General features: G+C 36.9%; 16 protein-coding genes across 22 annotated transcripts; 8 read left to right on the top strand and 8 right to left on the bottom strand.

Annotated features, from left to right (window-relative positions):
- The first annotated feature begins 68,373 nt into the window (after window positions 1-68,373).
- On the top strand, window positions 68,374-74,357 carry LOC306863705 (nectin-4-like). Of its 2 annotated transcripts, XM_079407212.1 has the most exons (9): window positions 68,374-68,556; window positions 69,589-69,954; window positions 70,034-70,152; window positions 70,231-70,384; window positions 70,526-70,641; window positions 70,768-70,921; window positions 72,106-72,465; window positions 73,483-73,576; window positions 73,677-74,357. In XM_079407212.1, the coding sequence occupies exons 1-9, from the start codon at window positions 68,496-68,498 to the stop codon at window positions 73,771-73,773; spliced, it is 1,521 nt and encodes a 506-aa protein (XP_079263338.1). In that variant the 5' UTR covers window positions 68,374-68,495; the 3' UTR covers window positions 73,774-74,357. The 2 variants fall into 2 exon arrangements, with proteins under 2 accessions (XP_079263338.1, XP_079263337.1); XM_079407211.1 differs by having other exon boundaries at window positions 68,422-68,556; window positions 70,034-70,384; window positions 73,677-74,225.
- A 5,492-nt stretch (window positions 74,358-79,849) lies between these two features.
- Window positions 79,850-84,743, top strand: LOC306863706 (uncharacterized protein). Of its 2 annotated transcripts, XM_079407214.1 has the most exons (6): window positions 79,850-80,048; window positions 80,857-80,967; window positions 81,070-81,133; window positions 81,273-81,340; window positions 81,452-81,525; window positions 83,723-84,743. In XM_079407214.1, exons 1-6 carry the CDS (start codon window positions 80,042-80,044, stop codon window positions 84,140-84,142), a joined length of 744 nt encoding a protein of 247 aa, XP_079263340.1. In that variant the 5' UTR covers window positions 79,850-80,041; the 3' UTR covers window positions 84,143-84,743. The 2 variants fall into 2 exon arrangements, with proteins under 2 accessions (XP_079263340.1, XP_079263339.1); XM_079407213.1 differs by lacking the exon at window positions 79,850-80,048 and having other exon boundaries at window positions 80,158-80,967.
- Window positions 84,289-89,242, top strand: LOC306863708 (mitochondrial import inner membrane translocase subunit Tim10 B-like). 2 transcript variants are annotated; one of them, XM_079407216.1, is made up of 3 exons: window positions 84,289-84,418; window positions 85,345-85,440; window positions 88,386-89,241. In XM_079407216.1, exons 1-3 carry the CDS (start codon window positions 84,335-84,337, stop codon window positions 88,902-88,904), a joined length of 699 nt encoding a protein of 232 aa, XP_079263342.1. In that variant the 5' UTR covers window positions 84,289-84,334; the 3' UTR covers window positions 88,905-89,241. The 2 variants fall into 2 exon arrangements, with proteins under 2 accessions (XP_079263342.1, XP_079263343.1); XM_079407217.1 differs by lacking the exon at window positions 84,289-84,418 and adding an exon at window positions 85,059-85,233 and having other exon boundaries at window positions 88,386-89,242.
- A 542-nt stretch (window positions 89,243-89,784) lies between these two features.
- On the top strand, window positions 89,785-109,591 carry LOC306864451 (scaffold protein ILK-like). Its single transcript, XM_079408470.1, has 13 exons — window positions 89,785-89,946; window positions 92,348-92,628; window positions 98,937-99,102; window positions 99,411-99,506; window positions 100,664-100,760; window positions 100,907-100,990; window positions 101,160-101,245; window positions 101,331-101,440; window positions 103,290-103,417; window positions 105,745-105,866; window positions 106,487-106,586; window positions 106,913-107,043; window positions 107,940-109,591. The coding sequence occupies exons 2-13, from the start codon at window positions 92,540-92,542 to the stop codon at window positions 108,087-108,089; spliced, it is 1,359 nt and encodes a 452-aa protein (XP_079264596.1). The 5' UTR covers window positions 89,785-89,946; window positions 92,348-92,539; the 3' UTR covers window positions 108,090-109,591.
- Window positions 109,592-110,794: 1,203 nt separating this feature from the next.
- Window positions 110,795-116,408, top strand: LOC306864452 (sphingomyelin phosphodiesterase-like). Of its 2 annotated transcripts, none has more exons than XM_079408472.1 (6): window positions 110,795-111,132; window positions 111,930-112,705; window positions 113,396-113,567; window positions 114,023-114,099; window positions 114,415-114,560; window positions 115,198-116,408. In XM_079408472.1, the coding sequence occupies exons 2-6, from the start codon at window positions 111,942-111,944 to the stop codon at window positions 115,593-115,595; spliced, it is 1,557 nt and encodes a 518-aa protein (XP_079264598.1). In that variant the 5' UTR covers window positions 110,795-111,132; window positions 111,930-111,941; the 3' UTR covers window positions 115,596-116,408. The 2 variants fall into 2 exon arrangements, with proteins under 2 accessions (XP_079264598.1, XP_079264597.1); XM_079408471.1 differs by having other exon boundaries at window positions 110,799-111,235.
- A 1,113-nt stretch (window positions 116,409-117,521) lies between these two features.
- LOC306864453 (E3 SUMO-protein ligase ZBED1-like) lies at window positions 117,522-118,344 on the bottom strand. Its single transcript, XM_079408473.1, has 2 exons — window positions 118,169-118,344; window positions 117,522-118,024 (listed from the first exon to the last, which is right to left on the bottom strand). Exons 1-2 carry the CDS (start codon window positions 118,224-118,226, stop codon window positions 117,645-117,647), a joined length of 438 nt encoding a protein of 145 aa, XP_079264599.1. The 5' UTR covers window positions 118,227-118,344; the 3' UTR covers window positions 117,522-117,644.
- Window positions 118,345-119,108: 764 nt separating this feature from the next.
- On the bottom strand, window positions 119,109-126,094 carry LOC306864106 (phosphatidylinositol 3,4,5-trisphosphate 3-phosphatase TPTE2-like). Its single transcript, XM_079407822.1, has 20 exons — window positions 125,708-126,094; window positions 125,474-125,612; window positions 124,703-124,780; window positions 124,425-124,502; window positions 124,292-124,339; window positions 123,983-124,144; window positions 123,501-123,620; window positions 123,315-123,414; window positions 122,275-122,338; window positions 122,046-122,110; window positions 121,896-121,956; window positions 121,699-121,780; window positions 121,515-121,603; window positions 121,376-121,437; window positions 121,213-121,293; window positions 121,014-121,119; window positions 120,040-120,137; window positions 119,774-119,869; window positions 119,589-119,659; window positions 119,109-119,509 (listed from the first exon to the last, which is right to left on the bottom strand). The coding sequence occupies exons 3-20, from the start codon at window positions 124,750-124,752 to the stop codon at window positions 119,407-119,409; spliced, it is 1,536 nt and encodes a 511-aa protein (XP_079263948.1). The 5' UTR covers window positions 124,753-124,780; window positions 125,474-125,612; window positions 125,708-126,094; the 3' UTR covers window positions 119,109-119,406.
- A 1,203-nt stretch (window positions 126,095-127,297) lies between these two features.
- On the top strand, window positions 127,298-129,092 carry LOC306864085 (fibrinogen-like protein 1; the record flags this gene model as incomplete). The annotated part of the gene is made up of 7 exons (XM_079407798.1): window positions 127,298-127,354; window positions 127,461-127,695; window positions 128,030-128,189; window positions 128,298-128,395; window positions 128,466-128,554; window positions 128,629-128,819; window positions 128,909-129,092. 7 exons carry the CDS (start codon window positions 127,298-127,300, stop codon window positions 129,090-129,092), a joined length of 1,014 nt encoding a protein of 337 aa, XP_079263924.1.
- Window positions 127,439-135,427, bottom strand: LOC306864084 (thrombospondin type-1 domain-containing protein 1-like). 2 transcript variants are annotated; one of them, XM_079407796.1, is made up of 5 exons: window positions 135,261-135,427; window positions 134,371-134,495; window positions 132,093-133,052; window positions 131,297-131,455; window positions 127,439-131,202 (listed from the first exon to the last, which is right to left on the bottom strand). In XM_079407796.1, the coding sequence occupies exons 2-5, from the start codon at window positions 134,426-134,428 to the stop codon at window positions 129,764-129,766; spliced, it is 2,616 nt and encodes an 871-aa protein (XP_079263922.1). In that variant the 5' UTR covers window positions 134,429-134,495; window positions 135,261-135,427; the 3' UTR covers window positions 127,439-129,763. The 2 variants fall into 2 exon arrangements, with proteins under 2 accessions (XP_079263922.1, XP_079263923.1); XM_079407797.1 differs by having other exon boundaries at window positions 134,371-134,490; window positions 135,261-135,392.
- A 431-nt stretch (window positions 135,428-135,858) lies between these two features.
- LOC306864047 (vacuolar protein-sorting-associated protein 36) lies at window positions 135,859-145,792 on the bottom strand. Its single transcript, XM_079407742.1, has 14 exons — window positions 145,602-145,792; window positions 144,343-144,411; window positions 144,129-144,199; window positions 143,876-143,990; window positions 143,577-143,666; window positions 142,172-142,258; window positions 141,797-141,829; window positions 141,615-141,692; window positions 140,412-140,546; window positions 139,573-139,638; window positions 138,581-138,645; window positions 138,200-138,284; window positions 136,684-136,760; window positions 135,859-136,595 (listed from the first exon to the last, which is right to left on the bottom strand). Exons 1-14 carry the CDS (start codon window positions 145,695-145,697, stop codon window positions 136,514-136,516), a joined length of 1,149 nt encoding a protein of 382 aa, XP_079263868.1. The 5' UTR covers window positions 145,698-145,792; the 3' UTR covers window positions 135,859-136,513.
- LOC306864045 (proline and serine-rich protein 1-like) lies at window positions 145,775-153,119 on the top strand. Of its 2 annotated transcripts, XM_079407739.1 has the most exons (12): window positions 145,775-146,620; window positions 146,742-146,807; window positions 146,882-146,950; window positions 147,047-147,141; window positions 147,228-147,321; window positions 147,431-147,541; window positions 147,618-147,701; window positions 147,849-147,927; window positions 148,098-148,190; window positions 149,122-150,529; window positions 151,834-151,975; window positions 152,117-153,119. In XM_079407739.1, exons 1-12 carry the CDS (start codon window positions 146,576-146,578, stop codon window positions 152,240-152,242), a joined length of 2,412 nt encoding a protein of 803 aa, XP_079263865.1. In that variant the 5' UTR covers window positions 145,775-146,575; the 3' UTR covers window positions 152,243-153,119. The 2 variants fall into 2 exon arrangements, with proteins under 2 accessions (XP_079263865.1, XP_079263866.1); XM_079407740.1 differs by lacking the exon at window positions 148,098-148,190 and having other exon boundaries at window positions 146,087-146,620.
- Window positions 153,120-154,354: 1,235 nt separating this feature from the next.
- On the top strand, window positions 154,355-160,044 carry LOC306864461 (stomatin-like). Its single transcript, XM_079408481.1, has 7 exons — window positions 154,355-154,490; window positions 155,939-156,042; window positions 156,492-156,564; window positions 156,811-156,893; window positions 157,671-157,874; window positions 157,984-158,118; window positions 158,237-160,044. The coding sequence occupies exons 1-7, from the start codon at window positions 154,436-154,438 to the stop codon at window positions 158,423-158,425; spliced, it is 843 nt and encodes a 280-aa protein (XP_079264607.1). The 5' UTR covers window positions 154,355-154,435; the 3' UTR covers window positions 158,426-160,044.
- Window positions 160,045-160,277: 233 nt separating this feature from the next.
- On the bottom strand, window positions 160,278-162,931 carry LOC306864427 (lysosomal proton-coupled steroid conjugate and bile acid symporter SLC46A3-like; the record flags this gene model as incomplete). Its single annotated transcript, XM_079408437.1, is given in 5 exon segments — window positions 160,278-160,385; window positions 160,389-160,438; window positions 160,587-160,670; window positions 160,765-161,008; window positions 162,902-162,931. Coding segments are annotated over 5 exon segments (516 nt in total).
- A 5,133-nt stretch (window positions 162,932-168,064) lies between these two features.
- On the bottom strand, window positions 168,065-207,162 carry LOC306864428 (microtubule-associated tumor suppressor candidate 2-like; the record flags this gene model as incomplete). The annotated part of the gene is made up of 13 exons (XM_079408438.1): window positions 168,065-168,413; window positions 169,378-169,478; window positions 170,387-170,506; window positions 170,598-170,696; window positions 170,778-170,851; window positions 170,939-171,044; window positions 171,127-171,341; window positions 171,439-171,505; window positions 174,414-174,688; window positions 178,345-178,443; window positions 185,183-185,344; window positions 204,815-205,082; window positions 205,378-207,162. The coding sequence occupies 13 exons, from the start codon at window positions 207,160-207,162 to the stop codon at window positions 168,065-168,067; spliced, it is 3,720 nt and encodes a 1,239-aa protein (XP_079264564.1).
- A 36,933-nt stretch (window positions 207,163-244,095) lies between these two features.
- Window positions 244,096-264,579, bottom strand: LOC306864555 (high affinity cationic amino acid transporter 1-like). Its single transcript, XM_079408650.1, has 12 exons — window positions 264,505-264,579; window positions 255,771-256,273; window positions 255,376-255,534; window positions 254,985-255,153; window positions 254,187-254,320; window positions 252,035-252,257; window positions 249,377-249,513; window positions 246,328-246,430; window positions 246,039-246,244; window positions 245,784-245,935; window positions 244,900-245,008; window positions 244,096-244,686 (listed from the first exon to the last, which is right to left on the bottom strand). Exons 2-12 carry the CDS (start codon window positions 256,141-256,143, stop codon window positions 244,502-244,504), a joined length of 1,950 nt encoding a protein of 649 aa, XP_079264776.1. The 5' UTR covers window positions 256,144-256,273; window positions 264,505-264,579; the 3' UTR covers window positions 244,096-244,501.
- A 3,195-nt stretch (window positions 264,580-267,774) lies between these two features.
- Window positions 267,775-285,229, bottom strand: LOC306864308 (PAX3- and PAX7-binding protein 1-like). The gene is made up of 18 exons (XM_079408252.1): window positions 284,811-285,229; window positions 284,206-284,334; window positions 283,786-283,968; window positions 283,285-283,503; window positions 282,938-283,038; window positions 282,318-282,541; window positions 281,696-281,885; window positions 279,872-279,995; window positions 278,297-278,399; window positions 274,561-274,676; window positions 274,272-274,471; window positions 274,029-274,179; window positions 273,797-273,918; window positions 272,929-273,005; window positions 272,715-272,781; window positions 272,445-272,591; window positions 272,158-272,312; window positions 267,775-269,644 (listed from the first exon to the last, which is right to left on the bottom strand). The coding sequence occupies exons 1-18, from the start codon at window positions 285,085-285,087 to the stop codon at window positions 269,527-269,529; spliced, it is 2,703 nt and encodes a 900-aa protein (XP_079264378.1). The 5' UTR covers window positions 285,088-285,229; the 3' UTR covers window positions 267,775-269,526.
- Between the last annotated feature and the right edge of the window lie 3,129 nt (window positions 285,230-288,358).

Consider the following 288,358-nt stretch of genomic DNA (forward strand, 5'->3'; position numbering starts at 1 on the left):
AATAGTAATAGCATACTTGATATACAGTACCATAAAATGATATTGCATGATACTCCATGCACAAAGGAAACATAGTAGGCTGCTGAAATGGAACATTCCAAAATACATTTTCGTAAGTTAGTATCCTTACTGTTCCTGACTCTATGCGTTTCTCACAAGCTATTTATTAAAACCGCACAATAAAAACGTCTTTGTGACACTCGCGTGCAGCAATCGCCCTGTCATGCCTTTGTGACATACTGCAACGGACACACATATCTCACAGTTGTTTTCTCTATCGTCTCTCTCGTTCTCCCTCTCTAAGCAAAGAGAAAGTGCAAAGCCATTAGGAGACGCAAAGACCTTGGAATATGAACGAGAGACTTCTTTAAACTGCGTTTATCTGAGACAGGCCATGATTGGAGGTCAGACGGAGGCTACGATGGAATCAAAACGGGGAAGATGATGGTCCTTTTCTCCTTCATCATACTCAAATGCCCCTGGAAGTCTCTGGCAGCTCAGAGTAATCTCCTGTTAGGTTAATGACTGAGCGAGCGCTTGCTGAACTGAAGGACACTGGGTGCTGTACCTGTGTTTTTTGAACACCTGTTCTATCATCTAAATCCTCTCTGTCATGCACAAGTTTGACAGTGTGAAACAAAAGTGAGAATTACTCTCAGTTTGGAAGAGAACCCAAATAAACATTTAATCCACAGGCTTTGTGTTTCTCAGCCACTTTGACTCATTTTAGGCTAATTTAGCATGAATTAGCTGCATTAGCACATGCCAGTCCTACCAAAGTATTTTTCCATACTTTCGTAAGTGTAAAAATGTGGCAATCATACAAAAAAGTGTATTTGTATGCATATCTCTATTCATAAATTAGAAATCTTACAAATCTTAGCAATGTGCGGCTTGGGAGCAAATGATTCTTCTGAGTCAAATCTTATTAATGAATAAGTTCACATCTGGTTCACTAAACCCATCTGAATAATTTGTTTATGAATGAAACCGCATCTGTCCCACCACAGTAAAACTATTAAAAAGTGGTTTAAAAGAAAATACTAACATTAAAAGCCTTGGCGACTAACTAAAAATCAAATAAATTAGTTTAAGTTGAATTAATAAAACTAAAAATGAAATTAAAAGAAATTAAAAGTTAAAAAGAAATAATAAAAAAAAGAAAAAGTAAACTAAAAAATAGAGGATAGAATTAATTTATTAGTTAAATAGCATAAATTATATCTAATGCAGTGAACTGAAAAATATATTTTAGAGACATTTAAGAAAGGATTGGTTTTAAGAAATATTTTATTATTATTATTAATGCATGCAAAGACATTTTCAGCTAAGAGATGTAAATGAATTGTATTACTGATTAATGTAAATGCAAATTACATTTAATAAATGTCTAGAAGCTATTATGAGCTAAATCGTGGCTGCTGTAAAAAATGCAAAATTGATTAGAAAAGAAATACTCTCTTAATATGCTTAATACCCAATTAAGTATTTCGGAATTTGGGCTGCAGGGTTTAAGCACCTATGTAAGACGTAATCAATATTTATCAAAATCATAATAAATATGCAGGCAAAGCACTGAATGTAATAGGATATTATGTGACAAGAACACTAATCTTCTTTAGAGTGGGCCTACAACTGAATTGGGACACATGAAATTACAATAAAAATTAAAATTACAATCACTACAATAAAAAAACACAATAAACCACAATCTGTGCATTAAAATGGCTTCATGAGAATATATTTGAGCATTTTAAAATGCCACAACAGGAGTCAGGGAACATGTAACAGTGATACAAAAGGACCACTGAATCGATTTTTTTAACTGGTTCATCAAAACTAATTGTCTATAAGAACTAATTTGCAGAAATGAGTCAGATTTCCTATGACTAATGAATCTCTAAATCTTCAGGGAGCATGATGATGCTATTTGTAAAATTGTGTAAGTAGAATTGGCAAAGTATCTTAGGTTAGAGCTCTGTTTTTTTTTTAAGAAAAAAATAAATAAATTGTTGGTTGCCAAGGTTCCTGAATCATTTTAGCGCTGCCTTCAGTTTCAGGTTGTACATTTGAAAAAGAGCAAAATTGAGGTTTGTCTCAACGGTGCAGCAAAGGGGGCAGGAAAAACAAGTAACAATAAAAACATCCTGATCACACATCAAAAAGTATGTGAATGGACCTTATTCCAGTGGCCAAGAGTCTTTCTTGTAATGAAAGTCAGTTCTGACACAGCCAAGTGTTACACATCAATATTGTATTTTACACTTTAAATCAATAACCAAGTTAATAGTTTTATTATAGCAGTATTATCCGTTTTTCAAGTGTCTTTTTAGTGATTTTAAATTAAAAAATACAATGACATCAATATTGTGAAATTATTGAAGGTAATTTATTCCTGCAGCTTTATCTACACAACATCCTTATGGAGAAAAAGAATAAGAAAAAGGCTTCCAGAACCAAAGCCACTGAAAAAGTGTAGTCACTTTATTGCAATCAATAGAGTCTGATTTGTGCACCTCTAATGTAGCTGTTCCGCCGACTTTAACTTGCACAAGTCAATTAAACTATACAAATGTTCTGCCAAATGCTTCTCAACCTAATCGTTATCCATGCACTTCTTTATTTTGTCCTCCAGCATAATTGTGAGAATAAATATTATATTTGAGAATCACTCTGTCACGGTGCACACAGCCGGGAGGAACAAGGAACACGCATACGAGGACGTAACTCAAATAATAACCTTTACTCAACACAGGACAGGACAGGACAGGACAGGACAGGACAGGACAGGACAGGACAGGACAAGGCAAGGCTTACGCACAGGAAACACGGGGAGTAACAAGTAGACCAGACTACATCTCACAACACAGACTTAAATACTCAGGGATAATTAGAAATAACGAGACAAACACAGCTAGACAAGGATTAACTAATGATCACACTAGACAAGGACAGGAAACAAACCAAATATGGGCATGGAAACACAGGGAGCACGTGGAAACACAAGACACACACAACAGAGGTCTGACACACTCATTGCCTATACTTGAGGCTTGAAACAGTACAAAATGAAATGCCACGAGGAAGACAAAAAGGAAAAAGAGACTTCCTAAGGTCACTCAGGCTTTTTTTGGTCCCTGTCCAGATGGTGATTTGAGTCAGTTGTCCTTCTTACAGAATCGTCCCAGCTGGGAAGTCATGAGGTCCATTTACACACCAATGAAGCCCATTCTCTGATCCCATCTAGGGGGCTGATGTCTTGCTAACAAAGGATCACTTACCCTCATTGAGGTGCATTTAAAGGCAATGTGTTTGCTCAGACGTGTGCTCGCACGGGTGCACACAAACACGCTCCGACAGACTCGTTTTATAAATACTAAATGATGCCTCCACTTTAGCCGGTCGGTTCTGTCAGGAGTTGTGTTTGTCTGGATGTGTGCTTGTGTCCTCTGTGTCTGAGAGGATGAAAGGAAGCACAGCATCGAGGGAAAGAGGGGACTTGCGTATTTGAAGCGCACTTGTGTCCTTGTTAGAGGAGGAGAAAAGGACAGAAGAGAAAGTTTAAACAAAAGTCACGCTAAAAAGAAAACTCAAGTGAGTGTAACGTATTAATTCATATTATCAGATTAAATTGCAAGTTTGTTCAAGTCAGTAATCCAAGTTTAAAAGTGTGTTTAAGATGTGTGAGCTAAAACTCTATGCATGACTAAATTTTAATTTTGAGGCAGGACTTTAGTGCTCAGATCGCAGGATAAACACCACGATGACACTGAATACCTGATGGCTCCACAAAAACACACTCAGTCCCAAGTAATTTTGCTCGTATAACATAATATGTAATGTTATATAATAGGGAACAGCTAATATTATAATATAAAATGAATCCTCACTAAATAAATAAAGGCCACAACTGTCAGAGGTTTTTAAAAATATATTAAAAAAATTATATATATAAAAAATATTATATATTATATATACATATATAAAAATATATTTTTTAAATGGCATTTTAGGCCATTTTAAAGGGGATCTATTATGCAAAAATTACCTTTATAAGGTGTTTGAACACAGTTGTGTGGCTGCAGTGTGTGAAAACAACCAGCTAATGTTAAAAACCACCAACTCATTGTTTTTATAAAACCCATAAATCATGAATAGTCTCTCCAAAAGAGCTGTTTCAGATTCTCCCTCCGTTCACTGAGGGGAAAAAGTCCCGCCAATTTGTCACGCTCTCTGCACTATTAGCATAAACACAGTTCTTTTTCTGTCGGTCACTACGAGTTATGTCGTGACGACATTAGGGGATTTACCTGGGAGCCCCGATCACCTCTGATAAGAGAAAATGCCAATGACATTGGCTAGTGGATTTTGCATACCTGAGCCACTCCCCGTGCATACGGGTATAAAAGGGCGACAGGTGCATCCACTCATCAGATTTTTGCTTCGGAGCCCAGTGGATGAGAAGAGTGCTGATCTCCACAAAGCCTTTCCACCTCTTTATTTTGTTCCTGGTTGGTGTTACGGTGCGAACAGTGGAGTCCCTTGCAGCAGCGATTCCCCTGGGCACTTCAACTGAAAGAGCTAATTCTAAAAGAGCAAATCACGAACTGCTCGCGTCTTTTTCAAGATGCCGTTCAATCTGTGTCCTCTTGGTTGCGGTCGTTACCTGTCCACGGATGACGGACACGATCGTTGTCTTCAGTGTCAAGACATCTAACACACTGAAGACGTGTTCGTGGATGAGTCATGCACCTGTTGTGGGCACTACCCTCGATGGCGGGGCGGCTAGGGGGTACGTGGACATTCCCCAGGTGGAGAGAACAGTTGCGTTGCTCTTGTGCCCGCAAAACGCCGCCACTTGGAGGAATCGTCCACGTCTCCCATCTAAAGCCTGTAAGTTGACGAAAGGTTTACAGTGCTTACAGGCCGCCTCTGCCTTGTATGCCATGGCTATCCTGCAGGTACACCAAGCCAAAGCTCTAAAACAAATGCACGAGGGTAGTACCGACCCGGGGTTTATGCAGGAGCTGCGCACGGCGACTGACTTCGCCCTCCGGGCGACGAAAGTCACGGGGGAAGGTGATGCCACAGAGTCCAGTCATATGTAATACTGCCCCAGGCCTGGGTCAGTCCATATCAGTGTCTCCACATGTCACCTCCCTACGGGCAGGATGTGGCCTCCATAGCGCCCTCCTCCGGAAGGCCCGCTTCCCCGTCGTTACTGCCAAGCTGTAACAACAAATAGGAAAGACTTCAAGCTATCTTTCATTGAAGGTCGAAATCCCTTCCGATTTCTGTGGGGAAAGGAACAGCGGCTTGGCCATCTCCAGCAGGGTTAGGGTTAGGGTTACCTGTGGGTACCAAGGTCAGCGAATTTGCGCTGGGGCGATGCGAAGGTTGCGACCTTTTGCATGGCATTTGTCTGGCACGTGCTAGCTTGTCAACATTTGCATTCCACAAGGTTGTGACGGGGCTCAGGTTGTGGCGCTTTCCATAGACCCCTAATGTCGTCACGACATAACTCGTAGTGACAGACAGATAGGGAACGTCTCAGTTACGTATGTAACCCTCGTTCCCTGATGTAGGGAACGGAGATGTTATGTCCCCATGCCACAATCTTGAATCATCGCTGGTTGCCAGGGACACGTTCTCGGGTCCTCAGCGGAAAACCTGATGAGTGGATGCACCTGTCGCCCTTTTATACCCGTATGCACGGGGAGTGGCTCAGGTATGCAAAATCCACAGAATGATAAGAGCAAACATTATTTTAACACATTTTTATTATTTAACAAACGGTATTTTAACTTCAGCACTGCAAGCCATGTATACAGCGCCAGTCATAACAGATTTTCTAGTACGCAAAACAAGTGCTTTAAAGGAATTCCTTAGCTTATTGCCGTTACTGTGGCAGCCTACAACAGCACAGCTTAACCCTCAGCACATTTTTATCTTTTGTTATATTGAAAAAGTTTCAATTCAGTCTATCATTTTTTACCCCGTCTTAACGGATTTCTATGGAGACCGGAACACGAGAGCACACAAATGGAAGTTAGAGTCCGTCATGGCACCGCTCATCGGTTACTCAGGAAAAAGGTCTATTAAAACTAAGTAAATTTTTTTGGGGGTCTAAATCACTTTTGATTAATATGCAAATTTGCGAATCTTTAAAACGTTGAAGACTGTTTTGCATATTGCAAAGGCTCAATGGGTAAAGTAAAAAAGCACTTAATACTTAAATGACGTGGTGTACTGAGTAGTAATGCTACAGCCTACGCATATGTGGACTGAGTGGCCGTCGATGATAAGATGAAATGTGCTGATTACCATATCAGAGCCGTTTAACCTATAAGCTTTAGATCTGCAGATCAACCTGGTTTCAAATGAGTTAACAACTGTAATTTCAAATCCTTCAGATTTATCTTGAAACTATCATTTAACCTGTCAATCCAGAGGGCGCTTCAATCTGTTTGCTCTCATACACACAATAATCTTTGATTAAAAAATAGTTTACCACAAAACACCTCTTACATAATCTTGATATTAAAAAATGTAAGCCTTTGCAACAATATAAAGTGCAAGATCAAATGTTGCATTATGCAAACGCTGATATTAATGTTTGTCTTTCAATATTTTGTGCTCTTTGAACATTTTCAGAAACAAGAACAAGGCATTCCAAGGGTTAACTGTTTAACTGTGACATAGACTCTGGAGAATACAGAAAGAGAGAGTTTTTTGACTCAACTTACACACGAACTTACACACTGAAGAAAGATTCAGAGTTATTTGCCAACCTTTTATTAGAAATTATTTAAATTTCTTTTACTTTTCGAAAAGTCCCAACAGTCAAGGACTAAATTTCTGATTCTTTTCTTTATACTCTCTTTTTATTGGCATATTTGATTGATTGAAGAACCTTTAACATTCTTCTATTGTACAACATCTGTATAGTGCAAAAAGTGAACCTTTATACGAAAACATAAAGAACCTTGAGAAACTTTAATTTATGAGAGCAGTACTAGGAAAATACTAAAATATCTTTTATCAGAAATGCAACCGACATAGTTGTATAGCGATGTCAACAAGCATCTTAAAATCAATAGTTTACATTAAATGTCACTTTTGTGCTAATTTACTTTGTCCTGCCATTGCATTTCCATCCTTAATTATCTGTCTACTAGGGGTGTAATGGTACACAAATTTGAAGGTTCGGTACATACCTCAGTTTTGACGTCATGGTATGATTCGGTACAGCAGGGGGAAAAAACTAAACATTTATATAAATAGTGGTTTACTGAATAACTTGCTCTTTATTTAAATAAATTAAATTATAATTAAAAATCTACCTCAGCGTATGTTCTAAAATATAAACAAATTATATAAATTATAAATTATATAAATATAAATTAAATATAATAATCAACACTTAAAATTGTATGCAAACATGCCAGTTGCACATAATGCAGTTTAAATTAACTTCAAAATAATAAAATTCCTAAATTTTGTTGTTGAAATATATTCATTTACACATTGGCTGTCATAACTTGTTTTATAACATGCAGGTAACACTAACAGGTGTAGTAAAATATAATGAGTATATAGTCGTCTAATATTTCATGAAATGCTCTTCTCTAGACTTAATTTATCTGGTGAACTAATGAGCTGTAGACACTGATGACTTGCCTGAGGTAAATGAAATGCTACGTGACATTATTTACAAGCTTCACAAGTTTATTGATGTTTTTGTGGTTACCAAATATTTGTACCAAAAAATATTTTGGTACAACATGTACCATTACACCCTTACTTTGTAAACTTTCTTGATAGATTTGTATACTCATCCTGTTGATTTTGCATCATGGGCCTTATAAAATATTTACTTTGCCAAACATTTTATGTCTGAACAGTGTAGTACATAAATCTGGATATCTGGGATTTGTAATGGTTGTGTAAAATACACCCAGGCGAGCATATTCAAATCATTTTATCCATTGCCTGCACATTCAAAAGTGCCCATAATGGTTGAGAAGAATATATGATGGATTGATCGTACCTTTACTACATTTCGCTTGGAATGAGCTCATTAGTTGCAGCATGTGCCACTCAGGCCTATCTGACCTAGCAGAGCCATGAGGGCTGACTGTGTTAACATGGATCTAAGAATAGATTACTTTCTTACTTTATAAAGTCTCTCGTATTGAAAGCCATGACAGTTGCAAGATAATTGGAATGAGAAGTGTATGTTTGTGAGTTAATGCAATGCATGTGTACATTCACATCAGCCACTCATTATACTTCTGCTTGGAACCGGTCATCTTTCACATGCTTATTGACTAAAGACGAAGCATTACTCACGCAGGTGGTCATCCTCAGTATCATTTATCTGCTGGAAATAAATAAATAATCGAAAGGCTTGCTCAGCAGAGAGGTACAAAGATAAAGGCGGGAACAGCACGGGCACATCTTCCATGCTGTTGCATAAATTAGTTTAAACATTAAAGGCCAATTTGAGATTAAGATTCTGCAGCTGACATGGCTCAGGCCCAATCACAGCATATGAATGCACAGTCTCTGGAGAGATTAAACTCATTACTCATATGCACTGACAAATGGACACTGGCAGGCTTGGCATCGGTGTGGTCGCGAACGCGCACCGCGCTCATTTACGGGTCACGCAGCTATTGGAATGTATGGGTGATCTGTGTGTGTGTGTTTTCATTCCAAGTCTTATTTTGAAGTAACGAAGTGGTTATATCTAAGTGTGTGAGTTGTTTACTTTCTTTTTAAAATTAGTTTTCTCATTAACACATTTTTATTGTTCATTCAGAATGATTCGCAAACACGGAACTCGCAAGAACACAAGAGGCAGGATTTATCGTATGAACCAATCACAACCGAGCATAACCAGTCATATCCAGTCATATGACAATGACATTCCCCCATTCATTCTCAATTACCCCCCAGTAAACCCACTGCATGCTTTAGGGGGTCTTTAAAACTATGTGCTCAGGGGAGGCAAGAGAGACGTGAACTCCCACTGTAATTTTACCTGCTGTTGTCCCTGTTGGACAGTGTTTCTTAAGTTTTGCTATTGCAGGGGATTTTAATATTCACATAGATAATGCAGAAATCAAAACTACAAAAGAAATTATAACTGTTTTAAACACTTTTGACCTGAGTCAGCATGTGCACGGACCCACACACAATCGTGGACACACTCTAGATTTACTCATTAGTAGAGGTCTAAACATCTCATCCATTGTAATTAAGGATGTAGCACTATCTGATCACTTCTGTATTTTCTTTGATATATTGATCTCAGTCACCACTGAATCTAGATCTGTCTCTATCAGAAAGAAATGCATTAACGAGAACACTAGTGCGCTATTTATGAAGGCAATATCATTAACACCATGACCCTGTTGATCTTCTCCTGGAGTCATTTAACTCAAAAGTTAAGAATGTTATTGATGATATTGCTCCGATAAAGGTCAGCAAGAAGACTGGCAGACAAAATCAGTTTGGAGAAAATCAACAGCAGTTCAGAGCATGAAAAGACGATGCAGAAAAGCTGAGCGGATGTGGCGGAAGACGAAATTCGAAATTCACTATAGCATCTATAAAGCCAGCCTTCATGCTTTCAATGTGGAACTAGCCACAGCTAGACAGACTTTCTTTTCAAACCTTTTAAACAGTAACTTAAACAACACTCGCACTCTTTTTGCGACTGTTGAGAGACTGACAAACCCCCCAAGTCACATTCCCAGTGAAATGCTCTCCGACAGCAAATGCAATGAGTTTGCTTCCTTCTTTTCTGAGAAGATGAATAATATCAGAAAGGAGATTGGCACATCCTCAAGTTATGCAGAGGTCACACAGATTTGACCGCAATTTCAAAAAGAAGTGACTATGTGTGTTTTTAAAAAAATTGATAACAAAATTTTGGAAGAAATAGTACAGCACCTTAAATCTTCAACCTGCTATCTTGACACACTTCCCACATCCTTTTTCAAAAATGTGCTTAACTGTTTAGAAGCTGATCTCTTAGAAGTAGTGAACGCCTCACTTCTTTCTGGGACTTTTCCAAACTCCCTTAAAACTGCAGTTGTTAAGCCCTTTCTGAAAAAGCGCAATCTTGATAACACCATGTTGAGCAACTATAGACCCATATCAAATCTTCCTTTCATAGGTAAGATCATTGAAAAGGTAGTTTTTAATCAGCTGAACAACTACTTAAACTCAAATGGATACCTGGACAATTTTCAATCTGGTTTCCGAGCACATCACAGCACAGAGACAGCACTCATTAAGATAATAAATTATATTCGCTTCAATTCTGATTCTGGCAAAATATCAGTGCTGGTACTACTAGATCTTAGTGCTGCGTTTGACACTGTCGATCATAACATACTTCTAGAGAGACTGGAAAACTGGGTTGGGCTTTCTGGGATGGCACTCAAATAGTTCAGGTCATACTTAGAAGGGAGAGGTTATTATGTGAGTATAGGAGAGCATAAGTCTAAGTGGACGGCCATGACATGTGGAGTCCCACAAGGCTCAATTCTTGCACCGCTCTTGTTTAGCCTGTATATGCTCCAGATAATGTCAGATAATGAGAAAGAACCAAATTGCCTATCACAGCTATGCTGATGATACCCAGATTTACCTAGCCTTATCTCCAAATGACTACAGCCCCATTGACTCCCTCTGCCAATGCATTGATGAAATTAACAGTTGGATGTGCCAGAACTTTCTTCGGTTAAACAAGGAGAAAACTGAAGTCATTGCATTTGGAAACAAAGATGAAGTTCTCAAGGTGAATGTATACCTTGACTCTAGGGGTCAAACAACTAAAAATCAAGTCCGAAATCTTGGGGTGATTCTGGAGACAGACCTTAGTTTCAGTAGTCATGTCAAAGCAGTAACTAAATCAGCATACTATCATCTCAAAAAGATTTAATGTCAAGAATTAGATGTTTTGTTTCCAGTCAAGACTTGGAGAAACTTGTTCATGCCTTTATCACCAGCAGGGTGGATTACTGTAATGGCCTCCTCACCGGCCTTCCAAGAAGACCATTAGACAACTGCAGCTCATCCAGAATGCTGCTGCCAGGATTCTGACTAGAACCAGAAAATCTGAGCATATCACACCAGTCCTCAGGTCCTTACACTGGCTTCCAGTTACATTTAGGATTGATTTTAAAGTACTTTTACTTGTTTATAAGTCACTCAATGGCCCAGGACGTAAATATATTGCTGATATGCTCACTGAATATAAACCGAACAGACCACTCAGATCATTAGGATCGAGTCAGTTAGAAATACCAAGGGTTCACACAAAACAAGGGGAGTCTGCTTTTAGCTATTATGCGGCCCGCAGTTGGAACCAGCTTCCAGAAGAGATCAGAGGTGCTACAACATTAGCCACATTTAAATCAAGACTCAAAACTCATCTGTTTAACTGTGCATTTGTTGAATGAGCACTGTGCTATATGTCCGAACTGACTGCAATGAATTTTAAATATAATCATTTTCTTTAAATTTATTTTAAATCAATTTCTATATCATTTTAAAATTCCTTGTTTTTATTATTTTTATTTCAATGTTTTTATTGATTTTTAATGTCTATTTCACTTTCTTTTATGTAAAGCACTTTGAATTACCACTGTGTATGAAATGTGCTATATAAATAAACTTGCCTTGCCTTGCCTTAAGAAAAATTAGTGATTATACACTTTTAATGCTATGATTTGTAATATTGGTGTTGTTTTATTCAAATTTTTTTTCAATTCAATATTTTGCGGAAACACTGCCTATCTTGCCTCCTCACAGGAAACGCCCCTGTTATGACTTATTAGTATGTCATAATACTTTTGTAGTATCTTAATAGATGCTAATGCTTAGAAATGCAAGAACCTAAATGCAAATGTCAAACTTAGGTGGTCTCCCTCCTGAAAAAACAGCTGAAAGCAGCCTGGTTGGTTTTCCAGTTTGGTCATAGCTGGATGAGTTTTGACCACTTCTAAGATCAGGCTAGTCTTTTCTGGTTAGAGACCACGACTTTATTACATAGTATCATGTCGTAAACTGACATACTTAATAGATTCTAATACTTAGCTATGCTAAGTTGTACGCTTCCATGTAATCACAAATGTCAAAATTAAGGCCATCTGTGATATCAAGACACAAGTTTATGACTTATTAGCATACTGGTGTATGGTCCTAAAAAGATCCAATTGCTCAGCTATGCTAACGCTTCCACCCCAATGCAAACGCTGAAAGGTGGTCACACTCAAATTCAGCTATGTACTTTCTCATAATCAGTGAAGTACATACTTTTAGTGCATAGTACCATAGTAGTTTGCAAACTGATAAGCAGCCAATGTATAGGGATGGAGAGAGAGAGACTCCTGTAACTCAAAGTAATAAGAACGTTTTAAGTTGAGGCTTTAATATCAAAGCCAACTTCAAAAGCTTTAATGATGTATGAATTGTTGTCATGAGCTGTTAGCGTTATGATTCAGTGCTTAGAAAGTTCAAATTATTTCACCAGTTCTCATGGAGTTGGACTTTTCTCGAGTGCTAAAATTCCCACATATATTACTAGAGTAATCATATCTGTCCTTGAATTGCTGACTTCGCACGTCTGTATGAATGTGTGTAGGTGTTTTTTATGAAGTGAGTCTTATCGGAATTTTACTGTCATTTTAATTTCCTTGAGCATTAACATACAGCTGCAGATACTTCAGATGGAATTTTTTAGAGAGGCTGGAGGCACATCAAATCTAAAAAATGAAGTTGTGATATCAACTCATCGGCCATTTGCAATGATAACATGCAGAATGCAGTTTCCGTATTTTGGAACATCTGAAGTGCATTATATTGATTCAATTACTGATTAATGGTGAATAATATCGAATCTTGAAGATAAAAGTTGAACAACAAATGGAGAAACCTGCAGCATTATAGTTGCATAATATAGAGTGGGAGACTCTATAGAAATCAGCAAGACGTCAGCAAAGAAACTTACACCCCCTCTTCTCCTATTCTCATATATTTCAGTATGTGACAATAGGAGAATAGCTATCTACTCTCTTCCATGCACAAACGCCTCCTCTCGGTCCATCCAAGCAGAGGTGGTTTTGCGTACAGAAACGTCGCACCCTAATCTCATTCTGAATGTGTGCCGTGGATTTGAGCGATTTCGCTGGAATGCTTCAATAACACCGTTAATTGTCATGATTCAAAGTCATGAGTCATGATTTATTTGTCAAACACTGCTTTCCTTCTCCCTTTCCAGTCAAATTGCCATGTGCATTAAATAATACACAAACTGATACAGATTTTGGAGGACACTCTGTTATTGCAAAGTGATTTATGCCAGAGTAAGAAAATTTATTTATTAACACCACTAAATATATATTGATGTTGGCCCTCCGAACACATTTACTGTAAAGTGTTTCATTAATGTAGATTATAAATGACATCATCAAGAGTAGAGACAAAAAAAAATCACATAAATGACCAACTACCACGATAATAGAAAATGTTTTTCTTCAATAGAAGCCAAACAGGTACAAAAAGGAAACAGAATGTAAAGCATTCATTCCGTAAAATTAAACTGCTATATTTGGCTTTCCTGGAACATAAAATAAAGTCTTTATATAAGAGTCGCAACAGTTAATGAGTTTGATACATTCACTAATGTCTCGCTCATAGAGAGGCATGACCTCGTCTTCAAACCATCTGGCAGTGATACGTGAGGGACTCCACTCAAACCATCTACATCAGTGATAGACAGCTTTGCTGCCTGATAAAATGTCCCTTTACTGTGTCTATAATTGGCTTTGTGTGTGAGCCAAACTTTGTGTTTTCTTTTCCTGCAAGGAAACAAAAGATTACAACATCTGAAAAGAACTTTTCAATCTACTAGCTGACACTACTTATTCTGACTGTCAACCACAATGACGTGCCTACAGAGAAATGGAGAAATTAAAATAAGGTTGTGATGAATGAGGGTGGGGACAAAGCAGATGAGAGAATACCTCTACTGTGTTGTGTAAGATGAGATTTTTTGACATGGTGCTCTCTTAATGTCATCGATGATTGTCCCTGTAAACCACTTGTGGCTTTGCCATTTTCAAACCTGTGTCAGTTGTCTGCAAGCACATCAGGGCGGCACTGAAATAGTGGGCGTCACGTCCCTCAAATAACCCATCTGCAGTGTATAAATGAGGCTGTAGAGCTCAAAGTAAAAAAAAAAGGTAAGTTAACCTTAAACTGAACTTTAACTTTAAACTAAAAATTTCAAGCTGCTATGACCTAAAATTTTATGATTTTTAGGAAATTTTAAGGAAAATGTTAAGGAAACTAATATTTCTTAAGTTGTTTTAACTCAAAAAGTTTATGCAGATCATTCCATTTGTAAATTTCTCTAAAGTCATGTTTAATTCTGTGTATTACATGCTGTTTCTTTGTAATTATTTATGAAATTTACTAGCAATACTAGTAGTTTTAAGTTGTTCAATATAGTGCTGTTAGTGTAAAGATTAATCAATTTAAAAAATAGATTAATACATTTAAAATAAATGCATTTTATTTAATTAAAAAATGCATGCATGATTTATTATTAAAGCATATCACCAAAAAAAGACTTACATAATTTTGTTAACTTTGGCAGCCCTTAAATACTAAAACTGTAATGTAAACAAAAATTAATTGAAAATGTAAAATACTGAGGAAAATAACAATAATTGAGTAAAAACTAACAAAAGCTAAGTTCCAAACATATTCAAAGGACAACTAAATACATAAAAAATAAACAAATTATTCAAAACCACTGACATCACATGAACACACAATACACAAATAGTATTTTAATAGCTGCACAATGATGCATTGCTTGTAACTTGTAATTTGACCCAAAACCAACATAGTACATTTAAGTTATTTTCCTCCATTATTTACTTGATATTAGAATCTTTTATTTTTTTTATACAATGTGCCGAAGCACAAAGACTCAACCAGCCCCCTAGAAAATAAAACACCCTAGTGCCTACAGGCTCCTTTTGTAAAAGTTTCAAGAATGAGTCTGTGTTATCAAAGAAACAACAGATAAAGAAGCTTGTTTAACAAACCATCATATCTGCCAGATCACAAAGACCAAAGAAAAAAGCTGAAACACACAATGGGGGAAATAGGCCCCAAAAAGGATAAAAACTTGGACTGAGGCAAACCCACTTATGAGAGTTCAGTAATGTTTCTTGTTTTGTAGTTTTATGAAAAAAAAAAAAAAATCAATAGTAATGCAAAAGACTAAATCCAGTAATGCAGTAGAGAAGAACACAGCGTGATGAATATGACTGTAAAATCTGGCTTTAGTCTGTGTGATACACAAAACTGAGCTCATGCCTCTCACTTTTAATGATATGAGAATTTCAGTTTTATTTTTCAAGGGAAATGTCCTTGGGACTTAGCAGCGTAATACGAATGATTGTCCTGAATTAAGAAAAAGAGATGCATATTCAGCTGTTCTCACATGCACACAAACGCACACACTCTTTTGTAAAGAAATGTTTTTTCTCTGTCACCTCTTTGATTCTGCTCCCCAAAATCCATTAAACAGCACATCTTAAGAAGAAGCTGTTTCCCCCCTTCTTTACGTCCTTCCTTCAGGGGCCCTTAAGAGAATACAGTGTCTGAGACATTCCTTCTTTCTATTTTTCATTCGCGGTACCTTACCTGCCCTGTTTGAAGTGATAGAAATAGTTAATCCAGAAAAGGAAATTCTGAAATCATTTACTCAACCTCATGTCTTTTGAAACTCACATTATTTTCTTTCTTTGAAACACATAAGGAGATGTTAAGCAGAATGTTCAAGTTACTCTTTCCAATAGAAAGTGAATAGTAAGATTAAAAATGAATTTTAGTTTGTTACACAAAGCTAGAATGACTTGGAATATAAGTTGTATGATATATTGTTATGATACTTTTAGGGTGCATTTTTGGAGCTTGACAGTCCCTGATCCCCATTCACTTTCATTGTATGGAAAAGAGCAACTTGACTTTTACATACTACAGTTCACAATAGCAACATAGATACTTATGCAGAATTTCCTGGATTCTGAGCACATGAATCATAGGTTTAAAAAATGAAGCCATTAAAGGAATAGTTCACCCAAAAATGAAAATTCCTCTGCAGTGAATGGGTGCCGTCAGAATGAGAGTCCAAACAGCTGATAAAAGCATCACAATAATCCACAAGTAATCCATGACTCTAGAGATCATCAATTAATGTCTTGTGAATTGAAAAGCTGTGTGTTTTTATGAGAAACAAATGCATCATTAAGCCGTTTTAACTTTAAGCCGTCACTTCTGGCCAAAATATGAGTCCATAATCCATAATCACATCTCCTCTCACAGTATAATCCACCAACATATGTGTTAAGAACTGTTTTGGGCTGTTTTTGAATGTAAATTTGTCCTGTGCATAGTAGGATTATTATTATGTTTTTTTCAGCTGTTTGGACTCTCATTGTGACGGCACCCATTGTTGGTGTTTGTTAGCATTTGTCAGTGCGGTATGAATTGACATTTATACCTCAATAGAAGTTCTAGACTTTGGGTTATTTCTATCACAGAAACTACAAATGATAAGCATCCCCTTTAATGGCATAATTTAGGAATATACAGTATAAGGTTGTAAAACTAAAGCACTGTTTAGACAGTGACAGTGTTTGGTGTCTCCTACGGTCCTCTGAGACTGTAATCAGATTAATTGTGCTCTTGTATTCTGTATATAATCAGTAGTACTGTAGTAACCAGTATCGTGCAATCAGCCTGTTAATCAGCAGCATTGTGATAATTTCACAGCAATGATCCTTCACAATGTAGGGCACTTCTGCCACTAAAATCCACAGAGAAAGTGACGTTTAATAGGTAAAAGCCCTGATTTAATGTACTGAAATTAAATAACACTAATATACACATCAACCAAACATTTGGATAAACAATTTAAAGCTATTAGCAGATGCTTCAACATATGAATACTTTGCTTGTATGAGAATTGAACCAACAACTTTGATGTTGTTAGCACCAGTTGAGATACAACAACATTTCAAACTATATTTTACATTCACTGAACATATCTAAAATAATGGCGCCACATATTCTATATTCATCAGATGTCATGTCGGTATGTAAGCGCAGGTGTGTGTGTGTGTGTGTGTGTGTTCGTGTGTTGGGCAGATGGTAGGGATGGACCAGAGGGAGCTGTTGTGACCCACAGGTGGCTGTTGGACCTGTCAAAAGGCAGACCAACACCTGGAGAAGTCTTAGAGTTGAAAGAGAGTGAGTGGCAAACACACTCTCAAACACAGAGATACAGTGAGTAAAAGATAGAGGGCACAAAGGGTGAAATGGGATGACAAGACACTTATTTTTTCTTCTTTTTTCACTCTCATTACATACTGGTGGGCAATATGCCCAAAGTCTTACATTGCAATATAAATAATTTTATTTAAAGTGCCCCTATTATGGATTTTTTTTTAAATGACCTTTCATGCAGTGTGTAACACAGCTCTAAGTGAATGAAAACATCCTGCAAAGTTTTAAATCTGAAAGTGCACCGTGTATAAAGTTATTGTCTCTCAAAAGAAAGAGTCGACTCTAAATCATTGAAACGAGTCATTTTTATAACAAATCCTAAGCCGTTTCATGTTGACGTCAACATGAAACATTAGCATATTACCCGCCCACTTGTTGCGTGCGCAGACCTGGGAAAACTTGTATTTCGCGTTGGTCTGAAAGAAAATGCTAATTCATTCTTTGCCACTAGGTGCCGCTTTTGGAGCGTTAAAAGCTCACACACACTGCTTTAAATTAAATGAGTGTCAAGCAAAGGAGGCTTTGGAAAAAGTATCGTTGAGCGAATCGTTTGGGAGTCGTTGAGCAAATAAGGTAAAAATAAATACATATTATAATGTGACCGAGTTAATAAGGATGGTGTGTTGGGTGGGGTGCATGTATTTATTTTGCCCTATAAATAGCGCAAAGAATAGTGGCTTGTGTAACAACTTGACGTTTTGACTTTCGCTATCCCCTGTCGTGATTTGTATAAAGATGTTTGTTTTTTTATATTGTTTATTTTGGTGTTAAGCGCATAGAGATAACTCTCAAAATGGGAGTGTGAGCACGTGGGCTGTTAATGCGGTTGTATTGGAGCTGTGGACTCTGGGCTTAACCTGCAGCAGCGAGCTGTGTTGTGCAGCGTCTCTATCCCACTTTATCGTATAGTCACGCTCCACTCTTGGATTACGGTGGAGGTATGTGTGCAGTGGATTATGATTGTCACATTGATGTGGATTCTGTATTTTTAATGTTCATAACGCGGTTGCATTTGCTTTGGGGCAAGTGTTTTATTTTTTAATATATTTGTATTAGCATTTTATATTAAACTAGTTCTTAGAGGCATTTGTATTTTGTATTTACTTTTTGTTTTTTATTTGACAGATCTTTCTTTGTGGAGCTCTATGCACATGGAACTCTGATGTCTAGGCCCTGCTGTTTGATATATTTTTGTCATTTAAATTGTTTATTTATGGTTATGGCTTCTGTATTGCTATAAATTTTGTGGTTGCTTAATTGTTTTTGTTAGCTGAGTCTAGTTTCTGCCAACCGTTCAGGTTTGTTTAATCCAATTCCCTGTGTTGTAGGAACCAGGCTGCATGGAGTGCTTTCTTCTGGGGTTGTCTGGGTTCCTCTTTCTTCACTGCATGGTGGTGTGAGATTTACTGCACTGCATGAATATCGAGATGAGTGTAACGATTCACTACATGCTTTCTAAAGCTGTTGATTTAATTATTTGTTTATCAGTGCAAGTGTGGTGTGTGTGTGTGTGTGTGTGGTTCTATGTTTGGGGATCGGTGGCCTTTTGATTCTGCCCTTTTCTCCAGCAGGCTTGGTAACTATATTTTAAGATAGTGGGTTATGATTTTAATATTTGGCCTAAAGTCCAGAACTTTTAAAGTTGTGATTCCCTCTTTTTTACACTTTAATAAAGTTGACTATCCATCTAAGCAATACCTACTGCTTGTTAATAACGTCTCTGTTCTTCCTTCTTCCTTATGGGCTATTGAACTTGTGTTGCTTTGTTCAGTTATTTCTGTGGGTATAAACCCCGGTGGCGTAGTCGGAATTTAGGGTGAGCCAGAATATCGCTCGGTTACATCTGGCGTAGTCGGCAGGATTGCTTGTGTAAAGCGAGACGTGACTTCCAAGAGAAACTGTTATACCTAGTGGTTGGCTTTGTTTTTGCTTTCTGTTTTTGTAGGTTTTTTGTTTTTTTTGTTACAAAACAGCAGTGGTCTACAACCATTCAACGGGAAGATGCTTTGTCAGGAGATTACTTCTAACAGCGACGACGACAGGAGGAAATGTGTCCAGCGATTATGGAACTGCAAGAGTTGTGGGACTTGGTTCAACAGCTAAGAACTGATAATCAACGTCTTTTAGAGGCTCAAACTGCTCCTTTAAGAACTGAATCTTCTAATGTTGTCCCTGATATTCCCAGGTCTTCAATTCAGTCCAATGGGTCCCATGACCGTTTTGTGTATGTGCCCAGGGAAAGGAAGTGTACTTAAATTTGTACTTAAATGCACTGTCATATTTTTAACAGATTGACATGAGATCATCCTTGGAAAGGCACAAAGCCTGCAAAAGAAGCAACTTCTGCATCATTTCTTGCCACAGTACCTCTTGCGGTCTGGGCATGCATCACACTGAATGCCAAACCCACGACAGGTAGCATGCAGGGTCCGTGGTGTAACACATTGAGCTAGTCGCTCATGCTTGCTCACAAGATTACCGAAGAGAGGTCTCAGTGTGAGAATGAGCTCACAAAAGCGTGATTTAGTGTTTTAGACAGATTCGCATGCTAAGCTAACTAGCATAAATCAAGCACAGGCACGTTCTAGTTTGCGGAAGTAGTTCTCAGGAACGATAGTGAATATCAAAAATCTGTTGAGTCATTTATGTGCGGCTCGGTCCAAAGATCGTATGATCAGATTTTGGACAAAATTGAACAAAATTTGTAGGAAGAGTAGCAATAAAACAGTTTTTCATTTACTTCAATATGGCTGACAGGTACATTCATGGAAAATGACAAATAAGACATTGTCAGAATCAGCATAACCCAGGGAATAAAATGACATAAAAATAAGCATTTTTGCAAGAGTCTTTATACCTCTGGAACAGTAGGTGGCACTGTATTCCTTCTTCTGGGGTACCTCCAGGACATTGTGCTCATGATCCCTACCGATTTTGGTGCAGATATGTCAAATGATTCAAAAGATATGCAATTTATGACAAATTTCAAAATGCAGACACATGGTTCAGCCAATCCTGGCAAAATCCTCTGATTCGGCATGACCCAAGGAATCCATAGACACAAAGATTAAAATTTTCTGACTGACTGTTCAAAAGTTATAAGCGAAAATTTTAATTTTTGGTATCTAACCACCCATAGGTGGCGCTGTTCCCAACTTTGGCATGGACCCTCAGATCATGGTGTTGACGAAGTGTGATGAAGTTTCGTTTTGATTGATCGAAGTTTGGCAGAGATACAGACTCTGAACCAATTTTGGGTCAACCTCTTTACATTCACAACATCATAACTTTTTTTTTTCACTAGAAGTTAAAAAATTCTGTTTAATAATTTCTGTTCAGCTCAGTCCAAAGATCATCTGAGCCAATTTTGGGAAGAATTGGACAGATTTTGAAGGAGGAGTAGCAAAAACACTGTTTTTCATTTACTTCAATATGGCGGACAGACACCATGTTGGAAAATAACAAATCAGACATCGTCAGAGTTGTCATAACCCAGGGAACGAAACGACATAAAAATAAATTTTGGACAACATTTTGGACAACATTTTCAAAAGTTATAATTGTTTTTGCAAGAATCGTTATATCTCTGGAACACTAGGTGGCACTGTCTTCATTCTTCCGGGGTAGCTCCAGGACATTGTGCTCATGATCCCTACCAATTCTTGTGCAGATATGTAAAATGGTTCAAAAGATATTGCAATTTATGACAAATTTCAAAATTTTCGGCATGACAAATTTCAAAATATTCGGCTTGATTGTGAAAATGTGAATTTTTGGTATCTCACGACCCATAGGTGGCGCTGTTCCCAACTTTGGCATGGACCCTCAGATCATGGTGTTGATGAAGCGTACCAAGTTTCATTTTGATTGATCAAAGTTTGGCCGAGATACAGCCTCTGAACCAATTTTGGGTCGACCTCATTAAGTTCTCAACATAACTTTTGAACAAAGATAAAAAAAAAAAAAATCTGTTTAGTCATTTCTGTTCAGCTCAGTCCAAAGATCATCTGAGCCAATTTTGAGAAGAATTGGATTAATTTTGAAGGATTAGTAGCAATAAGATATTTTCAAAATGGCTGCTACTGTAATGGGTGGAGTCTTAATGTAAGCTATTGTATGTGATCATCATGAAGAGAGTAATCACGTGTACTAAGTTTAATTTTTCTAGAAAAAAGAGTTCAGGAGTTATTACCATTTCAACGTTAAATTTTTGAACTGGTGGTGGCACTATAGAGTTGGTCCTAGAGACCCCAAAGTTGGTCATGGCCAACTCTACAAGTGTGCCAATTTTCATAATTTTCCTATGTTCCCTTCATAGGGCTGCCATAGACTCCCATGGGCCAAAAATATTAATAATAAAACATACAGATACAATAGGACAATCAGTGGGACAAATAAATACAAATAAGCCGATATATAGGCTGCTGTTGTAAAGGCTTATTCATACCAACAACGATAACTATAACAATTATATTAGTGTCCATACCAATGGATGATAAAGTTCTGTTTATTATAAGCATGTATTGCAGTTCTGTCATGTGCCGCTTTAAATTATCAATCTCTTTAAAAGAGGATGGATTCTTATTGGCTGTCAATGTTTTTATTGTTCATCAGATGGACAAAATTTGCTCTGAAAGTGAGTCCAAAGATATTGTTCTTGGGTCATATCCATTATAGTTGAGGTGTGGCTTCTCTATTCTCATACAATTATTAAAACTTATTGTCCTTGGTGTGAACAGTCATTTTAATAAAACTTGGTTGTTTATGCTGTAGAAAGGTTTTTTTTTTTTTAAATCAGTGATATATGACTAAAAATTGATGGAAAGGGATATGATATTCCCCTTCGCAAATAGATAGGAAAACTTCAACAACCATAATGCACTGGGTCAAAGTGACTGTCTGTCAGCAGGAATACAAAAATGCAGAAGTGTGATCTGTGGTTTTCATAAAAGCCTTAGGTCAATGTAGCCAATCCACCAACTTGGACAAGTTATGAAAACTGTGTGGGGAAATCTTTTGCCCTCACACTTACCACTCTGTTATATTGCTCACTACCACTGACACACAGTTGGCCAAAATAGAAGTTCTTTCTTAGAGACACAGATTTATTCTGTTTGTTTTAAGTACTGCATAATAATTTATACTATTAACTCACATCTCAGTTTGAAGTAGGCAGTCTAAAGTGTTTGTGTGCGTCTAGTGGAAATTAAATTCTCTAACGCAGTGTAAATAGGTCATTTCTTAAGATATTCAAAACATTAGAATTCCTCAAGGCTCCGAAACACTTTCAAGACCTTGTTAGGGCTGTGGACTGCATCTTAAATGACACTTATTATCAGAGGCAATACAAACTCAATCTTTCCCATTTCAAAACAAAACATTTCATTTTAGTCACAGCACACAAGGGTAATTAATCTGTACAGTCATCGTTTTGTTGCTGCATGTAAAACATCCAATCGTAAACATAACTTTTAATTAAGGCTAGTGCTTGCATATTTTATTCATCACTGTTTGAGGACTTCTCAACACTGGGTTGACTTTACTTATAAACAATTCAATATTAGAATTGTTTTCATTAATGAGACTATATTTTCCTCTATGCATGGCATAGGGCCTGTTGACTTATAGATGAACTGACACAGAACAAAAAAGCTGGCAAGAATGACATTTCCTGAAGACTTGAGATCTCGGGAAGTTTTGACACTTGCCTAAAATAATTTACCCTTTGCACTTTCACAGATATATTAGTTAAGATTTTGTAGACTTCAAAGTCACTTTGAAATTAGTGGTCAAATAAAGATCAAATCCTGTCACAGTAAAACATCCATGTAAATAAACAGTTTGTGGAAGTCCAAAATTTTCTTAATTATCAGATCTATGCTAAACTACAGCACCTTGTAGTGATTTTCAGGATTGAGTCCTGTGTCTTCTGATCAGAAATCACCAAATTGAACCGATTATAATTGAATAAATGATTCTCAGTCAGTATCATATCACACAGAAAGCAATGAACAATGAACATGTAATGTCGGTCGGCTGCTACAAATCTTTTACAAATCGCTTTAAGCATACTTAACAGTTTAATGCCACATGATCTTAGACTTCACACATTTACCGCATACCAGTTCCATTGCATTTAGTTATTTTAATTAGTCTGTGAGCTAAATGACACAGAAAGAACACTCAAAATCATAACAGAATATTAGTGTTGGACTTTAAAAGAGCAGAGATGTCTGATACTATTCATGACAATGTCATTGGGACTGAGATTGAGGGAATCAACAGAGAGAGAGTGGAGATGATGGTGGCTGTCTATGAGAGTGCAGATTGTGTGAGAGATCATGACTTCAGGACAGAGACAAACACACACCTACCGCTTCAGCAACCACTTCAGCACACCGGTAATCACAGTTTGCACATCTAGTCATTTATCATCATGCCTGTGTTGTCTATTAAGTGATTCATTGAAGAACAGAAGCTCCAGAGCAGCTGCAGTGTGTTTGGTGCTGCTGTGCGTTCTTCTGCTGACTGCAGTCGTAGTACCGTGTGTCCACATCCATACAAACAACACAAACTGCACAGAAGAGACACCAGTTGCTCACCAACATTACCGACCTCACAAAAGAGAGAGACCAGCAACTGATCACGATCAAAGATTTCAAAACAGTGAATGATGTGTTTGCTTTGGATGGATATACAAATTGTCTGTGTGAAGTCAACTGAATTTTGGCATTATACGATTACAATGTAATTGTTTCATCGTTTTAGGATCTTGTTGATAAAATGTCTGCTGATGCTGATGTCTGGATTGGTTTGACTGACAGTGATGTGGAGGGCAGATGGAAATGGGTTGATGGCAGCACACTGACCTCTGGGTGAGAAATCACTGAATTGAACTCTCTTCTTCTTCTTTGTCCTAGTGATTTTCCAGCATGGGTGCAGGGTCGGTTGTTCTGCACGCCCGTCCCCATTTGGCTCGGTCCAGAGCATCTTCCAGGGCGATGTTGTCATGCCGCATATCGTCCTTCAAACGGTCGAGCCATCGCTCCTTGGGCCTTCCGTGTGGTCGCTGGGCGTGCGGCTTTAGTCGGAGGGCCGTTCTTGTCACCAATCCTTCGTCGCTTCTTACAACGTGGCCATACCACCAGAGTCGTCCTTCTCGCATCTTCTCCACGATCGGGGAGATGCCCATCCGCTTTCTGACATCTTCGTTTGTCATGTGGTCCAATCGGGTCAGACCGAGACACAATCGCAGCATTCGCATTTCCATTGCATGAGGGGCCTGCTCGCTTTTATTCGAATGGGCATTCGTCGATCGCACAGGACGCCGGTGACCTGGCGCCATTTCATTCAGGCAGCGTTGACTCAGGTTCGGGCGTCCGGGAGGGTGTCACCGTCGCTGCTGATGGTTCTATTCATCTGAGGCCCGCATTCCATATACTCAGTCTTCTTGATGTTTAGCCGCATTCCGTACTTGTTCAGTCGGTTCTTCCATTGCTGCGTTTGGTCTTGCAGCTATTGACGGTCTTACCAAGAATACGTCGTCAGCGAAGAGGAGCGACCATGGGTGGCCATTTTGAATGTCGGCCGTCACCGTGTCCATGCAGAGGATGAATAGGAGCGGCGATAGGGCTGATCCTTGATAGACTCTGACGGTGATGGAGAAGGGCGGTGATGTCCCGACTGGGGTTCGAACCACGCTGGTGACGTTGCGGTAAAGCGCTTGGATCCACTGGACGTAGGCCTTGGGCACATTGTGGGACCGGAGGGCGTGCCAGATTAGGTCATGCAGAATTTTGTTGAGCGCTTTTTTGAGATCCAGGAAAGTCACGTGGATTCGCCTGTTCTTCTCCCGGTATCGCTCTATGAGGAGCCGGGCGGCGTCCATCATTCTGCTGCCTTTGACGAAGCCGCATTGATTCGGCGTGATGGTGACGATCTGATGTAGTCTGGCGTCCAAGATTCGCTCTAAAATCTTCATGGCGTGGCATAAAAGGCGAATCAGCTTTACCCTTCCAAATGGGTACTGTTGTGCTGGTCGTCCAGGTCATCGGGGCCACACCTTCGTCAACCATTCGGTTGAAAATAATGGCGAGGAGTTTCCAGGCTTCGACGGGGATATCGTCGGGGCCGGTTGTTTTCCCATTTTTCATCTTCTTGATGGCTGCCTCCACTTCAGCTCTCATGATCGGCATGACGGGACCAGAGACAGGGTGGGTGCTTTGGATTGGCGGATGAGGAAATTCGTCGTTGCTGATCTTCGCAAAGTAATCGCTCCGTCTTTGTCCTTGACATGTTTAACTTGGCCGATATCCTGCGTATCCGGCATTGGCCAATCGCTAAATTTTGTTTGCTCCTTCGGCGTGTCCAGCTCTTTGTTAAGCCGGTCATGGAATGCGGCTTTCGCCACCACGACTGCTCACTTCGCTGCCGATTTGAGCGATTTGTATTGTTCGTAGTCCAGTTGGCTGTGGGATTGGTGCCAAGTTTTCAACGCTGCTTTCTTCTCCTTGACAGCCTTTTGCATTTTGTTGTTCCACCACCAAATTTGTTTCTGAGGGCGCCACTCACCACGTCGTGGATTTGGCCAACCACTTCGTTCCAGATGGCGTCCACCGGCTGGTCAATGTCCACGTCATCGAGTCTGAGGGTGCCCCTTAGTTGATCCTTGTTCTCGGGGAGCTTCCACCACTTAATCTGCTCCTTCCCGGTCATCTGCACTCGCTGATGCTGTCCGAGGTCCAACTGGATGTCCATAACAAGGAGCCGGTGTTGTGGGTCAATGCTGTCTGATGGGATCACCTTAACGTTGGTCGCTAGTTTCAAGTTGCGCCGTCTGAGCATCCAATAATCGATCTGGGTCGTTCTTCCACCACTGTTGTAGGTGACAAGATGCACCGCTCTCTTCGTGAAGAAGGTGTTGGCCACAGCAAGATCGTGGGCCTCGGCGCAGTCGAGTTGCGGGTGCCGTACCCTTGCCCGCTGTCTCGTTCCGACCCGACGTGTCCATTCAGGTCTCCACCGAGCACCAGGCGTTCTTCCGGATCGATTGATCGAAGATGGGCTTCCAGGCTATCCCAGAACGCGTCCTTGACGTCTGTCGGTCACCCAGTTTTCAGGGCATAGCACAAGACGTCTCGCATCGACGTCGATCCGTAGGCAATCTTGATGGACATAAGCCGGTCAGACACCCGGCTGACTTCGACGACGCTATCCCGCAGCTTTTCGCTGACCGCGATTCCGATGCCATTCTGGATGGATCGTTCGCCGTTGTAGTAGAGCTTGTAGCCGTCGCCAATGTCCCTGGCTTTTGCTCCCTTCCACTTCGTCTCTTGAATGCATGCAATGTCGATGTGGCGGGTCTTGAGGACGTTGGCCAATTCGCGGCTTCAATCGTAGTCATTGTCAGACTAGTGCCTTTAGCTTACCTCGTCCACAGTTGGGTAGCCCTCACCAATTTCTTGCGTCGTTCGGGCAATGACGACGCACGTCGCCTAATACGGGGAACGCCCTAGCTTGATCATGTCAAGCTTGAATCATATCATTTAAAGCTGACATTGCATTTGATGTGGCCGATGGTATCCTCGACCAATACGCCGCTCCATCTGCTGTCGGGTGCCAGGGTCGCCGTTAGTCGAGCTTGACTCGTTGCCCAGCCAGTGCCACGGGGAGGAGGCGATTGGACTTGACCGGCCCGAATCACTGAATTTAACTGATTATTATATAATAAATAATTCTCACAGTCAGTATCATATCATGCAGAAAGCAGCACTGAACATCTAATGCTGATCTGTTTCTAGAGGTCTGGAGAACCCAATGGATATAAAAGAGTGAACTGTGTTTTGTCTTCTTCATCAGGATGGGTTGATTATCCATGTTATTATTATATACATCAATGGATCTGTGAGAGGAGCACTTTAAAATGATTAAATCACATACAAATCACATTTTTTATGCTGTAAATTATGAACAGACAAAAAGAGTTTGGGTTTGTTCACGGTAATTCTAGATCTAGATCATGTCTAGATCTGCTCTATTAATACTTTTTGTTTATATTTAATTATTATTATTTTGTTCTGTGTTTGAGTTTCAGTATCTGATGTTGTCCACCATTGTAACTAATGCTGCGTTCCAGGCAGGTTTTGAGGCCGTAAGTCACGACTTCAAACCACGACTCACGACTTTGTAGCATTCCAGGAAAGTCACGCCAAACTGCCTGAGCGCAAAGAATTGTGGTAGCTAGATGTAAACAAACCAGCATGGCGGACCGTACGGGGCTTATGCTCATTTACAATCATTTCTATCGCCAAAGGTGCTTCCTTGCTTATTTGAGGGAAGCTGAGGAGGAAAATGGCGCATAAGGCAAGAGAAGCTGTTTTATTTTACATTATTTGTATATTTGGAAATGCATCCGTAGGGGCTGCCATTGTTGTTCTGCAGGCTATGTGACGTCAGAGAGGGAAGTCGCAGGTTTGACTGCCGTTCCAGGGTACTTTCACGGGTAGAAGGTTGGAAAAACACGGGTTACAGGTTGCCTGGAACGCAGCATAAGTAGGAAGAGGAAGTAGGATGCTGTGATCACTTTAAATTTAACCCTTTAGCAGATGCTTTTGTCAACTGAGGGAAAGCACAAGTCCAATCATTAGGCCTGGGCGACACACTTGTATATTTTTGTCCCAGACCCTACCAATAAATGTAAAAGAGCAAGTGTTGGAATAGTTCACGGGTGTTTGGCTGTGTCTGTGTTACTGATGAGAATATAGAGACACTTTCTGAACTTCATGTCTGTAGTCATCGGGAAGTGACAGGAAGACGGTGCTGCCCTTTATACGTCTTTCTTATTTCAGCCACTTCCTCTTGTAGCTGCTTAAGAATCTCCATCCATTCACCTCTCTTTGAGTAGAAACCAATGTTTAACACTTACTTCGGCCAGTGCTGAGTGAGCCATCACATCTGAGGTGCTTCAGTGTGCACTTCATTCACTTTAAGCCCTTTACCACATTGCATTCTGCAGCTTTTGCTCCAAGTCTTGTAACATTTCACCAAGACGACCCTAGAGTTTCAGCAGCATCTGCAGCCTCACACTAGAAATGAGGGTAAAAAAGTGTATATCTAGAATAGCAAATAAATATTCACTTCCTAGACATTTCCTATGGCTCTCTTGAGGGCACAGTAGAACTTTAGTGAATGTTCAATCCTATAGACATGACCTGATACCTGTTGACATCTGCTGATGCTAACATTGCACTGCTATTAACTGAGGGCATCTTGACATATGCATGCACAAATATGCTGTGCTAGATGTCTTATTTGAGGAAATCTTATTTCTTAGTGACAGATATCACGTATTAGTTTCATTGCCTCGAAATGTTTCAAGTGTTTTCCTTGAAGGCGCACTCTTAAAGGCACAGTAATATCATTACCTTAATCAAATAATTTGTAGCTTCCTTAGACAGAAAAATCTTAACAACATGTAAATGCTCATTGTATCAGCCTGGGACAGGAAAAAACAACTTTGCAAGATAATGACAGAAGTAAGGCTGTGCAATTAATAGCATGCGATTCACATGCACATCTCGTCAGTAAGCCGGCTCCGTGATTGGCGGTAAATCTCCATCACCTGTTTTCAGATGGCGCGCCAGTTAATACACAGAGCCATAGTTCACTGACAAGCTAGGCAATATCGCGTTGAATAACGCAGATGAATTGCATTCGATTATGAACGCAATATCGAAATCGTATGCAATTAATTGCACAGCCCTTGACAGAAGTTATTGTTTGTTTTTACTTTGTTCTAACTGTTATTAATCTTTAACTGGGTACAAAAAGATGAATAGCCAACTAGCCAAGCCATACTTATCACTATCACAACCTAATGTTCATTAAAGTCATCAGTATCCCTACAAAATCACAGGTGAGTTTGATCAGGGTTTGAGCTAAACTCAGTGGCCCTTCAGGACCGGATAGAGCTGGAGTCAAGTCCAGCTTTGTCGAGTCCAAGAAAAGTCCAAGACCAGGACTAGTCGAGACCGAGTCAAGACCGAGTCCAAAGAGGCTCAAGTCCAAGCCGAAAAATTTTGAGTCCAAGTCAAGACCGAGTCCAAATGAGAGAAAAAATGGTTCCTCTTCAAGACCACATAATCAATTATTGATAATGTATGTGATGCGAGAGACAGCATATCTTCTATTCTAAGAAAATAATTTTGCATTATTATTTGTAATGATCAAAAAGCATGTGCAAAGTAACAATGCCTGCAAACTTAGCTCCAACTGGCTTAACACACCTATCTGGAAGTTTCTAGTGTGTTTAGTAAGATCTTGATTAGCTGGTTCAAGTGTGTTTAATTAGGGTTGGAGCTAAACTCTGCAGGACACCGGCCCTCTAGGACCAAGTTTGGAGCTGTAGGATCAAATTATTTTTATTTACATTTTATTTACTTTAGGTACACAGCAAAAAATCCAGGGTGAAATTAACTCGCCTGGGAGTACATGTGAGACCACACTCAAGAGTGTGAAAGTGTTAAAATAAGTGTTAAATTAACACTGAAGCAGAGTTAATGTTAATGAGGTAATTAAGAGATTCATTGAGTGGTGATTGACCATTATTTAAGACACCTTATGTTAACGAGCAGAATCACCAAAGACGAAAATCACAATTTCTGTGTCACCATTATAGTGGTCAGCGTTAACTTTAGTTGGGCTCTTGACCCTTATATTTTTAAAGTTAGATTTTGCTTTGCTGTTATTAAACAAGAAAGAGAAAAAGTATATATATATTATAGTAGTCTTGTGATTCTTTAGCATATGATTACCAGCATTTTCAATACAAGCGGAGGGATTTCTTAAAGTTGTTTGTTTGAAAATCTTTGAAAAGGGTCTGTTATTTAGACACACAAACATCAAGAATCAACCTGTGAATCTCAAGCAACGGCAGACGCCACAGGAGCGTGAGCATAGAGCGCAGGCTACAAAGTGCTTTGGAAAGAAGGAGAAAGCCGCGCGCCTAGCTTTTTCCACGCGTTTTTAGGCGCGACATGAGAATGTGGTTTTGTTTTGAAGGAGAAAAAAAGCATAATGCTGGACTCGGTCGAGACCAACGAGAACATTTGGCGAGTCCAATAACCAAGTCTGAGTGCAAACACCAACAAGTCCGAGTCGATAGAAAAATGTCTCGAGTCCGGACTCGAGTACTACAGCCCTAGGACCGGATTTGAGGAGCTCTACTATAGAGCGATAATGTAACAAATGAGGCTGGTATGCATTCAGCCGATCACCAGCGGGAGCCCTCTTCCAAATAATAACAATGAACTGTTTCTTCTATAGTTACTTATTGTTTTTGACCTGTATAAACAGTCATGTCCTTCACTTGATATGTGCAATGTATTGCCAGTAATTTTTACTTTCTTACTGAGCAGTCTTCTTTTTTGTTTTTCTCTGTTGCCTGTTTCATTGCATTCCTGTTTTGACCATTGTGCCTGCCTTGCTGACTATGTTTTTACTGTGTACCTTGAAAATGTTAAATACTTGTTTAAAATGCATAAGTGATTTGCTTTGCTTTAGTAACATGTTTGTTACTACGACATATACAATTATATATTTTATTTATTACCATTTTCTTTAAGTCTCTTTTTTTTTAGCTTGAAATGTTTATGTATGTGTGTTTATATGATTTATCAGAACACAAATTTGTATGACAATTACAAAAATTAAATAAAAATAATTAATGTCTATGGAGCGTCCCCACAAACCAAATGCGTAGTAATACTTCAAATGTTTGACCTGAGCATAACAGCTTTTTAAATGATAAATTATACTAGATTATGTTAATATATATATATATATATATATATATATATATATATATATATATATATATATATATATATATATATAAAATGATTATGAAAATATAAAAATGCAGAAAGTTTACCTTGATGGGTAGGTTTAGGGGATGATACAGTATAAAATAAAAAGATAATATAAATATGAATATAACAGATTATAAATATAATGTAGAAACTTAAATTTTCAATGAAACTGCTTTTGCAACAATTTATTTTGTGAAGTTGTTAAAAAAGTTATGTGAATTGAACTGAAATATGGAAATCCTCCATTAAACATGACAATGACATGTCCGGACATGTCGAGGTCCACAATATCTCTTACCGTTTGGCATGTTAAAACACACACACACACACACACACACACACACATATATATATATATATATATATATATATATATATATATATATATATAAATATATATATATATCTATTTAAATATTTTGCTTTGTCTTATATCGTGTGTAATCGCATAATTTATTTATTTTCATTTAAAAGAAGAGAATAAGACTTGGGGCGATTGAATGATTGTGCGAGAGAGAGAGAGAGAGAGAGAGCTCCAAGCAGACTCAAAGTAACCGCATCTCATCCTTGCACGAGGAAAACTTTATTTTTCTCAAAGAAAAATTTAAGGGGATATTATTTATTTTATTTTCAATTCATTATTAGTCATGTTATTTAAATCCTTTTTGTACAACCATCAGATTATATGTGCGGGCACATGCATATTGTAATATGTTCTCTTGATCTGTTAAAATTGTCTAGTTATTTTTGATATCAACTATTCCTTCTTGGGAGTTTTAGGTGAGTATATGACGTCCATGTCTATGTATTTCAAAGCTCTTTTATGATTTTCCACAGAAATGTCCAAGATCTATTTATCTAGCCTCGGCACGCAACAGGATTCCTCCCCCGGACCACCACCAGACACCACCGGATGTTCAAAACGGACCATAAAAACACAAAAACATTCCTCAGGACTTCATTTATGGTTTTATCACTGCAGGGAATTCCACATATGATGGTTTCCACCGATGGAACTCCTTAACAGGTCACAGGGTCAACACGTGGGTGGTCGTGACCTGGGTGGGCCAAGTGTGTGGGGGGGGTCACAAAGGTCGTAAATCAAATTTGACACATGGTGCATCTTATTGACTACTGTTGTATTATATTTTGCTGGCTGTTTTTCCTGAATTGGCTTTTTGAATGAGACGCTCTCTTTATCACTTGAGCTGACATGTTTTTTGTTGCCATTTACCCCTTAAAAGCTGAAGCAACTGTTTATACAGCAAGCAGTGTTTCTGTAATCCAAAGAAAGTGGCATAAGCATCTAGCCAAAGCATTTATCCTTTTCTCATGCGTTTAGCACCATAATGCAGGGTTAACACCAATAAAGCACTGCTTCTCTTGAGCAGGGTTTCATAATCCCGGAAAAACAGCAGTGCTAACTACTACTAATAAGAATACTACTTTTATAATTGTATTTTAATAAAACTTTACAGTTATTTTTCTAAAATTATGCTTCGATTTTGTAAAAAATATTGCAATGTGGTGGATAAACACGCCAGAGTCCCATTAGCTGAATGGACTTCAGTGTCACATCAACAGACGAAAACCTCAGGCAGGATGTAGCAAGCTGGAATGCTATAAGGTTCCCATGGTAACTGTGGAGCATGTAATATTTCTCGGGAAGTCTTCATACCGTGGTTCTCTCTCCTGGTGAGAAGACCTTTGATCATCTATAATGGTCTGATGCAGAGTGTGCTCCAGAATATAAGCAAGAACTTATCAAATCTAGTTGTGTCTAAGCAGCGAAGTAAGCCATTTATACACACTGCAACCCAGCAAGCATGTTTTTAACACAAAGGTTCCCAAAAGGGGGTCTCTGAAAAATGTGTGCATCACTTCACACAGATAGTGAAAAGCATTTAGGGATACAGTGAATCGTTTATGCTAGCAAAATGTCAAATATTAACTCCTGGGTGGGATACAAGAGGAACCTAAAGCAATACCTAGTGCAAACTGATCCTGATTGAGACAGAATGACATGTAGATGTTGAAACATGCATCTGTGCTGACCAATAAACAATTCTAGTGCCAGCTGTTGTTAAGGACAGAATATGTACATTGAGGACGTATACAGCCTCGAGACCAGGATGTTGGATTGCTAAGGTCAGAGAGTGCCATTCCACATTGCATTGCACTGGAGTCGAGAAGCAAATTATCAAGTTTAGTAGTTGACAAGCCTAAAAGTTCGACCTTGAAATGTCAACAAACACAATAGCAGTAGATTTAGAGCAAAAAGACACAATTAAATATGCCTTCTTAGCTCTTTATATCTATACTAGGTTTTAAATAATCTGTGTGCCTCAGCATAGCTGAAGAAAGAGATCTAAAGGAAACAGATCATCCGAATAAAAGAATCAATGAGCAAATGAGTGATGAAAACATTTCTACAGTTTTGCCATCTTGCTTTTAAATTTAATTTAATCCCAGGCGAGATTATTAGATTCAATGTGCACTTGTTCATCACCAAAGCCTATTCCAGCAAGGATTTAATTTGTCAAAAAGTGTTTGTCAAAGATCCAAAAAAGGTATTTTTCCTCCATCAGGAGGGAGATTTGATTCATTTTTTCCATGCAGCCGTGAGCCAGCCCATCATCCTCATATCCTGCGGTTAAAGAGCGGATTGTGAAGGGTTTATGCAATCCAGTCTGCTTTGGAGCACTAACACTGAGATGAGCTGCTACATATTACAGCAGGAACAGATAGTGATGACAAGCACACGCACAACTCAGACAAATAAGTATATAATGATGCACACGCGCGTCACGCGAACTCACAGTCTGTCACGTTTATAGACATATTTTAAAGAAAAAGACTTATTGCTACAGCATGCAATGACATTGTAGAGCAGAGCTGTTTAAATTGGGGTTCCTTGATCTCTGAGGGCCAAAAGGGGGTGCTAGTGGGTCTGCAATATTGTTTTCAATAAATTTTGAGGTATCAATATAAGCATATTAACTAAATTATCATTTTTTACATATTAATTTAATTATAATTCAATTTAAATGTTGAAAACACAAACATCAACACGTTTACAAAATTGTGTAATGTTTCAGCATCATAATAAATATATAGTTATTTATAATTGCTACAGTATTATCAGATTCAAATTATGTATAATTTATTATTCTTGTGATATATTTTTATACATAATTTAAATGTTAAAAACATTAACATATTTATATAATTTTTAAATATTAATAATAAAAAACAATAAATATATAAATTCAAAAATTATAGATCTACAAGATTTTTTTTTTTTTAAAGAAGTCTCTTCTGCTCATCAGGCTATTTGATGTTAAATACAGTGAAACATTAATATTAGTGCTGGGCAACAATTAATCGCGATGAATCGCATCCAAAATAAAAGTTTTTGTGTTACATGTGTGTGCTGTGTATATTTATTATGTATATATAAAGACACACACATACAGCATATATTTTGAAAATATTTACATGTATATATTTATATTCATATAATTTATATTACATATAAATATATTTAATATATAAACCTAACATATTTTTCTTCAATAAATACATGCATGTGTGTATTTATATATACATAATAAATATACACAGTACACACACACGTGTATGCAAAAACTTTTATTTTGGATGCGATTCATCGCGATTCATCGTCGCGATTAATCGTCGCATTAATTTTGTGAAATACTGTTTTCTATTTGAATATATTTTAGTATGCAGAAATCATTATAATACACTGATTGATAGATAGATAGATAGATAGATAGATAGATAGATATTCTTCTAATTATTATCATGAAGTTGCAATAATATTGTGAAATTCTAATTATTTATATATATTAAAACAATTATCATAATAATACATTACTTTAAATGTGTTTTATACATGAAAATGTATAATTTTCTTTATTTTATGTCCCTGTTTTAGAAAACTATGTGCTTCCAACTTTTTGGGACAAACCCTTGAAGCATTTTTGTGTTCCATCATTACAACATGGCTGTTTTTGTTTGAATATCTAGGTACTTTTGGCCACATAAGTACGTTCCTCAAGTTTTTCCTTTTCTCTCTCCCTCGCTCTCTCTCCCCTCACGCACATCCACACACAAATACAGACCCAGTCATGCATAACAGCAGACTCTGCAATATCTATGCTGTATTTCAAAACAGTAGGGAATTGTCCAAGAATGGAGCAGGGCCAGAGACTTCAGTGTGGACCCAGAGAAAGTGCTGGAGGTTCATCAGATGGGATCAGCCTAAACTAGGAGGGCAGTGTTCTCGACGTCATTGGAATCACAAAACCAGCTTCCCCCCAAAATAGCCTGATGCGTCCGAGTGCTTGTCTCTGAGGCCTATAAAAACAGACAGCCGAAAACAGGAAAGAGAGAGAATGGGACAGTGCACGGGACGGTCCGAGGAGTCACATGCCCAGAAACATAATCTTCTCCCACTCACTCTGTCTTTAGCCTTTTTCATTTTCTCCCTCAGATGTCTCCTACCATCCACCTCCCTCTTTTCGATAATTCCACACAGTAACAACCACAATTTCCAAACTGTTTTGACAGACACGGCCCAGTTCGCCATAATAGTTCTCTCCTTTTATGTATTTTGCTGGATTATTCGCAAATCCTCTTTTGACTGCACAAAATCAGCAGATTTATGACTTTACCTCATATGACACTTACAATTTTCTTCCCCCAACCCGTCTTTCAGTACAGACCTCAATTGAGTTGGCATTTATGAAAAGCATATATGTTCCCAGATAGCATATAATCCAGTGCTATTACAGCTGAACTGTATCGCAACAAACGCCAGAGGTGGCGGGACTAATTTGCTTTCTAAATAAGAAAGTATGCTACTTTTTCAGATGATTGTCGGAAGGAAGCTTTTCTGTTGTCTATGATCTCTGGAAACAATTTTTTCTGCTCTCTACAACCATTTGGACTAAAATAATGTGTTTCGACAGAAAAACTGACAGAAAATCTATCAAAATTGGTAATTAGTGGAATTTTTAGTGTCGCACCACTCCACCATCAGATCTGCCTTTGCCCACCTTGCACTTTGTCAGATAAAAGCCAAAATAACATCTGACATGCCCAGTGACGCCGAAAAAGTCTTGTCATTTCCATTACCCGATCCCTATTCCATACGCACCTCCTTAATCTTCTTTCTAAATCTCTTGTGTGGCTCCTAGAAGGGTTTTTATCAGATCAGATCATATACTGTCGCAGTTATTTGCAATGATGTTGCTCTGAAAATCTTTTTTCTCTGTTTTTCCAGTCATTTGATCAATCTGACTCAATCTGGGAAGTGTAATGTTCTAAAACAGGGATTACAGGAACTGTCATGCAAACAAGAAGATTAAGGGTACAAAAAAAGGAGTGATATCTGAACAAATTCTGTGTGGAAAAGTTGAGACATTGTTTCAAAACTGTCACGGGCATCGTCAAAAACAGTGAGATAAGTCGAATTAATTTACCACACAGACATTCATCCAGTGGGATCATTCTACTAATGTTTTCTGCGTCATCTCAGAGTAGGCATATGGCAAGTTATAGGATTTATGCCAAAATTTAGCCTAAATTTACCTCCTTTCAGCCAACTGAAAAGCACATGACAGCAACTCAATCATTTCCTCCTCATGAAGCAAATGATGTATAGCTAATTGTTGAATCATGCACTTCTACAGTTGTATTGGTATCTGAAAACATTTACGCAATGCGGCATCCACACCACTAGGTGTCAGTATAAGTTAAAGACAACAGCCATTACAGCCAGCTCAAACAGGGGGTCAGCTTGCCCTGTCCAATGGTTGAAATTTGGCAGAAATTGGAAAAGTAGTTTGTTTTTGTTTTTTTGTGCAGTTTCAAATTTTATATTCGAGAAATGACTGTTTGTGTCATTTATGTTGTAGTATGCAAGTGTCTTCTAATGTTAACCAACTTATAGAACTACAAAATCAACAGCCAGCATTTTGCAGAACCAATGGGAAAAGCCTAAGGAAACTGTAGCACAAATGCTAATTCTCTTCCAGGTTTTAGGATTATGAATTGAACAGCTCTACTCAAATTTTACATTTGTTTGGTTCCCGTGTCTCTCCATTACACCACATTAGTGTAGAACAAAAGAAAAATCTATTTTTTTAATTCATCTTTTTTGCAGAGTATAGACAAATCCACTCTGCTATGTGGATGGATCTGAAAAAAAAAAAACATTTGCCAATATTGGGTAAACAGCTTGTGATCTGACCCGATTTAGCCCTCAAAACGTAATTGAAAAGACACCACCAACCTTGATACTGTTCCAGAGTTCAGCTGATGCAAGAAAACAATCATCTATAATCAGACCAGATATCACTTCCAAAACATTTATTCTTAATATTTAACATGCATGAATGACACTACAAAGACATTCCCAGCTTTGTTTTCTTTTTTTGCATATGCATTAAGGCCACTTCAATGTCATGTGACAGCACAAGATGTCACTTAAATCAAATCAGTGCTTTTATAATTCAATATCACTGCATGCATCTGCTCTTTAATAGCGTTCATATTTAATATGCAGCAATGACTGCTTTGCAGTATCCTTAAAACTAGCACTGCAAAGATTTTATGTATGTAACAGTTAGACAACAGATTAACTGTTGCTTATCATTAAAGTTAAACTAACCATTATATTAAGAACTAATACAATATTTATGAATTACATCTTATTCATCATATTCTTGTATATTAATACAATATAAATTAGTGCTTTAGAAGTTGAATTTGCATCCAAAACGGAATACCTATACATTAAAGGGATAACAAATTATTTGTAATAGCACTAATTAAAACCTGATCTAGATTTACTGAGAATTTAGCAACTAAATCTATTTTAGGGATGGCTTATCCAAACATGCTGCTACAACCAACAAAATTGGCCACCTTCAAAAACAACCGGTCTTGTTGCAGTTACTGATAACAACAGAACATAGGGCTCAATGTATGAGACAAACTGAGGTGATGAAAGTCTGTAGCATTCTCACTGACACTCCGACAGTAATAATCCAAAAATGCCTCTATTTTTGCCTGCCATAGAGAGCAAAGTATTATAATGGCCTGGATAGAGGATTGGCTGTACTGACATAACAATGACATATTCACATAAAAGCCTACCTCTCATTGAACCAGAATATTACAATAAATTGAGCCAAGCTTAACCGCTTCAGGCTTAGTCAAAGATATTTCAGTCACAAAATCATCCATCTCTGCATGCAGGAGTTACTAACTCTACACAAACCGTTTATTCAGCTCCAGCATCAACACACAGTGTTTCTGCAACTTACAATTAAACACTCTGTTTCAAGTTCATATCGATAAACTCAAAACACTCTGGATGCAGAGTTTGCTTTAAAAGTAGCCATATTTTCAGCAGGGGGTGGATGGAGATAGTGGAAACAAAATTCTGCTTAGCTGTGCTAACCCAAAATCAACTAGACAACTCCAAAGTTGCAAATAGTAGGGGGAAAAATTGTATGGCAAGATTATGCTGGCTAATGATAGTTTAGCAGTGTAGTCCTGTAATGCAAAGGCCTTGGGAATTTGTCTTCATGTCTCTCTTTAGACTGCAGGGACATCATGGAGTTTTGCCTTGTAAACAGTGCCAATCGAGCTGGCCAGAAACCCTGCTGATGTATTAGAAACTCTGGAAGTCAAAGTCTAAGCTTGAAAATGACAGAGCCACTCAAATTACTCCCATCCCATACTGAGGAAACATTAGCAATGACATGCTGTGACTTAAAACGGTAAATGAAGAAAAAGGGAAACAAGAAGACATCTGAATTTCCTGCATGTTTTAAAACTTGGTGATACTTGTACTGCTTCAGACAGGTAAGAACCTGGTCCCATCATAACAACGCTGACCCCAATTTGAGACCTTCCCAAATGAGATTATCTTCACAGCACTAAACAGCTCCTTGGCACCCATCCCTTTCCCTCTCCTCAATGAGATATTTTCTGATCTTCTGCCTTACTGCTCTTTTGCACTCAGACTCCCTTATCTATTAGAGCTGCCTTTTCAAACTTTTAAGAAGACAAATTGGAGCTCTCGAATGTTAGAAACTACTTGGAAGTCTCACTTAGTCCCTTTCAAAGCTAAAGCATTGCAACAAGCTGCAATCAAAGAAATGAAACCTAGTTGGCCTGTATCAAAATCAAGTTACAAACATTTCACAAATCAAATAAAACCACTCTCCTTGCCGTAACATTGCGGTGGGGTTTAGTCCTGCTTCTGGAGGGCCAATGTCCTGCAGAGTTTAGATCTAACCTGTCCCAACACACCTGCCTAGTTTCTAGCATTCCTGAAGACCTTGATTAAATGGTTCAGGTTTGTTTAATAAGGAGTGGAGCTAAAATCTGCAAGATACTGGTGCTTAAGAAGCAGGGTTGGACACTGTTTCCAAAACCAGATGACTCTTTACTATTACTTCTGGATTTATTTACTTTCTGGTGTATATGTCACCTGATTAACAACTCTTACCAAGTCCTTTGTATAGACTCCAATTCCTCACCACTGGAATTCGCTGGGTTCAGTGTTTGGTCCTTTTTTCTTTTCTCAGTTTTCACCAGGTCAATTTGAATGTTCATCCAGTACGGCTTCCCCCACATTCCACTCTTCTGTCCCCACATCTGCAATCTCAGAAAGGTTCTCTGCATGCCTCTTTGGTAGATCAAACTAGATGTCAACCAATTACGTAAAGGATGACCTTAATGACTGAGCTCCACTTCCCCATGAAATCGCTCTCTATCTTCATTGATTCAGCTCTACTTAATGGATCTCAAAATGACAACTGAACTACTGCAACTCTCTACTAGACAATTGAGTGCATCTGAAAAGGTGATCCGGGACTTGCTTTTAACATCTGGAAATTCTCTGACCTTACTCTTACTACTTCCTTGATGTGCAATAACTTAATTCAAGACACTGTTCCTAGCTTTACAAAATCCTATACCATGACTGGCTGCCTAACTTCTGAAACTTTCCTGAGCAAATTGGCAAGTGTCATCTGAATATCAGCAGTTCCAGTCAATTGGCTTTATTCAACGTCCAGAAGTAAGGGCACAAAGGTGTTTTTGAGTCTACCTAGAAGCAAAGTCAAGCTGATACAATGGTTGTATTTGAGGAAGAATCAAAGATTGCCAGGTTATTAACATAAAAGATTCAGAGTTTTGTTTGAGGCACTTCACTAGCAAGTTAACTAGATTCACAAGTAGAAGACGATAAGAAGTTTAATGCATTTTATATAATGATGTGCTCCTACTTGACTTTAGAGGCCTAGTTTAGTATTCATCCTGCATTCTCAGCCTTGGTAATTGTCACTCACATGATGTGCATTCTAAAGCAATTCGCTTTAGTAGACCGCATCTGTTCAGAGCATAAATAGACAAGTAGAAAGTTTAGATGAGATGCCTATAGGTTTGCTAAATGGCTGAATTTGCCATCATAACACTGTCATTCAATGACATGTTAGTGCCAATCTCAAGGCCCTTTAGCCAACAACAATCCAGTCATGCCCGCAGTGCTCTGAACCCAAAGGACATGTTTCTTCCCTACCCAGGGGCGTTTCCGTATGGCAGAGTATGGCAGTCGCCATACCCTTGCCCAGTCAGGTGTGCCGTGGAAAATTATCCGAACTCTCTATTATATTTCGTTATTATTATTTTAAATCACTGCCATTGGTTTTCCCTATGTCTGTTTAAGGGTTTTTACAAATATTTAACCAATGAAAAGCATTCAAAAGAGCTTGTCACTAAACTTTGTAACGCTATTGTATCCTCAAACTGTCAGCAAAAACTTGTAACTTCACCCCGCCTCGGAGCCTCCACTCAGAATGAAGCGCAGCGCACACAGCCTATGCAAGGGTAAAAAAAAAAAAACTGATGTTTGAATAAGAACAGCATTTTCTTTATTAAAACATTATGTCTGTAAAGGAAAAATTATGTTTTATTAACAAGGTTCGGGAGGAGCACGATCAGATAATCAACTAATTTGGCGCAGGTGCAACTCGTTTAGCTAACTATCCTAACGAGCACAATGCGTATAAATATGCATATAAGCCTGCCTACCTCTGTCCAATGACAGTTTTCCGGCATTCGGTTTTGCTCCTTTGGCCATCACAGACGCAACTTTTTCTGTACAACGACGAGGCTTATACAGGGGATTTTTCAGATCCTCCGTCGCAATCTGCCAGTCACCGCCACTGAGCACCTGCTCGAAAGTGGCCAGTATTTAAGCCTGAGGTAAACGTGGTTTGATTCTGACGAACCATTCCCACGGAGGATAAACGAAGTGGATCTGTATGATCTATTCGTCAACCAGCACATTATCCAGTTCTCACAGAAGCAAAACCTCATCGCTTCCCGCTTCTGCTCAACCGTGTCTCTTCCGGCCGCAGAGCGATTATGTAGCTGGGCCTCCAGCCCTTGTAGGCAGGTCGCTTGTTGCTAAAAGCTGTTAAACGATGGGATGACATAATGGACGTTGATGTCATTTTGTAACCATGACGCAAAACTACGTAGAAGTCATTGAAACTCTGTAAACTTTATTTTTGTCCATCTGTGTTTTCGATGCATTCATTTGTTGGATCTTTTGCACAGCGCCACTGGTGCACACTACTACTGTATGTCCTGTCTCTCCCTCGAACGTACAAATAAGAAGAAACAATAGAAAATGCTTTGAAACCTCATATTACTCAAAAATAAATGTGATATGGTGATTTAAATGATGTTTGCACTTGACGAGCCGCTCCAGCGCGCACGCGCTTCAGATGACCAACGCAATCAATCCAAGTTCTAAAGCCCCTTTTACACAACACGGCAAGCAGTGAAAACACAGCCCGGCTATCGCTTTCTCTCATTTTGGATGCCTTTTATACAGTCAATGCGGTGCTTGTGTCATGGACTCGAGGCGGACATTACCATAGTAATCGCAAAGCATGACAAAATTACTATTCACTAAAGTCAGCTCATCCAAAAAATTTAACTCTGTCTGTTAACTCACTCTCTTGTTGTTCTCGCACGTCAAACACGCTTTTAAACGTTCATGCGCTGTAAGCAGGGGCGGACTGGCCATCTGGATGTTCTGGAGAAGTCCAGAACGTCAATCCTAACTCCACCCACCAACGTGTGACTGGGCAAGTCAACACTACAAAGGACGCTAATGATCATCAGCTCCAGTGGCGCAGATGGTAAAATGTGTGTCTCATTTCTTTTGAAGCGATTGACCTGGGTTCGAATGTTTACGAAAATAACCTTGCCTCTCTCCAAGTCTCTACCAGTTGATATGCTGCTTGGCTGGCTAGCTGTTTCAATACTTTTTTCTTTTTGTGTGGTTAAGAGGAAAAGCATGTCTTTTCTTCATATCACTTTTTAAAAAGCTGCTAAAAGTCTTAAATCTTCTTTTTTTCTTTTCTTTTTTTTTTAGGAAAATTGCTAAATTATTTTGAATGAAGTATTGCTAAAAAAAAAAAAACTGCTAGGGTGGTCTGAAAAGTTGTTAAATTTAGCAACAAAATTGCTAGGTTTAAAATTGCCATGCGACCATCTCTGATTTGTCCATAATCGATAGCGAAACTATTTATTAAGCAAAGTAAGACAGACCAAGAAAGGAAAGGCCTCTTCCAATTCAAACTTATCAGGCTCTCTTTTCTTATTTCCAGCTCTGGAACGTTCAAGCTAAATCCAAACTGGACCCTCTCTTCGTCAACGAATCTAACCACCCTGTTACACGTTTTTGGTTCCAAAAACACTTAAAACGAATCATTACTCAAGCAGGCTTACCCGCAGGAAATTTTTCCAGCCATTCATTTAGCATCGGAGCAGCAACTACAGCAGCTCAAAAAGGCCACTCTCAGAATCAAATTCAGACCCTCTGTCGATGGTCATTAGACGCTTTCAGAAGTTACATTAGGTATAATCAACTCCACATAAAGGAAGCCCATTTAGCCCTGATCTGTAAAAAAAAAAAAAAAAACCTGTTTACTCGGGTAATTGGAGGCTCTCCTTTTCAATAAGTCAGCTCTGTGGTCGCAGTAAGAGCCCTCCAGCTGTCATTTCGAATTTCATGGCTTTTTCAGCATCAGACAGGGCTCTCCCTTCGGGTGCAGCAGGGCCACGGCTCCCTTCGGTAGCAGCAGGGCCACGGCTCCCTTCGGTCCTTCACCTTCACGTGGGCCAGCATGCACCACTTTAACTGAAGTTTCAGTGCGCTCCATAACTTTAGCTTCAGCTACTGCAGACTCAATTTGTCCCACGATTGTGATCACCTTTTGCAGAGTGAGGTCCATTTCCAACAGTTCCCGTATACGTGGAGTGCATGTCTTCTCTACGATCTGATCCCTAATCATATCGTCTGTGAGCACGCCGAAGTCGCAGTTCACAAGCAGTTCACTCAGAGCAACCGCATACTGCACAATAGGTTCACAGAGTCTCTGAGCGTGCTGGCAAAACCACGTTCACTTTCTGTAAAAAAAAAAAAAAATGCTCGTAAAGCAGTCAGCGCAGTCTCATATCCATCATCAGGCACTGTGAGTATATAAAAAAAAATCCTCTGTCCCTCCGTACCAATGCAATGAATAAGCAAAGCACGCTTTCTCTTTTCCACAATGTCCTCTTCCGACAATACTGTCACGTAGTTATCAAACATACAAATCCATGAATTAAACGGTATAGTCGGCCAGGAGGAGGCGAGAGAGCAAGAAGGGCCATCCTCGTCACGTCGTATATTTCACAGTAATGAACTTCAGGACCTCAAATAGTGGGCTTACAACTCTCTTTATTAACATTTTGCATTCACTTCTTCGTGTCACATTTTGTGCCCCCTCTACCTCTGGCATATTAGTGACAACTACTGTTCATGCATCTCAATACACCACAAGAGTTTAGCCCCAAACCTAATTAAACCTGAAACAGCTAATCAATGTCTTCAGGATCTCTGTTAGCAACTTTCAGTCAGGTGTGTTGAAGAAATTTGAAGCTAAGCTCTCCAGGACGTTGGCCCTCCAGGAGCTGGTTTGGACAACCCTGCACTTAAATTTGTCTGAGGAACAATTCCACTCATTATCATCTATTGGAAATGAAGAATTGTATAAACTTGTTAAATCATCTAAACCTACAACCTGTATGTTAGACCCTGTTCCATCTAAGCTCCTAAAAGAGGTGCTTCCAGAAGTAATAGATCCTCTTCTGAATATTACTCATCATTGTCATTAGGATATGTCCCAAAAACCTTCAAACTGGCTGTTATTAAGCCTCTCATTAAAAAACCACAACTTGACCCCAAATTAATTCATTGCAGACCGATCTCGAATCTCCCTTTTCTGTCAAAGATATTAGAAAAGGTAGCATCATAACTATGTTCATATGACATATGTGAGGATTTCCAGTCAGGTTTTAAACCATATCATAGTACTGAGACTGCTCTCATTAGAATTACAAATGACCTGCTCATATCATCTGATCATCATCTGATCGTGGTTGTGTCTCTCTATTAGTGCTACTGGATCTTAGCGCCACGTTTGACACTATCGACCACAACATTCTTTTGAATAGACTAGAAAATTATGCCATTTGATAATACCTAGAATTGCAAAATCAACTGCGGGCGGGAGATCGTTTTCCTATTTAGCACCCAAACTCTGGAAGAATCTATCTGGAAGCAGACACACTGTCAGTTTAAATCTAGGTTAAAGACCCATCTCTTTAACCTGGCTTACACATAATACACTATCGAATTTCTATAATTCAAATCCGTTAAAGTATTGTTAGTTGTTAGGCTGCATTAATTAGGTCAACCGGGAACACTTCCCAAAACACCCAATGTATTTGTTACATCGTTAGAAGAATGGCATCTGCGCTAATATTAGTCTGTTTCTTTCTTATTCTGAGGTCACCTTAGCCACCCAGATCCAGACTGTATCCAGATCAGATGGTCACTGCAGCCACCCGGATCCAGTCCGTATCCGGTTCAGATGGTAGATCAGCACCTAGAGATGACCTCTACAGCCCTGAACGTCAGCGGAGACCAGGACAACTAGATGAGCCCCAGAGACTGAACCCCAGTGAAGACCCTGCCTCCTAGACAAGACCACAGGAACCAGATGAGTCCTTTGCACAATCTGACTCTGCTTTAGCCTAGATTTAAACTGCTGATTTTGTCTGGCCAGAGGAGAATGACACTATTTCGACACACTATTTCCTCATCTAAATACTGTAAAGCTGATATGAAGCCACCCAGCTTTATATCAAGCTGATGTAAAGCTGCTTTGACACAATTTGTATTGTTAAAAGCGCTATATAAATAATAGTGACTTGACTTGACTCTGTCTGTCTTCACTCACCTTGTCACATTCAAAACAAGCTGAAAACTGTGAAATTTAACATGCATCTCATTAGGACCAGTTGCTACTGATTCATTTAAACAGCTATTTCCTATATAGTCACAGAACTGTGAGTTGGAATGATGTAATGTGACATTTTTCAAGCGTAATCATAACATCGGTTATATTTTAGATTGATTCTGCATATCTACGTCTGATTTTAGAAGAGATGTTAATCTCAGAAATGGTTGTTCATCAGCGAGACATGGAGAGAGGATGAACTGTGCAGACAGAGAGATAAAGAGAGAAATGATGGGCAAGAAAGGTGGAAGAAGAGAGCGTGAATGTTTTTTACTTGTCTTGCTCTGGGGGAGTTTATATGTGGAGATGCGTGTAAGTTGCCTTTCTCTGTAGTGCAGGAGAACGCTACAAAAGCACATCTTACCATAATCACAAAAAGTGAATGAACTGGTTTATGGCCGGAACAGCTCTCTGTCTGAACAAGTCACATGAAGCATCTCCCTCGGAAAGTTTTGAAAATGAGGCGTGGAAGTTTCATTTTTGAATGTCTCAAATAATGTTTTTGTTGTTTTTACCACTGTTACAAATTCGGCTGATCTCAGCAAAGGAAGATCATTACTTTGATACTGAATTATTTCACTCATCGCTCTAGAGGATGTGATAATGCTCAGAACATTACGCTTATAACTAGAAGAAGAGGGGAAAAACAGCACCACGTGCCAGCAAAGCCAAAACCACACTGGCTTATGCAAAAAAAAAAAATCCTGAGAAAAGTCCAATCACGTACTACTTATTGTGGTTTTACAACCAAATGCTGGTGGTAGATATCTGGAGCAGATATGGTATTGAGGTCTTAGTTTAATTTCAGTGACTTTAAGGATGTTGTGATAAATCTCTATTGGTAGTTGCAGCTACCAGAACTCACACGAACTCCCTGGTTTACATTTCTGATTCACCCAAGCAACGGTGTGTCAGTTGTCTCACAACGTCCGTCACCCATAATAGTCTGTATTTTGAATGTAATTAAATGATAAAGCCCATCACAGATAAAACATAGCCTCACAGGGATTTGTTGGAAACGAAAAAAGGTTGTTATTGTACAACTGTGAATCTAATGTTTTCTGAAATTGGGAGGCATGGTATTAAAACATGAACCTGATCTGAATTTAGCAAGCAATTCCAACCTGGATCCTAGTTTTTTTTTTTTTTTTTTGCTTAATTAGATCCGGTTATTTACGTATCAAATGCTGAATGAATCTCTTACCAAAAATTTCATCACATTCTCATCTATCATTGTTCCGATCATGCACAGTCCAGATTTCCCTTTTGATGTGCATCTTCATCAAAGAGTCTGACTCATGCAACCCCTGCTGACTCGAATGTCATTATTACATGTTGATTACATCTAGAACAAAGCATTTCAATTTAAAGACCTTAGCCTGGCAGGAATTCTTGATCATGTAGCATGCAACTTGGATGTTTTTTGAAAAAACATCTTTACCTAGAGAAAAATCTAATTTCCCCAAAATTCAAAAGAAGCTAGTGGGCATTACAGTCATTAATGCTTATTTCTTCCTCTGCTGTTCTGGTCTCTAGTTGTTGCAATCACTTGTCAGCGTAATTTTTCATTCATTTTTACACCTTCTTACACCACCATTATTCACCTTCTTTTCATCAATACAAAATCTTTGAAGGAGAGAATGGCTTCTGAAGAGCTTCAAAGTAGGACTGGCTCGCTTTTAGAGCAAAAGGCACTTCAATTTCAAAATGCGGACTCATCATCCATTGTGTGCTTGAGTGTGTATTAGTGGGCATATGTCTCTTTATTTTCTGTGTTTTGGGGCTACTTGGCTTCAAAAAGCTTAAGGACCACAAATGAAGTCCTTCCCCATTTCCTAAAATTCAAGTTAGAAATATTTTAAATTAGTGCTGGGCAACGATTAAAAATAAAATGTTTTTGTTTACACTAATATGTGTGTGTGTACTGTGTATATTTATTATGTACTGTATATATGAAGACACACATACAGTATATATTTTGAAAATATTTACATATATATATTACATGTATATATTTATATTCATATAATTTATATATATATATATATAAATACCTTTATATATAATATATAAATATAAAAATTTTATTAAATATATACATGTATATTTATAAATACATGTGTGTGTGTATATATAGGCATATGTGTGACCCTGGACCACAAAACCAGTCATATGTAGCACAGGTATATTTGTAGAAATAGCATCGTATGGGTCAAAGTTATTGATTTTTCTTTTATGCCAAAAGTCATTGGGATATTAAGTAAAGATCATGTTCCATGAAGATATTTAGTAAATTTCATACTGTTAATATTTCAAAACTTAAGTTTTGATTAGTAATATACATGGCTAAGAACTTAATTTGGACAACTTTAAAGGCGATTTTCTCAATATGTAGATTTTTTTTTTTTTTCAGATTCCAGATATTTAAATAGTTGTATCTTGGCCAAATATTGTCATATCCTAACAAACCATACATCAATGGAAAGCTTATGTATAATTAATGTATGACTCATCTGAAAAAAAAAAATTGACCTTTATGACTGGTTTTGTGGTCCAGGGTCACTTAAACATATGTGTGTATTTATATATAAACATACACAGTACACACACACATATATTATGCGCACAAAACTTTTATTTTGGATGCGATTAATCACAATTAGTCATTGTCCAGCACTATTTTAAATATAAAAACGGTAATATTTTGATTACCACATTGAAAATAAAGCTTCACATTATAAATTGCAATGTTTCTTAGCAACCATAAACAACCAATAGTTGTGAAATGTTGCAACATGTCAAAACTAAATCGCCCCTTGATCAGCGAACCTTCCTACACTTGAAGTGCTTCATCTGTGACAGTTTATAGAATAGAGTATAGTTATACATAAAGCAGTATAAACGGTATAGCAGAATCTCATTTGGGTTACAAAAAAAAAAATAGCTTGAGAGGGCTGCTTTCAGTAAAATAAAAAAATTAAAAATGTCAGCTCGTTCCCTGAGGATGAAATTGCTTCTTTTGATTTTTGTAAGAAAAAAAAGATGGATTCAGTGGATGTTTGCACTCTCTTCCACCTCTCCTCAACCTCCTACATCCTTTGCAGATCCTGCACTCCACTTCTAAAGAGTGTTATGAAGATAACACTCATGCCTAACATGGAGGAAGATCAACATGGGAAAGATGAAGATGGTTAGTCCAACTCCTGCTGGCTCAAATGTCAAGATTTACGCCCTCTTCAAGGTCTATATTGAAGGATCACAATTCAAAGAGAATCCACTGGCTATTAGTAACCAGAGTGAAGAGAACTGCCTGCTTCTGATACACAGAAATAGAAAACAAGTAAATACTGAAAAAAATAATGAAGTATACTGCATATAGACTGGTGAGTTAAGCTAGAAACATTTACATTTAACAATAAATGATACAATATGTAAAATCAAGCTAATCCCAATTATTAGGACGAACAGTCTACATTGTTTTAGACAAACAAAAACAATACAGGACAGCAAAACACTAAGGTCCGATCCCAAGGTTTGATTTTCAGGGAATGCATGAACTCATAAAATGTAATGTACATGTATAATGCAATGTACATTTCTTTGGATAAAAACATCTGACAACTGCATAAATGTAAATGTTCCATATACTGTATTATCTGTGTCACAGTTTTAAAGACCTGAAGGCATAGATCTCCTCTGAAATTGTTAAAGTCCTGTTATGTCAGGCCCGATATATCCACCTTTTCCTCTCTCTTGTTGTTTTATTTTAGAAGTGTAAGGTATACGCAGCTGTGAGGAGAGGAAGAGATGAGTAATTGACGACAGGGTCAAATGAAATTAACTTGAAGCAAATTTAAAGCACCCTGATTCATCCCCAATCTGATACACAATACGACCTCAGTCCAACAGAGCGCAGAACCTCACCGTCACAGACACAGAACTGTTACATCATCAGAAACACAAATGCACAAATTTTAGCACTCAGACATTTGCATAAGTCATGTCCGGCTTTGTGGCCTTTGGCCTGAAACAGCCAGAAAGCACTTAGCAACTCACCTCCATGGCTCACTCGCAAGTAATTAGCAACTGTGATTCAGTTAGTGAAGTAAGAACTAGTTTCCATGCGGAAAACAAGATGGCGAGTGTACTGGCGCTCCAGGCTCGTTTCACGGCCAAGACATTAGAAATCATTTGCACATGAAATATCAAGCCTCTTGAATTTCTGTGTTTTTCAACTAAAACTTTTGCTGTCATATTTGACTTGACATTTTTAATTTAAAACAAGTGCTCTGGGTTTAATAAAAACTGTTGAACTGAGACATGTGCTTTGGAGTGAAGCAGTAGTGTGTCATTTATGAGCCACTATTGCGTAAACAAACAAGAAATATTTCAAATCAGGTTTCCCAAACAGACCTCCCAAACCTGCCACTGGTTGAACAAAAGGTTAGCCCTGCCTCCGAACTCCTGCCATTGGTTGAACCACTGTTGCCGTGGGCTGGTAGGGATGATGAAAAAAGAAGAAAACAAAGCAATGTTTTGGAAGGGTTTGCATTTAACATTAGTATTAGCATCCAGACAACTGTAACATTGTGATTATTGTAAGTGGCCGTTACAGTTTTGTCGTCTTCTGCTTAAATTATTAATATTTTATTTTTAATTAATTTAAAAATTATTACATTATTAAATTATTATATTAACATCACCACGGGGTAATTTTACCCATGGCTGTTTTTCAAAAATAGGCTAATATATTTTCAATAAAAAATTCATTCATTCATTCATTCATTCATTCATTCATTCATTCATTCATTCATTAAGCAGCAAACACGCAGAGTTGTAAATGTGAACTGGTGGATCAACAAGAACATAATGTGTTGTAAAATGTAAACAATTAAGGCAGTAAAATATATTTATATATGTTATTTAATTAATATAATACTTGATTGTTTTTGTGAAAACCTGCATCTGAACTGATGACTACAGTCATTTTATTTTATTTATTTTATTTTTGTGCAGGTCTTAAAAAAGGTCTTTAAAAGTCTTGAAATTAAGCTTAAATATCTTGCATATGCCCTGGCCTGGCAAAAACCATCAATTGTTTTTTAGAATTGTCCGGACCTCGGCTGGTGGGGAGTGTTCATTACTGGATCTCAAGCCATTTTAGTTGAAGACCCCTGGTGTAGACCTTTATCACACTTCTGCGTTCGAAAAGCGGAAGATTCAAATAACAGAGTAAAAGAATTTCCGCTCTATCAGTGGCTGTGCCCATAGCACGGCATTGTTGTGGATTATTTATGTAGAATTCAGCAAATATACGTCTTCTAAAGACACCAATCTCAGTTTACAACAATTATTTGAGCATTATGAAGTGGAGTATGTTGTCACGATATCCCGATGCGTATTTCGTGACTTAAAAAGGAACGCACGAGGCATACTGTATGTGTATAGGCAATTCTTCACTGTCTGATCACTTTATTTCATCACAGAACAGTGAGAAAACTATACAAACAACATATCACATTAATAAGCATTAGAATTAGCCAAATCTTAAAACATTAATTATGACTAAAGGCTGTATAGGAGGATTAAATTAAAGGTTTAGGGCAAACTTGTTGTATTAAACATAATGCTCTCATTTTTTAATCGGACGCTATTAATCGGAGCCGGATGTGACGACACGCGGACTGTGATAAAGGCCTATTGCACGCGATGTAGACAGCATTCGAATTAAGTTTATTATGAATAAATGTTACATAAAGTACAAACAATAAAATAGACCAGAAAACATTTTTATCCATCCCACAAGTCTTGTAAATCTATGTATTTTATTATTATTATTATTGGTAATATTTTTATATTCGTTGTTTTGTAGTTAATAATAACAACTGTAAAATAACAATAAAAAAACAATAATAACAATAAAAATATTATTATTATTGTTATTATTATACAGTTATTAATATATAATAACTGTATAATAATAACAATAATAATAATAGCCTAATATAGCAACACATATATTACATAAAAAGACAAGATCAAAGGACTGTGGGATGGATAAATACATTTGATCAATCTCTGATAATCCCAGGTTGCTATGGTCACGCGGGTTTGTTTATGCATGATTAAACTCGTGTCCACGAGAAATTAATGTTGTTTGCTCAATAGGATCTCATGGCCATGACATGCAGTATTATCACCTTCCAACAACTTAATATCTCATGGCCACGACAAAACTACACCAAAAAGACTCGTTTTAATCTTCCAGTGACAGTCATTTCTTAATTTATGCCAGGAGATATGTAAACGAAAAATGAAGTCGAGATCGATATGAAGCTTGAGTCTTAGACCTTTTTAATGATGTATAGTTTATGAAGTTAATTGCATTCTTTTACATTAAAACTAGCAGTAACTCTGAGCTAATGACAAAGAACGCTGTGCGCTGGAGTCCTCCCACAGGTTAAGAGATTTCAAACAAGCACTGTTAATACACATTTAGTTAACCAAATGAAACAATATACATTTTAATGCTATAAAAGTGTGCACACTGAGACAAATAAACAGCAGATGTTCATATTAACAACTTCTTTAACTTGAGAAAACGCTGCTAATACACATATACATTGGTTAATAAAGTTAATAAAATAAAAAAAATGCATGTTTTAAAGCTAGTGAATAAAAGGAAACAATCCACCCCCATGCCTCTGCTCAATGACTGGATCAGTTGTGATCTGCGTCTCGGGCCGATGACGTCACTTCCAGAGAGGCATGCCCAGGCCTGTTGTACACGCCCCCCCATCCCTTGACTCCGCCCCCATGTCAAAATAGTGATGGGCAGAAACGTGAAGCGCAAAGGGAAAAACGGTATCGCAAGCTCAAGCTTGACTGATACGCAAAATAAAAGCAGCGTTGCAAATAAACTGGTAGATATGGTCATAGAAAATATGTATTGCAAAATCATTGCTTTTGCTCCGTTTCATTTATATTTTGCAATTCTTTATTTTTGGTTGCAAAAAGCATATTTATTTTTCTCAATACTTTCATTTTCGTTTGCAAAGCTTTATTTTCTTTCACAATGCTTCAATTATTTTGCAAATATATATGGCATTAAATTGACTCCATAGATGTACGAACTCAACTGCACTTGATTCTAATAGCAAACAGTACAGAGCAAATAATCATGTGCAAATTAGCTTGCACTAATAGTGATTAATTACAGCACATTGCCATTTGCCATTGCATTACAGACACCTGATAAACCCGTCTCAAGCCCTCTTTGTTTAATCCATCTCTCTAGGTGTGGGAGTATCTGTACCAGCGTTTCAGTGAGTCATTACCACTCATACTTGGGTTAATACTGATCTGATATCAGCTGAGTGTGCCAAGATGAATGGCCCATCAAAGGAGACTCTCAGTGGAGGTCCCACTTCCTCTCTCTCTGTTATGACAGCGGGGACGCATCGTATTCTCCAGCGACAGATCTGTTGGAAAGGCTTGACATTGGTTCACACCCCCACAGTCCTGCGCTCAGGTATGGCCTATCAAGACGAGTTGAGTCATGGATCAGTTTGGTTGGGTATTAGCCATGTTGCTGTCTCAAAGGGGGGTGGTGAAGTCACCAGGCTTACACACTCATCTCCAGAGAGGGATTTGTATGACGGCAGATTTACGTGCGGTACATTTGTTAAATTTATGGGTTTGAAGCCCATAGACAAACACTTTTATTGTTTTGGGCTTCTCTAGAGAACTCCAGCTGTCTCTCAGTAAGGAAATTAGTCATTACTCATTAGTCACAGATTGGCCCACAACACACGCTACTGAAAGAGGCTGTTTGCTGTTGAATATGGAGCTTGTTTGCATTGCTCTTTGGGATGTTGGATGTTTACAGAGACAGCCATGCCAAACACTTATCCAGAAGAAGAGTATTATTCCCACTCGGGACTGAGATATAGAACTTTATTATCATATGCTGGCATATTTGCACATATTGTAAACACACCAGGGGCTTGTGATGGGTTTGGGTAATTTTAGACCCATATAAATTCATATTTAGGTTAATTTGATGTTAGCGGTTTTCAGGTTAAAAGCAAGAAAACTTTTTTGTAAAATTTGTAAAATATTTTTTAGTGCTGTCAAACGATTAATCGCATCCAAAATAAGAGTTTTTGTTTACATAATATGTGTGTGTGTACTGTGTATATTTATTATTCATAAATAAATACATACGCATACAGTATATTTTGAAAATATTTCCATGTATTTATTTATATTCATATAATTTATATTATATATAAATATATTTAGTATATGAACATAAAATATTTTTCTTAAATATATGCATGCGTGTGTGTTTATATATACTGTAATGGGGTGAGGAATCACACGACAAGGCAGGTTAAAGGCCCCGAAGGGCCGCAGCTGTAACCGATCAGCCTGTGATAAGGATGGGCAGGTGTTCCTCGCTTGTTTCCAGGGCGACGCTGATGACACTTCGGGACGCTCGTCACAATACATAATAAACATATCCAACACACACATATATTATGTAAACAAAAACTTTGAAACTTTTATTTTGGATGCAATTAATAGCGATTAATCGTTTAACAGCCCTAATATTTTTACAATTTAAAATAATTGTTTTCTTTTTTAATCTATTTTAAAATGCAATTAATTCCTGTGGCGGCTATAAGCAGATTTTCAGCATCATTACTCCAGTCTTCAGTGTCACGTGATCCTTCAGAAATCATTTTAATATGTTGATTTGATAGTCAAGAAATATTTTTTTTATCTTTACTCAACAGAACAGCATTTATTTGATATAGAAATCTTCTTTAAACCTCCCATCTGTCTATTTATCTATATCAAAAATACTTCTTAGGCTGCATAATCCTTTACAGAGAACAATCCCATAATGCATTGCAAATAAATCCAGATGACAGATGAGTGAAATGTTTATTCAATACTAAATTGTATTATTTAAAATAATATTTAGAAAACAGCCCACTTTTACCCAAAAGTTTGTTCTGTTTTTCAGCTTATTAGAATATTGTATTGCTCTGCATTGCTATATTAAAATTGACATTTCTAATTAGTCTTTTTAAGGCGTTTTTTGATCAAAAGCATGAGGAACATGACAAGCAATTTATCATACATGAGGCAACAATAAAAGAAGCACTGCAATGTCAAGTTTTATGAATAACAACAGCAGTACAGAAGCTGTAGCTTAAGTTAAAATGTAGAAATCAATTGTGAGTCAAGTCTCCCCTGTGTTTTGCGTGCAGAGCTCTGTTTGTACGACACACTATATATAGAGCGTTTCAAAACTGTCACTTGTTGTTGCCTCAGTAGGCAGCTGTCTTTGTAGGCAGCATGCAGCTTATAGGTTTAAAACAGAAGTAAAAGCACTCATCTTTGCAGATTTCTAGCTGTTTTTCTCTATTGTCCCTCACTCACTCAGAGCTACACACAGCGTACAAATAAATGCTGCTCTGGCTACAGGCACCTGTCGTTCTTGATGCTAATTGACATCTTTGTGATGGCAGGAGCCCCTGTCTGCGTGCGTCTCTGTCAGAATACGACTAATTACTTCTGGCACTCTGCTACAGTAAGTGGTCGTGAGATTTGATCAGGATGAAGCAGCCTCAGAGCCTTGCTTTACCTCCTGGGTGTCCCTGTAGCACGGCTGCTCTCAGGGAATAAATAAATCCCTGGAAAAGAAGGATTCTGAGGGGACGGCATTCTGTGGAGGATCGGTAAACAATTACTTGAAGCTTGCAGTGGGTGTTGGCATATTAGTCAGTGAAGAGTGCTGTGAAATACCCAGGATAACATGTCATAATATTACAAAATCATAGCTAACCCCACTTTCTCCAGCTTTAAAATTAAAATTTTGTCTTGTTTTATTTACCCGCATGTCGTTCCAATCCTGTATGACCAGTTTTGACTGGGTGTGAGACCAAAAATACATTTATTTAAAAATGAAAACTTCTGCAAAACAATATTTGTGTCTTTGACTATTTTTGCAATATTTACTTCATTGCATGATTATTGTAAGTAAAAAGTCCTTCTGTTTCATAATTGGTTTCCCAAACCATACATTCAGCATCTAAATTCATCCACCCACCCCAATGTTGCTGTCAAATTCAAATGAAATTATTCTTCGTTTATTAAAACAATATACAATTATATTCTTAAACAAAACCAAAATAATAACAATAATAATAATAGTAACCATTTTTATTATTTTATTAGTGATAATACTATAAATATATTTTTTTTAATAATGGCTATTATTATTGCTTGTGTAATATCATCTTAATAATTATTAGTGTATTATCATAATAATTTATATATATATATATATATATATATATATATATATATATATATATATTAGAATTTTATTATTATTATTACTATTATTATATAAAAGTGTATAATAATATTTTTAAATATATATAATTGTATAGTTTACAAATGAATAAACAAATAATGATGATGATGATAATATGCAATAAAATAACACTTGTTTGTATTATTATTAGTAGTAGTAGTAGTAGTAGTAGTAGTAAAAATAATAACTTCATCGTCTTATTATTATTATTATTATTATTAAACCAAGAATGGTAATAAAAAGTTTTTTTGGGGGGTGGTTTAAACATTTTTAGCAATACAATAAGGTAGAATGGACCCAGTAACACAAATTCCTCCAACTTTGCAACAACAAAAACAAACTATCTCAAGGTCTCGCAATATGTAAGAACACTGTGTCACTGCTGCTTTAAAGCACTCACAGATTAGGCATGTCCTACAGCAGCTGGGAACCAATTTAAAGCCTGATTAATTACATGATATACTAAATCTCTGAAGCAAAATTCTGGAACCTGTACGTGCCCCTCGACTTTTAACCCACGTCCCTTTACAGAGCTAAGTCATGGATGACACAATCCTTAGAAGGGAATCTTTCTCCAAGCCTCAGAGCCTTTTTATGTAAGCCAGCATAGCCTGGAACATCTACAGGCCCATATCAGTCATTAGATTAATGAGCGCAGATCCTTCATGCAAAACAAACATGTCACAACAGGCTGTTCTTCATGAAGAGATCTGTTCGTCCCCGAGCAGTGACATGGTGTAAGAGCTACTTATGAGCATTTTCTCCTCCATAATGGGCAAATCATCTCTTTTCGGCTACGTTATGCCCTGGATTGTGCAATGTGCACTACTGACGCAAGAAAGTTGGCGATATTTTTTCTCAAAAGTAAACCGCTTGAAAGTCAATTATTAAAGCAACCAGCACGATCCGAGTCACCTTGACCACACAGTGTGAGATGGAGGGTTAAAACACCAGCAGAAATTACAGTTTTGGAAGAAAATCAATGATATAGTCTGAGATTAAAACAATCTCCTGTGGCCAAGACACCAACCCTCTATTCAATGTAAACAAAAGTCAAGAACGTTTTACTTGCACACCGCAGATGTGTTCAGACTAGTGGACGTCAGAGTCTGACGTTAACTTTCAATTACAGATAGTACGAAGGAAACAATGCTCAAACCTTCAAAGGTAGCATTACACATCTGGAGGGAGGTTCAATTTAATCTCCAAAGCAAGCTGGAAGCAGCATCAGGGGTTTAATTAAGAATTAAATTTAATTTCCAAACTTATCTTGAATGAACGAAGACCAACTCATTATTAAAGGCTGCATATAAATAAGCCAATTACACAGAGAGTGAGGTGTGAAAAACATAATAGCCTATGAAATCGTGTTTCAATGCAATTTCAATTTCATACACTTAAAATGGAATGAACATTTGACTGTCGGACAGAAGTTGAAACAATGGTTAGAGGTGTCGATGACGTTAAACATGCATGGGTTTGGGAATAGCATGAGACTGAGAGAAGTCCGGGCATTTAATGAAGCACTCATTAAAGCATATTCACGCCACGGCACCAGAGCGCCTGGAGGAAGGAAGAATGAGAGAATAAAATGCAGAAAAAGGCATGTTAGCAGAAAGAGAGGGAAAAACACAAGATTGATTTTAGTATCAGAATTTTGCAGGTGGTCTATGGATGAGATGTGTGCAAAATGGAGAGCATGCGGAAAGGTTGGCGCTAATTGTCACACTTTTTGTTCCAATGAATATTTATCAGGTTGCATTAATTATTAAACTACATTTCATGTGTAATCTTGAGAAAAGAAAAACTTTTTTAGTCTACATGGAACATGATTGCAATTGATAGCAAGTGAAAGAATGCACTTTATTTATAATCTTTACATGCATTAAACTCTTAGCTAAAAACAAATCTATAGAATATTTTTATAATTACAGTTAAAGAGGAAAACGCATACAGTTTATTGAACGTGTTGACCAAGATAGTGGGGCGTGTTGTAATACAGTGGGGTCCTGCCATTAAATAGCCTATATAATATAATGTAATGTAATGTAATACAATAAAACATTATTACTTACTAATTCAATTATAAATTGTATGGAAAAACTGCAGTTAAAAAAATTGCAGGACCTAACATTTATAAAATATATAATGTATCAAAAATATGATACTGGAAATTAAGTGAACAAAACATTCTCAAAAAAACAAAACAAAACAAAAACATTAAAGGCAGGGTAAGCAATTTCTGGAAGCCAATGAAACAAACATGCCCCTACCCCAAAAGGGTCTCGCCCCTATTTTGATAGCTCCGCCCCACATACATGTAGCCTACGCAACCCAGGCAATGATTAGTTCTGTGAAACATAAGCCGCTTTTCCTCCGAAATTACCTGGAACAATATGTCCCAGGAACTTTTTTCCCCCAGACCTGTTGCTGTCAGCGTTTCTATCGCGGTCTAAAGTACCGAGACGATTAGGCAAATAGCCTGGTGACGTAACATTAGGTCTGTGTGCATTTCTTAATACCAAGTACGCAAATTTCACACTTGCATCCTCGGTAGTTCGGACTTCACGAGTTGCGGACAGACCATCCGATTTTTGTAACCGCGTGTACTTAGGACGCTCAGGTCGCACATGCGCACTAAAGTTATTTTTGCAGTAATCAGCTTTCCCCACATGGTGGCAACACTGTTCCGGGCCGTTGTTTCACAGTAGAAAACAAAACAAAAGAGACGGACAATGACAACAAAATAACGGAGACTGCAACAACAGACGCTCACATTGACGAGCGCTTGAGAGCGAGAGGGTATGAGACAGCTCAGCTTTGGTTTAAAAGAGTTCAAAAATATTTGTTATCAGTCATGACTTAACTGGGAAAAATAGAGCAGACACTGAACATGAATGAAGCTTTCTAGTGTTCATGTGTCGTCCGCCTGCGTTCGCGTACAACTTCCAATGGAGTATACTTTGAAAGGCTTTATTATGTCTGTATAGGTCTAGGTTATTTTCATACTTCAACAAACTAAATGGAAATTAAATAATATATATATATATATATATATATATATATATATATATATATATATATATATTGAATTTATAAATGTGTTTGTGTGTGTGTATATATATATATATATATATATATATATATATATATATATATATATATATATATATATATATATATATATATATATATAGTGTGTGTGTGTGGTTACACACATGTAGTTGTTTTTTGGTGTTTGGCTTAATGTTATGTTATAATCATACTCTTATAACTTTTGTTTTTTATTTTGAATTGTTTATAGCTTTATCTTTTTGTTTTTCATTTTAATGTTATGTTTTGAAATTTTTGTTGAATGCATTTGTCATTTTTATTTTTATTTCTTTATTTTTAAAATGTGTATAGGTAGTATTTATAAAGTTTTAGCTTTTAGTTTTGGATCTGTTTTTTGTTGTTTTAATACAACAATTGATTGCTTCTGTTGTCCTCATTTGTAAGTTGCTTTGGATAAAAGCGTCTGCTAAATGACTAAATAATAAATAATAATAATAATAATTAAACTGGCTGAGGGTGGAAATATGCTAATATGGGACAGTCTGTCAGCGGTTGTGGGCGGGGCCTGTGCATTAATGATGTCATACTGCTTTGAAAATCAAAACAGCTTGATTATTGAGATTGTTTAGGTTTTTGGGGATTTAAAAAAAAGGAGCAAATGGATTTTTATAATTGTAGGTTGGTTGTGTCCACGCGCTGCTACTGAATTTTGTCTCCGTTTTGAATCCAAATTTTTTGTATCCCTTTAAAACCCTCTGGTTGTGTTCGGGTCAAATTCACCAGAAATTTTTTTTCTTTTTCCTGAAAATACTAGTTAACGTTATCGCATTGGACTCAAACTTACTGACTTTGCGCACATAGGGTACAAGTATTTCTCATAAATTTTTTTAGAATTTTCGTAATTTTTTGTGGGTTTTATTTCACCTAGTCACACTCGTTGTGTTCCCGGTCAAAAATGACCGGACTCCGAACAACTGCTTATAAATCTGTCATTATGCTATATTATCACTAAATATAGGATTCATTCTTTTTGTCAACTTGTTTTCTTTCATTTAGGACTGGTTTTGTGTTTCTATTTGCTTCTGATTAATCGTAAGCCTCATTTATCTGAGAGTAGGCACCTAATTTTTTGAGTGAAAAAAATATTTTTTATGAATAATTTTCACAATATTAAACAAAAAATTATAAAAATTTGCACTGTTTCTCACACTAGTGTACTTTAATGTTTAATCAGGAAGTTTGCTTTTAAATGCTTTTATTTTGTACAAAATTGCAAAAAGTCACACTCGTGGTGTTCCCGGTCAAAAATGACCGGACTCCAAACAACTGCTTATAAATCTGTCAATATACTATATTATCACAAAATATTGGATTCAATCTTTTTGTCAACTTGTTTTCTTTCATTTAGGACTGGTTTTGTGTTTCTATTTGCATCCGATTAATCGTAGGCCTCATTTATCTGAAAGTAGGCACCTCATTTTTTGAGTGAAAAAAGCATTTTTTATGAATAATTTTCACAATATGAGAGAAAAAATTATGAAAATTTGCACTGTTTCTCACACTAGTGTACTTTAATGTTTAATCAAGAAGTTTGCTTTTAAATGCTTTTATTTTGTACAAAATTGCACAAAGTAACACTTGTCAAAAATTGCCGGCCATTGAAAGTGAATGGGGAAGAATGAAAGAAACAACTAGTGTTCAGGAGCATGTTGTGCTTGCAAACAAAGACCTTGGACCTTTGCATGTGTGGATGCATTTATACTCAAGCTATCACACACACACATGCGCACACACGCACGCGCACACACACACACACACCCATCCATCCATGCATACAAACTATTTTATTACACCTATTTCATCCTACCCTGAACTGCATGCAATATCCTTTTATGAATAAAAAAGGATCTCTCTCTCTCTCTCACACACACACACACACACACACACATGCTCAGACTGCCTTGTCTTTAGCCTGCATTGACCTCAAAAATAATCTTTTCTTTCACCACATATTCTAGACTACGGAGCCCCTTAGAGCTCATGGTGGTGGAAAGATTTCGTGGTGGGTGAAAAAAATTTGGGGTGGGAGGAAAAAATATTTTTCAAATCTTTTGCGTTCTCTCGCAAAGATGTTTGCGTTCTCTCGCAAAACTTTGCGTTCTCTCGCAAAGATGTTTGCGTTCTCTCGCAAAGATGTTTGCGTTCTCTCGCAAAACTTTGTGTCCTCTCGCAAAAATGTTTGCGTTCTCTCGCAAAGATGTTTGCGTTCTCTCGCAAAACTTTGTGTTCTCTCGCAAAGATGCTTGCGTTCTCTCGCAAAGATGTTTGCGTTCTCTCGCAAAACTTTGTGTTCTCTCGCAAAGATGTTTGCGTTCTCTCGCAAAGATGTTTGCGTTCTCTCGCAAAACTTTGTGTTCTCTCGCAAAAATGTTTGCGTTCTCTCGCAAAGATGTTTGCGTTCTCTCGCAAAGATGTTTGCGTTCTCTCGCAAAGATGTTTGCTTTCTCTCGCAAAACTTTGCGTTCTCTCGCAAAGATGTTTGCTTTCTCTCGCAAAACTTTGCGTTCTCTCGCAAAACTTTGTGTTCTCTCGCAAAGATGTTTGCGTTCTCTCGCAAAACTTTGTGTTCTCTCGCAAAGATGTTTGCGTTCTCTCGCAAAAATGTTTGCGTTCTCTCGCAAAGATGTTTGCGTTCTCTCGCAAAACTTTGTGTTCTCTCGCAAAGATGCTTGCGTTCTCTCGCAAAGATGTTTGCGTTCTCTCGCAAAGATGTTTGCGTTCTCTCGCAAAACTTTGTGTTCTCTCGCAAAGATGTTTGCGTTCTCTCGCAAAAATATTTGCGTTCTCTCGCAAAGATGTTTGCGTTCTCTCGCAAAGATGTTTGCTTTCTCTCGCAAAACTTTGCGTTCTCTTGCAAATATGTACGCAAAGTTTTGCGAGGGAACGCAAACATCTTTGCGAGAGAATGCAAAGTTTTGCGAGGGAACGCAAAAGATTTGAAAAATATTTTTTCCTCCCACCCCGATTTTTTTTCACCCACCCCGAAATCTTTCCACCACCATGAGCTCTAAGCGGCTCCGTACTAGACAAAACATTATGACAATATGTTTAGAGGCTTTCGTGTTCTCTCAGAGTAAACAAAAGTTTACAATTAAATGCTAGAGCATACAAATGCCTCACAGTGCCTTGCTTGTCATTTACACGAGGAAGAGACAACTGAAGAAGAATTTTACAGTGACGATGCATTGCAAGATATATTGGAAGATAAAAATATCACTGGACAAGCTGAAAACCTTGCAACAACTGAAAAGAAGCAATCTTCTGATTTTGAGGACCCAGCTGAAGTTGATGTAACGTTCTGGTCGAGGGATGGAAAAAAAAAGATTATTTTGAAGTCAATGCAGGCCAAAGACAAGGCAGTTTGAGCATTTGTGTGCATTGTGTGTGTGTGTGTGTGTGAGAGAGAGAGAGTTGTAATATGAGATTCATAAAAGCATATTGCATACAGTTCAGGGTAGGATGAAATAGGTGTAATACAATAGTTTGTATGCATAGATGTGTGTGTGTGTGTGTGTGTGTGTGTGATAGCGTGAGTATACATGCACGCACTGGTCCAAGGCATTTATGTTTGCAAGCACAACATGCTCCTGAACACTAGTTGTTTCTTTCATTCTTCCCCATTCACTTTCAATGGCCGGCCATTTTTGACAAGTGTTACTTTGTGCAATTTTGTACAAAATAAAAGCATTTAAAAGCAAACTTCCTGATTAAACATTAAAGCACACTAGTGTGAGAAACAGTGCAAATTTTCATAATTTTTTCTCTCATATTGTGAAAATTATTCATAAAAAATAATATATATAGTGTTAGCCTTCAGTTAGCAAGCTTGGCCTAGCTAAGGAAAACCCAAACAGGTCAATAAAAACTCTTTTGATCACCTTGAACAAGATACGCACATGTAATGCACATGTTTATGATCACGCACTGGAAAAGGGGGATATTCTGATAGGATAGGATCTTGCGGGAGTTTTTGAGATGAGAACCACTAGGGTGCAAGCACATGTCGTAGCATAGCTAAAGATAAGAAACAGTCTGGTGAACTCACTGAAACCCATTTTGATGTCTCATTATAGTGAAGCTAAACATGATTTTGTGTATTTGGAGTGATTGTTCCTTTTTGAACATCTGATGAAACTTACATCAGAACATCATTTGTTTCACTGCTCTTGTCTGGGTGCAATTTCTGTCTGTTTACAAGCTCAAAGACATTCATGTCATTGCTGATAACGACAAGCAGGAATATTTTGTGCATGACTGCATGATTACATGATTTGCACAATTTTATTCATCAAATTATTCATTAAAATGATGCAGGCTGCATTTATGATATTCAGCCTCACTGAATTTCTCCCAGAGTCTTTACCGCAGAGGCAGACACACACACACACACAAGCAGTTTTTAGAGGTTATGTATATGGATTAAATCAGACACTTTCTCAATTTCTGAATCAAATGCTTTCCTCACTGAGTCATACTGAATAATGAAAGAGGATATTTTAGTCCTTTGGCAGAATACAAAGTCTCAAATGTGTGTTCTTTTGACAGGCAAATATTACAGATGACAACGGATCTTGACCTTCTGAAGTAATTTGACTTGAGGACATCAGATCTTTTATACAGATCTATTCATATTTGTTACTTGCTATCATCCAGCCTGTCTCTCTAAATACTCTATGCCTATATTAAAGTACACATGTCCCAGTATTCTTTGTCACATTTCCTCATAATTACCAAGATGCTGCTTGGATTTTATATTAAGCAGCTTATATCTCCCCACGCTGCTATCAGCTGCCACATTCATGGATCTATTAACTTCCCTTATATCCCCTCCAAAAGAATCTTAATAGAGACATCAATTCCCTCCCCATTTACAGTACTCATTGATTCATTATTATTTGATAGTATGTGATTTTTATCTTTTTCTACAAGACCATGACTATGAGCTTCAGACCCCAGAGGCCGTGAGGAATGGAAATGGCACATGCGAATGCATGTGAATATCTGGGTAACAGGTAGTTAGTTTAAATCAAACAAAGCTAAGGTTCCTCTGCTCTTCTGATGGCAATTCTAGTAATTTCTTACTTATAAATAGGGATGCATGATAATCTGCCAATATTTTTATTTTTTTTTAATTACTGATCCATATTGGATTTTTAATTGTGCTCTTTTCCCCTTCTTTTACATTTAGTTTACCCTCGTCATCATCTAACACTCTCATCATTCTTTAAAAACACTTTTAATAAATGTAATCTTTACCAAATCTCAAAATTAATTGTTCATTCATTCACTGTGCTTTATAATGCTGCAATACTTACTGAACCGCAGAAAAGTAAACTCAATGAACGCTTTCTGCGTACTAAGCCACTACCTCCGCGCCGGAGCCTGCCTTTTTTTCCCGATCTCCACAACGAGACATCGAGATCGTGGAAGAAACCATTCTCGGCCCGCTTATTCATCCCCGCCTCTGATTATTATGGAAATGTGGCGGGGCATGCTAAATCTGTCCGACATGCTAAAAGAGCTAGATGAAGGCGAGCAGTTTAATTCAGATGATATAACTGAACTTAGAAGAACCGCTGATTTAGCTCTCCGTGCCACCAAGAAGACCGCCCGTGCCATTGGGCGGTCCATGGCATCTCTGGTGGCGGCGGAGAGGCACCAATGGTTGACCCTGTCTGATATGAAAGAGAAGGACAGGGTCTTCCTTATGGACGCCCCGCTTGCTCTTTCTGGTCTGTTCGGCGACGCCATCAATTCCGTTGTCGACATATACCAGGAGGCTCGTAAACAGGCGGCAGCGTTTCAGCGGTTTCTCCCTCGCCGTTCTATAGCTCTGGGGTCTGCTGGGCGGGAGCAGCCCCAGCCGTGTACATACAGGGAGACTCAAAAACAGAGCGTTGCCTCTCGTGCTCCCCCGCAGCTGGACCGAGGTTAGTGACGCTCTAAGTCGGGGGCTTCTAAGACAAGGCCCGATCTGAGGTTTGTGCTTCAGTCCAGGAAGCCCTCGACGAAGTGGTCCTGACATCATAAGTTTGGGACTGTTGAGGGCGGCCCCTACTGGGGAAGAGCGGGGTGCACCGCATTACATGGTGTCTGTCTCTCCTCAGCGCCCTCAGGAGATCGTTCTGCCAACCCTGCCAGTGTTCCAGGGTGCAGCGGTCTCCAGCGAGTGTCTCTCTCAGTTTGTCCGCCCGGGATCGTAGCGGAGCTGAGAGCCTCGCCACCCCTTCGGGGGTCTCTCGAGCAGCTAGTTCGGCCGTCTCCTGCTCTCCAGCTCCAAGCACACCAGAGGCCAGTCTCGAGAGACTGGTTTCCTTAGTAGATCATTTAGCAGCATGGAAACTACTGCCAAATGTATCTCGTTGAGTCCTGCAGATTGTAGAGAAAGGCTTTCAAAGGAGTTTTTCTCACATTAGTGGGCCCCGAGCAAGCTCTGGTATTAGAACAAGAAGTGAACACTCTCTTGAGGAAGGAGGCCATCGAGGTGGTCCCTCCTCTCAGCAGAGAGTCAGGGTTCTACAGCCGGTACTTCAAGAAGGATGAGGGGTTGTGTCCAATTTTAGATCTGCGGCTATTGAACCGCTCAGTCATGCGTCTGAAGTTCAAAATGCTCACTGTGAAACAGGTCAAGTCTCAGATCAGGTCCGAAGACTGGTTTGTCACGACAGATCTAAAAGACACTTACTTCCATATATCCATCCTTCCCAGTCACAGGAAGTTCCTGAGGTTCGCTTTCAGGGGCAAAGCTTACCAATATCGGGTTCTTCCCTTCGGCCTAGCACTCTCGCCCCATACTTTCACGAAGTGTGCGGATGCTGCTCTGGCTCCTCTGCGACTCCAGGGCATCCGCATACTAAATTACATTGACGATTGGTTGATTTTAGCTTAATCAGAGCAGATGGCGGTTCGACATTGTCGTTCTCGCTCATATGAAGAAAAATTGGGGTTAAGACTAAACGCCAAGGAAAGTGTGCTTTCTCCGTTACAAAAGATGAAGCCCGTGCATTACTTTCAGTTACTTTCTTAATCCTGTGAAACTTTTTTGGCTGTTGACGTTAATAACGTGTTTTAATGTCGGCAATAATTTAACCCCCAACAACACATCTAATATTCTTTCATGAGTTTCCATGTTCCCTTACAAAAATTAGCCATGGTTTTACTACGAATAAAACCAAAAATCCTGTTTTTTGTTGCCATGGTAACCACAAATTAACCATGGTTTTATTATTTCAAATAATAGTTTACAAATAGGATAATGTTGTTTTATAAAAACAGACCTAAGCCAACAACAGCCTTTAAAATTACTTAAAATATGCATTATATAAAAACAATGAGGCAATAATGTTGGTTAATTCATAATTATATATGGTTTCATTGAATAAAATACATAATGTAATACAAAATAAACAATTTATGTACATTACATATTATTACAAATGCCTGTAAAGGGCGCCAAAGGCCTGGTAACTTCTGCTGTTACACACAGTACGATCAAATCCTTGTGTAATATTGACCAAACATTGACTAATTCAAATATCCACTTAATCTTTCATTTTTGGCCACCTTTTTGCGATAGAAATGCCTCTATAATTTCTTCAACAAAAACATGTTGACATCACAACCCTTACAAAAATGAACCATGGTTTCATCGTAGTAAAACTGCTTAACTCTCTTTTGCATGATTTCTGAATGCTTGAGAATATAAAATCAATCAAACAACTGTTAATAAAATCGTAGCCAGCCACAGTTAACGGTCTAGAGCTACAATTGTATTTGTAATTTGTAAATAATATAATTTAATTACAATGTATTTATTTATTTCTATTTTATTAAAGTTCTATTTTAACCGCTATATGTGTTTTTTTATTATTATTTTTACTTCCATAATATTTGACGGAGTGGGCACAACAATACAATTCTGCTTAGGGCCCCCATCTGGCAAGCAGCGGCCCTGAATATACTTGTAAGTGCATTCCGTATCTTTGATCCTGATTACCTAATAATATTATTACTAGTTTTCCTTGACTCAATTTTAAGTTTTAATGTTTGATTTTTAATTTATTAAGACAAAATAGTATAGAATTTTATGATCAGCTATAACATGAAAATAATTATCGGCTTATCTTCCCAAATTTTAATATAAATGCATTCCGTACTTTCAAGTACCCTGAAATATCATTACAGACCCATTTTCAGGTTTGTTTTTATTTTTTATTTATTCAGACAAAATAGTATATAATTTTATTATTGGCCATAACAGGACAGTAATTATTGTTCAGAATTTTGTGCTACTGTTTATTCCTATTGCTAATAAAACAGCTTAGCATTTTAATGTCAGCCATAATGTGAATATTATCAGTCAGAATTGTACTATCGGTGCATTGGTGCAAGTATTTTGATTACGTAGTGTCATTACTAGTTTTATTTTAAATGATTTAGACAAAGTAGCCTAGAATTTTAATATTGGCCATAACCTGAAAATAATTATTGACCCAAATTTTAATATTAGAGTGTCCCTAATTATGTATCCTGATTACGTAACGTCATTATAGCTTTCTGTGACTCCCAAGCCTGCACCTGAAGTAGGTCGAGATGTCTTTATTTGTTAAACTGAGGATTCACTCTCTCCCCACTGTGGTTTCCTGTCACGTCTCATTTAAGATGTAAAATAACAGTAAATTATATAATACCATAAGAAATACAAATACCAAAGATAGAAGTTAAATTGGTCAAGGGACTTTGGCCAATAATGTGCACAAACAATAACACACCTACTGCCTGTAGGGGCTTTAAAAGTTCACTAGATCTTGATATGCATGTGTGTGTGTGTGTGTGTGTGTGTGTGTGTGTGTGTGTGTGTGTGTAAACATGGCTGCAGCTTGTTACATAGATGCATTCTGACAGGAAATTGAGGAAAGACATGCTGACTGTCAACACTTACTGTCAACAGTACAAAATAAGGTCATAATTATCTGTTGAAGCGGTTTATTATGCTTTTAAAGAGTTTCAGGACCAACTCCATCACTCCATTATCAATCTACTCTAAACATAAGAGCATCTCTTCATTAGGTATCTTCTGCTGTTTACTTGTGGGGGAAAAAAACTACACCGCACAGCTTAAGCAAAACCAAGCTGTTGATTCAGTCAGACTAGACTAGAGATGTAAGGTGACGAAGATAAACCAGTTCCTGTCTCTCTGGTGGTGTAGCTCACTTCCTGTACTGCTGCTGCTCATGTTTGACTCTCTCTGTTAAGACTGTTGCTCTCACAGATATGGATTTTTTGATGACAGAGTCAACTTATAAACTTCTTATCTTTTTATGCATGATACGAGGTAAGAGGGGCTTGAATTTTTATTTAAACCTGCAAAGAAAATGTTTACTAGCTTTATACTGATTAGCCCTGCGGTTAGGGAGTCTATAATGAAACACTCATCTTTTTATTCTATTAATTTACTCATAAAATGCAGTCAGAATACATTTTATACATACAGTGATCTGACAGATAATCCTATGATGAGCATGTTTTTAATTTCTATTAAAATGAATGGAAGTCAAAAGCAACAGTGCAATGCTACTGTTCTGATTTCATATTAAGACAAAATCATCTTAAAAATGAATTGTTAAAATAAATCGTATCAAGTATGATCTTTTATTATTATTATTTATTAGAATAAAACAAATCTGTTTCATATATATATAATTCCTATATAATATATAACCTTTGTTTGCCAAATCAAAGTCTTGTGGTCCAATCAAGCAGAAACATCTTCAAAACATCTTGAAATTACCCTCATAACTGTCAATAAATCTCTAAAAATATCAGATAATGTGATCTTTTTCTCAAAGGGCAGGTTATTCAGGCTGTAAGATGTCAAGTGGAGCGACACTCTTAAATGTGATGATATTTATGGGTCAATGATAAATGACATTTGCAACAAAAATAAATAAATAAATAATAATAAATCAATAAGTACTTTTTTATCTAAAATATTTTGTTAACTATTTTAGCATTTTAAGTTTAAGATATGAACACTCATGCATTTAAGGTCTAATGAAAATACATAGCATTTACTTGATGGCAAATAAATAAATACATCCTTATAATAAATACTTTTGATTTTGAAAAAGATTTTTAAATTGTTTTCTAATTTTTATATAATTATTAAGATATGCAAACTCATATATGTTCAAGGTGTAAGGAATATATATTACTTTTTACTTGATGGTTATCTTTTCTTGACCTATCCAAAAAGGTACATAAAATGGCATATAATTATACTACAGATGGCACTGAGATTTCCTAATGTCAAACCTTGCACATCAGTAACATAATCTGACTATCACTTATGAAATTGGTTTATCAGGAACCCATGGAGTGGTTATATATTATAACGCATCCGCGACTGCTGTGGAGGGACAGAACATCAGCTTGCAGTGCATTGTGGGAAAGGAGCATAACATCAAAATTGTCCAGCTGGAATGGATTAAACAGCAAAAAGGAAATGAGAAGAACGATCAGAAGATTGTTGTGTTCCATCCTGGGTTTCTAATAAAATATTTTCAATCTGGTCCTCTTCTGGAGACAGTGGCCAGTTCAAAAACTGGGGAGCTGCAGGGCTCAATCCTGACTCTGCATAAAGTTACAGTGAATGACGGTGGAAACTACATTTGCGAAATTACTTCTTATCCTAATGGCTCGATTAAAAGAACCACTAAGCTGCAAGTGACAGGTAAACTGCTTACTGTTAACCTACATTCTCACATTCAACATTTAAAAGTGAATAAGCATCATCTGTCTGCTCATTTCAGAGCCTCCAGCATCAGTGAAGATGTCACATCCATATGAATTCATAAAAGAGGGAGATGAAGTGAAAATAACTTGTTCAGCGAGCCCTCCACCACTCCGTTATAAACTTGGAAGGTCAAAGGTGAGTCAGACGGAAACATACACATTTCTATGTGCCACAGTTTATACAACTATTCTGTTGATCTCATCATCTCATCAGGACAACATATTTCTGATGGAAAGCTCAAACGGAGAGTTCATTTTACCAAACGTCACCAGAAACGACAGCGATCTGTACATCTGTTTACCAGAATGGGACTCGTTAGTCCAAAATCAGCAAGGTCTCAACGCTACCGTGGAACTGACTGTGAATTGTGAGTGTTTGTACTGAGAATATAAATCAGTTGCACCTAAAAAGGTTTTTGAATGAATTTTTTTTTTTATCATTGTCTGTCGCATAAAAGCTCTTACAAATAAACAAATCCATATTAAATAATTCCTGCTTTTCCAAACAGTTCTTGATGGCATTAAGTGTAACAGAAGCAGCCCTTTAAACGTCAGCGCTGGAGAAGATGTGACGCTTTCTTGTATCGCAAAAGCATCACAGTACTTGCAGTATAAGTGGATGAGGGTAAGATTGTGAAATATTAAGGGATTGAAATGAAATATTAAAGCAGTATTGCTTAAAATAGTGCATTTGTAGTGTATTAACTGTCTCAGCTTGTCTAAAATTACAAACCCATGTGATGATTTTTAGGGTGACACAACACTGTCTCTCTCAGACACTTTGTCTCTGACCTCCGTAACATCTGACCAGTCAGGAACATACAAACTGACAGCTGTCTTTCCAGACAATCAACTGCAGACAGACATGGAGTTTACTATTCATGTGCTCTCAAAGCAAAGCGAAGGTAAGAAAAGGCTTTTTGTAATTGTGATCGCATGGCAATTTAAAATTCCTTTGAAAAAAATAAAATAAAAATAACAGCTTCTTATTAACTGTAAATAATAAACGATAAAGTCCCAGTTTGCCCAAAGCAATGCACACACAGCACAAACAATGGAAAAACTTAAGAATACCACTGAAGCCTTTGGGAATTAATTATATTTTTTGGAACAGAGGTTAATTAATAAATTTCCCTCTTTTGAAGCCTTCTGGGACTTATTGTGAAGGCTGTTGGGGTGTCTCTGTGAGTGCAGGTTAGGTTTTGCCTGGATTGGTGGAACTAAATGTCCCCATAAGGATAGTAAAACTTGAAATCATCTACCCTGTTACAAGCCAACGGTCCCCATGAGAAAAATGGCTAAATAAACAGGTTAAATAATCTTAATGAAAATAGAAAATCTGTAGAAAAACATGAATGTACTTGTAAATGATCTGCCAGGACATTATCTGTTAAAGACACGTCCACCCCAAAAAATTAATTCTGTCATTATTCACTCATCATCATATGACTCCTAGTCTGTATGACTTTCTTTCTTCTGTGGAACATGAAAGATGATATTGTAAAAAAGTCGCTTACCAACAGTATCTGTTCCCAGTGATTTCCTTTGTATGTTCAATGGAAGTCAATAGGAACCGAAACTACAGGGTGGATTGACATGAGGTTGAGTAAATGCATGGAGTTTAGATTTTTTGGTAGACTAACCCTTCAAGTTTACAGACATTTACCCCTAATAATTTAGTAATTTAAACACCTGTGAAAAACCAATACAGAAAGTTGGGCCCTATTTTACTAAATTTTCTTAGAGTGTGTGTGCATCATATACGGTACTTTTGATACACATTTGGATAAACCCACAGGTTGGTGAGCACTTTCTGTGCCATTTCAGACAGTGAATAGTATCGTTGTGCAAACTCATAACACAAACACTGTATCACTTCCATACAGTTTTTAAAGTCTAGTTTTACTGTAGTCTAATGCAATAATATACAGTAATATAATATAATATAATACAATAATCCTTTTTCCAAACCACTTGACCTGTGTAGGTTTGTATTATTATTGTAATATGTATAGCAGTATGTAAATGTAATATTTCTTAATATGCATTCTCTATTTCATTTTCCCTTCCGTGATGATTTCTGCTGAAGGAATGACAACTCCTTCCCCTGTAAGAACCACCAAACATCTGAGCAGCTTTACATCCAATGGGACCAGCTCATGGAGCACTGATACCACTGTGTCTACAACAGACTCTGGTCACTTCCTAGTCAGCACAGTGAAACCAAATGCCACTCTGACAACCTTACATCCCAATCACACCAGCCATCCGACTCCTCTCACTGGCAGCTCTTCTGCTCCACCTGTTGGCAATGCATCTACGTTACATGCAAGCACTGTAAAATCTACAGACAGTTTGAGCACAACTCCAGAACCTGCTACAAGAAGAGAAGGAGCCACCACTGATATAACACAGAAAAACATAATCAACACTGTTACAACACCAAAGGGTAAACCACACACAAATTACTCTTCTGAAAGACAACATTAAATCAAATCTTATCATACTCACTTTTTAATACACACTCTCGTGGAATATAATTTCAAAGAAAAAGTAGTATTTGCTCTGCTCCTGAAACAACTTTCAACTGATTTCAATCTGAAACAACTGATTGGCCCTTTCAAAAGACTGCTTTATAATGGTTTTAACAGTTCCTGGGTTTTATAATGTAGGTTCATTTTTAATTAACGTATTGAATTTTAATACTTGTGTGTGTATAATACAAAAAGAAGAATATTTAATTGATTCTAATTGACCTAGTTTGCCAAGTTCTGCATATTCACAACAAGCTATCAATAAAATAAAGTGAATTTTACAGAACCTTCTTATTATTAAATTATCTGCACTGTAAAACAAACGTTGTTTCAACTTAAAATAATTTGTTACCCCGTTGCCTAAATTGTTTTTAGTTTAGTCAACTAAAATATTCCAGTTGTCCCTTAAATGAGTAACTTAAAATTTCAAGTTGACTAAAGATTTTAAGTCAGCGGGGTAAGAAATAATTTTAAGTTGAAACAACTTTTTGAGACATTTTTTTTACAGTGTGTAGATTACATTTAATAATTACACTTTCATTAAAAAAAATTGATTTGTAAAAGATGAGTTTTTTTTTTTTCGTTAACAAGGATTTGACCAACAGGTGTTGGCAGTCGTTAGTTTTTTGAGGGCTTCAAAACTGTGAATCATTTTGCGAAGCAATGATTCAAAAGATTCAGAGTTTCAATTCAATTCAAATCAACTTATCTGTCATATATTAAGCTGTTACTGGAATATTACCTTTAAATAACATCACATTGTTTGATTTAAACTGTGATCTATGATTGATATCAGTGTTTGGTTCTCAAACAGACGTGCACATGACAGTATAAACAGGATATGAATTTGGGCCAAGATCTGGGCTAATTATAAAACAAGGCCTCTTATTATTGGTTCACTTGTCCATGCATATCTCTTGTTTTTCTTTCAGCATCAAAAAGCTCAGCATATATCGCTATCCCGATTGCGTTGCTGTTGCTCGTGTTGATTGTGCTTCTATACAGAAGATACCAGAACCAAAAAATGTGAGACACACCAAAATCAGCAGCACATCCTCGTCCTTTTACATAATCAAATCCTACACATTTCCAGTCCATTTATCTACATTTTACTTTTTCTTTTCAGAATGGATATGCCACCTCCATTCAAACCTCCCCCACCACCAGTGAAATACACATCAGTGAGGAACCATGATGTCCCTATGACTGATATTCTAGTGTGAATGTATCAAGCACTTGAGAACCCACAAACCATGGGCCACAAAAATGCTGACAGGAAGATTTCGCCCTAAAGGCCTCATCCAAAAATGAAAATTGTTTAATCAATTATATTTCATCAATACTTTGATGCTTTAAAAAGTTTATAAAGACTTTGTAAATCGATTAGAATCTAGTTGTTTAATTTAAAACGTCTTCTAAAGAGACATATTTAATTTTAAAGGTTGTATTAACATATAAAAACGTTGATTAACACCCATAGACCACATCAAATATATTTAAAAAATGTGATTTTAAGATGAAAGGAATTCTTGTGGGTTTAGAATTTTCACATTTGGGTGAATTACCTCTTTAAAGTTTTATTTTGTCATGTTTTTGGTTAACATGAGATACTTGTTTTTATGTGATTTTCTCTGTAGTTCCGAATAGGTTGTACATAAAATCCCTTACTCTTGTAAATCATTTTGTTTTGTTTTTTTGGTAAGTTTTAAAAATAATTTTCAAAAATGTGATTGAATTTTGGTTTACAAACATTGCTAGGCTTTACAAACGTTAAATAAATTACAAATATATCACTTAGAAATAACTGAAATAACAGAACTACTTACTCCGTGTGTTTCCCTGAAGATAATTGCAAACATTTGAACGTTCCTCAACCAATCAGGTTCAAGCATTCAACAGCTTTGTAGTATAAGTTATATTATTTCCATGGTTTTGCCACGAAAGTACTTGTTATCATGTATGGAAAGCACATACTTTTCCTTATCCCGCTCTCGCTCCCTCTCCCGTACAAACGCACACACATACAAACCAGGCACACACTCACACACACAGAAACATACATGCGCACAGAAAAGTTTTGTCTGTGCTGCACTGACAATTTTATTGGTAAATGATTTAGATTAAAAACTTAAAAGCTACATGACATTTATGACTAGCGAGATAATGACACTGTTCTTGAAGCAGATTCATTTACAGTTTTGCTAGTAGAGACTGCTGCCAACTACTTTGCGTTGTGAATTATTTTCTAATAATTAAACGGCGCATTGTCAATTATTCGTAACTTATTTCTGCGATGCATATGTGGAGATTCTGTACGAGGGCTGCCAGTATCAAATGGAAATGACAGAAATTACATGTTTCATTTCAGGAATGTTCACTCCATTCTATTCTGGGTAAAAATAGGAGAAATAACACTTATCTCTGCAGAAATTCTAGGTAAACATATAATAATCCATATAATAATCCAACAAATAAACATATAATAATAAATGTAATAAACAATTTGCTCCAGTGTACAGAGGTGAACTTTTTCTTTTCTTCACAGTGGATACATAAAAGGCTCATATTTCATATTAAAGGCATGGATCCCGTTTTTGATCTTGCCTAGCTCCTGGCAAAAATTAAGAAATTACCGTCAAAGATTGTTTTTATCATAATAGTGTAATATTTTATGATAAACGTCAGACCTTTCTAATGATTTAAAGTTATAGGGTGCCTGCATGCAATTTTTCACCTAAGTGGTGGAGGGCTCGCTGAACAAGTTATTTTCACTTCATCTCCCTCTTTTATGAATTCATATGGATGTGGCATCTTCACTGATGATTTGAATTTTTTTTTTTTATCATTGTCTGTCGCATAAAAGCTCTTACAAATAAACAAATCCATATTAAATAATTCCTGCTTTTCCAAACAGTTCTTGATGGCATTAAGTGTAACAGAAGCAGCCCTTTAAACGTCAGCGCTGGTGAAGATGCGGCACTTTCTTGTATCGCAAAATCATCACAGTACTTGCAGTATAAGTGGATGAGGGTAAGATTGTGAAATATTAAAGAGACTTGCTTTAAATAAATCACTTGTAGTGTAATAACTCTCAGCTTGTCTAAAATTACAAACCCATGTGATGATTTTTAGGGTGACACAACACTGTCTCTCTCAGACACTTTGTCTCTGACCTCCGTAACATCTGATCAGTCAGGAACATACAAACTGACAGCTGTCTTTCCAGACAATCAACTGCAGACAGACATGGAGTTTACTATTCATGTGCTCTCAAAGCAAAGCGAAGGTAAGGAACAGCTTTTTTGTAATTGTGATCGCATGGCAATTTAAAATTCCTTTGAAAAAATACAAAAATAACAGCTGTGAATAATGAACAATAAAGTCACAGTTTGCCCAAACCAAAACACACACAGCACAAACAATAGAAAAACATAAAAATGTCAAAAAATTCTAACCAAATGCCATTTTGACCACCCTACAACCATGCCTCTTTCCTCAATGACAGCTCTTCTTCTCTACTTCTTATACAGTTAAACTGTGCACAATTCCAAATCCAGCTACCGGAGGAAAAAGAGATACCTCTGTTATAACAAAGAAAAACATCACCACCACTGTTACAACATCAAAAGGTACAACACACACACACTTGTCTGGCTTGTTATCCTTGTGGGGACTTTCCATAGGCGTAATGGTATTCGGTTACACTTTATTTTGATAGTCCACTTTGTAACTTTGTAACACTCAGAGTAGAGGGTAGGTTTAGATTTAGTAGAATAGGTTGACATATACTTGCAAAGTTTCTCATAGTCAGTATGTTGTATGCTGTGGACCCATAAAAATAAAGTGTTAGACATTATTAATTAAGCAGACAGTCTACTAATACTCTAATGACTGCTAGTTGACATGTAGTTACAAAGTTAATACTGTTAGTAGAATGTCTAAAGTGGACTTTGGAAATAAAGTGTTACCTGGTACAAACTATATTCTATTTGCCCTACACCTACCTCTCACATGAAACTTTCTGTATTTTTACATTCTCAAAAAAAATCTAAATGTTGTTTTTTTTCTCCATGGGAACCTCAATTTAGGTCCCAACAGTGACATGAGTCTGTCTTTTAACTGTCTTTTGCAGTTGAAACAGATTACTTTTTGCTTGATGTACACCAATGTGACCAGCAGGTGTCGCCAGTTCGTAGTGTTTCAAATTATTCAATGATTCAGTATATAAAAAAAGCTTTGTTCCCCCATTACGATGACTGCTTTTGCTGATGTTTATTGTTACAGGTAATTGCTGCTTTCTTAAATGCATTAAAACTGGTAAAAACTGAAATGGTATGGCAGTAATAGAAAAAAAACGAGATTGTTTTTGGATATCTTTAGGATGCATCAAGCATCTCGGTGCTGGAGATCAGGTTCACCCTAAATGCTCTATAGGCGTCCTCAACTTTGGCCCACGAGATCCACTTTCCTGTAGAGATTAGCTAAAACCTGGATTAAACACAGCTACCTGCAATTTTAAATCTGAAGACCTTCATTAGCTTGTTCAGGTGTGTTTGATTAGGGTTGGAGCTGGAAAGTGGATCTCTTATGGTCATATTTTATGCTGATTTAAACAAATTTAACACACATGATAAAGTGATGTGATGTCATGCTGTTTGGTTTAAAGTGTGTGATCAATGATTGATATCAGTTTGTTGTTCTCAAACAGACATGCACATGACAGTATAAAAAGGGTATGAATTTGGGCCAAGATCTGAGCTCATTATAAAACCAGACCTATTATTGGTAGACTTTTCCATGCTTATCTCTTGTTTTTCTTTTTTAACCTCTAAAATCTCAGTATATATTGCTGTCCCGATTGTGTTGCTGTTGCTCGTGCTGATTGTGCTTTTATACAGAAGACACCAGAACCAAAAAAAGTGGTTCATAATCTTTTACATAATCACATCATACACATTTCCAGTCCATTTATTTACATTTTACTTTTTCTTTTGAGAATAGATATGTCACCTCCCCCAGTGAAATACACTTGAGGAACCATGATGTCCATGATGACTGATATTCTAGTGTGAATGCATCATGCTCTTGCACAAACCGTGGGCCACAAACATGCTGACAGGAGGATTTCTCCCTAAAGGCCTCATCCAAAAATGAAAATTGCTTCATGAATTACTCATCCTCTTCAAAACACAAATGATTATATTTTTAATGAAACCTTCCATTGAACGTCCACGCAACCAATACTTTGATGCTTCAAAAAGTTCATGAAAGCATTGTAAATGTAATCCATATGAATCACCCAGTTGTATTTAATTTAATTTAATGTTAGTTTAAGCTTTTTTCCACATATAAACATTGATTAGTACATAAATGACATCAAATATTTTTTATTTAAACTTTTTACTATTTTATTTTGTTATAGTTTTTGATTAATATAAAATCGCCCATATATTTTGTGTTTTTATGTGATTTTGAAAGTACATTTTACTTATTGTCTTTGCATGAATGAATAGCTTGTACATTACATTTTTTGGTAATTTTGCTTAACTATGCTTTACAGACATTAAATATAATATCAAATATCTTTGAGAGTTTTACTTAGCACACAAACTACTCCTACATCATAACTATGTAACAAAAATTTCCCTGAAATATGTGAATTTACAAAAAGCAAAAGTGTGTGAGGGTGGGAGGAGGTGGGGTCAATAACCGGGTAAATTCCAGAAATATGAAATATGACTAGGCCTATAATATAACTTTAGAGTTTCATAATAATATTTATTATTGTTATCATTAATAATAATAATAATAATTGTTCAATAGATGAGACACTTATTGCAATATTGGATTTTAATTCCATTATAATACAACTACAGATAGCTTTGCGATAAAACCTGCAACACTGACCTCCTGTTGTGGCTGCATAACAAAGCAAAGGCTAGCAGCTGATTGTTTCAGGCCCCATAAAACCTCAGTTGACACCTCATATACTCGAGACAAACCAACTGCCAAAACCACATCAGACAGTGACCAACAGAGACAGTATGTATCCATAACCTTACAGGTCAAATCTGCAAATACAAACGCAGGCTCTGGTCACCATTTATTATAACTTGCAATAACAGCACAGCTGTTGTTTGTGTATATGGTGCTTAAAGCAACTTATGCAGAATTTCTGGTTTTGTTCAGGCTGCTTATACAACATTTGGTTTGGTTTTCATACAACAGTTTACTCCAGAGAACAAGCCTTCATTAAGTAGGGGAGAAGATGGAGATGGAAAGCCATTTCTGATTGATGAACAGCGACATACACCTGATAGAGTGTGTGTGTGTGTTAAGACAGTGAGAAAACAAGAGAAAAAGAGAGAGATGCTTTTTGTACAGAGTTTTGTGCATTGTGGTTCTCTGCTACAACAGCGACACGTTTATGCAGAGGGACGTTTCCTGCTCTTGCTATTGTGGTCGGAAATGGAAAATTCAGAAAAAAGGATTGATTGTTTCAGTTTTTAAATCACCTGTATCCTGCACTGCATAATCATGTCTCCAATGTATTAGCGTACTTCATGATGTATACATGTAATTTACCAATAATCTATGAGAAAAAGAATCAATTGTGCAAAATTCTATTCTTTATCTTTGCATCACAGAATAAAGTTCAGTTGTACAAAATACAGAAAGTAGAAAACAGAATCGTGTAGTTGTTCTGTTGAAAAAAAGTATCACCTTTATACTGTATATTATGAATATCATAATAAATTGTAATTATAAGAACATTTGTGTTGATAATAAGCTTGTCTTTGACATTTTCGCATTATTTTAGTTGTATATTACATGTATAAATTCAAATGATGATTTGTTTCACAATATAATTGCTGTTTATTTGATGTCATGGATGTAACCAAATATTCAAGATTGGAGCAAAAAAGGCTAAATTTGAAGAATTGGTCATTGAAAAACACATATTGGTCCAATGCTAATCTAAATATTGCAGCACTCTCAGTGTCTATGGTAGTTACGGCCCTGTTTGATTTCTTACTTTTCACCTAATTTTCAAAATATTATCGTTTGCTCGCAAGAAATCACTGCAAGATAAAAACGTAAAGGCAATATACCTTTTAATAAAGAAAATCAAGATAACAAACAACAGATTTGACATATTAAACAAAACACAAGGAAACTTTTAAATGCTAACATTTCACACTTACATTTGAATAAATACAATGACACAGTAAAAATGAAATGCTTTCGATGTACATCTCAACAACAGTGTGGTTCATGACACTACACAATGCAGACTCCATGTGTTTCTTGTGATGTGAACGTTTGCAACGAATAAGGTAGTCGTCACATTTCCTGTTTGTAACCGAAAACGTCTAACGATGATAAAAATAGCAGCAACACTAGTACACTTTTTGCTGAACATGCTCACGTACAGGTGAAAGGTTTTTATCAGAGAAGGCTTTAGTGGACATTTGACCCTATAAAATCATAATGTCAGGTAAGAAGAAAAATGAATTATCCCTTTTGGAGGGGATTGTTCTCTGCTGACGGTATTTCTAACATGTTGTGTTTAAATGAAAGCTGTTTTGATGTCTCAATCAGTAATCATGTTATTGGGAGACTTTATACATTTTAAAATTTCAGAATTGTTTTTTTTTTTTTTTTTTTTTTTGCAGTGGTTCTCAGTCATTTTTTGTTCTTAAGGCTTAGAATAGTCATATATAGAAATCAAACCCTGACATACTAAATCGTCTTTGAATAATACAGTAAATTATACAGTAAATAATCTACACAAAACAATTAGTAAAGTTTATTATTGATATGAATTATAACGATTATATTGGTAGAAATGATTTAAATGATTTCAGTGTGATGATGTCTACGGAAACTCAAACAACTTTTCTTAATGATTTCTGTTTATACACTTTGAAATTATATCTGACTGCAACAATTTTTATATCAATAACTAAAATGTTAAATTGAAATATTAAAATATTTATTGAAAGTTTTAAGAATTTAAATAAAGGAGGAAACAATCTGTAACACTTTTTATCAAAATAAAACATTCAACTGAAATTTTTGTTTTGAAAGTTTTTTTTTTTTTTAAGAATAATTTAAAAAGAATTATAAAATAACGATTGCACCAATTTGACTGTTTTTGTTGTTTCAGTTTGGTCAGGCAAAAATAATGGCTACTGTGGAAATGATAATAAAATTGAGTAAATATGTCTATAAATATTAGATAAGATGTAATGGGAAGGTAATGCAATATTCATTCAATCATGACCTGTTAATTCTCTCTTTAGACTGCACACATCAATATGTTGCTATTGGTCTGACATTGATTGCACTGCTGATATCTGTGTGCTTAAATGTTGTATTCTGTTTATTAAGAAGAAAGGAAAAAAGAAATGCAGGTACGCTTCATACATTTGACTTTTATAGAACATATAAAAAGATGAATTATGACAAATCTACAACAACTTGAGGTCACAGTTATAAATTTTTTTTTTAATCAGCAAATGAAAACATGTTTGAATATGGAGATGAACCATTACGTCAAGATTCACTTCAGTCTTACAGGTAATTATCGGCATATAGTTTGAATTACATTTTTTTAATGTGTATTCTCGCAATAAGGGGAAAATATTTTGATTTAAAATGTAAAAATCCTTTTCCATAGTAGCAATCATTTCAATACATTTGGTTTTGTTTTGTGCAGGTTTGAGGATGATGAGATGGAAAGACAGGAAAATCCGATTTATGGAAATATATGTTTAGATGGAGGAGGTAGGTCTTGCTCATAAATACAGTAATCCAGTGCATGTCTGCTACCTAGAGCTATTAATTATGCTGTTATGATGGCATCGCTATTTATTTAAAACTGTTAATTCTGTACAGGACCTTTTGAAAAGTCTCAGGAGGTGTGCTATGAACAAATGTCACATGCAAGCAGAGCAAAGCAGGGATTAAAGGTATGGTTTCAACTCATTTAATGGAAATTGCTCAAATCTGGAGCCAGTCAGTGCACATTATCAAAGTAAAATCATTTTTACATTAACATTTATACTACTTATCTACATTAGTAGACCAATTAAACTGTAAAACAATGAGTTTATCCATTAACCGTATAAAACATGGAACTTTTTTGAAGCTTAAGCAATGTTTTTATGAAAAATATCCATCCAAACTGATATTCCTGCCCTTATTTATTTATTTATATATTTATTCATCTATTTATCCATTTATTTGTTTGTTTGGTTCACTGGCTAGCGTTGGTAATTTGATGGCCAACCGTTAACAAATTGCAAAATGAATTATTTAACACATTTTTCATAATCACTTCAATGGCTTAATGGTTTAAATTTAAGACAGTCACAGAGAAGGGCTGCGTGAGAATGCAGACTTGATAACTATTTTAGGCACACACGCCTACGCATTTTTCAGAAAATAGGCACGTGTGTAGAAGCAGGTCTTTTAATGAACGCAGCTGTGGTCAGGTTTCTCAGACCACTCTACAGCAGCATGTATGTCAAAAGATACATTGTTATGCCACATTAATAGCTCGCTATAGCTGAACATTCAAGTGCATTGATCCTTCTGCAAGATATTGCGCCTTTTTTGTTACGCTAATGTCACCACATATCAAAATTGAGATTTTTTAAAAATTGAATACTGCAGCGTTCATCCGTGCACATCATTTTTTTTTTTTTTTTTATTCATGCCACTCTCATCATGGACCCTTTTCACAGACTATGACAAAGCATTTCCAAAGTTATTAACATCACAAATCTAGCAAAGTTTTCATTTTTTAACTTTAATATACATTTTAACCATACACTTTGTGTTTTCTTACCTTGGCATATATAAAACTAGCTAACGCTGCAGTGTCAGGGTTTCTAAGGATTCAAAGGATGACAGAGTGATGGCAAATTTGACATCTTTCTCTCTTTTGACCAACAATATTTTTTTTCCTCTTTTGGAAAGTCAGAAATGCTGTCATGGATTTTTGTATTTTGCTATTGGGGCAAATGAGAATACAACAATTATTTTTGTTTTAGTTTTGGTATAGTAAAGTTTATGACCCCAGAAATGTGAAAAGGGTCAATCTTTAATCAAAATCTCTCATGATGTGTTTATCTACGTGAAGGCAGGACAATAGCATCTTCTCTTCAGTAACCTGTCACTCACATTGTAATGACAAAAAATTCAATCCATTTCCAATCAAAATCATTTATTCATTTCAGACTTTAAAATTTGGTGTTGAGTTTTATGCTGTTTTCCCATCTGGCTCATTTGGAGCATTTGTTTTTGAAACTGCCTCATTTTCTTCCCTTCGGTTCAGTTTGTTTAGGCATATATGAACAAAACAATCGGTCCAAGATCGCCTGAACGTGGTAGTCTCGGTCTCAATTGAAAACAAACTGGTTTGGTTTTGGTGACAAAGAAATCCAATACAACAAACCAAGCTGTAAAATAATTAATAATGGGAAATGTATTGCATAAAATCAGCAAAGTCTGATTTCCTGGGTAAGCACATTAGTTATCGCAGTTGAAAACCAAAGAGCACCTATTCATCTTAAAACGGTGTCTAATTGTTCTTCTTCTTTCAATTGATTCCTGCTCTAACTGAGAAATAGTGTATATTCAGGAATAAAAGTGTGTGTAACGACAGTTTCAGACATAGCCTTGATGGATGACGCTATAAGGAACATAAACATTTACACCAGTGAGAGAACAATTTTACTTACATGCGACTCGCATAAACACATTTTTGTATGCTTTGAAATGTTGCCATATGAAAGTGAACTGAACCAAAAAGAAAATGCAACATTGTCATAATTTAGGTCCCTGTTGCGGAACACAGTAAATAATCTACAGGTCTAAAAACGCCTTTAGTCTATTTCAACACAAAGATCAGAGGTGTAAGATATCATAACGCAGATTTGCAGTATGAGACTTGCACTATACCAGTATTGCACAACTTATTGCGAAATTGTTTTGATGGCCTTTGTTGTGTTGCAATTTAACCTGAAAGCTAAACTGAGACAAGGTACACTAAGTTAATGTAACATCGTGGTTTTTGGTTTTGTTTTGTTTTGTTTTTCATTGCATTGCCATTGGGCGTGTGACATCATGAAAATACACTTTAGGTTTGTCATTATCTCACAGGTCCAGCAGGGGGACGTGTCCTACGCCTCTTTGGATCTGACTGCCAATAAAAAGCGTAGGAAGAAGAGAAAATACCAAAAACAGGCTCAGACTCACCAGACCCAGACGCATCCTCAACCTGCATCCCAGCAGAACTGTGTGGACCAGGATGACGAGGCTGACATCACCCTTCCGTCCCGGAGCAGCAGCCTCATGGTTTCACGTCATAGCATCTACCTCAACAGTCATCAAGTAGCCCTGGAGGCAGAAGAGAGGGAGAGGGAGAGGGAGAGGGAGAGAGAAAGAGAGATGGAAATGGAAAGAGATGATAATGCAGAGGGAGAGCTTGAGATGCACAGAAATGTGCATGAAGGCTTTGATCACTCCCTCGGTAGATCAAGACAAAGTCTAGAACAAGACAGTTTACAGTTTGAGAGATAAAAAACAAAAAAACCTTTAGCATCTTAAAAGAAGAAACACAGGATACTGTGGGGTGGTACGTCAACAGCTGTGATATTTAAAGCTCACCGCTTAAGTACATATGTCACACCCCAAATCATATCAAAGTGGTACACTCCTTTAGATGTGTCTCGATTGGACACAACCTCAGAACAGATAACTGGTCTCCTCTGCATGCTTTTGAAGTTGTGTCCAATCGAGACACATCTAAAGGAGTGTACCACTTTAAATGTGCTTTCTTGTTTCTTGCATTTGAAGGTTGGTCTGTTTATTGTTGTACTTATAGTAAGAAGAATATTTTAACAAATATTTATCTCCTTGTTTTTATGCTATTTTTTTTAGATTTTCAGGATAACATAAATGTAAAGGCTATTTGTGAAAATAAGGTTGACTGATGACTCAAGTCGTTTTATGTAGGCTACCTATGCACAGAAAAATAAGGACACTTCAATAGCTATATTCAGAGTTTACATTTAGTCATTTAGCAGACACTTTTATCCAAAGCGACTTACAAATGAGGACACGAGTTGTTGTAATAGGATTTCTGTGGCTTTGTCTTGATATTAAAGGTCTTGGTGACTCTATTTTTGTATCTGCAATTCTTTATTTGAAAGCTTTGAAGAATGTCCGAAGATGCAAAAAAATACCATAAAATTGACCAAAGATTTACCATAAAAAATCTCACTTAGCTTTGCTAGACACTGTCAAATGAAAAAATTGTGGGAGAGATTTCAAAATCTTTTCCTACACTCCTTATCCACTTTTGTTAATAAAAAGAAAAGAAAGTAAAAAGTCTTCATGTCGTGTACAGAGACGACAGGCAGGAGAATCACTACAGTAGCGAGTGAGGAGGACTTTTTGCAAATTTCCGCCCTAACTAATCGTGACGTTTTCTACTGTAGTCACGTGATAGTAAACATGGCCGCGCGCTATTGAAAGTCATGCGATAGCTCTTGGGTATCATTTCTTATTTTCATCTCTTTCAATTGTAATTTATTTGCTGTTCTATAAACTTTGTCTTGATATATACTGCCAACAATATTGTCATGGACCCAGTTGGACAGCTACGAAATGTACGTATTACAGCTAAGTTAGCGCGTGCAGTCCTTTTCATGCATATATGAATGCGACAAATATTTTATAAAATCATGATTTTATTGTAACTTACTGTTTTTGTGATTTAGTTGCGGGACTTCCTCCTTGTTTACAATCGCATGACGGACATCTGCTTCCAGCGATGCACAAGCAATTTCAACTACAGAAATCTGACAATGGATGAGGTGAGTCAAATATGATTTACTTATTATTTTAATTCATAAAACCTTTAAAAAATGTCCTTAATTTATTATGTTATTTATAGATTTTCGTTGTGTGTGTGCATGTTTATGTTGTTTATGAGGACACAAATTTGTATAATGACATGGGTATGACAGAGGTATTACAATATGAAGGTGGTTTATGAGGACACTGCCTATGTCCCCGTAATTGAAAAGGCTTAAAAAACATACTAAATTGTGTTTTTTTGAAAATCTAAAAATGCACAAAGTCTCCTGTGAGGGCTAAGTTTAGGTGTAGGGTTGGTGTAGGGCAATAGCACACAACCATTATGCCTATGGAGAGTCCCCATAAACCACAAAAACCAACGTGTGTGTGTGTGTGTGTGTGTGTGTGTGTGTGCGTGTGTGTGTGTGCGAACATATCAAATAGAAGCAAGATTCTAAATAAAATATAGGCTCATAAACCAAAAATACACTAAGATTGTAATAGTACTATAAATATTTTTGACAGCAGAGAATAATTTCTCAAAATCATTAAGAAATAATGTAAAGGAGGATTTACATAAAAGATATACTAAGATAATAAATATTTTTGACAAAGAAGAGCATAATTATTTGAAATAATTTAACAAAATCATTAGGAAATAAACTAAAGGAGGGTTTACTTTTATCCATCTGCATGTGTAAATGTATTTATTTATTCATTTTTGGATGTGGAGGTAGACTTCTGTCATTCTGCAGGTCTTAAAAAGTCTTAATTCTCTCTTCAACTAGGTAATTAAGGCCTTGACAAGTTTGAATTCAGAGCAGAAAATCTTGAATTCATGAAGTCATGACATTAAATTTCGCATGCATTGCAAAAAATGTCTTCCTCTGCATGTTTGTTTTCCAATACAAATATCCAAACATCCATAAATTTAAGATGCATTTACTTGAGATGCAAATGTAAAATGAAGTTGTGAAAATAAAGTTAGTTTTCATTTTGACCATGACAATGTATGACCATGTATCTTGATTTAAGAATCTTTAAACATTTGCATGGTGAAACAAGATAAAAACACTGAGGAAGAACATCACTTTTTTGCAGTGTGAAGCACAATGAAAGAGTTGTTTTCCATATTCCAGTGTTTAAAAGCAGAGCTATTAGCCTTATATATATATATATATTTTTTTTTTTTTATTAATTTATTTATTGTAAAATTAATTAAAACGTGGTGGCAATCAGTTGGAAGTTGTATATTCAAACTCTGGAGTGTTGCGCATTCAACTCGTTGTAATACAACTCACATTCACATTAAGAGAACATATTAACATGGTGTGTTACCATCAAATCTGCAGAAACCCTGGTCATTATACATAGTTTACTATGACAGTTACATTCATGGCCAAAAATATCGGCGCCCTTGTTAAATATGACCAAAGAAGGCTGTGAAAATGAATCTTTTGATCTTTTATTAAAAAAAATTTCACAAAAATCTAACCTTTCTTTGGATAATAACAATTTAAAATGGGGGGAAATATCATTATGAAATAAATGTTTTTCTCAAATACACGTTGGACACAATTATTGGCACCCCTAGAAATTCTTATGAGTAAAATATCTCTGAAGTATATTCCCATTCATATTCACAATTTTGAGCACTCCAGGGTGATTATGAACATGAAATTATCCAGCCATGGCTTCCTGTTTCACAGAAATATAAATAGGAGGGAAAACAAAACCCAAATTCCCTTAATCATCCATCACAATGAGAAAAACCAAAGAATATATTTCTGATGTGCAACAAAAGATAATTGAGCTTCACAAATTAGTGAAGTGGCTTTAAGAAAAGAGCTAGAGCAGTGAAAATTCCCATTTCCACCATCAGGGCAATAATTAAGAATTTCCAATCAACATAAAATGTTACGAAACTGCCTGGAAGAGGACGTGTGTCTATATCATCCTAATGCACGGTGAGGAGGAGAGTTTGAGTGGCTAAAGACTCTCCGAGGACCACAGCTGGAGAATTGCAGAAAATAGTTGAGTCTCGGGGTCAGAAAACCTTTAAAAAAATTGTCAAACAGCCCTTACATCACCACATGTTGTTTGGGAGGGTTTAAAGAAAAATTCTCCTAGCTCATCCAAAAACAATCTCCAGCATATTCAGTTATCAGACACGACTGGAACTTCAAATGGGACTGGCTTCTATGGTCAGATGAAACTAAAAAATGAGCTTTTTAGCAGCAAACACTCAAGATGGGTTTGGTGCACACAGGGATAAAGTATCCCATGTGTACAATGAAATATACTGCTGTATTTTTGATGTTGTGGGTCTATATTTCTTCTGAAGGTCCTGGACATCTTGTTTAGACACATGGCATCATGGATTCCATCAAATACCAACAGATAAAAAATCAACAAGTGACTGACTCCGTTAGAAATCTTATAATGGGCCATGTTTGGATCTTCCAACCGTATAATAATCCAAACACAAACCTCAAAAATGGGTCACTGAGCACAAAACCAAGCATTCTGCTATGGCCATTCCAGTCCTCTGACCTGAACCCTGTAGAAAATGAGTGAGGTGAACTGAAGAGAAGAAGCACCGTATGGAGCTGTGAATCTAAAGGGTCTGGAGTGATTCTGGATGAAGGAATGGTCTCTGATCTCTTGTCAGGTGTTCTCTAACCTCATCAGGCATTATAGGAGAAGATTTAGAGCTGTTAAACTGACAAATGGAGGTTTCAAAAAGTATTGAATAATGATATTTCCCCCCCATTTTAAATTCTTATTATCCAATAAAAGGTTAGATTTTTGTGGATTTTTCTAATAAAAGATCAAAAGGATTAACAATGCAGATTAATTTTCACAGCCGCCTTTGATCATATTTACCAAGGGTGCCGATATTTTTGGCCATGACTGTATATAATGTTCCCTTTTCTGTGTTTTGTTTGTGTTGTTTTACCAGGAGCGATGTGCTGACAGTTGTGCTGGCAAGTTAATAAGGACCAATCACCGTTTAATGGGCACGTATGTGCAGCTGATGCCTGCGATGGTGCAGAAGCGAATGCAGGAGATGGAGAGCAAAGCTGCAGAATTAGAAAAAGCTGAAGCTGCAGCACAAGGAGGTGCTTCATCATTAGAAAATCCATCTACTGCCATCACAACAACAACACAGATACCTTCTGTTTCTAATAATCCATCAGATGTCAAGACAAATGTCTCCGCTTTTGGACAAACACAGTCATTGACCGATGTGCCCACAGTACCAAACAACGCACAAACCTTTACAAATGAGTCTTTAGAAGGACTAGTAGCACCATCGCCAGTGATTTCAACATCATCTAGTGTACCTATAGTAGATGGAGGTCCCGTCTTGAGTGCAGTAGAAAAACTCAATCTGAAGCCCAGCAGTGTAACAACCACATCAGTTCCTGAAACACGGTCTGAAGGGGGAGCAGGACAGAGCCCCCAAAATCCATCCTGATCTTGAGACATGGCAGAGAAGACATGTCTAGGTGATTTTGTTTATGCTGCATATTAAGTCTTAACAGCCAAAAGTCACAAAAGCCTTTTAAGACAGCTGATCATGGATTGGGTTTCATAAATATTTAAATACCTCTACTAAAACATTGAATAACTATGTACTGATGGCTAACATGTGTCTTTTAATAAAAGTACATCAGGGAAAGATAATTTATTTGACTTCTGTATTTATTAAATGTTTATGTGGTATTTTTAGGATAAGTGTTTTTTGGAATTAAAGAGGTATATGAGTAAAAATGTTATTCGATAACATTTTTTATTAAATAATTATCCACACTGAAGTTTTTTTTGTGTGTATATGTTCTTTTTAAATATTTTCTTAAAGCTATTTCTGTTCAAGCAGTTATTTTATCACGTTACATAAGTGTCATATTATATATTTATTTTCACATATAGATAACTTTGTAATTAACATTTTATTACTTTTTACAGTAATCATGCTTATGGTGATATTAATTCAATTAATGAATTTGAATACTAGTTGTTTTTTATTTAAAATATTTTTCAGTTAAAAAATAAATATATGAAATAGTATTTTTGTTTTAGAATCTGTAGGAAATATTTATTTTATGAAATTATTGCTGACAAGTGACTAATATTTTAATTGTAGTAACATGCATTTTATATGTGTAGTAGTCCAGACCTTTATTTGGCTCTAATACTGATGGGAAAAGGAAAGGACCATGCATATTTACTATGTTTGGGATGAATTTTGGTAAATTCGTGTATTTTATGGAATATTCATACCTCCAGACACAATTTTTGAAATAGAGAAAATCGTGTCCTGAGGCGCGTGTTTCCCTCGCTCTCCAGCCAGGGGCGCTGCAGAGGCGTGATCAGCGGGGAGCGGGTGTGTGTCTGTCGGCGGGGAGGAGGTCTCAGACCCGGGCGATAGTAGGGTGTGGACGCTGGAAGAGTGTCGTTCCGGACTGTCCCAGTCATCGCCGTTGGTCCACTCCAGCTAAAAGCAGCCATATAAGCAGGTAATGATGGTTGTTGTGATCGGTTGAGTGTGAGGGAAGCATGAATCAAGTGTTGATCGTGTAACTTCAGTGACTGTGGGCGTATATGACTGCTAGCAGTATTAGCACAATAGCTCACAACACTATAAAACTACTGTTGTATAGCCATAAATAAAGCGTGGAGTCAAAAAGTAATTTTATTGAGCATGTTTAGGTAAATTATAATTCAGACTGTATGCCTTTTTCTTTTGGTTCACCCATAGTTAAGAGTCTTTAGTCACTCTTTGATTGAAGTGTCTGTTAGCTGCGCGGCTAATGTCACTCTTACTGAGAGAACCTGTCTGTCTGTATATCTGTCTGTCTGCTGCAAATACCTTTCTGTGTTTCTGTATCTTGACCTGCCTGTCTTGCTTTCTGTCAGTCTTCTTGAACAAATACTCATCTGCTTCTGTTTGGACATACTTGTCTATTTGAACACATATCTGTCTGTCTATCTATTAGTGCAGTCAAACGATTAATCGTGATTAATCGCATCCAAAATAACAGTTTTTGTTTACATAATATATGTGTACACTGTGTATACTTATTTTGTATATATAAATACACACATGCATTTATATATTTAGGAAAAATGTTACGTTTATATATTAAATATATTTATATATGATATAATTTATATGAATATAAGTATATACGCGTAAATATTTTCTAAAGATATGCCATGTGTGTGTGTCTTTATACATAATAAATATACACAGTACACACACATATTATATAAACAAACACTTATTTTGGATGCGATTAATTGTTTGAAAGCACTACTATCAGTCTATCTATTTGTCTTGCTTTCTATCGGTCTTCTTGAAAAAGTATTAATCTCTTTCTCTTTGAACATACATGTCTATCTGTATTTTTTGAATATCTATCTATCTATCTATCTATCTATCTATCTATCTATCTATCTATCTATCTATCTATCTATCCCGTTCTATTTGAACTTACTTGTCTCTCTTTCAAAACATACCTTTCTAACTGTTTGCCTGTTTAAATCTGTCCACATGCGTACCTGTCTATCTCTCATTTTGTGTTTTTCTTTCTGTACATTTTGCTATCTGGTTGTCTGTCGGTTTAAACAAAATATGTCTGACATGTACATGTTATCTGTTAAAAAATAACTGTCTGTTATCTGTTCTTTTCCTCTTTCTCTGAGTATTAACTATCATGTTTACATCTGAGTGCCTTTGTGATTGAAGACATATTTAACTGAATCAATATCACCCTGCTTTTGTCTCTCTTATCTAATTTATCTGTCGTTTTCTCTAAGCGAACACATTTGTTTCACACTCAGCAAAGTATATACAATGCATAACAGTTAACGTAAGAAATAGCTTCTTAAGTGTATTTTAGATACATTTTCTATTTTGTTTTTAATAACACAGCCTCTCTTTAATTCTCTATACAGACAAGTAGTTTTTCATGAGTACAACAGGTCTTTGCGAAGACCTCTTAACTAAAGTATGAGTTGGAATGATGTCAGAGTATTAAAGAAACACATTCTGTTGGACTTCAGGAAGGGAGTGATAAGTGTGTTATAACAGGCAGAGGCTTGTATGATTACACAGGTATTCATCACCTATCAGCATGTAATGAACAAATATTTTAACCCATTGCTTAAACCTGTGAGGTGAATTAAAGGAATAGCTCATCTAAAACTTACAACTCTATCATTAATTCTCTCTCATGTCATTCTAAACCTGTGCGGCTTGTATATTATGTTTGTTCTTTTGTGGAGCAAACAAATGACAAATAAGAGTGTCCTTTATAAAGAAATTAAAAAAAAAATGTTGTTGTTGTTTTTAGGAATGCCCTTTTAGTATTTAATTTGGTTTCATGTGGTTTTGAAAAATTTAATTTAATTTAATGACTCTAAGGAATGCCGTAGTATTTCAACAGAATACATGTTGTGAATATACACATATTCACACACACATATTAATCAGTACTTTCAAAAAAGAAAGGCAAAAACTTATTATAATTATATAATGAATTAGTAATTCATAAATATAATTTATAATGTCATTTTTTGGAAATAGTTTTGTAGAAATATATTTTTTTCTTTTCAATAATATAATTTTTAATAAAGATTTTTTTCTATTATAATATCAGGGTAGAAGCGGTGTATTGAAGTCGTTGTATGCACGAATTGCAATTATATTTATTTGAATAAATTAATAGATGAGACAGAAATAAATGAGCATCATGTCACTGAACTTTTCATTTCTGGTCAAGTGTTCCCTGAAAATGCTTGTTATTTTTGAGTTTTAGTCATTGTTCCCTAGTGACTTGAACTGTGACAGAATGTTTTGTGCAAGCAGTGTCCAAAACAGCTCATCTGTGCTTCCTTCTTCTCGTCTCTCTGCAGTGCAGCACACACACCAGACACTTACCCTGTGGCTGTGAAGACACTGTCCCATCCCACCCTTCCCGTGGCTGGATGTTCTGTCAGACCCTCGCCTGTCGTCTTTAGGGTACAGCAGCATTAGACCCCTCTCCCAGGACACTCCTGGTAGGGGACAAACGATTTGGGTTGCGTGAGAGGAGAGAGGGTGCAGAGATGGATGACATCTTCACTCAGTGCCGTGAAGGCAACGCGGTAGCCGTCCGCCTCTGGTTGGACAACACAGAGAACGACCTAAACCAGGGGTGAGTGTGTTTAAATGAGTCATAATTTGAATTTAGACAGAGCTGTTATTAGATAGATTGCCGTGTGGTTGTAGAGACCACTTATTTGTGGTTTTGTACAGTCTTGGTTTAGCAGTTAGCTTATTTTCTCATTCAAAGATGGTTTTGGATGCTGTCAGTAGGGGCCACGCCCCCGAAAAACTTTGGGAAATTCAAAATGTATTGTGCAGAAACTGTCCTGTTTGTGAGGATCTTATGTCAGGTCTTGTCCCTTAGTTCACCCCTCACTTTTATCAGTCTTCTAATCCCTGGGCGCAGTGGAGCAGTGGCTCTGAAAGAAGATGAGGATAGATTTGATCACTTTTCGTCTGTTGTGGATATCATTCAGTTATTTGGCTTGTCGTGGCAAACATAGCTTTTCAGATGGTTTTGAGGTAATAAAGAGATACAGTATTACATTATTATTCTTGTATAATTCTACTAGTACTAGTTTGTTTTTATACCAGAAAAAACTAAATCTTTTACCCATACAAAACATGCCGCCATATTGCTAAGATGTAAGTGTAATGCTAAGTGTATTTCTTAATTAAACTTATTTTTTTTATTTAACTTTCACAGACGAAAGTTTTAGGAAATGTACATATTGAGTATCCACAACTTAAAATAGGATGCTAATGTGTTCAGTTCAATGATTGCATTATTGTAGCTTCAAATATGTTAAATATTTAGATATTTGGCCACCATCACCATATCAGCTGTCAACTGATACTAGAGTTTTTTTTTTTTTTTTTATCAGAATTGTCGATATTGGATATCTATTTCTGAATGCCAATTTCCCCTATTTTTGCACATCTTACTCTCATTTAAAGTTCATTTTTTAAAATCACTATTAATTTATTAAACTAATACTCTTTTAAATTTCATATGAATTTGAGAAAATCTCATATGAATATACATTTTTCATACTGTACATTATAATAATGAAATGCCTAAATTCACTTGTAGCATTTAAAATTTAATCTTAAATTCTCATTTTTTTGTTTTAATATATTTATTATGTTGTTTATTTATTTATTTATTTTAGTAAAATCCAATGGTTTAGATTTTTTTTTATGTTTTATGTGTAATATTTAGACAAAATAACATAGACTTTTTTTTTTGATAATTATTATTGACTTTTCCTTTTGGCTTCCTTTTTAGTATTGTGCAGCCCTTCTATGAAATTGAATGTTGTTAGCCTAGGTTTAAAGAAGCAAGAACTGAAATATCCCATCTGTTTCTTACAAACTAAACAGAAAACATTCCGCATGTTGAAGACCAGAATTCCAGTTCTTAGCCCTATATGGTGTAAAGCATACACAGAGTAGATCCATGCACCCTCTTCAAATACCTCTGCCAAGCTCCCTCTCACAAACAGCCTTGGCCTGCCTTCCCTCACTAATACATCCCAGAACAGCTGGGAAGCACAAAAGAGAGGAAAACGTCCAGGTAGATCTCCAAGAACTTGTAAGGAATCTGATCTGGACCCGTTCTCTTGCTGTCAGCCATGAGAATTATAACCTAAAAGGAACGGGTCAGAGGCGAATAGTTCGCTGGTGCCGATTCAGCACAGCATCAGCAGATTACAGGCAGCAGCTAGTTTAGATGAAGCGTTGAAGCGTCTGATGTAGATTGCTATCTAGACATTTCCTGTGCTCTTCACAATCACATGGCTGAAGTTGTGACTTTGAAATTATGTGACAAAGGAAATGTTTGACTTACTAGTAGAGAAACTTCCAGTAAGAGGGGGGAAACGCTAACTCAACTCGAACAAAACCCAAAAATAAGACAATACACTTCATTTTTATTTATGTTAGCATTCCCTACTCTAAACAGCAGTTGATCCTCTACAGATCTGCCTTTCAGGCCAGTGTGAATTGGAGTCCATGTCTAATTTGTGACTCAGAAGAGGGGGAGGAGGGAACGGTCTGGGCTTAAACGAAATGGTTGGGATGAATAGTTTCCATACGATGAGCTCACCAACCAAAGCATGCTGACTTGAGCCATACCAGTCCTCTCTGTCTCTTCTCTCTCTCTCTTTCCCTCCCCACTTACCCGTCTCAAAGTGTTTTCCTTTTCCAGAAATAGAAAAACTCAAGCTAAGGGATTCGCCTTTCGCTGTTGCCTATTGCGGTTTGTCTAATAAAATGATTTTTATGCTTTGTAATGGTTGATGAGAAGAGTGGCTGTTTGATTCACTTCTTCTGAAGGGCCATTAGGAGTTTCAGTATGGCTTGAGATGTCACGACCTTATGTGTTTGTGGGAGGAGACAGGAAATAGCAGACATACATGGGCATTGTTTATGCTTCACATTACAGCATGTCAGTCAGCAAACTGGACTTTGTCCTATCTTATATTTTGTCTTCTTAACTCTGAATGTATAATACGTTAAACATCTGAAAATTATTGAGAATAATTTGCAATAATAACAGATAACTCCGTTTTTAACAATTTTAAAAAATCATGTTTTTTCATTGTGCAATTAATCTCAATCAAACGGCAGTTGGGTTATTTTGATTAAGTAACACAATTAAACACTATAGAAACATGATAACATAATAAAAAACATGATTTTTGAAAATAAAAAAAGAGTTATCTGTTTTTGCAAATAAACTATTATATATATATATATATATATATATATATATATATCTTTGTGTTATATACATAAGAAAGAAATTCATACAGATTTAAAACAACATGAGGCTAAGGAAATTATGACAAAATTATCATTTTTGGGTGAACTATCTTTTTAATGCACGAGTGTTTTTTTTTTATTTAATTTTTTTATTATGCAATGTTTCATTAAAATTAAAAAAACAAAAACAACAAAAAAAAGCTTTTACCACCAATGAGCTTCCTGTTCCACTGAAGGAAAAGTAATGTTAAGCAATATCCAAAACGACATTAGGTAAGTTAAGACATTTGTTTTTGCAAACTGACATTTCGTCACCACTAACAAAGACAGCACTATTATGATAATAAAACCACAAGAAACGTCTTTAGAAGAAAACTGTTGAAAAAGTTGATCAAAATCTCTCCACCATGACAGTTTCACACAGTGCAGTTTTCTTCTTTATGTTGGTAAATCTTAAATATGCTATATAATATGAAATATTGATTCTAAAATCAATAAAATGTTCTGTTGGTCTGACATATTTTTATACAATAATAAATTGTACTTAGTAAATATTTCACCATATTCTTTTCTACTCTAAGTTAAGGAACTTTATTGTTAACAGTAAAAGTGTTTCCAAAGATTTCCATGTGCCATTCTGTACTCCTGCAAGTTATCATTTTTATTGTATGTAGCTTGTGTGCAGTTTATAATACTATGCCTTACATCATCAAGTTGTTTTGCAGATCGGATATCCGTATCAGCACCCAAATTTGGCAGTTGTGCTTCTCTAGTAGCAAATGCCATTTAAGTTGACTGTAAGTCTGCTCTCAAATTGTGACTCAAAGAGGAACTGACACATTTTGTGGCTTATGTCTGGACAGAACTCTCAGCAGCTAATGATAGTAGAAGAAAAGAAGACTGAAGTAAACTAAATGTTAGGTTACAGCTGTGTTTGTCTCTGTGGCTTTAAAACAGACACTGAAGCTTCTGAAGCTCAGGCCAATCAGGAGCATTTACAGTGTTTAGAGTAAATTATTTACTAATAAAATACTTCCTGTATTTTAACTTCTTGTTTTTCTAAAAATATAACACTCGTACATCCTTTTTGATGTCTGTTATGAATCAGAAGGTACCAACAATATTATTTTACCTTTTCCAGCTACATTTCCTGTCACGTATACGTCATTCTGGCCCACTTCACTACCTTGTTAGCTCCGATACATTTTTAGACCGTGGCGCCTCACTGATGTGCGGTTTATGATCTAATTCAGTATGAGCTTTCACTCAACCAGATTGTTGCTGAAAGGTAGAAACCTGAACTCAGATGTGGAGTTGTACTTTTAAATCAACGCCGAATGCAACCCCAGAACGCTTTTTGGCCAGAGGAAGCTCTTAATAGCTGCGCTTTTCAACTCTTTGATCGTATAACCGCAGGCTCAAGACGTAATCTTTCAGCTGTGACTCCAGTATCAACGTTTACTTAGTCTGTCTTTGAATGTTTGTAAGTCTGTTAGTGTAAACGTTTCTTTCTCTCTCTGTGTGTGCTGTGTGTGTGTGCTGTGTGTGTGTGTGTGTGAGTGCTGTGTGTGTGCTGTGTGTGCTGGTTAACAGTGTGTGCTTCACATCCTTACAAGGACAAGAGAAAGAAACTAACTGGATATGAATTGTCCCGAGCGCTCACACTCACACAGGCAAAGGGAGGGAGCCGCTAGCGGTGGAAGAGAGAGCGTGGAATATTATTTCCTGTGTTTCCCGCTCTGGTTTCCGCAGTCCGCCCCTCTGCTGCTTCATTTGTGTGTCGGAGCACAGCTGAGTAATGTGATAAGAGACACCACAGATAGCTCTCCATTCTTCATTGTCCTGCTTTCTTTTTTTCCCCACTTCCTTACTTGCTTTCTTTCTTGTTAATTTCCTTTTGTCTTGCACTGTTTTAGCTTCCTTTCCAACTTTTCTCCAGTTTTTCTGGGTTTCTTCCTTATGCTGTTCCTTCTTTCTTTCTTCGTTTCCTATGTACTTCCTTTTTTTGTTTTTCTTTTCTTTTCTTTTTCTTTGGGAACTTTCTTCCCCATCTTTCTTTCTTGCTTGCTTGCTTTCACACTTATTTTTTTCCCTCATTTTTATTTTCCTTTTTTAGCTTACTTTCCTTCTAACTTTCATCCTGTCTTTCCCAGTTTCTTCCCTATACTATTCCTTCATTCATTCCTTCTTTACTGACTGTTTTTGTCATTTCCTGCATTCTTTCTTTCTTTCTTTCTTTCTTTCTTTAATCCATCTTCCTTTTCTGCACTTTCTTTTCCTCCCTTTGCTTCCTTTTCACTTTCTTCCTTTTTCTCCATTTTATCCCTCTACTTTTTCAGATTATTTTCCAACTTTATTTAGTCTTTCCCAGTTACTCTTCCTTTCTTTGCTTTTTATGTATTTGTCCTTTTCTTTCTTTTTCTCTTTCCTTGCCTCCTTTTCTTTCCTCCTTTCTTTCCCACTTCCATTTTTTCCTGCTAGCTGTCTTTCCTTCAAGGTTTTTCCTTTTCTGCATACTTTTCTTCCTTTTTTCTAATGTTTCTTTTCTTTACCGCTTTCTTTGCTAATTTGTTTGTCGCTTTCCTTGCCTTGCTTGCATTCTTTTGTTTTTCCCCTCCTTCCTTCCTTGAAATGTGCCAGAAATAAAGAACATTCCAGAATTCCCATTAAAGCTCAGGACTCATTGTCTAATTTGATTAAATTATTTGAGGAGGGGGGACTTCCTGATTGTCTCAATATTTTGTTCATTGTTTTTGTCTTTAACCCCTTCAGTTGTGACCAACCCACCATTTGACTCTGTGTGTGTGTGTGTGTGTGTGTGTGTGTGTGTGTGTGTGATAGAGTATGAATGTGTGTGGTCTGGTCTGATCCAGCAGGACCTTGTGAGTACTTTCAGCAGCTACCCTAAGTTTAGACACACTACTGGCCTGATTATTTACCCAGAGAATTCCTACTGTACTGCACACTCCCAGCCCTTCAACAATCACTTCATTATTGAAAACAAAAGCTTACAAGTAATTACTTTGGGGATGAGCACGAGCACCAGATGCAGACATTACCTTCATGTATTTATAACATACTCTCAGCGGTTGCGTTCAGTAGTTTAATAGTAAAACCCCCATGTGGTTCATTCACATGTGCTCTCAGTAGCAGCCCTAATGCACAGGCTCTGATTTGATCACAGTGTTGTTATTGTAACTTTAGGGTCACTGTCGACCTGAAGTACTGTAAGTGTGAGTTCTACTGCAGTTTTGAAAAGGAAATAGGAAGGCCTGAGAACGGATCTCAGACTCAAACAGACGGGGGTAGGGGGATATACATAATCTGGAGGAAAGGGCCAGTTAACGGCTGTTTATATTTAACTGGCTGGAGACAGACAGCTGAGAGCAGGATCACTAGCCTGACTGGAGACAGTTTACCGCCAACCACTGCGTCAAAAAAAGTCCACCCAAAAACCGAACTTGTCATTGTTTCCAAACAAATTAAATTGCATTTTCAATTAAATAAAAAAATAAATGAATTTAGGCCTTTTAATTTGTATTTTCTTTATAATTTTTTTTAATATGAATACTTTATACTTAAAAAAAAAAAAAAGAAAAGTGATAATTATGACTGACTCTAAATATACTGGCACGTGTTTGTTTCTTGCAGGGATGATCACGGGTTCAGTCCGTTGCACTGGGCGTGCCGTGAGGGTCGTTCAGGTGTCGTGGACATGCTCATCATGAGAGGGGCTCGCATCAATGTCATGAACCGTGGCGACGACACACCCCTGCACCTGGCTGCGAGCCACGGCCACCGTGACATTCTGGCCAAGGTGTGAACAGATCATTGCGGATAAACGCTCACAAACACACACACAACTGCACCTGAACAACCACAGTGACCACAACGGTCACGGAAAGATGTAAACAAACACAGCTGCAAACAGCATTTATAAATAATCAAGCACACAAACTTTAAACACTCAAGAAAGAATAAGGAACTGACAAAGTCTATTTTAATTCACTTTTTAAATAATTCACTATTTTAAGTCACTTTTAATTCTGTTTAACAGATTTGGAATGGATATTTTTGTGTTTGCTGTTTTGGATACTAAATTGTGTTGTGGTTTGTGTTGTCTAGCTGATCCAGTGTAAAGCAGATACCAATGCAGCAAACGAGCACGGCAACACCCCTCTCCATTACGCCTGCTTCTGGGCCCACGACCTGGTGGCAGAGGTTAGTTTGAAGCGCCCCCTGCTGTGAAAAATGTGAAACTCTGGGTTGTGTGAACGCTGTTTTCCTTGCAGTTATAATGAATGGGGACAAGAGCTTTCAAACACCAAATATTATTGTAGAAGTGGTTCTCATGCAGTATATTTTTCTGAAGTCTTCTGAATCCATAAGATGGTGCTGTGTGGGGAAAATACATAAATTGATTTTCTTTCTTTTGTGCAGCAAAGATATTTTGCCAAATGTCTTTACCAAAAACAAAAGATTGAATTTTGGTCTGTTCCTCACATAAAACTTTAGTACGTTTTCAGAAGATTTGGAATATAGCACAAATGTGGGAAGTCGTGGCCTAATGGTTAGAGAGTCGGACTCGTAATCCAAAGGTTGCGGGTTCGAGTCTCGGGCCGGCAGGGATTGTAGGTGGGGGGAGTGAATGTCCAGCACTCTCTCCACCCTCAATACCACGACTGAGGTGTCCTTGAGCAAGGCACCGAACCCCCAACTGCTCCCCGCGCGCCGCAGCATAAATGGCTACCCACTGCTCCGGGTGTGTGTTCACGGTGTGTGTGTGTGTTCACGGGGTGTGTGTTCACTGCTGTGTGTGTGCACGTTGGATGGGTTAAATGCAGAGCACAAATTCCGAGTATGGGTCACCATACTTGGCCGTATGTCAATTCACTTCAAAAATATAGCAGAAGTTTTATTAATCACTTCTGTGTCATTTTTGAAACTCAGTAGTTCCAGTTTAGTTTTATTGTATCAATAACTGTATTGTTATCGTTAACTAAGCATACAACTATTAAAATTGCTTTTGTTAATTCAAATAAAGCTGAAATATCAAAATAAAATCCAAATGTTAGATTAAAAAAATTAATAAAAATTAAGTACTAATGTTACTATAACTGAAAGTGAAATAAGTGGAAATATTAAATAGAAATATAAAAAATGTATAAAAATTACAAACACAAACTAAATTATGAAAACTTAAATTACTCAAATTAAAATGGAAACTTGAAAATATATTGAAAAATAAGTATATAAATAATAATAAAAAATAACACTGAAAAGCACAACCACTGTGTTTTAGATAGAATTACCTTGAAAATGTTTAAACAATGTCATTTTAATCACACCAAATATGTTATCATTCATATTCTTTCTAGGATCTGATCAATAATGGGGCTCAGGTTAGCATCTGCAACAAGTATGGAGAAACTCCACTGGACAAGGCCAAACCACAGCTTGCGGCAAATCTGAAAGGTAAACTCTCTTCTTTAATAATGTAGCAAATGTGACGTCAGTAGAAGATTTGTTGAAAAGGCTGTTTGCCAACATTGTGAAGCCTTAAGGATCTGTTTCTTTTATATATTCCCCTGCCTAATAATTCTGTTGTGTTTATGAATCAGAGCTGGCGGGGAAACAGGGACAAAGCTTAACCAAAGTTCCTTTCAAGGACACATTCTGGAAGGGAACCACTCGAACACGACCACGTAAGCACCCTCAGAACATCTGATTCTCATTTACATTCATAACGTAGATGCTTTGGCAAACAAGCATTTTATTGTAATTCAGCTTAACTGTAGATTGCCTTATAAAATTATATGAATTATCCATAACCGAGGTTTGATTGTTGTATATTGTTCCCATGATGCCTTCAAGGTAACGGCACACTAAACAAACATGCTGGCGTAGATTATAAGCAGCTCTCCATGCTGGCCAAGATCAACGAGAACCACTCTGGGGAGGTGAGCTCATTTACCAAACCACAATAACTACCCATGTCTCAGAGCATTTATGGAAGCACTGATGTCTCTGCTCTCTCTCTGGCAGCTGTGGCAAGGCCGCTGGCAGGGCACAGAGATTGTGGTCAAGATGCTTCATGTGCGGGATTGGACTACAAGAAAGAGCCGTGACTTTAATGAGGAGTACCCTAAACTAAGGTGAGGAACCTCCAGTCCAGTTTGCCCAGAATACACAGATTAAAGGGACAGTTTGCCCAAAAATGTTGTTCCAAATCAGGGTTATTTTAGTTAAATAGTTGAGTTTATTTTATTTATTTACCAGGGACCATGCATTTTTAATATTTAATAATATAATAATAATATTTAATAATAATGCAATGATGATAACTCCTTGGCTTCTTAGCTAAAATTTTCACAGCTTTTTTTATAAATGCTATATAATGGTTTTAACGTGGTTATACTTGTTTGGGACCAACTTGTAGCACTATAGGATAAATGTGGGAGAATTATTGTATGCATAAAGCGCACAGGTATAGGTGACTGGTGCCTAATATTCCTGAAGATTATCAAGCTTTCTCTAGCACTTCCATAATCATACCCGAATATTTAAAATGCTCAACAATATTTACTATCTCTCTTTTGACTAAAATATCTGGACAACGCTAATCAACTCTCTTAAAGGTGACATATCATGAAAATCTGACTTTTCCAGGTTTTAAGTGCTATAATCAGGTCCCCAGTGCATCCACCGACCAAGGAAACGTGAAAAAGGTTAACCCAGTAACTTTTAGTAAGCCTTTTTCTGCAAGCTTCTGAAAAAACGAGCGCGTCTGATTTCGCTCCGGATGTGTGCACTCAGAAAACCGTATATCAGAAGTTTAAACTAATATGGTTTAAAATGCATGATTTCAGCGCGATAAACATGATAATCTGAACCAAAACAGATGTTTTTAGCAAGTACGAGCTGAAATGGCGCAGCTCTATTTTGGAAAGGGGGCGGGAGCAGCAGCTCATTTGGATTTAAAGAAACAGGCACGAAAATCAGTGTTTCTGCTTCCACTCAAAATAGGCATTTTCAAAGTGACATAATAAATGATCTGTGGGGTATTTTGAGCTGAAACTTCACAGACACATTCTGGGGACACCAGAGACTTATATTATATATTGTAAAAAGGGGCATAATATGTCTCCTTTAATCGAAAAATACATTCCCACAGTTTTACTTACATTAAGAGTAAAGAAAGAGTGACAATCTGACTCAATCTGGGACTTTGTTTAATGCAGCAGTAAGTTTGATAGCAGCTTGTTCTTTCATCTTATATAAGTATAAACAACTGTATCATCTGCATACATCTAAACCTGGACCTCTGGACAAACTGTAGGCAGATCATTAATATATAGACTAAACAAAATTGGTCCAAGAATCGACCCTTGGGGGACTCCAATATTACAGTCAAGAAATGGTGAGCATGCATCAATGATTCTTCTACATTTTTTCCTTAAATTTAAGTATGATTCTATCCGAGTTAACGTATTAGTAGAAAAATTTTACTTTGACAATTTAGATAAATCAAGACAGCATTAACAACACCTCCCCTATCAAGACTGGATTTAATTTGTTCAACAAAATAACAATTTGCTGTCTCCGTAGAGTGATGTGCCCTAAATCCAAATCGAACTGAAACTAAAATATAAAAGAAAATTTTATTTATTATTAACTTGTTGTATTTCAGCTAGCTGCATAAGAAACATTTCTCATTTTCATTTTAACTTGATGTACAGAAATAACTAAAACTGAAGTGAAAATACATTAAAATCTATAGACTAATAAAAGTGACTAAAGTTAACTAAAATGTAAATAAAAATGGAAAATATAAAGATGAAAATCAATTCAAAATAGTAATAAAAACTATAATAGTAGTTTTAATTACACTGAGACTAAAATAACACTGTTCAAAATCTGTAAAAACATCTCCATTGTGTTAGTGGTCTGTTGTTTCTGTCTGTTCATGTGTCCCTCTCCACCTCGATGTTTACCCTGTTGTAGAATCTTCTCACACCCAAACGTGTTGCCCGTGTTGGGGGCGTGTCAGTCTCCACCCGCCCCTCATCCAATCATAATTACACACTGGATGCCCTATGGCTCCCTCTACAATGTGCTTCACGAGGGAACCAGTAAGTAAAACACACACATTACTGTCTCACACAGACCATTTGGTGTTTGTCAACTTCAATTGAATGTTAATGAATGTTTAATAAAGTTATAAATATGATTAATTGTTTTTTAATAAAGATGGCGCCACGCATGGCAGCCATTGTGCTTGGCTCTCCAGTTGTTTTAGTTTTTTTGTTAGTTTTTCCTGTTTTTTATTTGTCAAACACGATCAGTTTCACCAGGGAAGAACTGCTGAACATTCGGCAGAACACACCACAAAATCTCCAACCAGTTTTCGATTATTCGGATGTTTTGCTGAACATAGTAGTCGGCGGAGCTGCAGCGCTTTTTAGACACTTCAGGACGCGCAGACGGGGGAAGCGAGCCGGCGCGCTCGTGAAGCTCAAACAGCGCGGATTTCAAATGCGATTGCCTAGCATCCATCTGGCTAATCTCCGCTCTCTTCATTTTAACTTGATGTACTTTAATAAAGCAAATCTCTCCCATGAACTGCCAAAATACAGACAGCATGTTACATGTCCCACCAGAGACAGTAATATACTGGATAACTGTTACACAGCGATAAAGGACACATATCACTCTGTCCCACGGGCAGCTTAAGGACTCTCTGATCACTGATTGGTTCATCTTATTCCGACCTACAGGCAGAAACTGAAATATGCAAAACCTGTATTAAGGACTGTAAAGAGATGGACTAATGAGACAGAGCGGGTTTTACAAGCCTGTATCTCTCTCACTGATTGGAGTGTTTTTGAAGCTGCTGCAAACGATCTGGACAAGCTCACAGAGACTGTAACATCTTATATCAGTTTCTGTGAGGATATGTGCATTCCTACCAGGACTCATCTAACTTATAACAATGACAAACCATGGTTCACTGCAAAACTCAGACAGCTCCATCTGTCTGTCAAGGTCTGAAAGACATCACCAATTACAAGACACCATCCCCCAGGGACTTATGTGAGGATCCTGTTTGTGGACTTCAGCTCAGCCTTTAACACTATCATTCCAAACCTCCTCCTGCCCAAACTAACTCAGCTCTCCGTCCCCACCTCCATCTGTCAGGTGATCACCAGCTTCCTGACAGACAGGCAGCAGCTAGTGAGGCTGGGAAAATTCACATCCAACACCCGCACCATCAGCACTGGAACTCCTCAGGGATGTGTTCTCTCCCCACTGCTCTTCTCTCTCTACACCAACGACTGCACATCTAAAGACCCCTCTGTCAAGTTCCTGAAGTTTGCAGATGACACCACACTGATCGGCCTCATTCAGGATGGTGACGAGTCTGCTTACAGGCAGGAGGTTAAGGAGCTGGCTGTCTGGTGCAGTCTTAACAACCTGGAGCTTAACATGCTCAAAACTGTGGAGATGATCTTGGACTTCAGGAGAAACCCCCCTGCACTCCTCCCACTCACCATAATGAACAGCACTGTAACAACAGTGGAGTCATTCAGATTCCTGGGCAGCAACATCTCTCAGGACCTGAAGTGGGAAATTCACATTGACACTATTGTCAAAAAGTCCCAGCAGAGGTTGTACTTCCTTCGCCTTTTGAGGAATTTCAACCTGCCACAGGAGCTGCTGAAACAGTTCTACTCTGCCATCAATGAATCCGTCCTCTGCACTTCATTAACTGTGTGGTTCAGCTCAGCTACCAAATCTGACCTCAGAAGACTACAGAAGGTAGTCTAGACTGCTGAGCAAATCATTGGTACAACCCTCCCCACTCTCCAAGAACTGTACTCATCCAGAGTGAACAAAAGGGCTGGTAAAATCATTCTGGACCCCTCACATCCAGCAAACTCCCTCTTTGAACTGTTACCGTCTGGTTGACGCTACAGAGCTCTGAGCACCAGAACGGCCAGACACAGAAACAGTTTCTTCCCTCAGGCAATCCATCTCATGAACATTTGAACTCTTAACAATAAACATGAAACACACAACACTATCATACTTTTTATTTTTTATTTAACACACATACTTATTACATTTCAAATTTGCACCTAACATACCTGTACATACTGAATTGTCTATTTTTTATATTGTGTTTGTGCTATTTTGCATATTGTCCATTATTTATTTATTTTTCTGTTATTATCTGTGTCCTGTCCTGTCGCTGTCATTCTGTCACACTGTGGAAATACTGTCACTAAAACAAATTCCTCGTATGTGCAAACATACCTGGCAATAAAGCAAATTCTGATTCTGATTAAATTCTGGACATGACATAAAAAAGGAGGTCTTTGATTCTTAAATTATTTAAATTTAAGTTAAACCCACTTAATCCTTCTCCTGTATCATTATCATTCTCTTGTCCATCTAGACTTTGTTGTGGATCAGACGCAAGCGGTGAAGTTTGCTTTGGATATAGCATGTGGAATGGCTTTCCTGCACACGCTGGAGCCCATGATCCCTCGGCATTATCTCAACAGCAAGAGTGTCATGGTGAGGAACTTAAAGCAGACGTTTCCTGTTAATCTTGGTTTCTACAACTTCTGATTTTTCCAGAGTGTCTATTCCTGTTCTTAAAGAGAACATGAAGATGTGTGGTTGAACTTGAACATGAAGACTAGATGTAGATTAATGTCCACAGAATTTAGATACTCAGGGTTAACCGGTGATTGCAAAATACACATTCACTGTTTGTTTATTTGGTGTCATGGTATGTGGAAATGATTCAGTAAAACTTGCACTCCATAAATGTAGTCTCAGCACATAGACCACTGTGAACAGGAACTGTTATAAATGGTCTCAGTTCTCTGTGAAGTTTCAGTGCATCCCACCACAAGTTCAGAGTGTCACATTGTGGAGTAATCCAGTGAAAGTACATTCTTTGGTAGAGAATTTCTCCCTGCCTCTTAAGGAAAGTCCATATGGGAAGTCAGTAGGTATCAGTTTAAAGCACAAAGCCTCAACCAAACAACTTCTCAAACTACTAATAGCTGTACTGGTCACATTACACACAATCAACTGACAGAGGCAGCAAAAACCTGAGCTTACCCTAACGGACTGTTTCATGCTCACGCATCCTAATGAATCTGTTCTCATTGATTCATTGACATCAGATTGATGAAGACATGACGGCCAGGATAAGCATGGCAGATGTGAAGTTCTCCTTCCAGTGTCCTGGCAGGATGTACTCTCCCGCATGGGTGGCACCTGAAGGTACTGTTCCTTTCCTTCACTTACTGAATTCCTAATTTCAAACTTCTCAAGAAGATTTTATTTTATCTACTTTATTTGTCTAAGATACAGTCACATTAAATTTCATTAGCGAACACATTAAATTTTCACACGGTCACATTAAATTTCTACAAATCTTCTCAGGCAAAGTTTCAGTGTCTATTATCAGTTGTGTAGCAATATATGAAGCACGTCGCGTGAATTCCTTTTGAAATGACTGTATTTTACCTGCAGAAATTTGCAGAACAGTGCTAGATATGACCATTAAACAGAACATTTTGATTCACTGATATCTTATCTCTTCTCAGCCCTGCAGAAGAAGCCAGAGGAGATTAACCGGCGCTCTTCGGACATGTGGAGTTTTGCAGTGTTGCTCTGGGAGCTTGTCACCAGAGAGGTGCCCTACGCTGACCTCTCAAACATGGAAATTGGCATGAAGGTGAGATGATTCTATGAGTTTGGAAAGCAAGAGCCAAACCAAAATGAAACACAAATTTAGGGGTGCTTGGGGTGAAAATGCAGCCCAAATAAACAAAAATGCCAAAATAAACTAAAATATATTAACCCTCGACCCAAGATGTAGATGAGTTTGTTTCTTCATTGGAACAGACTTGGAGAAATTTAGCATTCTATCACTTGCTCACCAGTGGATCCTCTGCAGTGAATGGGTGCCGTCGTCAGAATGAGAGTCCAAACAGCTGATAAAAACATCACAATCAATAATCCTCAAGTAATCCACATGAATCCAGTCCATCAGTAAATGTCTTGTGAAGTGAAAGCTGCATGTTTGTAAGAAACAAAACCATCATTGAGATGTTTTTCACTTCAAATGAGTTCATAATATTGTTTTCTCCAGTGAAATGTGGTCTTGTCTGAATCAGGAGAGAAATATGATCAAACGCTATCTACAAGCAAAAACTGAAAAACATTTCTAAACAAAGGTCAACAAATATGTGCATTTTGATGTGAGATGACAACAGGGGATGGACCGTTTTTACTGGAGGAAGCGTTTTTATTGATTATGGACTATTTTGGCAAGATATTACAAAGAAATGCTTTAATTATGAATTTGCTTGTTTTAAACATGCAGCTTTTCAGTTCGTAAGACATTAATTGATGGACTGGAGTCATGTGGATTACTTGTAGATTATCATGATGTTTTTATCAGCTGTTTGGACTCTCATTCTGACGGCACCCATTCACTGCAGAGGATCCACTGGCGAGCAAGTGATGTAATGCTAAATTTCTCCAAATCTGTTCAGATAAAGAAACAAACTCATTCCTTTCTTGGAAAAATCCATTTCTGACCCTGGCTATTCCTTCTCTCTTCATTAGGTGGCACTAGAGGGACTGCGGCCCACCATCCCGCCGGGCATTTCCCCCCATATTTGCAAGCTAATGAAAATCTGCATGAACGAGGATCCTGCCAAGAGGCCCAAATTCGACATGATCGTACCCATCCTAGAGAAGATGCAAGACAAATGAAACAGCCCTGCTGGACGACCCCGCAAACACTGGGTTCACAGTATTGCCTTAAAATTCACCACTCACCAAAGTGCTCTATGCCACTGTAGCCCTCTGCTAAAGAAAAAAAAACGCTTTCTGGAAGTCCTGTCGAACATTTTTAAATGCCACGTTCTCACTATCGCCTATATTCTTATATGCAATCATTGAATAATCCTTTCCGTGTTCTCAGGAGTGTTTACAGTACAACGCTTCTCTTAAAACCTCTTTTCTACAGCCATTAAACAGGAAGTGGTGGCGGCAACGGTCGTTGGACGCAGTGAATGTACAGTAAAATCAGTTTTCAACTAACCACATTTCATGCATCCTTTTGCTCACTCGCTTTTAAAACAACGTCACAGATAATTTCATCAAAACAATTTGAAAATGTGTATGCAACAACCGCTGTTAGTATTTAAAGCATCGTGCCATTGTTTTTCACTGTGTTTTCTTTGGATTGTCCCTGATATCAAAAGTCAGATAGGTCCATTTTGCCTGAGATTTGTTTAAAAAACAAAACAAAACAAAAAACAGTGCAATAATACAATAGCTAATGCCAATTTTATGCCTTAATCGTGTAACAAGTAACCAAAATATGAAGTGCCCATAATATCATGATTATACTGTCCCTCTCATAGCAGGGAGATGCATATTATAAAAAACATGTTATGTTAAATTAAGGTACCATATGTTCAAAAGAAGAGCCATTTACATGTCACATCAAATGTGAGAACTCTTTTGCCATATGCATCATGGGTTATGTCTTTTATCCTTGCATCAGAAATCGACGTATTTTTACTTGATCCATACAAATGCATGATTGCATCCTCTGTTATGTAACTAACACTCCTGATGCTATGCTAATTTGCATTGTACATGTTAAGCATGTTATGTCTAAGAGATATCTGAGAGATTGTTATACTGTATACATGTATAAGTGTTTTTTCATGGGCAATACATTAGGCAGCCCATGAGTGCCTTTATTTTTTTGCTTTTCTAAACACTACATCTATTTACTTCCTTTTTATCCTTTCACTTTGTTCCTCTTTTCAGCTAGCCAGTACGTAAAAGGAAACCAAGAGTCAAAAACAAGCATACTTGACATGCATAATTTTTTTTTTATTTCTCAGTGTTTCTTTGTTTGGAAAAGCAAACAGCGATGATAATGGAAAAACAGACTGATTATCTAACTTATGCCCACTGTGTTCTTACTCTGTGAGGTTTTTAATGAAATTTTGTGGCTTTTCTTTATTCTGGAGATTTGGGCTGTTTATATTTTATTCATGACAACTAAATTTTACTAAAGAAAAATAAGAGCAAATAAAATGTTTAGGTCATGCTAAATGCTTTAATCTGTGTTCATTTATCAGTCAGAAAATAAATTATTGGGTTGTTGACATGAATTAATATCAAGCAGTGACAACAATGTGTTGCGATGTGATATGCTATAAGCTACTTCTAAATAAAAGATTTTTTAAAACATTTGTCTATTTTTTGTATCATTACATTTGAGTCATTAATAGCATTTTTTTTTACCTTAACAAAAAATATATATATAGTTTTTGAATAGTAAGATTTTAATGTTTTTTTTTAAAGAATTAACTTCTGCCTGCATTTATTTGATCCAAAATCCAGCAAAAGTAGTAATATTGTGAAATATTTTTACCATTTAAAATAACTGCTTTCTATTTGAAAATATTTTTACACGAATGTATATATTTGATGTAATTTATTCCTGACTTCAAAGCTGAATTTTTAGCATTACTCCAGTCAGAAATCATTCCAATATTCTGATTTGCTGCTCCAAAAACATTTATTATTAGTAGTAAGTTGAAAACTGGTTTCTTTGATGAATAGAAAGTTAAGAAGAATAGCATTTATCTGAAATAGAAATCTTTTGTAGCATTATAAATGTATTTGTCATCACTTTTGGTCAATTTAAAGCATCCTTGCTAAATAAAAGTACTGATTTCTAAAAATGCTGCCTCAGCTTTAGAATGGTATAGTGTATAATGTTACAAAAGCTTTTTGTTTCAGATAAATGCTGATCTTTGGATCGTTCTATTCATAAAATAATCTTAAATACTTATAATAATAATAAATGTTTCTTGAAAAGCAAATCCGCATATTAGAATGATTTCTGAAGGATCATGTGACACTGAAGAGTAATGAAGCTGAAAATTTAACTTTGATCACAGAAATAAATTACATTTTAAATATGTATTCCAATAGAAAGCAGTTACTTTTTTAATTGTACAAATATTTCACAAAATTACTGCTTTTTCTGTATTTTGTATCAAATAAATTCAGGCCTAATACTATTTTTAAACAAAACTTCTTCGGTTGTATTCTTAAATATTTTTTCAAACGTATGCCACCATTTTCAGTTTCAGCTCATAAGAATTGAAGTCTTACAAGAGTTTTTATTTTATATTTAATGCAAAGTTGCAGTCTCTGGACAGTACCACAAAAAACTGAAACTAAAACATGCTATAAAATAGAAATTTAATTTACTAATTTCAATTTTTCTGTTTATCTATTTTTGAATAATTTAACGGAATAAGCGTCGAATTATTGTACTATATTCTAATAATATATAAAAGATTATAAGTTACTTTACTTTCATGTTTACAAAGCGGGGAGGCACGTGATGTGGCAGCGTGTCACGTGATCAGTCAGCTGACGCTATATAAACCGGTCAGGTCGCCTGGGACGTTGTGTTGCTGTCAGAACAACAGACGGACTCTTCAAAACACAACCTCCTGAGGAGGCGCAGATTCATGCATACAGCCCAAGCGTAATACTATTTAAATTCGAGGATAAACACGGTTTCCAGAGCCGTCGGCCGAGGCTTTATATGTTATGACAGGGCACTGAGAGAGTTTACCGCAGAGTAATCCAGCATGAAGCGTCCAGTGTTCTGCTCATCCACCGTCTGCGCTGTTTTCATAGTCTGGACGTTGTTTTCGGTGCCGTGGGGTTCCTCATACCCTCTCGAGGGAGGGACAGATTCGCCCCAGCTGAGGTTCGTGGAGGAGTTTGATCGGCTTAAGCTCGGGTTCAGCTGGCACAACATGTCCTGCGTGGTGTGTAAAGCGATCTTCGCCACGCTTGACATCGCGCTGCTGGTGAGACAAGCGTTTACTTCATCTTCTTATCGTCTGTTTTAAACTCCCCTGTCTTTCCTGTTGGTATAAATGTCTCCTTATTTCGTAGAGTTAAAAGTAAACTTGGTTTCTTTTGCTCAGCATGACGGAGCCTGTGACTAAACTTGTTGAGCTGCCTAAGAGCTGCCTAACTAGACCGCATTTTTTGGCATCATATGCGCGTGCGAGCTGACTGCCCAAAAATACTGTCATAGTAGACTGAGGCATTAAGCTTTTACACAAACTATTATTTTAAAATATCAAAATTATGCTTTTTATTTGTGTTTTTATTGCAATATATAGACATTTTATATTAGTTTATTGTTATTCGTAGTACTATTCATTTTATGTCTATTATTAATTTTTTTTAGACACGCAAACTGTTATTTTAAATAAACACATTAATGTATATAATGTAAGTAGCTATGCTTTTAATTTAATATGCATTTGAAATATTATAATGTATTAGTTTATTATTATTATTATTATTATTATTATTATATACATTTTATGTCAATATACTAGTTTTCTAGATATACAAATTGATTTTTTTTGTATATTTGAATATAATTTTCTATGTATAATTCTGTATATATTCTATAATTTTGATATGTTTATTTAATCAAATTCTTATATTAGCTTTTTTTTATGCTTTATCCTAAATATGTATTAACAGAGTGACTCAAACATGGAGCGTTTAGCGCATGCTTTAGGAGAAGCCTGTATTCGACTGCATCTGGCCGAGGCGCAAGTATGCCGAGAAATCACTGAGCTCTTCCGAAACGATTTCATCCGTGCGCTCCAGGAGTCCATCCTCTGGCCCTCAGAGGCTTGCGCTCTACTGGTTGGACCTACATGTGGCCATTATGATATTTATGCCTCCTGGAATGTGTCGCTGCCGCGGGTCCCCAAACCCCCAGTTAAACCGCCCATCCCTCCCAAACCAGGCTCTCCACAGAGCCGAATCCTCTTCCTCACGGATATCCACTGGGATGCGCAGTATGCCGAAGGCAGTCGTGTAGACTGTAAGATGCCACTGTGCTGTCGAAATGACTCTGGAAGGGCCAGTTGGAAGCACACTGGAGCCGGATACTGGGGCACATATGGCGATTGTGACCTGCCTCTGCGCACAGTGGAGAACCTTCTACAAAATGTAGCCAAATCTGGCCCGTGGGATTGGGTTTACTGGACAGGAGACATTCCAGCACACAACATCTGGTCTCAGACCCGGGCACAACAGCTGAATGAGCTCGTCACCATCACTAGACTCATACACAAACACCTGGGGCCTAATGTAACTGTTTACCCAGCGGTTGGGAATCACGAGAGCACTCCGGTGAATAGTTTCCCTCCTCCGTTTGTACATGGGAATCGGTCATCCCACTGGCTTTATGACACCATGGCTGAGGAGTGGGAACCCTGGCTGCCAAAGGAAGCCCTGGAGACGATACGGTAAAGTGCTGATGGAAAAGACTAAGTTATTTTGGCTAAATCGGTCACATTAATTAACATCACATTTTGGAGTATTGTCACTGATAAATACACAATCAAATTATTCTTATTCTTGTTGTTGTTAGTTATATTTTATTTTTTTATTTGTAATATAATATCATGATATTATTGTTAGTTTTTATTTAATTTAATTATTTTTTTATTATATTTGATATGCATCTTATTTGTTGTTAATAATAATAATAATAATAAAATCGTCATTTATTTATTTACTTAGTCATTTGCTTACTACATATTTGGAAATTTTGACATTATTGCCAAGTTTGATATTTTTGACCCCCTGGAATGTCTGTTTAATAATAATAATAATAAATCATTTATTTACTTGCTACATGTGGCAATTTTAATATTTTTGCCCCCTGGAATGTTTCTAATTTTTTAATAATAATTATTGTTGTTGCTGTAATTTTTCAATGTAACCATTTAATAATTGTTTGTTTATTTATATTATTTTTTTGTAATATCATGTGACTATTTAGATATTTATGTCCTCTTTAACATTTTGTTGTGGTGGTGGTTTTACTACTATATAATTGATTTATTATTTTATTATTCTTATTATTATTATTATTATTATTGTCAACATACACTATGTATTTTATTTTTATATGTGTGTTTTGTCTTCTCTAGGCGAGGAGGGTTTTACACGGTTGAAGTTGAGCGTGGTTTGAGGGTGGTGTCCTTGAATATGAACTTCTGTGCGCGAGAGAACTACTGGCTACTGGTGAACTCCACAGACCCCGCGGGTCAGCTCCAGTGGCTCATTAATATACTACAAGAGTCAGAGAACAAGGGAGAGAAGGTACTAGTTTACAAATATCAGAGAAAACTATTTTGTATTAAGAACATAAGAAAACAAACAATGATCTTGAAGCCGTTTGCTTGCTGCAGCAGTTTAACAAGTTGCAATGTCAGTGTTTGTGGGTTAGAGGTGTTTAAACATGCAGGCAACTGATCACGAGTCAGACCAGTTAGAAGCGGATGTGACCATTCCGGTTTTTGACTTGCAGTTTTGCTGTTGCACGTTTGTTTGTATTTGGACATTATATATTAGATGCCAGTAAACCTTCTACTACTAAATATTATTCAAATTATTTTGTAAGAGGGTCCACAATTCTTTTTATTTTTCTCAAAGCAAAACCAAAAATCTTTGTTTATCTTGAATTTGTTGTTTGCGGTTTTGTATTTGTGTTTTTTTGTTCTGTTTATTTAATAACCAGATCTAACCAAAGGTCTGTTTCCGCTGGTCTCTCTCAGGTCCACATCATCGGTCACATCCCGCCGGGACTCTGCTTGAGCAGTTGGAGTTGGAATTACTATCATATAGTGAACAGGTCAGTCACTTTTCTGTGAACTCCCTATATGGGCCGTCCTGCTGTACACAAGTTCACTTTCATCTGTTGCAACCCGTGGCTGAATCAACACAACTGCGTGACTGCAGCCTAAAGGTTTATAACCGCTCCACAGTGTCTTTTATGATCACAAGTGTTATACTGTTGCAAAAATGGGTCATGTTGACTAACTGCGGGGTTTTGAGAATTTTATTTGCCATTTGCCATATGTACTGGGAGGTGTATGTAATGCAGTGGTTAATGGTTCACCTTAGCAAGCAGTCTGCTTACTTCCTCTAATTCTCTTTAATTTTCCAGATATGAAAGCACCATAACTGGTCAGTTTTTTGGACACACGCATGTCGATGAGTTTCAGATGTTCTATGATGAAGATACATTGACCCGTCCACTAAGTGTGGCTTTCATCGCCCCAAGTGTGACCACTTATGTTAACCTGAACCCAGGTACTCACTTATTAGTTGATGGATATTTTATTTTTAAACTTAATTCAAAATTACCCAATTTTATTTTAGTCCTCCCCAATCTTAAAATCCGATTTTTTTTTTTTTTTTTTAAGTTTTGCTTTTGCATTTATTATAGCTTTGTTTTGGGATCAGTATTTATTTATTTTAAAGAAAGTAATACTATGCATTGAATTACACACTGAGCCCGAAATTTTCATATGCGTGTTTTTTTTTTTTTCCTTTTTTTTTTTTTTTTGTATTCGTCACCCTTTCCTATCAAAATGCTTGCTACGGATGCGAAAACACAGAAAATCAAACCTGATCCGAATTTTTTAAATGACGACGAAAGTTTCGGAGGCAGTGTGTAAACATGATTGAAACAATGTGAGGTTGTATTTATTTAAGTGTGAAAATTTCGGATTTTCTTTATTCATAAAATAATCATTAATTGTATAGTGCTTTCTACAATGTTTTTAATCTTTATTTTTTTTTAATTACCATCTAGTTTTAGTTTTTAACTTGAGCATTGTTTTATGTAGTTATATTTTTATTTTAGTGTATTTATTTTGTTTTAGCATTTAGTTATTCACACAATCGTGGCTTATTGCTATAACATGCTTTTTTTTTTAATGGTCAGGATATCGTGTATATTACATGGATGGAAACTACCCAGGCAGCAGTCGCATGGTTTTGGATCACGAGACTTTTATTCTCAACTTAACTCTGGCCAACAAACAGCCCTCAAAACCTGACCCCAACCCATCCTGGACTTTATTGTACCGCGCGTCTGAGGCCTACGGTTTGTCCACACTCTTCCCATCAGACATGGACGCTTTGATCAAAGTCATGAAGAATGATGATCGTGTCTTTCAGCGCTTCTGGTACCTCTTTCATAAAGGCCACGTCTCAAAGCCCTGCACAGACACTTGCAAGACGTCACTAATCTGCCTTCTGCACAGCGGACGATACGACCTTCTAACACAGTGTGATGTCATACACGGAGATAAACACTCTGTTAGGATGACCATGTGTTGAGAAAATATGAAACTAGAGTTCTAATGGGTTTAATACCACGCCAACGTCACAAATGCTACAAAAAGAAGTTCAAATGAAATTGTTACATTTGTACTTGAGATCATCAAAAGCTGACTTTGTTGGTATTAAAAGCTGTTAAGGTATCTAGCTAAGATGGGGTTAAAAATCAGCAGTTCTTGTAAAGATGTGGCCTTTAGAGCAGAGCACCAAAGTAAAGTATTACTGGTTGGAAGTGGAACAGGTAGAGACTTCACTGAATCATGTGGTGTCTTACTGCCTCATAAAAACCACAACTGCTCAAACGTCTCAGTCCTCATTCTCACTCATGTGGTTCAGTGTGATTTGCGTCACTCTTGATCGAATCGTGGTCTGTCACTTTAGAAGTGTTTGTGTTATCACTTCCTGCATTGACCTATAGTTTGTTTGCACACTGGATTCTGTTGAAGGCCTTTTGTTAAAAGAAAATGGTTTGATTCAACCACAAGTTGTTAAACTTGTCTTAATTGCTAACGCAATAATGAAGAGACTGATCATGTGATTGTTTCTCTGTGTGAACTAAGGATTTTATGAATGTTGAAATTGAATGTCTGAAGGTCTTGATCAATAAATTATTTTGCAAGGTGATTTGTTTATAGATTTAAGCCTTTTGCAGTACAGTTCAAAAGGTTGGAGTCACTATGTTGTTGGGAAAAAAGTCAATTTTATTGAGAATCTATGCACTAAATGAATCAAGTGACGTTAATTATTTCTGTTCCAAATCAATGCTATTCTTTGAACTTTAATAAAATAATTCTGGGGGAAAAATGCATGGCAGATTCCACAAAATTTAGTACAACTGTTTTCAACTGACAAAAATGAGAAGTTTTTAGGTACTAAATCATATCAGAATGATTTCTGAAAGATCACGTGGCACTGAAGACTGGAGTAATGATGCTGAAAATTCTGCTTTGCATCACAGTAATTAAATGACATTTTATATATTCAGCAAGAAAAGTCATTTTGTAATTATTTAATATTGCTTTTTTTTTTACTGCATCTGATCAAATAATTACAGCGTTGGTGAGCATGAGATGTCTTTAGAACAAAATCCAAATCTTGTTATATTTAGTGTTGCGTATATTTAAGTCTCCTCCTTTTGAATGACTTGAACCCAACTACAAGATATGGCATTCAATTTACAAATACAGAGTAGACCTCTGTTACTCAGTTTTATCGAATAGAAATATTTGAAATATTCTAAAGTCTAAACTTAACCAGAAAGGACTATTTTCTATTTTAATATTGAGGATAAGAGCAACATTCTAGGAACAAGTTAGCTGAAAATTAGGGCTGTAGCGATACACTAATCTCACGATACGATACACGATATTCAGCTCACGATACGATATATATCACAATATTTAGCCAACGATACGATTCGATATAATTCGATACGCTTACATCATTTTCTGATAGATTTAAAAGAGACAGTGATTTGTGACATCTTGTGAGTGTTTCATTTACTTGGATTGAATTAATTGAAATAAACTCAAAAAACATCAGACAGCTTGCAAAATAAATGCTGGACAAAATTAATCAAAGATGTGTTGAGAAAATTAGTTCCATTTATTGAAACAGTGCAAACTGTAGCTTACAAGCCTTTGAAAAATAAATAAAGTGCAACATTGCAATTTGCAATTAACAATGGAGAGTTAAAGTGCAAGTGGCCTGTTCTGAACAGTTTCTTTGACATCTTTTTAGCTTGACAATGAACATGAGGTAGCCAGTCTAGCTGCCATGTAAGTAAACATAGTAGTACCATGGCTTCTCCAAAACATCAAATAATTCAAGTCACTAAGAACATTTAACTTAAAACTTAGCGGAGTATTTTAAGGCCTATAAGCCTACACGTATGTGAGGTAGCCAGTCTAGCCAGCAGAAAAAATAAACCATGGCAGCCAGACAATAATTCAAGTTGAAAAAAATTGTACCCATCTTAGCAAAGTAGCTTAAGGCCTTAAGTGAACACTAAACAAACTCTCCTCTCCACATAACTGCAGACCAAGTGATCTACATTGTCTTCAGATTTTTGTTCAGGAAAATAATTTGATCCACATGCTCTGGGAGAAGTGCACTTCTCTGAGCAGTGATGATATCTCCGGCGGTGGAAAAGACCCTCTCAGAGGAAACACTAGTGCCAGGGATACAGAGGTACCTTTTAGTTAGTTGTGACGACAAGAGTGGATACTGACACTGGTGCTCCTTCCACCAGACCAGTGGATCTTCTTTCACTTCCAGGAGATCTGCCTCCTTGTAGCGGGTCATCTGCTCCTTGGCCTCGTCCTCTTGGGTATTTTTCTTGGTTCGTGCTGCACCACCACCGTATCGTTCACCAAGAAGGGCAGCCAGTGGACAAGACGGCCTTGGAATCCTGGGTGGAGGACGCTGACCTTCAAATAAATAAACAATAAAAACATTACTTATATTTATATATTACTTTATAGTTAAGCACATTCCATAATTCCTACACAGAAGTTCAGACAACACAGTGCGCTTCACTGGATAACAATGGGTAATACTACTGACCTACTGACCTTCCATGAATTGCTCTCCTTCATCCACAGCGTCTTCATCATCTTCTTTAGATGCCATCCCCTCATCATCAGCATGAGCATTTGCTGTGCCCTCTTCATCCACACTCCAAAGTGACTAAGTCAACATCATCGCGTTCACCATGCGCCTAAAGCCGGGGTTTTCCACCACTGAATACGGTCTCAAATCATGGCAAATAAAGTAGGCAATGGACTCTGTAATTTTCTGCGACCTTGGTGAAGCAGATGGAAACTTGTGGGAACAACCGCCATCGATGTCCAGCATAGTTTGTTTTGGGTCACGCGACCGCTGCTGCTGCTTTGGGTCCTCCGTAAGCATAAACTTGTCCAGGTGGTGACGTTTTAGGTGCGCTCGTAAATTTGTGGTATTGCCGGAATATTTAACGTTAGTGCCACATAGCTTACAAACCGCGATGCTTTTATCCAAGTCGTTGCTTTCCTTCTTTTTTTTTAAACCAAAGTGCTCCCACACATCTGCTTTTAAGCAGGCGGGTGCTGGATTTATATTCGCCGCCATTCTCTGAATATCCTCGCTCTGACTTGGTAAACAGGAAGAGGACCGTAGACATCTGCGTCTGTGTAAAGTTAGTACGGGTAGCTTGCTCTACAGCAACACTAGCGGCTGGCTGACCAAATCGCTCTTCCTGCAACGCGAACGGGGGTAAACAACACGGGGGATTTGAATGGGACGTATGTATCGATACTCGCGGCTAAAAAAATCGATACTTTCTTTGGGAAAAAATATCGATTTATATCGCAGAATCGATAAAATCGTCCAGCCCTATGAAAAATGTATTCTGTGAAACGTCACATGTCAAATGTGACGCAGTGCAGGACAGAACCACTAGGAGGCAGAGGATCATGCCTGATGACAGTATGTACTCGAAATATTTGAACATATTTTCCATGGAAGCAGGTGTTTGATATGCTTTTTTTTTTTTATCATTTCTTTCAAATAATTTTAACTGCTGCCAAAGATAAACAGAACCACAGTACAAGTACAAGAACAAAATTTCTAATACATTTTTTACACAAAACCATGGAAATACAATGAAATGAAAACATTTTTACACATTCAAATCTTATATGTCTGTAGGTTTATGTGGAGTATTTACATTGGCTTCTGTTTGCAGCTTATAGTAAGCATACCTCAAAAGATATATCTACTTGTACAAAAGGACTAAAATAGTAAACTATATCACTGTCAGAGAGTTTTCTTCTCAAGGGTCTGTGAAATACAACGTCACTCCAAAGTCCTCCTTATAGATGTCCCAGGTCTTTGATTTGTGTGGATTGTCCAGCTCCTCCCTCGAGAGATACAAGCTACAAAACAAACACCACCACAAAGATTTCAGCTCTCAGAAGAGAAAAAAACTTCCAAAACTACTGACAAAAAACCCACCTGTTGTTCTCAACAAAAGAGGTGTTAAACCAGAAATAGAAAGGGCAGTCCTCGTAACCCTTTGGCAAACCCTGGAGAGAGAGAGAGAGAAAAAGTTCAAAGCAACAGAAAACCTCATTGAAATGTTCTGCCGACACTTCATCAAATACATGGGTCAATTAAATACTAAAATAGTGGAGACTTACAGCACTGGACTCAAACATGACCTTCACATCTCCAGTCACAAAAGGCCCTTCCTGTAAACTGATGACCACCGCATTGTTACCGGTGTCAGGAAACACCTGAAAAAAAAAAATATATGACAGGTTGATCAGAATGACGTGGAATGTAGCTACAGAGTAAAGTGCTAATGGTACGCCAGTAGTAAAGTTGCTAGCTTTGCCCTTATTATACACAACATAGAGAAACGTGTTAAACGTGTTGACAATCATGTCTAGCTTTAGACACGTACCGCACAGTTCTGCTGTTCTGCACAGACACACTGGAAGACGAGCTCTCGCTTCACTATGATCTTCACCTTCAGGTCGCTCCCGTTACCCTTCCCTACACCTGAACAACAACCACAGCCACGGGAACATTACACTGCTCCTGTACAATCTACCATAGGTTTTCCTTGGATTACTTAAAGTGAAAATGTGTTACTAAATATTCATTTGCATGAAAACTCATTTTAATATTAAATATATAATTCAATATGAATATATGCAACATTATTTCACATTCAATGTGTTTAAATTTAAAATAATTTCATATTCAATATATTGTAAATAAATCAATGATATATATAAACTATATTATTATTTTAATCATATTTTTTTTATATTATTCAGTATGAATATATAAATATAAATAAAATAAATATGCATGGATATATTACATGTATTTCAAACGTACTGTATATTAACTATATATTGCTGTTCTATGTGTGACCCTGGACCACAAAACCAGTCACATAGGTAATTTATCATTTTTAATAAGCTTTCCATCGATGTGTGGTTTGTTAGGATAGGTCAATATTTGGCCGAGATACAACATATTTGAAAATCCCAAAAAATCTAAATATTGAGAAAACCTCCTTTAAGTGTTGTTAGCAATGCATTTACTAATCAAAAACTAAGTTGTTGATATATTTGCGGTATTTATACAAAATATATTCATGGAACATGATCTTTACTTAATATTTGGCATTAACAAAAAAATTAAAATGGATAATTTCGACCCATACAATGTATTGTTGTTGGCTATTGCTACAAATATACCCCAGCGACTTATGACTGGTTTTGTGGGCCAGGGTCACATATTACTTTTTTCATATTCAATATCTAAATATTTCATTTCATATATTCTCATGTATATATTAAGTTTTATAAGTAATATATTTATAATAATCGTATTTATTATAATTGACTACAGGCTGGGTCTTACCTGCAATGGAGTGGATTCGAATGCTCTTTATTTTCAGGCTCTTCTGAGGTGGTAGCTGACAGTTGTACTGGTTCTTCATGATCTCATAATAACCGACGTACCTACCCTGCAAGCGCACAACAAACAGAAAATTAATAAAAAAGACTATATGCATTCACTGGTTACTGATGACTTCCAATACGATATCACACACACACACCTGCGAGGGAGTTTCAACACCCTGGAACTTCGAACTCATACTTTTATCAGTCCGTCTCTCCCCAAAGTAGTCCAAACTCTCCTGTAAGATGGTTTAAAGAAAAATGTAACTCATTCTTAGATGAGAAAGGCTCTAAATGTAAACATGGATGAGCAGACTATACCTGTGCACTCTCAAACTGGTCGCTGTCGATGAGCCACGTGCACACCATCGTCCCAGTCCGCCCTATTGAAACCCCCCCAAACACACTTTAGACACTTCCTGTATTCACATACAACACTGAATACCACCAAACGACAGACCTTTTCCTCCTTTGCAATGGATGGCGATCACATTCCTGGAGTCTGCTGCCATCCACTCCCTAACACAGGCCGTGTACCGCAGCATATCTCTGACAGCATTAATAACAAACAGAGCTCCAATCAAGCCTCAAACCTTGTTAAAAATTCATATTTTGATGTTCAGTTGAGGTGAAAGCACACTTACTCAAGCGACGGCACGTTATGGTCATCTATCATAACACGCTCCACTCTATAGTGAAAGAACTTTGAATCGTAACCCTTCTCACCTGAAACAAGATGTCAGATTAGCCACCTTCTTTATCATTCCTTTTAGAAATTATCTGTACGGGCAATTAAGACAAAATAATCTGATAGAAATCATTAAGAGAAGCGTCTACTTACTACAGAGGTTAAACACCTTGTAGTGATCCAGATGTTTGGTGTCCAGGAATCTAGCGACCTCCTGAAACGTGTCATTTATGTATTCATCATACATTTGTTGCAATGTTTTCTGAACGATTCAAATATGTAAACTACTCCTATGTATCTTACTCTGATTGGGTTCCTATAGAGCGCCTGCTTCCCAGAAGATGGAAAAGACATGGCAATGACTCTTTCTGAGGAGACAGAAGACCAATGATGAATAATTAATTCATTTTGATGTTGTTTAATGGTTTAAATGAATTTGAAATGATACATCTGATACAAAATTAAAGAGAAAAACATGAAGACGAAATGAAATGGCTGTATTTCTACCAACTACAACAAATAGCAATCAAACCTGTGACATAAGTGAGGTCCAGATCAAATCCATCTTTTTGATACCGTCTTTTGTTCTCGGACACCTATGAAAATTATTAGATCAAGTGAATTTATACAGCAATTTAATGCAACATAAAAAGCTTTACATGAGAGTGAGCAATGTGAAAGAACATATGTTTAAGAACATTTAAACAAAGACAAGAAAAATACTCAAATATTAAATAAGGAACAGAAAAAAATAAATAAAAAAAAGTTTAAAAATGGATTAAAGGTTAAAAGAAGAATTCAAAGTAAATACACTGCAGTCAAGATTTTTATCTATAGATGTTTAAATATTTTTTTTTTTTAAATATATATTTTTGAATAATATTTCATAATATTGCTCTTTTTACTGTAGTTTTTTGTTCACACACACATGCAGCCTGTGTGAGCACATGCGTCTTTGAAACACAAACAGATTGAAAAAGGGTATCTGCAGGATTTTGAAGCTCAAATTTAAGAGAGACTTTTTAAGACCTGCACAAATAAAATTAATACTGTATGAGAAGGGTTAAGCAATGTCTATGGTAACATTTTAAACTGTAAAATGATGGTTAAAAAGCATGATTTACAGTTCAGATACAGGTTTTCTACAAAAACAAGACGTTTTATGAAATGATAAACTTCACATTTCAGCCGTTAAACCATTTTTAAGATAAAAGAAATGTCAGAACTATCAATTACTACATTAAACAATTATCATCAATCTATTATTATATTAATTAACATCTAAATAGATTTTATTGTTTTAATTTTTATAATGCTTTATCTTGTCAATCCACAAGTTCACATTCACAACTCTGCATGTTTTCTGCATAAAAATACGGCTCGATTTACATTTTGTCTGAACAAAAACAGCAGACGTGGTTATTAAAAAAAGGAAATTCATTCTCTGCCAGCAGAGATGCCAGAAATCCCACTCATTACCTGATTAGCTAAAGAGACACCATCACATTTATTATAATAACCACACCAGAAACTGTGATGAACAACATTTTCTTGGTGTTTTAAGTCACTCACCATTCTCCTGGTGACCTTCTCAAGCTCTTTCTTCTGAGAGGCCAGTCTGAAGACACGTACCAGAATCAATATCCTCAGAGATCTCAGGAAAGTGACCACCCTGCAAACACACCAGATCATTATACTTCTATAATATTGGGTGGAATGCGAGCATGCTGAGAATGTGTTCTGTTAAATCTGCTGTACCTGGGAATCAGGCTAGCTCCGGAGAGATCGGTGAATGCGTAGATCATGGTGACGACTAGGGTAACGACCACAATACAAGCATCTATTATATTCAGGTTTGAGCTGAAATACACTTTGAATCTGAGAAAGAAGATGATTTAAGAATGGTTTATCAGAAATGGCTAAGGAATAGAGCCTAAATATGTAAAATAATATCTTTGCACCAGCTTTTGATAATGCTCATACTGTATATAACCAATATTATTGCAGAGCTTGTGGACCATTTAACTTATGTTTGTGCTTGAGCTCTAGGAACTGGTCCAGAGTGAAAAAACTCATTTGGGAAAAACATGTGTTTCCTGCAGATCATTTCCTATCATGAGCAACTCGTCATGTCAAACATGAACACTACAGCACTACAGTAAAGTGTTTGGTAAAATTGTTCAAATGTGATGCAAGACAAAAAACTAAATTCGTAAAAATTACTTTGAAAAACTACTAACCCTTCCACATATACACGGAGCAGCACATCAATGAGGAAAAAGAAGGAGATGACAAGAGAAACGGCCTCCATTGCACTTCTAACATCGTCACTACTGCTGGAAAGTGACAAGTCCACAATGACCAGAATAATATCCACAATGATCAGTACCAGGCCAAAAACACTGCAAATAAGAAGAGAAGCAGCCTATTATATCACACAAACAGTCTAAAATCTACTTTTATTGGACATTATAGGTCCTACCACTTTTATTGGATTTTATAGGTCCTAGGAGCTTCTTTTTATGACATTCTGAAATGATCCAACTCACCGAAAACCAAAAGACATCACAAAAGGAGCTATAGTTTTCCGGAGACGACTACAAAACAAATCAAATGCAGGATGAGACATAAGAATATAAATCTCAAAACATCACAATGTCAACTAATTATAAGCTAACTTACTGGTACATGGTGTCTGGGTCCTCAGTTTCTTCCTTTCCATCATCGATCTGCACCTCTGCCTCCTCTTTCACCCCATTACTGCTCCAACATACATGGAGAAAAGACAACATTACATTGCATCATTTTAGAAACGTAAAGCTTACAAAACATCAGACAGAGTCATTTGTTAAACATGTAATTCTTCTGGGAGTAGTGCTGAATTACTGATTTAAAGTTGGGGGAGTAAAGGTCATTATACTGTAAGTGTTAGTAACTTCAATTGAATGTTATTCACTTACCCATTAACTTCCTTTGAATCTAACCCAGGGTTGAAATGCACAGACGTCATTTTTTACAGGAAAGTTTTGAGTTTCTCTCTGGGAAAAAATAAAATAAAATAAAAACTAAATAAAATGAATAAAACTAAACTGCGGTTTATGTGAAGATAGCATATAAACTCTTATATTAAATAATTTTATCATGAGTTTATCAAATACAAACAGATGCTACACTCTTACGAACACAAATTAATCTATTAATGAGTTATCAAATTCAAATTTTATTTGTCACATACATATACATACGTAGTACGACATGTAGTGAAATGTATTGTACGACTGTCCAACAAATTGTCCAACAAAATTAAGAAAAACCTAAAGTTTACAAAAATACAAATAGAAAAAGTACAGTAAACATATATACAGAATAAACTAGCAATAAAATAAAATAAATAGATATGAGAATAAAAAATAGAATATGATTCTATATAGATTCTATAAAAAGTAAAGTGTATGTCAGTGATAAAGTGTCCGTGTGCTGTGCTGTGCAGTGCAGTAAAGTGTATAAGTGAGTAAAAGGATACTAAAGACAAAGACAAATGGTATGTAAGTCCCACTCATTTATCCTTTCGTAACCTTCTACAAATTAGTGCAGATTGTACTTGAAAAATGTGCAAAGTGGAAGTGTGGGGTGATGTGATTAGAGTGGAGAGTGGTTATCAATCAAACAACATTGAAAAACAAAGCAGAATTAGGTCTAACAAACCGAGACATGACAAAAGATGTACTTACTTTAGACCAATAAATCCTCAGAGGGTCCACATTCAAGGTTTCTGAGGTGGATTCATAGATTATCTGATTAATTACTAATCCCGAAAGTTGTCTGCACCATAAAGTTTCGAAATCAAGTATGAAGCCCTAAATTAAATATCTGCATAAAGAAATATAACAATAAATAATTAGTTAGTTTCAGTCTGAACGAGATCATAGCAAAAGAATGCCAGCTTTGGGAAAACTGATACAAACCAGTCAGAAAGAAAGAGCATCCGGGAAACACTTTGCTCGACTCGAAGCTTTTCTGCTCTCTGAACAATCACATGTTCCTCAAACCGTCTTTCTGTGTCAGGTCTCCATGATTGTCTTTACGAGCGGTGACTGTCCCGTGATTTTTTGTGATAGCAAAGGAAGGAGGGTCAAAGGTTCGCAGTAGTTTTCTTATGTCTTCCATCCACAAACACATTCACACCGCCCTCTTCACTCCTGATGCAGACTTAGCGCTTTTTAACTTCCTTAAATTAACATGCACACAAAATAAGTATGGCTAGTGGAAACGGTGATAACAAAACAAATGCGGTATTATACTTAGTGTTAATAAAATATGGTTGTAATTAAAGTGCGTTTGCGCGCGCACGCGCGATACAAGTTTATGTTTTCTTAGGGGGCTAAAAACGCTACTCCATCTCCTCAGTAATTATAAATTCTTGTGGAGACCTTTTTTGTGAAAACTGCTTAATAAAGAACGAAGTAATATATGAACAAAATCTAAAAGTCGTCTGTATTAAAGGAACAGTTCACGCAAAATAAAATTATTTGCTTCATCCTACGGCTTTCCAAACACGTTCACCTAAATGACAAATGTGACCCTGGACCACAAAACCAGTCATAAGGGTCCATTTTTTGAAACTGGGATTTATACATCATCTGAAAGATGAATAAATAAGCTTCCCATTGATGTATGGTTTGTTAGGATAGGATAATATTTGGATGCGATGCTATTGGAAAATCTGGAATAAAGCCAAATATAGCCTATATATATATATATATTGAGACAATCGCCTTTAAAGATGTTCAGATTAAGTTCTTAGCAATGCATATCAGAAATTACGTTTTGATATATTTACGGTAGGACATTTACAAAATATCTTCATGGAGCATTAACTTAATATCCTAGTGATTTTTGGCATAAAAAAATTCGAACATTTTCACCCAATACAATGTATTGCTGGCTATTGCTACAAATATACCTGCGAGTTAAGACTGGTTTTGTGGTCTAGGTTCACAATTAGCCTATAGGATTTTTAAATATAAAGACGAAAACGTAAAATGAGCTGCCTATATCCTAAGTATTCAGTAGGGATGGTGTAGCCTATACAATAATATTAAAGGTTTTGTGTGTTTTATGTGGAACAGAAATTCCACATAAATTATAAAGAAAGCAATTGTACGTTGTTGCTTCTGGTATGTGTGGAATGGGGGAAGATCTGACTCTGTGGACAGATTAATGTGAACCATGCGGAACCAGCAGTGCCTATAAATATTAGAAATGAAAGTCTGGAGGGCATTTCATTGACACTTAATCTGGAGAAGGGTAAGAACACCATGTTCTGTAAGTATAGATTTATATTTAATAAACCTTTATTTATATATTTTACAAATATTTGACTATATTGCTCATTTTTCTACTTGCATTTAAACATTTTAAATGTTTGTATTTCTAAACATTACGTGTTGAATGCAGATTAAATGGAAGTTTATGTTTGCTGCATTTGATGTGTTTTTATTCTTGGACAAGATTAACACATTTCTCCACTTTCATGTAAAGAATATCAGATAGTCATGTCACAGCTGGTGTTTATCTTGGTGTTTCATGCTCTCACATTTCTTCAAATCTCAGTAAGTTTGACCAGAATTTCTACAATATCTAAACATTAGAAAAACAGCCTATAGAAAAAGAACCACAAACAGAAGAATAATGTTGTCTTAATGTTGGTTTATTGAGGCAGAGGAAGAATGCCAAATATCTGAAGTGTTGAAGCTGAAGGAAGAGATTCAGATGCTGAATAATAAATTGCTGATTGGGGAATGGAAAGTTATGCATCTGCGTAATCACCGACGCTTCAAGCTGGTTCCCAACCTGGAACTATCACTGGAACACAAGAAGACCCCTGAAAACAACACTGAACCTTTACCCACCCTACCAAGTACTGGAGGCTCATTATTAGTTCATGACAAAGGTAATGTTTCTACTTTTATAAGAAACCTGTTCACGTTGTTAATTTGCAATTAAACCTTTTCATAATTTTATGAGAATTATGAACAAATTTTGAAATGTTTTAAAAGTATATGAAGTTTTTTTTTTAATCTCTCTGGGGTTTGAAATCTGAATTATGTTTTAAGTTTTATATTTTAAGTTTTATATTTGATTGCATTTCTTGAATTGTAACTGGTATTGCTGGGGTTAAACTGACATACAAAAGGGAAAGAAAAGTACATTTGTGATAAAACAGAGTACTTTAAAAAGAAAGTATAGTTCAATCATTATTTTTTTCTATAATTTATGTCTGTTAGATTGTTCTGAGTTGTATGACAGACTAAAACCAGGGAGCGGATTCTACAGGATTAAACCCAAACTGTCAGTTGAACCAGTCCTTGTGTACTGTGACATGGAAGATGGTGGGGGCTGGACTGTGATTCAGAAACGAATCAATGGAAAACTTGATTTTGACAGGTAAGTCCAATGTCTTTGTACTAATGAATATTTTTGCGTAAAGTTTATATTCTTACATTCAGACCCACATAAAGATCAGTATGATCAAATCGCCATTTCTATTCACAGAAAGTGGGAAGATTATAAAAATGGATTTGGTCATTTTCAGTCAAGCAAAGATGAATTCTGGCTTGGAAATGATCATATTCATACCCTGCTTAATGATGGTAAGATTTGTATACAAGCTGATCACTCTGCTTTTCTGTTCTACAATAGTAAAATTAAAATCCTCTTTAGGTGAAAATGTGATGAAAATTGAACTGATGGACTGGAAAGGAGAGAGATCCTATGCCATATATGACCACTTCAGAGTGTCAGATGAAAAGGTATGGTTAACACTTTAATGTCTCCTATTCCATCAAATTCCTCTCTGCTCACATCATTCCTCATCTATCCTTAGGATAAGTACAGGCTGCACTATGGGATGTACAGTGGTCAGGCAGGAGATGCCCTGTCCGGAGGGGCCAATATGGTGGAGCAGTGGTCAGCCTCTCATAACGGCATGCAATTCAGCACCCGGGACCAGGATCACGATCGCTATCAGCAGGGAAACTGTGCTGTTGAGAACAGGGGGGGCTGGTGGTATAACAGGTGATGCTGAGGCCTTTCTGGACTTTATGATCATATCTTTTTTTGTACACTAAACACCAAATTTTGTGTTACCTGTTGCCTACTTACAGGTGTCATGCTGCCAATCTTAATGGGAGATTTTACAGAGGTGGAGAGTACAAAGCCAAGCATGATAATGGTGTAGTCTGGGGCACCTGGAGAGGACTGTGGTACTCTCTCAGACGCACAGCCATGAAGGTCCGGCCCAGCTCCTACATGGACAACATAGGGAGTGGAGTAGGACCTATTGAGTAGCACGACAGCTAAACAGTCTCATCATGCACATTTGTGTATTTTACAGTGTATTAACTATAAGATTTACAAGTTATGTGCCAAAAGTAAGAAAGGATCTTAGGGACAAAAGAAAAGACTTGTCTTGGTAATACGAATAAACACACTGGCTTACATATTACAATTACGATCTGATATGAAGTAAAATACTATGCTTATTATTATTTGTGTAAAAGGGTAAATATAATACTGCATTGCATGCAATAGCATACGGTGTGCATACCATAATAAAGCAGCATCCAAACATACTGAAAGTCTTGATTAAGATTTTGTATCAAACTATTTTACTACTTTTATCTTCTACTGAGATTTTCCAGTGTATAAACTAATCCAAATGTGTACAAAATATTCTTGTGATATGGATACTGTTTAAAGTCCGTGGTTTGCATGATCAAAATGGCTTTTCAAATTAATAGTCAAAACCACATAAATAAAAAATAAAATTGATCATAGGTTTCATTTCAAGTCTTGAAAACATTAATATAATAAAAGGAGCTAACAAATCTGATATGCATGGAGCAATAATAACCTCCTACTATTAAAAACAAGTGCTTCATTCTATTAAGACTTTTATTTTTGAGAAGTTTGAGTTTGCTTCAGCAGAGTGTAGGAACCTCCCAGAAACGCAGGTTTGATCAGGTGAGTTTATGAATAGTCAAAACCTCTACTCCATCATCCTCACCCAAGTATCCAGAAATGTCCATCATGTGCTGCTCTGACTCTGTGAGAGTATACGGGGAGTTGCTGTAGTCCGCAGAGAGAGGAAGGCTACGACAGCGTCCCCTGCGCTGCTCTGAGGTAGAAGATGTGGAACTGCGTTGCCTTTGGCAGGTTGATGAATTAGCCTCTCGTAGTTTCCTGGCTAGTATGTTCCTCTGGATGGGTGAAGGACCTCTTCTGCTCCAGTTCTGTTCTGCCAGATCAGCTCGGTCCAGTGCAGAAGATGGGCTTCGAGCCACGCGATGACGGTCCACCAGGGGCTCTTTTGTTGGTGTCACTGGAACTGAATCTTTCGAGTTTGGCTGAGATGGGGGAGTGTCAACCCATGGTCTTCTCCTGTGGTCCACAGAGTTATCAGTTATTCTGGGACTGGAACAAGACCAGACCTCAAGTTCAGGAAGTGTATGCTCCCAAGGTCTGCTTCTACAGCTCCCCTCTGGTAGCTGGCGAGGAGTCACCTGGGTCATGCTTCTTTCTCGGTAGGGTCGGGACGGGGGCAGCTGATTCTGGTTGTTCTCATGGAAGCTTGAAGTTCTCCTGAAGTTGGGATTCTTGGAGTATGGCAGTCTACTGCGTTCTACCATCTCCACCCAATCTGCCGTACGCTCAAGGCGATGGGAGCTGGCACCGAATGAAGACTTCGGGGGACTAAGCAACAAGTCCACCTTTTGTCTGTCTGTTAAAGCATTGTTTTTGGGAAGCCACGTGGGTTCTGGAAAGGGAGACCTTATGCGGAAGTGACTGCTGCTTGACTCTTCTGGGCTGTCAAGTTCTTTGGGCACTGGAGTTAGACCAGTTGGGGTTGAAGCCATTGCTTCAAGCATGGTGTCGTCGACTGGACTCTGGGACACATGGTAGACTTGAACGGCCTCTTTTAAGCCCTTCTTCTTCATCTCCTTGAGCTGCTGTTGAGCCAAGCGGTAGCCAAAAATAGGTGGAAGCATCTTTTGGCCAGAGGGAGACATCCTCTCTGGGTCTTGAGAAAGGGGAAGAGGAAGGGACATGCTCTGTTGACGAGCCAACACACCTCGGTCAAAAGGTCCCTGCTTTGCAGGCAAGGTAAGTCCCTTCTGGAGGGGAGCTGCCAGGAGACTTTCTGAGAAACTGGGTCTCTGCACGCTGTGACCACAGATAGAAGCCTCATCAGAGTTCTTCCGACCACTGGGAGAGTGCAGAGATCCACGGCGCATGGAGCTGCATTTTGGAGCACGGCAGAGTTTTCTCCACACTGTGATAAAGATGGTGGCCAGGATCACAGCCAGGCACAGGGAGATCCCCGCCACTACCACTAGATTCCCAGTTAGGGGTGAGTTCACAGCTGGCGGAGGGGTGAGGGGTGGAGGTGGAAGCTCCTCTACATAAAGAAAAAAACAGGATGGAGTTTTTTTTCTGAAATAATTTATTCTGAAAACAAAAAATTAAATGGATAAAAACAGTCAAATGCTTACCAGTGCAATCCTCTAGTGAACAGTGTGACTGCTCTCTAACCATGCCAGTGCATTGCATCCCACCACTAGAGGGCAGCAGACACTCACGAACACGCTCTCGCACCCCTTCTCCGCATGTCACACTACAACCACTCCATGGCTGCCATGGTCCCCACATTCCTTTAGAGCAATGATACGTATCAGAGAGAAGAAATACATTAAAAATATTTATTGTATTATACATTAATGTACATTTTGTCTCAAGAAATCTCTGTATGATGCTTGCTTATCAAAATCCTCGATAAGATGCCAAGGCATAGAGTGTTCTGGGTAACTGTTAGCTGGTTGCAATACTAAGTTTAATACTTTGGGTTAGAGGTTAGGGCAGGGGTGTCCTGTGCTGCTCCAGGAGGGCCACTTTCCTGCAGAGTTTAGCTCAAACACCTGCCAAGAAGTTTCTAGTGATCCTGAAGACCTTGATTAGCTTGTTCAGTTAAATTTAATTAGGGCTGAGGCAAACTTGGCTGGAAAGTGGCTGGTCAGGAGTAGGATTGGCCACCCCTGGGTTAGGGGTTCAAATCACTAATCCTAAATACAAACAACGGCAATAGTGATAAATGCCTACCAATTAGTGAAATTAGCAAATTAATTAACTAATAAAAATAATTAGGCATGTTTGCATTTAGGTTGCTTTATTCAACCTAGTGTGATTCTGTCAGGCCTAAAACATAAAATTAAGAACAAATCAGTGGTGCTGCTAATTCCAGATTACAAATGAGCTAGTTTTTGTATGTTCAACAGATAAAAGCAGACTCACTTGTATGTCTTTGCACAATCACACAGGTGTGGACTAAACTGGGAGCCTTACTGTAGATGAGTGTGAAATGGAAGCAGTACTTATTCCTGCCGGGGTCAAAGATGGAGCAGTTAAACTCAGTCTCATTCTCCCCTTGTGTGAGGAAATTGAAGGCCAGTTGAGAGGGAGCAGCCATGTCATTACTCTGTTCCTTATAAAGCAGAACTTTTCCATTTGTAACTGTACAAGGAGGAGCGATCCGACGAACAGAAACGGCTCCCTCACAGCCACTTTTGTAAATGTTATCCACAACAAGCTTGTAGGAGAAGATGCTGGACAGGTAAAGAGGACCAGAGGACTTGATGTCTTGCTGGATGTGAGGGGATTTTAGAGAAATCTGGATGAAGCCACGCTCTGTCAAAGGGGATGCACATGGCATTTCCAGATGTTGTGACCTAACTACTTTAATATTGTGTCTTATTCGGTTCTGCACCTTCTCAAAGGTGTTCCTCCCTACCTGGACTTGTTCCAGGTAGCTAACGTCAAGGAAGAGAGTTGAAGCTTTGCTGCTAGAACAAGGATGGAAGTTGTCGTTAGTGTACACTCCAATCCTAAAGTCATTAGAGCTCCGGTTGTTGCTGCCATGATCCACAGCCAGGTGAAAGGTGGGCCAGTGCACATGCAGAACTGGACTCCACCACCAGATAGCGCTCCTGTTAGACACGCCAAGGTTGTGCTTCTGCTCCAGTCGGAATCTGAAATTACCTGCATACAGGAAGCAAGAGCAATTGAACTCCAGTGACCCTTCTGATTGGTTAAAGGGAAGCACCCTGGAGAGTACTGTAAGATCCCTGTCCATGTCAATCAATGACACTGTCAGCCTGTGGTCAGTGATGTTGCTTTCAGTGCTGTAATCCACAAACACACTGGCATTGCTCAAGGCGATGTGCATTGATGGCCAGAGATGGATACCAGCCATTGCTATACAAGAAAGAAAATATAAATGAAAAACAAATGAACAGACCTAAAACTTTTTTGATTTGATGAACAGTTTGGATCTTTATTATTACTATGCTCCCTCAAGTAGCATAAAGTGGCCAGGAGTGATGAGTCTGCTCCCTGTAGCTAAAGAAAATGTGAGTGATTGATATTAAACCATGCTGAACTCATTGTCATGATTTTGGGCGAGTGGTTTCCTTAGCTATGGATTCTGAAGGATTCTGAGTGGTTGTTAGCATGTAGGCCTTTATGCAATTACACGGATGTTCTGTGTGGTATTTACAGGTCAAACACTTAGTCTCTATGGTAGTGGTCCTTCTCTGGCTTAGGAGTTTTTTGCCCCTCTTATTTTTTGCCAGGATAAAACTAAGTCTGATTGCTAAAAACATTAGAAGACTAGCAACTACAAGCCTGGAAGAAATTTCACATTATTTCTTCTCTTCTTTTTGGCTTTTCTGCTATTTTTATTGACAGCGACTGTCTGTAGGACAGAAAATAATATGGAGAAAAGGGAGGAATGTGCTCTTTAGAATGCGAAAACTCACCATCGCCAGTATATGCACCACAGCCCATTGTGACGCAGCACACCAACAACAAGGTCATGACTTCAGCTAAACTGGTCATTTTAAATTGTCTTTTTTTTCAGACCCAGATTAGACCTTATGGTTTATCTCCAATATTACTGTAGATTTAAGGTTATGCATTTGGAGCCATATGTAAATACTATACTACTATGTTATATTTAATAATAATGCAACACTGAAACACGTAAGTTCTCACTGAATTTTTAAAGTTTAAGTTGCACAGTACTGTTGTCTATTCCTGCAGTATTAGAACTTGAGGTGGCATTTAACAAACGCTGTGTGTGTGGGTCACTTCCTGCAGAAAAAACAAATACATCCAGGGGAAGAGAGTGCAGGAAAAGTCAGTGACCCTCCCTTCCCCCTCCCTCCATTTTCCTCTCCAACTGAACTCGATTCACCACGGTGCACTTGAAACTGCCAATCGCTAACCTTCATTTAAACTCTATTTTGCATGAGAAGCAGAAAAGTTGGATTATATAACTGAACATCTGTGCTGTTGTCACGATTCCTACAGATGTAATGAAAACTAAATAGTTTTATTACACCTGTTGCATTGCAGGTTTGGAGTTCCTGTCCTTGCTACAGTCACCTACGGTTTGTATGCTTGCAGCATTAAGGCATGATTTTCCATAAACCTGCTTTGGCATACAAATAAAGATGACTTGACTAAGTTCCAGGATAAAACTGTTCTTTAAAATGTAAGGACATCTTCTCACCAAATCCCATCAGGAAGAGCAGCACAAATAGGGTCGCTGTAGGGAAGCCCTGTGTCATTCCGACTTCTGCGGCCTCTTATCTTTCTTTGTCTACATCACCCCAATCCGATTTTATTCACTCTGTCCTGACACAGATAAAATTCAGTAAGACACAAGATATAATATGTTCATTCTCCATACCACACTTTTTGTTTTGGCAATCACCTGACTCTTTCACTGGACTCTCAATTGGTAAAGTGGAAAGATGAATTTGAATATCTTCTTGATAATCTCACCTTTTAACACATAGTACATAGACTATTCAGTACATACATATATAGGCTACATTTACACTTAATAAAATATAGGCTACACACAATGGCTTTTTTTGATTTGTATTATCTATCCAAACATCGAGCAAGGCTTAGTTATGGAAGAAGAAAAAAAAGATTTCTGGCTTAAACATGACATACATGTTCAGTTAAGTTTTTCGAGGAAGTTATGTATAAATAATAGCCTGTCTATAAAGAATAATCTCTATAGAGAATATATAGCCTACATTTTATATTAATATATTTTATTATAACTATAGAATTATTACAAAATACTATATAGCCTACTATCATTCTATAATAAAAGAAAATTCTGTATAATAAATGGATGACTAATGCTATAATGTTGCTGGGGCACAATACATTTACAACACATTTAAAACGTTCAAATTCCTATTACTTCATGTTGTAAACTTACTACTCATATTGTCCAGATATCTGTACTCTTGAACTTATACAAAATAAAATAAAAAACCCTTAATGCATTACAATTCTTACTATAAACAAAACCTGTCGATAGCCTTCACTTAAATGCTAAATTAAAGGTATAGAGGTAGATGATAAAAGTATTTTACTTACATATGACATTGAGTCGGGTGAATACTGTTATGTTCTTGTATCCTGGTCGGGCTGAAAGGCATCACGTTACCGTGACTTTTGTTTTTAAGCGTTAAATGAATGAACGTCACGCTCTGAGGTACGCTCCAGACTGAGAGACAGTGCTCGCGCGCTCCCTCGCTTCCTCTGCCGGCGGTATTAGGGAAATTAAGTTAGGATGCGGTCTGGTCTCCACAAAAATCTATTTAGTATTTGTGTCTAGCCAACAAATTGTGAAGAACTGCATATTATAAATTTTCAATGTGAATCCAAGGCGCTCTATTAATACAGCCAATTAGCATGTTACCAAACATAAATGTCAGAGGTTGACGGTGAATCATCTGCTTAATAAAAAACCTCTCCTCAATAAATTTCCTCACAATGGGGAGGTCTGTTTCAAGATGAGCTTGGCATTTCAGGCAAAATGTTAAGTTCATTAATATATTAAACTATATTTAGGAACAGTCTACTCATTGTAATCACAGTTGTCATTACTGGCTCACATGCTTCCATGGAAAGACCTTAGAAAAACAGAACATAATTCCTCAGTACTAGCAATTAGTGCCATAAAACAACGCTGGTGAAGCATCTGATATAATAAAGCCAACGAAACGTGATAACACACTAGAAATAATCAATAAAGATAAATGAACATGAAATAAAACCCAAAGACAGAAAATGTTTTCTTAAAAATATTATTTTTACACAACAGTCCAAAATAAGTATGGAAGACTTCCATAAGCGGAAAAGCAGATTGCTTTCAATAAAAGTGTCACTGAATTAATTTGATGTTTTGATGAATTTGCTGGATATTCTGGCTTTTTTTATTTTATTTTAAATACCAATTTTCCTATCCTTCTTTCTCACATGTTTACACTACACATGTAATGCACACAAATTTTTATGGACAATCTGACAGCATTGAATATGTGCTGGAGTCACACACAATATCAACATAACTCATTTCAACAACAAACTGTGTCCTCTGCATCCTCTGTCATCCCCTTTTCATTAGAGGCTGTGGAAGTCACTAAACATGTTAGAAAAAAAAGATGCTGTAACTTACGCAAGTATCTTAACCAACATTCATGAAAGACCCCATTGACAAACACAGTGGAAAGTAGGTGCCCACTTGTGTCCAGAGCGAGAGCTAATCAGTTATCAGTTCTGAGAGGGATCCGGGGCCAGCGGGAGCTAAGAGCCTGCTGGGTTCGATAACATATCGGCTTCATGCGTCAGAACAGGTTGGGATAAAAACGCAGACCTTCTACCGAATCGTCTCGGCACAAGTGACCCATTTTTTCAGCTAGTAACAACCTGAAGAGAAGAGCAATACATCAAAACAGTGAGAAGACACTTGAGGGATGAATTATTGATGAAATAAGGAAAAGGATTTCTCCTGTACCTTTCTTTAGCAAGGAGAACTGACAGTCCCAACAGCTTGGCAAACTCTTCAGCTGTGAGGGAGCCTTTATCAGACACCTGGGAGAGGAAAAAGAGAAGGAAACCTCAATTAAACCAGATGGATGCCTACCAAAACCACCGCTCTGTGTTTGGGGGTATTGCCAAAGCTAAAATAAACAACACTATGTTTTGATTAGATAAATGTGTCACAGTGAGTTTATAAAGCAAATTTCACACACTAGAATTAAAAGGAAAAAAGGAAAAATTTTCATGAATTTCATTTTCTTTTCTTAAATGAAAATTAAGCAAATTGCTTGCCCCAAATACTACTACTAATAATGCACTTAAGCATCTTAATTTATTTAATTTTTCTTAAAGAAAATAAATTACATGCAAATGAAATTTATTTGATTTGTATTTGTATCAATTAGTGCTTTGACTGCTGTCAAACGATTAATCAGATCCAAAATGAAAGCTATTGTTTACATAATACATTTGTGGGTACTCTCTGTATTTATTATGTATTTACAGCGACACACACATACAATATATATTTTGAAAATATTTACATGAATATATTTATATTATAAATATATTGCATACATAACATTTTTCTGAAATATATACATGCATGTGTGTGTATTTATATATACATAATAAAAATATACAGTACACACACATATATTATGTAAACAACAACTGCTATTTTGGATTTGATTGATCGTGATTAATCGTCTGACAGCACTAATATCAATATATATAAAATTCTATATAATCATAATGTTTCCAAATCATACGCAATTAAAAATATATTTTTTTCAATTAACATTTTTTACATTTCGTAGTGAGATTTCGTTTTTTTTTTTGCATCACAATAATAACAATTTTGGTGTAAAACTTTCTTAATTTTTATTCAAATGATTCTACATTGCAAAATATTTTAATTGTTCTAAAATAGGCTTTATTTATTTCTTATTTTATTGTAAAATATGACCCAGGTGTGATCTTGACTGGTTTTGTGAGATTCACCTGGCTACTGTGTATACTAAATTTAATGGCTGATTCAATATGAAAAGAGCACTAATTGCCAACTTATGTCAAATGATCTTCAAATATGCTTGCTTTGTTTTTTTGAACATTCCTCTCCTTTACCACATCTGTCTTGGACTCTACAGGGATGGAAATTTCTAATCTGATACGCCTCTCATTCCAGCTCTTTGACCTAAAACACCACCCCCAATCACATCTGCTAGCTGTGTCTTGTCCAAAAGCACTTTGAAGGTGGTTAATTTCATGCAATTTCTAGGAGTATGAAACGGGAAACTTCTCTCACTCTCCTAACCACAACCATTTAATAGAAGAGGAAGAAATTGGCTGTATAAGTTTGTGGTTATAAATCTGATCCAATTTCCACTCTATGAACCTGTAATTAAACATGACAGGAAGTTGCTGCATGATGTTTGAATGGCCACATAAGTGATTTCACAGATGGGGGAAAATGATGGCACGGCACTCACGTTATCTAGAGCGGAGGCAATCATTTCCTCTTCACTGTGGGACTGGAGCTGAACCACCATCACCCCGCTGTCAAATACTCGCAACCTGACAGGGATAGAAAAATTATGTTTATGTTGCTGACTACTTAAGAACCCAACAAGACATCATTGCTTCGTAATCTAATCGTATGCAACCTATTGTGGTTTGTGAGTCAAATGGTTGTTTTCTTTAGAAAGGTGGAAAATGCAGCCAACAGACAGAGGGCGGACATGGGTCCTGAAAACAGGAAGTCTGCCAGGAAGTGGCTGATCGATCCCACGCTGACCTCCTTTGGCCTACAAAGACTGGCTTACACAGAGACATCCACACAAACACACAAATAAAAATGCTCACACCCTTACCGTAGAGGAAGCTTCAGTGATTCAAACATCTTGCAGGCATTGACTAAGTCCTCTGGAGAGAGAAGCTGTGAAGAAATTTGCGAGAGACAGATTATACGCCTCAAAAAGATCCATCAAGAATGTTTAAAATAAATAAATCACCATATAACTACATAAATATTAAGTATATTTTTAAAAAAATGACCCGAAATATATTTTTCTTACACTTTTTTAAATCTCATTAAAAAGGTTTTTAAATGCTATTATGATCCTTTTTTTAAACAAATACTTTAAAATAATAATTTTATTTAGGGTGCATTCAGTTGAAAAGTGACAGTAAAGACATTTAGAATGTCTTATGAACTTATTTTAATCATGGTTTCCACAAAAATTATTTAGCAGCACAACTGTTTTCAACATTGATAATAAGAAATGTTTCTTGAGCAGCAAATCAGCATATTAGAATGATTTCTGAAGGATCATGTGACACTGGAGCCTGGATTAATGATGCTGAAAATCCAGCTTTGCATCACAGAAAAAAAAATACATTATTTATTACATGATAATAAACATTAAAAATTCATTAAAAAATACTGTAATAAAAACTATTTTAAAATTTCATTGTATTTTTGATTAAAAAAAAATAACTGCAGCTTTGGTGAACAAAAGAGACCGCTTTCAAAAACATTTAAAAATCTGATCTTCCCTTAACTTTGAAGATCAGACACCCCCCCCCCCCCCCCCCCCCCCCAAAATATTTTAGATTATTAATTTATAAATATCATTAGGTTTTTGGGGATTATACCACATGACATTTTTGAAACTGAAATAACCTTGCTGTCAATATTCTGACAGATGCAGACCAAACACTCGCATTTAAAGTGAGAGCTTGCTCTCTACTCTCCAGATGGATGTGCCATCATCAGCTTCACTCTTAATGCTGGGAAGGAGATCAGGATCAGGTGTAATTAACTCAATGACAAGACACACCGATGAGTCCAGCTTCATCTTACCTCCATACCACGGGCTCGGTTCACCAAACAGTACACTTCAGTGAGGGCCATCATTCCTCCACGCTCCTATAGAGAGACAGAATAACAAAGAAGATAATATCGCCGAGTAAGACGGAATGTATAGTCATCTGGTTATTATTGCAAAGTAAACCTTAACAAGGTGATGATTTTCAGATAATGATGAGCCAACTTTACAATATCATAAGTAATACACAGCTACTCAACCCCCCCCCCCCCCCCCCCCCCAAAAAAAAAATCAACAAATAGATTTGAAATATTTATTTGAGTTGCATAATGAGAAGAAACAGATGTTTCAACAAGACAAACAAAACATGAAATTACCACACTGTTCATAAGTTTGGTGTTGGTCAGAATTTAAAAAAATATAAAGTCTTTTTTAACAAAAATATAACATTGTGAAATATTATTACAATTTAAAATAACTTTTTTATTTGAATATATTTAATGACACTTCAGAATAAAATAATATAATTTAATATATGATGGCAAAGCTGAATTTCAGTGAAGTCTTCAGTGTCTTATTTCATTTCTTATTATTATCAGGATTGATTGAAAACAGTTGTGCTGCTTTATATTTATGTGGAAACCGTGACACGTTTTTTTCAGGATTCTTTGATGAACAAACTGTTCAAAAGAACAGCATTTACCAGAAATAGAAACCTTTTGTAACATAACATTATAAATGTATTGACTCCTAATTTCTTTCAATCTAAAATCTTACTGACCCCAAACTTTTGAACAGTGGTGTATATATGCAGGTGGCCATGCAAAGCTGCTTGATAAGCATTAGAAATATATAAAAACACACAATTTATTACCTCTAGTGGGGCCTGCAGCATGTCTCCCAGCTGTTTGGCGAGTTGGATGTGGTATTGTGTTCCTGAGCCGTGTGTCTCTCTGGTCACTGGGTTGGCTATACCCATACTCAGCAAATAAGACTTGAAGCGGATAGTCTGTCAGATGGCACACAAAACAAACAAGACAAATTTAATTGAAGCGCTACACTAACTAAATATAAGAAAAATGAGCATGCCTGGCTGTTGTAGGCTACCATCAATGTGGAGAAATTCCAGTTTTAGCATGTGAACTTCAAAATTTCTACAGATGGAACAAAACACATCAACTCATTTTTAGATGTGGCAAAGTTTTTCCTCATCCAATTGTAGACTTCTGTAATAACTGGTCATTTTCTGTGCAATAAATATTTGTGTCTATTTGGATGCAATGATGCACTTAAGAAACATGGTGGATCTCAATCCTGGCTGCTTTTCAACTCAATTCTATTTATATGACTGTCTCATTTCCTTGCCCTCGATGCCCCTGTACAAAGTGCATGTTGCGAGCGACCGGGATTTCTGAGCTCTGTGTGGATTACACTGCCATTGTTTGCCAAGCTTTGGATTTATAGACACTCCACTGAGCCAGAGAACACAACACAAAGGTACATAAATTATTTTTTTGAAGAGAGAAGGACTGATATCTAACCTTTTAGAAGCATATCTGTGCATATGGAGGCCAAATAAAACAAAACATTTAGCTATAACAATAAATATAACAGCTGTTATCTACATGTAATCTAAGAAAGCCTATTAACTTAAGCAGGATCAAAGCAGTAATAGACTTTGAGGAGGAAACAGCCTTATAAAAAGGCTCTTGTTACAAGTTCATATGTGTATACACTACCATTTAAAAAATGTGGGGCAGTAACTTTAAAAAATAAGTACGTCAGCAAGGATGCATTAAATTCGGCTGTTTTTTGTCTTTTGGAAGCTGCATTCAAAATCCACTTGGCTCAGAAACCTAAGGGGGCACGTGCCCCCTCACTTTGAATGGGCATGTCGCTTCTGCTTGTAACAATATTTCACAATATTACGGTTTTATCACATTGAAGGATTGAGACACCTCTTTCAGATGCATAAAAAAAATCTTACTGCCCCAATCACATGATGAATATCTCAGCCAATCACATGATGAAACACTGGTGCTTCAGAAACCAAGCCCCTCAGGGTCTTTAAGCTCACCTCATCTTCTGTGATGTCACCCTGTTTGTCTTTGATTTTGTTGGCAATGGATTTGGAGAGCTCCACCATCTCTTTGGCCTGCAGGGAAAGATAGTGATTCGCTGAATCAAGAGCGATAAACTTGACCATGGCTGTATTGTGAAGGATAACAGGCCGACCCACCGACCTACTGAGTGACTGACCTTTTCCATCAGTTTACTGAGATCCTCAAAGGCCTGAAAGAATAGACAGATGTTAGAATAAAGACATGAAAGAAATTATATCCAAAACACCTCTTTATCAAGGGCTGAAATCACCTGTAAATCACTGGGTGTGCCCATACCTAACAGGATATCCCACTGCTGTGCACTCTTTTTATCTTCCATTATAGCTGTGCCAGGAAGCTAATCAGAGCTATGAGGTCATCTAGCATTAAAAACAGGGTCCAGCTTTCTTTCAACATTAGTGGCCCCTTTAAAAGGGGGCATGGTGCCCACAGCTTTCCTGATTATCTTAGGCAGGTATCCCAGTGCTGTATGTTAGATATGACTACCTGTCAGTCTGTTTCTCTTTCTTACCTCAGAAATGTTTTTATCTCTCTCTATTCTTTTCTCTTCCAACTTCCGTTCAATCCCCACAATCCCCACTGCGCGTGTTCTTCCTGCCTACAGAACCACAGAGAACAGGAGAGAAAAAAATGAGCCTCGCTCTTTGTTAAACATGCACACACACAAACAATAACTAAAAAAGAAAAAAAAAAACATTCAAACAAATATAACAAAGGAACAGGAAGGAAAGGGTTTGCCCAGGGATTACTGCTTCAGGGCCACGGCCTGTTCTTGTTCATACAAACTAAAAAAAAAAAAAAAAACAGCTATATAAATGTTGCAAGATATCTATAATATATAATAATAATAAAAAAAACATATCAAAAGGTAAAACAATATTTTGTAAATATTTGAAGAGCACGATATCACAGATTACAAATGGCAAGCAACATTATTACAGTGCCACCTTGAGGTTGTAATAGGGACTGCATCTTTTTTGTTCAAAACAGAATTAACAGGCAATTCATAAAGATTTATTTTATTCTGAAGTGTCATCAGATCCCTAGAGTAGATAACTGACTAACCGCCACCAGTCTGAATATTTATTTAAAATAATGAATGATATTTTCCAAATAAGAACAGCTGACACAGTTATATCTGGTGCTGATGCAACTTAGTTATTTATATGGTAAGAAATCATAAAAGCTTAAAAGCTTTAGCAATTTATTAAACTCAAATTAATCAAATCAATTAAATAAATCATGTCATTAATTGTAAACAATATACATTTCTAATGCTTACATTATTCAGCCATTCACAAAATAATATTTTTAAATAAAATATATATATAGCTACAATGTTATTGTTAGTTAAAACTAAAATTATTACACATTTTTTAGCAACTTAAAGCTGAAATAAAAAAATATATATAAATATTTGATGAAAAAAATTTAATTAGTAATGTTACTTTGGCAACTAACTGAAATAAATAAATTGATGTTGAAGTACTAAAATAATTCTGACTTTAAATTATTTTAGTAAAATTACTAAAAGTAAAAATGACATAATAAAGCAGATTTAATAAAAAAAAATAAAAAAGCTCATTTAATATTAATATCTAATATTAAAATGAAACAAATAAAAATAGTAAAAGTACATAATTGCTAAAACAAACAAAAATGAAAATGGAACTTAAAAAGTACAATAATAAAAGATTCTAAATATTAATAAATATTATACAAATCACATAAATAACTAAAATATACTAATAAATATACATATAAATACTAAAATAACACTGGACAATTATAATAACTGTTCACTGCATAAATATATACAAAATAATAAAATTTATTATTATAAAAAAAAAATCAAATTAATAGAAATAATAAAACAAAACTTTAATGTATCATTCAAAGATTCAGTTTATGCTAACCTTAGGTCCTATTCCTGTGGGGATGGGTTGTGAGACAGGTGTATTCTCCCATCGTTTCTGAGTCATCTCTTCAGTTAGACGTCTGTAAAACTACACACCAAACACAGCACAAGTTATTTACACCTTTCTAACACTTCTGCTCCGTTCCTCTCGAAATGTCATGACTGCTTATATTGCATGCTTCAAACTGTATTAAGCCAGATTTAGTGGAGTAATAAGCTCCATGTACGTGGAAGCAGAATTAATCTAAGCATCATCTCAGTTGAAATATTTCTGACATCACTCCTTCAGTAACTGACCTCAATCTGCCCATGTTCCTTGAAGGACAGCTTTATATAAGAGTACTTGCTGTGCTGGTAGGGGCCTGGCTCCTTGTTTTCCGGGGCTGAATGCAGGTGAATGACAATCTTGGCACTGCAGGGTTGGAAAGGTAACAGTTTATTTTTATAAAATAGATTAATAAAGGGGGTGTAATTCCCAATTTTATTATTATTATAGCATGCTGCACATGTCAGATGCATTAATTGCATGCTGATGTTGAAGTGCAGTCACCTTTTTCCAATGCCGGCTGCTTGCTCCTCAAAGAATATGATCTGTGACAAAGGTATGCATATACAGCATTCCTACAGAGATATGAGATATTTATGATATTGTTATTGATTTAAAGCAAAACGACATTTAAGAGTGAGAGAAAAGTTTGACATAAGTTAAAAACAATTGGACATGACAATATAAAGGCGGTAAAAAGATACTGAAGATGACATACATGACTCTTCTGGACTCTCCAGAGAAGGCGATGGGTGCTAAGAAGAACGACTCCCACATCAAGTTTAGCCTGTCAATATGGAAACAGATTAATATGGAGCATTATTATATACACTGTCTATTCAAGTAACGCATAACTCATTATTGTATTTTGTATTAGGGATGTAACGATTACCGGTTTGACGATAAATCATGATAAAATTCCCCACGGTTAGTATTACCGTTTCATATTTTAATTATCATTAAAACCGTATTCGATTACCACGATTTGAACAACTCACGATAAATAAATACTGTCCGGCATAAAGCAGAGTGTAACAGTGTCACGAGCGCACAGCAGCAGAGTTTCATTCTGAGAGAAAACGGCGGAAAAGATGGGAGGTTTTAAAAGAGTGCTGAGGGAATTATACAAATGAATATATCAGTGAATTAATTATATGAATGTACCTCTGAAGGATCTGACTGTCTTCAGAAACGATTCGATGGCATTTTGATTCATCTTAGCTCCATATAAGACCTAAAGGAAGTGTTCTTAAACACAATACTGCTTTGTTCGCGGACTTCAAGGGAATCAGCTGTAATTCAGCTTTTCCGTATAAAGCGCCACCTGCTGTCAGAGACTGGATTTACAGACACTTATTTACATTCAGCCTGTGTGCAGATTCTGTCTGGCCAAAAAACTGACCAAATTTGCATGCCCTGCTGTAAATTTTAACCGGTTGATGAAAAACAAGCTTATGTGGATTCTACACATTTAAACAATTCAGTTTACCTTTATATGAAACTTTTTCAAAGCTTTATTTGAACATTTACATTATTTATTTGAACATGCTATTAAACTGGTGTCAGTCAAGTTGTCATTTAAAATCCAGACCTCATTGGTAATGTTATTGTTTTAGTGATTATGCAAACAAAAAGTCATTTTATTTGCTGTTTGTTGATTTTTAAGTATAAAATTTGGTGAAGTGATTTATGTATCGGTACTTTTTGAACATCTCCAGCACATTTTAACAATACCGTGATAATACTGATAACCGTGATAATTTTGGTCACTATAATCGTGATGAGAAATTTTCATACCGTTACATCCCTATTTTGTATTAACACTTTTCTCATTTCTATCATAATTAATAAACAACATTTAAACGACATAATCTAAAATATACATGTTTAGCTGTAATGTTTACATCAGTATTTTCCACATGGTTGTCATTTCATAACTTTCAGTGGAATCCACACAAACTATCTACGAAAAAATACCTTGTCTTCCCCATCGTAAAGTCTCACTCCTCTTTGCTGAATTACTAACGTTTCGTTCATCTCAAGTAACCCATTTGTCCAAACAAACCTGTCCATTTTTAATAAAATAATAAAACAAAAGTGATTAACAGAACTAGAGCATATTTTACATGAAGCTGTTTACTTCCGCCTAGGTGTCCGGGAATGCGCCTGTTTGAAAACACCACAATCCATTCAGAATTTCACTCTCCGTATTGCTTTTAATGTGTGTTATAGAAAGCCATACAAATAAACTTAATAATGTCCATTTCATTTAAATGTTCCCATTATGAGAATGTGATACCTACCTAAATTGATACCAAAGAATTTTCTAACTTTATGACTAATCGATAAACTACCATTAATATAAGGTTGTTGTTTTTTTTATAATAGATTATAAATAGTTTCGATTTTTTTTTTATTTCGAGATATAGTCAACTCCTCTTGAGGCGTATTTAGAAACAGACTCTTTCATGTCGGGGTCCTGACAAAGGAAGTCGCACACGAACTACAGCCCTTAGCATCTCTGCTAAACCCCAACAAACAGCGACGATCTATCAAAATAAACAAAACTAGCGCGTGAACTATGATCTTAAATCACGTCAGCAAAATTTGTAATTGTGCAAACATGATAAAAGACATGCATATATGTGAAAAATGGTGCATTTGAGGAGTGTGTGAATTTAGCACTAGACTATTGTTGTTCCTCATGTCATGATGCCAGCTTGAATTTAAAGAGACCGCGAGCCTTCTGCTGTACCTCTCCGAAATGATTCTGGCTTCACTAAAAGGATAGATAATTTGCAAAAAGTTGATGAATTCAAATATTGATGCTGGATAAGTGTAACAAGACTACTGCGAGAAGTATCCCATCAGCAGGTGAATGAAGGGTCGTCGTTGAGATGCTGTAGGAGGAATTGGTAATCAATACAGTGAGCAGAGCATCGACAGAGAAGATGGACAAGAAATCCTTTGATATCGTTTTGGACGAAATTAGAAAGGTATGACTTATATTTGCAGTATAATATAAGTCGTTTCGTTTGTTGTGATCAGTTTGGCTGATTATGGTTAAATAAGCAACAGAGGATAATATTAATACTGTAATTTTTGTTTGTTCTGAAGTGTGTTTTGACAGATCAGCGAATCAAAGCTATAGAGCAGGTTCATGGGTATTTCTCCAGTGAACAGGTATGTTGATGTAGTAACAGTAGAGAACTAATTGTGCGGTAACTTGTATCTACTTACCTGTCAAACTTCCTCAGGTGATTGACATTTTGAAGTACTTCTCCTGGGCGGAGCCACAAGTAAAGGCAGTCAAAGCCTTGCAACATGTAAGAATTCTGTTTCTTATTGATTTTATTCATCTACAGTCTTGTTAGTTGAGCTAAATGACTTCATTTCATTGCATAACATGTTTTTTCCTCCAGAAAATGGTTGCAATTCCAACAACGAAGGCTGCAATCATCCTTAATTGTTTCACTTTCTCAAAGGACAGAATTATTGTACTAGAACTCATTGCTCTGTAAGTTACACTCTACAGAAATTATGCACATCAGGAAATATCCAAACAACTTAAATATAATGCAATATGTAATGTATACTTTACAGAAATATTTCTGATGCCCAAAATTTCCGTCCCGTGGAGGATGTCTTCCGTACTCACCTCGCTGAGAAGAAGCGTGCAAGAAGAATCCTAGAGCAGGTAAAACTTACTCGTTCATGTGAATTAACAAACTGTACATTATGGCCTAGTGTAGGCTATATTGAATGAATGGGGATTGAACTGCAGTACATGTCTGTAATTTGTTTAGGTGTGTAAGGTGGGATGTAAAGCGCCAGTGGCGATGATTTCATCCTGTGGGATGATCCCAGGCAACCCTTACCCCAAAGGCAAACCCAGCCAGCTCACTGGAACATTCCCTGTAAGTTCCTTCACTTAATAAATATATTTTCTTTAGTTCTTTAAAATTCATTGTGGCTTTTATTGGAACTTTTAAGGGATTGCCTGCCAAAAAGGATGGAGACGATGCAACCCTGGATGGAAAGGGCATTGCTGCACGCATCCTTGGACCAAGCAAACCGGTATGTTTTATTGGACCGGTATTACTGCCTAAAGATATTTGTTCTTTGAATGTTTCTGATAGTTCATTAATGGCTAAGAATCTCATCATGTCATCTTGAATAGTGAACACATATCTTATTACATCCTTTTCTCTCTTTTCCCACAAGTCACCATCAACGTACAATCCACACAGGCCTGTGCCATACCCTATCCCGCCATGTAGGCCACATGCAACCATCGCTCCAAGTAAGACCCTTTCCTTTAGATTAGAATAAATTATATGGGTAATAATCTCTCTAATGTACAAGAAACAGTAGACCATGCATATACCAGCAATGTGTCTGTGTGCAATATGAAAGTTAATGTGGGGGACTGGATTCAGAATGTTCTTACCCTCTTCTCCGGATGCTGCCCAGGTGCGTACAACAACGCAGGTCTGGTGTCAGTGGGTGGGGTCATCACCGCCAGTGTGCCACCCCCACCCTATCGAGCCACTCCCAATTCGGCAGGTACAACGTGCAGTTGCCAGCGCTGTGTGCTGCCTTTAACAACTGTGACTGCAATGCTGTCTGTAGACGCTACCTCACCATGGCATGCTTTAAATCTGCCTGCAGCACCTATAGCATGCAAATTGATCATGCTTAAAACTCTGGGGTTTCTTTACTGATCTAACTGAGCTAATATGGTCATTTCCATCTGCTACGAATGATAATAGAGAGCACAAATTCTAAAATGCGTATTATATTGGATTTTCCAGAGTCTGTGTGTGAATGTAATGTTCTAAAAAAGTTTTTACTTTAAGGCACTTGCAATAGAAGTAAACTACACTATTCACTTTCAAGTTTGAGAGCACAAATGTGCAAAAATTTTATTTTTCTTAAATCTTTGTGGTGAGACTGTTTTAGACTTGACTTAGTAAAATGCCTAAAATAGACATTATAATTTTTTTTTTATTGTGAAAGGTTCTTATGCATCTTGTCACAAATGTTTGAAAGTCTCATATTAACACACATAATATTTAAGCCTTGTTGGCATTACCTTAAATAGCTTAAATCTATTGTAAGTGGCTCACTGCATCCAAGATGTTTGCTAGCTTGTTTTTTTACAAACCTAGGGGACAAGTTGAAATTTCTGTTGAACCCAGAAAATTCTTTAAAATAGGTTTGCAACAACTTTGCCTAACTAATTTTATCACAAGGGGGCGCTATGTTATATATTGTCAGTCCATGTTTAGAGTGTTAATGCTTGCTCTGCTGCATTGTGCATCTTATGGTGCAACTAGAGGATTGGGAGATTTCCTGAATTCTCTCGCTTTCTTTCTAATGCGCCTTTAAAATCCAACACTAATAAACTTACATGCATATGGTACCTTGCCTTTGTCATTTCATAGGGATTTCTTCTTTTTAATATTTCATTGTGCTTATTGTTTCATATTTTCAGGTTACAGCCGACCTGTCAGTCAACAAAATCCAACCGCCAACATCTCCGGCACACCTTCTATCTCCCCTCATAACGCCACAGCATCTACTCCAGTCAACTCCCAGCCTCATCCTACCACACCAATCACTCCGGTTTTTCCTGGCATGGTCCCATCCCAAAACCCTGTAACCCCCTCCCCTTCTCCTTCTCCTGCCCCCTCACCCTCAGTCATCAAAGGGCCTCCTTTCCCAGCTGGTTCTCCTCAAATTGCCTCAAACTCCAGTGGCCACACCACACCAGTTTCTTCTCCGTTCCCTGGCATGCCACCTTCTGGTCGAAACACCCCTTCCGTCATCAAAAGTCATACCCCATCTGGAACACCCTGTGGAACACCCGGGCCAAGTACAAGCATCCCTTCTTCTCCATTCCACGGTGCGCCCCGCTCAGAAACACCTTCCGGTGGACTTACATCTACTCCCAGGGCAATTGGTGACCCCTTGACTCCTCATGGAGCTATGGGATTACACTCAATGAAGGGTTACCCAACTTCCTCAGATTCCCAGTCAGCACTTTCACTCCCTGGCACTCCCTCTTCCCAGTCACATTCGGTTATCCGTAGTTACACACCTTCAGGTATGTCCTCTCTCACTCCTGGACGCTCTACTCCCAACATGCAAGGTGTTGGTGGATTACCAGTAGTGCCTACGGCAGCCATGAGTAGCCCTGCTGGAGCTTTGTTTAACGAGCAACATGCCAGCTCCATGGCCCGGCACGGCGGAGGTAGTGGAAGTAACAGTCCTGTTCCTTCTGCTTTCAAAGGTCCCTCCCGCTCTGGCACCCCTTCTCTTAGCTCTCTAGTAATGCCTAACTCTGCTGTTCTTGCCCGACCCATGGGCATGGCCCATGGTGCTGCCTCGCCACAATCTTCTTTACCCAGCACTGCTGGTGTAGCCGGACTCCACAGTCTTTCCTCAGCTCTGGGCTCTCAATCTGGAAGCAGCCCTGCTCCTCATTTTTCAGCAATGTCTCCTTTCCCTGGAACCCAGTCCTCCATTTCCACCCCATCCACTCCTACTCCTCCAGTCTCATCTGTATATTCTGGCCTTGCTCACTCTAGTGCTCCCACACCCTCCCCCTTTGGCCTGGGATTGACCACAGCTCCCTCCATGTTCCCGGGTCTTCCTCCTGGCCCAAACCCTGCTTTCTCTGGTTTTGGAGGCTCAGGGCCCACTGCTGCAGGTAGTCCAGTGCTGTCCTCCTTAATGGGGCTTCCAGGAGCCTCTTCCTCAGTAGCCACCGTTGCACCTCTCCAGGCAGCAGCAGTCGCAGCAGCTGCGGCAGCAGGAGTCCCCTCCTCTTCTCCTGTGCTTCCTGGATTCGCCTCTGCATTCAGCTCTAACTACAACCCCGCCCTTGTTGGCCAGGCTGGGTACATTTTTTTTCTATTTAATTGTTGCATGACTTCATGAAGTATTAAGAAGCAGAGAAGTTTGATTATACTATGCTAGAGTTGATTTAGGGCAGGGGTAGCGAACCCTGCTCCTGGAGGACTACCTTCCTGCAGACTCCAGTTCCAACACACCTGCCTGTTATTTTCTAGAAATCCTGAGACCAGTTTATTAGGATTTGATTCACTGATTCAGGTGTATTTAAAAAAGGTTGGTGCTAAACTCTGCAGGATGGGAGCCCTTCAGGAGCAGAGTTGGCTCCCCCTGATTTAGGATTATTTAAAATAAGCAGAACGTGCTAAACTAGGGGTGCCCAATCCTGTTCCTGGAGATCTACCTACCTGCATAATTCAGTTCATCTGTCTGTAATCATGAAGTGCTCCTGAAGATCTTAAGATGGTTCAGTTGTGTTGGAGCATGGTTGAAGTTGAACTTTGCTGGAAGGTAGATCACCAGGAACGGGACTGAGCACCCCTGTGCTAAACTATTATGTATCATGATCATCTGAATTGTTCATGGAAATATGTTTCAAAACCTAGTGAGCTGCCTACTTAGACAGCATTATAGGTGTACAACACAAGGGCTTCTCTAAAATATAGGAAGCATAATTATGCTTGATTGTGTATATTTCATTTAATATTGAAAAAAGTATCAACTACAGTTCAGTCGAATCACTAATGGACTGTTTTATCCACTGCTTGTGTGTTATGTATTTTATGCATATGTAATTGTACTGAAAGCTTAGCAACATTATAATGGGAAAACTTATTGGAATCAAATGAATATTAAGTAACTTGAAGTTTTGTCACAGGATTCTGCCTTAAAAGGGCTATGTAGATACTAGTCAGCAAGGCAGGTCACTGGGTTCTTGAACAGGTCATGTCAAACATTTTCCAGTTAAAATGCTCTGCAAAGTTTAAAGTCTTTATTTTCTATTCTTCATTTTATCAAGAGTGATGTGTTCCTCGAAGATATGGAAAAACAGTCATAACTGTCAAAAGGAAACCATAGCCACAGAAAATATTTTATGGTCATATGGAATAACTTGAAGTTTAGATACCAATCTGTCAACAACATATAACATGTGAATTATTGCTGTCAAAAGCGTTATTGTAGTGAGCACATATGTGTGATAGCTTTTCAGATAGCACGATTGCCTTTGAATTTAATATTACAGATTATTGTGAAACTAAGTAAACAAGTGAAATCTATTGATGTTAGTAAGATAATCATTAGAACTGCATTATCAATAGGCCTATGCAATGTTGCTTAATGTGTTACTCAGGCTAACTGGTAGTCTCCAGGCCCCTGCAGCTTTCCCAGGGTTGCTGTCTTTCCCCCCAGGGATGCCCAGCTTCTCCACGACAGCATCTCCTGCTGCCCTTTCTGGTCTTCACAACTCCGCCATGCAATCTGCTCTTTTGCAGGTATCTATTTATTTGATCATTATAGGGCTACTGGATGTTGTTGTTATTATTATGCCTGCTATTATGATTACGAGCAAGTTTTTTAGAAGAGTTTGTTACTCTATGCAAATCTTAATGTTTGTTTTGTGTGTGTGATTGTAGGCTCACTCTGCATCAGCGCTTGACAATTACCCTCCCCAGCCGAATGGATTCACGAACTACCCTGCAGCCGCTGGCTCGAGCTTCCCTCTGCAGCCAGGCTTGCATCCGCCACTGGGCTGGCAGTAACTCATTGTGAGTTACAGAGGGCAGGCATATCGAAAACTATACCACCTAGTGTGTGTAGTATGTGTAAACCATGACGAACATTGTGGATTTTAGTGATGGAAAAAGGTGCGTCATAACGCAATTATGGGTAAATTCAAAATGTATGTGGCAGCTCTACTCTCCAATAATTTCCTGTAGAAGACACTCACGTCTCAAATCAAGACAAGCTTGTGGTTTAGAGCTCTGCATTAGTAGAACATATTTGTTATTGACTTTTGAGGGCTGGGCTGGACTGTTATGTGTTTGGATGAAATGAATACTATTCTTTAGTATTATTTTTTTGATGGGGGGGGGGGGGGGGGGGGGTGTTGTAGTAGGGATTAACTCTGATTAAGCATCATAATTTTAAAAATGAATACTAAAATGAATTTTAAATATACACCAGTAGAGGAAATGTGAATGGCGTGGGTGTCTAAATTTGACTAAACTGTTTTTCCCTGTATCATGAAATTAGTGAGTTAACTGACCTTTTATTCAAATGTCTGTCAAATACTGTACATGTAAATACCTTTTGAGAATGGGTAAATTAGGTGTTTGCTCTTTGTACTGTAGTTGTTCTGTTTGTTTGTTTTTTATTATTTTCCTGCGTTACCTTGCAAATTTTAAAGGAGCTGCTTTGCAACTCCAAAGTGACTTTAGTGTTACAAATTTTACAGTTTATTATTATTATTAGATATTAAGGTCAGAACCATGAATTTTGCATGTATACAATGTGTAGATCTCAGAATCTACAATAATCATGTTTATGTTCATTATATATTATAAAATACAATAAAGAATATGGTAGGTTTAGTCTAGTATGTTCTAACAGCATCATGAAATAAAAGTTCTTTTCTTAGATTGTCTTATTTTGTTTTTTGGTTAGCAGTGAACGTCACTTCACCTTTCACCTCTTCAGGACTTTCTGGAATGACCACAAAACCCACAGCAGCTTTCTAAAATGAGACACAACGAAGGCAGTCACTACAGAAAATCAAAACGTTGCATTCCATTGATACCCGATACCAGTTTTAAATAGAAAAGTAATATTAATTTACTATACAAAGGCCTGGTTTCACAGACAGGGCTTAGACTAAACCAGGATTAGGCCATAGTTCAATTAGGAGTTTTAAGTAATTTTATAAACGTGCCTTAGAAAAAAAACATTACTGGTGTGCCTCTTGAGACAAAACAAGGCCACTGATATATTTTAAGATCAGTCAGTGCAAGTTTCTTACAGATTAAACTGCTCAGATTTACATTTTAGTCTGTGACTAGGTTTAAGCCCTTTCTGTGAAACCGGGGGATAATGCGTTAAAAGGAACTTTGTGTTTTATTACTGATTTCTCCTTTTTGATTGTTAGAGAAAACTGGGCAAAGTCAATATTGAGGTCTTTGCTGGTGAACTTTTTCGGACAACTGTTCTAAAATATTTCAGATTATTTTTGACATTGATTTACCCTGCCCATACTTTTGGTCACATAGAGTGAAATCGCCACTTTAACCTTCTTCACGTCATGAATCACGAGACTCCTGCAATTACTAGTTTCAATGAGTTTATTGCATGCAAGCCATGAATGAAATTCCACACTAGATATAGGTAATACAAAATATTTATATAGTAAATATAGTTATAAATGGATTAGAAATAATAATGCATCAAAATTATATTCTATTTAAAAACAATTCAGCCTAAAAATATCCTATAGTTTAGCAGCAATATTTTTTTTATAATCATGCTTTACTGATATGCAGGTTGAAATGACTGAATTCTTATACTGATCTAGCTACCAGACTGTTTTATAATTCACTGTTATGGTTTATTAGTATTACTAAGAGTAAAACAAGAAAATGTTTTTAAAAACCAGTTGGAAATCTATATAGAGAGAAGCACACTGGCTATCTGAAGAATAATGCATCTTGGCCTAAAGCAAACACAGCGGATGTATTTCAGAGAAATCACAATCATCATAACTTCTTCATTAACAAACATCAGCTTCATATTGCACAATGGACAGTGTCATAAGACCATTAGAGTCTGTAAATGATCTTCTAAGTGCATTGTAGACAAGGCCACACCCTTCATAGGAAGTGTTTTTGCAGTACAAATACATCTCTCAGTTACCCACAAAGCCAGTGCAGTCTTCTGCACATCTCGTGTAGCAACAAACCCACATGGAAATGGAGTCTGAGATGGAGCGAGGACCCCAGAGCAAGCAGAATCTAATCAGTAAGATGATCTCACTTTTTACTCTAACCCTTTTGTCTCTGAACATTCGACTTTAACATGTAATTTTCTGAGAATATAATAGTAATTGTCTTAACTACAACAGGACTTGTGTGTCGAGGTCGATTGAGGTGTCGATTTAATTTTTATTGTTCAACTATGATCAGTTAGATTTGTTATTTGCATTAGTGTTTGGTTTGCAAAGCAGTCAATTTTCCACGCCAGTTCACAATTGTACCTGCATGAGGAAAGAGGAAGAAATAAATATACAGTACATGTATGAAGTCAAATAGCTGTTTGTGTTATTTTTAATATTCCTAGTGAGAAATTGTTCAGATAGCCTATAATCTGAACAGAAAGGAAAGGTCAACTAAACTTGAAGTTAATGGTGTTACATATGTTGTGTCGCAATATCTAACAGGATAGTAATTACAAGACTAAAGGAATCTCAAAAAGGCTAAAATGGTGAAAAAGAAAGTGACAGCCACAGAACCTAAACTATAAACCGTTTTTAATGTATTTTATTTTAACTGAAAGTTCTGTATTCGTCAACAACTCATTTTAACCGTCAGCATTTTGTGGTTTTAGAGTTGGCCCATTATCCTGATTTGAGTAATCACATCAGATTATAAATAACCTGAAGAGTTTATTATAGTTTCTTGATATCCTCTCTTAGGTTAATAGATTGCTCTGTACAACACAATAGTTTAGGACTTTTGACTGTATTATACAATAACCAGTACAGTAAAACACCACATATAAACATGTTAATCTTTCTTTTAGAAGAGCATGATAGACAGGTCATGAGAATAAAATATGGTCTTGGTTTGAAATTGTTGGGTGTGTGTGGAAAAATTTGCATAGCCTTATCCGTCACACTAGGGGTTGTGGGCCAATGTTCGCCACCCACCCACTCATAAATGACCACCCAAAGCTGATTTATGATGACGAGGATCCCCCTGGTGACATGTTTATCTGAGATACTGTTAATCCAGTGAGGGGCCGATATGTGTTTCTATTCAGGGTTAAGAGTAAAAGATAAGATGTGGTTTACAGTTTGATTGTTCGTAAGGGTTAAGATGAGTCTTACTGATAAGTTGCTATTTAGAAAGAGAATTTAGTTTCTTAGCAAACCAAATTCTAAATGAATTGAATAATAATTTTAAGTTTAGTAGTCAATTGTTACACTATGACATTTTTTTTATTGGTCATCCTAAAATGAAGTGAAACTAGGATGTGGAAAGAATCTGGAAACTGCATGGTTCAGATTTTCCACACGACAATTGCCTTTAGCAATATAACTTCTATGTGAAGCATCAAATCACATGCCGTATGCATTGGATAAAACATGTAATTAGCACTGAGTTCTTTCACACCGCTCAACAATTTGACCTGTTTACCTTTTAGTCATGTGCTCTTTTTGTGAACGACACCATTTTCTGTGGTTGCAGGTGAAAATAACGGGGGCCTGGGTTGCTGTGGGTGGATCATTGTGATTATCTCTGCATTTTTCTCCATCTTGATATTTCCTATCAGCATTTTCATAAGCATTAAGGTATGAACCACAATAGGACAAACAAAACAAATAATCCTGAAAAATATTAATTACTAGGCTCTCGAGGACCGGTGCTATTTTAGAATCAGTTTAGTTGTTTTCATTACTATTTTTAATTAATTTTATTTTTATATTTTTCATTTCCATCTATATTTGAAGGTTTATCATAGTTGTCATACCGGTTCTTACCGGTTTCATGACTCTCATGCCCTTCTTTTAAAAATAATAGGCCTAAATGTATTAAAATTTGAACTCAAATCATTATTTGAATATGGCCATTTATTCATTTGACTATAATTATAATAATTAATTTGAAAACAAAACAATATAACTAAATACTAAGCCTTGCATTTTAACAGGAAGTTACATCAATGCCTAATGTTTTACACATGCAGTTGTTGTTCAAATGTTTTATAACCCACTTAATATGTTTGAGAACTGTTTTATAGATTGTGAAAGAGTATGAGCGTGCTGTCATATTTAGACTGGGCCGGATAACAGCCCGAGAAGCCAAAGGACCAGGTAATACCTTGATTCAGAAGGTTAAAGCTAAACAAATACTTAGGTGACACCATCTTTTGTCAAAGGCAAATCAATATTTTCCGTAGACGTTCCTCTAATGCACAGGACAGCTGAGAGCTTGTTCTTAAAACAATAAAATAACTAAATCCTATAAAAGGAGTCAGTTTAGTTCAAATAACGAATCAATAATGTTTTACACAGATCATATTATAACAAATATAATTAAAAAACGTTACTTGTGTCTAGGAATCTTCTTCATCATCCCCTGCACGGACTCGTTTGTTAAAGTGGATCTTCGAACCATCTCATTTGACATCCCTCCCCAGGAGGTAAACTAAAAATAAACACGCAACAAACCAGAAGTTATTATAGAGGAACTTGCATTCAACACCTGAATAGTTCCAGCAAGCGAAGTCAAAGCTGAATCAACTGCTGCATTCGGAATAACATATTAAAAGTACTACTATTTGTGCCACATAAATATATGGGAGAAATAGTAATGCTAGAATGCTAATATTCTATTTTGAAGTCAGCCTGAGTGACTAAATGTACCTGAGTACCTTTTTCGTTCCTGAATCCAGTGTTTTGAACGAATCGCTTCAGTAAATGATTCAACAACTCCCTGATATAGGGCCCTATACGATCTAAGCGCATGGTCTAAAGTGGGCGTGTCCGAATCATAGGGTGTTTCTCAATCGGAAGGATCCTTGGAAGGCAGCCTTCGTTTCGCGTCCTTCATTTAGTTGAATTTGAAGGATGCATGGGATGTATCCTCCGTGACCTTCAATCACCCACAATCCTTTGTACCTATTCCATTTCATGAAAATAAACGGACGAAAAATGAGTCATTAATGAGCTTGTCTGAATTTATTATGAAATGATAGACAAAAAGAATGTTTTCAGACATGAAAGCATAGATGTTATTGAAAGGGCCCATGGTCTCCTTACTGATGCTTTTAAGCTAATCGTTTTGGTGAATTTGGTAGTTTGTGAATGAGTCAATGTTTTTGAACAATAGCATAAAGGACTGATTTACTCGATCTACTCATCAAGACTGTCGCTTGTTTTGTTTCTGAAATATTGATTTAGTTTTTGTTTGCATTTAGATCTTGACCAAAGACTCAGTGACCGTTTCTGTGGATGGTGTTGTGTTCTTCCGTGTAAATGACCCTGTTGCCTCAGTGGCAAACGTGTCTAGTGCAGATTACTCCACTCGCCTACTGGCCCAGACCACCTTGAGGAACGTCCTGGGCACCAAGAACCTGTCTGAGGTCCTTTCTGACCGAGAAGGCATCTCCCAAAGCATGCAGGTGCGTGTGTGATAGTGAAAAAGACAGATAAATTTGGCATTCCTGCTTGTGCGTCAAGGATATATTTGCAGGTCAGATACTAGCTCCGTAATTCTCCTTCCTGCTGCAGATGACTCTAGATGTGGCCACAGATTCATGGGGAATCAAGGTGGAGCGGGTGGAGATTAAAGATGTTAAACTGCCACAGCAGCTGCAGAGAGCAATGGCGGCCGAGGCGGAGGCAGCCCGTGAGGCCAGAGCGAAGGTGAGTATTACTGCCACCGCACATTACTAATGTATGTCTAAATGTATTTTAATGGTCAAAAAAAATAATAATTAAACAGCACATTTAATGTACAATTTGTGATGTCACACCCTAATAGGTTATTGCAGCGGAGGGTGAGATGAATGCATCCAGGGCTCTGAAGGAGGCGTCTCTGGTGATCTCAGAGTCTCCATCCGCTCTTCAGCTCAGGTACCTTCAAACTCTCAGCACCATCGCAGCCGAGAAGAACTCCACCATCATCTTCCCTCTGCCCATGGACATCATAAGCCACTTCATGAAGAAATGATCGCTGAATATTCACAAAGTATACAGATGCTCTCAAGCCATTCATTTAGAAATTTTACATGATTTTCTTCTTATGTGTCATGTTTTTCTTGTCATTTATCTTTTTACGAGAAAGAGTGACAAGGTTTACAAATTATTTATTTATTTTAAAAAATACAATATCTATATCATATTTTAGAATATAGTGTAACAACTTTTAAACGCAAATTTTGCATTCTTATATACAATGAGTATGCATGAAATTAAATAAACTACAATAAAAAGTAGATTTTAAATTTTTAAAACATTTATAGTCATTTTCACCGATGTGAATGACAGTGTCTTTCAGCTGTTCTTCATCTAACCATAAACAACCCAACCATTCATTTAGAGCCCAGAAAGATTTTTAACCTCTCTGTTCAAATAAGTATTTTCTAACTTTCAACTGGAGGACACTATTATGTCAAAGAGTCAGAGGAAATGAGCTCCCAGTGGTGGTAGTTCAAAGATTTCTGTGTGGTTTTCCATCCTCTCCTCTGTCAGTATGATGGATTGCTCATACACATCCAGACGGAGACAAAGAATAACACTAAAGGGAAAATATGTGTAAATGTGTTGCATTTAAAATCTGTGACATAATGAAAGTGAAAGTGACGTGACATACAGCCATAAAGTATGGTGACCCATACTCGGAATTCGTGCTTTGCATTTATCCCATCCAAAGTGCACACACACAGCAGTGAACACACACACACCCGGAGCAGGCTAGGTTCCAATAGCAACATTGGAAATTATTAGCACTTACTGCACTTAAAAAATGATTAGGTTTGCATTAGATTCACTTAGTACTGCGGCTTCAGAAAGTATGATATATAGTGCACAGGTCACATGGACTACTTTTTTAGTGGCAAGTTAGATCAAATAGATTCATCCCAGTGACTAGAATCTTTTGAACCCAATTACCAAAAGGATTCAGAAGTATTCACTTAGTTCGGTGAGTAGTGTTGGTTAAATTACTCTAATCCTCAAAAGTGTATTTGAATATGGTCTTAATTTCTCTAAAATGTATCGCATTACTTATTATTACTAAATACTTTCTTAACCATGACCAGCTGAACAATACAGAGATCCTTTAATTCCTTTAATTTGTTTAAATAAATCATATAAAATGAAATACATTATTCTTGAACTGATTGAAGTATTTTAAGAAGGCAGCATTAAAAACTTACATTATAACATTAGATGTTAAATTTTGGTGTTAAATCCACTATTGTTTTATATTGAATTGTTCTATAGTCTAGCATTTAATGCAAGTACATGAGAAGTAACTGTAATTAAATTACAGAAAAATTAAGATTAATCCCTTACTTTACTTTTAAAGGGAAAAGTAATAAAATAATAGTAATCAATCTTGTCAGGTTACTGTACATCTTTTCTCCAGTAGATGGCAATAACGTGTGTTTTTTGTGTGTGTATGTGTTATAAACATGCTGTATTACACATTCTGTGACAAACCATAGTATGTCTCGTTCAACCAATGATATGCTCCTTCACAGTCCTTACTCGAATGCTATTGGCTTGTCAGTCTTTGAATAAATCAGTCACTTTTCAAAAGGTTGAGACTTAAATGAAAAACAGTGTGGAGGTAAAGGACGCTGATTCTTTTTGTACATTTTATATGAACTGCCATTATATGGTAGGGGCTGTGTAATAATTCTTCAGATTTCAAAATGTATGTTCTATAGACAAAAACAACAGCATACATATTTGGGTTGACATAAATAATAGAATTGATGATTATGCCTAAACTATTTCTTTAATAAAAACAGATGCTTTCACAAGTTTAGGAAGTATATAGAGGTGAGGTGGGCTACTCACCAGATCAGGATGGCTGGTATGAGAGTTAGGCCTGCAGGCAGCAGGAAACTAAACCCGGAGAACCAGGAGAGAGTAGCTGCATAGATGCTGCTGAACATTGTAAATTAAACAGCAACACTCAACATCTCCACAAAGGCTACACACGCAAACAAGGCACCTGTACACAAACACACAGCCACAAGGAACAACCGTACACAGCCATCAATAATTCAGAGTTCATGTGAATTGGGAATGTTCTATTTTTTTTTTTGCTTGGAATGAACAAAAAACTATTACATTCTATTCTATTCTGTTGAAATTCTTACCTTGCTCAGATCCAGACCCTGTTTTGGACATCATGGATCGTAAGACAGGAGTTGGCATGATGGACAGCAGCAAAGGCATCCTCACTGCAATGAATAAAACATAAACCATTGTTCCTCCTGAAAATAGACCATCCATCCACCCATTAGAAACTCCATAAATGCCCAAACTCAGTCTTACCCAGGAACACGAGCAGGGTAGACTTTGCAAACGCTGCCATGATGAGGCCGGCTGCCACAGACGTCAGCCCCAGCAGGATGATGCAGGCGTCAGGCAGACAGCGAGACAGTAGCGCCACACCAGCAAAACTCACCAGATAGATGGCAGAGGAGAGAGCTGAGCCATAACCCACCAACACCTCACTCCAACACAGAGTGCTCAGCTCATACAAGATAAAGATGGACATGCCATCCTGCAGGGCTACCTGTGAAGGATGCAGAATAATAATAATAATCATATTTCTTATACTGGGGCTAATTCCTGCCTAATTTTAATTATTAAAATATTTTAATTTTATTATAAACAAAAATAGTATTAGTAAATATATAAAATATTTTATAATAAATGTAAATACTAATTATATATATTATTCATAATAAAAAAACATTTTAATAATAAAAAAATGAAGAATTGAAGCCAGTATAGTACAATGATATATTACTTTTACCCTTATTATACTCTATTCAAAAGTCTGGGACTATTTATAAACTTACCGATCTCAGACTTATATATATAAATACTTATATACTCAAGAAACATTTATTATTATCAATGTCGGAAAGAGCTGGTCTGTTAATTTTTGTAATTTCTGTTGGTCTGTTAATAATGAAAAAAAAAAATTCAGGATTCTTGGCATAATAGAAAGTTTAAAAGTGGCATTTACTTCAAATATAAATATTTTGTGAAGTTATGAATGTCTTTACTGTCAATTAATAAAAGCTCTCTCTATCAAAATAAATAAAAGTAGAGAAAATTACTGACCCTAAACTTTTGAATGGTAGTGTATACAGGCCTATTTTTAGCCTTTTATACTTATTTATTTTTAATTTGACATATTTTTCAGTGTTCATCTTTATTTCTAGATTTAAATATTTTTAAACTATAAATGTAAATTATGAAATATAAAGATGCAATCGTGAGAAACTATGAGCTATGTGTAATTATTCATTCATAATTTTAAGTGAATTCCGCTGTATCAACTTATGAAGGCTTATAATATAACCTGTCAATGTAACTTATTTGGAAGCATCCATTATTTCTTAATATTTGCAATTCCGTTTGGTGCCACTAGAGGCACAAAACATTATCCCTCACTGCTGATGGAGAATTATCAAAAAGGCAAAAATAAAAAAAAGCTGAAATGTTAATCTCTCATCTCATATTCATCTTTTGATGTCAAACCCAAATGTTTACAGTCTACAGCAAAAATAAAGGAATTGGCCTTACTGTTCCAATACTTTTGGAGGGCACTATATACATATGATTTATGTTGTTGTCACGGTGCACACAGCAGGGAGGAACAGGAAACGAGGATGTAAACTCAAATAACATATTTACTAGCCATCAGGCAGGGCAAGACAAGGCAGACACTGACAGGAACACCGGGGAGTAACGAGTAGACCAGACAAAATGGCACAACATAGACAGGACTATAAATACACAGGTAAATTAACAGACACGGCTGGATTCGAATAAACTACTAATGACATGACAAGGACAGGAAACAAACCAAATATGGGCACAAGAGGCAGGAACACATGACACACACAACAGTTCTCTTACATTACTCCCCCCTCCCGAAAGGCTCGTCCCGAGCCTTAACAGTTCCATCGGGGAGGGGGGGTGGGCGCTCTGGAGGCCTCTCAGGACAGACACGGACCGGAACACAGGACAGGGACCTCCAGAGCGATACAGACAGACGGAGACATCGGAGAGCTGGACGAGACCAGCGGAGACACAGGAGAGCTGGACGAGACCAGCGGAGACACAGGAGAGCTGGACGAGACCAGCAGAGACACAGGAGAGCTGGACGAGACCAGCGGAGACCCAGGAGAGCTGGACGAGACCAGCGGAGACCCAGGAGGCCATGGTGGAGCCAGGGGCTCAGGTGACCATGGCGGTGCAGGGAGCACAGAAGGCCAAGGCAGATGGTCTACGGAGCCTTGGCCTCGGACCCCTCTCGGCCCGGCCCCTACAGCCGGAACCCTACTACCCCCCCAAAAAATTTCCCTGGGGGTATCAGGAGCCCTCCGGGGCTAGACACAAGTTAAAAAGTCCTCGGTCACTGGTCAATACGGCGGCAGCCGGCTGCCACTACCACAACGGTGGCAGCCGGCCGGCTGACCATCCCAACGGCAGGGACCGGTGGGCTGGAGGCAGCCCCAACCGGTGTCGGGCCGAGTGACCTCGGACGGCGGGTTGGCTTTCCCCGCGAAACAGTGGCCAAGGTGAGCCGCGAACGGCGGCGTGATCTCCCGCGAACGGCGGGGTCCTTGAGCCGCGGACGGCGGCGTGATCTCCCGCGAACGGCGGGGTCCTTGAGCCGCGGACGGCGGCATGATACCCCGCGCACGGCGAGCTGGAGTCAGCGGCGATCCGGCGGGCATTGAGTCAGCGGCGATCCGGCGGGCTTGACTCAGCGGCGATCCGGCGGGCTTGACTCCCGCAAACGGCGGGTAAAACAAAAAACACAGGAACAAACAAAACACTGGAAAAACTGGACAAAACAAAACGCGGTGAAGGGACGACGCTTACTGTACAGGTCTGGTCTTCTGTCACGGTGCACACAGCAGGGAGGAACAGGAAACGAGGATGTAAACTCAAATAACATATTTACTAGCCATCAGGCAGGGCAAGACAAGGCAGACACTGACAGGAACACCGGGGAGTAACGAGTAGACCAGACAAAATGGCACAACACAGACAGGACTATAAATACACAGGTAAATTAACAGACACGGCTGGATTCGAATAAACTACTAATGACATGACAAGGACAGGAAACAAACCAAATATGGGCACAAGAGGCAGGAACACATGACACACACACAACAGTTCTCTTACAGTTATATAGAAATATGTATATATATTACATAATAAAAAATAAATAAATAAACACAGTACACATATACTATGTAAACACAGACTTTTATTTTGGATGTGATTAATCACGATTAATCGATTTGACAGCCCTAATTCAAATATCAGGTCTTTAATAACATTCTCAAATCGTTGACACAAAAACATCCATTAAATATTGTTTGTGGAACATTAACTGAAACATTTTAGTTTAACCATTCATCTAATGTTTTTTTTTAAATATTACTACTTTCAGATGATTTCGACTCGAGAATATTCAAAAGTAACATTCGTTCATTAAATGAATTTTTTTTTTAAACAATTAAAAAATGTGATGTTTTAAATGTTAAGAGAATATTCAAAAATAATGTTTTAAAAACTTGAAGAGAATGTTAGCAAAACATTCTAACGTTTTTGTTAGCTGGTTAATGACAGCAAATAAGCAAAAAAGCACATGAGCATTTTCTTTTTAATCATTTTAATATTCATCCCCACCCCACGTAGTGAATACAAATGAGTTATATATCAATTCTTTCCATTCTTTATTATATTTTCTATGCTACAGTTACAGAGTGAACCATCACAAGTTGAAAACGTACAAGGGGAAGGAATGATCTATCCAAGAAAAACATGCATCGATTACTGTACACTACAACACAAGAAATAGCTTACAAACGACTGTAAATCCAGTCAGAAAAGACATGATAGAAGTCAAATGTTAGTAAATAGATGGACAAATTTCATTCAGTCCAATAAGTGATTCCACCACTCCCAGTTTACATTGACTGTGTCAGTATTTTCAGGGGTAAGATAACATTCAGTAGTTTAGATGTCCACAGGACAGAGTCAGTGTCTTAGAACAGGATTCTGTTGTTTCATGTCTTTCATTATAATCTATGGACTAATGCCATAGTGAAGGGCATCTTGAGAGCCATAGAGAAAACAAAACAGGATTTTTAAGTATACAATTAAATACAGATTTACTCCTTTTAGTAAATGTAGATTAGTAACGATTTTGAACTTTATTATAAACCATAGCAGGTGCAGATTGAGGTTGCTGAGGATTTTTTGTTGAGACAATTAGAACATAAATACACAATATGAAAAAACGTAAAACAAAATTAAAATGGAAAATTAAATGAAATATTAGTCAAATCAATCTAGTTTTATAAATAATTCTGTAAAAACTAAAATTAATAAATAAAATAAGCAAACCAATATTAAAAAGATGTACTTATTTTCTTGTATTAAACCAGATATTAGAAGCATATTACCTGTTTGTTAGGTGGCTATAATGTAATAACCCTTTCATTTTTGCTACTTTGCACAATTAATGAAGGCACGTTCCTGAAAAATGTATGTACTTCTTGTTGTGAATCAAAATTATTCAGAATTATAGACAAGTTACTAATGTAAAATGATCTGCTTAAAAACACGCTTTTAAGATATAAAATTTTTTTGGGGTTTGGCATATAACAGTATTGTGCTTGACAGGAAACATCCAGAAAACTCCTTAGAATCTGTGCCAGAGTAGCAAAAAAATTAACAACGACAAATCATTTCTATCACAGTGACAATTAAATTAAATTAATTCAAAATGCAAAGCTACATCATTTGAAAATGCATTAGAAATAGAATAAAAATACATTTCACAGTCATTCAAAAAAAAATTAAACTGTAAACAATAGTGTATCAAATGAAGAAAAACATATGCAAATACATACTTGAAATTGGAAGAAATTTTTGAAGAGTACAAAAATTTGCATTCATATCAAAAGTGTCAAAGGTTTACCATTGAAAGATGTATCAATCGTAAAAAAAAGAAATTTCCAATCCAAATTGTAAAAAATTCAAAGAAATGGCCCCTTTGTTTTGAAATATCAAAACCCACTTTGCAAGAGGAATGTCTTCTTATTGTTCATAAAAAAACAAACAAAAAAAAACAAAACTGAGAACTGCCTTGAAAACAGAGCAAAACTATTTCCCTGAACTTTATCATACAACATTTAAAGACAGTTACATTCTTTTCTAGTTCACTCATACAGAGAAATCTCTCTCTAGGTTATGCTACACTCTACAGAGGTAATACAAGAGTTAACCAGCATTACAATAAAGATAAATCCAAAAATACGTTTAACTGCCATATTGTACCTCTGTAAAACTTTTACACATCTATAACATACCTGCAACACACCTCTGGCAGGTGTGACATGAAGAAGAAACTCCTGTCCTAGTAGTTATGGGTAAAATATTGTCCTCAAACACAAAAAAAACACTCATCAGAGGTGGAAGCTATCATCCTCAGGAGTCCGGGTATCTACGCTAACATGACAACTATCCTAGGATTCACATTAAGAATGGAAGACTTACATCACATGCACATCAAGTAGCAAAATGTCCATTAAATTACAAAGTACTAATAAAAATTACAACTACAATTTACAACATTTCCTGTAGTCGGTACCTATACATTTGCTTGATCTCCCTGTTTTATGTCATGCATGAAGTGAGAGCACTTGCTTTTGTCAGATAAGTTAGGAAGAACAGACTTGATGCTGAAGAGTTTTTGTCTTGTTAACCAAGCAACCAGTAAAAACAGGCACAATGAATCTGTGCCAGCGAAGGTGTCAGCGAAACTGATTTGTGTATGAAAAAACACTTGCTTAAAAAAGCTGGTTTTGATATTAGCTGGATTAGTCTTTTGGAGGGTCCATGAAAACATACTGTAACTGCTCAGCACCAGTGGTAGACATTGCAGTTTGTTAAGACAATGTGAAAAGGCCTTTATACTGCAAAAATCATTTTCTTAATAAGCATTTTTATTTACCCCAACAGTTAATTAGACTTTTTTTAAATATTAAAATAGAAAACAGCTATTTTAAATAGTAGGCTAATACTATTTCACATTATTACCATTTTTATTGTATATTTTTTTTTTTTATCAAATAAATGTAACCATGGTTAGACTTTTTAAAAATCTAAAACTTTTTAAAACATTTTAAAAATCTTACTGACTCCAAACTTTTGAATGGTCTGCCTGATCTCATAACGAAAACATAGGCCTACCTGTTGGAACTTTTTCATAAAATGCGAAATACGTAACAATAAGTACATATCACTGCAGTTCCCAACAGAAATTAACACTAGAGGCAGTAAAACATTGAGCACTTGTAATTGTTTTCGTACACAGTTATGATTACAGCTCCACATGGTTCACTTTCCAAAGCTTGCTTTGAAGCTCAGCCGAGCCGACATGGACTTAAGATGCGGAATCCTTGGTATGAATCCTGATAAAAGAGTTGAAAGAAGATCAAGAATGAGAGAGAACAAGATAAAACAACATGCTTGCAGTTGTGTTTTTACGTCACATTCGCTTTTGTTCATACTATCGGGTAGGTTTAGGTGTAGTGCAGATGGTACGTTATTTTAAAATGTCACGGAGCATTAGACTTATAGCGCCACTCAGACATTTCAAGTCAGAACTGCAGTGACACCTACAAAACCAATGCCACATAAAACATACCATGTTCATCTGTTCTGGGGGAAAAACGAACACTCTTTTAGCACCACTCAGTGGACATTTCACATCAAATATGTCACGAAGCGTACATGGCGGCACGTATTTCACGTCTTGTGAAAAGATTCCCACAGGTTCGTCATGAGATCAGCTTGCAAATGGTAGTGCATGTATATTTAATGTTATGCTTTAAAAAATGCCCATGGGGATAGGATAAAAACAAAAACAACAACAAAAAAAATTAAATGAATAAATGTTGATAATTTTACTGTAAGAAAAAAATTAAGAAAATGACATTTTGCAGTATATATGTCTTGACTAATTCGAACATTCTAAATCAGAACTTGGGAGATTTGTACAATCAGAAGATATATAGCATAAAAAAATAAACCAGACCACAAAAAATGCTGGTGCATTTATCTGTAGGAAGAAGTTAGGGCAGGAACCTAAAGTGCTTTTTGTTGTATAAAGTTCTCGTATGTCATTCAGAAGAAACTACAGACATTTGTGTTGGAGTCCAACAGAATGTTTTAGAGTCAAAGTTGAGCTACTTCTGTATACACAAAAACGGTCCTGCCTCCATGCAGACCAAGCATTGTTGGCAGCACATCATGAGCATTAGCATTAGCATCATTAGCTCTTTTATTCTGATGCTACGCATTTACGAAGTCTGATTCTTTGAGACAAAAAAAAACTTTTGCGTCAGCAAATGGAAGTGACAAAGGCTGTCTGGCCATTGGGGTTGACATTATCTTAAAAAACAAATCTGTTAAAATCAGTTTTTCTAAGAAAAACATGGACGGTCTGCACGCCAAAATGATATAATGCGGTTACAATGGACAGTAACAGAAAATGGGCGATGTGGCTGGGATTCAGTAAAACAGCTCATCTGGGTAAAGTGTTGGCGTTTGGGATCCGGGCAGGGGACGAGCGTGCTGCTGGTGAGCCTCTGAGAGTGGGCGTCCCTGGTGCTGAAGATGCCACCTTGTGAGAGGGCGTACAGGGGCTAGGAGAACAGGAGTGTGTGGGGGTCCCAGGACCCGGAGAGTAAGGGTAAGGAGGGATATCAGGGCTGGGGAAGAAGGCTCTGTGGATGGGAGAAGAGGAAGGTGACAGATGGGGACTCGTCTGGAGAAGCCAGAGCAGCTCTTCATTGTTACGGCTCAGCCGTTTCTTCTCGTTGGTCTCCTTCTCCACATACTCCTGAAGGTTTGCGTTCTCCTCAGACAGTTGTCTATAAATTTAGGAAGAAATAGTCAGGGTAAGTCAAAAGTCTGGCTATGCAAGACCTTAATTCACCCAAAAATGAAAATTTGCTTTAATTTACTCACCAAGATGTAAATGAGTTTGTTTCTTCATCAGAACAGATTTGGAGAAATGTAGTATTAGATCACTTGCTCACTAATGGATCCTCTGCAGTGAATGGGTGCCGTCAGAATAAGAGAACAAACAGCTGATAAAACATCCCAATAATCCAGGAGTCTTTCGTTTAAAAAAAAAAAATATATATCCATACTCAGAGTTTGTGCTCTGCAGTTAACCCATCCAAAGTGCACACACACAGCAGTGAACACACACACACCGTGAACACACTCCCAGAGCAGTGGGCAGCCATTTATGCTGCGGCGCCCGGGGAGCAGTTGGGGGTTCGGTGCCTTGCTCAAGGGCACCTCGGTCATGGCATTGAGGGTGGAGAGAGCGCTGTACATTCACTCCCCCCACCTACAATCCCTGCAGGACCTGAGATTCTCTAACCACAATCCATAATAGTACTTCCTCAAAAAAAAGGACAAGCCCCCCGTTGTCCACTCACATCAAAATCCACTAATATATTTGTTTAGAACTGTTTTTGAACAGTGCTTGATCTGTGCATATTTCTCTCCTGATTCAGACCAGATGACTTTTACACTGGAAAAAGCCATATTATGGATGTAGGACTCATATTTTAGCATTTTGAATGTTCTAACAAACACTTAGCTTTTCACTTCACAGGATGTTAACTGATGAACTGGAGTCATGTGGATTAGTTATGGATTATTTTGATGTTTTTATCAGCTGCTTGGACTCACACCCATTCACTGCAAGTTACGTAATGCAAAATTTCTCCAAAATCTGTTCAAATGAAGAAATAAACTCATCTTGGATGGCCTGAGGGTGAGTAAATTTTCAGCTAATTTTAATTCAAATGCTGTATTTACCTTGACACTGTGAGATGGCGATCAATGCGGGCCATCAGGTCTTCATTCTGCTGCTGAAGCACCTGGACCCGGTCCTCCAGATACAGGTTCTTTTGGGCCTGCTCGAAGAATCAAGTGAACACAGAGCTCGACATTAAATTCTTACACAAACTTCCCCTTGCCTGGACAACAGGGGTCTGAAACATGCTTCATGTGAGGAAAAAAACAATGAGAATTCATGAGAATTCATAAAAGCTGAAAGGAAAAGGTAGTAAAACGCATGCCCTATTTCCACATCATAAAAGACATAACATCCAAAGGAGCTAAAAGGAAAAACAAGTAAAAAAAAAGTTGTAAAGTGGAAACTGATTCAATATCATAAATAATGTACTATAACATCACAATAAAATGGACTTTCTAAACACAGTATAGAATATATACAAAACATACATCATATACAACACTCTTGAAGGACCCCAAGAGGTCTGTCATGCCTGTTCAGAAATGAACTCATCTCCTTCCTTTATTATTTATTATGATAAAGGATAAATTTATTTGTTATCTTTTTGGAAGTTTTAAGGGTTTGTAAATTACATTTGTACAATATATTTTGATATTTGAGTAAGAGCTTCAGTAAGGAATGTAATGTGGCATGTCACTATAAGATCAAATCAATATTTTATCATAGAAATGAATGATTATTTAACATTCTGCACTATAAATGTAATTTTTATAATTAGTTTTTTTATGTTATTTTTATTATAATTGTTATATTTATTGTTAAATGTTTTCTTCTTTCTGTAAGTAATGTTTTATTTATTTGCACAGTTTTTTTTTTCTGTAGGCGTTTTTCTTTTACATGCACTATTTTCTTTTTTACTGCAGCAGGTTTTTTTAGCACAATTGTTTTTCTTTTTCACTGTGACAGAGTGGAGGTAAAACTCTGTCCTCTTCTTTATTTTAAACCGCATACAGTGACACGATAGACTGCACAATTATCCTGCACAGTGTGTTTTTCCTGTGTGTTTACCACTTTCTCCAGATGACAGATCTTCTTCTCCTGGTCATGAATTTGCTGGTTCTTCATCTCCAGAACCTCCTTCAGACTCTTCAAGTCCTCCTCGATATGCTGATAGGGCGCCAGCGCATCCTGCAATTTACAATACATTTACAATACTTACTTTCAGTATTTGTGTGCCTATATTCAAGTATCCCTTTATAAATGTCTTAAAGAAACATACCACAATCTGTTCATCAGTGCTCTTCCTCAGAGCTTCTTCAAAACGCTTGGCTTTGTCTTTCAGAGTGCGGTTCTGGAAAGTCAGAGTGTCCACTTGGTCCTAAAGGAAGTGGTACCGTTACTGATGAATCTATTTGGATGATTTGCAAAAATCTCAAACCTTGATTTACTCTACAATCACCTGAAGAGAGAGGCGCAGTTTTTCAAAGTTCTCTTCTAGACTGGCCTTTTGCTGCTCATGGGCTTTCCTTAAGTCTAAGAGAAATGAATGCAGAATTTTAGAATTTTCTCTTTACATTTCTGTCAGCTGGTTAGTAGTGGTATTACTAATCAGACACTAACCCCTCATGGTCCTGGCATGCTCTTCCTGCAGTGTTGACATAGTGATGTTGTGCATGGTCTTCAGGTCTTCAAGGGCGGCATCATGGTTGGCAGTCAACTCTTCAATCTAAACACAAAACACACAGTTGAGTCTTCAAATTCATGCTATCTGAAATTTATTTCCCCCATCCTCGGCCAGACGATCTGACCTGTTCCTGGTGCTGTGTGTGCAGTTCCTCCACCTCTGACTGGTGCTCTGCTCTGAGATGGTCTCTGTCTGAAGCGTGCCGTAATCTCAGGTTCTCCTCTACAGTAGCGAGTTCAGACTCCTGCTGCACCTGTAACTCTCTCAGCTCCCTCTCAAAACACTCTTCCAGCTCTCTCTTCTCCTTCTGAAGACGCTCCCAGCGAGCTGCGTTAAAGGCTGGCCAAGATAAGGAACAGACAGGATGGATTTAAATAACGCAGACCTGCCTTTATCTTAGTAGTTTATCGGCACACATAAACCTCTTTGAACTCACCCACTTCATGTTGAATCCGACTGAGTTCCTGGGACAACTCTCTCTCCTTCTCCTCAGCACTTTCACTCTGAAACACACACACACACACACTCCTGTTGGGTTCCCATGTTTTATAAAGACATTCCATAGGCGTACTGGTTTTTATACTGTACAGTACTGTAGAGTTTTAACTCTATTTTCTATCACCCTACACCAACCCTACACCAAAACCTAAGCCTTACAGAAAACTTTGTGCATTTTTAGATTTTAAAAAAACTTAATTTTGTATGATTTAAACTATTAGATCATAGATCCACTATTAACAATCAAATAAAACTCAATTTCTTTCTATCACAGTGGAGATTTTCTATTGAATTCCAGATTTATTTCCTAATCACTCCATTACTAACAACTAAATACAATATTACTCAATACATTTTTTTTTCTTAATCATGGTGGGGATTTTCCACTGAATTCTATATCTGTTTCCTATATCTGTTTCCTTTTTTTTGCATTTATCTATTTTCATTATTTATGAATGACTTATTTCTGAATTATTTCAGTACTTATACGCACTTATTATCAATATGAATATTTATTGTAATAATATTATAATTACATTTATTTATATGCTGTTTATTTCTGGCTTCTAGTGATTTCAGGTTTACCATTTTTGTAGAGACATTTGGTCCCAAGTTGAACATTTAGAAATAAATACAAGTACAAGTAAAACATTTAGAATTTATATTATACCCAATTACTTTTGTGGTGTACATAGTTTTACAAATTAATATTTAAATAATCACAACCGTAAACAGTGTACCAATGTACCCCTAGACCAAAACTGTACTTGCTTTTTCAGTGCATACTTGCTTTTGTAGTTAACTAGTGTTGACTACGTAGTACAACATACTGCATTTAGTATCACTTTTATGACCTAAATAACATCAAAAAAGAAAAAAAGGAGGATCTTGCACTCACTTCCATCCACATATAACACAATTTCAAGTCAACTATAGATTCCACCAAAGAGCAAAAAAACTCAATCCTTGAAATTCGTTTGCAATGTATCCAAAAAAGGACTACATGCTGAGATAACAGCAATCTCCTTTATTCTTACAAAGTGCAAAAAAGTGCTCAGTGCATATTAAAATCAACAAGCGTTTCTGTCATGCAGGACCATCCTTAGATTGCTGGTATCTCGGCATGTAATCCTTTTTTGGATACATAGCAAATGAATTTCAAGGATTGAATTTTTTTTTTGCTCTTTGGTGGAATCTAGCAACATCAAATGATAAAAACCCAAACAGTGTTGTGTTTATTAACTAAACACATAGACATGCCTGTAAATGTAAGATGACAAACAACAAAGAAATAATGATGCAGTGCGGCAGCAACATTGTCACTCTTGTGTGTACTTAACAGTACAGAAAATGTACAGTATACATTACCACCCTGATTATGAAAAGCACTTAAAAATAACACATGCACTATAGAAACTAATAAAATGTGGCTTGCTTCATGTTGGAGTCGGCAGGCGTGGGAGAAGTTGGCAGGTTACTGACATATCGCTTCTGTCTGTAAACGCTTTTACTGCTAAACAACCGATCAGGAGTGCATGTAGAGGAGAGGAATGCAATTAATATTAATGTAGTATGTGTGGGCATTAAGCTGGAACGTTGAGGAGAATAGGTTTTTAGATTTGGATGTATATTTTGCCATTGTGTTTCTGACCTCCACTGACCTCTTTACATTTAGTAAAGTTAGTATGCAGAGGCATTTCAGAAGCAACTGTGAATCTTAAAGCCACTAATACACAGCAGAGGGCACTATGCTTCTAAAAATGTCTTTTTTTACATTGTTTATTCATTTAACAGATGCTTTTATCCAAAGCGAATTACAAACATGGACAGCAACATATGTGATTCATCCAAAGGAGAAAGCGATATGCTTGAGCAAACACTGACTCAACGGTCTGGTCTTGCACACAGTTACCTCATCCTTACATTCATGACAGATTACATAAAGGCTGTTATTTGTGTTGCGTTTTTTTGTTTTTGTTTTTTGTTGTTGAGTGTTCAGTTTCTAGCGGTTGAGATACACTGGATGTGCCAGTTGAAGGAGGCAGTATGTCAGTAAACGGTAGTGAATGCCTGGTGGTTGAGGCTTTGGCATGGTAACACAAACATTTCATGTTGTGACATGTGAAGGCCGTAAAATCACAGTGCCCTTGAGCAAATTATTTGATCGCAGGGTTTGTACCACAAGGGATATGGATGTAGTTAGTGTACTGTGAATCATGTGGAATAGAACGTACTGCATCAGCTGAAAGACTGCATATTTAGAAAAAAGCATCTTTCGAATGATCAATTATCAAAAATAATATAAAATAAAATTGTTTTATTTCATAGTTTATTTCATAGTTTTGATGACTTTATTACTTTACTATAAATAATGGACAAAATAGAATATATATTTATTTCATAGTCTTGATGACTTTATTATTATTCCAAAATGTGTAAAGTAGTAATAAAGAATAAGCATGCATGTATAATATATAATATAATATAATATAATACATTGTATGACTTTATGAACAATGAAAATAATAAAATAGAATAAAATAACATAACTGTTATTTAAAATTATTATTTTTTTAAATTCTAAAATGTGTGAAGCAACAATAATGAATAAGTATGTCAATATATAATATAAAATAATTTAATATAATATGCGTTTATGACTTTGAATGATAAAATAAAATGTTTTTTATTTTATAGTTTTGATGATTTTTTAAAAAAATGTATAAAGTAATAATAATGAAAAAGTATGTCAATATATAATATAATATAATATACTGTTTGTATGACTTTGAATAATAAAATACAATAGTTGTTTTATTTCATAGTTTTGATGATTTTTTTTAAGATTCTAAAATGTGAATCTGTATGTTTGGCCAAATACATTTTTAGCTGACTGTAATCTTTAAAAAATACCTTGAGGGAGAAGTGCTGAGTGCAGATCACAAAGACCTCCAGACTCATGCTGGTTTTCTTTAGTTCTGTCTGAAGAGTCTGTAGTTTCCTGGCCTGTTCTTCACAGCGACCCTGCAAGAGCTGCATCTCTTCATTCCTCTCTACTTCCTCTTGCTCTTTTTCTTTCTTCTGCTCTTCTTCTTTTTTCTTCTCTGGGCCCGGAGAGCCAGTACGAGGCAAAATCTGCATGCTTGAGCCTCGGACCGCCACTGTTGCCCTCTGTTGCCTCTGAAGGACTAAAGAGGGAAACACAAGAGAAAAAGCACTAAAAAGTCAATTTCATTAAACTCATCTCAGAACGGCCCTGTGTGAAAAAAATGGCCTCTATAAAGCTAAGACACCCCAGGGAGTCCTGCATGCTTAACAACCATGAAACAATTTACATAAAGCTTTACCATAATTTCTATACCAAACTGGATTACTTGAATCCACTATAAGTAAAGCCAAGGGACTATTCAAAGACTAGACTGTTTTCATTGTAATATAAAATGAGGTATGTGACCCAAAGCTAATGGAACAATGGCTAAACAAACCACAACAAATCTTATAGTTCAAATAAAATAATGGAAGAATGGTTGTGCTATATATTTCCAATTCACAATGCATGGATTACAAAGGATTTATAAATTAGTTACACCAAGTCAGCTGAAGCCCTCATGGAAGTTACATAAAGACATGATCAATTATTATGCTATGTAGACTTGACAAACCGCTAAAAAACTGGCAAAAAAGGCAAGGATTTTACATTAATGAAACTGTATATCCTAATGTGCTTCAAGATGAGCAAGCAAGCCAAAACACTCATGCTAATGCTAATAGCTGCTAATGTTTTATTCCTACTGCAGCTGTGGGTTAGCACTCATTCCATGATGAATTCAATAAACACACTGAGCCAGATGGAATGACAGGATGATTTACAGCTATCATTACTGTAGAAACTAATCTTCAGAAGAAAGACTGAATGATTCAGAGCTGCTAATTGCGGAGTCATTGTCCTCAGTGTTGAGTATGAAAGCAGTTTGTTTGTTAATTGCAAGCAACAATTTTTTTACTGGCCTTTACTGAGGCCTTTACTGACGTATTAGGTATTGAATTAACCTCTGTATACATCTTTTCAAGCTATAACTGTCCTATGTACAGTGGAGATAGCATACTGTAAAGGAATGTGGAGATACATTAGCATTCAAAGGTTTGATTAACCCTGATTAACAAACCAGCAACCACAAACATGCTCCTGTACTAAACCTACATTCATTTATTTAATGTATTATTTTAATTTAAATAAACATTTTTTTATTAGTGCTGTCAAAATTAACACGTTAATGCAGGCGATTAATTTCTCCAGTTTAACGGCGTTAGAAATATTGAACGCAGGAGCGGAGCTAGGGTTGGCCATCCCACTCACAACTGCTGCTTTTGCCTCTTTTTTTTCTTGACAAGAATTGCATTTATTTAGGTGTTGAATGTCTTTACGACCACATCTAACTTTTCACATCAACTTTCAGACGCGCACTCCACTTAAACGAGCGGGGAAACGGTACAGGTGACGAGGAGCTTCAGTAGAACATCGGTGAACTGCGGTCAGATGAGATTTTGCCAGGCTATATGTCAATAAAAACAATTTTCCTGTCCTGTCAGCATTTACATTGTGCTCGTAGCACATGCTCTTCAATTGCACACGCAAATATGGTGGCATGGCACATGTTGTAGCTTGTGTCATTTCATATTAAAGCTCATATGAAACTAGGAGCATGCGTGTCAGTTCCGTGTCACGTTCAGCAGCGGACGCTCTTAAAGTAATAGCAGCCAAATAATCTAAAAACGCAGCTGCTGTGATATCTGTTAACCAAAGAACAATAGAAAAAAAGGAAATCAATAACTGTTGTATAAGGATTAATCTATATTTAATAAATAATTTATTGTTTTATAACTTTATTCAATTTCTGTATATTTTCTACTTGATGAAAGGCACAGGTAAATATGACATTTATTATAATGGGTTTATGTGAAGATTGTTTTAAGTTCACTTAAATTAGAAGTTGTCTAGTGTAATAAATGTTAAAATTGATAGCTCTCAATTATACTGTAATGCTGAATGGCTAGAGTCAATGGGAAATATTAGGAAAAATTTAACAATTTCCTAGAGACATCAGTAGTATTGGTATAAGTGATACTCGCCTTCAGTCATACAAAAAGATTGATACCGTTTTATGTTGTTTATACATTAACTTGAAGATTAAATGTGAAATTATTGCAATATTAAAGTATATTTAAAAACTTTAGAGTTAGGTGGGATTAACTGTGTGGTTAATTAGCTATTTTTTTTAATCTATTGACAGTAGGGGTGTAACGGTACACGTATTCATACTGAAAATTTTCGGTATGGGTCTTTTGGTTCGGTACACGTGTACTGAACAAATCATTAATTTTTTTCAGGTAATTCAGACAATAAATGCTATTTTGGCGCTCTTTGACATGGGTGAGGTGTATAAACACCTCAGTTCTAACGGCCGAGAGGAGTGCGATCACCCCTTCCTCTTTATTATTAGTTTTATTACTAGCGAAATAAACATTAATTAACATCTCACCCCTCATGTAATCGCTCAATTAGTGTTTCAACCACAGAAATACATCATTAAAATTTCATGTCACATAGCATTTCATTTATCTCAGGCAAGTCATCAGTGTCTACAGCTCGTTATTTGCTATAGAAATGAAGTCTAGTAAAGAGCATTTTGCTAAATTTTAGACTATATACTTCATTATATTTTACTTTACCTGTTAATGATGTCTTAATTATTTAATGTATTTTTAAATAAATCTTTTATGAAACAAGTTATGACAGCCACTCTGTAAATTATTATATTTCAACAACAAATAGAAATTGTATAATTTAGAATTTAATTTCAAAACATATTTGCATTCAATTTTTTAATTTGAGTTTTAATTATTATAGTTAAAAATAAATAGTAATTGAATTTAAGTTTGGGCTCTGTTGTTAATTGTAACCTTTTAGTAATGTAAAAGGTCTCCCTATGGCAGAAGCTGAGGTAGATTTTTATCCTGAGAAAATTTTATACATTGAATTTATTTAAAGAAAGAGCAATTTGTTCAGTAAACCATTGTTTAATTAAAAAAAGGAACAATTTATGTTTAGATTTTTTCCTCCTGCTTTACCGAAACCATACCAAACCGTAACGTCAAAACCGAGGTATGAACCGAACCATCATATTTGTGTACCATTACACCCCTAATTGACAGCACTAATTTTTATTCATTACACAATCTAGTCCACCACGCACATACACAAACCAACCACCAGCCTCCTAGAGTGGCTTAATCTTTAGCCTGAGAATCAGTCTCTATGGAAACAAAGAGAAAATGAGCTTTTTCAGGTAGTAAGGTGGGCGAAACTGATGTTAGGTAGTCGATTCTCTGCTTATCAGAAAGACAATGACAACAAGAGTGCAAGATGCACTCTGAATCCTCCTAGCACTTTATATGTTTACATTTTTCAAGACACCCAACATTTTCTTTTAATGTCCTTCAGGAGAACTCAAGCTTTAATGAGGTTGTCTGACCCCCTAAAACCCATAATTTGCACCCTAGGGCAGTAGATTGGGCAACTGAGTACTGAGTATTATTTCAATTAATTCAACATGACAACTACAATTAGCCCTATAGTGGCCACACTGATTACGTCTTATAAGAAGTTCTCACTCATTCTATGTTTGTGTGTGTGTATGGAGAGAAAAATAAAGAGGGTTACAGTGGAGATATGAGCTTCAGATGAGATTTATCCAACAGTGCGACATCGTCTAATGGAGAGCAGCAGGGGACAGCTATGAAAGGAAAGAAATATCTTGGGTTGATCTTTGTTCAGGGTGGTTACCTGGAGACTGTGGTTTAGGAGACACTACAGCGAGTCTCTTAGGGGAGGAAAGAGATGAACGGATGCCATCAGAATTCTTCTGGAATTCCTTACGGGATGCTATGGATAAAGAAAAGACATCGGTACAAGAGTTAAAGTTACCTGAATTAAAGTATATTCGCTCAGGGAACACATAGAGGACACAGGAGTGCAAAGCCATGAATGCATTCACAACAGTAACCACCACCCCCTTTTCCGTCTCTTTTCATATCACTCTCCTCTTCCATGGAGTTCTAATATGGTCTCAGTGGTCCGTGGATCGATTCCAATAAGAGGCAGCCAACCACAAAATAACGCAGCTGCTAGGGTCCGCCTGCCACACAGGCTGGACGAAATGACATTCTGAGAGGCTGCAGGCATCCGCGGACCAGAGCATACAGTATAAATATATTAAATGAAAAAATAATAATAATAAAAAAAAACAAAAAAACAATCCATCTCAAAAATCTCAGATCTGTGGTCAGAGCAGGACAATAGAAAAGAGAATAGTTCTACAAATAACCCTGAGGTAAATAATAATATAAAATGGATAAATATTACTATATTTACACTGTAAATTCAATTTTTAACTTCATTTGAAAAAATCTTGCAAAATTATTGCCTCAGAAAAATCTAGTTAATGATACTTGGTATATTCAATTGTTCATAAATTGTCTTCTTAGTAAACCTGAATATATTGCGCAAATTTAACTAGATTTTTCTGAGGCAATAATTGTGCAAGATTTTTTCAAGTAACATTAACATCACGAAAGATGAAAGCCATCGTGTTTACAACTATCAGGATCATCTAAACACTGGATTTGCAAAAGTATGTGAAATATTTAAAGTTCACGGAATCTTTAAAATATGTCCGAGAGTTTTACATACCGATCTGTTATTGTGGCAACATTTCCATGCCCCGAAATGTGACGATGAATGAAACGAACTGTAATTGGTTGTTTGACATGTCGGTCAAATGTCCTCATGGGCAGGCTTTGGCCAGTGAAAGTTGCCATGGATTCCAGACCTTCAGCCATCAGTCTGAAGGTCTGGCTACGAGAGATTAGTGTTTTATATATAATTTAATTTGAACTTAATTAAATGTTTTTATTTAATTCCCAGTATCTCCCCTATAAGACCCCAAAGCATATTTTATTAAATTATTCAAGCACAAGGGCTTATGGGTATTCCCACTTTATGATCACTTAATGTAGCCTGATCTGGTTATTTATTTTATTTTTACAGTAATTTGCTGTGTTATGACAGAAAGTGCACTAACAGACACAGCTTTTACAATACAAGTATAAATATTGTATATATCCTCATAACAAATTAAATACTATATTATTGTTTTACCGTCTCTGTAATATCACCCGAACAGATATGAAGACACAGACGCTGCCTATGGGATTAGAGGAAATGATTGAAGATGCTGCTGGGATTGGAGTTTGTTTCAAATCTCCCATCTCACAACAGAAGTGGGTGCGTATGTTTTTGGGGTTGCTGATTTTGGCTTACTTTCACCCAACAGAGCGCACACACAAACATCACATTGCAACAGGGGTCCCAGGGCACCTAATTACTGCCAGCTCATTTTGACTTGTAGCAGACAGCCATAGACACCCCTCTCGAAATCCCAATGGACTCCCTCCTCCCTTGGACCCCACTGTTACCCCCCCATGCTGAGACAACACCTACGGCATCAAAAACACCAGTGCATCATGGGTGGGTGCATGCATGTGAAGATGTTTGACTTAAACATAAAGTATAGCGGTCTAAAGCTGCTGTGTTATAAATTCTGCTTCCATGCGAGTGATGCGACAGCTGAACAGGGTCTCTGAACTGTTTTTCAGCAGCAGGGTCTCATGAATTTTGTCATCGCTCACTACCTAGACAGCGTGCTAACCCTAGATCGGTAGTCCATGATGGGCCAGCTGCCCCTGGCAGCCGTTTTGTCCCTCCAGGGTGCTGGAGATTTTGTCAGGATGACAAAGAGGGGAGTAGCAGGCAGAGATATAGATTCTCAGAGCTGTGGTTAAGGATCAGCAAATGTGGCATTGAAAATGGGACAGAACTGATAACAACACTAGAGAGGGGGACAGGTTAAAAAAAAGAGAAGGATGAGGAGGAAAGAAGAGAAACAGGGCATCTTAATAGCCTCATTATCCTTTAGGCAGGGGGAAATGATTGGTTAAATGGGCACAGACGAGCTCTGATTGGACAGGCTGTTCTGTAATGTCACCAACATGCACAATGGTTCATCACTTGCTTTAATCGGATGATTGCTTCTTAATGATCGGCCTAATTGAGCTGAGATAAATAAGCGATTGTAAGCAAGAGTATGAAATTCAGCTAGTATGCACTGTAATGAGTATTTACTACAAGAAGTATGCTCTAAACAAGATTAATTCCACCAGAATACACTACAACTAGATAGATCTTTAACCTACATCAATCATTAAACAAGTTTGCACTACTAGAAGTTTTTAGTTCATACTAGTTCTAGAACTAGTATGCATTACAAAAATATGTAGCTTGCATAAGAATGAACTAGTTTACATTACACGTATCTCCAGTAAATATGCACTACAATATGTATGCACTCCAAGTGTGTACTTTAAAACATTTGGACTTCAGCTAGTATGTGATTCAATAAGAATGCACTATGAGTATAAAATTAAACTAGTATACACTACAAGAAATATGCTTTCAATAAGACTAATTCCACTACAACTAGAGTAATCATCAACCAGTACTACAACAATCATGTTTAAACAAGTATGCGCTACAATAGGTATGCACTACAAGAAGTATTTATTTCTACTAGCATGCATTATACTTCAGTTAGTAAACACTGTATTGACCTCATTTTCAAAGTTTATATTACAACATGTTGCACTCCAATAAGTATGTATTCAACTAGTATGTACTACAGTTTTGTTTCTTCATAATTCCGGTTGAATTTAGTTCATTTGGCATACGGAAATAGAGAGGTTGCATGCTTTCTCTGATGCAGAACTAGTATGCTTTACGCAAATATGCACTTCAACTATTATGCACTACAATTTGATTTGCTTATTCAGGTTGAATTTAGTTCAGTTGGCATATAGAAGGTTGCATGTTTTCTCCAATGCCAGAACTAATATGCATTACGCAAATATGCACTTCAGCTAGTATAAGAAATGGACTTAAAATTGTTTACAATTACTGGCACTCCAATAAATACACACTTCAAACTACACTACAAAAGGTTTCTGCTTCAAAAAGTGTCCACTTTTGTAAGAATGTAACAGAACAAGTATGAAATTCATTCAGTATGTATTTCATAAGTATGTGCTACAAGAAGTATGCTTTAAACCAGCAGAAAACACTACAACTACTGTGATGCATGTGTTTCAACAAGTACATACTAGAAAGGGGTATGCACTACTAGAAGTATGCACTTCAAATAGTAGGCATTATAAAAAGTATGTGCTTCAATAATTGTGCACAGCACAAAAAGTAGACAAGCCTCTTTCCATGTGCTGGGCTTAAGATGAATGAGTCTGGAGGGCCTACTTCCTGAGAAAGTGTGTTTCTTCTCAAGGCAAAGTCTACATTTCAATCTTGACTAAACATAGGCTACGACATCCCTCCAACAGGACTGTCCCATTATTCACACACGCAGAGGAGATTAATGACTCTGTAGAGGATATGGACAGGAAGGTAGTGCTGTTTACTTGTGCCTAACAAGTACACTCTCAGCTGTGTGTCGGTGCATCATTGGAGGTCTGCCTTCAAACTGGAGCCACTGTCTGAGAATTCATCATGACATTTGACAGGTCACTTCTGGCACCAATGGAGAAAGCATGTAACCTCTGTATTTTGGTGCACCAACTGAACTAAATTCAAGATGAATTATGAGGAAACAATCCAGGACGAGCTCTGTGTGAACAAAAGCCAGAACCAATGCCATAAAGGGTGTGTCGTAGTGATAACGCACGTTATCGTGCGACTCTTTTACCGGGTGTTTTGAAGGCAGATAATATGTGCAAACTGTAATGAAGCAGCGATCAGGGAGCTCCTCACTGTCTGCCCTGAAGCAGAGATTGTTCGACAGTTTAGTGGAATGGTATGCGTCGCATTACACATCACATCCTAATGTCACGTGTCTTTACAGGATCTTTACGGGTTGTGTGTGAACACATACACAGATTCTGGAAAATCACTGGCAGTGTGAATGAACCAAAATCAAACGATCCCAGGATGATTCCCAGAACACATTACTCGTGTAATTTTGGGAATCTCTATGTGAAAGAGGCTTAATTGTAGTGCATTTTGTTGGAATGAAGCAAAAAAAAAAGGAATGAACCATGTTTAGAACATACTTCTTGTAGTGCATACTCACTGACATGCATGCTAGCAGAATTTCATATCCATTATAGCATATTCTTGAACTACATATTGGCATACTAAGTCCATACGCGTGCATTCTTATCAGAAAGCCATATGCAATTTGAAACTATTTGAAGTCCATTCTTATAGTGTACACTAGCTAAAGTACATATTTGTGTAATGCATACTAGCTGAAACAAATACTTTTAGTATTGCAAACCTTTCGAAACACAAGCTTCTTGTAGAACTGGATGCAATTAGATTTGCTTATAGCATACTTTTTGTAGTTGAGTGCAACTTGTTGTAATGTAAACCTTCTGAAGTCTATTAAGTGTTTACTAGCTGAAGTACATATTTGTATAATGCATGCTAGTTGAAACGAAGACTTCTAGTAGTGCATACCTCTTGTAGTGTATACTTGTTTAAACACATGCTTGTTGTAGTATCGGTTGAAGGTCACTCTAATTGTGGTCTCTGCCTCAGACGTCACGCCCACAGACTGCTGGCTGAACGTCTGATGCATGCGGCACACTTAGCTGGAAACACTTCAGGAGTTTCGAAGTCGTCATCGGATTTGTTCGATTATAGAGGATATCAGGGAGATGTGCGTGTCGTGTTCTTTAACATTCCGCCTGGAAACAAAAATGCAGTGGCACCAAACCCCCTCACGAAAGAAGAAAGCCATTGTGTTTCCAACTGTGACGACAAGCGATTATCAGGATGAACTAAACACTGAATTTTCAAAAGTATGTGAAAAATGTTAAGTTTGTGACATTGAATATATCAGAGTTTTGCACATCGGTCTGTTATTGTGGAGACATTTACATGCCCCTAAACATGACGCGGCACAAAACAAAACGTGATTGTTTGCTTTACCTGTCAGTCATATGGCCTCTTGGGCAGGCCTTGGCCATTCAAAGCGGCCAAAGTTCCTGAAGGTCTGGCTATGCGAGACTACTCTAATTGTAGTGCATTCTGTTGGAATGAATCATGTTTAGAGCATACTTCTTGTAATGCATACTCACTGAAATGCATCCTAGCAGAATTTAGCGTTATAGTACATTATTTTTGAAGCACATACTAGCATACTAAGTCCATATATGTGCATACTTACAAGAAAGTATGTCATTTGAAACTATTTGAAGCTCATTCTTACAGCGTATACTACAGTAGCTAAAGTACATATTTGTGCAATGCAAACTTCTAGTAGTGCTAACATTTTGTTTGTTGTAGTACTAAAGATCAGGGTTTTTTGGATTTTTTTCCCCCTCTTTTATTTGGTTCATTTTAGGTCAGACAGAAAGTTTAAGGCAAATATTGTAATATAATGCAAATAATATAGATTATACACATATCTACATATAACACATATTAATTCAGATTAGAAAAAAAGAAAACAGTCATGCATAGTTATACATTCAAATACAGTATATAAAGAAAGAAAGAAAGAAAAATGTAAAAAAAAAAAAAAACACACACATATATATATATATATATATATATATATATATATATATATATATATATATATATATATACACATATATATGTGAGTGTGTTATAAAAAAGGGGAAAATTAAATAAAAATAAACAAATAAATAAAATTAAGATACAGTTTCCTTAAAATATTCCAGAAATGGGCTCCAGACTTTCAAAAAAAGTTTTGGCTTTTGTTTTATTGCGAACCGAATCTTTTCCATCTTGAGAGCATGTAATACTAAAGATCACTTTAGTTGTAGTGTGTACAACTTGTACTGCATACTGGTTGAATTCAATCTTTCATATTCACTGAAATGCATACTAGCTGAATTTCATACTCATTATAATGCATTCTCATTAAAGTGCATACTGGCATACAGCTCCGGGTAACTCTCGAAAAAGACACCAAAAGTTTCTCCTGCATCATTGCAGTCTCCGGACTCTTTACAACAGTAAATGCATCGTCAGTATGCATCGTCACCACAAAAGAAGGCCCACTTCTCCATTCATTCGATTGGACAATGGAAAAAACGCAAATGATGTTGGGCGCTTTTCTGCTCAGACTAGCGGTTTTTTTCAACTTCCAGCACTCAGAGCGCTCCTGCAAAAACGCGAGGTGCAGCAGGCGGCTAAAACGTGAAGTGGCCGGGGTGCATAAACAGCATGCAAAACGCTCACTGCCAATAGGAAACAATTTAAAAAGGCGCCTCTCACTGCAAAAAAAATGCGTTCTGTCTGATCAGTCCTTATAGTGTACACTAGCTGAAGTACATATTTGTGTAATACATACTAGCTGAAACAAATACTTGTAGTATTGCAAAACATCTTGAAACACAAGCTTCTTGTAATACTGGTTGAAGATAACATTGTATTCTAATGCAGTTAGCTTTGCTTAGGGCATGCTTCTTGTAGTGCATACTTGTCGAAGTGCATTATGGCTGGAAATATAAAGGTTTGGTCCACTCACCCACGGGGGAGCTTCGAGGGAGGGGCAGCAGGGAGCGGCGTGTGGGTGCAGGGGTGTTGGGGGGTTGAGGGGTGCTACGGCACGGTGCTCTGGATCCATCTCCAGGAGGTGAAGTGGTGACACGGTGAAGCGGTGGCGGCTCATCATTTACACTGTTGGGACCTGAAAATAACCCAAAAAGAGCCAAACTTCATCACCACAAATACAGCACATCCACACAAATCAATGTTATTTCACTTTGAAAATCTCTGTAAGTGGACTTTTATGTTCGTCAGTTGAATTGCATTTAATTCATTGCGCATTACACAGTAGTCTAGACACTGAATACTGCGGATTATTGTCTAGTTCCCTTATTTACTGTGAATGCTTAATCAGAGTGCGCTCATCTCACTTGGTTTCTATCGGAGTATATTATTCAACATCTGTGGTGGATGAGAATTCATATAACTGCTCATTAACCCCACAACTGAACCCAGACCAGCCGTTCATCCCACTCTATGCTTGATCAATAATCGCAGCCCGGCTCGATAAGACCAAACTCTGCAATAAAATGAGAATTGCTTGCCATGTAAAAGAAAAAAACCCAAGACATAGCATCTTTTCAATGAGCCATAGCCGATTTCACAAATCACATAGGTACTTATATATAGCGGGTCCATTGAAAGACACTTTCCTCTCTACTTTAGCTTACTTTCAGACTGTAAGGCGACACCATTCTTGGGAGCCTGTATAGAACGCAGCTCTGCCACTGTTATCGCTCTGATTTATGAAGTGCTGAGATAGGATTCCACGAACAGAAAAGAGCAGTCAGATGCAGAAATGCTGACAGTACACTGTCATAAGTGCTTTTAAATACCATATTTTATAACTCCCATGTAACCTGAGGAGACAGCAGCCGACAACTGCCATTAATTCAAAGAGATTTTGTTAGCATGATATACATATAGCTTTTCCAAAGCCATTAAACACAGCTACACTAACAGAATCATTTATTCTCATTTATGGTGAGACTATACTACGGTAAATGCAGTTTGATGGTGATCTGATAAGGGTAAAGATCTGGGACGAAGTTTTGGCTGCAGAGATGGAGCTTCGGAAACAGTAGGAAGTGTTATACAGCCCTCCAATTCTCGCAGCAGGAGATGTTAAGGTGCAGAGCAGCTGAGAGACGTGTTTGATTGGCTGCTGGGAAATAAACCTTGTTGCTCATTGGTGGATTCTTTTCCAAATCTCTGTGAGAACCAGTTAACTGCCTGCATTGTGTGGAACTGGGTTAGTAGCACACATACTCAATCCTTAAGATTTTTTCCAATTTCATCAGCACTCTGGATTTACATAATCACCCAAATGATGGGAGCATTATACTTGTGTGGGTTGGATCACATTGCATACCTAAAATATCTACAGTTAAAAGTCTGTAGAAAGTGTCACATTCTATATGCATCACTTTCATGAACAAAGATATAAAATGTGGTGTAAATTTAGTAATAAAAATAAATAAAATAAGTAAAATAAATATGAAAAAACTTTAAAATATATTTATATATTTATCTCATTTATCATGTATTTTCCTTTTCTGCAAATGACCAGAAAACAGGTCTGTAAAGTTTGCAACTCTATTACAAAATTTGGAAGAATTATGTGATTTTGTTATTTTCAGAAATGAACATTAAATAAATATTATATTTAAATTAATTAATAAACATTGCTTGCATACAAAAATAAACAACTAAATAACAATAACATATTAAACAGGTTGCTAAAATAATAAAATAATAACAGGTTGCAAGATTTAGCCTAAAAGAATAGTTTATATGTCCTCTCAAAATAACTCAACACACAGCCATTAATGTCTAAACCGCTGGCCACAAGAGTGAGTACACCCCTAAGTGAAAATGTCCAAATTGGGCACAATTAGCCATTTTCTCTCCCCGGTGTCATGTGACTCGTTAGTGTTACAAGGTCTCAGGTGTGAATGGGGAACAGGTGTGTTAAATTTGGTGTTATAGCTCTCACCCTCTCATACTGGTCACTGGAAGTTCAACATGGCACCTCATGGCAAAGAACTTTCTGAGGATCTGAAAAAAGAATTGTTGCTCTATATAAAGATGGCGTAGGCTATAAGAATATTGCCAAGACCCTGAAACTGAGCTGCAGCACGGTGACCAAGACCATACAGTGGTTTAACAGGACAGGTTCCACTCAGAACAGGCCTCTCCATGGTCGACCAAAGAAGTTGAGTGCACGTGCTCAGCGTCATATCCAGAGGTTGTGTTAAGGAAATAGACATATAAGTGCTGCCAGCATTGCTGCAGAGGTTGAAGGAATGTCAGTGCTCAGACCATATGCCACACACTGCATCAAATTGGTCTGCATGGTGGTGGGAGTGTCATGGTCTGGGACTGCATAAGGTAAAGGTGATGGACTGGCCAAGCAAGTCTCCAGACCTAAACCCTATTGAGCATCTGTGGGGCATCCTCAAACGGAAGGTGGAGGAGCGCAAGGTCCTCCACCTTCATGGAGTTGGTGGATAACATCCACCAGCTCCATGATGTCATCATGGAGGAGTAGAAGAGGACTCCAGTGGCAAACTGTGAAGCTCTGGTGAACTCCATGCCCAAGAGGGTTAAAGCAGTGCTGGAAAATAATGGTGGCCACACAAAATATTGACACTTTGGGCCCAATTTGGACATTTTCACTTAGGGGTGTACTCACTTTTGTGGCCAGCGGTTTAGACATTAATGGCTGTGTGTTGAGTTATTTTGAGGGGACAGCAAATTTACACTGTTATACAAGCTGTACACTCACAACTTTACATTGTAGTAAAGTGTCATTTCTTCAGTGTTGTCACATGAAAAGGTATAATAAAATATTTACAAAAATGTGAGGGGTGTACTCCCTTCTGTGAGATACCGTATATTCTCTGAATGTTTAAAATTCTGTCTGTGACATAAATAACTGGCAGTGCATTGTAGTGACACAGCATTACATGATTTACATTCTGATTTATGACGCTAAGGGATTTAGCTTCTGTCTCTCTCTCTAGTTCACTAAACATTTCCATTCACACAGGCAAAATACTTTTTGCATACTGCACCCAACTATTATCTGCAGGTGTGTTTATATCATTATGCTTTTCTAGTTTTGACTAATATGTTTTTAATTAAGGGAAATCTCAAATTAATTTGATTTAAATGTTTGTTTAGTTTAGCAAAAATAAAATTGGCCAGTAAACATGGCAAACATGGAATAAATGGACTAAGATTACATTAGTCTTTCTAATAAAAGAAATACAAGCCTTATAAAAGAAAACGCGACACATACACACACAGAATTAAGGCCCAGGAAATACAGTGAAGCAATTCACACATGCTGAATTTAAAATGCTGCTGACATTTGGATCATAATGAAGACAAATTCTCAGCCAACATGAGTAATAAAAATATACAATTCAGTTTGAGCTGAATAATTTATGATGCAATGCACCAGAAGAGAATACAAAAATAATAGAAGACTAATTTAATGCAGTGCTGGTGTGAAAAAAAAGAAGCTTTTGAAGCAGGCAGAACCAAACAATCAGCACTTCTTCTCTGGTCTTCTGTCCAGTAGAGACATAAGTAATGCGACAGGACAAGAAAGCAAATAAAGTATTTTAGAAGAGATGGAGGAAACCATTATGTCAGTAAGGAGGAGAGGATAAGAATGCACCCCACGTTGGGCGCCACTATTACAGAAATAAATGATAGGCTGGGGAGGAGATAAAAGAGGGCTAGTTGGTTAAATCACTGCTGACAAGACCACTAGAGAGAAAAGGAGAGAGAGAGAGAGACATAAATAGAAGTGGAAATAGAAAGCAAAGGGATCCAAGCAGAATGACAGTATCTGGGAGGCAGGAGCTGACCTTATGCATAAGGATTGGCATGGCTTATAAAATGACAGGAAATGTTATGGGAGCAGATGTTATTCCAGCACAGAAGGTTATTTCCCATCTAGCAACATTTAGATGGCACAGAGAGAGAATCAGAATGAAAAATCTGGCCCAGTGAACACAGCAGTGCCCCATTAAGCTTGCAATGCATTATTAAGCACAGAGCATCAGAGGTGCTCCTGAGGATGTCTGGAAGTAAACATTATGCAAATCCAACTCACAGCCACATGTCAGGAATGCTGCCACTTCAGTACTAGGTAGTGTACTATACCTACAGTAGTAGAGTACTAGTACAAAAGTAGTGTGCAGCAGGGCATTAGGTGGTAGTAGGGCTGTCAAAAATAAATTTGAATTTCGAATATTCTTCAAATTTAAAATAAAAAACCACATTGGAATGCAAAAACATTGCAATTGAATTTTAGGTGTGCCTCAGGCAGCCTTATCAGTGGCACCCAAGATGCGATGACGATGTACTGTAGGCGTCGTTGCATATTAGAAAGTGTAGTACAAAAATATTACACATGGTAGTGTGCACTAAAACATTAGGATACTGTATTGTGCTCTAGGCAGTGTCTTCTATATAGTACAGTACTAGTACAAAAAGTAGTGTGCACTACAACATTAGGTAGTGTGCACAATGTAGCATAATGCAGTACAAAATCAAAAAGTGGGTATGCACAAAAACACACGGACAATGGTATTCAACCATTTTCAGGCCAAAAAAATAGATCAAACCATAACTGGTCGAATTTTGATTTAAAAAAGTAATCCAACAAAGGTCACAAACACTATCTAACTATTAATGTGCACAATTGTTTGGGTTTTTCTTTATGTTCTAACCACTGATATACTCTGAGAAGATACTTTTTACATATCAGGCTGATCATGGAACACACTATTGAAGGTTAATGTATTAAATTAAGAAATAGAGCCAAAATGGAGGTACTGGAATAGCAAAAGATACAGCACTAAACAGCCTGGCAGCACTCTGAGAAACACACTCTCTCTTGCTCTCTCTCTCTGGGAGGCTTAAGAGGGATAACGGAAAAGGAAGCTAGCTGAAACAGAGAACTGGAGATGGCTTGGGATTTTGCAGAAGAAAAGCCTGGTCTGACTCCTCATCCACAGAAAAAATCCCATAAAAGCTTTCAGGGAAAGACATAATGGGATTAAGACGTGAGATAATCAGAACTACATTATCAGGCTCGTATGAGGTTAGCAAAGAGGAGCGAGCAGGTCAGTGCTAATGCTAATATGCTAATGCAGGCAGGCATACTACCATTCAAAAACATCACTGTGTCATATTAATATTTAAGAGTAATACTTAGCAGCTTCTTCTAGGGCACATACATCAAAATCTGACCTATCTCAGCTTTACAAGGCACAGCTGCGTAATGTTAAGGCAGGCGGATACAGACAGCCCATATGGGTAAAGATAGAGAAACAGTTCATTAGCATCTCTCTGAGCAGCAGGATCAACCAGAGCTCAGCGGTTTGGTGAAAGCGTGAGTCAGCAGTACCACTGCCCAATGTGAAATCTGACAGTCAGAGAGATGCGGGATTTAGAAGCACACTCACTAAACATACCAATGAGAGATGCTACAAACCAGTGAAGCAGTGTATACTTCAGTGTGTGAGAATGTTCCTGTGTGTGTAAGTGTGCATATTTGCTGTGGTGTGTTTGTGTGAGGAACCATCTGTTCTCAGCAGTGTGCATGAGTCAGAGATGGGCTGGAGCGATGGCATCTGTGCTCTCACACCTCCCCCTTCTTCACCTCTCCTCACTTCCTACTCTCACTTCTCTACCATGTGTTTTCCTTTCAGACTACACTGTGCAGTGTGCACTAGATAGTGAGTACAAAGTGACACAATAGGTAATTGTGTTTTAATTACAAACTGTGTAGTATTAATTATGAGACGTGCATTACGCTTGTCCAAAATAATATGTGAGATTGGAAATAATGTGCATTACATTAAAACTGTATGCAAATGGTGCTTGGATACTTTTATCGTTTTTCTAAAGTATTGCTTGTTCTAATCTCTAATACGGACTTACTACCAGTGTTTCTATTTTGAACGAAAACTAAAATTATTGCAAAATCACTTTCTGTAATCCAAATAAAGCTGAAATAAAATAAAATATAAATACTAGATGAATTTTTTTTGCAACTAACTGAAAAAAATTAGTTGAATTTAAAGTATTAAAATGACTGAAAATAAATAAAATAGAAAATAAATTACTTCAAGTTATATAGACATTTAATAAAAAAACTAATACAATTTACAAAACAGAAAAATTACTGAAACTTGAAAATATACAAATAAAATCTAATTCAAACTAAGAAATAAATAATGTAAATAATACTAAAATAACTGTAGGCTAATAGCATTTCATCAATAAGATACTATTATAGTTTTAAAGAACATCTTGAATTAGTTTTCATTTTGATATTTTTAATTTTAAATTTTAGTGTACGTTTTAGTTATTTTGATGTGTTTTTTTTTCTATAGTTTCCCCTTCAGTTTTAGTTATTTTAGCCATTTAGTTAAAAAAAGTCTAAATAAAAATGAGAAATGTTACCTTGGCAACTACCTGAAATAAAATAAGTTTAAGCTTTTATTATTTTTTATTATTATTATTATATTTCATTTTATAAAAAAAATTATTTCAAGCAACAACATTTTTTTTATAGTTCTAGTTTAGGTTAACTGTAATGACCCTAGTATAAGTACACAGATTGAGGTGGAGCTAGGGTTGTGACGGTGAGGAAATTTCCCCACCGGTTAATGTGACGTGTAACAACACCGGTAGCAGGCTACCGGCATCACCGTGGGGTGGAGTGGGGGAGTCCCCCTCCTTTTCTCACTGTCCTCTGCTTTTAAATAGCTTGTAAAAGCGTGGTGTGCATTTTACTTTGACTTTCAAGTAAGAGGCAAATCGGCGTAAAACACTTGCTCGTTGATGGTTTCCTTGAGTTTTCCCTCATTTCATTGCTTTCCTTCGCTTTTAAATAGCTTAAAAGTGCCATGCGCATTTTACTTTCACTTTCAAACTAGCAGCAATTCGGCGTCAATTCAAGCCTCAACAAAATACAACTTCAAACTCAACTTAGCCTATAGGCCTATATAAATCATAGAACTTTTATTAACAAAACGAATCAAAATACACCATTCTACACTGAAAAAAATGATTCATTGAATTTACTCATTTTTTTTTAAAGGGGTCATCGGATGCCCATTTTCCACAAACTGATATGATTCTTTAGGGTCTTAATGAAAACTCTATAACATACTTTGGTTACAATTTCTCAATAGTAGTGTAAAAAACACCTTCTTTACCCTGTCAAAATCAGCTCTGTTTTCATCAAGCCGTTTTTTAGTCCATGTCCCTTTAAATGCTCATGACTCTGCTCGCCCTGCCCCTCTCTTCCGTGGGGTGACAAGCAGTACTGTTTACTAGTTAGCCGCGAAACTGGCTAACTAGCACATATTAGGAAAGGCGATTTGCAAAGATTCATAAAAAAACATTATGCTCACTTATTCTGTAGATAAAGCTGGATCACGAATGATTCGCGCGAACATAGACGCATTTAGGCAGATCGAGGATCGGCGCATTCACTTCAAAGCGAAAGTAATGTTAATCCTCTGCATCTTCAGCGGCTCAGATGTCAGGAGTAAATGATAACTGCTATATTCATTATCACATCCAACAACAAAACGCCTCAATCGCTTAATCTGAGACATCTTGTCTTCCCCTGCACCGGTGGCGGACAGCTCTCAGCTCACTCAAGGCGGGTCTAAGCTAAGACAGCCTTGTAAATCAACTATCCTGGGGTGGGGGGTGGTCAGAACTACAGAACTACGTCATTCTGACAGGGCTCTCAGAACGGCCTGATTTGAGAAAGGGGATTTAAAAAAAAAAACACTGGGCGGATTTTTATCATTATAGGATGGATTGTGTACACACACTTCCAACACACATTTATGCTCAAACAACTTGAAAAGTGAATTTTGCATCCAATGACCCAATGAATGGTAAGTGGTACAATCAGTTTATTTTAGCTACATTTAAATAAACAAAGTTTGTTGAAAGTCAGTCAACTAAATTTGTTTATTTAAATGTAGCTAAAATAAATTAACCACTTACCTTGAAAAAATTTTGTAAATTCAGTGAATACATTTTTCAGTGTATGCTGCCTAAAATAACAAATAATTTACGAATGTTTAAAAAAAACTTCCAAAATCACTTAATGGCAGAAGTCAATAGGCTTTTGAAAATCCAAAATATTGCCAAACATGTGCTTCTGCATTTTGTTTCGAAACTAAATCTTCTGCTATCATCTTTGTCTGTCTCACCTCATTCTTCTTGTCAGTCAGCTCGACTCACTCTCCTCACGTGAATGAAATCTAATCAATGATGCGACTGTCATTTGGCACGCTGTATTGAGCAGCCACATACAGTTTTTAATTGTAGTGTCTGTTCTCTAACTGGCCTAAATAATTTTTATTACAATAAAAATCAAAACGACGGTGGGGGACGGTGCTGCGGTGGGCAAGTGACATAACGGTGTTGCACACCGGTATCACCGCCAACAAAGTCTATCACAGCAAGCCTAGATGGAGCTAATATTATGTAGTTTGAAAATGGTAACATGCACTACAAAATTATCATATGTACATGTAGCATTCTACAGAATTATTACAGTTCGTATTCTACCTCAAAACTGGAATACAAGGTAGTGCACCATCAATAATGTATAATGTAGACCTACTGCACAATTAATATACACAATGCACTGTAGTGTGTATTACAAAACTAGTGTACTAGATAGTAGCTCACCTGACAGAGAAGTTCAGCTGTGGATGACTAGGTAGTGTCTATTACAAACCAATCCAAGCACACTACTGCAGGTAATACTAGACATTCGACTATAAAAACAGGTAGGCTATATTCACTACAATACTGATATTCTGACTCTCATTTTCTCCTATCTATTTTTTGTCAACAGCTGTGTAAGTGGTGCAAGTTCCAGAACACAATGCTGATCTCAGACAATATTCACACATGTTCTCCACAGAGATTGTTTCACAGATTAAAACTTGTTCAGGTGGGAGCTAGATGTTTCATAACTCACCTTGAGTAGACAGGCACTTGTATAAGAGGGATCTATGGCACATTAGAACAGACCTCGAATGGAACCCTTTCAATGGAAACCAGGGTGGTCTACAAGATCAATATCATTACAGAAAGACCCTTTAGATGTTTAGACACATGTAAGAAAGACGAAATGAAAATCAATAAAAGCAGCATCACCTTGACTGAAGGTCATTGTCTTTCCTTTAGAGTATAGGCATGTATACTGTAAATGTGACTGTGTTTGTAATCTCCTCGGCTTGTTCTTTACTTTGCTGTTGCTGGAAAGGTCACATCTGAGATGTTCCAGCTTGTTAGTGTGCCTCAAGTTAAAAGTGTTACTGCACACTGTATGAAATGTATTTTTTTTACAAGCTTCTCAACTACAGCAACTTCAAACTTGTGACTTGAATTTTCAGACTCTTGATGATTTTACTTGAGGAGATCAGAAATATCCCAGAGACCAGAGGATGAGTCATGTTCAAGGAGCGACTGTCACTGAAGAAACCCCCTTCAGACAACGAACCAAGACTCAGACGAAGAAGAAAAAGAAAGAATTAAGAGTTTTTGGCCTAATCCCGACAGGCTGCGGCATGAGATCGCATCTATCAATCCTGCATGCAAGCTGAGAGCTCACACCAACAAACTGACAGTTAGCAATCTCTAAAGATGAATTACACCCAGATAGATTAAAAAAAGGATAAAAAAGAGGATATGTTGCTCTAGCCGGAGAGAAGGTTAAGAAGTGTGACATCTTTTATTGTGCTCTGTCTGAGAGTGAAGGTGGGACTGTGATGCTGGGTTTCTCAGAAGCTCACAGTCAGAAGCCAACAGCTTCAAACAGAGTGTTGCCTTTCAAAGCAGTGGCTAATATAAGCCTGCTATTAGCCATTCACTCCCAACTGGTACAAAGAGGACAAAGTCAGACAGAGACAAAGACACAAAGAGATGAATGCATATAATTATCAATTAACTGATGTTTTATTTGGTTTCATAGCAAAGGTAATTTACACCTTGTAACAGCTACTACTGTTAGATATAATTGTTAAATTTTTCTTAAAGGAATACTTTACCCAAACCAAATCCTGAGACTTTCTTTTTTCTGTGGAATGCAATAGGACGTGCAGCTCTTTTCCATACAATGAAAGTGAATGGGAACTAACACCGTGTCTACACCGCACGCGAGCAGCGTGGTGCAGTGCGGCGCGACAAAATACAATAGAACCTATTATGCTGTCTACACTGGATGCGGCACGACAAATCCCCGACAGAAAACTGCTGCTGCGTTCTTTTTATGACGTACTGACACAAATTTCAAATGATTTTCAATGGTCGCTTTGACGCGTCTGGTATAGACACGGTGTAATGCTGTCAAACATTAAAATGGTCAATTCTGACTTGTGCACTATATTCCAAGTTTTCTAAAGCTTTACAATAGCTTTACGTGAGAAAATGTATAACAGAAAACATTTATAATTATAATGTTTTTTTATATAAAAAATATTCTGTCCTCCACACTGTTGTTATTGTTAACTTAAACTATTAAAAATATTTTTTGGTAATTGAAATGAAGCTGAAATAAAATATTAATATCAATTATAACAATTCTATATATTTTTAATAGATTAAAAATGTAAAAAAAAAAAAGGTGAGATGTTGCCTTGGGGTATGGTCTGTGAAATGACCTGAGAAAATATTCCTTTGGAATCAAAGCTTTGTTTATTGCATATATATGCTGAAATTATGTCAGTAAACGCAAGAAAAAAAAGCTCATAGATTTCAGTTTAATACAAGCTAAACGTGTTATTGCCTTAGTATGGAAAAACATCCAAAGACCTGTCGTTTCACAGTGGATTAAAGAAATGTCTGACAACCTTGTCTTGAAAAATTTACATATGCAATAAGAGGTAAAGCAGAGGTTTTTAAAAAGGTGTGGTCCCCTTTTAGACAATTTGTAAATAGATAGATAAAGTGGAATGTTATGTAATGATGACTGTAATTTGAAATCTAATGCACTATAAATGTATTTATTTAGCCAATTTATTTAAATACATCGTGACTGTTATTTCATTATGTTTATTTCTATTTCATTTTTGTATTTGTATATTACTTTATTTTATAACGTCTTATTTTTAATGTTATTTTCTGTTTGATAAATGTAGGGGTGGGAAAGTATACTCTGTAATGCTATATAATTTGATATTCTGTAGTGTTCATGGGGGTTTTGTAACAAAATTAATTAAAAAAACAAAGTTGAAAAAAAAAAATGTTGCCTTGGAAACTAACTGAAACAAGTTAAAAACTAAAATCACTAAAACTAAGACAGAAGAAAAAAAAATAATTAAAGCTAAATGTAATTTTTAAAAATGACAAAGGTACATAACATGACTAAACCTTGAGCTAAAAATTAAAATTAAATTGGAAAAAATTAAAATAAAAGTTCATTCAAAATATTACTAAAATCATAAAGGTATACAAATAATGCTAATACCACTGCTATAACATGTCACACAACTTGCATGGACTATGCACTTTTATTATGCAAATTTTTAGAGCTCAACAGTCCCCATTCAGTTTCATTGTATGGAAATGAGCTGCATTAACAATCTACCTAATATCTTGTTCTCAGTTTGAGAAAGTGTTTAGAATGACATAAAAGTGATCAACACTTAAATGCATGGATGTTTCACCAATCATTATTACATATTTGGGACTTTAGTGACCCGGACCTATATATCCAACATGGACAGATCTCTAATTGCTGCAACAACATAAAACTCTCCTGATATTTTAATAACAATTATGGAAGAATAAAATAAAGCATATTTCTTGAAACTTAGGAGGGTTCAATTTGAACAGATGATTTTACCATCACTGTCATCATCAGAGCGCACTTCCCTGGTACATTCAACATCTGGCTTATATTCGGGATCTTAACCATATTCTCAAAATTATCATTTTCAATGACTTCAAAAAGACCCAAGGTGTGCATTTAAGCATTTAAATGACTAGAAAAATTAGTAGAGAATTGTATTTTTTTTGCCTCAACTAACCCTTTAAGAGTTTCCTTCGACATTTCAGACAAAATCAAGCCATGACATGAGACTAATGTATCATTTGGACCAATCAGACACACAATTTTGCATTTGATTTAACAAATCAATTAGTCATTAAATTAACAAATAGTCACAGACCCCTCACCCAATACACATACTGGGTGTCAATATGTCTGTGAATGACTCCAGGCCCCCGGTTCCATGGCAACCGATCTGATAACACTAGTCTTATTGCTCAAAGGAATGCGGGTAGAGCAGCACTCACTTCATTTCCCTTTAGGAAAATGGACTCTTCTCTAATTAATTCATAGAAAAACCTTTCTGTGAATGAACACACATATCCTTCAGGTCATTGTGTACATTATTACTGTTCTTGTATATGTGCTTGTGTATTGTATCCTGTTTTATGCATGCTTATGATAGATCACTAGTTAATATTACCTCACTTATACCATGTTTGGCCTCTATCAATTTGTCTTCGGATTATCTAATTGAGAGTGTAAATTATATGTAGATACCTATGCAACATATAAGTGTTCTAAGTATCTTTAATAGTTTGTATATCAACTTCCAATCCAGTTCATATGCAAATTACCATGCATGGAGACAAAGAGTCGTAAACTTTCCCTCCAAAAGTTCAAGTCACCATAGGCTCTTTGACTCCCCAGAGGTGTGACCTCTATAGCAGATAAAGCTCTCACATCAGTGACCCGCCTCGAGTCTGCGGTTGTTTTAGATTCTGAGAAGATGAGGATGTGAGCTCTTCTGGACCCTCAGCAGATCTCTTTCTTAGCTCTTTTTCACTTTCTACCTGGGAAGAACGTGATCGGGAGTCCAAAACGTTGAAACCATTAAGACTTTCATCCGAGACTGCATTCCGGACACTCGTCACAACCAAGGCAATGCAAGTATCGTACATTTAACTAAACGAAACAGAGGTTTAGTATAAGTTATAAACCCCGTTATAAACGGCGCTGATGGTTTTACTCAGGTGGTTAAATGACTCTTTCCATAACTGCATTCTCTGGTTTCTCAAATGGCTTCATTCACCCACTTTATCTCCCCTTTGTAGGTACGCATGAGTGTATGTTTATTCGTTTGTTAGTTTAGATTAGTTATGTGTGTTAGCGTTTAGTTAATAAAAGTTGTGTGCACAAATTACATGAGTTTATGGTTCTGCCTTGCAAATTAAATGTCTCTTTACGATTTTGACCCTCGCTACATGCTCTAATGTATTAATACTTAGGAAAGTATTTTCTGTTGGCCAAGGAAATATCCTTTCTTAGAGTTGATATGAACTTACGCTGAATGTTTGCTGGATGGACAGATCAGTTGATGGCAATTTAATTCTGCTACAGTTATTACTGTCAGCCGATATAAATAATTGTAATTAATCATAATTAATTGTAATTATTTATATACAATTCCCTTTTGAGCTAATTTGCTACACTAACAAAGGCCATGTGACAGATCTCATCTCCTATAGAATAACCAATTACTGTGCTGCCTCTACACAAGGATGAAAATAAGAGCCAAATATTGACTTGCTGCTCTACCTGGCAGCTCAAACACTAACGACAGCTTAATAAGTCCAGTAGCATTTGCCGCCATCATTCACACTCTCCAATTAAAGTGGACTAGCCTCAATCAGTCAGACCTGAGAAATCGATCAACTGTCTGTGACGCCCAGTCTCGCAGGGAGATTTCTGGTATCTACAGGAATCCTTTCTGGCATCTACAGGGTCAATATGTCACACTGATTCAACACAGAGCCTAAAGCAACAGTCAGTCATTACACCGGTAACAAATACACACGTCCTGCAAATGCCTTTGTTTACCTAAGCAGACAAGTGGTCACGACACAGGGGGAAAAGGCTCTTCATAAAATTCGTACACTTGTGCCATAATACTCCACAGTACTATTTACACACTCAAATATCTAATAATAGTTACATTCAGTTACAGCTAAAGGCTAATCATTTTATCTAGTGTTTGACTGCTTTTGTATTGGGTCCAGGCCTCCAGACGGTCAATATGCAGTCGAAACACCATCAGATCTGCAATAAGCCCTGTAGCACATTCAACACTTCAGAGAGAGAGATAGAGAGAAACACTCATTTGCACCTCTGACTTTCACATTAAATAGTGTGGAAGGATTGTGAAGATACAATGGCTATAAATAGATTTGATACGTACAGGCATTGCACGTATGGATGATCGCACGGCTGTACTGAATATTATGCACACCGAGTGAATCATATTCACAACCCTAATTTCAAAGAAGAATAATGAGCTTCGCTATGGAAATTTCAGTAATGAGTTCTATATTAAAAGACATGCAGTAAGTCAGGACATGACTATAGTGAGATAAATCATGTTAGGAATTTTGTAGATAAAAAAAACTGTTTGGAATGACCCCAATTATATCTGCAGTGGCCCCAAAATTATCTTGACATTTAGTAATGTCTGCATGTTATGCTTTAGATATTCCAAATTCAGTGGTACAGTATATACATCAGTGTTGTTATTGTTAACTAAAATTAAAACAGAATTTATTAAAAATAGTTTTTGGTAACCGAAATAAAGCTAAAATATAAATATTAGATTAAAAACTTAATTTAAACTTAAAAAAATTATTTTCTTGGCTGAAATAAATATGATTAATTATACTGCATTTACCTAAACTAAAATCTAAATAAAAATTAGAAATATAAATAAAATGGAACTATTTTAAACTATGCTCACATCAATGAGTGGGATGAACTCTAAAAGTGCCGTTCTTTTTGTTTGGTAAAACATATGTGTTGAAACGGCTAATAATAAAATGTGACATTCTGTAGTTTTGTCTCATATTCATCTTTTAATCATATTTGTAAATGTCTTGACTCCACAGCCAACAGAGCAATTTTGTCTTTACTGTTCCAATACTTTTGGAGGGCACTGTATATATATTAAAAAATATAAAAGCACTTTATGTACAAGTACTAAAACATTAAAATAATAAGAAACTTTAAATTAATACACACTTATCTTGTTGTCTTGGCTGAAATAAATAAGTTAAAGTACTACAACTATATATACAGTGGTGTGAAAAAGTGTTGGCCCCCTTCCTGATTTTTTTACATGTTTGTCACACTTTAATGTTTCAGATCATCAAACAAATTTAAATATTAATCAAAGATAACACAAGTAAACACAACATGCAGTTTTTGAATGAAGTTTTTTATTATGAAGGGAAAACAAAATCCAAACCCACATGGCCCTGGGTGTAAAAGTGCTTGCCCCCTGAACCTAATAACTGGTTGGGCCACCCTTAGCAGCAACAACTGCAATCAAGCGTTTGCGATAGCTTGCAATGAGTCTGTTACAGCGCTGTGGAGGAATTTTGGCCCACTCATCTTGGCAGAATTGTTGTAATTCAGCCATATTGGAGGGTTTAAGCATGTACCGCCTTTTTAAGGTCATGCCACAGCATCTCAATAGGATTCAGGTCAGGACGTTGACTAGGCCACTCCAAAGTCTTCATTTTGTATTTCTTCAGCCATTCAGAGGTGGATTTGCTGGTGTGTTTTGGATCATTGCCCTGCTGCAGAACCCAATTTCGCTTCAGCTTGAGGTCACGAACAGATGGCCGGACATTGTCCTTCAGGATTTTTTGGTAGACAGCTGAATTTATGGTTCCATTTATCACAGCAAGTCTTCCAGGTCCTGAAGCAGCAAAACAGCCCCAGACCAACACACTACCACCACCATATTTTACTGTTGATATGATGTTCTTTTTCTGAAATGCTGTGTTACTTTTACGCCAGATGTAATGGGACACACACATTCCAAAAAGTTCAACTTTTGTCTCGAGAGTCCACAGAGTATTTTCCCAAAAGTCTTGGGGATCATCAAGATGTTTTCTGGCAAAACTGAGACGAGCCTTTATGTTCTTTTTGCTCAGCAGCAGTTTTCATCTTGGAACTCTGCCATGCAGGCCATTTTTGCCCAGTCTCTTTCTTATGGTGGAGTCATGAACACTGACCTTAACTGAGGCAAGTGAGGCCTGCAGTTCTTTAGATGTTGTTGTGGGGTCTTTTGTGACCTCTTGGATGAGTCGTCGCTGTGTTCTTGGGGTAATTTTGGTCAGCCGGCCACTCCTGGGAAGGTTCACCACTGTTCCATGTTTTCGCCATTTGTGGATAATGGCTCTCACTGTGGTTCACTGGAGTCCCAAAGCTTTAGAAATGGCTTTATAACCTTTTCCAGACTGATAGATCTCAATTACTTTCTTTCTCATTTGTTCCTGAATTTCTTTGGATCTCAACATGAGGATATTTTGGTCTACTTCACTTTGTCAAGCAGGTCCTATTTAAGTGATTTCTTGATTGTGAACAGGTGTGGCAGTAATCAGGCCTGGGTGTGGCTACAGAAACTGAACTCAGGTTTTAACGGGAGTGGGGGGTTACAATTCCATTTAGGGAATCTAATTTAATGCAAAATGTTTGCCAAAACATATTATCTTAGATGGTTCATAAAATCCTTATATGAGCTTGAAAAGTGTTAATGTAAAACTGAACAGAGTAATAATTTTATTAATTTATTAATTATGTGCAATATAAGCGTGTGGATGTTTCAGGTTCTTGCAATTTTTGAGCATAATGAACGTGTTTTTATTTATTAAATTCTTTTTTTTTTATTTAATTTAATTTTAGACACTGTCCAACAAATGAAATCCCTTATATATGTGGACACTTAAGCCTAAAAACAAAATATGTAGTATTTTAAATTATTTTCTGAAAGAACTCTCTTCACAAAAGCGGCATTTATTTAATTAAAAATACAGACAAAAAGTTTTATTTTACATTTTAAGTATTAAAAATGTAATTTATTCATTTTAAAACCTTTTTTTCCCATTAAAAATAACCATTTCAGCGTCTGGTGCTTAACATGAGGTCTCTAGCAAAAGCTCTTTCTTTTTTAATTAGTCCAGGAGGCCAATCGTTTAAGAGGCCATTGGTTCCTCTAAACCAGCTCTGCACAAATTATTACGATATCAGTGCTTAATAAAGGTCTCAACTGAATAAAGTAATGGATTTCCTTACCCCATGTGCTTATTACTACACCAGTAAACATGATAAAAGCTGTTTACAAACTATTAAGAAGGATTAATATGAATATCTGTTGTATTTTGCTTTCCCTATCAATTCTTTGCACTGTAGGTCTTCACATCAGATACTGTACTGTACTGCTGGCACCACAGAGACTGTCCTGCTGTTGAATCCAAAAATTATGATTTTGTAAAGAACAGGAAGAAGAGGGAAGTCGCACAAACATATGCATAAATATTCACATGCAAAGCTACTGCGGGGTGAATTTAGAAACCCACTGCAAGGCTTGCTTTGAACTCCCAGACTCTCCCAACCCAAGGTCATAATTTGGGGCAGGTGAAGAGAATTATCCCCTCCTGCTCTCTGAGATAAAGCACTTTGACTTTCTGTCCCTGAGATTGCACCAAAGCGTAGCGAATACTAAATGACAATCTACGATTTCTCATTTTGTCTGTCGCGTTCTCAAATGTTTATTAGACTGCAGTGTCAGTAGTATGCTTCAGATACGCATTCTTCACAAATGAAAACTCACAAAAACACACTCAAGCAAATGCACACAACAAAGCACCCTCTCATCCATTCATCTCTAATCAAAATTGCCCTGGCTCCATCGCTTCCCCCAGTGACCCCCCACCCCAACCCCGGGCCATCAAGGTCTTTAATGAAATTGCAGACAGCTTCTCCTCCATGAGGGTGATCATTAAAGATAAATGTGTTGCTGTTCTCCCTCTCCTATTTTTTTCTCTCCATCAATCGTCTTTATTCCTTCCTGTTCCTACTTCCCCATATTTCCAGACTTGCCCAGATCACACAAAATAGTCATCCATCATGCCTTTGATTTAGCATTTTCACTGTTTATTTTTTATTTTCTTCCTACAATGAAAGTGAATGGTGACCAAAGCTGTTCCCACTCACTTTTACTGTATGGACAAGAGAAACTTGCACATTCTGCTAATCAGACATTTTTAATTTTTAATAAAAAATAATAATTTTTGGGTGAACTGTCCCTTTAACACCAAAGGGGTGTCATTTTCTCAATCTGTTTTGGGAATAAATAAGAAGTGTGTGTGTGTGTGTGTGTGTGTGTGTGCAAATTTATTATTATGGCTTGCAGCTCAAGAAGTCATTGATTTCTTACTGAGTGTTAAAATGCATGAACAAGCCCTCATTTAAACAATGCCCTCATTTCAACAAGCCCTCATTTAAACAATGATAAACCACATCAATGAAAAATGAAATACTACTAAAACTGTATCATGTTGATAAAAACACGAACATGCATTGCACAATAAAAAAAGATGGTACTCTGCTGGTCTGTTAACCTCTGATTTTAGTGATTGCTATCTAAAGACATAAAAAACCCTAATTAGCGATCAGTGATTCTTTGACATTGTTCTTCAGTTTATTGTTCTTCATTGCATTATACAACTTCCAAGATGATTTTGATCATAGACAGCATTTCAAAGGAGCCCAGTGACCAGAATCAAATGTTTTCATTGTTTGAGAGTGTGAATAAATAACGTAGCATGAGATGATAACTAAAATGGGAAATTATTTTCCAACTTTAGCAAGACAAGCAAAAGTCTAGTCATTCCAGGAGAGGTTAACCTTCCTCTTGACTTCTTTTATATTGCTGTAGGTGTAAAACTCAAGCCTACGCACTAGACTGCCTCTTTATCTTTTGTAGCATAAGCATCTTTACACCATAAAAATCATATCATGTCTCAACTACAGTTAATAATTGTGACCAGGCATAGTTATTGGCATGAATTAACTGTTAATAGCTTTGCACTTCAAAACATCACAAACAGAGCCAAACAGCAAGGAATCGGCATCCGCATGCATTAATGGAGACTGTCATGGGTTTTCAGTGAGATAACAGTATGCAGATAGACAGATGCCCTCACGAAAAAAGGGTGATGGCAATGCTGGTGATGGATTTAAGATGAAATAATTCATATCTTCACCTTGGCAGGCAAAGTTGTCAGAAATGAAGTGCGCTTTAGAAATGGAGGGGAACTTTTAAGCTCAGACAGAACTCCCTCATGGCAAAAGATGAATGTGAATTTTATTTATATTCAACCGAATGCCAGGAGATAAAGTGTCTTTTACACTGACTAGCGGCTGAGATGAGTTTATGTTTAACAATTACAAATGCATAGCTGACAGGGATGAATAGACTTCATATGGCGTTCTCTTCCTTCCTTCCATTTAAATCTATTCATCTCAAAATACTCCAGAGTCACTTCCGCCCTTAGGATGAAGCTTTGGTGATTCTATCAGTCAAAAACAGTTTCTAAGACTGGTTTGGGTTTTCACTCAACTTGCCTTAGTGTGGCATGTGGAGCATTCAATTTTACGTGAAAGGTAAAAAACAAAACCATTTGACTTTTGCCATGCAAAGTGAACCACTGATTTTACCTTGAGGTTCCTGAGGAGTTTGAGTGGTCGGGTTTACTGCCTGCATTGGTTGACTGAGGGTCAGTGGTGACTTCGGCTGGCCTGTTAGGACCATTCTGTTCTTGGCAGCTGCAGAGGGAGTCCTGTTTACAGCTCCAACGCCAAGCTGGGGTCTTAGGCCCCGTGGTGGACGATAAAGACTCCCCATATCCTGTGCTCCCATGGGGGGTCCAGAAGGATCATCAGCTCCAGAAACTGGAGACCCAAGGGCTAATGGAGATCTGCCCGCCTACATTGACAAAAAAACATTAAGCTGCAGTCAATAAACTCTTCCAGTGGTTCATAAACTTGTCTACTGAAGATAACAAGTGTTAAAATTTAAAAGCTAACTGACATTCCCTCTATAAGGCATTCAGGGAGTAGTCTGTTAATACTCCATAACACGCACACACTGTTACATTATCAAAGCACTCAGTTTCACCAATGTAATCATGTAATAGAGTTTACATGTAATTAGGTTTACAAAGAAATAGACATAAAAGCATTTAACCAAAGAACAGCATATTGTCTAGAGCATTCCTTACCGCTGCAGACAAAGGCTTGTTGAGAGACCCATAGAAGCTGTCTGCTCTGCCTGCCATTTTATGGGGCATGGTATTGCTGGGTGGCTTAATTCCAGACACCATGAGTCCAGGCGAGAAGAACCGGACCTTTTGCATCTCTTGACGATACTTATCATAGAGTAAATTTGAGGCACTCAGCACAGTGGCTTCCCCTTGATCTCTGACCGCTGGTTTGGCCTGTGTGCTGCTGTATGTTGAGAGTCTTGTAGGTAAGGACGACACCTCGTAAGTTCCCTCAAGAAACTGGGGTTTCACCTGGGGTGTCTTCCGAATGTATGTAATGATTTTGGGCCGAACGCTTTTCGGTTTTGGCAGGCACTTGCTTGGAGGGGAAGTCTCCATTGATGCCTGCTGTGGAGGAGTTTTATGGATACTTGTGTTGATTGTGGTTTTAACTGGGGCTCTTAAGCCCGAGCTATACCCAGCATAACCCAACTGAGGACCTCGAGAAGGTAAAGTCTTGATGGGTGAGGAAGGAGGCTGTCTTTGAGGAGACCTTATGGTCTTGGGGGATGGATGTGTTGAAGGTCTAGTCGGACTGCTGAAGGCCCGTCGGCTGAAGTGAGTCTTCCTTTCTAGGCTGGAGGGACTTGCAGCACGATCTGCTGAGCTTTGTCTCTTCAAGCGTTGGGCTTCTCGCTTAAAAGTCTGGTTGGAAGGTGTCTCTGAGTCTGCGATGGGATTGCTGTTGACTTCTGTAGTCGGTAGCACTTGTGGATGGGTCTGACCTGTCTCTGAGAAGTGGGATTGTTGCTGGTCTGCCTTGGTGTCTATGCTCGGGTATCCTGAGGTTAGTCGTTTTTCAGTAGAAAGAGGGCGGACTAGCTGCCTACAAGAAGGTAGCACCCTCACCATACCTTTCGGCACCTCGGTTGACATCCTTTTCCCAGCATTCTGCTCTGCTTCCATTTGGAATTTTTGCAGTTTTACTGCTCCATATGAAGGATGCATTAGCTTACTTCGGTCAAATTGTGGTTCCTGAGGCAGTGTGGTAGAGTTATGGTTTTGGTCCAAATCCCTGGGAAGCTCCCTGTTTCTCTCTGAGTGGATGTAGGACTCGATAGTAGCTGGATGCTGGTTCCTGCCTTTGTCTGAGGTAGACTTGGTGGACTGGGAAGAGAGAGGCTGTGTGCGGCCTGAACTGCCCAGGGCACTGGATAAACTTCCACTGAGGCTGGTCACTGCAGAAAGAGAAGATGAAAAGACATTGCTCTCAGAACCACTTCGTGCATCTCTCAGGGTCCGGTTCACACCAGAGCGAGAGCTGGAGGTCCTGAGGTCAAGGGGCTGAGAGTTCTCATTTGCATCTCCGTCCACACTATGGTTTTCATTGTGGTCTTTCCAAGGGGAGCCAAAAGTGGTGCTGATGGCTGTAGATGACAACTCTTTGTCACTGAAGTTCTTTGCTCCCTTCCTGATTCTTTGACTCTGCATGTCTGCCTGTTCTTCTTCTTCCACTACAAATGTTTCTAGGTCTTGACACTCCAGCAGTTCAAACTCTTCAAGCTCAGGGTCTTTACTCCGAGCATGTGTTCCCCAGATAAGGATCCTCTCCTGGGCTTCGGAGTGCGACACCAGAGGGGGTAGTGGGCTGCCATGCTCTCTGTCATCTGAATAAATGTTCTCTTTGGTGATTTGATTGGCATTGGCGTCTTCCACTGTTTCTAGCAAAGGCTGCTTGTCGTTTTTCTGTATTTCTTCTTGTTGGTTGACTTCACCAGCTTGTATCTTTCCTTGGACATTCATGTTGTATAAGTCTGAGGTTCCCTCTCAAAAGCTCAATAATAATCCTGGATCCATCAAATGTATTGTTCTCTCACTTGCCTGTACCTAGGCTTTCAAAGTTTGCAGTTTGGATGGAGTGCAGAATCACAACCTAATCTCACATTATTTCCATTTCTGTTCCGAGATACTGCCAAATAACTGAGCTGTGCTTGTTTATTTCTTAACAGGGCGATGCACTTGATGACGTCACATCAGTTTGAGGACCTTGAAATGCCTTGTTCATTCATCTGGTGCCAAACCTGGACAGAAAATAAATTAGACATTACATGTTATAAGCAGTGCAGTGTGTGCTTCAGCAAAAGCTATCCCAGATGGGTTGTTTAATTTGCACAAGATTTGCATTTATTTAGATGAGTTTTTAAACACAGTTTACTTTCTCAGTTTTCCTGAATAAAGCAAAACTTCATTCTTATTTTACTAAAGGTTAGTTTTCCAGACTCCCAAATCTAAATCAAAACATAATTCATATTATATTGAAGGTAAGGAAGAAGATTTAAATTTTTTCTTGCATGGCTGTTTGCTGTTTCACTGCAGTTTTCAATGAATATAAAACAGCTTAAAGGCATGCACCACTTCTGTAAACAAAGTAAAAAGGTGTGCATTTACATTTATACCATTTCTTGACAGAGCAATGCATAAAACATATTTGACTCAACTAAAAGCTACAAATGCTGGAGACAAGAAAATAGATATTGCATATTTGGCAACATTTTCAATAAGTCCAAATTTATAGCTCCTCAAAAAATGAAGGGTCTCAATGGACTATTTCCTCAGGTTTCTTCACATATTTCATAGCATCATCTGCTAAGACCTCAATCTTAGTGCCCAGTTCAGACAGATTTTTTTTTTTTTCAGTTGGTTTCAGTAAGCTACTAGGCTACATTTTATATTAATTATGAGTATTTCCCTAAAGAGGTAATATGACTTCACCATCATGCCACTATGAACAGTATTCTGTGAGTGGAAACCAAAAATAAAGCATTGTAATGTTTCCTACACCTAATTCATTTCTCTTTAAAGAACCACAAATTGACAAGCCAGAGTAATGAATAGGAAGTCTATTGACACAAAGCAATAAAATGTTTGGCTCAGTCCTTTAATGGCAGATGGTAGTACCTCCTTTTCTCTAGTAATTAAGTTTTCAAATCTTCACTGCTGAGAAATATGTATGGCCAAATCAGGAAGCCAATTTGAATAAATGAAGATTGATGTGCTGCTGAAAAAAAAAAAAAAGATGAGACAGAAACATTTCCCCATGTGTTGGCTTCTTACTGTGCAAGTTTGCCCAACAAAAAACAAAAAAAGACAATTAGGGAGAGTATGAAACGGCTTGTAATTAACAACACTGCTCGCAGTACTCACAGTCAGTTAGGGTATACAAATGATGAAAATACACCATTAATCAAAGGTAGGGTTTTAAGCATCTCTATAAAACAATGACACAGCAGCTGTTTGCCTATAATTATTATTATGACATGCCAACAGAAAGCCTATGCTGTTTCGTTATGTAGATATGGTCCAAACCAGAAAAAGCAGCAAAGCAAGGTCGTTCTGACATTTTCCCAATAGGGAAAAGGGGGTTGGGATTGTTTCATGTGCTGACTAGGTAGAGTGGGTGGGTGGTCAGTGACTTAGGTGGGCTATAATCAATCACAACATAGATTTGTAAGAAGAGAGAGGTTGCCTTTTTCCCCACATCAATTATAATGATTTTTGCTCAACAGACTTGAGTAATTTATGCTGGAATAACAGAAAGAAATGACCACTAAATCACTTCAAGTGTAAGATCCAAGTGCACATGCTTGTGCAGGAAATCAGAAAGGAGGTCCATGGAAAATAGACAGCCCATACAATCCATATCACAGTCAGTTAAATGGGCAACAATTTGAGAACAAGCATATTGACGTTGCGGCACCAGACTTTCACATAGTTCTACCCACAATCCTGCAGGTTGATGAAGTGCTAAAATCACCCACCCACATACCCACCAGCAAATTAAGACTAATATCAAGGTACACTTCATACAGCGAATCCCATAATTGCACAAACATACATAAATATAAGCGGTATTGACACAACATATCAACAGGGTGTTTTTCCCTCTTTATAACTTCTTAATATGTTCTATACTAAAAGTGCATAAAATAATCACCAGTACTACAGTTTTTCTCAGTCGCTTTGGGGCATTTCTCAAATCATCCTTAATATTTGCAAAGAAGTATGTGCATTTCTCAAAACAATTCGTACAAACAGCACCACACAATAGATTACCTGCAAAAGCCTGTAACTTACTCAAAATCTTTAGTTCATCTCTCAAAAGTAAGTATTTATGTCAATGAACATATCAGTGCCATCAAAATGAAAAGTCCTTGCATCATTGTTCACAAACAAGATAGTCAAAATGTTTAGTCATGTTGTCAATATAACAGTGCACTCTGTTAATATTACCTGATGTAAAATATGGAACAGTTTGGATGACAGTTACTGTAATGAAGCAGAAGGCTGCATTTCTTATGTATGCCATATATCCTTTCAAAAGTACAAATTTACACATTACTGTATGAGGGATATTGATTGAAAGAGACTGTTTCGAAATGTTTGAATTATTGAGGATATGGTCGTTCTCCCAATATTTAGCTGCACCCTTCAGCCATTGTAAGCCCATGATTGACAACATGGTCCACAATAGTGGCCCTTATTTCATCTGATATGCACCTCTGTCCTTGGCCTCTTCTGCCTCTTCCTCTGTTTTGCCTCTGTACACTTCCATGCATCCTTACTCCTCTTCTTCCTCTCGTCTGTTGACCCTGATCGTTTTCTAGATATTCATACATCATCAGAATTTGTAACTCTTGTGTTGTCCTCTGTCTATATATGCTTTCCAATTGAAGGTTCATGAAATGCACCTTTGAGCTATTTCAGAGAATTGGTTTATAATCTATATTCTAAAAAATATTCACTTGCACAATTCATGGCAAATTTACAAAAAGTCTAATAGAAATGTGTAGAACATATGCTTGACAGTTTATGACAACTAGATCAACCATTTTGCATCTAATGACTTACACGAACTAATCACTAGATGTTTTGAGGGGAAAGACTATTGCACAGAGAACTATATAATAAATTTTAAGCAACATGATATTAGCAACTGAAAATTTAGGAAACCACAGACAAATGTACATAATCAGTTGCATGAATGTACCAAAGCAATCGCAACTTGTTCAAAATAATGAGAAACCGCTTTTATGATGTGCACAAGTGACTAGATGATGTGGAGGTTGAACAAGTAGTTTTGAAAGCGACTGAGAAAAACCATAATCAAAGAAAAATGTTATGCTTATGTTTATAAGTTTATTTATTCTGAGCACAAAAAATATATTTTGAAGAATGTTGGTAACCAAACAGTTTACGGCAGTTATAAAAGGGATAGTTCACCCCAAAATGAAAATTCTGTCATAAATTACTCACCTTCATGTTGTTCCAAACCCATAAGACATTCGTTCATCTTCGGAACACAAATTAAGATATTTTTGATGAAATCCGAGAGCTTTCTGACCCTATATATAGCAATGCAAGTGAAATGTTCAAGGCCAAGAAAGGTAGGTCTTCACTGAAAACTTACAAAGAAGAGAAGAAATTGTTGAATAAAGCCGTTATTTTCTTTGCGCACAAAAAGTATTCCCGTAGTTACATATAATTAAGGTTGAACAACTGCTGTCACATGGACTATTTTAATGATGTCTTTACTACTTTTCTGGGCCTTGAATGTGTCAGTTACGTTGCTGTCTATGCAGGGTCAGAAAGCTCTCGGATTTCATCAAAATGAATTTGTGTTCCAAAGATGAATGAAGGTCTTACAGGTTTGGAACGACATGAGGGTGAGTAATTAATGACAGCATTTTCATTTTTGGATGAACTATCCCTTTAACCTCCATTGTATTTTTTTTAACAATAGCTACCGTCAACTGTTTGGTTACCAACATTCTTCAAAATATCTTCTTTTGTGATAGACAGACAGACAGACAGACAGACAGACAGACAGATAAATAGATATTCCATTTTAAAAACAGAAGGTTGTGGTTGTGAGTGAACGCTTCAGGTTGTCTTCCACTGACACACTGACTCTAAAAAGCAAGGCCTGGTCAAGAGGGAGATGAAAGACAGGAAGGAGAACTCTGTCCTGAGACCATGTTCTACTTAAACACACTCTGCCTTCAAGCTGATAACAAACTCCCAAGCCTGCTCTCTCTAGCCCTTACAAAACACTCAAGCAGTTCATGCTGAGCTAACATGCTATTTTTCTACAGAACACAAATAGGACCTGCTCCTGGATCAAGATCTTTGGTTGCTTTTGGAAGTAGCTACATTCTACACTGTAAAAAAAAATCCCGTAAAACAAACGGTAATATTCCGGCAGCTGGGGTGCTGGAAAAATACCGTAAAATAACGGACAATAACTCAACTGTAAAAATACTGTAATTTTTCGTAGTTAAAATTTTTTATTATTCCAGCAGATGGGGCTCCAGAAAAAAAGTTAAATAACAATTAAAATAGGTTTGTTCCTGTAATTTTCATATCAAAACATCAAAAAGACTACAATGCTGTTCCATCACATTTATTACTTAACATTGAAATATTACATTCTCACATTTCTGTGCACACTTTTTGTTTTTACAGAATGAGCATTTAATATTGTATCACAACATGTCATCAATATAGCAGGATGCATATTGAGTAATTTCACATTTCCAAAAACAGTATAAACATTTACTGTACTTTCATACCATTAAAATGATCATATAGATTAGACAATTTCACTTTTTCTAAAAAAAATAATAATAATACTACACGTTTTATTTTAAATGTACAATTTTTCAACAACAGAGTATGTGTCAAGGGCCTAAAAGTCAATTTCCTGGTTTAATTATACTCAATTCCGTTCAACTTGAATGCATGGAAATGCATAAGACACTGAATTTAAAAGTTCACCACACAGACATCATATAGCTTTGACAATCAAGCTAACATGCTATTTTTTCTACAGAACACAAATAGGACCTGCTCCTGGATCAAGATCTTTGGTTGCTTTTGGAAGTAGCTACATTCTAGGATTTACATTCCAGTTATTAACACCAGTAACACAACTCCACCTGATATTTCTAGCCTGATAGTGTCGTTGATAATGCTAATAGGCTATTACAGCTTGTTTGATCTGTATGCAGCGTTTTAGTTAAGCTTCTTAACTAAAACACTGTCCATTCACACTATAGCATTTTGTGTTTTCCTGTCCACGCAGACACATCTGTAAATGTTTTAATCACAGTGCTGCGCATGCGTAAAATGTCATAAATATTCAGTCAGATGATACTGAGAGAGCAGAGATAATAAAGTTCTCATGCAATTCATCTGACATGATCATTTTAATAGCAAAATATCCCACCACTCACTTGCCATTGCATGCATGGTCTAAAACGCAACTGTCATTATCTTTTGCCACAGCAGGCAGCAATTGCAAGAAAACATGCTGTCATTTCGCAGGAATGTAATGTGAACACTGTATGAAGTAACATTTATCTTTAGCAACATTATTAAAATAAATAGTATGCACAATGCCATAGATACATGGGTACACTATGCATCACGACTAAATATGCATCATTTTTTTAATGTCTCACAGTCTACAATGCAAAAATAACATTTTCAAATTTAACCATTGTATGAGCGTCTTTTGAAAGAACAGTTTTCGGAATGTATACTATGAATACAGTGACCTATCATATATAAAAGTATACTCGCATTACTATTGCATCTGTTATCTGTGTACGTATGCTAGGCCACAGTCTTTGATTCATAAGGTTGTGCATGACTAAATCAACACTATGGTGTGAAAAATGTGTCTGACTGCACACAAGCGGAATGCGTCTTTCCATGTAGCTCTATAAATGCAGACAGCAGCAAAGCTCTTTCAAAAGTAATGCAACGAGATTCTCAAGGCTCAAAAAAGGAAATCATCTAAGTTTGGGGAGCTGAATTCACCCCAGTGTGAGGTGAACACCCCCTTTCACCCATGATGAAAGAACACAGTTACAGTGAATGACAACCCGAGTCTATGCTTAACCTTTGAAGAGCGGTGTGTATCAGCCTTCTGTGTAGAGGGTATAAACACACCAGCACAACCTTAATGACATATTTACCCTCAGGTTTTCACATCCTGCAACTTTCTACAGCTCTTCCTTTTAATCTCGAACACATTTTTACCTTGCAAAAAGATAAAAAAAAAAGAAAGAACGTGTGTTGATATCTGTTAACCTAACGAACCAACAATTGTGAATATTGTTAGAGACAAAGGTACAGAATCAGCTCAAGTTTGGCAGCCAATTTAATTTTACATTTTATTATTTTACTCTTATATTGTTCACTTTCAGTGTCACAAAAAGAGGCACCAGACACTTAGGTCATGTGTACTGGCACTGCAGTTTATTTTCTATTCTATATAATAATAAAAATATATACATTTTAAGTAGGCCTATATAATTCTACTTAGATATTACATAATAGTAATATTAATAAATAAAAAAATAATGCGACATTTAAACACCAGGTATAAATGGCAATCTGATGCTATTAGGAAGTGTAAACGTAGCCTATTGATAAATGAAGAACAGTAATTAACACCTTCCGGTTCAAGTAATTAAGAAAAAATGGACATCACAGCAGGAAAATCTGTTGTAGACAGTTGCATAAAACGTGGTGTTCTTGTGTTTCTGTATCTCTGCTGTTGTTAACCGAAGTGACAGCTGGGTTCAGGTTTTCTCTGTTCTTCAGCCTGGTCTGGAGGCTTGTTCTGGGCCAACGGGTGTTTCTCAAGACCCCTTTGGAGCTAATTAACCTTGGCCTAAAGATAGCACAGAAGACTTCACGACTTCAGCATGAGCCAAAGAGTCTGTTTTCCACTCCAGTCCTGTCAACACAGCCATTTAGCAGTGTATTATTCTCTCAAATATAGTCCATTTAAATCTAGCTCAATTTAGATCTATGAATGAAGAGGAAAATCCACCCCCTTATTAATATACAGACTGAAAAATTAGTAAAATATTAAATGCATAAATATTGCTTTTGTTATCTACTGTATTAAAAACGTTAAACTCCTTTTGATTAAAATCTCTTAAGCTCTTAAATCCTTTTAAAATTATTTCTGTAATTGATATAAAACAAGCTTAAATAGAGTACAAATAGTAGATAAAAACTTAAATAAAAATGAGAAATATTGCTTTGGCAACTCATTGAAATAAAAAAGTTAATAAACAAGTTGAAGTTTGCCAAAATCACTCGAACTAAAATTTAAATAAAATAATGCAAAATTAAAGCTAAAAATAAATATAAAAAAAAAATGTATGTAAAAATAACAAATGCACAATAAAATACAAACTAAAACTAAAATTAAAACAAAAACCGTAAATGTAAAAATGAAAGGATAATCAATATATAAAAAATATTAAAGCAAGCATATAAACAAACAAACAAACAAACGGACAGAAATATATAAATCTGGAAATATTATACACCAAATAAAATATAAAAAATAAAGGTAAAAATAAATAAATGTTGACCTAAAAAATATACCATTTATAAATAAATAGGTTTGGAAATAAATGGACAAAAATGTGGAAATAGATATGTATAAATGCTCTAATAAATAGTAATTTATGCCTCACTGAAAATTGTATTTATTTCTATACATTATTTATTTTTTATTTAATTCATATTTAATTGATTTATGCTTTTAATACTAGCCAAATCAGTCCTTCATAGCAAGTTGGCACAAATGTATTTATTTATTTTCTGAGGAAAAATAAATCTATGCACCACAAGGAGAAGCATCCTCAGTGCTGTGTTGGACTCGATGTGCTCTGTAAGCAGAAAAATCTACACCAAACAGCACCACGAGGCTCCTCAGAGCAGCCAGACGGGTAGGAACAGATGCCGGAGTCAGGGTGAGCCTGCCAGCCAATCTTGAAAAGAGGGTTTATCAAGTGTGAAACTGGGGCATGGTGGAGTGTGACCGGAGTCGGACGTGGCACCAGCCCGTCCAGCGTTAAACTCCTAATAATAACAGAAAATGAACAGCGAGCACCCTCAAATTATTCAGTCAAGACAATGAGTTTAAGGGTTTAATTAAATCATAAACACAACTGCTTTGGGAATTATTGATGGTTCACGGTAATCATTGCATATTTCTGCTGTCGCTTGGCCACGGCAGGGGGCGATCAGGGACGGACCTGAGGAGAGGAAGCGAGCAGCAGCTCAGAACACAGGCTTAATTCAGCGAGACTAATGGTACTTGAAAGCCCTTCTCTTCCTGTCATGGATTGAGGATGTGTGTGTCAATCAAGGTGCAGAGCAAAAATCAAAGGACACTGAGACAAAACAAGAAGCATGTGAAAGAAGAGGTCTTAACAATGAAGACGAGAAGTGATGCTATCCAAATTCTGCTTCACGGTGAATAATGTAAAAGTTGGAGAGAAGAATTAAATATTTCAGCACAACAGCACATGTGGTCACATAAGAGGCTTGAATGACTATGAAGTTTCTTACTGTAGTTATAATGGGATCAGGCAGTGCAGGGCACATCAGGACAGCCAAACTGAACAAATTCTTTGGTAATAGTTAGTAAAAACCAATGTGAGATTATTTATAGGAGCCATATCGTAAGGAATTAAAAACAAAGGTGTTTTATGGTGCTTTTGGGGGCTTGACAGCCCCTGGTCACTATATTGTTAATGTTTATCGACTCATGAAAAATACCTACTTTTGTGTTTCACAATATAAATAAAACTAAATCAAATAAAACTTCTTCCCTCAGGCAATCCATCTCGTGAACACTTGACAATAAACATGGAACACACAACACTGTCATACATTATTTATTCATTACACAAACCTAAATTAAAACTGAAGGATATATATACATATATACTGTATATATAATACTAAAATACACACACTAAAATGTCTAAAATATTAAATGCAGATATAAATAATTAAATAATTTAAAAAATAATATAAATAATTAATTAATTAAAACTAAAACTATTAAAATAATATTAATTACTAATGAAAAGCTAAAATAAAAGAATTATTCGATGAAAAACAAAGCAAATTAAAATTCTAAATATTGCTTTAGAAATTAACTGAAATAAATAGCTAAAGTTTATGTTCAAGCCCTAAAATTAACACTAAAGTTTAAACAAATTAAAGCTAATATTTGAAAAAAATACTAACAAAAATTGAAAAAGCAAAACAAAGTTACAAAAATTTTAACTTAAAATTAAAAATGAAAGTGTAAAAATAAAGCTAAATCAATATTTTGAATAATATATGCTGAAATACAAACACACACACAAACAAATACATAAATAGGTTACGGATCACTATAAGATATCATTAATTTTCACAGATTTATGAAAAATTCTAATTTTGTGTTCCACAGATGAATAAATAAAATGTGTAAAATAGCATAAAAACTAAAAACTAAATCTAAAACGTATCACTACATACAACCATGTACATAGTTTTAAAAACAGTGTTGCTGCTTGTGGATCTGCTATAACCCCTAACAGGACGAGAGCTCGACAGAGGGTTTGTGACACACTGACCTGGTTGTAGAGCTAGTCTCTGGCCAAATCTTCCATTCTCAAAAGCGCACATTAAAACCGGTCTGATTAATTGACCTTGTTTGTCCATTACGCATAGCCTGAAGAGACCCAGACATGGTGTACAGATCTGTAATGCCACTTTAAATATGAGACATGATCAATCTGAAGACTTCAGGCTATAATTCAGGGAAAATCCTGAGCGTTTAAAAGACACCCAAAGGCTCTTAAATTGCATCCATACAAAAATGTGTCTTGTGAATGTTACAGGGTTTACCAGCCTTATAGACATATATAAAACAAAAGACTATTGGAGTGCGTACAACTAAATAAATATGCTCCGGGAATATACAGCATTTTCAGACCTGCTGTGTTCACTCAGGTGATCCCTATGAGGTAAAACCTGATGAGCAATTCACACATTTGCACTGATATTGAAAAACACTTCTCACAGACGACCCGAGAGACTTTGGAAAATTCATGTCCTTGATGTCTCAGCAACTAGAAAATGTTGATACACTCCCACTGAACGGGATGCAAGATGCATGCTCTAGTTTGTCTGTCAAGTTCCTCTCACTCCTCCACTGGGACAGGATTTGACAGCGCCTCAAACATTGTGACAAGTGAATGAGATTGTAGTCACAAACATTCCGGATACGTTTTACAGAATGGATGGGAAATTGCTTCACTTCATTCAGCAATCATCAGACTCAACCTCATTTCCACAGATGCTGATTCACTGATCTTATGATAATGATTCTATATGGAGAACATGTAGGTTATTAATATGGTAAAAGGTTGGGTTTTGAATAACTGAAGACCCTGAATACAATTTCAAGGCTAAAACATATAGCGTTATGAAACTTGACTTGGCTAGCAGATCACACACAGATTAAAAAATTATTTACAAACCAATAACATTGGAACTTTACTTGCAGTTTATAAAGTTTTAAATACAGATAATTGTCTTACACAAATGCAACAATTCACTTCAGAAGGCCTTTATTAACCCCCCGGAGCCGAGTGGAGCATTTTTTATGATGGATGGATGTACTTTTTTGTGCTTCAAAATCTCGACCCCAATTCACTGCCATTAGAAAGCATGGAAGAGTCAGGACATTTTTTTTAATATATAATTTCAATTGTATTTGTCTGAAAGAAGAAAGTCATATACACCTAGGATGGCTTGACAGTGAATAAATCATGGGGTAATTTTAATTTTTGGGTGGATTATCCTTTTAAAGACTGGACCACATTTTATAAGTAATCAGTGCAGAAATTTAGATTTTTAGTTTTTAAAATATAATATAATATAATCATTTTAGAAACCATATATTGTTTTATAAAATAGCATTTATACATTTAAATATATATATATATAATTATAACATTATGCATTATAACATTATTTATTATGCATTATAAATAATTTTAATGCACCATATAAACAGGCTTAAAGCATTACATACAATGTGTTTTTATATAATTAATATTCTTCTGTTAATCTTAATAGTCTACTCTGCATTCACAAAAATCAGAGACCCTCCCCTTAAAACGTATGTTTCTGCCAGGTAAACACAGCAATCGGTCTCTTTTGATTAGATCTCCTGAAACGGATCTTAACAGCAGGTGTAAACCAGGCTCTAGAGCGTCTGTGACACATACATCTGTATTCTGCTTTACAGATGCTGGTAAAGAAGTGCAGGTACATGAGAGATCATTGGAGTGCTGTTACAGAGTAAATATTCGCATGCAGTTTGCTGAATAAAAGGATGCATTTTTTGAACCATACTGATTGCCAAGAAAGCCATCTGGCAAACAGCGACACTGTCTTTTCCAGGATGCCCGGAATGTTTAGGAAGAGCGAGGGATATGCAGACAGACAAAGACCAAGGCTGAAACCTATTGAGAGAGAAAGAGATGACGACAGACAGTGGGAGAGAGGAATAGAGCGAGAGCATGACAGCTAACTTGAGCTGAAAAGGTGTGCTGGAGGGTGGGATATAGTGTGAAAAGATGTGAAAAAATAGATAATTATGGATAGACAGAGACAGGAAGTGTTAAATGGAGGTGGTGAGAAAAAAGGAGTGAGAGTCACAGAGCTATCACACCTCCTGCACATGAAGCACCTTCAGTTCAGCTCCATTCAGAAAAGCCCCAAAAAGCCTCAATTAAACTGCAGACCTTAAACAGCACAGAATGAGAGAGAGAGGTTGTTATGGAGTGATGATGTGGGAGCTGCTGGCGCAGACAAAGAAGCTCAGAGTAAACAAGCTGCCCTCATCTTAAAGCTAAGCTACACGCTCACATTTATACACATTTCATTTTGAAAGGAACTAAAAGGGTATGTTCACCCAAAACTGAAGATTCTTTCATCATCTACTCTCTCATATGTTGGTTTAAATCGTTCCTTTCTTCCAAGGAACACACACAAAAAATGTTCATGCTGCTCTTTTCCATATAGTGACCCATGCCTGTCATGCTCCAAAAACACCATAAAAGCACACCATATGACCTAGATCATCTAAAGTTGTATGACAGCTTTGTGTGAGAATCAAAACACAATTTAAGCTAAGTTTAGTATAATCTGCTACAGCTTTTCTTATTCTTATTATGTATGTTTTTTTAGTTTTTTTTTTCTTGAGAGGTGTTTTTGTGTCACAGGTTAGGGACAGGGTGGAGACAGCTGCAGGCAAGAGCAACATGGGGAATAATATCAGCACATTAACAACACAAGTGATGGATGATGTCATCCAGTCTCAATATAAAGTGATTAAAACAGGCTATCAGTCACACACACAGGATAGGACTGGACGTTAAATGACACAACTTGGCAAAGGTGCATAATATGAGTGTGCACGTGTGAATCCCATGGGCTCCAAACTCATCAAGGAGACATGGTTGTTTATTTGCAGGAAAATCATGTGACACAATGGAAAGTTACTAGGAAAAATAATATTCTAGAAGACAATCAAATAACTACACAAAAAAAATTCTAATTTACAAGAATACAACAACCTAAACATAGTTTCCACCAAAATTTCATAGTCTCTTAAAGAGATATAACAAAACTAGAACCTTCTTGTCATTCCAAACCTGTATTACCTTGTTCAGACTGTCAGCCCAAATCTGATTTTTGTGCAAATACGATATTTAAATTGCAAATTGGTTTTGAGTTACATTCGTATGTGGTTTGCAATCCTATTCAAATTGCATTCCTGGAAATTCATTTCAGTCTGACCGGACGCATCATTTTTTACATTGTCACCATGTAAAACGTTAACACTTCAGACATTTTTGAAGAAAACATGCCAGATATCTTTGCAGAAACAAACTTGTGTTGTTGCAAAGTGCAAGTCAAGCGGAAAAAGACAATATACTGCTGATATATGCACCTCTTTGAGTTTTAAAACCAACAGAGATGGCAGAACGGAATAAAGTCACACATTCCAACTTCCTGCGTTTCTGTTGCTGCCTCATAAAACGAAATATAATCCAGCGTGATGGCAACATGTTGTAAGACAACATCAGAATTGCAAACAGTGTTACGATACACTGTGTGGACAGTCAGTTATTCAAATCAGATTCCATCCGGATATGAACAAAATCGGATTTGGGCTGACAGTCTGAACAAGGCTTATGACTTTCTTTCTTCTATTGAACACTAAAGTAGATATTTTGAAGAATGTTGGCAATCAAACAGTCTGGAATACAATGGAATATAAATACAATACAATATAAACACAATGGAAGTCAATTAACCATCCAAAGTTACGAATTAAACTTATGCGCAAATTGGAATATTGCATAAAACATTTAAGAAAAAAGCACCGTTTCCATCCAGTGAGTTGAAGAGAACTAAATCATCACTTCCTGATTAACTTGCGCTAAATATCATGAAGAAAAATTCAATTTGGAACAGTAGGAGAAGGCACTGTAGTGTATATAATAATTTTTGTATACAATAAATTACGAGCTTCAGAGCATGCGGACAAAACGCAGTCATGTTATCTTTTTTCAGAGCCTGCTGTTTGGGAACACAGTTCTGGGAGTTAATTATAACAAATCACTTTGAAGAGACTTTGCTCAAGAAATTTAAAATGACAAAACTAGCATTTCAGATGCTGTGCCATGAGATCAGTCCATTGGTTGGTCCAGTTATGCTGTCCCATTGCATTCACATGTCTTTTTTGATGCGAATTAATGTATTTATTCGGTAAAAGTGTTTTCATCGTAGTTTATGCACGTTTTCTTACCGGATAAGAAATGTATCCAACTTAGTTGAGCGCATACATTTTTTATGTGATTTCCAAAATATAGGTGGATGGAAACATAGCTAATGGGAACCAAAACTGTTTGTTTACCAACATTTTTCAAAATATCTTCTTTTGTGTTTGGGTTTCAACTTTCATTTTTGGGTGAACTGTCCCTTTAAGAGAATTCTTCCAGTGTATAAATGAGATCCTGTATTAATTATGGTTTTACTGTACAAAAAAATAACTGTATAGTATTTTGGTGGAACTCTGGTGGTTACCATGGTAACATTTATTAAGGGTTATTGTCAGAAAGCTTGAGTAGGAAACAATGAATGCCTTGAGCTGAATATTATTATCATGGAGGATGTTGGGGATAATATCAGACAATGAGATTACACAGTAACACGGTCATTATGAAAATAGTTCTTTGGAAACTACAAGTCTAGTTCCATTGCCATGACAACCCTTTCTCACAGACTGCTCTTTCTGAGAACTCTTTCTTCAGTGTGTGTGTGTGTGTGTGTGTGTGTGTGTGTGTATGTTACCTGTTCACTGATTGGCCAGAACTCAGTCCCTGGATATGGTGGCTGGGATAGAAACGGTGCAAAACGTTTATTAAACGGAAACGGTGATGCGTTGAACACCCTGTTCTGATGACGCAAGTGGTGCAACTATAGCTCTTTTTGAAGAATTTTCGGAGCCTGGTGAAATCGGTGTAAATACGTGTTTAGGACACCGAGGCTCCTGCTGGTCACTTGTATTTTTTTTTCTTAAAGTAAAAACAACTTAAAATACGGCGTGTGATTTTTGCTCATAAAGGTAAGAGTAATATATCATTTGGAACTGTAAAGGGTCTACTTTTATTTGTGTGCACTCACAATATCAACATTGTGCTTTTATAAAATAGGAAAGCAGAGAATGCGCTTTCTGCCGGTCTTGAACAAGAGCGCTTCAATGATGAACCGAAACTCGGCAACTCGAAACTGGCTCACAGATATAATATATCTACAGAAAGCTTTAAAATACTACTTTAAAACGAAATAATGAAAAGCAAAGCAAAAACTCTTCATTAGCCTATGTAATCTGTTAAGATGCATATATTTCTCTCTGCGCGTCCAATGAGGAGATGGCGAGTAATTTTTCCCCGTCACCGTCTAAAATATAAAAATAAGGGAAAGCCTAAAACAGGCCCGATTATAATTTGCGTTTTATTTTATAATTGTATTCAATTCAATAATAAAAAAAAAGTATGTAATATTTGTCCTTGAAATTGAAAGGATTTGCTGCGATGCAATTTTGTCTGACTGATAGGCCTATGTGAATTATTTATTGGCCTATCTTTTTAATCCATGCAGCAAATGCTTTAAAACAGCTTTAAAATTACTTTATTGCATTCCAGATGCTTTTAAAGAACTGTTCACTCTACATTTTAAGAGTTTTTAAGCTTGAATGTAAAACATTATTATGAATTCATTGTAGCCTTATTCCAATTTGTAAAATAGCTAATTGATGTCTAACACAATCTCATGAAAGTGCGTAGGCTATAGCACGATTTTCTGTTTCTATTTGGCGCAATATTTATACGCAGAAATTGACTACCCCCACCCCCACAGCACCCCCTACATAAAACACCTTCCCGCGCCCCTGCAATACAATAGCAAAATATATAAATATGTATAGTATTTTTATGTTACATTAATTAGTGTCTAGCACACCTTCCTAAGGAAAAGATATGGACCAGAAGACATTGCAATTACTACATATTTAGACAGACTTAAAGAAGTTCCAGATCTATACTTGTGCTCTTATTATTTCAGTTATTTTGCCTTTAATCTAAATAAACATGTGCAAACAATATACTTGCTCTTGTAAATTTATTTTGATGTTAATTACATTTACTTACAAATTCATCATCATCATGTTGATATGCTATGTTACTATAAAACTCTTACGACAAACATGTCTTCTAATATCTTTGAGCTGCAGCGGACACATATTAAATAACTTGACTTGGACCCATTGTGCGATCTGTCTCTTTAATACCGCTTGGTTTATATACACGTTGCTGCTGATTGGGCTGACATTTTTGACACACTTACCAAAAAAGAGAAAACGTATCTGAAATACCATTGCAACACACGCAAATCTCTTAGCTCATCCAAATACAATCTCCAGCACATTCAGTTATCAGACATGACTGTAACTTCAAATGGGACTGGCTTCTATGGTCAGATGAAACTAAAAACTGAGCTTTTAGCAGCAAACACTCAAGATGGGTGAGGTGACCTGAAGAAAAGAAGCAGCGTCATGAAGCTGGGAATCTAAAGGGTCTGAACAAATATATGTAAAGAACAAAAGGTTCTTTACATATATACAGTATATATATATATATATATATATGTGTGTGTGTGTGTGTGTGTGTGTGTGTGTGTGTATATATATACATATTTATAAATTGAATATATATATATATATATATATATTATTTAATTTCCATTTAATTTGTTGAAGTATTCAAATAACTCAAATTAAATATAAATATATATAAATTATTTATATAGTATGCCATGTATAGACATGTATAAGTAGATATATTGGAGAACATAAAACTTCCATGACAATAATATCTACATTTGGCAATGATAGCCATTTTATAAGATTCGTATATTACTTTTTCATATGTATAGATAGAACCGTATGGACTTCATAGTGTTAATCTTGACAATATTTTAAGGATATCTCATAATATATTTCATATTATACTGTCCCTGACAAACAAAGGCAAAAGACATTAGATTATCCGACCAGTTTGAAACCAAATCTGATACTGTGTGAAATAACACTCAGTCATTTGCCTCTTATCTGTGTTTAGTGTTTGGTAAAGCATCATCTCCAGAGCAAAAGGCTGAGTATGGCAGCAGACCGGCAGACTGAGAGCAATATTCTGAGACAAAGATGAAGTATGCAGGACTGAGGAGACCGACGCGGCTGCATGGAGCGCTCAATCTGTCTCAGACAAACATGGCAGATGACAGTGACAACTCACCCACAACAAATACTCATAAACAGCACCGCAGAGCAAAAATGTGTGGACTAATAAGCTTTTTCATTATTCTTGTTCAGAATCAACGGGAAATATGAACATACACTTCTTTAAAATGACCAGGGGAGAGGCAGAGATTGAAAGAGAGAGGGTGAAGGACACATAGATAGAGAGAAAAAAGAGAACGGATAAAAGAATCAGAAAGTCACTTAGCAGAAAGTCAGGTCTGTTCATCACGCAGCCCTCATAGAAAGAGGATAAACACCGTTTGGGGCGGGAGATTGAATTAGGGGTGAGAGAGGAAGGAATTGAGATTCCAAAATCAAATTACTATACCCTAAAAAAGAATTTATCCACAGGAACAGTGAGTGGGACAGGGAGGCTTATTCTCGCTTGGGTGGAGAGCTGCTGGGCCAACAATGGCAGATCATTTCCAAATCCTGACCTGCAGTATCAAGCCCTGCTGAGTCTACCCACAACGCCACTCTCTTCAAATGACATACCAAAGACACCACGCACAGACTGCTAAAAAAAAGCACAGCTCATGAACCACACAAAAGAACCACTTAGCCTTCTGTATTTAAGAAGTACACATATTACTGCATACTTTATCAAACAATGGCTCAAGATATGGCTACTTAGCATGGTTAGCTTGCTGAAGTTTAGCCCATGGTCCTACAGTACACCATCTTTCTCCATTGATGGCCATTACAAGGTAACCATAATTTTAAAAAAAATAAAAAATAAACACCTTTTTGCTAGCATAATGCTGATAGATGGATCTTTTTATGTTTAAAAATAATCAAAGTCCTTCTACATTCACCTTTAAAGACAATATAAAAACAATACTACCATTCTTATTCTTAACAAGCCCCTAAAATCATAAATGTTTAGGTTTAATTTAGGTTACAGCTCATGGTCTGACTGTTATATGTGACACGATTTGGCAAGCTGTGCTGACAGGCCGTGGGTGAGGAGTGGCATATGGCTGTTAGGAAATGCAATTCTGGCCGTATGTCCCTCATTTAATGCCTCAAAAATCAAAAATACATATCTCCGTAAGTCGTGATTCCACACAAAACTTTTTTGCTGAATCTGACCAGATTGGCAGCACTGATAATAAGCAAGAAATTGGTGCAAAATCTAGGAGCTTTGGACATCTTTACACTCACTGCAGTGCCTGAATCAACAATGTTTACTTTTTCTAGCCCAATTAGTTTGAGTAATAAACAGCATATGTATATTAATATACAGCATATGTAAATGCAGCATAAGGTTTGGTACTTAGCCCAGCTTGTTCTGTCTGACAGACACATAAAGTGAACAATCATAGTTGGTTTTGTTTTTAAGTGTCATTTTAAGGAGGGTTTATCTGAAATATAAAAAAAATATAAAAAAATATGACGGATGTCCATAATTGTTTCACAGACAAAACAAAACTGAATACACAGTGAATCGTTTACTTTGCTAAAACTAAACTCTATTTTTTTTCAAACTCTATTTTCTTCATTTGAAGCCATTAACATTGTCTTCTGAAAAACTTGCTTAACCGTATGGTGCGTCGTTAGAAAATCACTAAATAACTAGCTAGTTACAACTGTTTCCTAAAACCATCGTAACTTTGTCGCACGTCCATAGTTCGAAAGTTATTTTATTCTACAACTGTCATTAATGTCATTGTCAAGTTTTCCACTCTTAAATATGAACATGTTGGTAACTATAAATCCATAGTTGGTTAACAGTACTTTAGGGAAACACTCTGGATGGGTGTGCGTCTGAGGCTGAAACCGTGTAATGCTGACCCAATACTGCAGAAACCTCAGCAGAATTTCCACCAAATGACCCAGATTCCCACCTTAAATGTGAATTTGTTTACAGTAGGTTTGTGAGTTGTATAATATCAGTGTTTCTTGTGCTAAACCAGTGCAGTATGGAGATGCAGAGAGGGGTCAGAGAGAGACGGAGTCATGGGAACAGAGCTAAATGCAGCTTCAGCACCTGAGGTGCAGCTAGGCGGACTCATCGATCTGGGAAGAAAGCTATGGGCTACATTCAGCTCAGTCTTGCCCCAATTCTCCTGAGGTAACAGGTGACTGTGTCGCTATTGTTTCCTTAAACCACTCTTGGGCTGTTTAATTGGTACACCAGTGCAGTGGCTTATTGATACATTGAGATGTGGTGCTCATGTAGGAAATACTGATTCGAATATGGCTCTGTCCTATTCTGCTTCTTTCCTTCTCTCTTTAATACTTTTCTACCCCTCCCCTTTTCTACTATTACAAAACACACAGGTGGAACTTGAGAGCTTGGAAACACGTTGTCCATTCAAATCTCCACAGGTATTGACACAAAAGAGAGAAAAACACATCCCACACTTCTCATTAGCTTCTTGTGCTGCTCAGATTTGGGGAACAGTCATATTGCGGTGGTAGAATAAAAAACAACAACAACAACAATCCCTCCCGGTGTCTCTAACAAGATTTCCGTCTTCAGCTTCTAAATGAATCCCTCCTGCCGAGGGCTACGAGCGATCTGCCTACTGCACCCCTTGCTACCAAATCCATCCTAATTATGTCACATGTAAATCCATTTTTCAGCTGCATAATCTCCGATCCATTTATCACAAGGTCAGGAGATTCGGAGGAGAATAGACAGAGTTATTACCCCGTGACTCTCAAATAAGATTTCGGTGGGATAAACAGATCCTGCGGACTGAGGAAGAGAGGTGAATAATGAGCAGATATGCAGAAGACAGGAGAATCATTACACCTCTCTGAACACCCCCGCGCCCTCCGTAACAACACAGGTCTGAGGAAATCTGCTTAAGCTACCACCTTTGTCATTTCAGATGAACCAAAGGCTGATGAGATGTGTAACATCCAGTCTAAATGTCTTAAATGCCAGCTTAGGCAGTTGTATTTTGACAGTAATGATGTGAATGAGGTATAAAAGGTATTGTAATAAAGTTCAGGAGAAGAATGTTTATATAAGCCTGTCAATCACAATTCTTAAGGGCATGTAGTCTCTTACACTCTTTTATTCTTAGCAGAATGTTAAATCTCTCCATACTTCTGGTTCATGGTTTCCACAAAAATATTACGCAGCACAACTGTTTTTACCATTGATAATAATAATAAGAAATGTTTCTTGAGCAGCAAATGACCATATTATGTGACACTGAAAACTGGAGTAATGATGCTGAAAATTCCGCTTTGCCGTAACAGTTATTTTAAATTAATATTACTGTTGTTGCAGTATTTTTGATCAAATAAATTCAGACCCCTTCAAAAACAATAAAACAAATCTTACTGATCTTAAACTTTTTTTATATGGTAGTATATACAGTAAATATATTAGTGCTGTCAAACGATTAATCGCGATTAATCGCATCCAAAATAAACGTTTTTGTTTACATAAAATATGTGTGTGTACTGTGAATATTTATTATGTATATACACTCACCTAAAGGATTATTAGGAACACCTGTTCAATTTCTCATTAATGCAATTATCTAATCAACCAATCACATGGCAGTTGCTTCAATGCATTTAGGGGTGTGGTCCTGGTCAAGACAATCTCCTGAACTCCAAACTGAATGTCAGAATGGGAAAGAAAGGTGATTTAAGCAATTTTGAGTGTGGCATGGTTGTTGGTGCCAGACGGGCCGGTCTGAGTATTTCACAATCTGCTCAGTTACTAGGATTTTCACGCACAACCATTTCTAGGGTTTACAAAGAATAGTGTGAAAAGGGAAAAACATTCAGTATGCGGCAGTCCTGTGGGCGAAAATGCCTTGTTGATGCTAGAGGTCAGAGGAGAATGGGCCGACTGATTCAAGCTGATAGAAGAGCAACTTTGACTGAAATAACCACTCGTTACAACCGAGGTATGCAGCAAAGCATTTGTGAAGCCACAACACGCACAACCTTGAGGCGGATACAACAGCAGAAGACCCCACCGGGTACCACTCATCTCCACTACAAATAGGAAAAAGAGGCTACAATTTGCACGAGCTCACCAAAATTGGACTGTTGAAGACTGGAAAAATGTTGCCTGGTCTGATGAGTCTCGATTTCTGTTGAAACATTCAGATGGTAGAGTCAGAATTTGGCGGAAACAGAATGAGAACATGGATCCATCATGCCTTGTTACCACTGTGCAGGCTGGTGGTGGTGGTGTAATGGTGTGGGGGATGTTTTCTTGGCACACTTTAGTGCCAATTGGGCATCGTTTAAATGCCACGGCCTACCTGAGCATTGTTTCTGACCATGTCCATCCCTTTATGACCACCATGTACCCATCCTCTGATGCCTGGATGTGCATCCCACAAATCTCCATCAACTGCAAGATGCTATCCTATCAATATGGGCCAACATTTCTAAAGAATTCTTAATTCAATAGAATTAAGGCAGTTCTGAAGGCGAAAGGGGGTCAAACACAGTATTAGTATGGTGTTCCTAATAATCCTTTAGGTGAGTGTATGCATCCACTAACATACAGCATTTATTTTGGAAATATTTACATGCATAAACATTTATATATTTATATATTTATATTCTTATATATTTTATATTAGATATAAATATATTTAATATATAAACACAACATATTTTTCTTAAATATATACATGCATGTGTTTGTATTTATATATACATAATAAATATACACAGCACACTCACATATATTATGTAAACAAAAACTTTTATTTTGGATGCGATTAATTGCGATTAATCGTTTGACAGCACTAATATATACAAACCATTTTACATTACAATTATTATGACAATCAAATTACGTTCTATTATTTAGTTTGGTTTGCTGGTTTTAGCTTGTTAGTATGGAAGAACCAGCTCGGCCAGATTTTGAGACACGTTAAAACCAACATAGGCTGATTTAAGTGGCTTTTACAGCAGAAACCACAAACAGTGCACAGCTCTTGCAAAGCTCTTGAAAAGCCCTTGAAATTGAGAGGCCACAATTAACACACAATGTCACAAATCACAATGAACAGAATAAACCGAAGGATACATGGTGAGACACAGTGAACAAACCCCACTTAAAAACCAATCAAATGACTGAAAGACTGCTATTGAGCTTATAATACCCATTGACTTCATTCTGTATATCTCTGAAACCTCCCTATCTTTATCCCCTTACATCCCGCCATACATCTGATAACAGAAAACACATAAAGATAGCAAAAGAAAGGTCACGGTAGCACATTTCCTGTGACTACAAATATAAAGCAGAGACATTTCTGGCTGCAAATCCTTTAAAATGATGGAAACTGACATACATTTAATAACATGTAAATTCTTCTAAAATCATCCAATATACAGAGTGTTTATGTTTCCATCCTGAAGCAATTATTGATAAAACACAAACATAGTATTTGCCTCTCAGTAAAGATTCATATTGTAAATATTATATATTCAATTTATCAAAATCAATATTTATTATGCTATTAAAGGAATAGTTCACCCAAAAATGAAAATTTACTTACCCTCAGACCATCCAAGATGTAGATGAGTTTGTTTCTTCATCAGAACATATTTGGAGAAATTTAGCTTTACATCACTTGCTCATCAATTGATCCTCTGCGGTGAATGGGTGCCGTCAGAATGAGAGTCCAAAAAACTGATAAAAACACCACAATAATCCACAAGAGACTGCAGTCCATCAATTACAGTTTTTCTTGATTGCTAACACACAATTCATGAAACAATTCACCATTCAACATCAACTATAAACACAATCTCACAATCCCAACTTGTGCAAACGTCAAACTTCCAGGTCAAAATCAAGTAGTTTAGTCAAAAACATGTTCTCTTTTGTCAGACTCAAACTTTGACCTCAGATGATACACAAACCTGTCAAATACTCAAACTACTTTCCTGTCTAGAACACTAGTGAGATCAATTCAAAACACTGTTACAAACACCTCCTTTTGGGAAATAGGAATCCTTTTGCTAGTCAATGTCTGTTACAGTATACGGCATAAATAAAGGGGTGCAGATACAGTCAAATTCAGCAATAAACTTTAAGAAAAGTTTACTTTCATTACACGACTGTAAATATATTTTACAGTTGATGAAAAGCACTAGAAGAGAAAAGTTCAAAGACCAAACGACTGAATATACAGTAAACACACACTGGAATATACTGTCAGTTACTGTAAATTAATAAATAAATAAATAAATTCATTCATTCATTCAGCATCCTCAGCCAAATTCCATAACCGTATTGGTAGTATCCTTATTTGTTATAGACTTTGAAAAAAGACTTATCTGCCTCCCCTGGACAGTCGTCTCTCAGTTCTGCACAAATACAGTAAATGTAAGGACTACTTGGCTACAAATCAATTCAACGGTAGTTTGAGGGTGTACAACATATACTACAGTATTTACTGTATACAGAATAATGAAAGTTCTCTCATCTGAAGTACTGCTGCTATGTACTGTAATTATATTGTATGTGCCAGTAGTATTGAAACCATGTAGATGAGCCTGTAGGCCAACTTCCCTCATGGTCAGTCCATGCGGAAGAACATGGTCAACCATAGTGTTTGTATTTCATCAGGAACCAATGACCTTTGACCTTATCCCCTTCATTTTTCTTTTCTCCTCCTTCCTCTTTGTCTCCCACAACAAGGATTCATTTTCCAAAACACATAATCACTTGTGCTCCTGTGCATATCATCCTGAGATTCTGACCTGTGTGTCATCAGTGTTGCTACTGAATGTTCACACATGGATAAATGTGTGCTGTTTGAGTCATTTTTTGATGCTTGAGTTAATTATATTGTGTGTTTGTGTTTTCTGAATGAGAACATGGTTAAACCTGTGCAAAATGATGGCGTTTTTGTGTAGAGTTTTGCAGAAAACACTGAGCAAATTGGAACGTGTGTGCAAACAGGTGAAATGTGTTAAAAGTTTTGAGAAACGTGTCTTTGTTTTGAGAACTGTGTGAATGGATTGGAAAATTGGGCCAAATGAATCAGTTATAGTGTGTTAGTAATCGAGAAAAACTGTAACATCCATTTAAAGTAAGAGTTTGAAGTAAAAAAAAAAATCTTACAAACAAGCAGCTTTTCACTTCAAAAGACATAGACTGATGGACTGGAGTGGTGTGGATTACTTGTGATGTTTTTATCAGCTGTTTGGTCTCTCATTCTGACGGCACCCATTCACCACAGAGGATCAATTGATGAGCAAGTGATGTAAAGCTAAATTTCTCCAAATCCATTTGATGAGCAAGTGATGTAATACTAAATTTATCAAATTTCTCTAGTTCCAATGAAGAAGCAAACTCATTTACATCTTAGATGGCCTGAGGGTGACTATATTTTCAGCAAATTTTCATTTTGGGGTGAATTATTCCTTTAACACATTGAACATGATTTTGCAGTTTGTTTGAAAAGCAAACACACTTCTTAGTAAATAATGAAGAAAGACCTTTAAATTACAAACCAATTTCAAATGGGACATTCAACATAAGGCATGGTATTCTCATTAATGGCAGTGGACAGTGACTTGTAGGAGAAGAATTGTTTAATAAAATTGTTATTTTTGTTTTCTTTGCACACAACAAGTATTCTCGTAGCTTCATAACATTACGGTTGAACCACTGATGTCACATGGACTATTTTAACAATGTCCATACTACCTTTCTGGGCCGTGAACGTGTCAATTGTGTTGCTGTCTATGCACAGTCAGAGAGCTTTTGGATTTCAACAAAAATATCTTAATTTGTATTCTGAAGATGAACGAAGGTCTTACAGGTTTGGAACAACATGAGGGTGAGTAATAATGACAGAATTTTAATTTTTGGGTGTACTAATCCTTTAATGCCTAAGAGAGATTTTGCAGTTATGAATCTGCGGTTGCACGTATACACTACATGTCTGTCAATGCAGGTGGCGGAAATAATTTTGGACTGTGCTGATCCTCTTGGGGCTTGAAATGAACCCCACTATCTCTCCTTCTCAATCCTCTCCTCTCCTTCTAAAAAAAGCTGAAACAGTAATTACTCCTGCAATCTCCCTACAGTACGGGACAGGACAGGGCTCCCTGCACACAATGGGGTTTTCATGAAAAATGGAACAAAGAAAGAGTGGAACCCTTCCCCCAACATCCTCTCTTTCTCTACCTCCTTCTCTTTCTCTCTCTCTTCTCCACACCACCTCGGCTGCTTTGTCCTGAACCGGCAGACACATTTTATTACTCCCTGACTGCAGCGATGCACTCACTCACTCTCTCTCTCTGTCACGGGGTGAACAGGGTCGGCTCGGCTCTTTGTCTAGACTGCCTATAGAGAGAGTTCAGCACATAAACACACACAAGCATGCGTTTTTATCCCTGCGCAGGGCTACTGCATCTGCACATCTCTGCCACGTGCGCTGTATCTTTGTCCTGATGCTGAGTCCTCTATCCCAGCACACACACACACACACACATACACATCTGTCAGTCAAGGTCCACAAATGATATAACAATGTCACAGTTAAGGGCAGGGTACTTTTTTTCCCCAAGTAGTTCATGATTGCAGGTATTTCATTTTATTTTATTTTTACATATTTATATTATTATATGCAATATGTTTACAATAGGGTAAACATTTACAACATTAGTTAATGTAATCGTAAAAACTAATTAATAATGAACAACATACTTTTACTATGTTGTAGTAAAAGTAAAAGTATACTTTTACTGCAATTTTTGCATTCATTAATACTAACTTTTTTTTATAGGTTAATGCATTATGAAAAAAGTTGAACTAACAAGAAACAATAGCATACTTATACATGAACATTATCCAAGATTGATAAATGCTGTAAAATAATAATAATAATAAATATAAGAGCAATAACATAATATTAAAAAAGAAAACTATGATATTAAAATTCAAAATGTATTAAAATAAATGATAAAAATCCATCTACAAATTCTTTCAACTGTTTATTCTCTATAGGGTGTGTATTAAAATAAATTAAATATTAAATATAAATTATTTTATATATTATTATTATTATCTTATTAGATTTGAATGTGGCATTTATTTATTTTTTTGTATAGTAATGTGATAATTTCACAATGCTAAAATTCCCTGATATTTCCAGATAATTTAAGATTGTGGGGACCCAAAATATAGTATATTACTGAAGCAACAATCATTTAAATTAAAACTGCTTGTAAAACGTATCCTATATCCTTATGATGCTAAAATTGTAATTTCACATATTGAGGCAAAAAACATAATCTGTTGTCACAGAGACATGTTCTATTAAGAACAATGCTTGCAGTAATGAGGTAAAAGATTCTATATCTTCTTTCATAGCTATTTGAAACAGTAATCACTAGACAAAGGTCCCTGACTCTGTCCTAGGAGGATAGGAACAGGCTTATCCCTCCCTCGGCACAGGTGGAATGTAAAACAGATTGCCTGAAAGGGTTAAAATATTCTGCAGAGCTTCCAGGGAGTCACGGGGGGAGGAAAAGGGGGTTGGCAGCAGGTCTGAGGCAATATCTGCACAGATTTATTGGAATTCTTCCATTGTCATTATGCCGCCTTGCTTTCATTCGGTCTTTAGGTATAGTCAGCCACAATGTTCACAACCATTACATTTTATGAAGAAAATACTGTCACACAGTCAATTATTTATTCTCCTCTCTTTGTTTCTTTCTCCTCTTTTAAAGATGCAAGCAAGCTTTAGTGTCTTTCTCGTTCTCTCCATCACGCATCAGCCTTGTAAACAGAAAGGCATGGTTGAGTACACACACAAAGCTTGAAGGGGAGGAGTGACGGGATACTGCAGAGACCCTGCCTTACACACACACACACACACACACAAACACACACGCACCACTGTTTAACCTCTCAGTTTTCACCTTTAACCCCTAATTCACCATCATCAGAGACCATTACAGCCAATCAATCACAATATCCCATAAATCAGCACTTTTGCATCCGATACCCTCAAAATCATGTCTTCCCCATCCATTACTTTGCCAAAGGCAGGCTTTAATATGAGCAGAACTGGTTTTAGATGAACGTGTCTGTGGTCAGTGAGCTTTTCATTACTGCACTGACCTCAGTGGACGTCTGGACCATGACAACGAAGCTTTACAGTGATTAGACTGAGAGATGCAGCTTCATATTCAGATGCAAAGGCAGAGAGGCTGTAATTAATGAGGAGGAAAGAAATGAGGAACCTATGAAAGAACAAGGCAGTGACAGAAAGGAAAATAGATGGTGACAATAAAGAGAGATATAAAGATGAGAGATAATTTGTTAGTGAGCAAGAGAGAGAAAGAGAGAAAGAAACACTAGCAGTTAAATGGGTGTAAAAATGAAGGATTGGATGATTGACTGATAGATTTGAAGAGACAAATGCATATACAGTATGTATGCATGTATGTACTGTATGTATGTATATATATACATATATGTGAAAGAGAGAGAGGGAGGAAGAGTGAGATTCTTATAAATACTTCAGGGCTTTGGAGAGTAAGAAACCATAGGTTGATGTTACTGTGAGGTGAACGAGGGGTAACTCGCTCCTCAGGGGGTAAAAAAAAAGTTCCATAACCCTGAACTGACCTGCTGTTTTATATAATAAAACAGATTTTCCAGCTCGGACTAGGTTCATTCTCCTGCTCGAAGAACGTGTCGAATGGATGTAGCACAAGGAAATAGGAGTGTGCGGCTAGGTTGGTGGTTTGACTCTGTGGGCGAAATAAGATCTGTTAGTTCTAGACTCAAAACTCTGCGAATGCAACGTGCAACTGAGCTATCAAGGTCACTGTGGAGGGATGAAGAGACGTGAGCTGTGGGTTGCCATTACCGAAGCGCCCCTGGGAAAATACCGGAAGCTTTCAGTCGGCACTTATCGGCTAGTCTTAATTTTCTTTTGAAGAGACAATGGATAATAACCTCAGTGAGAAATGACAGGCTTTACTCCACCTAGATGGCAAAGGTACATGAATCTGACTCTATGAAAAGGCTCAAACAAACAAAGCACTCTTGACTTATAGATTATACACAAAGCACCTGTGTAAACACAACATACACAGTCATAATATTCATGAACAGAACAGAGCGCTACATGAGCACATAATCTAGTCAGCTGATAACAAACACAACATATATGCTATATAATAATCAATGTTGAATATACAAGTTCCCCTATTGTGTATTAGAATGTTTAAGTGATTCTAACTGTCAACGTTAAAATCATATTTCAAGAGTAATTTCTCCAGTCCTGCCCACTCATCGGGACAGTTTTAGAGATTACAGAGCGGCTCCACGCTTCGGTTCTTGCCAGGGTTTTATAGATGAATGGCTATGGTGAGATTCTGCAGAGAGAAACAGAGAAGGTCCCAAGCTCTTGAAATCACTCCCCATTTCTTTTATTTCATCTCCAGTCCTTAATGACACATCACATGCAAATGAGAGCGTGGTGTCTGGGAGCGCATTCCGTATAGGAGTCATTTTTCACCGTTTCCCAAAAAAAAACTGAACGTAAAAGTCAAGCGAGCCAGTATCGCTGTAGGCAACACAATGCATCAAATTGGTTTACAAACCACACTGAGAGTTTTAAGTTACATAAAATACAAAACAACACCATTAAATTGTACATAAAATTAAGAAAATAAAGCCTCTAGAGGCGTTTGAGGCAAGGAATGGGCGATGATGCTTTTGAAGAATTCTGGATATTTTTATAATTCAACACATATTTAACAAATAGCTCTGTATTAGGGCCTTTCCCATTCATTTTCTATGGTTGTTTAATTCTGACCACAAAACAGCCAATGTGTGTGTGTGTGTTTCTATTACTCATCAAAAGTTTTTTGTTTGTTTGTTTAGATTGCATATCTGAAAAAGTCATCAAGTTTTGAAAAAAAAAACAAAAAACAAAGTTGGTCCAAAATTACAGAAAAATGTAGGGTTAATGAAGACATAGGCTAATGCTAATTAGGCTAATGCAATTATATTTAAACAGTTGAGATATTCTCACACACACTGCTAGTAAAAGTACATATTTGACATATTTGATTATAAAATTGCGCATTGTGAATTGACAAAGCTGTTGGACTTTCTAAGGAACTCATAGAAATAATAGTAAACGTTTCTACAAAACAGTTAATTCCAAAATAGCTAAATATTGGCAAATATATTCCCAACAGGCACAGGATGTCAATATAATGTCAGGTTGACGCTGGACATGACGTTAGACAGATGTTGCATTTTGGTTGAGAATAAAAATCAGGTTGACGTCAGTATTTGACGCCAATTTGATGTTGACTTAACGTTGGATTTTGGTTACACAACCTAAAAACAACAAATATCAACGTCAGCTGACATCGGTATTGGGCATCAATTTAGCATTGACATAAGACATTGAAATGACATTGAATTTTGGTCTCCCGACGTCAACTGAAATTTACCCAAATATCAACGCCTTATGACGATGTTATCACTAAGCTCTTTGCCTGAACAAGCAGATAAATAATAAAACAGCTATTTTAATAGCCAACATGGGATGATGAAGAACAATGAGTAGCTAGAGGATTGTTAAAACAGAACTAGAGTACTAGCAATGATAGCAGAAGGAAACACAAAAAAGTGCTAATGCTTCAGGCACCACTTCCTCTCAGTCTCAAGGATATCTATCATCTCATGTGGTGACATTAAGAAATCAATTCCAAGCTAAACGACAACACTACAGAGATATTTGATTCTAGCCTTCCTGGCTGACTTTGCGTGACAAAAGCAGGGCTCAAATCGTGCATGTTTGGCTATACTAAATAAATTAAAAGCATGGTAAGAACCCAAATAGCAGCGCAAGGGAACGGAAGATTGATCCAGTTGAAAGATCAAAGCCCTCACAGGCGTCTGAGGGAAACAAGCTGAGAGCTGCGAGATGAAGACAGGCTAAGGAGACAGAGAACAGGGCACTTTACAAGACCTCTCTGCAGGAGACGGGGGATTTAGGGCAGGTAAGGTGTGGAAAGTGCTATGTTCTCAGCAGGCTAGGGCTTCTCTAAATCCATGAGCCACGTCTGGAGGGCAAGGAATAAAAGTGCTACTGTGTTACCGGAGGATTTGTAGAGGTAGAGCGATGGAATCAAGTTGACGGCAGGAAAAACATCCCGGCAAAGCCTTGACAGACCGGTCACAGTCACAAGCTGGTTAGACTCAAAACTTAGTATGTCAATAATCACTGGTTTCCCATTTCAACTGACAACTAGAAGTCTCACTTTCATTCCCGTCCATCTATATTGACTGACAAGTGGATCACAATTCTGTTTGGGGGCAAAAGCCTTTATAATCCTTATCGGCAATTGGAACTCATACAAACACCTCATTATACTTCTCCACCCATTTTCCCTACATCAAAACTCCTTCACCAGATCAACACGTCTAACCCCTTGAGACAGACTTCAGCTTTCATAAGATGTGTGTTTGGTGATGCTGTAAACTTGACAGGGTTCTTCACATGTTTCCCTCCCCCTTACTTCCCTATTTTTGTTGTGACCCCGGTCTATCAACTAAAAAAAAAAAAAAATCACATAAAAATGGATCAAAGGGGTTTCGGTAAATAAAACTTCATTATGCAAAAGCATTTATTCCTATAGGAGCGGTTGCCGGGATGCGCTGATCGTCAAGTTCATTTCCAGGCTAACTAAGTCAGTTCTAAGCTGTGCCGGAGGCTCTGCCTTATTCTGATACATCCCATAGAGACAGCAGCGCTCAAAGACCAGATCTAGACCATTTTAGAGGGATATTTACATCTTTATCTCATCATATGAAAGCATAAATGTGACCCTAGACCACAAAACCAGTCATATGTAGCACAGGTATATTTGTAGCAATAGCCAACAATACATTGTATGGGTCAAAATGATCGATTTTTATTTTATGGCAAAAATCATTAGAATAAAGTAAAGATCATGTTCCATGAAGATATTTTGTAAATTTCCTACCGCAAATAAATTAAAACTTAATTTTTGATTAGTAATATGCATTGCTATTCATTTGGTCAACTTTCAAAGTGATTTTCTCAATATTTTATTATTTTTATATATATATTGCACTCTCAGATTCCAGATTTTCAAATAGGCCTAGTTGTATCTCGGCCAAATACCTGTGACTGGTTTTGTAGTCCAGGGTCATATATGTGCATAAGTCTTGAGCTTAGAGCTTTGAGGGGATGTATATATATATATATATATATATATATATATATATATATATTTCCATCTCACCACTTGCTTGCACAGGCACGTTGTTACTGTCATGTTATCCATCTATCCATCTATCTATCTATCTATCTATCTATCTATCTATCTATCTATCTATCTATCTATCTATCATCAGCTGATAAGAGCTACATTAAAATCCCAACTAATGTGGAAAATTACAGCAGCATATTTCTAGTAGGTTATTTCAGAATTGTAAATATTTTTCTAAACGTGTCTATAAATAATTCACAATGCAAATACATATTTAAAAGTTACTGTAAAAAAGTCAACCTTTTAGGGTTATCTGCCATCACATTACTTTTTTTTTTTTTTTTAATGTTTATCAAGTTAATGTCCTTGAACAGCAAAACAACACTAGATAGGCTACACAATCTATTCGTATCAAAGCACCCGTGCATGTATATGTTTCTCCATAACAAGTCACAACAGCCTGTAATTCTGTGTTTAAACACTCACCTTCGAGAATCACAGGCTCAGTTCGCCCTCATTCAGCCCGCTCTCCTCCCGCTCTCTCCCACAACACACCCGCTGACTAAACGAGCTCGCTTCGGTGCGATGCTTTGAAAGAAGCATCTCTCTTCTGCTCAGTGCTCGCCTCTCTCTCTCTTTCTCTCTGATCCGGGATGCTGCGGTTGCTGTGGTACCTGTTAACTCTGACCCCTGCCGGCCACTGTGGTTAACTGCAGTCAAAGTACACTTGCGTAACACGCCGTCACCAAGCAGCTATTGTCATGGCAACAAAGAACGATAAACAATACGGTGAACACAAATACGTTTTGAAGTAATGCGTTTTAAACGCTTAAAATTGATTAAACTAAGTGTAATTTATTTAAAATAATAAATACTATAAAACATAAAAATAAACAAATTCCAAAATGTATTTTATTTACAGCATCAAGTTGAAACAGTTAGACAGTCATTTACTATGTTATGCTCTCTGGTCCAAAAATGAACACAAAATGACAAAAAATAAATACTTTAACACCTTTTAATTGCATTTTGTTTTCTTTTTTTGTAATAGTACACCCTATGCTATATATCTGGCTCTTTGTTATTCTTACTACTTGCCTCATATTACTAATATTATTTAATGCGTTATGCAACTATTTAAGCAGCTGGACATTTATAAATATATATTACGTAGGCTAATTTCATTCTGAATTGTAACTGCCAAGTTTCAAGAGTTTAAAACAACCTTGTGAAATGTACAACTCCGCCACAATCACAAATAAGAAAACATTTAATCTACTAAACCTTTGTAACCAAAACTGTGATAAGGCCTCTGCACATGACTGTTTTCAGCATTAAAAAGACCAGGCAGACTCGCAGACATTAACCGTGAAGCCTGAAAGGTTGGAGGGTTCAGTGATGTCTTCACTCGCTCCAAATTCGACCTGCAATATAACTACATCTCAAGCAAGAACTCACGTTAAACAGATTTAGCTAGATAGATAGAGAAGGATCACTCAAATCAGAAAGAATGTGAAGGCTATGATGACTGCAGTGGACAGGAGCGGGAAGTTTTCCCTGCTGAAAAAAACAATAGAAAATGTAATGGATTTAATGGTTATAATGGGAATTGTATTGTTTTTAATGGAAACTTTAATGGTGTCTACTGGTATGTGATGGATTCTATTGGTGGGATGTTAAATCCTATTGGAAAAATGCCCAAAACACACTACAAAAACGAATTTTGTAATGGTTTTACTGGAAAAAGATAATGGTTTATGGTATTTTAACGGAAACCATTGGAATTTCTGTGACGGTTTCTATTTTTTTTTTTTTTTTTTTTTTTTTTTAGCAATTTCTCAAGGAATTTATTTGTTCCTTCTGAATATTTTCAGCTGACAGCTGACTTTTTCTCAGAATTGCGTGATATAAACTCGCACTTGCGAGTCAAGTCCTAATTCTGAGATATAAACTCGCAATTCTGAGAACATAGTCTTTTTCCCCTCAAACTGGACTTTAACTCGCAATTCTGAATTTATAACTAGCAGTTGCGAGTTTATATCTTCTGTGAAAAAGGTCAGAATTGTGAGATAAAAAGTCGCAATAACTTTTTTTTTTTATTTAGTGGCGGAAACGGGCTTCCATATACATACATGTAGGCGGGGCTGATGCCACCGAAGCTGTAACCTATGTTTGCCACAACTACAGGGTTCCCAAACAAATGAAAAGAGGAAGTAGAGAGGTGCACAAACGATCTTTATTTGACACTTAAATATACTTAAAAATGTAATCATACAAAACATACAATTCGTAAAAAAAAAAAAAAAAAACACGAATCACAAAAGTAACTGTTTTTTTTTTACATAATAGTATTCAGTGGCCACCTATAATGTTGTATCTTGACCTGACAACATCAATATCCCTTGGGATAAGTTAACATTTGGGAAGGAAAAAAAAAAAGAAAAGAAAACCCCAGTAAACGCAATACAAACAAAACCCTCAAAAATTCACACTTTCCCACAAACAAATAAAGCAAAATAAAAATTTCCCCTCACTCAAAATAAATAACCAAAACCACACAACAAGCCAACAAAAGAAAACAGTGAACCCTCCCCACAGATGATAACCCTTGCTGGTTATAAGGGAAATGACAGTCAAAGATAACAATAGCTACTCACAACTAGTACAACAAAACAAGACACAAAATTAAAGAAAACACACTTAAATCAACATACAAAAAAAAAAAGCCACACCACCGATTAATCTTAACACACACACACACACAGCATACGAACACGCACTCCCACAAACACAGTTCACTAATGAACACAGTCAAGTGCCCTTGAAGACGAACTCCTCAGCAGCACAGCAGCAAGACAGTTCCTAGAAAATAATAACCCGATGGTCATTAGACACACGTCCACTAAACATAAAAAATTACATCTTTATATAGCGAACAACTTACAAAATACCATGAGAACCTACCTGCGGCACAATTAACTGACTCTCAATACAAGGGGTGAACGACCTACCAATCCTGCCAGAATCAAGCTTAAAGCTTAAAGCCGGTCCACTGTTAGTCAACGCCACCTCTCAAAATAAAGCGGCAACATAAAGCAATACAATAACGTAACGTTACCCTGAAATGCGTTGATGCGGTTGAACACCCTCAGGCCCACGCCCGGAGTTAGAGAAGAAGTCCATCCTTATACAGGTTAATGTGCTTAATACAGACTCACTGCTCAACGCACATCAAGTAGTTTTTACAACAGCACGCCAGTACAGTCCCGGCGCCATGGGCGGGCAATGGGGGGCCTGGCCCGCCCTGTGAGTCACTAGTGCCCGCCCTGGACTAGCCTGCTGAGTAAAGAAAACGTTTATTCAAACATCAGTTATTATTTATTTACCCTTGCATTGCGAAAAGGCGGAGATCTGTTTCCTCAAGGCTGTGCGCGGCGCTCAATCTGAAAGGAGGCGGGTGGAGTTACGAGCTTTCGCTGAGAGCTTGATCATCCAATGGCCTTACGAAGTTTTACTGACAAGTTCTTTTTAATGATTGGTATTGGTTAAACATTTTAAAACACCCTGATTTAAAATAATGACGAATTATAATACAGATATGAAGTATGGACAATGCATGGACAATTTTTCACGGCACACCTGACTGGGCTAAGGCAGGGCCGACTATATGCACCCCCAAACGAGTTTGTGCTCCCACTTTCCATCCTCTCCCCTCCTTGCTGAACGTGATCAATTTCAAAAGCGAAAGTGAAACCAATAAAACAGCGAAAGCGATAGCGAGTGTCAGCGACTGCACGCAATCACAGATTGCAGACCCCCCCCCACCCCCCAACACACACACACACACACACACACGTGATTTGTGCCCCCCCTGGAAATTCAAATGCGCCAGTATACCACGCCAGAGGAAAACGGAAGTAAAGGAAAATCTCTGCGCTTTTTAATGGGGCTGTGAATTTAACTTCCGCCCCACTCCATCCACCCACACACAGAAACCCATTTAAGGGGATCACCCCATTATACATAGAACTGGGATATTTCAGTAGACGCGGAGCGGTGTAGCTACTCATATACTCTGATCGGACACCGCCACACAAATGTGGATTTCTGTTAATGACTGTCTCAGGATTTTACACAAAGTAACAGCTACAGTACCAGTTACAAAATACACTGGGACAGTCAGTCACAGGCAATTCTAGTTGCACTTTTCAAAATCTTAAACTATCCTTCGACTATGTTCTGGCTCGCCATCTAGTGGTGAATTGTTTTTTTTGGCCCGATGCAAAACTTACTTGTCGACCCCTGATCTAGACTAAATGCTCCAGAGGTCAGATTAGATGATGGAGCGTTAAAACAAAGATTAAAACTTCTGCTTCGTTAGCACAGATGGCAATCATGCTCCTGAGAAAAGTCTGGGATACATGAAAAAAAAAAAAAAAAATATATATATATATATATATATATATATATATATATATATAATTTAATTATATACACACACACACACACACACATATATATATATATATATTTAATTCTAAACATTTGTGATGCCCATTGTGCAATAAGTGATTGCTCTTGGTAATACAAGCATAAATACATTTACACTACTGGAGAAGTTTGCAATAAAAAATAAATAAATTGAAAGAAGTCTTTACGTTAACCAAGGATGTATTTATTTGACTAAAATACAGTAAAAACAGTAACACTGCGAAATATTATTACAATTTAAAATAACTGTTTGTGGTTTGAATATATTTTAAAATGTAATGCATTTTCAGCAGGCATTACTCCAGTCTTCAGTGTCACATTATCCTTCAGAAACCATCATCAATATGCTGATTAGCAGAAACATTTCTTATTATCATCAATGTTGAAAACAGTTGTGCTGCTTCACATTTTTGTGGAAATCGTGATACACTACTAGTTTGGGTGTTGAAAAAAGATTTTATTATAATTATTATTATTAATATATGGATGCATTCATTTGATCAAAAGTGTTTATAATGTTACAATAAGAATTATCTTTTTATATCTATTCATCAAATCATCCTGAAACAATTTATTACGGTTTCCACAAAAATGTTAAACAGCCGTTTTCTACACTGGTAATAATAAAAATAACCATTAATAATTGAGCACCAAATATTAGAATGATTTCTGAAAGATCATGTTTCATTGAAGACTATTAAATAAATGCAGCCTTGGTGAGAATAAGGAACGCCTTTTACTCTATTTATATTATTCTAATCTTTAGTAGAGTACCTAGAAATGATTTCAAATCTCTTTAGACTAATTTTTAACTTGTAACATATTTTGACTGACATAAACACAATGGTGTATTTCAATGATTCATACCCAAACCAATACCCAAAAATGCCTGCTTATGCATCATAAGAGGCAGACTCCATCTGAATAGACGACACAGTAGCCAGCACTGTGACAGATAAAAGCAACTAACCCTGGTGACTCCCCTACCACACCACCAGGTGGCAGTAATATCTGAAGGTCTAATCTAGGTGGACCAGAAAAACCTACACATTCTGGATCTGGGCAGTTCAAACCAGCCAGAAAAAGTTTCTAAATGGGACCTCAGACACGAGAGTACTACAAATTCAGCAGAAAAGCCAAGCATGATTTGATTTCCTCCTTTGTAAAGGCATGTTCAGATACGTAAAACCCTAAACACTGACATCCAAGATTCAAGCAACTCTGATTTAGTTTCAATTGCAATAGTAAGACAAAAAGCAAAAAGTTCAATTAGATCATTCAACAAAAGCAGCCATCAACATGTACAATACTGCAGCTCACAGATGCCTACATTGTTTTTTGTTTTATTCTACAACCACTCAATAAAAGGTCCTGTGCCTGTTTTGGTTTCTTCAAGATTTCTGAAGTAGGAAACGAAACCCTTGAGTTGTGAGAATACTCAAAGACTTCCACCCATGTAGTGTGCACTTAAAGCTCTTAGACTTCTTGACAAGGAAGTGACATTGTTAAATGGGTCATAGAGCTCCATCTGATTCGATTCCAACGGCTTGTGCTCCTCACATCCTCCCGGCGGTGTGCTTTCATGTAAAGTTTGAGTAAATAATGTAACACTGTTCCTTATTAGAGATCTCCGTCCTCATCAACCTGTGATCCGTTACAGAGGAAAGCCTCCTTTTCCGGGGTCACACTGTCCCTGTTTAGCCTGCAGGCGGGTTTGTACATACTCCGTTCCTCGTCCATACTGGAATGGGCCAGTGTGGCCTCAGTACTGTGCCAGAATCCATAGCCAAAGTAGATTATGAGTCCTGGAGAGAACAGAGGGATAATGTAACAAATTATTAACCGCATATGTGCCAAGTGCTTTTCGGGAGCCCCACCAGAGGACATTTGTAATCATCAAATGACTGAAAGCCTTTATTTGATCTTTACAAGTAGCAAAACTTGTTTACGAGTGGCCGGACCATATTTCAAAGGTTTTTTGACAAGCCTACTGGCTCGTGCAGGAGAATGTGCTGTACCTATAGACATCCAGATGGCGAATCGGACCCAGGTACCCCTGTCCAGCTGCATCATCAGGTACACGTTGACAAACATGCTGACCACCGGGATGAATGGAAGTAAAGGAACCTGTTGGAAGACATCAAAAAATGACTATTATTAAAAATGACTGGAATGTGTAATTGCACATTAGTCAGTGAGCGTCTACAATAAAGAAATAGAAAAATCTTAAAAAAATATAGATTAAAAAACACGTCAAGTACTTAGAAATGTATTAATTTATTTATGCTTGCTTGAGTGTTACTTTAGAATTATTATAGTATTTATTAATATTTTTAATTTTGCGTTTGCATTTTACTATTAGTTTGTTTTATTAATTTTGTGCTTTATCATTTTTTTCTTATTTCGATTTCGATTTAGCTTTCATTTATTTTTATTTCAGTCTTAGTTTTTGTGATTTTGAAAAGTACTTCAACTTAAACATTTAATTAGTTGCCTAAACATACAAGTTTTAGGTTTTTAATCTAACATTTACATTTAATTTTATTTCAGCTTTATTTCAGTTACCGAAACTATTTTAGTTTACAATAACAATGGTTGGTTTCTTGTGGCTTTGAAAAACCTTTTTGAAGGAATTTAGAAGAATTTTAATCTTATTTATTAAAGTAAAAAGTATTTAAATTAATTTAAAATATTTAGAAGTTGAAAGGACAAGTTAAAATATATATTGAAAAACGATATAATCAAAAACAGAATTTGGCCTCTTGTGTTTAATAATTAATAATCAACTATTATATGAATTATGTGAAACTAATACTAAAAATAGTAAATCTACCGTACCTCTTAAACAACTGATTTTATTGGGTGTGACCACATCCTGGTACTCTGTTTGATGAGGACTAACCTTAAAAGAGAGCTTGGTTTTACTCTCAGGTTGTCTCCAGATGATAAATGTGACAATGACACACATGCTGAACAGGACGCTGAGAGCGATAATATTCCACATTGCACTTCCGCCCAGGACGGCCATCAGACTGAAGCTGAAGATCAACAGACCTGGAAAAGAAGCAGTTTAGTTGAACAGCTTAAAGAACAGCTGAATAAAGCGCAAAAAAAAAAAACAGGATCTGTCTTAATCTGGTATTGCATTGTTTCATACCAAGCAGACTCGTACAGACATTAACAGTGAAGCCTGAAAGGTTGGAGGGTTCAGTGATGTCGGGGAAGATCATCTTTTTGAAGCTGAAACGCTCTTCTATGCCAGGAAGAATCCCCATGCTGGGCGCACTTATGGTCTCACTCATTTCCATCTCTTCCTGTGTGTTGTCTATGTGATATGTTTGGGAAAACTGCTCAGGCTGGTACCTGTAGATCACAATTTTATTTTACACTGAACAGCCTAATGACACAAATATTTCAATTAATTCATTTAATTTGCATCTACCAACCTGAGTACTAGAACACAGGCAGCGACCAGTGTGTAGGCCAAAAGAGTTCCTATAGACATCAGATCAACCAGGTCCTTCAGGTCAAACAGGAAAGCCATGATAGCTGCACAGGAATGGAAAGGATCGATTTATGGTCATCTGTTTGGATGATAAACTGACATTTACAGTGAGCAGCAGTTTAATAAGGATTCAAAGCTATATATTTTATGTAGAGAACATGCATATGTTGTAATACTATTTAGTTTATTAAATACTACTATTTAATACTATTTAGTTTACTATTTAGCATTACTTTTAAACCTAGTTCTAGGTAAAGAAATATTACAAGTATATAAACATTATTCCCAAAAAGTACTCCTATGAAATCTATTGTTAAATGCATAAATAAAAAAACAATATTATTGCAATCAAAAGAGTCAATATTCATGGATTATCAACTGTTATAAAATATTTATCAACATGTTTAAAAGCCCATATTTAATATTAAATTGATATGAAATTTGTAAAATTGAAAAAAAAGGCACTTTACACAAATAGGGTATAAAATAATACCAATTTAACCTTAGAAGGCATAAAGGGGGTTTAGAAATATTTAATCAATTAAAAAAAAAAAATAATAATAAAAAAAAAAAAAAAAAAAAAAATATATATATATATATATATATATATACAGGTGCATCTCAATAAATTAGAATGTTGTGAAAAACTTCATTTTCAAAAAAACTTCATCAAAAAGCGAAACTTTCATATATTTTAGATTCATTGCATGTAAAGTAAAACATTTCAAAAGTTTTTTTGTTTTAATTTTGATGATTAGAGCTTACAGCTCATGAAAGTCAAAAATCAGTATCTCAAAATATTAGAATATTTACGTTTGAGTTTCAATTAATGACCATTCCTACAGTATAAATTCCGGCTATCTCTTGTTCTTTAAAACCACAATAATGGAGAAGACTGCTGACTTGGCAATGATCCAGAAGATGAACATTGACGCCCTCCACAAAGAGGGTAAGTCACAGAGGGTCATTACTGAAAGGTGTGGCTGTTTACAGAGTGCTGTATCAAAGCATATTAAATGCAAAGTTGACTGGAAGGGAGAATTTGGGTAGGAAAAGGTGCACAAGCAACAGGGATGACTGCAAGCTTGAGAATACTGTCAAGCAAAGCTGATTCAAACACTTGTGAGAGCTTCACAAGGAGTGGACTGAAGCTGGAGTCAGTGCATCAAGAGTCACCACGCTCAGTCATCTTCAGGAAAAGGGCTACCAAGCCACTTCTTAAACAGAGACAACGTCAGAAGTGTCTTACCTGGGCTGTGGAGAAAAAGAACTGGACTGTTGCTCAGTGGTCAAAAGTCCTCTTTTCAGATGAAAGTAAATTTTGCATTTAATTTGGAAATCAAGGTCCCAGAGTCTGGAGGAAAAGTGGAGAGGCACAGAATCCATGTTGCTTGAAGTCCAGTGTGAAGTTTCCACAGTCAGTGATGATTTGGGCTGCCATGTCATCTGCTGGTGTTGGTCCACTGTTTTTTCTTAAGTCCACAGTCAATGCAGCCATCTACCAGGAAATTTTAGAGCACTTCATGCTTCCTTCTGCTGACAAGCTTTATGGAGATGCTGATTTCATTTTCCAGCAGGACTTGGCACCTGCCCACACTGCCAAAGGTACCAAAAGCTGGTTCAATGACCATGGTGTTACTGTGCTTGATTGGCCAGCAAACTCGCCTGACCTGAACCCCATAGAGAATCTATTGGGTGTTGTCAAGAGGAAGATGAGAGACACCAGACCCAACAATGCAGATGACCTGAAGGCCGCTATCAAAGCAACTTGGGCTTCCATACCACCTCAGCAGTGCCACAAACTGATCAACTCCATGCCACGCTGAATTGAGGCAGTAATTAAAGCAAAAGGAGCCCCTACCAAGTATTGAGTACATTTACAGTAAATGAACATACTTTCCAGAAGGCCAACAATTCACTAAGAATGTTTTTTTTTATTGGTCTTATGAAGTATTCTAATTTGTTGAGATAGTAAATTGGTGGGTTTTTGTTAAATGTGAGCCTAAATCATCACAATTAAAAGAACCAAAGACTTAAACTACTTCTGTCTGTGTGCATTGAATTTATTTAATACACGAGTTTCACAATTTGAGTTGAATTACTGAAATAAATGAACTTTTCCACGACATTCTAATTTATTGAGATGCACCTGTATATACAGTATATATATATATAATGATGTTTCAGGAATTCCTAAAAACCCTCAATGTCATTTTTATACTTCATAGAATAGGAAAAAAATAATAATATAACTACACCGAGATTGCATATGTCTGAAATATTCAGTCTCTGTTATAAAAGTTCAAATTTGGGGAGTTTATGCATGTAGGTTTTTTAGTCATGGGGTAATCATGGGCAAAAAGGCACAAATGCCATGTTCTCTAGAGGCAACTATCAGATATTATATCAATCAATCAATCAATAATTTTATTCCGGTCCTCACAGACAACTTTTCACAAAATAAATAAATATACATAATTACTGAAAAAGTATATAACAATATGCACTATGAAATTTACAAAAAAATTAATTATAAACAATTATAATATTTAGTAAAATTATATTTAGTTTGGCCTAAAAAAAGTGTCCTTCATGCATACCCTCTTCAAGGAAAGTTCTAAAAGCATAAGCAATTAAACTCATGAAACAGAAATACTGAAAAATATTCACAATGTCAACAGACTCTTTAGTATGGTAAAACTGACATCATGGTATCACATGTCATGTTTGCGCAATAAAACAAATAATTCCAACACAGCAAAGTCAGTTTTACAAGTTTCTATTTCAGGAAACTACTGGAATCATTTTGAAAAGAAGGAAAACAAAAAAGCCCTTTAGCACTACCAATTACATGTAACTGCTGTATGTTTCATAAACAGTGAGTTTCCAGCCTCCTCCCTATAGATATGTACAGGCTGATGTTTCTAACAGCAACAAAAGCAGCTCACTGGAGCTGAACCCTTCAATCCCACAATGCCCTCTGTTCTTACCAGCAATGACCCCGGAGGCAAAAGTGGACATGATAGGCGTCTTCTTCTCGCTCACTCGTGCCAGAAATGAGAAGAGCAGACCGTCCCGGGCCATGGCAAAGATTATACGTGGGAGGGGGAACAAGGACCCCAAGAGACTGATCATGGGATGATCAAAAAAAGGAAGAGAGCAGAAAAGAAACACATAAGCCAACTGGGCAGCTGCCAGAGGTGGTGTCAAAGGCAGAAAGGGGATAAATCCAGTTTATTTACAAAGAAAACTGTTAAACGAATTTCGTCGTAGCTGTCGGGGACAGGCTATGCGCCCAGTCCATTCCAGCTATAGGTTCAGTGCTACGAAAACATTGTTTTTCCATGCAACATGCTCCAGGTGGACGGATGTGCGATACTGCGAACGTAACACGATGTCAGTAGATTAGTAGCATTAAAATTCGCTCACCTGCGACAAAACCTGCTGTTATAGTGGCGTGTATGGGAGTTTTTGTTCTCTCGTTGATCCCAGTCATGAATTTGAAGAGCAGGCCATCGTCAGCCATGGCCCAGATGACACGGGGCATGGGGAACATGGCGCCAAGCAGGCTGCCGCAAGAGATGGAGAAAAGTAACCATGCCATGCAAAAAAGAGACACAGACATAGTGCATTCATACACTGCTGTGGTGTTATTATAAGAGAGAAACATGCCACAAACCCCCACCAATCAGAAGTGATATTAGACCAGAAAAAAGACAAATCAATTGCAAGAGCATAAGGATCAATCTCTTGGCATGAATTTTTAATTATTCAAAGGATGATTTTAAAGGTGAAGCATGTAATTTCCAAAGTGCAGTACTTGTGGTAACAAGTGGCATTGCAAAAATAATGATTGTTTCCATATGCATCTACCACCCCTTCCGCCTCAGATGACCACATAAACAAACAGAGAAATGTGTTGAAAGCGCCACATAGCCACAGCGTTTGCTCTTCAGGGAAATCAGCCTACAAATACTTCAAAACACTTCTAATTTAATAGGCTGGTGTTACACAATGTCTGGGATTTTTGTGCACAGGGCTTTATCAGTTCGCCTAGTGTAAAGGCACGTTCACACCACAACTATAAAAACGACTGTAATGATAATTATACTAGCTTACAACCAAAGGACAATTACAATCCTATAGTGCTTTTAATTTGAGTGGATCCTGATTGGCTGGTACTATTTTTATCGTTCATCAGCTGGAAGAAGTAAACTAATTAAAAAAAACATTTTGAAAGCGATTCCAACTATATTGTTCCTCTGTGTTGTTAATGTTATAGTTGTGGTATGTCCTATTATCATAGAAGTACAAAGATTAAATATATTTATTAAATATATTTATATACTGCATACAACTATATTTAAACGCTCAATTAATAAATATGACAAAACACTGACTATGACTACAATTTTTATTTGCAGCGTTTAGTAGCATGTAAACCAGTTATCCATTAGAAAAACTTGTATTTTGTGTTATTTTTTATTTATTTATTTTAGGGCTGTCAAACATTCACAATTAAATTGCATCCAAAATAAAAGTTTGGTTTTATATAATATATGTGTGTGTGTACTGTGTATATTTATTATGTATATATAAATACACACACATACATTTGTATATATATAAAATATTTATATGTATATATAATTTATATTATATATATTATATATTTTCTTGAATATATAATTTATATCAGATAAATCCTCTCCTTAACAGTAAGAAAAAATAAATATGGTTGGTTATACATTGGTCAAACAATCTGTTTGTGTCTAAATCAGCGACAGTTCTCAACAATAAGCTGCAAAGTGGACCAGACTTCATGCCGATAGTCAAAAGTAGGTAGATATTTGAAGATATAAAATTACACGCTTCACTTCTGAATGGATTCCAAAACAGTATGTAATACTGAAAACACTGCATTAACTGGAAACCAAAAATAAAAATGCCAATAAATCTACTTTAACTCTGCAGCTACCGACGTTATCATTAGTGACTCAGAAGTTAGGCGGGTTGTTAGAAGGATGAGAGGTTTAGGACTTGGACAGATCATGCAGAAGACATTTTTCACTTGATAGATTACAAACAATTCGTACTTCATAGTACATGAACATTTCTGAGCAACAACATCTGGTGTGTATGCATGTAGGTCATTACTATAAGACTAATTATTGCCTGACTTATGTATAGAAAAAATGTGGCATAGAGCCTTACTCCCACTCATGGCCTGAACTGAGTGTTGCATAACTGAGCAACTGGATTCATAAAATTTCATAAATATTTTTAGCAAGGGGCTCATATAAGCTGCCTCAGATAAATATACACACACACACACACACACACACACACTATCACGCAATCCAGTCCCAGATTGCACTCTCTCAACCTCCCTAGGGTTTTCTGAGTTCACTTAGTAACATTTAATGAGTGGGTTGGTCAACTTCCTAAAGGTTGCAATATCAAAATGACTGAGGTCTTTTAAACTGCAACCAGGCTTGCGGGTAATTACATCCATTCATTTCGAGGAACATGGGTAATTATTCATTTCAAGTACATTTTTGCGCTCTACCATGCAGGGTCGGTTTACTCTAGACTGGGCTGTATGTGTGCTAAAACAATCCCTGACTGGAAGGATCACTGGTGCTTACCTGGTGGACAGGGCACAGAGGGAGCCAACCGCCACAGCGTACGTGGCTCCTTCCCAGCCGACATACTTAAAGGCTACGGGAAGAGGGCTGTTCTTATCCAGCAAGTAATACGGCATCATCATGGTGAGGGCGGCCGATACACCAAAGTACGCTACAAAACAGATAAGGAGGGAGGAGACGATGCCAATGGGAATGGCTCTCTGGGGGTTCTTCACCTCCTCACCTGTGATATTTAACAGGATATTGTGTTTTATTAAACAGAAATGGTAAAAGGTTGCAGGCTGGACTCAAACCTGCATCATCCATCTAAGGAAATAAGCTCAACATGTCAGTAGCTAATTTCTGTGTCATAGCATAAACAATATGGGTGAACCAAAGGAGGCCACAAACAGACCTATGCCAAGACTATCAAATGACAGGAGTTCTTAGATGTTGTTTTTACCTAGAGAGCATTAATGTAACAAGATACCAGTTTATTTTCAGCTCTTTACATTATTGATATGTGAGTGTTTAATTTTGTCTCATCCTATCCCATGACACGACTGATCATTATTGTGTGAAATAGAAAACCGATTGTTGGTTGTCTTTTAATTAGTGGCTTTACGAATACTATGGATGTTTCCAAGTAAAGTAAAATAAAATAAAATAAAAAAAGTGGTAATTGTGAGATAAATGAAAAAATGCATATTATATAGATATAAATCTGCAATAACAAAAAATACATAAAATTGCAATTGCAAGAAATAAAATTGCCATTACAAGGAATATAGGCACAATTCAATTTTTTCATCATCATAGTATTATTAAAATCTGAGACAGATTCCCATAACATACAGTATATGAATATGCACAATATCCAGATATGTTTCAATTATATTTTGTATTTCACGCTAATCATTGTAACATGTTTAAAATAAATATATTTTTCAGTGATTTTTTAAGATATTAAAATATTCATTCAGTAAGGATGCATTAAACTGATCGAAAGTGATTTGTTCGAAAATTATTCTTTTGAACTGTCTACTCAAAGCATCCTGAAAAAAATGTATCACAGTTTCTACAAAAAATATTACGCAGTAATATTAAACAGTTTTCAACACTGATAATAATAAGAAATTATTCTTGAGCATCTAACAATCATGTTAGAATGATTTCTGAAGAATCATTAGACACTGAAGATTGGAACAATGATGCTAAAAATTAAGCTTTGCCACCACAGGAATGAATTACAGTTGTTTTTTTGATTAAAACAGAAATCTGTTTTTTTATTATTATAATAATAATTATAATTTTCGATATTTTCACAATATTTTCGTTTTTAGTGTATTTTTTTATCAAATAAATGCAGCCTTGGCAAGAACAAGACTTTTTTTCCAAAGACTTTTGAAAGTGTTACAGACCCCAAACGTTTGAACAGTAGTGCACATTATATTGCCATTCAATCAACTATTAATCTTGCCATTAAATCAGTTAAAAGCACACTGCATGTGAAATCCGTCATTTTAAAATGCCTCAGAGTAAGAAAATGACTCAGCTGCAGTGAGTAGTGCCAGCATGTTCGCTTCTGGCAAAAGTTTCTGTGGTTTGACCTTGTGCAGAACACTACATAAAACAGAGGAGTAGTGTGTTCATGCCAGCAGTGCCAGAGAGAGCACAGGAACATGGCTATATTACCATTCCTGACCAGCATGTGGATGAGGAGGGGTTACTGAGTGTGAACCACAGCTACAGGGAGAGTCGAGAGACGAGTCTAGACAAACCGTGAAACCCACTAGCCAATCAAATGCAAGGGAATGTGGGGGAGTGAGCCGCCATAAAAGAGGGGGGCCAGAGGCAAACCATAAGCAGAGATCCACTGAGAATATCCATGCAATACTATTATAAACATAAAGGAAACTCTAAATAACTTTGACCAAAGCGACATGAATGCAAGCCAACTTTGTAGGTAGAATAATAGCCTCACTGTTGTACCAATCTAACACTTACACACATACAAAACTGGCCTCTTGCACAATTTGCTCTCACTAACCTCCTGTTTGTAGGCATGCATCATATATTTGAGCTTTTTAACAGAATTTCAGGAGAAAACTGATGCTTTCTAAAAATTTAAAAATGAGATTAGAGAGCACTGGAGTTTAGAGTCTTTAGTTACCTGTAGTTGCGATACAGTCGAACCCAACGAAGGCGTAAAAGCAGGTAGCGGCCCCTGATAAGACCCCTGTGAAGCCGAAAGGCATGAAACCACCTTCACCCAGAATCTCTTCTGTTGGCAGGGGCTGTGTGGCACTGCTCAAAGAGAGTAATGCAGACATTTTAAAAATGCTAATATGCCAAACAGCAAAAATGCCTACTGAGGTCAGACATTATTGTTTTGTCTCCATTTTGTGAGGTAACACTGAAAAAGCTGATATATAACTTGTTTTCTAATGGAAACTTTTGGAGAAAAAAAAAAAGTCAATATATACAGTACTATTCAAAAGTTTGCAGTCAGTAGGGTTTCTTTTTAAAATAAATGAATACTTTTATTCAGCAAGGACCCATTAAATTGATCAAAAGTGATAAAGACTTTTATAATGTTAGAAAAGATTTCTATTTCAAATAAATGCAGTTTTTTTTGTTTTTTTTTACTTTTTATTCATCAAAGGATCTTAAAAAAATGCAGTTTCCACAAAAATATTAAGTAGCACAACTGTTTTCAACATTGATAATAATAATGACAAAAGTTTCTTGAGTATCAAATCAGCATATTTATGTTTCCTGAAGGATCATGTGACACTGGAGACTGGAGTAATGATGCTGTTAATTTAGCTTTGTTTTGTTGGTGAGCATGAGACTTGAAAAAAATGTAAAAATCCTACTGACCCCAAGCTGTTCAGTGGTATGTAATTTTGTGGCATACTTGAAAACATATTCCAAGATAAATTTCCAAACGTCATAAAAAACGACTCACTTAATGGTGGAATTGGTTCCGTTAAGAATCTCATCAGGGTCCAGCTGCCAGTTCTTCAGTGTACCTTTGACCAGTCCAGATACAACCATGAACAACAGCACCAGGATGTTGATGCAGGTGAACACTTTGGTGACCATGGCTGACTCCTTCACCCCAAAGGCCAGAAGGCCTATAGCAAACAAAACGTAGTTCAAAACACTACGGAACAAAGTCAACACAAACATCCACTAAATATTTACATTCAACAGCTTGCATTTTCAGAATAAATAAGTGCTTCACAATCACCATTTTGAAATAAACATTTCAATTTATATAGATAACACTGTACGACACTCAGGAACTCTCAGTTCTAATTGGTCAGTCATGGCTCCCTATGTAATTAGTGTTTTACCTGTGAGAGTGAGGATGATGAATACGGAAAACACATCTGGGTACTCCGCCAGAATACCCGGAGCATTCATAGACATGTACTGTCGACAAAAATGCTCAATTTGTTTTCCAATCAGCTCATCAAATGTGGCACTCCAAGCTCTGGCAACACTTGATGTACCTGAGAATGGTTTACAGATTGAGTAACATTATATATAACAAGGAAAGAACAACATAAGGAAATTTAAAAATCTATACTATGGGGTTCATCTACTGTAGTGTATGGTTACCCATTTCCCTAAAATATCTTCTTTTGTGTTTAATAGAAGAAAGTAAGTCATACAGGTTTGGAAAGTCTTGAGGGTGAGTAAATGATGACAGTGTTTTAATTTTTGGTGATTTTGTGTGTTGACTCACCTATAACGTATGAAAGTATAAGGTTCCAGCCAGTTATAAAGGCCCATAGTTCCCCTACAGTCACATAGCTGTACAGGTACGCTGAGCCCGTTTTTGGCACTCTCGCCCCAAACTCTGCATAACAGAGGCCCGCAAGCACTGAGGCCAGGGCTGCGATGAGGAACGATAGCACGATGGCCGGTCCGGCGTTTTCCCGGGCCACCGCTCCAGCGAGGACATACACACCAGCTCCCAAGGTGCTGCCCACACCAAGAGCCACAAGGTCAAAGGTGTTCAGACATCGGGAGAGTCGCGATTCCTCCGAGTTGCAGTCGACAACCTTCACCCTCAGCAGCTGTTTCCCGAAACGCAGAAGCTTTTTCAAAACCATCATTGATTAGATTTGATGACAGCTTCTTTTTGTGCTTCGTTTTTCAAAGTTTCTCCTCTCACAATGTTTCGGCTTCCCCCACCAACGCAGAGGATTCACAATGTTCAGAATATTGTTTAGATGTGTTGTTTACCTTTAGGGGAAAAAAAACAAATAATTAACTTGAGAAAGTGACAATGGTAGTTTGTCAAATATATGCTGTCAAATGATGACAACCATAGGTATTTTCTATTGGTAAAATGTCACATTTTAATGATATTTATATACTGATATCATTCAAAGTAAACCAATAATGAACAGCCAAATAATGATTAAATGTAGTTGGAAACCAAACCAAACCAAACTAACCCCCCCCAAAAAAAAAGCAATGACGGGCCCAAGCCCCGGTGGAAGCAGCGGGAAAGTTGTTAATTGGAAATATTGTTTACCTTAAAAAAAAATGAAACAAAGCAGTGTGTACATTCTTCAAAATTTATTTTTGTTCCTTAAAAGAAAAGTCAATAGGATATAGAGTGGGTAAACTTTACACTTTACTTTAGTACTACACTTTATTTCCAGATAAAAATTATACAAAAATGCTAAGCACAGCAATCATGCGGTGGTTAATGTGGCTACCCCTTCCCAGTCTGACCAAAGTAACTGGGTATTTTCCAGATATTTTCCACTAGATATGAGTGTTTAAACACTGCAAGGATTATGTCCTTTTTTAAAGTTCCAGAACACAAACCAGCACATTTGTGGTGAGAATATCAGCTGTTCTGTGATTTACGGACATAAAAACATGCAGAGCACTGACCCATATTCACTTCAACTTCAAGCCAAACAATAAATACAAACCCAGTACATATCTGATGACACTGTAAAAGAACTCTACGCTGTATTCTAAATCGCAACCAAACCTCTTGATTGAAAAGCACATTGCGATTCCCAAAGGCCAAGTGTCAAAAAGTACTGTACTGTACGAACAAATGGGGAGCAGCTCTCCAGTCAATAAGTTCATACAGCTGTGCTGTCTCCAGTTTAATTCCTGCACTCTTTTCCCAAGTGTTGAGTAACATAGAGAGAGAAATCCATAAAATGTGATTGGTGACAGAGCTGGAGAGCCCCTCCGGGGGATAATCTATCATACCCACACAAACTGACATGTGTTACGTAACCAAGAGTGGAACTTAATGGCAAAAATACATGCAATTGCAAAAGAACAACTAGGATCTGTGTTTGCAAGCTCTCTTTGAGAACAGCCTGTTCTGAGAAGTTACTTTGCAAGTGAATCTAAATGAATCTCTGTGCGTGAAGCAACCATCACACAACAAATTTTAAGCAGTAAATTTGATTGTTTTCTCACATGATAATAATAATAATTATAATAATAAAAAAACTTTCAGGAGTAAATAACTAAAAGTTGTCACACTGTTACATTTTTTCAGCAGCATGAAAGAAGCTCAGCTGCTTTAAAAATAGGGTAGCTATTTTTTTTTCAAGCTAATTTTGCCAATGTGTATTGATATAGCAGAAAAATGTGCCATTTTTTTCTTAGATATGTTATTGCAATGGACCAATATAGATCGATAACTCCTCTCTTATACCTAGCATTGGGATGCATGAGTCACTGTAGTGAAATGGTTTAAAACTGCTCTGCTTAAGGTCGAAGCTCATTTAAGCTGGATAACCAGCTGGTCAATAGCCTAAACCAGTAAAATAGACCTGCCTGCTAAAGCGGGGAGTTAGAAGTAGAAAAAGGCTGTTTTAAGCTATTTTTAGCAGGGTAATTGAGATTCTTCATTGTTTTTTGGGGGTTTTTTTTCTAAATATTTATAACTCTGAGAATAAAATAAAAAAATCATTAACTAAGATAAACATAAACACACTCATATATATGTATGTACACATAGCTTGTAGTTACCAGCTAGATTTTCTTAGAAATACGTCACGTAGCTAATCACTTTTTCTTTAAATAGTAGCTTGACTGTAATTTATCTACTTGTAATTATGTGTAACTTGTATCTTGAGAGGCTCCGGTTTCAAAGTATGTTCCTTAACACAGAGTATGAGTCTATAAATTAATCTACTCTGAATCATGACCTAGTTTTCTTTCTTGCATCTAAACAGCAAACGGTACATAAGGAGTAACTTCCTGTCATGCCACACTTAAATGGAAAGTTCCACAGACATAGAGGTGGCGACCTTTTATTTATCTCCCAGGGTGCTTCAGGGGCTATCGGATGTCTTGGATCTCACAAACGTGGAAGCAGGTTTGCAGAGTCACTCGAGCAGTACTGCACCTTTAACTGTTGTCATTTAAATCACGCAAGCATTGCATGAGGGCCTGACTGGAGCAAACCTGTTGCTGAAACAGCAAGCCCAAACTTTAGCCACATTTCTCACGGAAGTTCATTAAAATGAGATTAGCAGTGTGACCGAGAAAAGACAACCAGAGTTCAGGTTTAAAGCTGTGCACAAGACAGGATCAGCAAAATGTGTCCGTTTTTTTCTTCTTCTTAAACAAATGCACAATTATTTTCTGATCAGGCTTTAGCAACTGGTATGAGCATGTGCTTCAAGACAGGCCTCCGATTGCAAACGAACTTATGAAATTGTGTGAACATGAAAATATATACATAAATATTTAGATATGCATGTGTGTGTGTGTGTGTGTTTTAATTGTATACATATATAACTAAACATTTATATAAAGATAAATATATAAATATGATAAATTCAATATTTAGGAGAAAGTGTTTAAAATATATACTTAAAGTACTTGACAAAGTAATAACAATACTATTATATTTTATATAATACTTATGCTATATATAATGCATTTGTTCAATAATACAAGATACAATTTATTGTATAATAACAATATATTAATGCTGTTTGGCTTAACATTAAGCTTGATAATAATTAGATATTTTTATTTTTCTATATTTGGGTTTCTGTCCTGAGGTGAATCAGTGTAACCCAAGCACACGCTGTTGCTGAGGGTCTGCTGTCCAGTTGGACCTCATTCAGATATCCCAGCATTCCCTGAATGAGCTGGTCTAAACTGCTCTACTGGTGTGACATCAGACATGTTGAAAGATCTGCCTCTAGGCCATGCTGCATCAATGCTTAAAGACCACAAATGCTATGAAGGTACTTTGGAAGAGATTTCTACAATTTCAAAATGTCTCACATAAAGACCAACACCACAACTGTAAACATTTTATATTACATATACTTCATTACATCCTGAAACTGAGGTGTTTTACTCACAAACATCTCATAATGAGATTTCTAATACCTCTTTTTTTGAGAGCGAGAGAGAGAGAGAGCACATGGAGAAAACTGCATTTAACTAAAATAAGGGAAACGAATTAAAGGGTTGGTTCACCCAAAAATGAAAATTCTGTCATTAATTGATAATTACTCACCCTCACGTCGCTCCAAACCCGTAAGACCTTCTTTTATCTACGGAACACAAATTAAGATATTTTTGATGAAATCTGAGAGCTCTCTGATCCTCCATAGACGGCTAGGCTACTATAACGATCAACTCATAAACATAGCAAGGACATCGGTAAAATAGTCCATGTGACATCAGGGGTTCAACGGTTCTTTTACGAAGCTACGAGAATACTTTTTTTGAGCAAAGAAAACAATAATAACATGATTTATTCAGCAATTCTTCTCCCCGAGTTACCATCTTCTGCCATTTTGGAGAGTATCCCAGAATGTAATCAGCGTTGTTTATGTTCAGTAGAAAGCGCGTGAATGCTGAATGTAAACAACTCTGATTACGTTCATTACGTTCTGGGGAACTCTCCAAAATGGCTATCAGATTTCATCAAAATGATCTTAATTTGTGTTCCGAAGATGAAAGAAGGTCTTATGGGTTTGGAACGACATGAGGGTGAGTAATTAATGACAGAATTTTCATTTTTGGGTGAACTAACCCTTTAATACACCAAGGAAACCACTTCTTCATGTTACTGAACAAATTCTCAATCTTTTATTTCTCCCATGGATTTCAGGAGAAACATTTGAGACAAAATTCATGTTTAAATAAAACACAATTAAGATTATAATTTAAGTGATAATTTTCTTCTTGAACTGCATCATCCACATGAGTCATGTGTGCTTCAGCACTCAGTCTGCAGGAAGCAGAATGGAAAATCTCATCTAAATAAATCCTGATAGCTTCTTCTGACAGCAGGGTTGGGTAAGGTTAACGGTGCCATCGATTGACATTCCAGCTCAGTCAGAGCCGGAGAGGTGATCATAGACACACATGCAATTTATCTGACTAAATTAAGCAGGTGGGTTGAGCAGGGGTGTGTTGCCTGGGCACCAATCAGTTGACGACTTTCTGTTATGGTGTTCAATGTGCAGCACAAAGAAAGTTTGGCCTTGGGACGCTTGTGCCTTTTTATTTTGCTTTTAACCACATCATTACTTCAATAAAGTCTCATCAGTATGTGAAGAGAAAACCTTATTAGTGTATTATCTACAAGATCTAAGCTAGCATCAATATGGGCTTGAGTACCGATGTCACAAACGTTTAAAGTGAAGTGAAGTGACATACGGCCAAGTATGGTGACCCATACTCGGAATTCGTGCTCCCATCGTGACCCACACACACCGTGAACACACACTCAGAGCAGTGGGCAGCCATTTATGCTGCAGCGCCCGGGGAGCAGTTGGGGGTCCGGTGCCTTGCTCAAGGGCACCTCAGTCGTGGTATTGTGGGTGAAGAGAGCGCTGGACATTCACTCCCCCCACCTACAATCCCTGCCGGCCCGAGACTCAAACCCGCAACCTTTGGATTACGAGTCCGACTCTCTAACCATTAGGCCAGGACTTCCCTTTTAGTGTATCATAACAACCAGTCCCTTCTAGAAACAGGTCAAGGGCACAGTGTCCATCCAGACAGAAAACAGACTCATGTTTTGTTAACGTGTTTTTGCCAACGTCTATCCATATGAGCATGTTTAGAGTGGGCACAATATACCTGGCACCACCCGACTACACTTTGCCTAAACTTGGGACTGTGATTTTATGTTGGAATGTATGTGACAAACAGTTTTGGTTTTTGGCAGAAATGTCTAAAAACTAATTTAGGACGTGCTTGCAGCCAGCCGACAGTCTGACAAAACTCCCTGTCTGACCTCTCTACGAAAACGAAAACAAGTTCAGTTATGAACAAATCCACAAGCATGTCAAGATACCTCAAGACACTTTCACTTGAGAAACTCAATATTATAAGAAAACATGTTTGTAGTGAGTGGGGCGGGCCGATAGCCGTGGGAGCGGAACGAGGCCGGTGGAGTTAATGATAATGAGCGACACCTGCGCCACTCACCGATCTCGAGTCCCACGGAGGAGCTCCGGAAGGATACAAGGAGAAGTGACGACAGTGGAAGAGGAGAGAGGACCAGACCTGGACTTTACTTTTGTGTTTATTTTATTTATTAAATTGTCTTTAAATGTTTGCCGGTTCCCGCCTCCTTCTTCCCAATCTACGAACTTTGTTGCAATGTTTTTTAAATGGATGCACGTAGGCTTGCAGAACCCAGTTTATACCTGACCAGGAAGTACATCTTAACGTCTTATGCCTTAGTTGTTTATACTGGCAACATGTAGAAGCTTCACTCAACGGTTTAAAACAATTAAATGTGTCTTCCTCCAGATAAAGACGCGTGTTAATTTCAAAAGGATGATACACGTGAGACTGAAGGGTAGCCAAGGTGGAAAGAGTCTCAGCTTTCTGTCATTGGGAGACAAGCCAGTTCTCCACCAGTGACACTGCATCGGCCTTCCCACTAAAGAGACATGCAAGATACTCTAAATCATAGGTTGAAGGACAGACACAAAAATAAAATAAAATAATTGCACGTTTGTCCTAATAATCATTGCACAAAAACCAGTTCATATGACATCTTTGTTGTCAAAATTTCTCTTATTCGGCTCTGTTTACTTTCCAGTCTAACACCATGCATTGGCTATGTTAATGACTAGATTTAACATTGACAAAATCAAAATGGTTTATAGAACAAATAAATGCTTAAGTGAAATTGTTTACAAAAAAAAAAAGAAAAAAGCAAAGTTAATCATTTGAAATTTTGCATTAAATAGCTAAATCATTGTACCTTGTAATTTTTAAGGAAATGAATGCATGAATTACTGATGATTAATCAAAAATTAAATGATGGTACTAATTTTGACTGCCCTGGGCCTCAAATATAAGAGGCGTGCTATTGCGCAACACCCAAAACGAAGTTACTAAAACTGTTATTGAGGAACATTGCTTGAATGTGTGCCAGTGTCTGTCACAACAAGCTGACATAAATTAAGAAATAAGTGATGTTGTTTGTTCTTGGTCCCTCCTCGGCAGTAATAACAACATCTGAACATCTTATACAAAAGACATTCATTTACGTAATTGAAATTTTATTTATTGTATTTGTGGTTCAGATCTTGAAACTGCAATATAATTTCTTATGCTATTTAGCATCAAAGGGGTGCCTCTGACTATTTTAATCCATTTCAGATGAATGCCTTTCCACAGATTTATCAGTCTAACATCAACACTGACATAAAGGTTGACAATCTAATGGTTAGTTTATAACCATATCTTATGCATTTTAATCACCCAATTATGAGAAACATGCAAATCAATCAGTTTACGCAACACAAAGACCTGCAGAATGATTCCGTGAGGTCACAAGAGGTACATAATCAAAACACTTCAACTTCCTACTATAGATAGCTCATGGTTTTTTATCATGAGCCAGTAAATCTCATAAAATAAAATAAAATTGCTTTCGGTTTGAAATGACAAATAAATGTAGAATTGCAGATGTTATGAACTTCATATTACACCATTACAAAAAATAAATAAATAATCTTTCCAGGACTGTAATTATATTATAAGGGTCAACAACACTTAGTTTGGGATTCATTAACAGACACACACATGTGAAAATATTTAAGTGCAGTATATAGCATCAAAAAACAAATAAATAAAAGTGTAAATGGTCAAAGATCAGAGTTGTCTTGTGAAGCCCTTGACCATCGTCTATGTAATATGGAAAAACATTCTACAGCCAATCTAGTTATCCAAAAACATTTCTTGGTGAATAATTCCTCTGACCTTTACAAATAAAGACCCCCCTACTGGAACCCTTCAACAGAAAACTTCTCCTAGTGGCAGAGCCTTTGAATTGTTTACATATACAGCTCATGGTATGGCATGTGTTAGTGAGTGTTGATGGTACAAGGTTTTCCATGAATGCAATAACAAAAAAAATTATTAACATTTATAATATAATAAAGTATGTAATCATTTAAAATTATATTATTTTATAACAGTATTTAATAATCAGCACTGAAAAAAATGTATACGACCCTCAGACTCTTCATTTTTTTTACCAATTGAACAAAATTTGAAAAAAAAAAAAAAAAACATTCTGATGGTAGGCCTAATAAATAAATTTAGACAAGCTAATGCAACTCTTATGGCATGAGGTGAAGCGGCTCTCTCTGTTAGATCAGTTTACTCTTACTGAAAGAGACTCCAGCTTACTTATAAATAGAAAAAGATTTATCTGCAAACCATTTCAAATCTTTTCATTATTTAACCTGTAGCCTAATATTAAGTAGGCTATATCAAAAATATTTCTAATGTACTCTGTTCTAATTTTTTAAAGAGTTAATGTTTTGTTACTTTATCACATTTATAGTCCATTTTGTTTTACTTTTGTTTTTATTTGCAATTTTCATATTCACATTTACATGCATGCGCATTGCGTAGGCTACTTAACGCATTAAAATGATTTATTTTGTTTCTGTTGTATCTTGCTGTGCAGAAGACTGTTATTGCTACGATAAGAACTAAAATAAATAAATGAATAAATAACAGAAAAAAGTAGACGAAATGCGAAACGACAAAATTAATAAAAAATACCATTAAACGGGCATAACGCCCCATTCATACTGCACGCGCTCGACGCGACTCAACTAATGCTCACTAAACAACGAAGTTGCAGGCGAGCGCCTTACACCAAGCCACAGCGGCAGTTTGCATTAACCTAAAAACATTTTAATGTCCGCAGCTAGCCCTCTTTTCCCCTGCAGGATAGACCACATTACAAGGCGGGAGACCCCGTGCGCACCGTCCCACGTTTTCCTGCCCTGCCTGGCTGCCTCATAACGGAGCGCTATAGTGAACTAAACTAAACCAACATGTGCTGCCCTTCCGCGCCAGTTTCGCATAGATTGATTTGTAACTATATTAAGAGAGCAATAACAGAATCAAATACATTTCCTGACGGACGCTTAAGATAGGCAAGCAACTGGGTTAACTGTAACAGATGCTGGTTTTACCTTGCAGCTGGTCTCAGTGCAGAACAGACCGGATCCAGTGATAGGCTACTTGTTGTGTCTCAGATTGTGTGTGTCCTCCAGGTCAGGCGTCTGTGTGGTTATGTGGGCTGAGTCTCCTGACAGGTGGTGTGTGTGTGTGTGGTCATTTGCGATGTGTAAGGTAGGCTACATGGATCAGGTTTCACTGCGGTTTTGTACATGCTCCTCCCGACTTTTACTATTCGCAAAATTAGACATTTAGAATCCAATCTGACAAAATTAGGTATGCATGTATTTCCTGAAAATAATCTTGCTTTGGTAAATCCATAATGAATTTACCAAAGCAAGATTATTTTCAGGAAATACATTATAAAGTTTTTATTATCCATATATATATATATAAAGTAAAACATTCAGAAGTGTAAAATACTTGAGTAATTTTACTTGATTACTTAAGTAGTATACTTGTATACTTTTACTTGATTAGATTTCTGGAGAAAAAGACTACTTTTTACTCCTTACAATTTTATTTAATCTTAAAAAGTACATTATATTTTTATTTTATTTTATGCACAATAAATATGGTTAACAGAAGTTCAAATGTGCATGCTTGACGTGAGAACAAATGATCATGCATCAAGCACACACATTTCTACTTCAGTTGTGACTTTCATCAGGTAAATGTCTGGCTTCAAAAGTTCACAATCAAATCTGAGGAAGCATATGAGGTAGCAAAGTTGCGTTTCCCCCCAAAAAAGTTGTATTCATTATTCTTTCTGTTTTGATAGAGCCATTAGTTGTGTAATATATTAGCCGAATGCACAAGATTGAGTGCAAATAAATCAGTGATGCGAATTTAAATAGAATTAATATTTTTGTGTGAATGATTGTTTTTATTTATTTATTAAATGTTACAAATCTCCAAAAAAAGTGTTTAAATGAACATTTTATGCTAAATAAAATTGTAATTTATGTTTAGTGATGTTCTCACCAGGTAGTGGATATTTTGTCATTATATGACACGAGTAGCATTTAAGACTGTCGATGAGTATTTTTTAAAATCTGAATTACATGATTTGCTTATTAATTATTCTAATTAGTCACAAATAATTATCAATCTTTGCTGAAAAACCTCTAAATGCCCCAAATAAACAATTAAAAGTTGAATTATCCTTAGACAGTGATGTTGAATATAGACAACACAAAAAAGTGGCCTTTCAAAATGTTAATGTTGTATGTTTTAATTATATGACTCTCCTCATTAATGCTACACATTCTTGTATTCTGTCTGGAATATGTTTTAGCCTCTGCATCACATCTAGCTATTCAAAGGAATAGTTCACCCAAAAATTAAAATTCTCTCATCATTTACTCACCGTCATGTCGTCCCAGATGCTTATGACTTTTAGTCTGTATAATGCAAGGGGACAGGACCACACAAAGTGAACATGACAGTCAAGTTTAAATTTTGGGTATTTGTATTTTTTGTATTTATCCTTTCACTTAAGAAGACACTGATTCATTAACGGGGGTTGTATGAGTTATTGTATCATATTTATTTTTGGATGTCCCATACCCTTGCATTAAACAAAGAGAGATGATTTTTTTCTAAAACTCTTAGTTTGTGTTCATCTAATAAATGAAAGTCATATACAGTCGTGAATTATTGGCACCCTTGGTAAATATGACCAAAGGCTGTGAAAATTAATCTGCATTGTTAATCCTTTTGATATTTTATTTAAAAAATTCACAAAAAACTAACCTTTCATTGGAGAATAAGAATTTAAAATGGAGGGGGGGGGGGGGGGTATCATTATGAAATAAATGTTTTTCTCTAATACACATTGGCCACAATTAACGGCACCCTTTTATTCAATACTTTTTGAAACCTCCATTTGTCAGTTTAACAACTCTAATTTTTCTCCTATAATGCCTGATGAGGTTAGAGAACACCTGACAAGAGATCAGAGACCATTCCTTCATCCAGAATCACTCCAGATCCTTCAGATTCACAGCTCCATGACTGTACTTCTTCTCTTCAGTTCACCTCACTCATTTTCTACAGGGTTCAGGTCAGAGGACTGGAATGGCCATAGCAGAAGCTTGGCTTTGTGCTCAGTGACCCATTTTTGTGTTGTTTTTGAGGTTTGTGTTTGAATTATTATACGGTAGGAAGATCCAAACATGGCCCATTATAAGATTTCTAACAAGAGTCAGTCACTTATTGATTTTTTATCTGTTGGTATTTGATAGAATCCATGATGCCATGTGTCTAAACAAGATGTCCAGGACCTCCAGCAGAAATATAGATACGTATTACGATACAGGGGTTGTGATACGATACATTGTGATACTGTAAGCAAGGCGATATATTGGGATATTTCTTATTTTAGGAATAGGATATATATTTTTTAGGAAAGCTGTCATTAAGAACACACCACCATATGCAAACCTTTGCAAAAAATAAATAAATAAAAATAGTTTAACCAGAACACACTGGGATCTGCATTTGCAATAACCAGTCCCTATAACATTCAACATTATTGAACCACTTTTTGTGCAGCACGAGGAAAGGGGGAAATATTCATGTGCTTGCATGATTCTTTAGTTAAATGTATGTATAAAATTTATTTTATAAAAAGATAAAAATATATATTTATAGACTCTACTTTAAAGGTTAACAGTTTAAGTTTACAATTGTGACATACAATGTCATAACATTTGATCTGAACAAAAAATGACATCTGCTTAATATCAATGAAAAATAAAGTGCTTGCAGGATTCCTAAAGAAAACAATCAAATGAATAGAGATGTTAAGCATTCTCAGAACTTAACTTAACTTTCTCAGTTTGTATTTATGTTCCGCGTGGAATCGCCGAGACCGCGACGCGAGCACCGCCCCAACTGCACAAAACACCCCTGAATTACGAGAGAAAGCTCCAGCTGGCGGCGACTCTACCGCCCGCCGCGCAAAGGCTCTTCAACGCGGGATGTGGCAAGCGGCAGAACCGAGGTTGCGCTCGCGCCGCGGTCCCGGGCCGGACATTACCACAAAAGCCCAAATGGTGCCACACTTCAGCTTTGTACATCGAAACGAGAACTGGAACAATTCTTTCATCCTCCATTACTGGCAGCGAACTATATTAACGATAACATTAGTGGAGTGCGCTGATGCTAGTATTTCCTGTCACTGTTTAAGTTCAGAGATGAAGACTAGCGGCCGGGATATGAACTCAAAACGAAACAACTGCCATGAATCTGTATGATTTTTTTTTTTTTTTTTTAATATCGATATTCCGTTTTGGAGAATCGATACAGTATCGCCAAACAAAATATCGCGATACTCACGTGTATCGATATTTTCTTACACCCCTACATGAGATAGTGTCTAATTAGGAGTCATATTTATGAGATTCATTTTCGAGAAGTCAGTATGACAAGACAAAATTATGAGACGGGTCATAATTCTGACAAATATTTTTTCAGCATTTAATATATTTGTCAACCGCATTTATGTAACCGCACTTTTAGTAGCTCATGATTTTAACTTTTTACAATGACTTTTTGTTTTTAATCTTATGTGGCAGAAATTGGCATCCATATGCATGTGATTTAAAATGAAGAAATCAAAAGAAAAAAAAGCTTCTAGATCACATGGTTCAAGAGCAGCGGGTGGCACTAAAAGGTCTGAAATCAAGACCAGACCAGTCCAGTTTAGATTCACTTCTTCCCAGTTTCCCTCTAAAGGTTTTATAGGCTGCCATATTCTCCCAGCCAGAACCAATAGGAGCCTCCATGCCTTCAGTGACTGGCTCTAAAACGACTGAAAAACCGCTAGGGGAGAAAACAGTTGCATATTCATAAAAACTGACATGCTGCTATGCTCTCTGGCTTGGGTTTAAATAAATGTTTCTATAGAATCTATGTATATATCACTTCGCACCTCAGGCTAAATCACAACTAAATAGCCACCCGAAGAAACTGTTGACATAACTATGAAGTGTTTTATATGCAAACTCTAACTGCACGTAAAAACAACTGTATATTTAAATCTTTACATTCATATGCACTGACTAATGTAATTACAATGGAAGCTTGTTTCCACTATAAGAGTAAAAAAATGTATGTTCTTGTGAGAAAAATAAATAAGAGTGACATTATGAGATATTAAGTCACAATTACAATAAATAATAAATAGGTCTCACTACATGATACAAAGTTGCAATTATGAGAACTATACCTTTAAATAAATCAAATCGCATTTGTGATATTTTAAAATGCAGTTGTGAAGTGTAAGTCACAATTACTAGTTTCTTTTTACTAAGGCAGAAACTAGCCTATATTTTAAATCCTAAATTTCCAATATACTTTTAAACTCAGTTATATGTCAAGGAAGGAATTTATACTGAATAACAACACTATTTATGCAAATAAAACATTTTAAGTTCCAGCAAAACAACAACAAAATAAGTACATTCGTTACTGTAGCATGTGGTTTTGTTTGCCAGCATGTCATGTTCATTTGATTAGGGATGAGGTTGGCACATGAGCGATTCAAACTGTTGTTAAGATGGGCACAAATGCTGGATCATTCAACCCATGGCTGTACATAAATATTTTTTGAATGATTACAATATGCAGGATGTAACCTGCTTTCAGAGAACAGCTTTAGTGCAGTCTTTGTGGAAGGGAAAGAGCACAGAACCCATGTGTATTGCAAAGTGGTCTTTTCTTGTAGGTAATGATACTGCAGAGTGATGGACAGTTTAAAAGATGCATTAAAAGAATTCATCCATTTAAAAAAAAAAAATAAGTAAAAAGTTGAGACCTCTCCTAAGGAAAGGGATTACAAAAATCTTAACACAGCAGAGTGCACTTCAAACCCACTTTCACTGGATTTCAACTGTACTGAAGTAGAAACCTCACTAGATCCCACCAACGTGTCCCCAAAGGAAACCCTTCAGCTGCACAAATAAATGTACAATATTCACAGTATTTACATGGTGTGGTTCATCCAAAAATGCATCCCATTGCTTTGCCTTTCATTTGTTCTCCAGGAGAGTCTTTATATCTTTAATGCCGTGTTCTGAGGCAACCGCGATCACGTGATCTAAAGCATTGAGCCGTCCCAGAAGCCTAACCACCTCCTTTATGTGTTCCCTATAGAGAGAAACAATAACTGCATTAAGAAATAAAGGGGTGAGGCTTACATTGCAGAGCCATTAATATAATGCATATATACACACACACATACATATATGTATACAAACATACACATACTTGAATGCTACATTTTAATTTTACAAAGAAACCAAAAAGCATGTGAACATATACTAAGATTAAAGTTTAAGGTCAGTTTAATGTTTCTTGAGCAGCAAATTAGAATTGATATTACAATGATTTCTCAAGGAGCATGTGACACAGAAGACTGGAGTGATGATGCTGACAACTCAGCTTTGCAATCATAGGAATAAATTACATTTGAAAATATATTCAAATTAATGCGGTCAAACGATTAAATCGCATCCAAAACAAGTTTTTGTTTACATAATGTGTGTATACTTATGTATATATAAATACAAACACATGCATGTATATATTTAAGAAAAATGTTGTGTTTATATATTACATTTATTTATATACAATATAAAATATAAGAATATAAATATATATACATGTAATTATTTTCAAAATATATACTGTATGGGTGTCTATATATATATATATACACATAATAAATATACACAGTACACATACATATATTACGTAAACAAAAACTTTTTTCGCGATTAATTGCTTGACAGCACTAATTCAAATAGTATATCATTCTTTTAAATTAAAATAATTTCACAATATTACGGTTTTAATGCAATTTGAGCATACACACACTAGTAGGGATGTAACGGTATGAAAATTTCTAATCACGATTATAGTGACCAAAATTATCACGGTTATCAGTATTATCACGGTATTGTTAAAATGTGCTGGAGATGTTCAAAAAGTACCGAAACATAAATCACTTCACCAAGTTTCATACTTAAAAATCAACAAACAGCAAATAAAATGACTTTTTGTTTGCATAATCACTAAAACAATAACATTACCAATGAGGTCTGGATTTTAAATGACAATTTGACTGACAACAGTTTAATAGCATGTTCAAATAAATAATGTAAATGTTCAAATAAAGCTTTGAAAAAGTTTAACAAAGGTAGACCACACATTTCAGCCTTTAAAGAAAAGGGTTAAATTAAAATGATAATTAATAAATGATTATATGTATTTTATCTGCTCCATAAATAATCCTATATAGCATATCTGAATTGTTTAAATGTACATAAGTTTGTTTTTCATCAACCGGTTAAAATTTACAGCAGGTCATGCAAATTTGGTCAATTTTTTGGCCAGACAGAAACTGCACACAGACTGAATGTAAATAAGTGTCTGTAAATCCAGTCTCTGACAGCAGGTGGCGCTTTATACGGAAAAGCTGAATTACAGCTGATTCCTGTGAACTCCGCGAACACTTACTTTAGGTATTACATGGAGCAAAGATGAGAACAAAATGCCATCAAATCGTTTCTGAAGACAGTCCGAACCTTCAGAGGTACATTCATATAATTAATTCATTGATATATTAATTTGTATAATTCCCTTAGCACTCTTTTAAAACCTCCCAGCTTTTCCGCCCTGTTTTCACTCAGAACGAAACTACTGTGCTGCTGTGCGCACGTGAGACTGTTACTGAAAACTCTGCTTTATGCCGGACAGTATTTATTTATCGCGAGTTGTTTAAATCACGGTAATCGAATACGGTTTTAATGATAATTAAAATATGAAACGGTAATACTAACCGCGGGGAATTTTATCATGATTTATCGTCAAACCGGTAATCGTTACATCCCTACACACTAGTGTGAATTTCATTATCGAAAATATGACGAAAAAATGTTAGCTGACAAACTTTCTTCCCATGGCGATGACGAGACGACAATAAGGTCAATAAACGATAACTGTGACTATCAACAAAAAAAATATTGTTGACGATAAAAGATGAGACAAATGTATTAAAAAAATAAAAATAAACCTTTTTATTTTTGTTGATAAAGGAGCCTCTGTGCACGCCTCTACTACTACATGAGTACTATATGTTGGTATAATGTCTGCTAGATTGTTAAAAAATGTTCAGTGTTAAGTAAATATTTTTAAATTGTTGCTCTGTAATTGATTTTTTCTTTGAAAAGCAAGACAAAACTGTAAAAAGCAAAACTTGTGTAATTTATGCACTGATGAAAAAAAATTGGCAAACCACATGGGGAAAAAAACGCAACGGTATACAGCCTTCGGCCCAGTGTTTAATTTTGTTTGGCTTCGGCCAAGAATTTTCATTTCAGTGCATCCCTAATTGGAATTACTATTAGGAATTTCACTGTTAAAATATTTTGATTGTTTTTGCTGATTTTCATAATGTAGAAAGAGAGAGTGCTTATCTAAGATATTTATTTATATAATAAAAAGCCAATAATAAATCAGTACACTAGATGAGGTAAAAAAAAAAAACCTGTATGAGTTCAAATTCTATTGATTTGTGCTTATTGGTGAAAGTGCAATACCTGAAATGTAAAAATGAATTTCTCAAATGACAACAATATTTTCGTTATTTCCATCTTTACCTCACGTTTCTCTTCTCCACGTCTGATCCAGCCACACAGTTGCGGTAAAGACTGCTGGCCAGGTGTTTCAAATATCTGCAGAAGTTCTCCAGCTGAGGAAGAGTCTGCTGTCCTTTCAGACTGCTGAACCACTGCACAGGAAAACACTCCACCACCTGAGGGCAGCAGTGAGAGCAATGAAGTGCTCGGAGTTGAAGGACTTCATATATAAACACCATGTTCACATGAATATTAATTCCCAACTACACAACTGATTTGTCACACAAAAATGTGTAGACAAGTCATACCCTGCGGCATTTCTCCACATGTTCCTCGCTAACATCTGTGGTCTGAAGGGCTGAGAGAATGTAACGGTTTAGTGAGCTGTCCACAGCGAGCTCCTTCAGCACAGACGGAGACATGATCCCATCCCATATTAAGATATTCCCAAGTAACTGAACACAAGAAAGAGATTTAGTTAAAATCTTTAATATTTGAAAATATTTAATGATAAAATAAGATTAACCGATTCAAACGACAGCAGAAAGTCGAGAATATATAAGCATGACTAGCCATACCTTTACACAAGACCAAAACTGTCTCTGGGAAAAGAGGTAAGGACCAGAGTTCTTGTTTTCCATGACACTGTCAGGGGAGAAAACTAAAATTATAGATCACACACACACTGGTTTACAAAACATATTTAATCACGTTAGGAAACTAGATGATGTTTACAAAGAACAGCATATACAAACGGTGAGACAACAGGAGTGATTCAGCTTTTACACTCACTTTTTTGGAAACAGAGGCAGGAAAATGTCATCATCAAGAGTTTGTCGAATTCGCATGACTACGGTCTTCAGAAGCTCCTGAAAACAGATCAAATGCGATATAAGATATTAGATCGTCATAGATTAAGATATTAGATTTTCATTTTCCGCTATGAGAATCAAACACAATTTAACCAAATAAAGCTTGACTTTTCAAATAAATCAAAAACGTTAATTTATTGACCCTCTAGACAAAAACAATGCCAGGCTTCTAAGGCTCATAAAGTATTACAGTCAGGAGAATATGGAGTTAAAATGAGAATATGGACAAAAAAAAAAAAAAAAAAATCACCTAAATTTTACTCAGGAATAACATTTTTTTAAAAAACGATTTATAGATAATCAAGTAAACCTTACTTGCTTCACTACTGTAAATATTCATCTTGGAAAAAAGGTAGTCAACATTTGAAGTGTATCAACCTTTCATCAAAGTTGTCCTAAAACCAAAACAATACCCGTTCTCGTCTTAGGACAACTCTAATGAACTTTTTTGATCCTGACTACTGTTTTACTAATAATATAAAAGTTTACTTTGTTTGATAAAAATTATAAGTTTGTAAAAATCATTAAAGATTTCACAACAAAAAGACATGACTATCACAACGTGAGGCAGGGAAGGGGTTAAAATTTCATTAGTTACATGCTAAAATGTATGAATCAATCATGTAGAACAGCATGTACAACAGGTTTTCCAGCAAAGTACCATGTTAATAATTTAGAAGCCTTAGAATTTTTGAGTATCAAATATAATACACATTTGGATTGATGAAGATCAAACAAAAATAAGAGCCTGTGGCTTTAATGCGTTCCAGTCTCATCTGTTCACTGACTTGAGTGTTGCGGTTGTCGCCATGCATCACAGTGGGATAGTCTTTAATCAGCCTTTGCATGAAAGTCACCAGTCTGAATGTCTGACTGCTGGAGAGCGGATCCCACACCTGATCCGTCAGCACTGAGGGGGCAACAGGAAAGGCAAAAATCAAGTTTTAAAGGTGCGATTTGGGTTTGAGATGTTATGAGTTTACAAGAAATAATTGAGCCATAATGATGGTATAGACTTACCTGCTAGTTTAGGAAGCAGCACTCTTTCCACAATAGCAGGAAGCAGGCTGTTATCCATGTCTTCCTCTTTCTTTAGGGCGCTCTGCTCCCCACAGCCATAGAAGAGCAAAGACTCAAACCACAGCATGTACTCAAAGTTAGGACACTCCACCTGCATGGCATAATTTTGGCACTTTAAGACAAACATGTTCAGGAAATGCAAAGCGGATCACAAAAATGTGGAAAAAAACATGTTCTCTGTACCTCCAGTGGAGACCATGAGATAAGCTGTAGTCGAATAAGGGGGTTGAAGAGTTTGGGCAAACACAGTCCGATGTAGGCGTCTCTATAGCAAGTAAAATATAGCTTTCTCCAGGTCTCAAAGTGAGCCTTTATGTTGTCCAGTGAGTGGAAATCCTCCATAACATCCTCAAAAACCTTCATTGACTCTACTAAAATGCGATCTGGAAATCAAAAAGATAAATTGTTAATTGAGAAAGAGTAAAAATTGACCAGGTAAAGTCGTTCCCATATTTTAGTTAAAGTTGGTCACCTCTCTCCAAGTTGAAGCTGGTGATATCAGTGGACGTCTCTTCATCATCACTGGACAGCCCCTCCTTATGCTCGGCTCTCTTGCCGTTCTGCTCTCGAGCTTGTCTGCGACGAGTTCTGTTAGGAAATGTTGAAACTGAATTCATTATAACTGAAATATCACAGAAACTCGAGTAGAGTAGATCTGGGTATTGATTTCCTGATTCAATCGAATTTTGAGTCTATTTAAAGGGGTGGTTGATTTCACTTTTTTAACGTTAGTTAGTGTGTAATGTTGCTGTTTGAGCATAAACAATATCTGCAAAGTCACGACGCTGAAAGTTCAATGCAAACAAAGATAAAGTCTTTTAAAATTAAGGCAGTTCAATGCCTACAAAACCGGCTGGTAGGGACTACAACGAGTTACTTCCCGGGTTCCTTAGGTCACAAACCCAGGAAAACCCCGCCCCCAGGAAAATACAACAAAGGAGGCGAGGCCATGCTGTGCTGCTTTAGAGAAGAGGAAGATTTGTTGCCATGCCATCAAAACTAGGGGTGCACAAAAAAAATCGATTCATATATAAATCGCGATTCTGTCTTATAACAATAATGGATTCACAAGTTTCAAAATCAATGTTCTATACATGTGGTTGCCGTACTGTATTAAAGCTTTAATTAGGATAAAACCGTATATTAAAAGCTAACAGAAGCAGTAGCATTTACAAATAACAGCGTATCTAAAAGCATGAGACAACAACAAACAAAAAACATACCATTAAGAGCCATGCAATCCTCTTCACTAATATCCTATGGGTCTCAATCGGGCTCAAATTGATAAGCAATATTGACGACGTTTATGTTTACAACACAACCGGAGCACATGCTGAGCTGAGGGGCGGGACATTTAGAAGCGCACTAGAGGCGGTTTAGCGAATCACAACACACCGAGCCAGCTAACCAAGCTGAGCCCATCGCGTATTTCTGAGGGAGGGGCTTCATAAAACCAGGAAATCATCAGCGCGTTTACAGGAGAAGGGGCAGAGCGGTGTAGAATATAGGTAAATTATGTGAAAAATAATGCGTTTTTTAAAAAACTAAGCATTAACATGTTAGACTGCACCCCGTAAACGTAATCAAGCCTAGAAGAAAAGAAAAGAAAAAGTCAACCACCCCTTTAAAGGGATAGTTCATCCAAATATGAAAATTCTGTTGATAATTACTCGACTTCATGTCTTTCCAAACCCGTAAGACCTTAATTCATCTTCGGAACACAAATTAATTAATTTTTGATGAAATCCGAGAGCTTTTTGACCCTGCATAGACAGCAACGCAACTGACACGTTCAAGGCCCAGAAAGGTGACAGAATGACACAGAAATAGTTTCAATTAGTCATTATTTTTGTTTTGTTTGCACACAAAAAGCATTCTTGTAGCTTCATAACATTACAGTTGAACCACTGATGTCACATGGACTGTTTTAACGATCTCCTTACTACCTTTCTGTGCGTTGAACACGATATTTGCGTTGTTGTCTAAGCAGGGTCAGAAAGCTCTTGTATTTCATCAAAAATATCTTAATTTGTGTTCCGAAGGTGAACGAAGGCCTTGCGGGTTTGGAACAACATAAGGATCAGTAATTAATGACAGAATTGTCATTTTTGGGTGAACTATCCCTTTAACATGTTAATAGTAAATAGTCATATGTTCCGTATATGCATTACTGTATATCAAAAGTAGTAATTAATAAGTGGTATTAATGTACTGTTTTGATATAAAAAAAAAAGCTGAAAGCGTACCACCTTGCTGCTCTTTTCCAAACATTTTTGACCATTACAAGTTACAGTACACTAAAATGATTAGCAAAACTAATACGACAATAGATTACTAATTTATAGCATACATTTATTTATACCAAAGTCATTAAATAAATAAAAATATTACACACAGACACACACATACATATACATATATACACAGGTACATCTAAAAAAATTTGAATATTGAGAATTTTTTTTCTTGCAACTTATTTCAAAAAGTGAAACTTTCATATATTTTAGATTCATTGCATGTAAAGTAAAACATTTCAAAAGTTTTTTTGTTTTAATTTTGATGATTAGAGCTTACAGCTCATGAAAGTCAAAAATCAGTATCCCAAAATATTAGAATATTTACATTTGAGTTTCAATTAATGACCATCTCTACAGTATAAATTCCGGGTATCCCTTGTTCTTTAAAACCACAATAATGGAGAAGACTGCTGACTTGGCAATGATCCAGAAGACGAACATTGACACCCTCCACAAAGAGGGTAAGTCACAGAGGGTCATTACTGAAAGGTGTGGCTGTTTACAGAGTGCTGTATCAAAGCATATTAAATGCAAAGTTGACTGGAAGGAAGAATTTGGGTAGGAAAAGATGCACAAGCAACAGGGATGACTGCAAGCTTGAGAATACTGTCAAGTAAAGCTGATTCAAACACTTGTGAGAGCTTCACAAGGAGTGGATTGAAGCTGGAGTCAGTGCATCAAGAGTCACCACGCTCAGACGTCTTCAGGAAAAGGGCTACCAAGCCACTTCTGAACCAGAGACAACGTCAGAAGCGTCTTACCTGGGCTGTGGAGAAAAAGAACTGGACTGTTGCTCAGTGGTCTAAAGTACTCTTTTCAGATGAAAGTAAATTATGCATTTCATTTGGAAATCAAGGTCCCAGAGTCTGGAGGAAGAGTGGAGAGGCACAGAATCCATGTTGCTTGAAGTCCAGTGTGAAGTTTCCACAGTCAGTGATGATTTGGGCTGCCATGTCATCTGCTGGTGTTGGTCCACTGTTTTTTCTTAAGTCCACAGTCAACGCAGCCATCTACCAGGAAATTTTACAGCACTTCATGCTTCCTTCTGCTGACAAGCTTCATGGAGATGCTGATATCATTTTCCAGCAGGACTTGGCACCTGCCCACACTGCCAAAGGTACCAAAAGCTGGTTCAATGACCATGGTGTTACTGTGCTTGATTGGCCAGCAAACTCGCCTGGCCTGAACCCCATAGAGAATCTATGGGGTATTGTCAAGAGGAAGATGAGAGACACCAGACCCAACAATGCAGATGACCTGAAGGCCGCTATCAAAGCAACCTGGGCTTCCATTACACCGGAGCAGTGCCACAAACTGATCAACTCCATGCCACGCCGCATTGATGCAGTAATTCATGCAAAAGGAGGCCCAACCAAGTATTGAGTGCATAGAAATGAACATACTTTTCAGAAGCCTGATATTTCTGTTTAAAATATCCTTTTTTTATTGATCTTATGTAATATTCTAATTTTCAGAGACACTGAATTTTGGGTTTTCATTATCTGTGAGCCATAATCATCAAAATTTCAAGAAATAAAGGCTTGAAATATTTCACTCTGTGTGTAATGAATCTATATAATATATGGGTTTCACTTTCTGAAATGAGTGACAAAAAATATTGACCTTTTTCACGATATTATAATTTTTGAGATGTACCTGTATATTTGTGTGTGTCTGGTGGTGGTGGTGATGGCGCAGTGGATAAGACGCATGCCTTTGGTGTGAGAGACCCGGGTTCGAATCCACTGTGAGACACCAATGTGTCCCTGAGCAAGACACTTAACCCCTAGTTGCTCCAGAGGCGTGCGACCTCTGACATGTATAGCAATTGTAAGTCGCTTTGGATAAAAGCGTCAGCTAAATGAATAAATGTGTCTATGTACGCATGTATGAATGTATGTGAAAGCATACCGTCTGGCTTCTCTTTCAGCTATCCTCCTCTGCTTGGCCAGCTCCTGATAGGCTGTGCGATCTCTACCGAATGAATCCAAGTTAGGGGCCATAACAGCCTTACCTGAAACAGAAAAACCAATATTAACTCTCAGTAAAGCTGAGCTCACAAGCCCTGTTACAGCTTATAATGACAGATTAGATACTCATTATTACCTACTCATTAATATATCAGATGTTCATGCATTAACCCACGAATTTGAATAAAAATTGTTACAATTTGAACTATGCACAGTGCTTGATTTTTTTCACCCAAAAATTGAACATTTTGTCATCATTTACCTTAAAGGGGTCATATAATGCCCATTTTCCACAAGTTGATATTATTCTTTAGTCTTACTGAAAAGTCTGTAACATAGTTAGGTTAAAATTTCTCATTGGTAGTGTAAAATAAACCTTTTTTTACCCTGTCAAAAAAAGCTCTTTTCAGAGCAAGCTGTATTGTCTCATTCTCCTTTAAATGTTGCTGAGCTCTGCTGACCCTGCCTTGAAACTTGAACTTTAGCCGCATTCATCGTGAAACTTGCTAATTAGCACATTATTAGGAAAGGCGATTTGCGAAGATTCATTTAAAAAACCTTACACTCACTTCTTCTGTAGGTGAAGCTGGATCACGAATGCTTCACACGAACATAGATTTAGGTAGATCGAGGGCGCATTCTCTTCAGAACCAAACATAATCCTCTTCAGCTGCTCAGATGATGGGAGTATATGACTACTGCTATGTTCATTATTACATCCAACAACAAAACACCTCAATCACTCACATCTGCTCCGGTGGTGAAACAACTGATGACAGCTCACTCAAAATGCTAGTGTCAATCAAACTATCGTGGGAGCGGCCTTCGTCCGTGTGACGTCACACAGACAGGCATCTGAGATCGGCTCGATTTGAGAAAGGGGTAAAGATTTTAGTAGATTAAAAAAAACAAAAACACGGTGGATTTTTATCATTTAAAAGTGCATGTAGCATTATATGAGCCCTTTAAGATGAACTGTATGACTTTATTCTGTTGAACACAAGACAACATTTTCACCATTTACTGGTAGCCATTGACTTCCGTTGTATGCAACTGTTTGGTTACCAACATTCTTCAAAATATTGTCTTTTGCGTTCAACAGAAGAAAGAAAATCATACAGGTTTGGAATAACACAAGAGTGACAAAAGTTTAATTTTTGGTTGAACTTTAACCAGTCAAGTTTTTTTCCCTCATCAGAATTAATTTCCAACTAAAAGCTGATTTTGATCTACCCGTTCAATTTTACTGGGGTGAGATAAAAACTCTCCTCCAAAACACTCACCTGCTCATCTTAGCAATGTTTCAGTGTAAACACTGACCAATAAGAAGCCAGTGAGCTTTCAACATCCGAAAGCCAAATACACTTTCACTTTTCTCAATCACACACAGACAGGACAGTCTCTTTGTGTATTATTCTGATGTGCAATTAATCACAACTGTTTAACAAAAACGTGAAGAAAAAAAAAACAATAAGGCCATTCAAATAAAAAATAAAAACCTTCAAGATGGACTGACTTGAAAGGCTGGAAAACTCCGACGATTCATCTTTAATATCGTCCTGTCTTCTCTGGACGAGACGGGACGCCCGCTGCCGAAGTAACTGGTGCATGGCGACCTCTAGCTCCAGAATAACAGGCACCTGAAAGATATGATGCTTTTTGTGACAGCTGAACCAAAGACAAGGAGCTGGAGACCGAGACGAGGGGTTCAGTGTGTTCTGCTGTGGCATGGAAGAAAGTATGCAGCAAAACCAGACCAAATTAAGCCATAATTAATGAGCTCTGGACATAAAGCCCATTAGAGCTGAAACAAAATGGTCTTCCCTGTGTTAATTCATGTTATTTACCTTATAATGAGCCAAAAAAAATTGGCAGTAGTTTGAAACTTCTGTGAAAGACTTCCAGTTAGCCATTGTTGGTTATTTTTGACAAACAGATTGTTTTTTTATTATTTAATGTAATAGTACAAATATTCCACTATGGAGAAAATCAATGGGATTTTTTCCTCTCTAACCTGATGTTGCATTCTAGTTTTCTGAGACATGTACCAAAAATTAAATGTAGATATTATCATACTTTGGACAAGCTAGCCTTAAGCTAATGCAATCATTAAGCTAACATCCCAGATTTAATTGATAGCTTAAAGGGTTAACCCTAAAAGGAAAATTGTGTCATTATTTACTCACCTTCATGTCATTCCAAACCCGAAAGACCTTCATTCATCTATTAAGATATTTTTGATAAAATCCAAGAGCTTTCTAACTCGGAATAGACAGCAATGCAACGGACACATTCAAGACCCAGAAAGGTAGTAAGGACTTTGCTAAAATAGTCCATGTGACATCAGTGCTTCAACCGTAATTTTATATAGCTACGAAGATACTTTGTGCACAAAAACAAAAATAACGACTTTTTTCAACAATTTCTTCTCTTCCGTGTCAGTCCTCAGGTTGAACCACGAATGTTACATGGACTATTTTAATAATGTCCTTACTACCTTTCTGGGCCTTGACCATGGTAGTTGTGTTGTCTAATTTCATCAAAAATATCTTAATTTGTGTTCCGAAGGTCTTACGGGTTTGGAGTGACATATGGGTGAGTAATTAATGACAATTTTCATTTTTGGGTGAACTTTCCCTTTAATGAAAAAAAAAAAAAAAAAAAAAAAAAAAGCAGTTATTGACTTTAAAGGCAGTAAGCGTTACAGTAAGTAAAGTATAGTCCTTTCTGATAAAGATTTATCTTTTTGACCATTTATTACTTTCAGTATTTTTAAAAACAGTCCAATGACAAGTTAGTTAGCTACCAAGCATCTAACAAATTGGAAGTCTCACACAAAAAGGAAATATTATGACCTATAACTTTCTAAATAAAGTGACAAAATGTCCCAACTAATAACACTTTTGATGATCTGTTCTCCATGCCCCATCAAAGACACCATGAATTGTGTTTATAGTGCCTTTTTATAGCTGAAAAAAATGAGGGAAACACTGAAAAGCCATCCCTTGATGCATCTTGCTGTGGGAAAAAGTTGGAAGATTACACCACAATCCATGAGCTGATAAAAATATGACCTGGTGGACTGCTGAAAATGCATAGTTTTGTAAATGATCATCTTAAACATGAACTATGAGTATATGAAGTACGGCCATTTTAGTTCGAAATATTGTTAAGGTCTAATTAACTACACAATGCTGACTGACACAGGCAACATTCAATAAACTTCAAAATCAATCACAAAGAAATATAGTACCAAGATTGAAAAAAAAAAATAAACAAACAAACAAGTCAGTGAAAAAAAAAAAGCAGGAACATTAAAAACAAATGCATTCATTCTTACCTTTTCACTGAAACACTCAAGCAAGTCTCCAACATACCCTCGCATTTCTTGCAAGAATCTATATTTGTCTGCAGCCTCCAGTGAGGAGCCCTCCAAGAGCTGGATGGTCTTTTTGGAGGCCTCCAGCTCCTCCTGGATCTGCTCAAAGCGCCGGGCATTGGAATCATGCCCATGGCGCATGAAGCTCAGCCTGGCACACAGGGGAGTCAAAGAGAGATTTATTATTAGTGATGTATGGGGACGTCACTATGGCCGCACATGTCCTAATGAAGATGGTTTTGTCAAAAATATGCAATGGAGTCTGTAAAACAATTGCAGATTTTAGTATCTGCAAATTACACCACCTTTAGGATGAAATATTACACTTCAGCCTAACATGGAGCTGAAATATTGAACACGATAGCCAGAATTAACCAGGATCAATGTGCCTTGGCACTATGCTGGAAGTCCAAAGTGCAATATGAGAATAGTGAACATTTATGGGACGTGCATCAAATTTATCTGGGAAAACCATACAAGTGTTTGTACATTCAAAATCCAAGAAAAATCCAACTGAGCAGATCTGAACTTGGAATTTGAGGGGTTACAATGGCCGCCGATGAGCAGGCAGTTCAGACCGTACCTGTCTTTGAGACGTTTCTTTACCAGATCTGTGGTTATAGGGGTCAGGTCACAAGAGGGAACGGGATAACTGGGAACTGAGGGCTCTGCTTTCATAGGCTTGCTGTGGTCAGCTCCAAGTGTGGCAGCGTAGCTAAAGGGCATGCCGTAGGACGCTCCATATGGCTGTGCATCATAACTGCCTTGGTAATACATAGTTGGATCCTCGGATTGGGTGGTTTGGACCTAAAATATCAAGGAAAGTAAATGCCATTAAAAGGATCAGAGTGTCAACATACACACTCTCTGTGTGTTAATTACACTGCTGTTCAAAAGTTTGGGGTCAGAATGGTTTTTCATTTTTTTGAAGACTGCATTTATTTAATTAAAAACACAGTAAAAACTCTAACAAGTGTTTTCTATTTCAATAGATTTCAAAATGTAACAATGCGAAGTCAAAGCTGAATTTGTCACATTCTAATGTTAATTTGGTGGACTATGTCTTTTGTGCTACTGATTAATTAAATTTGCTAAAAATATTCACTGATCTTAATTCATTTACTTGAATGCTACACGCCATAGTTTTTTCTTTTAAAATAAAGATATTGTAATATAAATACGGGAAATATTGTGCCAACTCACCTGTGGGATGCTAATGCCCTTCCTGATCTGCTCCTGCTCCCAGCGACTCACTTCCTCATCCTGCCCATCATCTAGAGCTTCATCATCACTGCATTCAATACCTGAACCACAGCACACACACAAACATTCAAAAACACTAAGGTCAGACCTTGGTTCACTGTACATCTTTTCCAGTATGTGACTTCTCACAAAAGTCCTAATCATAGTAATTCAGTCTTTTTTGTGTGACATATTCAACGTGACATGACATTTATGACAGTCTGTTTGGAGATCTGGTGAATGGGGATTCCTATAATTCTACATTAATAAGAGCTTCAGACGACTAGCTCTGAGCTTCATTCACTGACCGATCTCCTCTGCTATTTTCTGCCTCTGACTCTTCATCTTGACTCCACTGAAGACGATTCTCTTCTCGTCTTCGTCATCACTGCCGCCGTTCTCGTCTTCATGAGTGAGACGCTTGTTTGTAGCCTCATTCTCGACCAGCGGAGCTTCACCCCCAAGCTCTCGAGCCATCTGCCTACGTTTACGAGCAGCATGAATGAAGGCTGCGTCAGGGATCTCACCTGTTGAAATGCATGACAGTTATTGTTGGTGTAAACACAATAATGACTTTTCACATGAATAGTTTAAACAGAAAGAGCCTAAATGGACTAAAAGTTAAAAACGTGGATTTATTCCAATGCAGCGTTTAACAAAATTCAATGTTTAAACAATAACCATAAGCAGGTTCCAGCCCTGTATGACTGTTCTTGAAGCATTTAAAAAAGCAAAAACAGCTTAATCATGTTGACGCTGATCCTGTGACTTGCTCTACACGTCCGGTCTAGATTGATGGGAGCTCTCACCTGGTCTGAGCGAGCTGAGAGCCGACAGAGTTTGGCTAAACGCTCCACCCCCAGGCCTTTGCTCGCCATCCTCCTCCTGTTCCTCATTACTTTCCACCTCCATTTCTTCTTCTCCCTGTTCACTGCTGGCTCTGCTGCCCTCCAAGGGCTCCTCTTTAATCGACAGATTCTGAGCAGGTCCACCTGGAATGAATAAACTTTTATTTACAAGTTTGAACTTTTATATTTTTTGTTACAATGTACACAATTCTCTAAAAAAATCATTGCTGCTTCTTTCAGATGAGGATGCACATATGTTTTTTTGTATTTTTATAAAAAAAATATTTAATTTGATGTTTTGCTCAAAATAAAAAGCAGTCCCCTGACTCTGATCTATAAACATGCATGACAACATGGCAAAAAAAAAAAAAGGATTTGTACCAATGCGTGTGTTTAGATCCGGTATGACACTGCTGGTCTTTTCCAAATCCTCTTTGTATTCTTTCTTCAGCTGCTTGACAATCTTCTTGCTGTGGTTGGATTTCTTCACACGGAACACTTCAGCCTCATCTAATAGTGACAGTTATACAGTGAAACGCATGAAATTATCCGTGCAATTCACTAGGATTTATATTGCAAAGTATTTTTCAAGGTCCTCATACTTTTCGATCAATTAATTAACATGCTCTTGTATTTTTTATGATTCATTCTCTATATTATTCCATATTGCCGTACCATTGAAATCCCGATTCTTACTTTATCATTGTAATATTACCATATTGGTCTTCAGTCAATCATTTGTTATATTCACATATGCACTTATGCAGAGTCCTAATTGGTCAGTATTACTACCTAATATAATATGCTGCCAAGTAATTCTTGTTTTTCGGTTCGTCACTTTAATGACACGAACTGTTATATAATTTCAATAGAGTGCAATTAGTTGGTTATCTACACGACAAAACTCTTATCACGAATAATTTGTGAAACGTCAAGTTTTCATGTGTAAGTTATTCATAAGTAGTTCTATGGTAGTTAATATGCACCGTCATCATCGTGGAAGCTCAGCAGACTCGCTTTCGGTTCCTCTCGGTTCTCATTCTTTCTCTTCTTCTCTTTGTTGAACTTGACAGCACCGGGCTGAAATCCGTTTCCGTGATTGTTCAGCGTGTTTGCTGCAGGAGCGGGGCCGGTGGTGGTGGTCTCACTCGGGTTCGCCGAGTCTTCAGCCCCGGGCCCTGCGGACTGCTGGTTCTCCTCTTTCTCCTCGTTTTCAGAGTCATTCCTCCGTCTGAAATTGCACCTCTTGGCTTTCTTAAACATGGTGATATAGTGTGCAACGCCTCTAGGAGAGTAAGTACAGACTGATTTTTAGATTTTTACAGGGTGCCAATGCTGATAACAAGTCCACCATGTTGCCTCTGGCGGAAACGCTTATGTACTTCTGCGGATGTTTAGATTTGCTGAGCGGCATCGGGGACTCACTGCTGCCATCTACATGAGAGGTGCTCCAACAATTTTCAATTTGCTTTTAGTGTTGGGTAGTCAGTCATAATGTATATTACCTGCAAACCCTGTAATTTCTTTTCAGTAACATTCATTTAATTAACTAATGGTTAATGAATTTGTGTAAATGATTGGAAAAAGCCAAATAGTTAAGTAAAAGTTTAAAAAGGCAAACAACAAGTTAAAAATGAACAATTAACCTCACACACCTGTAGGGAAACTAAGGCCAAATATAAAAAAAACAACAATACTGCACACTATCAATTATTGCAAATATAGGCTATACAATACTTTATTAACGACGTTTCGGTCTATGACCTTCATCAGGAATACAAAAATATTCAGGCACAACCTCGTTTAAAAACAACATGACCAATAACGGTAATGATACATAAATACCAGTCATAAAATCTCATAATACATCATATTTGAAACATCCTGTAGAAAGGTTATCTCAAAATAAAAAAAATTAACTCATGTTATAATGTAAAAGATTGAAATAAAATACATTAATAATGTCACATAGCATCGCATTGAACAGTGCTTCATCATTTATACCCTTAGGGGAAGTATGAAGAGTAAATATCCAGAATAACTCAATTCCAGAGTTACAAATTTTCCCGTCCAAACAAGTTGATGCTAGTTGAGGAAAGTCAGAGCTAGTCTGCAGATTACAACTGACAGATTCCACAGAAAATCTCGTAGTGTATGATGGTCACAGACTCCGATTTTGTAGCTTCAGAGTTTGATATTTTTGATATGTTTGATATTTTCAGCCGATTTTAGAACACATATGCTTTCATTTGTCATGCGCCTCCTAACAAAAAGGCGCACCTTTCTGCGTGAGTTTGTCGTGATTGCAACAACTTTAAAGTCCGGTAGTGTATGATCCTCGGTCGTGTAGTGTACGATTCCCAGTTTTCCTTTGTCACAATTTACAAAGTCGTAACTGTATGATACCTAGTGTTTAAAAAATCTGTTCAGATTTAAAAAATTGTGTAGTGTATTCCAGCCTTAAACAGAACAAACAATCAGAGTTCTCCATCTCGCAGATGGCGATTCAACATGTTGACTCGGACAAACTGCTGCCAACGTGAGCCCGACGAGTGGAACACACCAAACAAACTAGCCCGACCATCGCTCGCTGTCGGCCTGACATTGGCCAATGGCCGACTGTCGGCTTGGTGTTTCCCAGCCTAGCCTAGTGGCCTAGCCAGTCTCCAGACCTTAATCCCATAGAAAATCTGTGGAGGGAGCTGAAGGTTCGAGTTGCCAAACGTCAGCCTCGTAACCTTAATGACTCGGAGAATATCTGCAAAGAAGAGTGGGACAAAATCCTTCCTGAGATGTGTGCAAACCTGGTGGCCAACTACAAGAAACGTCTGACCTCTGTGATTGCCAACAAGGGTTTTGCCACAAAGTACTAAGTCATGTTTTGCAAAGGGGTCAAATACTTATTTGACTCATTAAAATACAAATCAATTTATAACTTTTTTTTAAATGCGTTTTTCTGGATTTTCTTGTTATTCTGTCTCCCGTTGTTCAAATAAACCTACCATTACAATTATAGACTGATAATTTCTTTGTCAGTGGGCAAACGTACAAAATCAGCAGGGGATCAAATTATTTTTTATTTGAGAAAGTGCTGCTTCTCTTTTATCATGCTGTAATCGAGAGCATTTTGCGATACGGCATCTCAGCCTGGTTTGGAAATCTTAGTGTGCATTTGAAAGCCCAGATTATGCGGCTAATACAGAGAGCCATGACAATTATGGGAGTTAAGCAGTATCCCACACTTCAGGCTCTTTTTGAAGAAACAGTTTCTATATTGGCTCAAAAAATTATTTCAGATCCCACTCATGTCCTTCACTCTGAGTACCAACTTCTTCCCTCGGGAAGGCGTTTCAGAGTTTCTAAGTGTAGGCTTAACCGTTTTAAGAACTCTTTTGTCCCACTGTCTATTAAAGAATTAAATGATAAGTTAGCTAGAGGTTAACATTTTATTATTTTTTTTTTTTTTCCTTTATGGATGAAAAACATGATGATTATAGGTTCATGAACTTGAGATGATTATAGGTGTGTTGCACAATAGGTAGGGTGCAGTTTAGTGGTTTACTATATATCGTGGGGAGGGCAGAGAGGGGGTTGCTGTAGGTATTAAATGTACGTAGTATGTTATTTGTGTAAAACAGCAGATATCGCATTGTATGTGTCCAACTCAAATTTCCTTCGGGACAATAAAGTTTCTTATCTATCTTCTATGTATCTAAATGTTACACAGATTATAATCCTTATATTATTGGTTAAAGAACTTAATAAGATTAGTAAAAGTCCTCTTTAGTGTCAGGATCCTGTCACCTGAAGGAAATGGATGTGATCGTCTGTGTGTGACAACTGCTCCAGCTCCGTGTCTCTCCACTTCAGTAAATCAATTGATGACTCCAGTCTCTTCAAGAGCTTTTCGGCTTGATTCACTGCAGCCTTTTCCTGAGCTCTGATGAGCTGTATGACCTCAGAACCTCTTCTCTTAATGGAGTGGATCAGTTCGGTGAAAATCCTCTCACTGTCCTCCACTGCTGCCTGAGCGGAGCGCTGTTAGGACACACAAAGCAAGGGTTCTCAGACAGTATGGAAAGTGGCCCGACACTGGACTTCCATGTTGACCTTTTCCAGCTCAAAGCAGTTCTCCTCTAAAAACTCACCTTGTGAGAATCCACAGCCTTTCTAAGCTCCTGAAGTTTTTGCTCTTTCTGCTGGATTTACTCATTATATTTCCTCTAATTGCCTCTGTTGAACAAAGAATTAACAGTTAACTGTGAAATGTCCGTCAATATCAGGTCCTATTAAATTTTCAAAAACCAGCCTGGGCTGCATTTCTCAAAAGCATCATTAGCCTAAGTAAATCATACAGACCACTGGTGCCAAATAAGTTTTATATTGTTATGTTTCAAGATGAACATTTACTGGACTGAAACAACATAGGTTCACTTGATTATTCATACATTTCTTTTTTTTTTTTTGGAAAATCATGTTAAAATGTGAGTAAAATATGATATATCAGACTTTTGAGGAACTTGAGGAATCCCCA

This window comes from Barbus barbus, assembly GCF_936440315.1.
Source record: "Barbus barbus genome assembly, chromosome: 45".
Taxonomy (NCBI): Eukaryota; Metazoa; Chordata; class Actinopteri; order Cypriniformes; family Cyprinidae; genus Barbus; species Barbus barbus.

What these genes read in the sequence shown, in the direction of transcription:
- LOC306863705 (XM_079407211.1), top strand. Translation starts at nt 68,496, where the DNA reads ATGGATTTTTTGATGACAGAGTCAACTTATAAACTTCTTATCTTTTTA. An exon ending in TGCAGTATAAGTGGATGAGG is followed by an intron (nt 70,642 to 70,767) that starts GTAAGATTGTGA and finishes GATGATTTTTAG; the next exon opens with GGTGACACAACACTGTCTCT. An exon ending in GCTCTCAAAGCAAAGCGAAG is followed by an intron (nt 70,922 to 72,105) that starts GTAAGAAAAGGC and finishes TTTCTGCTGAAG; the next exon opens with GAATGACAACTCCTTCCCCT.
- LOC306864047 (XM_079407742.1), bottom strand. Translation starts at nt 145,697, where the DNA reads ATGGACAGGTTTGTTTGGACAAATGGGTTACTTGAGATGAACGAAACG. An exon ending in GGAGAGTCCAGAAGAGTCAT is followed by an intron (nt 144,200 to 144,342) that starts GTATGTCATCTT and finishes ATATCTCTGTAG; the next exon opens with GAATGCTGTATATGCATACC. An exon ending in TGCTGCAGGCCCCACTAGAG is followed by an intron (nt 139,639 to 140,411) that starts GTAATAAATTGT and finishes GTCTCTCTATAG; the next exon opens with GAGCGTGGAGGAATGATGGC.
- LOC306864461 (XM_079408481.1), top strand. Translation starts at nt 154,436, where the DNA reads ATGGAAATGGAGTCTGAGATGGAGCGAGGACCCCAGAGCAAGCAGAAT. An exon ending in GCATTTTCATAAGCATTAAG is followed by an intron (nt 156,043 to 156,491) that starts GTATGAACCACA and finishes ACTGTTTTATAG; the next exon opens with ATTGTGAAAGAGTATGAGCG. An exon ending in CCCGTGAGGCCAGAGCGAAG is followed by an intron (nt 158,119 to 158,236) that starts GTGAGTATTACT and finishes ACACCCTAATAG; the next exon opens with GTTATTGCAGCGGAGGGTGA.
- LOC306863708 (XM_079407216.1), top strand. Translation starts at nt 84,335, where the DNA reads ATGCTTTTGAAGTTGTGTCCAATCGAGACACATCTAAAGGAGTGTACC. An exon ending in CTTGTTTCTTGCATTTGAAG is followed by an intron (nt 84,419 to 85,344) that starts GTTGGTCTGTTT and finishes TTTGTGATTTAG; the next exon opens with TTGCGGGACTTCCTCCTTGT. An exon ending in GAAATCTGACAATGGATGAG is followed by an intron (nt 85,441 to 88,385) that starts GTGAGTCAAATA and finishes TTGTTTTACCAG; the next exon opens with GAGCGATGTGCTGACAGTTG.
- LOC306864045 (XM_079407739.1), top strand. Translation starts at nt 146,576, where the DNA reads ATGGACAAGAAATCCTTTGATATCGTTTTGGACGAAATTAGAAAG. An exon ending in CAGTCAAAGCCTTGCAACAT is followed by an intron (nt 146,951 to 147,046) that starts GTAAGAATTCTG and finishes TTTTTCCTCCAG; the next exon opens with AAAATGGTTGCAATTCCAAC. An exon ending in GCCCTTGTTGGCCAGGCTGG is followed by an intron (nt 150,530 to 151,833) that starts GTACATTTTTTT and finishes TGTGTTACTCAG; the next exon opens with GCTAACTGGTAGTCTCCAGG.
- LOC306864451 (XM_079408470.1), top strand. Translation starts at nt 92,540, where the DNA reads ATGGATGACATCTTCACTCAGTGCCGTGAAGGCAACGCGGTAGCCGTC. An exon ending in CCCACGACCTGGTGGCAGAG is followed by an intron (nt 99,507 to 100,663) that starts GTTAGTTTGAAG and finishes TATTCTTTCTAG; the next exon opens with GATCTGATCAATAATGGGGC. An exon ending in ACGAGAACCACTCTGGGGAG is followed by an intron (nt 101,246 to 101,330) that starts GTGAGCTCATTT and finishes TCTCTCTGGCAG; the next exon opens with CTGTGGCAAGGCCGCTGGCA.
- LOC306863706 (XM_079407213.1), top strand. Translation starts at nt 80,814, where the DNA reads ATGCAATATTCATTCAATCATGACCTGTTAATTCTCTCTTTAGACTGC. An exon ending in TATATGTTTAGATGGAGGAG is followed by an intron (nt 81,341 to 81,451) that starts GTAGGTCTTGCT and finishes AATTCTGTACAG; the next exon opens with GACCTTTTGAAAAGTCTCAG. An exon ending in GAGCAAAGCAGGGATTAAAG is followed by an intron (nt 81,526 to 83,722) that starts GTATGGTTTCAA and finishes ATTATCTCACAG; the next exon opens with GTCCAGCAGGGGGACGTGTC.
- LOC306864452 (XM_079408471.1), top strand. Translation starts at nt 111,011, where the DNA reads ATGAAGCGTCCAGTGTTCTGCTCATCCACCGTCTGCGCTGTTTTCATA. An exon ending in TACTATCATATAGTGAACAG is followed by an intron (nt 114,100 to 114,414) that starts GTCAGTCACTTT and finishes TTAATTTTCCAG; the next exon opens with ATATGAAAGCACCATAACTG. An exon ending in TTATGTTAACCTGAACCCAG is followed by an intron (nt 114,561 to 115,197) that starts GTACTCACTTAT and finishes TTTAATGGTCAG; the next exon opens with GATATCGTGTATATTACATG.
- LOC306864308 (XM_079408252.1), bottom strand. Translation starts at nt 285,087, where the DNA reads ATGTTTAAGAAAGCCAAGAGGTGCAATTTCAGACGGAGGAATGACTCT. An exon ending in TTGAGTGTTTCAGTGAAAAG is followed by an intron (nt 279,996 to 281,695) that starts GTAAGAATGAAT and finishes CATATCTTTCAG; the next exon opens with GTGCCTGTTATTCTGGAGCT. An exon ending in CAGCTTCAACTTGGAGAGAG is followed by an intron (nt 274,472 to 274,560) that starts GTGACCAACTTT and finishes TTTGATTTCCAG; the next exon opens with ATCGCATTTTAGTAGAGTCA.
- LOC306864084 (XM_079407796.1), bottom strand. Translation starts at nt 134,428, where the DNA reads ATGACACAGGGCTTCCCTACAGCGACCCTATTTGTGCTGCTCTTCCTG. An exon ending in GATTGTGCAAAGACATACAA is followed by an intron (nt 131,456 to 132,092) that starts GTGAGTCTGCTT and finishes ATTGCTCTAAAG; the next exon opens with GAATGTGGGGACCATGGCAG. An exon ending in TTCACTAGAGGATTGCACTG is followed by an intron (nt 131,203 to 131,296) that starts GTAAGCATTTGA and finishes TTCTTTATGTAG; the next exon opens with AGGAGCTTCCACCTCCACCC.
- LOC306864106 (XM_079407822.1), bottom strand. Translation starts at nt 124,752, where the DNA reads ATGACGTCTGTGCATTTCAACCCTGGGTTAGATTCAAAGGAAGTTAAT. An exon ending in GTGATGTCTTTTGGTTTTCG is followed by an intron (nt 124,145 to 124,291) that starts GTGAGTTGGATC and finishes TCTTATTTGCAG; the next exon opens with TGTTTTTGGCCTGGTACTGA. An exon ending in TCATGTTTGAGTCCAGTGCT is followed by an intron (nt 119,660 to 119,773) that starts GTAAGTCTCCAC and finishes CTCTCTCTCCAG; the next exon opens with GGTTTGCCAAAGGGTTACGA.
- LOC306864453 (XM_079408473.1), bottom strand. Translation starts at nt 118,226, where the DNA reads ATGGCATCTAAAGAAGATGATGAAGACGCTGTGGATGAAGGAGAGCAA. An exon ending in AGGAGAGCAATTCATGGAAG is followed by an intron (nt 118,025 to 118,168) that starts GTCAGTAGGTCA and finishes ATTTATTTGAAG; the next exon opens with GTCAGCGTCCTCCACCCAGG.
- LOC306864555 (XM_079408650.1), bottom strand. Translation starts at nt 256,143, where the DNA reads ATGATGGTTTTGAAAAAGCTTCTGCGTTTCGGGAAACAGCTGCTGAGG. An exon ending in GGAACCAATTCCACCATTAA is followed by an intron (nt 254,321 to 254,984) that starts GTGAGTCGTTTT and finishes CTCTTTGAGCAG; the next exon opens with TGCCACACAGCCCCTGCCAA. An exon ending in CGACTGTATCGCAACTACAG is followed by an intron (nt 252,258 to 254,186) that starts GTAACTAAAGAC and finishes TAAATATCACAG; the next exon opens with GTGAGGAGGTGAAGAACCCC.